General features: G+C 41.1%; 1 protein-coding gene across 7 annotated transcripts; it reads left to right on the top strand.

Moving 5' to 3' along the window:
• Nucleotides 1-45,526: 45,526 nt before the first annotated feature.
• On the top strand, nt 45,527-287,015 carry DOCK10 (dedicator of cytokinesis 10). Of its 7 annotated transcripts, none has more exons than XM_036253284.1 (57): nt 45,620-45,742; nt 152,404-152,523; nt 164,017-164,073; nt 165,942-166,031; nt 186,939-187,021; nt 194,292-194,364; nt 194,630-194,752; nt 194,969-195,103; nt 202,773-202,956; nt 204,233-204,318; nt 204,600-204,683; nt 204,808-204,963; nt 210,229-210,450; nt 210,646-210,768; nt 211,687-211,769; nt 217,076-217,198; nt 219,927-220,006; nt 221,788-221,975; nt 222,471-222,536; nt 224,491-224,583; nt 226,728-226,851; nt 227,045-227,166; nt 227,541-227,627; nt 228,260-228,352; nt 228,785-228,903; nt 231,031-231,100; nt 234,679-234,792; nt 237,763-237,834; nt 239,325-239,471; nt 241,964-242,047; nt 242,977-243,073; nt 244,898-244,942; nt 246,810-246,985; nt 247,112-247,228; nt 248,285-248,396; nt 249,140-249,234; nt 249,323-249,437; nt 249,528-249,594; nt 249,811-249,858; nt 250,293-250,394; nt 252,402-252,526; nt 254,010-254,122; nt 256,052-256,189; nt 256,870-257,052; nt 257,563-257,673; nt 258,938-259,153; nt 261,206-261,263; nt 261,585-261,683; nt 265,202-265,308; nt 267,367-267,489; nt 267,626-267,739; nt 275,536-275,682; nt 277,662-277,872; nt 279,407-279,597; nt 282,120-282,220; nt 282,397-282,535; nt 286,268-287,015. In XM_036253284.1, exons 1-57 carry the CDS (start codon nt 45,620-45,622, stop codon nt 286,382-286,384), a joined length of 6,591 nt encoding a protein of 2,196 aa, XP_036109177.1. In that variant the 3' UTR covers nt 286,385-287,015. The 7 variants fall into 7 exon arrangements, with proteins under 7 accessions (XP_036109178.1, XP_036109177.1, XP_036109175.1 ...); XM_036253282.1 differs by having other exon boundaries at nt 249,113-249,234; XM_036253283.1 differs by lacking the exon at nt 45,620-45,742 and adding an exon at nt 136,697-137,154 and having other exon boundaries at nt 249,113-249,234.
• Nucleotides 287,016-288,358: the final 1,343 nt, after the last annotated feature.

Below are 288,358 nucleotides of genomic sequence, written 5' to 3'. Positions count from 1 at the left end.
TGCCGGAAGGAGAAGAGAGAGAACAAGAAATCGAAAACCTGTTTGAAACAATAATGGCAGAAAACTTTCCTAACTTGGTGAAGGAAACAGACATACAAGTCCAGGAAGCACAGAGAGTCCCAAACAAGATGAACCCCAAGAGGCCCACACCAAGACACATCATCATCAAAATGCAAAAGGTTCAAGACAAAGAGAGAATCCTAAAAGCAGCAAGAGAAAGGCAGCTAGTTACCTACAAGGGAGTTCCCATTAGGCTGTCAGCTGATTTCTCAAAAGAAACTTTGCAGGCCAGAAGGGAGTGGCAAGAAATATTCAGAGTGATGAAAACCAAGAACCTACAACCAAAATTACTCTATCCTGCAAAGCTGTCATTTAGAATCGATGGACATATAAAAACTTTCCCAGACAAGAAAAAGTTAAAGGAGTTCATCACTACCAAACCATTATTATATGAAATGATGAAGGGTCTTTTTAAAGAAAAAGATAAAATGTAGGAACAAACAAAATGGCAATGAATACATATCTATCAACAATGGAATCTACAAACAAAATGAACAGGAAGAACAGGAACATTCTCATAGATACAGAGAATATTTTGTTGGTTGCCAGTTGGGAAAGGGGTTGGGGGAATGGGTGAAAAAGGTGAAGGGATTAAGAAGCACAAATTCATTGCTAGACTGACAAACCTCAAAGGGAAAGGGGTTGGGGGGGTGGGAAGAAATAAACCAAAGAACTTATATGCATAACCAATGGACACGGACAATAGTATGGGAAAAGGTGGGAGGGGGGCGGGAGTGGGGAGGAGGGGGTCAATGGGGGAATTCTTTTAATAAAAAAATTTTAAAAAAATAAAAAAAAAAAAAAATAAATAAAAAAAAAATAAAAAAGCAAGTTTCATCAGCTGTACAAAAACAATTTAAGACTTTTTAAAACTACAACAAAGAAAAGAATGAGTGAACTTGAGGATATGCCAATATAGAATTATCCAAACTGAAACACAGAAAGAAAAAAATTTTAAAACAAAAGAGTATCAGAAAGCTATGAACCGATAGTGCACAGTGTAACCAATGTTTATCTGAAGTTCCAAAGAGCATTAAACAGAAGAAATAGTTGAAGAGATAATAACCAAAAGGTTTCCAAAACTAATGAAAGACAGAAGCAACAATTCTAAGAGTCTTAAAAAATCCTAAGCAGGGTAAATAAAAAATTAAAGACACTTTAACCCCTAACAGTCACCTAAATAATACCTATTTTATACAGAACATTCTTTACAAGAGAGGAAAAGGAACCATTTCCTAACACTTAATAATACAGGATTTCCCTGAATCCAAATCCAGATTACGACATCATAAGCATGTGTATAAAGTTACAATTGTTCAAGATTAGTAATTTCAGTGATCTACTATTCACCATAATACCTACTATTAATTAACAAGGTATTGTGCACTTAAAAAATTGTGAAGAGGGTACATCTCAAGTGTTTTACCATTAAAAAATAGAGAGGGACACAAAAAACTTTTGGAGGTGAAAGATATCTTTATTACTTGAATTCTAGTGATGGTTACATGAGTGTATATATTTGTATAGATTCACCAATATACATGCATTAGCTACATGCAGGATTTTGTATACAAATTATAACTCAATAAGCCTGGTGGGGGAAAAGACATCACATGAGAAGAAGACCTCAGACTAATATTAAGTTAAAACCTGTGAGTCCTTAGAATGGTGTATGGCATGCAATAGGTTAGTATTATCATTTTCATTGGATTTAAAATTGTCTCTTTTATTTTTATTTAGTTTGTATAAATATCCACTTAAGTCTTTGCATATACATTATCTATTCTGTAAAATTTTTCTTCCTTTATTCTTCTTTCTATAACATACAATGACCACAACTCCAAAACTTTTGTGGGCTCTGAGGGACAAATAAACCTGCTTCTCATTACTTCTCCTTCCTTTATTTGGTTTGGTTTTTTATTAATATTTTGTTTGATTTTTATTAGGCTTCTATTTTACTTTTTTTCTTCATATAAATAAACATGTCTACAAATACCTCTTACATTCACTAAAAAATAAAGTGTGTACTTATATTTCTTATTATCCTTTTAGTTTGGGTGACTGACTTCAAGAAAACAAGGAGGTGGAAACCTTCATTGGCTTTTAAAATGTTTGACCCTGTGACTCCCAAAACTCTAACCGGAAAGAATACATGCACCCCTGTGTTCATAACAGCATTATTTGCAATAGCCAAGATCTGGAAACAGCCTAAGTGCCCATCAGTATATAAGTGGATAAAAAAGATGTGGTATATTTACACAGTGGAATACTATGCAGCTGTAAAAAGAAGGGTTTTTTACCCTTTGTGACAGAGTAGATGGACCTGAAGATTATTATGCTAAGCGAAATAAGCCAGTCAGAGGGAAAGAAAAATACTATATGATCTCACTTATATGTGGAATCTAGTGAACAAAATAAACTGATGAATAAAATAGGTCCAGAGGCACGGATACATGGAATAGACTGACAGATCTCAGAGGGGAGGGGTGGGGGAACTAGAAGAGATTAGCCAAAGAGCATATATGCATATATGCACAGCCCTGGGACACAGACAACAATGTGGTAAAGGTTGGTGGGGGGGCTAGGTGGAGGGGATAAAAGGTGAGCAGGAATGGAGGACATCTGTAATAGTGTCAATAATTTTTTTAAAAGAGAGAAATGAAATTTAAAGAAATGTTTTGTTCAACTACTGCATTACCAGGAAAAGAGGGGGACATCAAAAATCCACAATTCTACCATTCCTTCCAAGAATGCATAAGTCACTGATGCATAACATTAACGGTATAGCTATAATTTTACTGAAGTGAGTCTTTTTTTGTAACTTACCAATGCATTATGAATACACAACTGATTCTGAAGAGCCACTCAGCAAATCAACAAGGCCCTGATTTGTACTCCTCAGACACCAATAATGAATATCCTCCTGCCCACATCACTGTGATGATGAGAAGATGGAGTTTTTTACTATAGTTCCAAGCTATATATTATAATTATTTTTATAATGCAAAAAAAATGTTCTCCTGACCCGGCCCGCAGGTCGATCAACGAGGACTCTAGAGGGGGAGTGAGGATGAGGAGGGACAAGAGACACAAGAAATGGAGACAAGACAGTATTCTGATCAAGTCTCGTTTATTCAGGGGGAGCTCACGCAATATATAGGGGGAAAACAGGTGAAACAGTTAATGAGTATCCCACCTGAAGCCAATTCCAGTAAATACCCCAGGTGGAACAAATGATAAGCAAAGAATGGAGTAAACAATTATCTAGAGGAATGCAGGCACTGCACGCAGAGAGACCCCGCCCTGGGGCCAGAGACAGCAGAGCAGACTTTAACAAGATGGATGCCATGCAAATGGTCTTCCACATTCTCCAAGTCCCTTTTGATAATTATTCTCAATTTTAGTCATTTTTCCTATCTTCAGACATCACCCTGCTATGATTTTGTATCTGTTTTAATGTGTATCCTTTAGAGTGTCTTAGATAAATAGATGATAGATAGATAGATAGATAGATAGATAGATAGATAGATAGATGATAGATAGATGATGATAGATAGATATAGATAGATAGATAGATAGATAGATAGATAGATAGATAGATAGATAATGTCTATATAATGGATAATACTGCATTGAGGATTATAATAATTCTTTCCTGTATATGCTTTTGCCACCTACTTTTCTCAGTCAACAAAATGTATTTTCAGTATATCCATTTACCTGTATAGTTGTCATTTGTAAACTATAGCATGTGAATGAGTGGACAGGTGAAAAATTCAGGCAGCCACTGTGTTTGATCTCTACCATTAAATTTTACCAACAAATAGATGTATTTAAAAATCTTAGCCTATGTTCATTGAAATGCTATTTCCAATGGCCAAAGGCTAGAAAACATGAAAGGATAAACCAAACCAAAACAGACAAAAAGTCACCTCTGAATGGAGAGAAAAGAGAACGGGGAGGACGGGGATGGAAACTTGACCTCTGCAAATATTGCTTGCTTTATAGGTTGACTTGGTAACAATAAAAAGATGTCTCATAAATTTTAAAATTAAAAAATTTAAAGCAAACATGAATCTAACTGAATATCAAAATGGGACATGACCGTCTGGAGAAGAATTCAAGCACATACTTTGACTATTCATTCCTTGTTGGACGTGTCCCGGGGCAGAAAGAACTGCAAAAAGATATTTCGATAGTTTCTGGGAAGGATTTTAGTATTGTTAGTTTGGAATTATTGTACATATTTTGTAGGATTAGACAATTGGAAAATTATTTTACTCTGGGTTTCTATAAAGCTTAAAGCAAAAGATGTGGGGTAAACATTTTATCTGGGAGTGGAATCCTAGGAAATAAGAATGAAGGGACAAGAGAGTAGAGTTAGAAAGCAGGGAGAATCTATATAAGAGAAAGTATTGCAAAGATGGCAAAAGCTTTAGAACATGCTATTTTCTTTGTCTCGCAGAACACCTTTAAGAGGGAATTATGAAGCAAAATTAAACAAGCGAGACTACCTCAAAATAAAATTTCTACAAAGCAAAAGAAACAATCAACAAAATAAAAAAGCAACCTATGGAAAGGGAAACATATTTGCAAACCATTAATCTGATAAGAGGTTAGTATTTGAAATAATATAAGGAACTCCTGCAACTCAACAGCAAAAAAGAAAAAATCAATCTGATTTATAATAAGCAAAGTACTTGAATAGACATGTTCCAAAAGCGTAAAAATGACCAAGAGGTACATGCTCAACATCACAAGTCTTCAGGGAAAGAAAAATCAAAATCATCGCACACCTGTCAGACTATTATCGAAAAGACAAACAATAGCAAGTGCTGGTGAGGATGTGGGTAAAAGTGAACCCTAGCACACTGTTGGTGGGAACATAAATTGCTATAGCCACCATGAGATATATTATGTAGGTTCCTCAAGAAATTGAAACTAGAACTACAGAACAGGCCTAATGAGGCTCATATCAACCTTAGCAAAGCCACAGTGGATCACCAAGAACTTGATTTTCCTTTTTTCTGAAAGGATGTTTCTACATTTCAGTGAGCTTCGATTCTAGGTCTGTACTTCTATTTCCTCTCTAATAAGAAAAGAAATAAAAAGAGACCCAAGTTAAAAAAAAAAAAAGTAAATAAATAAAACTGGAACTACTATATGACCCAGCAATACCACTTATGGGTATATATCAAAGAGAAATGAAATCACTCTCTGGAAAGTATCTGCACCTCCACATTCACTGCAACATTATGCACAATAGCCAAGACACGGAAATGACCTCAGTGTCTATGAATGGGTAAATGGAAAAAGTAAGCAATAGCGATCAGTGCTCCCTCCACTATGCATGTCATGCTGGCCCTCGTCTTGGCATAAGAGTGAGGATCCCAATGACAGTATCTAAACAGGTAGCCCTTGTTTCTCTCCAACCTTCCTCCGCACTCCCCAGACTATCTCTTGAGTGTAACAGTCCCCATTCATGTCCTTCATAACATTTGTCTGACTATGTATTCATATAAATAATTAGGCATTTATTTAATACTATCTCCTTCAAAAATACAAGATCTGAAACATCAGAAATACGCCTTATATCTTTCACTATTGTATTCACAGCTTCCAATAAAATATTTGGTATAAAGTAGGTGCTCAAAATGATAACAGTTGTCTCACTAAATGAGTATGAGTAAATCTTTTTCTAAGCATGTGCTATCATTGTTTCTGCAGAGAGAGATTAAGATAGTTTTAATTAAGACTAAAAGAGGTATAGACTAAGAAAGATATAGGTGGTCTACATGTAGGTCTATCTAAAATGATTAAATAGCATCTTTCTTGTTAATATAACAATGGAGACTCAGACAAAGTTCTAGCTCAATGATTGATATTAATTATAAACCAAGTACAAAATTATAAATTATAATAAAAATTAAAGCAACAAAGGTGAATTATGTAACCTCATAGAGTATCGTTGTTCTGAACTTAAGATGAAGGTAATAATATATACAGAGTTATATATTAGAGTTACAATGAGAATTAAATGATAAAAGTGTATAAGATACCTAGTTAACATGTAAGATCAGTAACTATGGGGATGGGGTAATTTCTTGCTAGTTCACTATTCCTTGACTAATAGTGATATGTGATTAGGTGAGTGAATGAAAGATGGAATAAATTAAATTATAGAGTAGGTAATAGGTAGTTATTTTTTATAACGCAATCTCAACTTACATCCAAGTGCACTGAAATGCAGCTTAAAGCAATCTTAAGAATCTACAATTTTCACTGTTAACAAATAGCTGTAGTGTAGAGATTCTGCAAAAGCAATCATGCCATTGGAATACTTCCTAAGAAGTTTAGGTTTTCAGAGGCACTAAAATATCGATGTCTTTTCTTCTCCCATACCTCAAAGAAAAAAGACAGCACACACATCTTCAGAAAAGTTGACTAGCATTAGAAAGTTGTTAATAGTCATCAAGGAATTTTTTTCAGAGAAAAGATTAACAAGGAAGTGTCCCAATACATAACTGCTTGCTTCCTGATTAGAAGGCCTTTATGAAAGAGAAAACACTTAAAAATGGAATTTCAGCCTGGCCGGTGTGGTTTAGTGGTTGGGTGTCAACTGATAAAACAAGAAGTCGCTGGTTCTATTCTCAGTCAGGGCACATGCCCAGGTTGTGGACCCAATCCCCGATGGGGGTCATGCAGGAGGCAGCCAATCCATGTTCTCTTTCTTTGATGTTCTCTTTCTTTGATGTTCTCTCCCATTGATCTCTCTCTCCCTCTCCTTTCCTCTCTCCCCAAAAGTCAATAAAGAAAAAAATTTTAAAGAAAAAAAATGGAATTTCAATGTTATTTAAAAGGAAAGTACCATTTCTAGGTTGCAGATTGAAAAAAATATGTGTGTGGGTTCCCTCTTATCTAAGACGCCTCTAAAATAAGAGACATTCCAGTTCTAAGAGGAAAGAGTTAAGAAACCAATTGCCAATGCCTCCTCCCTAGCAGAGACAGAGACAGAGGCAGAGAATGAATATCAGAAATGCATGCCCCATCTAAAGTGACACTGGACCTGTGACTCCAAATCACAATACCTGAGGAGTCCCAGATAAATTCAGTAAAAGAAAAACGAAGATGTGGGAAGATGTCATAAAAGACAATTGTGCTACAGATCCCAGACAAAGCTGACAGCAAAATTGCCTGAAGTGTCACCTACAACCGTGAGTGGCAAGTACTACAGGCTGGCTCACTTAGCAACCATGCCAACCACTTTACCATCCTCCAATATAGAGGACTGAAAGCAAAGCACTCAAGCCCTCACTATCAGAACAAATAAAAAACAATAAAAAGAAGGAGCTGGGCATATCCATCAACAAGGCTATCAAAGTTGGAAGTCTGAAAGTACATTGAAGTGGCGATGGTTGAAAAAGAGAGGAAATGGTACATGGGAGGGGCCTGCAGTCAAGGTGGTTGCTATTCTGCACTGGACAAGGAGATAAAACTGAACAGAGGGTAGAGGGGAAAACACGGGGCCTAACCACCTTTCTGGCAGCTCTCTGAGGTCAGCCTACTGAACAGCGTCTCCAGTTGACCCACCTGAACTTTCCCCACAGGCAGGAAACAAAGGCTGTCGCAGTAGGTTTGGGCCCCTGAGGAGAGTCCTCAGCTTCACGTTCAACACCCCTCTTGCTCACACAGGGGCTGTCAGGAAGCTCCAGCCATGTGTACAGTTCAAAGTCAGCAGACAGAAATGCAGGCCAAGGTACTAATGCAAACTTGGCCCAGACGGGCCGCTTAGACATGCAACAGGGTCCTCAGTCTTAGACACAGAAGGACAAACAATGATGAACAACAGACGTAAGAAGAAAACCAGACGTGAAAGAAAAAGCCCAAGATTAATAAAGCATTGAACCAAAGGGAAATAGATATATTAAGGAATAGAATAAGTAATTAGAAAATTATAAAAACAAACTCCAGCAACTGGAATGTGAAATTAAATATACATTATGTATGTGTTTTAGCTTGCTTAACATATATTTAATATACCTCACTATATTTAATGTAATGTGTGTGTCTGTCTGTATGTGTGTGTATGTATATATGTATATATTCATATATATAAAGTATTTATAGAAATATATGCTTTTTTCTCATCAATGTTTAATAACATGAACTCTGTAGCCAGACTGCCTGAGTTTTAAATATAAACTGTACCACTTATTAGATATTTATAAAACAATATAGTGGTTTAAAATACTAAGCTTGAAAGAGTCCTATAAAATATAAAAACAATAAAAAATAAAATATCTATCTTGTACAATTATTGCAAGTATGAGTGAGTTCCTCTATGTATGTATCTGTCTCTCCACAGCTTAAGTTCTAAGTCTGGTCTATGATAACATTTATGAACCTTCCAGGTCAGAAAAAAAAAACAAGGGTATGGGAGAACAGGTAAACAACATAAATGATTGTAGTTGAAGGTCCAATCTCCAATTAATAAGAAAGCTCTGTTAGTTGTGAAATATTTTTAATATCACCTTGTCTCTCAAGCAGAGCTGATGAAATGTAGGAGACAGAGTGAGAGAAAAGCTTGAAGGAATGTTAGGAGAGCTGATAACATCAGCTGCCCTCGTTAGATGTCAAAAGCCAGTAGAAAAAGATATCCAGGTTAATTTTTCTTTTTTTAAATTAACAAGTAACTGCCCTGGCTGGTTTGGCTCAGCGGTAGAGCGTTGGCCTCTGGTCCAGAGAGACCCGGGTTTGGTTCCCGCTAAGGGCATGTACCTCCGTTGCAGTTTGTCCCCGGCCCTGGCTGGGTCGTGCGGGTGGCGGCCACTCGATGTGTCCCTTTCACGACAATGTTTCTCTCTCTCTCTCTCTCTCTCTCTCTCTCTCTCTCTCTCTCTCTCTCCCTCCCCACTCTATCTGAACAAACAATGGAAAAATGTCCTTGGGTGAGGATAAAAAAATTTTTTTTAATTAACAAGTAACTAATAGAAAGCCCATAAATAATAAAACTACCAAAAACTGGGAGAAAGAAAGGTACAGTAATGGGTGGTGAGGCCTCATCTTTCAACTGAAGGAACTGAACGATGAAGAAGTTATAGTGTAGACACAGTAAGTGCAAAGTAAGTAATGTCCCCAAAGAAATAAAATAGATCGGAATGGTTTAAATGATTTGCCTCTGGTCAGTTGAGTCAGGAAAAGTGGGGTAAGAAATTGGTTTCTTGTTCTCAGCTCCTTTATTTTCTTTAATTGTTTTCCCTTGTGTGTCTATTATTTGATATAAAGCATTATAAAAGAGAAAACTTTGAGGGCAAAGGGTGGGTCTTTTTTCTTTCCTTTCTTACCATAATTCTTTTCTTCATAATGTTGAAAATGTAGCTTTAAAGGACCATTTTCTACTTTTTCTCCCAATGTTATCATTAAAATAATAAACAATTCTGTGAGTACAGAATAAATCATTCAAGGGTTAAGACACTGGAATGAAATGATTAAACCACCAAAGGGAAATCAGGGTTCTAACTTAGCTGTCATATGTACAAAAATATTCAAACCTTAAATCATAAATTTTATAAAGTTATTTATAGATTTTGCTGAATTAATTATAGTCAGTGATTTTTTGTTATTTTTATCTTATCTTTTATCTGCATCTTAAGTGTAAATGAAGGATTAATATTTGAGCAGATACAAATAAAAATATTCAAAATTACCAAGGGGCATGTTTATGTTAGTTAACACACACACACACACACACACACACACACTTAGATGCCCCTTTTATTTACCAGATAACTTCCTGAAAACTCTGATTTCTATTCTTGCTACCACTTCTTCTGCAGGTATCCAGCCCTCCTTACCGTTTCTCAGTCTTAAGGTTTCCAGTGAGCTACTCTTCGTGTGTTTCCTTACACTTCCGTGGCCGTCAGCCAACGTGGCCAGCCCACACTGCCCCATCCTTCTCTCCAGGCACCCGCCTGACTCAACTCTTTGGACAGAATGACTCACAGGGCACATCCACAGTGATTCAGCCTTACACTCAATGTCCAGGTCACTGCTGGACCACACACAATCAACAGTTCCAGATCTTTCCAGATTTTAAGTTCCTCAAACATTCCACTTTGCTTCCTTCCCACGTGGTAGCTAGTACAATACTGGGTACATTATGGTTCTGTAAGATATGACTTTTTGTTTTATACTTTAATGTTAAAATCTTGAGAGTCCTGATATCCTTACAGTTTGATCAGGATCACAAGTCTTGCCCAACCAACCAAGCAAATGTGATAATCTCTGTTTTTGTGTAATTGTTTTCTTTTCTTTTTGATTTGTTTTATTTTACTTTACTTTCTGTAAATTTTCTCAATCACTTAATATTTTCAAAAATATGGTATTCTGTAGTAAATATAATGTATATTATTATGCAAAACATCAAATAAACCAATATTCAAATGCAAGTCCAAAACACAAAAATAGAAATTATTTTATAATATTTCAAACTTTTATATTTACCATATATATCTTTATCATATATTCTAAAGTATCCGAGTTGACTTGCAATAAAAGACATGTATCAAATAATGTTATTTAAAATAAAATAGGTTTTGGAAAACCTTACATTTCAAACCAAATGTCTAATTTGTATTCTTTTGGCAAAGGCAAGCTTTGGTTTTTCTTTTTTTAGCTTGGGAATAATTTGATTAAATGACCATTTTAGGAAAATTAGACTTTGGTGTTAAAATATCTGTTCGTATCTCTAATTAGTGTATCAAGGAGTTTCAGCTTGGGATCCAGATATGAGAAGATTTTACTGGAACTGTCCTCGCTCTGTGCTAGCCTCATCCTGCCTTTCTCACTGTGTATTTTAATGACATCTTGCAAGATTCCGTAATTTTCCACTCAGTTTTGCTTATTTGAAAAATCTCATTATCGGCAATGAAGAGTCAAGACTTTAGCAGCTTGTGGGTAGGGCTGGTCCAGGAGCTACTGGAGAGAGATGCTGTGAGTCAGAAGGAAGGGAATCCTTTTGACTCTTTTGACTTACCTTCCCGTCTGCCTCTTCAGGGCATGAGCCAGAGCTAGCCTATGGTGTTGGTATGATGGGAAGGAAATGGTAAAAAGGCAAGCCTCTCTCACCTGGATGAGTGGGGAGCAGTCCTTTTCTTGCTCAATTGACACTCTTTTCTGCTAAGATCCTTCAAGGTACTGGTTCCCAGATGTTGCCACTATTACATGATGGGTCCCTGAGTGACTCTGTACTAAAAAAGGTTGTTCTAATTCTAGACAGACCTCTTCCGTTAATGCATCTTACTCCCACCAGAAGGAATGGCAGACGATCCTTACCCAGCACTTGACCTCTTGTGTGGGGTACCAGCTATCCGTACAGAATCCACTGGACCTAGAGTGAACTTACATATTCTTGGCATGCCTCCCCAAACTTCTACTTTGCAATCTACCAACTTTTCTCCTCTGCTCTGAAGACACAAAATAAACTCAAACCCTCTTGCTAAGCAACTAGGACCACCCCTAAACCCAAGTAACTGACTACTTTGTAAGGGGATGGAAGGAAGAGGACACGTTATTGACACTATTGGACATATGTTTCCAAATTTTCACTCTAGCTAGAGTTAAAAGAAAAGTTAATGGATAGGAATAAATAGGAGAAGAAGTGAGAACTGAAAGGCAAGTAGCTTGACCTAAAGTGCCAAGGCTTTCCAAAAAAGTTTGATCAAAATGCCAAGAAGTAGTTATTGTAGTCAGATATGATGAACATAATCATCAAATGGAATATGATGAGCAAATAATTAAGTAGACCAGACAGCAAGTCATGGTGAGGAGAGCCAAGATGGTAGAACATGACAAAAAGAGCTATTGATAAGAACTCAAACCAGAGATGTGAGTGATGTGAAGCTCAGAACATAAGGGTTTCCTCCAGAAACAAAGTTGAGGAGTGCATCTAAGCTAGTGGAAAATCCAAAATGCAAGGTCAACAGAAGGGTTGCCTTTTGGGAAATCAGAACATGTCTGTAATACAAAGACCATAATACCAGGCAAAAGAGCCTACCTCAGACAGGAGTCTCTTACATGAATCTTGCTGGGAAAGGAATCACCCAGGATATGGCTCACCCAGGAAGCACAGAGTGACAACCTGCTATACCTGAGAGAGGTCCTGACAGCATGCACAACATTGCCCACATTTCTAGGGCCATTAATAGAAACAAGGTAAAAATAGGACTCTGCAGAGGGATACCATTATCATTCATAATTACACATTTTAGATGCTTCAAACTGTCAGTGTGCTACAGCAAGGAAATTATGAGGCTGAATTAAGGATTTCTCTTGAGGGGAATGAAGATAATGAAGTCTGTGTTGAATATAAACTAAAACCAATTAGTTCTCCAACACGACTGCATTTATAAATTCTACTGATGCCATTTGAACCACCAAAATAAAAAAATATATAAACTTATTTATTAACACTAAGACAAGTTAGTCATACGACAAACAAGCTATCTTAACATTTAATGGCATGTCAAACAATAAATCTTTTACTGACTTTTGTGTTCTGTTGATACAAGAAGCAAACCACTAACACATAATGAGATCTCCAATAACCACTTCAAAGCGTCATAATGATTCTCCTTCCCCCAATACAAACCCATCACCATAGGGAAGTAGGAGTCTCTAAATGATAATAAGGGATAATTGTTGCATTTCTGCCAAACTTAGAAGATGTTTTCTACTTTGGTAGAATGACTTCCCCCAACTCTTATTTTGCAAGGATTGTGTGGGGCCACTCTGCTGGATACAAGGGTAAAGCTTGTGACCTTGGGCCAGACCAGTTCGTCCCAGTGGGAATGTGACCTAGTGTAGCCAGAAAAGGAGTGAATACTTGGACTTCCATGGGAACTACCCAAAAATACTGTCTACCTGGACTTCCAGATGAAGGAATAAAATTAAGACAACTGTAGCTTCCCCATGACCCCAAGTTCGAAACCCTATTGATAATGGAGCCAATATGAAAAAAGTAGAGGTGAAGAGAAGATGGAGAGAAACATGTTCTGAAGCCAAATATACTCCTGGACTTTTCAGTTACATGAGTCAGTCCATTTTCCTTTTCACTTGTGTGCGAAAATATCTTAATCAGCACATATTCAATACAAGTGAAGATTCTTAGTAGACATTATCCCCACTAATATCACTCACAGGGTACCTATTATATGTTGATGTGGTCCTTGATCATGGGGTCTCAAAGCCCAGTTATGAAAAGGGCGCCTGCCATATAGAATTAACAACACAAGCCAAGGTGAAGTAAATGCCAAATGAAACATGGTGGCAATGTGGTAAGAGCAGGTATAGAAATGTACAACGTGGTGACTGTGATACACCAGCACCCTTCACCCTCAGAGCTGCTAACGTTAGCAAGCCTGACTGTAACATTTATGTGTTCAATTCATAAGATTTTGTGTTTGTTCACTTTGGGATATAAATAGATCAATTATTAACTCCTACACTGTATATGCATAAAAATCTGACAATATCACAAGTTATCATCTGAATCCTCTCAACCCATCGAAAACTTCTAGAAATAACCTAAAGCAAAAAGAAAGCAAAGGAAAAATGACATATAAGACTTGTATTCCACTTCCCTAAATTCCATTGTCATTTTAACGACTGCAAATGGGAAAATGGTTTCTTATAACTTTTCTTCTGAAATAGTCATAAACTTGGAGTAAATTGCACACAAACACACAGGTAGGTATAGAGAGATCCCATGTATCCCAGCTTCCCACAATGACAATAGCTTATACAACTAGAGTACAATGTCACGACCAGAAGATTGACAAAAGCATAATCTGTAGTGTTCATTCAGATTTCATCAGCATTGCATGTACACACTTGTGTGTGTGTGTATGTGTGTGTGTGTAGCTCTATGCAATTTCATGATTTGTGCCCAGAAAAGACACAGAGCCCTCCGTCACCAGTTTCCCTGGTGATGCTCTTCTGCAGCCACAGCCGTAGCTCCTCCCATCTTGAATCCCTGGCAACCACCAATCTGTTCTCCATCTCCACAACTTTGTCATTTCAAGAATTCCATACGAATGGAATCATACAGCACGTAACCCTCTGAGACTGGCTATTTTCACTCAGGTAACCCTCTGAGATTCATCCCAGCGGTCATATGTGCCATTGGTTCCATCCTCCCCAGCGAGCAGCATCCCATAGATGCACCTCAGCCTATTCAATCTTCTCTCATTGAAGGGCACTTGGGTTGCTTTCAGTTTGGGGACATTATCAATAAAGCTGCTCCGAACTTTATTACATATTCTGTGCAGATTCTTCATGCATGTTTTTGTGAGAAAAATAAGCTTCCATTATTTCTGATATCAAGGACAAGTGTCATTGGAGAATGATGTTTAAAAGATGAAACCTTCAATCGCCTGGCACATCCCAGAGACCTCACTGTTTCCTGCCTCTGACAGTCTTGGGTTCCAAAAGCAATGCCATTGCTGGTCTCTTTAAGTTCCACCAGAGGCAGCACCCAAACCTTGGCTGAGCTGAGTGGGGCAGCCTGTTTCTGAGTTTGAACTCAGTGTACTGAACATTTTCTGAACTGCTGCCTGGAAAAAAGCAGCTGAGAATGGAATGATCAGATCTTTTCTTTTTCACACATGGAAGAGCTTTAGGTTCCAGCCCAGCCCCCTTTCATGGCTGGAAACAGCCACCGAGCTGTGATTCATGCGCCACAGGCTAGTACACAGTCTCTAACATTGCAGCCAGGTAAGGTATGTTTAAGGTCTCTTATCCAAAACACCATAGAATACTTAAATTCCCAACATAATAGGAGGCAGGTACCTAGGAACCTCTTGTCTTCTTTGTCTTGTGTTACAACATCTCCAGAAATCATGTTTCTGAACAGAGGGGCAAGTCACTGGGATGTGACGTAGTTGTTGAACCACCAATGAATGTCCTTTCTATGTTGAATCCATCTTGTTTGTTGTTCCATTGAGAGACTACGAATTTCACCTGCATCCTAGCGGAAACACATTCAGTAGGCCAAAGGAGGAAGGAAGAAAAATGCATTTCTTGAAGTGCACACAGTTTCCACTGACTTTACTTACAAAGCAAAAAGGCTGTCTGTCTGGATCCTTGTTTGCTATGCTTGTGTCTGAATGTATACACATTCACAGCAGGGTCCTGGGCAAGGGTTATGCGGTGACCCTGGCAAAGTCAGATACAGCTCCCAAAGTCCCAAATCACGCAGCACAGTAGATGGGGAAGGAGAAAACACAGATTCAGTCATTTCTCCCACAAGAAATGGCTAAATGCTTACCATGCTCAGGCCCTGTGATAAATGCGAGTGATTTGCACTGGTGACCAGGACAGATGAAAACTGTCCTGCTGCAGATTAGACAGGGTTCAATGTAGTGTCCCGATACATTGGAGCAGAAGTACACAGTGCATTCGAAGTGTGGAGAAGGGGTGGGAATAGGAGTTAGGCAGTTGAAATTTTCCTGGAGGCTGTGAAATGGGAGATGAGTAGGGAATGTCTAGGTGAAGGGAGAAAATGTGGGGGGAGGGGCCCATTTCAGGCAGAGGGTGTAGAAGGTATAACATCTCAAGGGAGTAGTGTTTTAAGGACTTGCGAATGCGAGGTCTGAAGCAGCTATTGCAGAGTGTGAACGGGCTGAGATAAAGGGGGAAGGAAGCAGGAAGCAAACAGAAAGCACGGACAGCCTGTGAGGTTAGTGAGAAGGAGCTTCTTCATTCATCTGAGTGCAACTGTCACTCAAGGAAGGGGGTGTTTTCTTTTGTTCCAATTTTTCCCATTTTTCTTAAATATATCTTTAGCGTTTTTTTAATCCAAACAAGATAAAACACTGTTAGATTGTCAGTTTAGATTAAAAAGCAAAGACTTAAGGGATGGAAAAAAATCCACTGGTCACATTTGTTCAAGGCAAAGTCCCTTGGGACTCTGTGCTTGCCCTGAACTTTTTGTGTCCTTCCAGAGCCCAGAGTGACTTCCCTTCCTGCCTCCACATCACATCTTCACTCCAGCCCCACAACCCACAGCACCGGTAACCTCCACCCTTCAGGATCACTGGCTCCTTTCTGTGCACTCCCAAGCATTTTATACATTGTTATTAATTAATATAAATATAATAGTAATGATTATTATGGTAAGAGTAATTCATGTTATTTAATTAATTATTGACAGTGATGGTTATTTGGATGATGTAATAATTAAATTATTTAATTAATAAATTAACAATATTACTATTAGTATTGCACACAATATCAGACAGTATTATAATGACTCTTCTCTTGGTATGTCTGCCTTTACTGGTAGGCTGACTTCTTAAAGAAAGAGTTTGTATGTATCAGTCTCGGTCTCTGTTTAATTATTCATTCATTTATTCATTTAACAAATGTTTATCAAGAGCCTACTATGTGCCCAGCAAAGGCTCAGTTCAGGGGATATATCAGTGAACATGCAGTCAACACTCCCTGTTCTTCTTAGAATCTACGTTGTAATACGCACAGAGTTGGGAGCTGGAAGTCTCAAAAGGTATCTTCATTTCCAGTAAAGAACTGAAGAGGGACTTCCAGTTGCCTACACGACTGAGAGACTCTTTGAGGAAGTGTGAATCTATATGCCAGTGTTCTGTTCAGTCCAGGAAAAGGCACTTTCTTTAAAAGCTGGTGGGAGCCTTCATAAGGGAATAACTCTCTAGTGCCCACTGAAAACCCTGCTCTGCCTTTTCTGCTCTTCCCTTGTGAGAAATGAGGACGTTGCCTATGAGGCACGTGTAGGGTATGCTAAGCTGGGCAGTGGGAGGTAGTAGGGCACATTTCTCTTCTATGTAAGTGCCCTCTCCCTCAAGGGACCACGGGCCTATGCCTCCCACATAGATCTTGAAAATTACGTGCATTCGATCAAAATTATTTGGATCCTTTTGAGCAGCCCTTTTGCCAGTGAGCAAGTCTACCCCTTGGGAGGCCTAGAAAAAAGGAGTTTTATTGTCCATTAATTTAGGGGCTTGACATTCTTTCTCATTCTAGTTCTCAGTGCAGTTCATGGGCCAGCCCACTGATCCTTCTTTTTACCCATATGAGAATTTCATTTTATAGGTTTCATTGCCATTCTCTGCCATTAGGCCTTGGGAAGGGTCCATAGATTTCTTTCAATCAACTTATCTTCTCTTCGCGAATTTGGGAGCTCATCCCTTCACTCTGGGCTCCTGAATCCTCGTGTAATTTCTCCTGACCCCTCCCCAGAGCCCCACAGTGTACTAGGAAGGGCAGGTTTCGCTGGGACCTACGGCAATGGTCCCCAGCTTCCCTATCCTTACGTAACAAAACAGGCCATGTAAAATATTCCTAGTTCAAATAAATAGTCTCCAACTTGAATTGCCTGCTGGACCTCCAGACACAGAAATGGATAAAATAGTTGTTTTCTTCTTCAAAATCCACCTATCATACATACCACTACAATTTTCAGCTAGTATTTTCAAAACATGCTTTAGGGTAATAGTCACCTAGAGCACTTTAAAACTGACTCCCAGGCCCCTCTCTATTTAGAATATGGCTTAGTATGTCTGCACAGGACAAGAAAAATCCAATTGATTCTTATCACCATGTCAGTTTGGGAAACACTTCCTTAGTCAATCATGTGTTGGGTATTGATTTAAAATTTGTAATGAGGGTAAAAGAAATGAAGAATGTTTATATAAAATGCATGTGAGTTTAAAGCATTTAAGAGAATCTCTTCAAGACACTGATTTTATTTCCTTTAAGAATATACCCAGAGGTGGGGTTGCTGGATCGTATGGTATTTCTATTTTTAATTTTTTTAAGGAAACTCTACACTACAATGTATACTCTCACCAACAAGGATTTCCTTTTCTCCACATCCTCACCAATATGTATCTTTTGTCTCTTTGATAATAGTCATTCCCACAGGAGTGAGGTATATCCCATTGTGGTTTTGATTTTTGTCTCCCTGATGATTAGTGATGTTGAGCATTTTTCCATATATTTATTGGCTATTTGCAAGTATTCTTTTGAGAAATGTGTATTCAAGTCCTTTGCCCATTTTTTAAATCAGATTGTTTGTTTTTGTTATTCAGATGTTTGAGTTCCTTCTATATTTTGGATATTAACTCTTCATCGGCTATATAGTTTGCCATTTTTTTTATTCTATAGGTTATCTCATCATGCTGTTGATTGTTTCTTTTGCTGGACTGAAGCTTTTTAGTTTTATGTTATCCATTTGTGTATTGAAGAGAAATTTTATAAAACATTTCTCAATTCTTACATGTTTGAAGTGGTAATGCAGTAGAAGGTACAGGGGATTTATATTTAGGAAAACTTGATTGTTGTCATATGACCTTGGCCAAATGTAAAAATTTCTCACACTTTTACTAGATAATACATTAGCTTCCAAGAGTTTATGATGCAGCAGAAGAGGCAGAAAGTAAGCAACCATCACTGTAAAATGTTCTAAGTGCTAGAATGGAAGCACACAATGGAGTGAGGATGCTCACAGGTAGAAATCAAGGAAGGCTTCTAAGAAGAAGCAGTATCTCAACTGACTTACTAAATTTCCTGAGCCTTATTTGCCTCATTCTGTAAAATGAGATTAAAATTTTCGCCCTGGCCAGTTTGGCTCAGCGGTTAGAGTGTCGGCCTGCGGTCCGGAGAGACCCGGGTTCGGTTCCCGCTAAGGGCACGTACTTCGGTTGCAGTTTGTCCCCGGCCCTGGTTGGTCGTGTGGGTGGCAGCCACTCGATGTGTCCCTTTCACGTCGATGTTTCTCTCTCTCTCTCCCTTCCTCTCTCTCCCTCCCACTCTATCTGTACAAAAAATGGAAAAATATCCTCGGGTGAGGATAAAAAAAAAAAATTTACTGTATAGGGTTATTGTGCAGAGAAAATAAGTTAACCTACCATATCACTGGCACTCAACCAGTATTAAACAACTCCCTCGCTTTTTACTTTTTTTGTTAAGGAATCCTAAAAAACATCAAGGAAAAGAAATTCAGAGACCATAATATAGAGAGAAGATTTTTCCAAGTATAATGAGGTATAAAGCAATAATAACTAATGTACCTTAACTTTTCATTCTAAATATAAAATGCAATCTCCCCAGCTGCTGCCTTCTCCATTTGGTCTTTATTTAATCGTACATTATTTCAGAGCCTCCTTTGTGTTCTCTGCAGTGCTTTGCCCTGTATCCAATGTGAATTTGGATAGACTAAGTAAATTTTTTAAAATTAAGTTCACACACACACACACACACACACACACATAATCTCTATTTTGCAAGTCATGTCTGTTTAATCATTAATCTAATTAAGAGCCATGTGAAGAGGTTATAGTCCTCCCATTTAATTATCCTGGGTTTATAATCCTTGGTCTAGGAAATCCGGAGACGGAAGACCTAGTGTTGGCCTAATCAGTAGCTAATGAAGATTTAAGTGAAGACTTTGCTTTTTGGTTTTCTTTCCTTTAACAGAGACACCAGACCATTCTTCCAATTGATGGCTAATTTATTAAGAAAAAATAATTTAAAGGACTTCACAATTCTTATTGTCTTCTGATAGACACATATTACATTACAGAAGTAGACCTTAGGTTGCTTAATATAATAACAATAGAACATCTTAAAAATTAGCATCCTGAGAAACAAGAATAAAGTTTAAAGTTGCAAAACAAATCCCTGTAGTAGAATAAGGAAAAATGAGTTTCTATATAAAATTTGGTTGGTTATTTTCAAGCTTTTGAAGTAGCTGAAGATTTTAGGTAATTGGGTATTTTTGGTATTGTCTAGATTTTTGTTTGTTGTTACTAGTGTTTATGCTGTGACCACATTTGTAAGATACTCTACTGGGGACAAAAGAAGCATGTTTGTGATATATTTAAATCAAAACTTTGCTGAATTAATTATAAAACAAATACACCTAGGATAAACTAGGGCACATAGTAGACTTTCAATGCATTGAGTACTAACTACTACTGAACATTATTGCTGATGGTGACCTACATACAGACTCTAACCCAGAGATTGCTAAGACATCTAACCCCGTGATGTCTATTCTGCTAATACAGAGTTCTACAGGAATTTTACTTAGTTTCAAAACTTAAATTTTCAAGATTTGGCAACCCAATCCCCGTATTCTTGAACAATCACTTTTGGATGGAGCTAAGGGGCAGTTAGAAGGAGTATGTGATATGGCATCCAACACCATCTTCTTCCTTCATTTACCTTTCCTTCCTTTCCTGAAGGCAATCTGAATTTGGGACACCAGCCCTATCCTAACACCCTCATGTTGCAGAGAAGGGAATTCACCCAGAGTAAACAGCACCAATTAGTTCTAAGGCCCTGATTATGCTGCAGAGTAAGAAACCTCAAAAGCTCAGCAGCACACAACAATAAACATTTGTTTTGCTCACGTGGCTGGGAGTCAGCTGGGTTCAACTCATCTAGGCTGGGTTCTTCGGGGGTTGGGGGTGGGCTGGCACTGCTCCACAGGGCCCTCATTCTCCCCCACCATCAGCAGATCAGCTGGACAGCTTCTACTCATGGCAGTGACTGAAATGGAAAGAGCCAAGGAACACACAAGCCCTCTTACTGTCTAAGTTCAAAACTAGTGTGTTTTCATGTCTGTCCCTTTCAAGTGGACAGAGCAAGTCACATGGATAAACTAAGGAATGGGGAAACGTACACTGCCCTTTTAGTAGGGAAACTTCAAATTCACAGCATGGATGGGAGAAGGGAGAAGGTTAAATGATTAAAGCCTGTAATCCCCGAAGAGGTATTCAATTACCCATAGAACACAGTCTCCATCAAGCCCAGCGTCACTCATTCCCCTTTCATTTCCGCTCTGAGCGGTCTTATTTGGAGACAGCTGGTCTAATCCTATGTTACAGACAAGGAAACTTGCCCAGAGCCCCTGAGAAGACTCCAACTCCTAGCCCAGTGTTCTTTGCTTTTTAATTTGATGATAAAGCTCTATTATCTTACCTGTGTGAAATAAAATAATCACTCATAGTTTTTGCCAATAGAATTTTAGACTTTGAAAGAGCTTTTTTTATAGCTTGAAAGATAATACAGAACAGAACTACAAATCACTCATTAAAATCAGTCCTAAGTTCTCAATGCACTCTGTTCCTTAATAATTCTCAGAGTCTAATTGCACCTTGCATAATAATATGGAAATAGGGCACTGGAGGCCTCCATCGGGGATGCAAGAACCTTCCATAAACTGGGCAGTGTTACTGACTTTAGGTTGGAACATCTCAGCAGGATTCCATTTACTCTTAGAACTGTATTTTCCCTTGTTCTCTGTTTCTAAGACTTGGTATTTTTTTTTAATCCACTGTACTGAAAAAGCTAATAAACCATTGAAACTTTAATAAATGAGGAAAAGAAAAACAAAGCTTAGTAAATGAATTTCAACAATCTCATCCATAAATGACCATTGGAATTCCTTTATTCCTTACAAAGGAAGCAAGCTCCAGTTATTTTTGTCTATACCCAGAGGCTCCCCAAAGCCTTGCTCCCCCTCCTAGACTGCAGAGCTGGCGAGCAGAACACCAAAGGACCCTAGAGCTCTGATTCCCGAGCCTAGAGCCAGCCCAAATACCCAGCTGCCAGTGCCTTCCTAGGACCCAACCTCTGTAGCTTTAGCTTTCCAGAGACACACTGTTGTCATCTAGGCAAAATCTACCTCTCATCCCATAAAATGAAGCAGCACCGATGTGAAAATCAGAATCCTTAAAGGCATTAGCAGATCGAAACATCCCAAAGCTACCAAAAGCCACCCCTAGTTTAAAAGTCCACAGTATCAGTGCCCACCTCCCCCACGCACAACAAGGTGTTCAATCCTTCCAATATTTGACCTTTCCTTCTTCCCCAGGCTTACATTGTGTTCTTGGGGTAAGGCAGACTGTGGAGGAAAAAGGACAAATGAGAGTTTCTATGTCTTTGCTTCCCAAGTCCAGAGTAAACTATTTTTCTTTCTCTAAAGAGGGTTGGGGTCTCATTGAAAAGCTTTACTATGGTAAGATCTACTTCCAAGCTCATATAATTGTTGGCAGAACTCAGATTCTTACAGGAGGTTGGACTGAGGGCCTTGGTTCCTTCAGAGTTATTGGTTCCTTGCTCCACAAGCCTCTTCAGTATGACTTCTTGTTTTTTCAAAGCCCAAAAGGGGGAGAATCTGCAAGCAAGGCAGACATCACTATCTTGCGTTATGCAGTTATGGAAGTGACATCTCATCGTCTTTGCTCTATTCTATTAGAAGCAAATCACTAGGCTAGCCCACACTCAAGGAGAGGGGATTACATGAGGTCATGGCTATGATGGTGTTACCATTTTTATTAATCAACCTGTTTAGTGTATTCATGTAATGCAAAGATGTTTATAGAGTATCCCAAATAAATATAAGTGGTATGAGGTCTGTGATTTTAGATTAGACTTTAGATTATAGAGTAGACTTTCCACTGGATCAAGAACTAAGACAATTCACTCCTTCTATGAAAAAAAAAAAAGTATATTGTTAATCCTTACTGAGAGGGAAAAAACTAGGAGAAGGCAATGTAAAAGCTGTATTGCAACTATACCTGGGAGAGCTTGGTCATGGGTTTCCAGGTTCCATGGTGGCTAAAGAACAATGGGATCTAAGATCTAAAGCATAGCAGTTGCTGTGTGGCAAGACTGTCTGCACCCTGCACACACACCTTCTCAATACCTCCCTCCGAATCTCTCTCACAGTTGGATGAGGAAAGAGGTTTTATACTCATTGGCGCAACATCTGGAATTATGCAAACCAAGACGTTGGAAACACATCTTGCTCTTGGATTCTATGCTTCTTGGCACCAGCCAATTTGTCCTAAAGACTTCTTGAAGAAAAATACAGCCTGGCAGAATTAATGTTTTCTCAAATATCTTTAAAATGTGTTCACAAACCATTGCAGGGAAACAAGCAAATGTATGAGTTTGGAATGGCAAACTCAACCATTTTGTGAAGAAGATAATTTTGATTTTATTCCTTATGTATATTTTTAGGCACCAGAAAGAAAAATTGAAAGGAGTTACAATTATAGTATTTCATTACAGACAAAGGGGCCTGGCAGAGGTCCAAGTTCTCCCCTTGACCCTCACCCCCACAATGTTCTGCTACTTACTAAATGTGTGATCTTAAAAAGGTGACTTTAGGCCAGTTTGGCTCAGCGGTTAGAGCATCGGCCTGCGGTCCTGAGAGACCCGGGTTCGGTTCCCGCTAAGGGCACGTACCTCGGTTGCAGTTTGTCCCCGGCCCTGTTCGGTTGTGCGGGTGGCAGCCACTCGATGTGTCCCTTTCACACCGATGTTTCTCTCTCTCTCTGTTCCTCTATCTCCCTCCCACTCTACCTGAACAAAAAATGGAAAAATGTCCTCTGGTGAGGATAAAAAAAAAAAAAAAAGGTGACTTTAATTTACTCAACTTTATGGCCCCTCCCTTACAAAATGAAAGTGCAAACTTTTAGCATGGTTGTGTGATTAAGGGACATTAAATTCATGAAAGTACATAAGAAAGTGCTTTTTTTATAAATTCTGTTTTCCATCCCTGCTGGATAGGCAGAAATTCAAGGAGACACACATTCTTGATGGAATTCTTTCATATCCCATTCTTAGTTAAACTTTGCATCTTCATTCACTTCAGTCTCCTTGAAGAAGGGTCATGATGAACAGGAAGTACTTACAGCGGGTGCAGCTATGAGCAGGGGCCAAGGAGGCAGCATAACACCACCGAGCTGGTTGGCCACCTTGGAAAGACATGAGCCAGCAAAGCTGTCAAGAAAATATTTATAACAACATCTTTATTGCAACATTATAAGAGATACTGAATCTGAGGCACCCAGGTAAGCTAAAACTTGATCCCTGACTCACAAAAAACTATAAGATAATAAATGTGTGCTATTTTAATCCAGCCAAGTTGGGGGTAATTTTTACACAGCAATAAATAACCAATATACCTAACCTTACACACAAGAGACATATCAACTACCGCTTGAACCATTACATAGTTTATCTTTCTATAATGCTCCTGAGATGAAAAACAAAATTGGAATTCAGTAATGGATAGAAAAATGAAGATGCCTGGATAAGGCAGAAATGGTTTCAAGCCTGTCAGTATTTTACAAATGGATTCTGACAGCAGCAACAAATGGCTGCAAAGCTTTGGTATAAATCCACTACTTGAACATTGAGATGCATTTGGGTAATATAATGTGAATTTTAGCATCAAAAGCCAATTACTTTGAGGTGATATTAGTGGATCTCTGATGTAAATTTTTTCTGTCCATAATGTAGGCAAAATTAAACCTAACCCAGACACTCCTTTAAAAAAAAAAGAAAAAAGTATTTCCCTCAATTCCATTCTATCACAACCTAGAATATCTATTCCTTCTTAAATTTAAAAATAAGAACATAGATAAAATTCACTTAATGGTTAGTGACCTATATAAATCAGATGAACAAACCCAAAGATGCTTGAATTCTTACCTATGAACTCAACAGATGGTGTGGTAGCGCTGGCTTTGTACCAGTTGGGCAGAGACGACTCTATGTACCTATTCTCAACTTTAACATCCTTTTCATAGCTTAAATTTGTCCATAACTAGAAAGAGACTGGATCCTACATAATATCATTAAATCAAACCTGGAAATTGTTCTCTATCTAGACCTTCCTCTAGTTACTGAAATAAACAACAATAAATAATTTTTATTGTTTTGCAAATTTGAATTGGATTTTCTGTATCTTAAACTGAATACACCTCAACTGATAAATGGGGGGGGGGGGGATTGAAATTCTACTAAGCTTTTTTGATAAATTCTAAGCCACTGGAAGCTCCATGCAAATTCCCTTAATATCCTAGGATAATCATTTCATTCTATGTCAAACTTTTCATTGGAAACATCAAGAATACATATAAAATGATAGACTCAAACTGGTTTCCTAAGAAATAGACGTAATTCCTTAGAATTGGGAAGTAGTATAATATTAGAGTGGCATGAATATTTTAACACATTTTTATTTATTCACATTATAGCTAGTTCAGTGCTCTCAAGCAAACCAATAAAAATAAGTCACTACTGAACAAAAGGATCAAATCCTCCCAGTGAGAAGAGAAACTATAGAACTTGTCCTTGCTGTAGCAGGAGTCTATGGACATTATCGCTGTCTATCCTGTTTTATAAATGACAACATGATTAATGATTGTCACTGCTATTCAACTGGCGAAAGAGTGAACAAGCTAACCTTCCTCCAACTAGAGACAAAGGGAAGAAATTTCTTATTAGGGAGTTCAATAAAATCAAAGAAAAATTTGAAAATAGTTCAAGAATATATTATCTAATTTAAAAATAACACCTAAGCATTTGGGGTGTTCACAAAGCCATACGCATAATCCATGGGAGCCCACACACAAAATATGTCTATGTTCTAATCCCCTGGACCCATGAATTTTACCTTATAAGGTGAAATGTGTCTTTGCAAAGGTGACCAAATTAGGGATTCATGAGATGGGAAGATTATCCTGGATTACTTGGGTGGTCCCTCAGTGGTATCACAGTGGTCTTATAAGAGAGAGGCAGAGGGGATTTCAGACAGGGAGAGGAGAAAGTGATGTGAAGATGAAGCAGAGGCCGTTGATGATCTGCACTGTTAGCCCTGGAAAGGGAAGAAGGGTGGTGGGGGTGGGGGGCACGAACAAAGGAAAGCAAGAAATGCAGCTCCAGAAACTGGGAAAGGCAAGGAGCGCAGCCCTGCCAACACCGTGATCTCGGTCGATTGAAACTGACTTTGAATGTTTAACTTTCAAACTGAAGAAAGGTAAATGTGTGTTGTTTTTAGCTACAATTAAGTCTGTGGTAAAACAGCTACAGGAAACCAATAGACCTATAAAAATAAAAGTTTCCAAATAAATTTCTTTTCTTGAAGGCATGCTTGTACCCCGCTTTGAGATGGACTGCACATTACTCTGGGAGTCCATGAAAGGACTTGTACTTTATCAAAAGAGTTCACTCATCCCATGGTTGGGCACAGATGCAATTAATTCCTTAAAAAATGGTGCACTTTGTAATTTTTTTCCTGTTGTAAAATTGGAATATCAGTGGGCAAAATCAGCCAAGAGGAGAAGTAGTAAAAGGTTTGGGGGTATGTTGTTCTAAAATCTTGAAAATATGTCTTCACGCCATAGCAATATCTTTTTAACTGGAATTGGGTCAGAATAGATGATTTCTCCAAAACCATCTTTCCATGCATTCATTCTTGATTTTTGGTACTTGACAAGGAGATACATGAATTATCAATTTTAGAGTACTGTTAATTTTTACTTAGAAAAAAATTTTTTCTTTATTGATTTTAGAGAGATAGGAAGGGAGAGGGAGAAAGAGATAGAAACATGGATGAGAAAGAACATCAATTAACTGCCTCCTACGCTCCCCCCACTGGGGCTTGGGCCCACAGCCTGGGCATGTGCCCTGACCAGGAATCGAACAGGTGACCTCTTGGTGCATGGGTCGATGCTCAACCACTGAGCCACACCAGCTGGGCAATTTTTACTTTTAAAGCACATTGGTAAGTATCTAAGTTATGCTTTCAACTAGTCACTTAATTTTCAAAGGCCAGCTCTTAGTCTTAAAATTTTTGAATTCTGAAAGTCAAGAATATGTTCTCCCATGTCTCTGTTTTGGCAGTTGGATGACAGATTCTTTTTTTTTTTTTTTTTTTAAATTTATTATCTTTATTGTCGAAAGTATTACAGATGTCCCAAACTCTGATCTCTGACTCCCAAGAAACAGAATAAAAGATAAAGAATGCCCCAACTCTAGAGGAGACCAATCCAGGCCCCACTATGATACACTCTCCTAACACTTAATAATTCTCCTTGACACTTGCCATATTATAATTAATAATCAAGTGTGTAATTCCTTATAGAGTGTCTATCTCCCTCTACTAGGGGGGGGTTCCGGGACAAGAGGATACATATCTACCTTATGTGCCCTCTGTTTCCAGTGCCTAACAGTGCCTGGCTCATAATACGTATCTGTTGAATGAATGGATACAATAAATGTATGAATCTAATGAAAAAAATAAACTGACAAACAAAATAGACCAAGAGACTTGGAAGTGGGGAATAGACTGATGAACCTCAGAGGAAAAGGGGAGGGGGCTGGAAGAGAGAAACTTACATGTACAAGTGATGGACATAAACAACAGTCCAGTGAATGCTGGAGTGGGTGGGTCGTGGGAGTGGTTGGGAGGGACATCTGTAATACTTTCAACAGTAAAGATAAATTTAAAATTAAAAAAATAAAGTTTTGAGGTTGTTGTTGTTTATTGAGCTCACCAAGTTGTATATGCCTGTTGTTTCTGATGTTAATTATTACATAATAAAAACAAAAAATCTGCCCTGGCCAGTTTGGCTCAGCAGTTAGAGCGTTGGCCTGCGGTCTGGAGAGACCGGGTTCAGTTCCTGCTAAAGGCACGTACCTCGGTTGCAGTTTGTCCCCGGCCCTAGTTGGGTTGTGTGGGTGGCAGCCACTCAATGTGTCCCTTTCACATCGATGTTTCTCTTTCTCTCCCTCCTACTCTATCTGAACAAAAAAAAAAATCAAAAAAAGAAAAAGTCCTTGGGTGAGGATTGAAAAAAAATAAAAGTATTGGCTATAAACCTAATACCTGGGTTTAAAAAAAAAACAGAAAAATCTGAATTTGATACAAGCCCCATTTGAATATGCTAATCTTAGTAATACATATCCATTCTTTTTATTCCTTGAGTATTATAAAACAGATACAGTTAGAAATACTGGGAGTAGATATTAAATATATTATTAGCAAAGCATTACATGACATAGAGAATATAGCATCAATCGTATGTTGAATTAACAATGTACATACCAGATAGGGGTTTTTCTCTCAAAGAACATAGAACCCTATTACAGCACGATACATGAGAATATGCTCTTTTCCTCATATATATTAGAAGAAATTATTTTACCTGACTTTAAGATACATAAAATATCCCAGCCAGAGAGGCTCAGTGGTTGAGCGTCAACCCATGCACCAAGAGGTTCCGGTTCAATTCCTGGTCAGGGCACATGCCCAGGTTATGGGCCCAATCCACAGTGGAAGGGACATGCAGGAGGTAGCAAGTTTATGTTCTCTCTCATCGATGTTTCTATCTCTCTCTCCTTCTCCATTCCTCTCTCTTAAAAAATTAATAAAGAAAAAAAGGTACAAAAAATAAGCTCCCAATATGAAATCTTTCCAGATTGTTGTAGTCAAATTCCAATCATGACAGTAGATTTCATTGATAACTACTCCATAAATGTACATTGGGTGAAAATGATACATAAGATGCTACAAGGAGAAATGACGTCATTCCTGCCACGAAGAGATTAAATTATTCAAGGTGGGATTGGTTCAGAAAACCACCCCAAAGGGCACTATCCATCTCCCCCACACTCCTTCCCCATCTCTCCATACTTGTCCCACCAATATCCTCCTACTTAAATGAGCAGGGTCTGTTGGTCTGGTCAGGGAAGTCATCAAAGAAAAAGATGACTTAACCTGTGATTTGAGTAATGGTTGGAAGTGAGATAAGCAGAGAAGAAATTCCAAGCCAAGGAAATTAGCTGCAGAAATAAGGAAAAAATAGATATAGAGATAGAGATAGAGATAGAGATAGAGATAGAGATAGAGATAGAGATAGAGATAGAGATAGAGATAGAGATAGAGAGAGAGAGAGAGAGAGAGATAGAGATAGATAGATATAGATAGATAGATAGATGATAGATAGATAGATGATAGATAGATAGATAGATAGATAGATAGATAGATAGATGATAGATAGATGATAGATAGATAGATAGATAGATAGATAGATAGATAAATGTGTGTGTGTATAAATATAAATACATATTGAAGATAAGAAATAGGACTATCGGGTCATATATCTTAGTAAAAATGTGCAGTATCAGCTATTAAGATAATGACTTCTATCCTGTTCTAGTTGCTGAAAGACCTTTTTCCTCTTCCTGCCTCAAGGAGTTAATAGATTCTTTTAACCTTTCAGGGCTGGCCTTAAAGAACAACACCCCCCCACCACCACCACCACACACACACACACACACACACACACACACACACACACACCTGCCCTGGCCGGTTTGGCTCAGCTGTTAGAGCATCAACCTGAGGACCAGTGAATTGCAGGTTCAATTCCTGTCAAGGTCACGTACCTGGGTTGCAGTTCGTCCCAGGCCCTGGTCAGGTCGTGCAGGAGGTAATCAGTTAATGTATCTCTATCACATTGGTGTTTCTCTCTGTCTCTCTCTCTCTTCCTTCCTCCCATTCTACCTAATGAGAAACAGAAAAATATCCTCGAGTGAGGAAAAAAACAAAACAACCCCACCCGTGCTATTGAGGGACTGGGCTAAATAAAATGCTCCACATTGAAAAGATGGTACCTGGACTACAAACAGCAGAGGTCTGACCCAGAAAGGGAGTGATCACTCTGAGATTACAAAACTGACTTGAACTCTTTGGAAGAGTTCTGTGAGGGAAGGCGCTCAATAGCCACACCCGTGCCTCAGCTGTAGCTGACCCTTCTCATCTTCTCACCTGCAATGTACATACCTCTGGTACCAGGGCTGCCCTCCTCCCCTTCTTCCACTCCTGCCCTGGTTAAAGCATCTTTGGAAGATCTTGTATAATTTTGCAACTTTTTTTCTTCTTTGAATATTAGAGCTGCCCAATGAAGTCAATTGCACCTGAATAGTCTTTCAACAATTAACTCAATTAAGTTACCTTGATGATCATACAACATTGTGATTTTCTATGGCTTATTGAGTAAGTTTCAATAAGCTATAATTTTCCAGAAATGTTTCTATTTTATCTAAATTTTTTAGTTTTGCCACCAGTTTGCTTATTAACTTTTTAATTTCTGCCAGGTCATTAGTGATTTTCTGTTTATAATATCTTCTAAGAATCTACTACAGGCTTTTAATTTAACCTTAATGTTGTGCCTTCTATTCTATTTACTTGATCAATCTCACCAGAGATTTATACATTTTATTTTATTTTCTATTTAAAGAACTAGTTTTGGCTTTATTGAACCATGCCATTGTATGTTTGTATTCTATCACATTAATTTGTACAGTCATTTTCATTATTCCTTACTTTTTACTTTCTTTGGGTTTATTTTGCTATTGTTTTTCTAATTTCTGTAAAGTGTATTAAGCTTATTAATTTTTAGATTCTATAAATTAATACAAGTATCTAAGAATATAAAGTGCTGAACTAGCCACATCTCATAAGATTTATTTTTTATTTCCTTTTTTTTACTTAGATTTGAAATATATTTCTTAATTCCAAGACCTATATAAACTTCAGAATTATACCTCTGCTATTGATTTGTATAATTTTCATAATGTGAATGGTAATAGTGTAGAATTCCAATTCTTTGATATAGTTTGTGTATTTCCTTTAGTTTAAGTATCTATTAATTTTACATACATGTTCTATGGGTATATTTTTAAATGCATAAAATAAAAATATAATTTATCAAAATTTATGGGATTCAGCAAAAGCAGTACTTAAAAGGAAATTTTAAAAACAGAAAGATCTAAAACAAATAATGTATACTTCCACCTTAGGAAACTAGAAAAAGAAGAGCAAATTACATCAAAAGTAAGCAGAATAAAGGAAATAATACCAACTAGAAGAGCATAAATCATGGAATTAAAAATAGGAAATCAATAGAGAAAATCATTGAAACCACAAACTGTCTCTTTGAAATGATCAATAAAATCAATATGCCTCTAACCAAGCTAACTAGGACAAAAAGAGAAGACACAAATTACTAAATATCAGAAATGGGGAAAGAGACATTATTACAGACCACAACTCTATGCCTACAAATTTGATGACCTAGATGACACAGCCAAATTTTTGAAAGACACAATTTGCCAAAATCCACAAAAGAAATAGACAATCTGAATAATCCTTGTTTGTATGTTATTATAATGTGAATATGTGTCACTACACATTTGTCAAAACCCATAAAACACCAAAGTGAACCCTAATGTAAACTGTGATCTTTGGATGATAATGATGTGTTAATGTAGGTTCATCAGTTGTAACAAATGTTCCATTGTGGGGACGAGGATGTTTCTAGCTGCAGAGGCTGAGTTTGTGGGGTCAGGGCATGTGGAACTCTCTGCCTATTTTCTCACTCAATTTTGTTGTGAATCTAAAACTGCTTTAAAAAATAAATTCTATTTAAAAAAAATACATATTTTGAAATTGGATTCAATGATCTCTACATGTGGGTAGGTCCTTGTTAATTATGTTGTTCAAAACCATATCCTCACTGATTTTTTTGTCTGTATATTATAAAATAATGCACATACGCAGTCACACAAACACAGATTTTATTTTGATTTTCAGTTATCCACACTCTGAAGTACACATCCCTTCATTATTTGAAGTACAATTTTGTGCCACAACACTCTTTTTCATAAGTCTAGTTATTCCCCCTTTTCTTTAAATAAATCTACTCATTCTGTCAAACTCCTACTCAGCCTTCAAGATCTTCTTTTCGAATGACCTTCCTTAGATTGATTTTTTGACTGCTTAGCAGAACTAGTGATTCTCTCCATGTGGATTATTATATACCATAGTACCATATTATTTATTTCCTCAAGGGCAGACCTTTTCTATACCTAGCACTTAGAATGGTTATTTCAAATATTATATACTAAACAAATGTTTGCAGCATAAATGGATGATGAAATTTGTTTTTCAGAATTAGAATGGGAAAATGAGAGATTTGTCCAGACTGCCTCATACCTCAGACTTTCTCTTCATGTTGGCCATAATTTTTTCTATGGTTTCTGACACTTGAATTTCTCCTACTTAGATAGACAATTATACACCATTTCTAACTTGGCTAACTAATCCCTGGCCCTACTTCCTGCTCAAATTAGTGATGAAAGACCATGGAGAGAGAGGAAAAGTCCCAAAGCATCTTAGCAGATTCATAAAGCTTCCTCAGAATTTCCAACCCCACGGAGCTCCTCGCTGAATACAAGCCTGGGAGTGACCCAGGCCAACCACGGGAGGCAGAAGACCTGCCCATTGACTTCAACCAACCCCAGAACTGTGATACATAATAAATCATTGTTTTAGATGACGGAGTTTTGAAGCAGTTTGTTATATAGCAATAGATATGGGAAATAACCACTACATCACTCTGGGTAGTTGAATTGAAAAGAAATGTAATAAAGAATTCAGTTTTACGAAATCACTGGAAAGGCATATAGAGCCCTGATTTCGGGGACCCTCCTGGATGATTGGTCAAGGACACAGATCCACCTCATCCCTGTGACCCAGATAACAGAAAGCTTCTGTGGCTGCTACAGCCACTGCCACAGGTGCCTCTTCAACCTCAAGGCTGGGGACCGACACTGGGTCCTTGGGCCTGACCTCCAAGGCTGCCTCTCTATACTCACATCCCTCCCACTGTTCTGCTTTCCAGCTGCCACCACGCCGGAAGATAGCTGGCATCACACTACTGCCTCCCAGATCTCACACAAGTGCTTCTTCCTGGCACTTGGTGTCACACCCAGAATCTCAGACTCCAGAGAGTATGGAAAATGTAGGGCTTAGCTTTCTAATCTCAGAGGCTAGAGGGGCGTGGAATGAATGATGCGAGAAGTCCAGTAACCATGATCACAGTCTTCTGACCCTGAATTTAGTCAGTATGACACATAGAAAGGACGCAAGATTGGGAGTGTGACAAATATGATTTTCCATCCTGGCTCTGTTGCTCATTAGGTGTGTGAGCTTGGTCACTACTTAACCTATCTGAACCTCAGCTTCCCCATTCATTAAAATGGGAATACTTATACCTAATATGGAGGGTTTTTCCAAGAACTCAATACAGCTTTCAGAAAGTTCCCAGTATAATGTCTGGCACATGGTAGGTACTCAATAATTGAGGGCAGTTACTGTAATGGAGAAGAGAACAAGTGAATAAAACTACAGCATAGAGAAGCTATCATTTGATCATGTGGAAGGACATCTAGTCAAGTGGGAGGGAGAAAAGGCATTCTAAAACAGGTGATTTCTTGTCTAAATCTTGAAATAGGAGAAGAACCAGGCAAAAAAGATTGGAATAACACCAGACTAGGTGTATATCTGAATAGCAATCTCATGCTCACACAAAATAGTTTTGTCACTAACTAGCTGATCTGAGATACAACACTTAGCTCCTGAGTTTTCACTTCCCCTTTGGCACACAATATCAACAACAAACATAAAGAAAAGCAAAAACAAGCAAACATGACTTAGATCATTTCCATTACCACTTCCAGCTTTGTCTCTGAAATGCCTTCATCCATTTACACCTGGTAGTTTTCACTAGCTCACTCAGCATCCATGGGTCAGCCTCTCTTTCTCTGCCCAAAATGTGAATCTAACCAGAAAATACATATCCAACAACTGAATGATAGCCTATTAAGTAGATTTACTAACCACCAGGTGTGGCCTTTATTAGTACAATTCATCAGACTGATCAATATTGGTTGGATACATTTTGTAGCCAATGAGAGCGGACAAGCGTAGTAAAAGCCTTCTGTCTTTAGAGAATATTTTTATTGAGCTTCAAAACTCATGCTCATATGCTTTCGAGTAGCTCCAACCAAGCATTTCTTCGACAGAACACAGACTACGTGGCAGGTATAAAAAGGCCTCTTGTTAACATGAGCTTGGAGCTTTTTGCAAGTAACGATGCTAATGGTGCCCTTTAAAAATATACAAAAAGTGCTTTGACTGTATCAGAATTTTTTAGAATAGCTGCATAATAACTCTCCTCTTTCAATATTTCTAAAAAATCATTATTTTACACCTTTTTGTCCCTCTAGCTAATAAACAAGGAGAAGGGGCAATATTCATGCTGAACACAGAACAGAAACAGTTTAAAGCATACACGTGAGAAATTGCTAATAGATATAGCTCTGAAAAATCCAAATCTAGTCGTACTAAATTCTAATGACCATGCTCGGAAGAGCAAAAGCCCACTGGGTTTCTTTTTCATAGAAACCCATTTTAATAGACGTCCTCAGGACTGGTGGATCTGACGTTTTCGTTGTGGGCTTTGGAGAGCACACAGGGTTTGCATTGCTTTCCTCCCTCTCTCCCCTTTATCCCTTCTCAAAAGCTGAGCCCTGAGCAGTGCTGTAATATCTCCCTTTCACTTCCTGTGACTGCAGCAAGAGCACAGGCAAGCAGAGCGTAGGCACAGGAAGTGGGTTAGTACAAATTCAAGTGCACCCCAAAACCGCATGCCTGAGAAAGCACTGTGACAATGTAGATGAAGTTTCTAAACAAAAAAAATTTCCTGAAAGTAAAATAGTTCCTTTACTTCTGTTAGATCCACCCAAAACATGTTTTCATCCTACCTAAGCAGGGTATGTAATTAATGTTTTAGAAAACTTTACAAGCGTAGATGAAGCATTGATATGTATGTTTCTTTGTAGGGTGGCTTATTAGAAAAACAAAAACACCTACTTTTATGGAAAATAATCACTTGATATTTGTTAAATAGATATTTATTGTAACATTCTCATAACCTGATGAAGAAAAGGACAGTTATGCCATGACTTCTGATCACTATTAACAACATGTGATAGTAAAACAAATTTACACATAAATTAGACTCTAATATCGACAAGAGAAAGACTAACAACCCAATTTAAAATAGACAAAAAAATTGAGTAGATATTATTTCCTTTCTTTTTTTTTTTAATATATATTTTTTCTTGTTTTTAAGAGAAAGAGAAAAGGAGAGAGAAAGAAATAGAAACATCGGTGAGAAAGAACATCAATAGGCTGCCTCCTGTATGCCCCGCACTGGGGATTTGGCCCACAACCTGGGCATGTGCCCTGACTGGGAATCGAACCAGCAACCTCTTGGTGCCTGGGTCAACACTCAACCACTGAGCCACACAGGCCAGGCCAGCCTTCCTTTTTATTTTTCATTCAGAGTTTCTCTTTTAGGAATTTGCCTATTTGGAGTATTTTTCTTGTCAATTGAGATATTTGTATATTATAGATATTTGTCTTTCTGGTTTATTTTTATTATAAATATTTACTTAATTATATAATTTGTCTATTGGTTTTTATTTTTTATTTTTGCCTTATTGAAGATTTACATTTTAAGTATTTAAATGTTACTATTTTTATTCTATGATATATGAGATTCTTGTCTTGATCAAGATAGTATCAAACCCTATTGATAAAAAAGGAACAATAAGACATAGTCAAACTAATTAAACTCAAAACCGGTTCTTTTAAGAGACTAATGTAATAGATAATTCTTCTTGAGGACCCAATTAAAGGAAAGGGAAAAAAAGAGGAAGCAAAAAATTCAAGATTAAAAATGAGAAGATCTTTTAGATAAAAAGGAGCAAATGTCAGTGAGAAGAAACAAAACATATGGGACAACTGAGTCTCCTCAACAAGTCAATGTCATCATCAAAAATGGGGGTGGGAAATGGCTTTGAAACAAAGACTAAAGAGACATGACAAGCAAATCAGTGTGTCTTCTGTGGTTAAATTCTGGATTGATCCAATCAGCTACAAGAGAAGTCATTATGGAAACATTGGAGAAATTTGAATATGAACTAGGTAGTAAGAGTTGTCAAGAGATTGTTGTTGATTGCATTCAGTGTGTTAAAATACTGCAGTTCTATAAGAGAATCTTCTTACATTTTGGAAATAAATGCTGAATTACTTAGAGATAAAAGATTATGATTTCTCTAATTTAAAACTATTTAATATAGCTAGGATTATATTGGTGTCGATTGTATTTTTTTAAACTTTCAAGGCAGGTTTGAAATGTTTAGGACAAAATTTTAAAAGAATATATGATAAAGACATAAATACGCAAGTTAATGCTGTGTGCAATTCTAAAACAAATATTTATAAAATCTGAAAAAAATTGTATGAAAAAAATATAAATTGTTAAGGATTAAAAGATGTGTAAATCTTGAATAGACCAATTTCTACAGCAGAGATTTGAAAGTGATTATAGATCTCCCATTTAAAAATGCACCAGGACCAGACGGTTTCACAGCTGGTTTCTATATAACCTTTGGAAAACAAATGATCCCAATGTTATTTAAATTATTGTAGGCCATGGGAAGGGACATAAATATCTCCAGTCCACTTTAGGAAGCTAGAAAAATCTTGCTGGCACAATGTAATAAGATTAAGTCCAAAAAGAAAAGTAGACCAATCTCACTCATGAGTATAGATGCAAAATTCTCAATTAAAATATTAGAACATTATATTTAGCCTGGCCAGTGTGGCTCAGCAGTTGAGCATCGACCCATGCACCAAGAAGTCACCTGTTTGATTTCTGGTCAGGACACATGCCCAGGTTGTGGGTCAAATCCCCAGTGGGGGGCATGCAGGAGACGGCCAATCGATGTTCTTCTCTCATCAATGTTTCTATCTCTCTCTCTCTCCCTCTCCCTTCTTCTCTCTCTAAAATCAATAAAGGGAAAAAAACGTTTTTTAAGAAAATTATATTTATTTTTATGTTGCTGTCTCTAAAAGAATAAAAGAAATAATTACGATTTTGCTATCCATAAAGGTGAATTTCTGTGAGAATGGCGGATATCTGGAGTCATCAACACCCTGAAGGAGAGAAGGAGAAAATGGAAATGCCTAGAAGAGTCAAGTAAGTACAAGGATCTAATTATGTATATAGGTAATTGAAAAGTTCCCATTCTATATTTACTAATAATTTCCTCTTCATATCAAGCCTCTGAGTCATTTTTATAGATGGAGAAATAAAGGTCCCAGGACATTAATTCCCTAAGGCCAGAATCCAAATTAAATCCAAAGCAGGATGGCAACCCCAGAGACTGGTTTCCAGTCTCTTGTCATTCAGTCATGTGCCTCTTTTTATAATATCTGCCCCCACAGGGATTCTTGTGAACTAACAATCATAGATCCACTGCACGTGGACTGTGGACAAAATATATAGCCTGGCAGAGTTACCCATTCAAACCATATTACCTTAAGTGTAATTTTCTTCCAAGGAGTGATCTGTCTTCTAAACAGTAACAGATTCATGTCAAATGTAATACCTTTGCCCATAAACAACACGAGGAACACAGCACTGTCAAATGGCTTTGGCACAGGAAAGGACTAATGGATCTCCATAAATATCACCGCTTTCAAACCATATTTTTCTTGTTGCTTTTGAATATACCTTTGGCAAGGTGAAGAATAATTTGTCCTATGAGATAATAGGACAGCCAAAAAAGTCACTGGATGTAAATTAAGTTGTTTAATATTTTTCTTAATATTAAAGAACTAAGACATGTTCATAGCAGAGTATTTTTCTTGTATTTCAATTTTCAATTCTGATGTTTTATTTTCTTTCTGATGAATAAGGTTAGTTGTATATTTTTAATTGACAAAAACAATTATTTTAAGTTACCCACCACAATATAGTCACTAGAGTGTCGAAGTAAGTCACTTGCTTCTGCGGACCTATTTTCCAATGCCTTTGTTTATTTATTAACAGAGAAATAGACTTTTTCTATTTTCCCTGTGATTAAATTCTCTCTCAGCTTTCTCATATGTAAAGAAAAAAAGCAATATTTATTTTCATCTGCCTTTTAGTATAAACAATTTGAAAATCAAATGCTATAAGGAGTGTACTTTGTAAATTGTGTAACTCAAGTCAAAACTTGAGACATGCTCATGCCCAAGATAAAACCCAGAATACAGTGGACTTGCGATCACTCAGGAAAAGTGGCCCAATGCCATGGAATTAGTGCAAGGAGTATTTGTCTTAGTATCCACAATCCTTGAGTCTCAAGCCCTGAACTCACACCCTGATCAGCAGACTCCTGTGTTAAGGACTGAATTTTCATACCATTATACCTTTAGATATTTTGGAAAATATATTACAGTTTTTACTTTTATACTTAATTACTGTTATGAAAATTTTCCTGAAGCCTTACCTGGCCCAAAAGACCAGTAAAATAGACCTGGGCAAAGTCATGGAGAAAGATGATAGGAGAGGACTACCGATAATTTCATATTTCTAGTTCTATAGAGCTTTGAACTGTCCCAGGGCAGGTAAACATTGATTACTGCATCATAAGAAAACCACTGATGCTTCTGAATAAGGAGGACAAGTACTTGAGCCTTAAAGAAGGGAAGGAAAAACTAGAACATTTCATGTTGAGACCAATTTTTAAAAACTGAAAGCCCTTATCATTCAAAATAGATCAAATAAAGAGCTTCCCAGACAAAAAAAAAGTCTAAGGGAACATATTAACCCCAAACCAGCACTGCAAGATATGCTAAAAGGACTGCTATAATTAGTAGAAGAAATAGGACGAAAAATAGAACGGCACTAAAAAAAAATGGCAATAAATAAGTACATATCAATAATCACCTTAAATGTGAATGGTTTGAATGCTCTGATAAAAAGACACAAAGCAGCTGACTGGATAAGAAAGCATAACTCACATATATGTTGTTTACAAGAGACCCACCTCACAACAAAAGACTCATATAGGTTGAAAGTGAAGGGATGAAAAAAAAAATCTTTCAAGCAAACGAAAAGGAAAAAAAAAAGCTGGGGTAGCAATATTCATATCTAATAAAGTAGATTTCAAAATAAAGACCATAACTAGAGACTAAGAAGGCCACTACATAATATTGAAAAGATCTATCCAACAGGAAGATATAACCTTGGTAAGCATATACGCACCCAATAGAGGAGCACAACATATATTAAAAATCTTCTGGAGGACTTCAAAGGAGAAATCAACAGCAATAGAATCAGCAGGGGACTTCAACACCTCGCTGACATCACTGGATAGATCATGTAGACAAAAAATTAACAAGGAAACACAGACTCTAAATGAAGCGCTAGATCAAATGGATTTAATAGATATCTACAGAGAATTATACCCCAAAACTGCAGAATACACATTCTTCTCAAGTGCACATGGGACATTCTCAAATATAGACCACATGTTAGGGCACAAATTAAGTCTCTACAAGTTCAAGAAGATTGAAATCATATCAAGCATCTTCTCAGATCACAATGGCATGAAACTAGAAATCAATTGCAACAAGAACATGCAAAGACATTTGAACACATGGGGGCTAAATACCATGCTATTGAACAATGAATGGGTTACCATGGAGATGCAAGGAAGAAATTAAAAACTTTCTGGAAACCAATGAAAATGAACACACAACAACACAAAATCTATGGGATGCAGCGAAAGCAGTTCTGAGAGGAAAGTTCATAGCACTATGGGCCTACCTCAGAAAAGAAGAAAAATCTCTAATAGACTATCTAACCTCACAACTTAAAGAACTAGAGAGCAAACAAAAAGAAAATCCCAGAGCAAGTAGAAGGAAGGAAATAGTAAAGATCAGAACAGAAATAAATGACATGGAGACCAAAAAACCAATTGAAAGGATCAATGAAACAAAGAGTTGGTTCTTTGAAAGATAAACAGGATTGATGGACCCTTAGCTAGTCTCACCAAGAAACAAAGAGAGAGAACCCAAATACACAAAATCAGAAATGAAAGAAGATAAATAATAACTGACACCACAAAAATACAAAGGATCGTTAACAAATGTTATGAACAATTATACGCAACAAATTCGACAATCTAAGCGAAATGGACAGATTTCTAGAAACACATAGTCTTCCAAAACTGAACTGGGAAGAGGTAGAAAACTGAAAGAGACCCAGTAACAACAAAAGAAACTGAAGATGTAATCAAGACTCTTTTAGCAAACAAAAGCCCTGGTCCGGACGGTTTCATGGGGGAATTTTACCGAACATTCAAAGAAGAAGTAATACTCATTCTCCTCAAACTACTTCAAAAAATCCAAGAAGGGAGACTTCCAAACTTGTTTTATGAGGCCAGAATAATTCTAATTCCAAAACCAGAAAAAGACACTACAACGAAAGAAAACTACAGGCCAACATCCCTGATGAACATAGATGCCAAAATCCTGAACTAAATACTAGCAAATCGAATCCAGCAATACATCAAAATAATTATTCACGTGATCAAGTGGGATTCATCCCAGGGATATAAGGCTGGTACAGTATTTGCAAATCAATAAATGTGATACACCAGATAAACAAAATAAAAGATAAAAATCATATGATCATATCAATAGATGTTGAAAAAGCATTCAACAAAATCCAGCACCCATTTCTGATAAAAATGCTCAGCAATCTGGGAATAGAGGGATCATATCTAGACATAATAAAGGCCATATATGAAAGACCTACAGCCAACATCATACTCAATGGGCAAAAACTAAAAGCATTTCCCTTAAGAACAGAAATAAGACAGGGATACCCACTTTCACCACTCTTATTTAACATAGTACTGAAAGTCTTAGCCAGAGCAATCAGACAGGAAGAAAAAATAAAAGGGATCCTAATTGGAAAGGAGGAAGTGAAACTGTCATTATTTGCAGTTGACATGATACTATACATAGAAAACCCCAAAGACTCCATCAAAAATTTACTAGACTCAATAAATGAATTTGGCAAAGTAGGAGGATACAAAATTAACATCAAGAAATCTATGGCATTCTTGTACACCAATGATGAACTCACAGAAAGGGAAACTAAAAAAACAATCCCATTTACCATAGCAGCAAAAAAATTAAGATACCTAGGAATAAAATTATTCAAAGAAATAAAGGACCTATTCCCAGAAAACTACAGGTCATTGAAAAAAAGAAATAGAGGAAGATATACAAAAGTGGAAGCACATACCTTGTTTATGGATTGGAGGAATCAACATCATTAAAATGTCCATACTACCCAAAGCAATCTATAGATTCAATGCAATCCCCATCAAAATACCAACGACATACTTCACAGAACTGGAACAAATACTTCAAAAGTTCACATGGAACGAAAAAAGGCCCCGAATAGCCACACTAGTCATGAAAAAGAACAAAGTTGGAGGGATCACATTACCAGATTTCGGGTTATACTACAAAGCCACTGTAATCAAAACAGCCTGGTACAGGCGCAAGAACAGGCATATAGATCAATGGAACAGAATAGAGAACCCAGAAATGGACCCAAGACAACATACTCAATTAATATTTGACAAAGGGGGCAAGAGCATACAGTGGAGTCAAGACAGCCTCTTTAATAAATGGTGTTGGGAAAATTGGACAGCTACACACACACAAAAAAAATGAAACTAGACCATCAACTTACACCCTACACAAGAATAAACTCAAAATGGATAAAAGACTAAAATGTGACTCATGAATACATAAAAATCCTAGAAGAAACTGTAGGCAACAAAATTTCAGACATCATACGGCAGCAGAATATTTATGGATACATCGCCTAAGGCAACAGAAACAAAGGAGAAAATGAACACATGGGACTACATCAAACTCAAAAACTTCTGCACAGTAAAAGAAACAACGTCCAAAATGGAAAGGCGACTCACACTATGGGAGAGCATAATTGCCAATGATACATCAGATAAGGGACTAATTTCCAATATATAGAGAGTGCTCATACAGCTCAATGAAAGGAAGAAAAAGAACCCAATTAAAAAATGGGCAGAGGAACTAAATAGACACCTCACCAAATAGGACATACAAATAGCTAAGAGACACATGAAGAAATGCTCAACATCACTAATCATCAGAGAGATGCAAATTAAAAGAACAATGAAGTATCACCTCACACCTGTCAGAATGGCCGCCATCAACAAATCATCAAACAAGTGTTGGCGAGGGTGTGGAGAAAAGGGGACTCTAGTACACTGCTGGTGGGAATGCAGACTGGTGCAGCCACTGAGGAAAACAATATGGTGTTACCTCAAAAAATTAAAAATTAAACTGCCATTAGACCCAATGATCCCACTTCTAGGAATATACCCTAAGAAGCCTGAAACACCAATCAGAAAGAATATACGTACCTCTATGTTTATAGCAGCACTATTTACAATAACTAAGATCTGGAAACAGCCCAAGTGTCCATCAGTACACAAATGGATAAAAAAGCGGTGGTACATATACACAATGAAATACTATGCAGCTGTAAGAAAGAAAGATCTCTTATCCTTTGAGACTACATGGAGAGACCTGGAAAGTATTATCCTAAGTGAAACAAGCCAAAGAGAGAAAGACAAGTATCATATGATCTCACTTATTTGTGGAATATAATGAACATAACAGTCTGAGGAATGGGGTAGTCCCAGAGACGTGGAAGTGGGGTACAGACTGACAATCCCCAGAAGAGGGGGTGGTTGGGGAGAGATAAACCACAGAACTTATATGCATGTATGCATGAACAAAGGTCATGGAAACAAAGCTGGGGACAAGGTGGGGAGGGAGGGGGAGGAGGGAATCAGTGGGGGGGAAAAGAGAAACATCTGTAACAAAAATAAATTAATTAATTAAAAAAAAACAATTGAAAGAGTAAAGAAGCTTGTGTTGCTTCTAAACATTCAGCCTCATTATATCCATATAAGCACAGTTAATATTTATATGCGTGCATGCCGCGTAGCTATGTAGTTGGATGTGGACACTACTGTGATGTTATATTCATCAACCTAGTAACCAGGGTATTAAATGGAGCCCTGTGGGGATAGAAAAAGTAACCAACTACCTTATCTAGCCATTTAGGACTGAATCTGTTTTTTGGGGACCTTGTGAAAATAAAATTACTGAGGACAAAATATTTGCGATAGAATTTATACATCTTATCAGATATTATCTCATTTAAACTCTTACCCTCCAGCAATAAATGTCAATTTATTATCATTTTATAAATAATGTCAAATACTCACCCAGCTGGTATGGCTCAGAGGTTCAGCATTGACCCATGCACCAAGAGGTCGCCAGTTCAATTCCCTACCCACAGACATACATACCCCCCACCCCTCATTATTAACATCCCCAACCAGAGTGATACATTTGTTAAAATCAGTGAACCTTACTGACACATCATAATCACCCAAAGTCCATAGTTCATATTAGAATCTTCATGACATATTTAGATTTGCCTTTACAAAGTGTCTTAGTCAAGTCTCTCCAGAGAACTGAGAGATGTGACCAGTAGAGAGTCAGAGTACCGAAATAGCAGACCTGAATGTTTTAGCAGCTAAGCATGTCTGCCTATGCTGTCAAGGGGAGGGGTGTTGTGTGTGATGGAACAGTCCCTGACATCCAGAAGGAGGCTTACCTGAAACCTACATGACTGTCAAGTGCTGAGGAGAGGCCCAATGGGTGTCCTCGTTGAAATGCCTGGGGTATAAGGGTCACATACACCCACCCTCCTTCTCAGTGTGACCCATAGAATGATCATTATACAAGGCATTTGATACAGAGCATCAAATAGGCATTTTCTCATCACATGTTCTCAAGTCAGTGCTCTGGTGACGCCCTGAAGCTGGAGAAAGTGTAATTCGTAGTAATGAAAGAAATACAAGTGATTTGCTGTTAATTGACATATTATGTGGATTACTCAGTAACTGGGTTAACTCAGTGAGTTGCCATACCTAGGACACATTACAAAGTTTTTTCAATTACTACAGTCTTCCATTGCAGCACACCTTTGTCTTCTACTTTCTGTCTGCCCTGCCTCAGGCACTCTGAGACCTCTGATTGCAACCGTCTAAGCCCAAAGAAAACCCAGTGTTTATAAAGGGCCTACTGTGTGCCAGGTGCTCTTCAGGAACAAGGCCTAGACATCTACTCAGGAAGCTCCTTCATTCAAAAGTGCTTAACGTCTTCTCCCTGGAGAGAGAGATCAACACAGGACACACCTGTCAGAGGAGTGTGTGGTTGGAGGGAGTTATTTCCTCAGAGATCTTCAAATCCACCACAGAGGTAAACACCTACTTTGCTTACCCTTAAAGGTGATGTTCCCGTATTGCGCAGCAATGAAGGCACACAGTGCAAGCACCACACTCTGTTATGAAGGGTATCAGCGGAACCAACTGATCTTTCGGTGGCACCTCCCAAGTCTTCCAGAGCCTCTGCCCAACCTGATTTCTAGAATGTGCTGAAATAATGTCCAAGCAGTATCCCTGGCTAACTGAATCCCAAAGAGCAGAGAGCTGACGCAAGCACATTTATCTGCTGTTAAGGAATTATTTATATCCAAGTGTGACCTTGTGTTAAAACTACACACTGCTTTGGGGAAATGTCAGGGTCATGGATCTATAAAAAGCTGTGAAGAAAAACCTAGAATACTTGGAGTGGCTCCCGGATCTCTCCAGACTGGGTCCCACGGACCAGGACAGCTCTGCTGTCCATCTACCCGCCCCACACTGAGAGAACCACCCGGGTGTGATTCAGGACCGGAATTCCTAGAAGGCTTTAATCGGAGAGCTGAAGACAACACGCAGGGAAGACGGATGTGTAGCAAAAGTGGGAACAGAAAAATAACACAAAGGTAAGTCCACCCTGATTCCTGACCCACAAAACCTAGTAACCCCACAGATGGGTTCTAGCCTCCTCACCGCAATCCCAGCCTCTTACACCACATGACCCTGATGTAGTTATTTCTAGCTTCTATTATCTTAACTCTCTTGTTCACATACTTGTATTCTTTCATTTGTTGACTGGGCTATTTGCTGCCTCCCATTCACAAGCCCCCAAACATCTCAGCCTCACACAGTCTTAAGGTGGGGCTGGCAAGACCCCCTCCTTGTCCCCAGTTTTCAGAACAACGTGAACTGACACGTAGTAGGCGCTGAATGAACACTGGTTGAAGGCTTGTATGAATTTGGAGCCTTGTTCCAAGGCCCTGAGTGAGGACTGTGGGCAAAGGAGCCTCAAGGCTGGCTTGCGCGATGCAGATTCCAGCCCGCAGACCCCAGTGAGCCTCTGACCCCTGCCTAAGGGTGGAAGGGCCAGCTGAGCTCAGCACGCGCCCTTCGCCAGCCCTGGAAAGCAGGGCCAAATCAGCAAATGAGGCCAGAGATTCACTGGGAGAAGCCTCCAAGTGGGGACCAGAGCCGGGGGTAGGCCCCGCCCGGAGCCCGCTGCAGCCACCAGGAGCCCTCCCCCGTCGTCTGTCTTCCCTAGGGTGGCGGGGACAGCCCCGGTCCGCCAGCTGATCCCTGGGGCGGCGTGGGCCGGAGCCACCCCACGCGCGTCCTGTGCCGCCCGCTCAGAGGAGCCGCCGCCAGGCCGGGGCCGCTCGCTGAGTTGGCCGAGCGCGCCGAGGGGAGCGCAGAGTTTGGAAAGTCGTCGAGAAGCTTCCGCGGCGAGAAGGGGGTGGGGAGTGGGGTTGCAGGAGAGAAAAACCCGCCTCTAGCGAGTAGAGTGAGGAAGAGGGGGGGAAAGGCGCCGAGTTCCGCTTCCTGAACGGCTGTGGGTAGAGAAGGTTGGCGCTGGGAAGGCCGGCGGGACGCGCGCTTCGGGCCCGCGGTGGCATCGGCGCGGCCCGCGATGGCTGTCGAGCGGACCCGCAGGTTCACCCGGAGCCTGCTGAGACCCGGGCAGGCGGCCGAGCTCCGGCACAGCGCCGCATCTGCCGCCGCGGTGGCCGTCAGCAGCCGGCAGCAGCAGCGGGTGAGTGCGGCGCGTCCTCCGCGCCTCCCGCGCGCCCTGGGCGGCCAGGGACCCGGAGCCCGGCCTCCGCGAGCGGCCCGCGCGCCCCTGGCCCTGCTGCTGCCCACTCTCCTCCTCCGCGCGCCCCGGGCCACCTCCGCGAGGCAGTGCCACCGAAGCGCGAGAACCCAGGCGCGTTTGGGGACCTGGGACACGGCGGAGCAGCTGCGCGGGCAGCAGGAGCGCAGCGTGGGAGAGGATGTGTCTGGGTTTGAGGCAGTGGGGAGGTGGCGGGAATGCATGGCGGGGCGATAGGTTGTGAGGTGCCAGGGATCCGAGGGGTGGGTGAATCTGCTGAACCGAACCCCTCGATCCACAGATCTGCGCGTCGCCCTCAGCCCGGTGACGGCTGCGCTTTGCAGGGAGGTGGTACTCCGAGGTCCTCGCCAGGGCTAAAGCTGGGTGCCTCACGTTAACGCTATGGGGAAATAACTGTACTTCGCATCCCCCTCCCTCCACGGGGGGAAATCCACAGACCACTTATACTGCTTCAGAAAGGGCAGGGACAACCGGCCGGAGGAGACACGGGTCGTTAAGTATCCAGTGGTTTCTGGTGTTTTTCTAAGACGTTTGCGGGGCTCTCCCACCAAGATCCCAGGGCTGGTTACTTCCTCATCGGACCGCCTTCTAAGAGCTGGGTGATTTCCGCGGGAAATCCTGGGGCAGAAGCCAGCCTTTCTCGCCTGATGCCCAAATCATATCCTTCCCTCTTCAGCTGTTCATAAATTCCAGTAGGTGTCACACTCCGGGTTGGAAGTGTCAGGAGACAGAAATCAACCCTGGTGGGAAAGGGACGCTAGAGGAAACAGCTTTACAGCAAGACCTGGGCTCCACAGCCACACAGCACTGCCCTCTTGGCTGGCCTTGGCTGGACCGGAATCCCACGTGGTGGGTTTCATTTTCCTTTTTGCCAGGAAATATCATTAGGAATTAAACAGCTTCTTTTAAGAGTGTCAAAGAAAGTGTTCCTCTTGCCAGTCACCCATCAGGAGGGAGCCAAGAGCTGCCCAGAGCCAGTTCCCACAGCCAGGACTTTTCTCTAAAGCCAGAGTTCAGAAAGTTGAACAGAACGGAAGCTAATTGCCTGGCAGAGGGAGGAGGCATCGGACGTCCATGCCAGCGAGGAGGGGTGGATTGAACCGGCTTGGAGACCAGGGTACCTTCTCTTTCATTTTCCACTGGTTGCAGCCTACAGTTGCTTAGAGGTGATTCAACTGTTAGCCTACCCTGTGGTTCTGATATCAGCATGCACACTTTCAGGGCAGGGAGGATAAACTGCCAAAAAGAGCATTTGAAGGAAAGGGAAAAAAAAGGGGTTCAAATCAAGTAAAAATAGAAATAATAAGAAACCCTCTAGGCATGCATGGAAAGTAATCAAAATAATCTTTACTTTTGAGTGTTTATTCAGGGTTGTGGCTTTGTCATTCTCTGCCATTTGCTTTACAATAGCTTTATTTTGCAATTGGTTTCGTTCTGCCAAATGTCAGTAATGATCTGGTAGAGAAGTGTGGAGAGGTGGCACTCAGTTGGAATAAACACTTCTAAACCTTGTTTTTCTTTTAAGTGAATTTTCCTAGAGTTTTTGTGGTGCTGGAATTTCTATAAAGAATGTGTATCCTGTATACCTTTACACACACACACACACACACACACACACTGCACGTTACTTTCTCCAAATTCATATCACATTTGAAATCCTAGGGTATCTTGTCAAAATGAATAAGCTCAAAGTCTTAAAATGAGTCAGTGGGGGGTGATTCCCCCACAAAGGTGTTCCTGTCTCCCTCCCCTCACTTCAGCACCTTGGCCAACACTCCTGGACTAGTTTTTGCCAAGACATTTCATGGGATCTTACACATCTAGTCAGGCACTTTTGGCAGTGATTTTGGCTGCAAGAAAACATGTCTTTGCTTTCCATGCTATTTGGTGATGAGTTCCCTGAGCTGGCATCCAAACTCAGTGGGATTGTATATGGCAGAGCATCCCTTTTGAACCAAAAACCTTGTGGTTGGACTGCACAGTGGAGGCTGTTCTTAGCTTGACCTAAACCCTTAAGACTGTCTTTGGTACTTCCAGTCCTCAAATCCTGGTTGTCAAGGGAGAAAATTGATAGGATCAGGGAAGAAGATTATGGGTAGTCCAGTTCTGTACGGGCAAGTAGAATTGCTTGACTGGAGCAAGCTGTCATCTATTGAAAACTATTTGAGAGATGCTAGAAGGTTCTGCCAAAAAAACTGTGTCACTGCTAGATTGATACAGCGTCCTTTCTGAAATTCCTGTTTGGGGACCAAAATGCTCAGAATGTTACAGAGAGATTGTTATAGGATTATAACTTTGCTTTTTTCAATAAGAATGCTTGAGTTGTCAGATTAATAAGGTAGTTTTGGACTCTAACAATGGGATACATCTCTATCTCTACCTCTACCTCAACCTCTATAGATCTGTATCACAATCGCCAAACACATCCACACAGGACAGGAACGCTTCATGATGTTTGGGTTATGGAGATCAGAGAGCAAAGGATGCTGAGTGAGGTCACTGACTAGGGAGCCCACAGTGGGGAAGTTGCTGAGGAAAGCAGAGGGTGATTCCAGAGCAAACTTGATTTCAGTTTTAACCCAAGACACTGCTGTAGGCTTCTACACAGGCAGACTTCTGGTCAGGACCCACCTTATTTTACATTCCTCTTAATAACAATTATTAAGAGATATCTGCACTGCCATGTCTATTGCAGCATTTTTCACAATAGTCAAAATATGGAAATAAGTTAAAGGTGTCAAGGGGTAAAAGAATAAAGGAAAGGTTATATATATACACACACATACACACAAGCACACATATGCACACACATGTATATAGAATATATATATATATGGATATATATATATATATATATATGATTCAACCTTGAAAAAGAAGGAAATCCTCCCAATTACAACAATGTGGATGAACCTGGGAGGACATGTTGAGTGAAATAAATCAGACACAGAAAGACAAATTCTGCATGAACTCACTTGTATGTGGAACGTTGACACTCGGGGAAGTAGAGAGATTGCTGGGCTGGGCTGGGGTGGGCGGTGAGGGAGAAATGAAGAGATGTTGGCTAAAGCACACAAACTTCCAGTCATGCAACATGAATGACTTCTGGAGATCCAGCGCGTGGCATGGTGACAGCAGTCAACAGTACTACATTGGATATTTGAAATTTTCTAAGAGGATCTATCCTTGATTAAACCCTTCCAATACACAACAGTATCTATGTACAGGGGATAGATGAGCTCTTTAACTTGAGTATGGTGGTCTTTTCATGATGTATACATGTATCAAATCATCACGTTGTGCACTTAAATATATATAATTTTTATATCAAAGACATCTTAATGAAGTTGTTCAGAAGAAAAAAGAAATAATAATAAAGAACAATTATGAAAAAAGCTATACATTTTGAAAAGATAAATATTTTTAATTATCTGAAAGATTTTTTGTAGAAAATGAACGAATCATAACTCATGCCAAGATCAATCACAGGATCCAGTGAAGTTTAACTTGCTGACGCCCCATTCATGGTAGTGCCACCAAGCAAGCTTCTCTAGAGCAGAATCTCAGTTTGAAAATAATTAGAAACATTTCTCTCATGTTAGGACATGAGTGTCTTATTACTTTGGTTGAACGTACATACCATGTTGGCCTCAAAGTTGTAAAGGCACTAAATTAGAGATTTTTTTTTTTTTTTTGGTAAGAAGCCTTTCTTTTAAAATGTATGAAGTATATTTGTACTTTCGCACTAGGTAGTTCATTTAGATAGCTTTCTACATTTCATTAAGCTAAAAACCTAGGATTTGTGCACTTGTATAAATATCTACATATATTTGATAGAATTTCAAAAGAAAAATACTTAAAAAAATAGACTATTTTTTGCTAACACATCAGATTTGTCACTTTGAAAGAACTGGAGTTTTATTTGCAGAATGTGATAGGACGAGCTGGAGTAAGGGGAACTTTTAGTAACAGAGGGTGAGAGCCGAGGAGGATCAGATGAAGGAAAGGAAGCCCCCAATATAGGCAGAGGTTTGCCCAAAACCAAATAATCTTTTGGTCAGTTTTTGCCCAAAGCCTCTTGTGTATTTGCTAGATCAGAACATACCATTTATTTCCATGCACTCTTTAACACCTGTGTGATATTTAATCTGTTGTGACACAGAAATTTCTCTGCAACTTATTTGTGAATTGTATCTAACTGTATTAACGTCTTTTAAAAAGGAGACGTCCTGTCAAAACAGACTGTACCAACCAGCATGTTCCGTGCCTCCCCACCCTCCACCAAGAGCAAGTGATAAGGAGAGGACAGTTCTGACTACAGTCATCACAAAAAATCTGCATCTTTGCTTTGACTTGGTGTTTCCTAACTTCCTTTGTCCCCAGTGACATAACTTTGGATACTTGAGGGAGCTTGGAGTAAGATGCAGAGCTTTTGACAGACAAAAGACCTTTGGTTGAGAATTCATGACTGTATAAACATGTTTATAGGAGCAGGAGGAATTCTTAGAATGAAGAATTTCCTCCCCTCTGAACTTTGTGATATTTGAATAGTTGAGAGTGGGAGGGTTTTTTAAAAAATGAGTGGGAAGCCCTGGCTGGTTTGACTCAGCAATTAGAGCATCAGCCCGTGGGCTGAAGGGTCTTGAATTCCATTACCGGTCAAGGGCATGTACCTAGGTTGCAGGTTCGATCCCCAGTTGGGGTCATGCAGGAGGCAACCAATTGATGTGTCTCTCTCACATCATTGTTTCTCTCTCTCTCTCCCCCACTCCCTTCCATTCTCTCTAAAAATCAATGGAAAAACATCCTCGGGTGAGGAGTGGGGAATTCTAGATGTTACAAAAAGTCACATGCAGAGGTAAGAGTTAGTGAAAAGATGCAAGAATTGAATTGAATGAAGATGAGACCTTAGTTTTACTGTGAGTGTGTAGAGTTAAAGGCCTATTTGTCTGGCATTCACAGCACAGTGTTCTTTTGTTTGGTGTTGTTCTGTTCTGTTTTAGACAGGGCTTTTCATAACAAGGGCATTTACACTTTAGCAGAAATCACACTCTTTAGCAGAAATCACACGTTTGTGTTTTCATAGGAGGAAAGTCCCTTGCCTGATGAAGAAGTCAACACAAACTTCATTTACAAGATCAAGGTCAAATGTCATTGACTGTATTAACTAATGTTTTTGACTTCTCAAGGACATTGCAGAAACAACTTTAAAAATAAAAGGCAACAACAGTGGGACTCAGAAAACTTCTAGATGGGTCCACAAACGGAAAGAATGAGTCCACACGCGTGGTTGTCTGCTTTTTCTTCGCCGTTTTCTTGAAGGCCTGGCCTAAGAAAAGAGTAGTAATAAAGGTATGAAGACAAACCATTCCTTGAGAACCTACAAATGCATGGCATTGTGTGAAGTTTTATTTAATCCTCAGAGCAACCCTCTGAGGAATTATTGTTGCAAATTACAGAGGAGGCCATTGAGATTCACAGGGTTAAATACCTTGCTCTAAGTGAAGTGACTGATGGGTGATATCTTCAGTAACCTGAATAGTATCTAGCAGAGGATTACCTTTCATTTTTGCCTTGGCTTCCAGAATCTTTAAACTGAAAGGCATGCGGAGTTGACTTTGGTTGATGTGACCTTTCTATCAGTAGCTCTACCTAAAGAACAAGAACTTTGTCATTCCCGTTGGTATTTCTGAGTACCTGTGAGTGTTCACTTCGATGTTCCTCTGAGGTTAGAGGCCACAGCAGAGTCTATTCCAGTACCTGTAATAATAATAGACATTCTCATGGCAACGGGGAGCTCAGTTGTTAAATCATTAAAGTATCATCATACTCAGCCATCCTCTTGCCATCCAGATGGCAAAATCATCAGCAAACTCTGAAAGAGGGTGGGGTTGATTCTTCTCAAGGCCACTTCTCTTCTAGGACTGGCTCCCTCTTCAGGCTCAATCACTTCACCCCACGCCAACCAGTGCCTGGAAACTGCCCATGCACCGTGTGACCTTGAGCACATCTTTCCATTTGACGGGGTTGTGTTGGGGTCCTTGACTCACATGCTATTGTGTTCAAAAGAGGGATGCTAAATGTTTAACAAGATAGATGTAACACAACAACAACGAAGATATAGTGAGTGGGGGAGTCGAAAGCAACAGTATCAACAACAACACAAAGCAATATTAGGAAAGTTAGATGGATAGTCAGGATTAGGTCAATGGAGTGGGATCAGTAAATAAAATGCATAAGCATTAAGTCCTATAGTCTTGCTAAAGGTGCTTCTTAGCAGCCAGGTCAAAGAGGAAATCATTGTCACCCATGAGAGTAAGAGGTCCATGAGATAGAAGAAAATAATTTGCTCTAGACACGTTTCGTTTTAACTTATACTGAGACTCAAGAGCCAAGAGAAACTTTTTCTGTGACTTTTCATAAAGGGCAGCATGCTGCGGTGATAGACTCTCATGACTCAGGATGGGCCAGCAGCATTGGCATCACATGGAAGCTTGTTAGAATGCAGAATCTGAGGTCCCTTATGGACCTGCTGGATCAGAATCTGCCTTTCAACAAGATACTCTGCTGATTCATAAACACATTAAAATTGAGAAACACAGAAATAAGCTGCATCAGCCATATTTTTCCAGTATATTGTCAGGAAAGACGATTGTAGGAGGATGCAATACAATGTGGTTTATCCTGCAATTCTTTGAAAGAGTCCCTTGAGTCAAAGATAACATTTAGACCACCTAAGAATGGAAATAAGATTAATTGTAGTGTGAACTTAAATTTAGCTTCTAGGTTAAGAAAAAAATTCCATAACGTACATGAAATGGTTGCAATCTGAATTTGCAGAAGGTCTCACCCTGGTTACAGTCCTAAAGATGTGTTGCAGTGTGAGGTGGGTGATATCCTGTTTACCAGAGTGCGTGTGTGTGTGTGTGTGTGTGTGTGTGTGTGTGTGTGTTTTGTTGTTGGTGGTTTTTTTTTTCTTTACTGATTTTAGAGAAAGGGGGAGAGAGAGAGAGAGAGAGAGAGAAACATCAGTGAGCGAGAACAATTTTCCACCTCCTGCTCACCCCCACAGGGGATCTGGCCCACACCCTGGGCATGCGCTCTGACCGGGAATCGAACTGGTGACCTCTTAGGGCATGGGTTGAAACTCAACCACTGAGCACACTAGCAGGGCTATTTACCAGAGTTTTAAAGCAGAATCTCTGTGACTCATGAAGGACATGCAATGATGATTCCTTATTGCTTTGTAAGATTTATGTTGCTATCATATTGAAAATAATTGGTTATATCAGAAAATATGATTGCTATAATCAGAAAATCATGAAAATGTTTCTTTCCCCTTATGTTCATTGAGTCTCAGAAAAAAAATGATTTCTCTCTTGTTCACATTTGAGTGTCCCGAGGAAGGGGTTCTGTGGAGTTAAAGATTTTTATTTGTATGTATGCTATAATGTGGTCCAGGGCCCTTGGATTGACTGTCCCTCACCCCTGTCTCACGATGCTCTTTCCTCTCCGAGATGGAGTGTTCTCACGTACTTTGAACAATTTGGCCATGTGGGGGTTTAATGTACGGGAGCTGGGGTGGGAAGTGTCAGAGCCTGTGAGTCTGGAGAACAGAATTCCAACCCTGGCCTGGGATGCTTTCCTAAGTCACTTCTCTATTTGGTGTCTCCGTTTCCTGGTCTGTGAAATTAGGGGATTAGATGATTGGGTTTTTACATTGACCATTTCTTTGCCTAAAATTCTCATGGCCTTTCCCCCTCATCCTGCAAGTTGTCCAATGGTCCCTCCTCTGGAAAGTCATCCGAAATCACCAAACTGAAGTATTTCCCCAGCCTCCCTCTGCAGACTCTCTTCCACATTCTTCTGCTTCATTTTCCTTACCTGTCTTATCGCTACCCAAACTGATCTTTCTACTTATTCAATTTCTTGTTTCTCTTTTCCATCCTCCTTGCCCTCAATATAAGTGCCATCAAGAGCAGGAAACGTGTCTCTTTCACAGCCTTCGTACTATATTTATTATGCAAAAATGAGGTCTGCCCTCTCACCGCAGATGAGGTGCTTGAGGAGAGTCGGGAGAGTGGGCTGCATGCACAGACATCAGTGAGAGATCTCAGAGGAATTAGGACTTAAAAATTACCGGGCTGTCAGTATCTGCTAATGATGCTTCTTGAGTCATCATCACCATCAACTTGGTAAGCGGTAGAAATGCAATTATGTAGAAAGATAGTGAGCATGTCCTCTGTGCCAGGTACATTACTTATATAGTCCCTTTTGATTGTCATGACAACCTCATGGCAAAGGACTTTTATTTCTATTTTACAGATGAGAAAAGAGAGACTTAGAGAGCAGGAGTTTGCCCCAGATCAAATGACTAGTTGGTGATGAATCCAGGAGTCCCATGCAGGCTGCCTGTGTTCTCCAGGACCACTGTGTGCTGCTGACCATCCCACCAGGCAGGCAGGCAGACAGGCAGGTCTCATTAAACATGCAGTTAGCATCCATGCACGAGAGCAAGGATTTCAAAAGGAAACCCCAGAGAGCTAGCCATTGGAAGAGGTTTGTAAAAGCAGTTTCTTAATGAAAGAATAGCTGTGGCTTTTTTTGCTCTGCTTAACCATTTTTCATGTATGACATCTCAGCAACGTGGGCTGTCGAGAGAGACACCGACTTTGGACTCGATGCCAATGCTCAGTCACTTCCCAAAGGCAGGACTGGCACAGAGAAGGTTAAGCTTTGCAAACAAAGCCCCCTTTAACCCTGAAGAGGGAGTCTTTGATTCTTTTCTTTGTATAGAAAAGTACTTCTGGCACCATGAGCATGGAGTAGTTGGGACGCAACATTATATCAGCTACATTATCTTTTGTAGTCTTGATTTTAGTGTCCATGTTTACAAATGAGAGGACTTTTTTCCCCCCATGAAGCGAGATTTGTTCGCCTCTTATCTTTCATAGACACGTCAGTGGGCTGGAAACAAATGCTTTTGGTCGCTGGACTTGTGGTGGTGACCTACATTAAATGATGTAGAAATAACAAATGTAATGAATGTGACTGAGTTAGTAGCAGTGGAGAAAAACACTGGCTCTTGAAAAAGTTAATATTTTGCAGTTGGATTTAAGTGGAAATGTCTACCTCTGAGAGTAGGAGAGTTAATGGACCCAAATCATCAAACGTTCCTTTAATTGTGCTGCTAAGTGCGACAATAGTGAGTTTCTGTAATTCAATTTCAACATACCTCCTCTCCTGACATGTAGAATTTGGGAAGCTTGGCAGCTTTTTAATTTAAGTTAAACGACAAAATGGCAGCATTTAAGAATAGAATCTGGTGGGAGGGGGTCTATTTAAAAAGAAGACACCACTTATGATCAGCACAATGAGCTTTTCTTCCTATCATTATTTTAGTAATTACCAATTTAAGTGACTAATTAAGGCTGTCAAAATGACCAATTACTTTTGGCCTTTCCAATCACACATTCCATATAAAGAACCCGGGCATGAACATTTGACTTGGCAAACAAGCAAACAAAAAACTTAACAAAATTTACTGCTCAATGAAATACGGTAATGAAATTTTTTGAGCACGCATTGTTTATTTGCTTAGCTCTTAAAAGTCCCTTTGTCACAGCTCTTTAGAATGAGAAAATGAAAATTGACTATAGCTGAATAACCTTCACAAAAGTGAAGGTGATGTTGGAGCTCAGTAACTTTTTTGAAGAAGGAAATTCAAATATGGAGAACTAACATTTAAAGTAATTTACTTTTTGTGTTCCTCACTTTTATTTAAAAGTCAGACATTTATTCAAAAGAGGTTTTATCTTTAAAGGAAAAGTATTCCAGTTTTCTTTAAAGGATATCTACATACATCACTATAATTTTTTCTGTATGTATCACTACTACTAATAAAATTTATCAGCATACCAAAATGCACAGGTGAGGTTCTTTCAGGACCTTTCTGAGTGCTAATAGGGAAGATTCATTCATTAACTTCAGTTTTTTTAAGTCAAAGCCATTATGTGGCTGCTAGCCAATCAATTAGAAAACCGTATCTTTTTATCATTAGGAAGCAATGTTTTCCAGGCTGTGCATTCTTGGCCAAGTCTTTTTTGGGTTTTAGTTTCCTTGTCTTTAAAACAAGAAGGTTGGACATCGAAACCTTTAGCTTTAGTCCTAAAAAATCTAGGCAGTTCTTATTCTTTTGAAGAGGTTTTCATAGAAGATTAAATTCTTTTTCATTTTTATATAACACCATTATTGATTAAGATTTTAGCCACTGGAAGAATTGGTCCAGATGATCTACAACCATATTTGTATTTCAGCGATGAAAATGGTAGCATAAAGTGGTTGTTTGAGGACGTAGTGAGGGCATGGCTGTCTATACGCCTACGGAGGGGGCTCATTGCCTGAGAACTGGCCAAAGGACGGCCAACAGGGACGAAAATGGGCAAGACGGCTTCTTCCAACCTGGTGCAGGCTCCGAGGCAAGCAAGCAATCTCCTGTCCTTCTTCCTGTTCCTGGAGAGAACAGTAAGACCATCTGCTTTAGAGAGCGAGCTCCCCAGTCTCCATGCCCAGCCTTTGTCATTGCAGTCCTGGGCAGGAAGTCCGTGCCAAGGGCCGCTCAGCAACCACATGACTGGAACAGAGGCGAGTGTGGCGAGAGGTCGTTTGAAGTCTTCTGTAAGCTCCAGGCCTTCTCCCTGCTATCAAAAAGCAGTAAGAACCTCTTTTCCTAGTTCTGGGTCTGTCTCTGTTTTTGGTGTCTGCCTCTATCACCACCTTCTCACACCCGAGAAAGGTCATGTGATCAGTTTGATCATGGTTTGATTTCAGGGGTGTTGGAAAGACAACAGAGTCTTCTTTCCCAGACTGACCTCCTCGTGCGCTGATCCCTAAGAAGGTCCGGGGTATTTCATCAGCAGTTAAAAATTAACCTTCAATACACACAATGGCCACTGACTTCAATTCATGAGAAAGTGTAACTCCATTCCCCAGCAGATGTGCCTTGGAAAGACCCCTGATCCAGAGGATAAAAAGAAATCGACACGGGAGGTTAGTGGTACCTGAGATGACTTTTCATGACTTGACTGATCTCTGTAGCTACTCTGATTCTCTGGCATCCTCAGCCACAATTTGCATGACACTTGTCCCTGATGCCTCTGGGACCAGGGAGATGGAGTATGATTTTATCCTCACATTTCCAATACCCTCAGAGACCTTCTTTCTGTTATTGTTAATGTCTGTCATATAGTAGGTGTGTATTAGATGCTGATTAAATGCAAGAAAGAGTATCACCCATGGAGATGACAGAAGCACAGGTTAGGCAAAAGGAAATCCGAGTGCCTGGTTCACAGTAACCACGTTCTTAGGCATGTTTGAGAATAATTACTTTGGTGGTGAAGTAGTGCATAGTGAGGAAGTATCTGCTAAGTAGTCACAAACTGAGTGGAAGTAATCTGAATGCAACTGAGTTCAGAAAGCTACTCAAAGATAAAAATATCAAGTGTTGATTGGCATGAATGCCTGCTCCTGAATAAATAAGAGTCAGCCGAATGGTGTCATTGTTCTAACACCAGCCAGTTCCTTACCTTAGGGGCTCCTTGGTGGCTGGCACAGGCCTCGCTGTTTGGTCAGGGATGTCATTGTGATTCCCACTGATGCTGTTAGCAGTCACGAGCTGCAGCGGAATAAAACTGAGCGAGTGCACAAAATGATTGATTAAAATGCAGGAAGTGTGGGCAATAGAGTTTTGACAACAGTCTGTTCCTAGTCCCATGATGGAGAGTGGTTTATAGCTTTAAGGAAACTCTTAATAAATCACCAGGACTATATGATTTTATCAGTGAATGTGAGGGCTATTTTAGTTCTTGAAACTCAGCTTCTTTCCTGTAGGTCAGGGAGCGTTCCTGACACTGTCTTAGAACATCACGCTAACTGTGCTCTGGGCGTTGCTGTTTTCATTTCCATTTTCATTTAACAGTGTTTCTTTGCGTAGGTACTTTTGAAACTTTTGTTGCTTTTATTAAATTAATAACTCAAAATATAGAAAATAATGAAGAAAAACACCAGTGATCGCCCATAACCCTACCACCCGCTGATAACAACTTCTGGTATGTTTATTTGAAATATTTGTCTATTCACAAAAATATTCTTTGACACACATTTAAGCTAATATTGAATATTTGACTTTTTAATCTGTGTTCAGTGACTCAAGCTAAATTGTGTCCAAGAATTCTTTCTTCTGATGCTCTTGTCTACTGACTCCACATGGAATACGTGTTGTAAAGAAGAAACAAGCAGTTGCGCTACATTTCTTGTGCCCTACAGTCATAAACATTTAGATCTGAAGGGGAAAAAATGAAAATATAGTCTAAAGTAGGTAAGGAAACGGAGTCACAGGGAGGTTTAAGTGGTTAGGGTCAGGGTCACAGAGCCAGGCCATGGGTAGTCTTGAACCCAGTACGTTTTATTCCCTTTGGGACAGCTCACCATTTCAGTCATCAGTATAATTTAGTATCAGAAAATAAAAGTCTGGAGTTGGCACATTTCTATGAGGGTCTCCGGTAAAAGGGAATAAGCCTTAAACTCGGTAGATACACATACACTTCCAAACCTGAGTGCAGATGCCTGGTTGAACTCTTGAGCACATGAGGTCAACGCTGTCTGCTGTTTGCTGCCACTCTGACCTATGTGTGACAGCAGTTTGAAAACATTGCCTCTGGTCTGTGAGTCCGGGGGAGGGGGCAGCTGTGCCCTTGGACGTGTGTTAGTCCTGAGAATTGACATGAGCATTTTTGTCATCATCTCTAGGGATCTGAATGATGGCATGTGATCTATCAGCTCCCTAAAAAGTGGTAACAACTTGACTAAGTCTGGGCTTCTGTGACTGTAGAGATACAAACACAGTCACTAGATTTCTATTGCTCCCATAAAATGTCATTAACTCTAGTGGCTTAAGCAACACAGTTCTGTGATCTCACCTCAGTGTAAGTGAGGAGTTCCCTGGGACCTCATCAGGCTAAAATCAAGGTGTTGCAGGGCCTTGTCCCTTTCTGTAGGCTCAGAGGGAAACTTGTAGTCTGCTGAGTTGGGGTTGTTGGCAAGAATTGGTTTCCTGTGATGAAGGCCAAGTTTCCTGTGTCCTGGCTGATTGTAAACCGAGGCTCCTTCCAGCTTCCAGAGGGCACCTCATTCCTCCACCATGGCCCCCTCCCTCCATCCTCAAAGCCGGTGGTGGTGAGTCAAGTATTTCACATGTCACATCTGACTCCTTTTCCACCTTCCTCTCCCACTGGTAAGTCCTCAGATGGTGACATGAAGCCACCTGGATACTGCAGGATAATCTCCCCATCTCAAGTTCTAAACCTTAGTCATGTCTGCAGACTCCCCTTTTACATGAAAATTAGCACATTCCCAAGTTCCGGGGATTAGGATCTGGACATCTTTGGGGAACCTACCAAAAACACACTTAGAGGGATTATTAAAAGGACCAAACCCTCCCCAGGCACTGTTTTCTGATCCTAATATTGGGTAGAGGAAACAGTCTTTTGTGAAAGACCAGAATTCCATTCCTAAACCTGACCCTTTCTGCGTATGTGGCTTGGCTGCAAGTTAACAAACCTTTGCTTTGCATTTGGTAAAATAAGGACACACAAAATTCTCACAAGGATCAAACGATAGCATACCTAAGAGTTTTTTAAGCTACATTCATGTTCGTTGACATAGTTGTCATCCAGCTAAGGAGAAAGCCACTCATTTGTTTCTGTGGCCATGTGCCTGAGAACAGGCATTTTGGGATGAGCACCACTGTGACTCAGTAGACAACAGACTATCTGTTACCAAAGGCGATGGTGGTGGGACCTGCTCTGGGAATCTGAATGCCGTATGAAGTCTGCTTAGGGCCTCATCTCTGACCAGTCCTCTTCATTTTGTTTATATGAGAATAGCTTTGATCCATGGTAGATCCCACACCTACCACCCTGAACTCCCTTCTTCATATTTTCTATCTTATCCCCTACTGAGGGGCCTGGTGGGTGGTACCAAACACTCTGTGTCAGGGTCAGACAATTTGTCCACAATTGATGTACATAGATTCAATGGCCATTACTCAGAAAGACAGGCTGAAACTTTTGTCATGGAACCCGATAGTTAAATGAACCATTTAACACGGGCGGTTGTATTCAAAATGGCATTTAGATTCATCAGTAAGCACAGACTCAGTACATTTTGGTTCTAGAAGTATTCCTCAACATATTTTCAGTTCATAGGACTCCTTGAGAGAAAATGAACCACTTCCTGTTGGGGTTCACCAGAGATCTAGCCTTAGAGTTTCTTCTCTCTGCCTTCCCTGAAACCCCCCTACGTGATCCCTTTTCGCCCACAGGTTCCACACTTACTCTGCACTTGTGCACTGACACTCCGCACCTGAGCTCTGCCCACGATGTCCTCATCCTGCAGTCCCTCAGTTACTTCACACTCAACAGGGTCCATATCTAACACACTTTCTTGCCTCATAAAATCTCATTTTCTTGTTTTCCTGAGTTTTATGTCTGAGTTGATCCGGTTAATCTCAAACTGAAATCATGCTTCGTGATTTCCAGTCCCCACCAGCCCACATCAGATCATGCTTCACGTGTTGGCAGTTCTAACCCCTAAATATTCCAGGCACCGCCCTGACTTCAGTGATCTAGTTAAATATTTCGCCCATGATTTCTTCTCAATTGTCTTTTGCATTGTCCTTGAGGTCCTTTTCCAGCCTTCTCAATAGTCACCTTCCTATCTCTGGTGTCCCCACACAATAACCCACATTCCACACTTAGCCTTCATTATCTTATGAGCACAGTTTGGATCAAGGTACAGCTTTTACTGAGTGCTGATAAAACCCTGATTACTGCCCCAAAAGGTGAAATCTCACCTCGATCTTGCCTTTCCAACCTCCCTTTCTAGTAGATTCTTCCTCAACTTCCTCCACAGTACAGTCCCCCAGGGTTCTGGATGTTTCCCGTGTGTGTCATGTACTCTGATGCTACCAGCTGCTCAGACTACCCTTTCTTTCTCTTCTTGTTCAATTTATCTTTGCCTTTCAATTTGCAACTCACTTTTTCCTTTATTTATTACACTCCCTGAATCCATAGACAGATAGTTTTGTCCTCTTCTGCATTTCCATAGCACTTCTTAAATATGTTAGTTACTTTTTGTTTTATTATAATAAATGATTCTTGGTTAGATGGATGGAGAGGTGTGTGTGCATATTTAAAGTTCTTTTAAATGTTTTAACACTCCCTTGCCCTGGCCAGTTTGGCCTAGCGGTTGGAGCATCGACCTGCGGACCAGAGAGTCCCGGGTTCGGTTCCCACTAGGGACACATACTAGAATAAAATAAAACAAAACAAAAACAATAAAATAAAATAAAAGTTCTAACCCCTTCCTGTCATTTTGAAAGGAAAAAGCATTGCAAATACTGGTTTTCCATTTTTAAATTATGAAATATTTCATGGATGGAAAGAATATCTAGAACATATTTACTCCTTAAAGAATAAAAATTAAACTATTATTTATGAAATGTCCAGGAGCAATACTTCTGCAGACCTCAGTCTGCCTCTCCTCATCCCAAGCTCCTCCCTTCCGTAGGGAGAAGCACAAAATCTCCTATCATCCCATTTTGTTTTTATTTTGAAGAACATTCAGATTTACAAATGAGCTGTAAAAATAGTCTACTTCATATACCCTTCCCACAGATTCCCCCAGGATTCGCCTTATCACATGTATAATTAATTTTTCTTTCTTCCCCGTCTCTTTTTGTCTCTTGAAGACATGCACATACACATGCAATATTGCTTTTCTGAAACATTTGAGAAAAAAATTGCATACATGATGCCCTCTTACCTGAAAATACTTCAGGTACACATCCTAAAAAGCAATTATCTTACATGCCTGAAATATAGTGATCAAAATCAAGAAATTGCATGGATAATAATGGCATCTCATCAATCCATAGACCTCATTACAGTTTTGCCAGGTGCCCAACCCCTTTTCCTCTTTACCAGGATCCAAGGGTTACATTGCGTTTAGGTGTCACATCTCTTTAGTCTTCTTTAATCTAAAAGAGTTTCACAGTCTTTCTGTGTCTTTCTTGATCTTGAAATTTTGAAAAACAGAGCCAATGCTTTGTATACTGGTCCTCCGTCTAGATTTAGACTGATGCACCCTCATGATTAGATCCAAGCAATGCTATTTGGGGCCAGGCATGTCATGGAAGCTATGCGGTATCTTCAGTGCAGCTTGCTGGGGGTGTAGGGGAGGGAAGTTTGTCTCATTACTGGTGACTTAATTGTGATGGTGTCTACCAGGTTTGTCTTGGTCAGCTCATGCTAATATAACCAAATACTGTAGACCAGATAGATTAACAACAAACAGTTATTGCTCACAGTTCCAGAAGCTGTGATGGCCAAGATCAAGGCTCAGGCAGATCCGGTGTCTGGTGAGAGCCTCTTCCTTCTTGCAGATGGCCATCTTCTCATTTACTCACAGGTACAGAGTGAGAGACAAGCAAGCTCCCTGGGGTCTCTTCCAAGGACATTAATCCCATCATTAGCACCCCACTTTCATGGCCTAATTACCTCCCCAAGGCCACATCTTCAAATACCATCCCATTTGGGGATTCGAGTTTCAACGTAAGAAGTTTGGGAGACACAAGCATTTCGTTCTTAGCAGTTTCCTCTATAATTAACCAGTAACTTGTGGAGGTCCTCTGAGAACTTTAGTGTGCCACTAAATTTAGCGTCTGGAGATGATACTTTCCTGAAAGAGTTATTACTTATGACTATGAATGGACATTTACGTTGTTTCCATTTTCTGTCCTTTTGTTTCTGCTGCTGTAAATCTCTGGTTCACAAATGCAGGGATTGTCCAGGGCACACCTGTGTTCAACCTTAGCTTTACAGTAGTCCCTGTCTCTGAGGTTTTGCTTTTCATGGTTTCAATTACTCATGGTCAACTTTGCTCCAAAAATATTAAATGGAAAATTCCAGAAATATACAATCCATAAGTCTTAAATTCTGCACCATTTTGAGTAGCATGATGAAATCTCGCACTGTCCCACTCTGTCCTACCCAGAACGTGGATCATCTTTTTGTTCAGCATCTCCACACTGAATGGGCTACTCACATGATAGTCACTTAGCAGATATCTCAGTTATCAGCCTGATGGTCACAGCATTGCAGTACTTGTGTTCAAGTCACCCTTATTTTACTGATAATATCTCCAAAGCACAAGAGTGGTGATTCCAGCAATTCAGATATATCAAAGAGAAGCCATAAAATTCTTCCTTTAAGTAAAAAAGGTAAAAATTGTTGACTTAATAAGACATTTTGTCACCTCACATTGTCACAAGAAAAGGGGTGAGTTTAATACAATATTCTGAGAGAGAAACCACATTCTCATAACTTTTATTACAGCATATTGTTATAAATGTTCTATTTTATTATTAATAATGTTGTTAATTTCTTGCTGTGCCTAATTTATAAATTGAATTTTATCACAGGTGTATGTATGTGTAGGATTCAGTACTATCCGTGGTTTCAGGCATCCACTGAGGGTCTTGGGATGTGTATCCCCCATGGATAAGGGTCGGGGCAGAGGAGACCACTGTACTGCCGGATTGTTTTCCAAAAACTCACTTTCCATTTTCATAAACAATGTAAAGAATTTTTTTTCTACCACTTCCTTGGTAGTAAACCTATTGTCAGACTTTGAGTTTTGCCATTTGTTGTAAGAGGATATCGTGTGGCTCTTTTCATTTGCGTTCCTTGCTTGTCAGTGCAGTGGGGCTGCTTTGTATCTGTGTGCTGGCCACCCTTGATTCCTCCTCACGCTGACATCGATTATGCATTTAGGAGACTTGAGTCCGTAAGAGCTAGTGTTTCGAAATGAATGGTTGGATGAGCATTAGAAGTTGTTTTGTAGGAGGAAACTTCTTGAGTTTTAAGTTGCATTTTGAAGTGTTGTTAGCTTTTTCTCAAAGCTAGTTGGTAATTAGGAACAGTACCCCTCCATCATCAAGTTTATGGACTTGATTACTCACTACATTCGAGTCCTGTATCAAATTCCCATGACGAAATTCACAACAATAAATGCAAGCAAATGTCTTCATTTAAGAAAACTCCAAGTATTAGAACTTTTGCCCAGATCTAGGGACAGAGGGGCCATTTGGGCCACGGAGTTTCCTGACCCCAAGCATTTCTAGTGCAAATGATTTTGTTTAAATCAAACTGAATTATACACTATAAATACATCTCGCTCATCCCATTTGAGTTATAGTAAATACTCAGCCTGAAAAGCACACAGTGATTTCAAAGTCTCAAATTTTTCCACAAATTCTGATGGTTATATATAGTTTTTATATTAGAATATTCTTTCTGACTTTAAGTTTAGGTTAACAGTTAAATTCTACACTTGTGCGAAAATGTGTGGTCATGCAAGTGAGTTTGATAGAGAAGGACGACTCGTTTTTATTGCCACAGGATTGCTATTGATCAGGATTGTGACTTGGAGCTGGGTGTGGGAACCCAACTGTATGGATTCTGGCTGCCAAAATTAAACCTTCAAGAAACAGGTGCAAGAACACCTGTGGGAGTGTCCAGGCGGCTCAATTCGACCCAACAAGAGACACGGGCATGGAGTGGTTAAGTAACTTACTCAAAATTATACAATTTTAAATGGCAGAGATAATACTTAAGCTCTAGAACGCACAATCTTACTGTTTTATTATAAAATACTGTGTGCGTTTGTGATTTATATTCATTATGACATTATGCACTTTAGTGTATAAGCAGAAAAATTCATAGAGATGAAAATGCAATTTAATGTTATTGAGTATAGAATCCAACTTGATTTATGTTCTTTTGTTACTTACTAAATGGAAAATCAATTTCTACAAAAGTTCATCATAAATAACTTATTGAAATGTATCTATAACTGTGTAGAACAGCCTAAATTATTTAATGTCTGGGCTTCATCTTTGTGTTGAACTTCCAACTGACTCAAGGGTCCTAAAGGAACTGCATCAGCTTCTTACACTGACATGACTATTTTTCTCCAGGAGAAGTGCTAAGAATACTGAAGAACAAGTTTGCATGTCTTGGTAAAGAGATGGAAGAGAAATAAAACAAACAAAACAACAACAACAAACCCTTATGACTCTTTATTCTACCTTTTGTCCCAACTGAATTAGGAAATCAAACTACAAATTCAAAAAAAGTTGAACTTGACCAATATATGTGAGGGTTATAGGAACCCACTGCAAGTATTTGATGTGTGGCTTCACCACAAAATAGAATGAGGGTCCACCCCAAAGGATGCAGGGTCTTCATGGACAGATCCTTTCCTGAGTTTATCTTTTTCTCACATTTCTCCCACATCCTTAACAGCACTTTTAGACAAAGACAATTGCTTAAAATACACGGTAAGGGCAGTTTTGAATGAGGAAACAATCGTAAGTGGGCATCTTGGAGGTGGGTAGGTAGGGCCTTAGATTGGGGTGAGGAGGCATTAGTATCTACTGAGCTTTAGTAGAAATGGAAGATTGATGAGATGATGGCTTGCTCACTGTTGAACCACCTGCCCAGCACTCCTGTCTGGCAGGTTCTCCGATAGACACGGGGTACACTTCCGTACATGACACTGACGGTCTCTGCCACATCAGTTGCTCAGCATGAAGCAAAACTCTCCAAGTCCCTTCACCTCCAGCAGACTCCCTTGATTTTTACCAAACTTCCCCCAAAGTATAGTTCTGGAAACAAAATGCTCACTGTTTTATCTTTGGAGAGGTGTTTAAAACCAATGAATATAAACCATCTGTTTCTCTGTCACATATACACTGCATCACATTTATGGAGTTCTTTTCACAGATGTGCAAGAGAGGTGTTTGTACGTCTGAAACCCAAGATTCCTGGGAATCCACACCAATTTCATTTAACTTACTAGGAAGAAATTCTCTAGAGTATATCAGAAATCAGATTTCTGAAGGTGGAGATTATTCTAAATGGAAACAAGTGTTGCTTCATTCATCTCATGTTGAAATACAACACATTTTTATAAAATCACATCATCTCATGATTGCCATTAAGTTGACAAACTTTGAGTATCTTAAAATAGTTCCCTCTACTCAGAGGGCAGAATCTCCCCAGAATACACCACAGCATGATGGTCACTTTGGTTCATCCTAATAATGTAATGAAGTATGATTTTTGGAGAACAATCATAATAAACAAAATACAAGAAAAAGTTACTTTTAAAGTATATGTTGCAGTGTTAAGTTGTTTGGAAGACAGTGCTTCCTTTGCTTCATGATTAGCTCATTATTCCTCTAGTGCTTTGCCAATGTGTTCACCATATTTTAGCTTGGTCTTTGCTATGACTCATCTGTTCTGTTCTATAGAGTATATTGACGACAGATGAACATAACTGTGTGTCTTCTTCTCAAGAAAATGTCCAGGACATATAGTTACAATTGTTGTGACTGCCCTTTTAAAACTATTGTATACTGCCCTGCTGGTTTGGCTCAGTGGTTGGAGTGTCAGTGTGCGGACCAGAGAGTCCCAGGTTTGGTTCCTGCTAGGGGCACGTACTAAAAAATAATAATAAAGTAAAAATAAATAAATAAAACTATTGTACACTTTCCCAGCCAGTGTGGCTCAATGGATTGAGCACCATCCCATGGACCTAGAGGTCCTGGTTCAATTTCTGGTCAGGGCACATGCCCAGATTGAGGGCTTGATCCCCATTAGGGGATGTGCAGGAAGCAGCTGATTGATGTTTCTCTCTCACATGAATGTTTCTCTCTCTCTCTCCCTTCCTCTCTCTCTAAAAAAAAACAACAGAAACCTGTTTTAATAAAAAAATAAAACCATTGTATACTTTAATATCGATTTCAAGTCTGCTTACTTAGAAAGGTGAGTGTTCTAGAATGGGAAAGGAAAATAACATTGAACCCTTGGCCGTTGTTAATTATGAAAAGTCATGGAGGTGAGTACTCTGCTCACACAGACAGATAGCTGTGGATATGTTGAGCCTCCGTGTCTGACTCTGAGCTGGATTCATAAGGAATAAGGCTCAGGAACAACATATGGTCCGCAGATATGCTGGTAATTGACACCCGTGTCTTCAGGGCTCCAGCTTGTTGGTTTAGCTTTGTCGATTGGTCACATAGCTCAACAGAAAGCATGGGAACTTGCCTAACTTCTATTCAGATGTTGGCTGCTGTTCCTGAACTTAATAATCATGAAATCAGTAGAGCGTGCTTTGCAGAATGAGAACTGGACGTTGAAAACGTTTCCTTTCTGTTCGCCCTGACATTCCAGCCTGATACCTAAGCCAGCACGAAGGGCTGTGTCTGCCGAAGGAGCTCCCAGCGATGAGAAAATAAACCGTCGGCTTCGGAATGGAAGGGTCGGTGTCAGAGAGATGAGGGGCAGGCCCCGGCACTGGACAGAAAGCTGTGGGCATTGAACAGCTGGAACCAAATGGAGGAAGCCCAGGGGGGAGAGATGCCAGGAGTATCGAAAATGTCCGTAAAGAAGAAAACCAGAAAGGAGCATGGGGCACTGAAGTGGGATTGGCTTGAGGATTTGTATCTTAGCCAGGAAAAAAAATAATAAAAATGAAACCATGCTCTCTTGAGCTTTGAAGTTTCCAACCCCCAAATTCACAGTCGTGTTCTTTTTAGTTAACCATGAGAATCTGTTTCAGGCCTTGGAAACCCAGAGTTGGTATTAGTCAGGGAGTGTGGTGTCTCTCCAGATCTGTGCAGGAAGCGATCACATCGTGTGGTCCGGGGGCAGCCTCTCCTCCTTCGAGGTCCCACACGTCATAGCAGGGGTCCCGAAGATGGGGAGGGCCTCCCGGCACAGAGCCTGACGGGCAAAACGCTAGTTGACTGTCTCCAGTGGGGCCCAAACCAGAAGGCTGTGTTCTCTCTTACATATTCAGCAAAGTGTTCTTTAACAATTCAAAAAGAAGGGTTTGGGGAAAGTATAGCTCTTCAAAAATAGATTGTTGCTAATTCATAACAGAGTTTTACATACATTTACATGACCACATGGGAAGGGCTAGAACTCCCGAACTTCAGCTTCAGCTGTAGCCCTTCTGTGAAACCAACCAGACTCTAAGGAGAGAGGGAGGGTTAAGATGGGGTGACCTTTGCTCATTTCGTTCAGCCTCCTCATTCAGTCCTGCGAGAAATGGCAGCTCACTCCACACCGACCCTGGGGTCACTGCTTTCTCCCGTCCAGCTGTTCAGAGACAGATGCAAAATTGAGTCCCATGATTGACAGCAAAATAAATAAAGAGGGTGACTACACATTTAGTTTAAAATGGTGCTTATGAAAGATATTTCTTCATGCTCTGTGTTTTTCTTTGAAAGTGTATGAGCACTGTGTTTGGAAAACAAGTCGTCATGTTGGTATAGCGTCCCTTGAAGCTAACTTTTTGTTGTAGAAACTCAGTCCAACACGACTGTGGAGAGCTCCAACCTCGGGGGCCAGCCCACCGGGACTGCAGGCTCGTGTTATTCCAGCGGAGGAACTGACTGGACAGGCAGGGCACGAGGGCTGGCGACCAGAAGGTGGCCTCTGCTCTCTCTTGGCAGGAATTAGGAAGAACAGATGCAGTTATAAATAGAATTACAGCTCAAACCAGGATTACTTGGATAACTCAGTCAACACAGGTTTTGTTTGATTCGATTTTCGAGATGACGTCATCAGTGATTAACCTAACTTTGTTAGTGGCGGTCTGAGACGACAGAGCCAGCTGAAATGCATTCAGCAAGGCCAGCATTTCCTTTGTGCTATTTTAGTTTTTTACTAGTTGGCCTATCTCCAGTTATTGGCTTCTTTAGCTAGACAGTGTTATCCACTTTTTTTTTCTCTTTTGACAAAGCAGGGAAAAAAAATCACTAGAAGACTGTTTAGATGTCTAGAAGTAAATGGTCAAGGGAGAAGATTTCCTGCTGACTAATGATCCTGGACGTTTTACATGAGTGGCACCCCGGGTCAGACGGCTCAGTCACGCAGGCTGTCTCTCCCCTGCAGGATCACGGTATTTTTGTTTCTCTCCGTATCACTTTCCACACTGATCCTAAACCGATCTCTTTGACTCACGAGTAATAAATGCATAGGGAAGACCCAAAGCTGGGCTGAATCACCCACTCACCCCTGTCATTGTCTAAAAATGAAATTATTAAGTAATAGATGTAATTAGGAAATTCTTTCAAACTTTTTTTTCTTTTTTATTTGTTTAATTTTAGTCATTCTAATTTGGGCTTGAGTTTGGAAAGTGAAAAATGTAAGTAAAAGGATTTGCTATTTGGGAAAGATAACCCTATCGACTAGATTTAGTAATGAATCACAATAAATGTAAACTGATTAATTTTACCCATTACAAACCAGAAAATACTTATAATTACTAAGTAATATAAGTATAATTGTAAGTACTTAGTATAATTGTAAGTACTATAATATAATATCCTATAGTAATAATATAGCATTCTTTTCTTTTGTAAGGAAATTTTATTTTATTTAATTAGAATTTTTCAGGAACTAAGCTTTTCTCAACACAGAAACACCCAAAATATCACTTTAAAAATAATTCATTGTCTCCAAAAGATATATAAGAAAACCATTTAGGCTATCATGATATCTAGTTACCCTAGGAAGTAGATGATATCATTAAAAAATCCCCAGAAGCTAAAGGTCAGTTTAAAATCCACATTTTTATTTGAGAATTTTGATTCTGAATTTTGTTTCCAATGAGTTTATAAGCTGTATTTCTTCAAAAAGAAAATAACTTTGGTATTCTGACCTCTGGGAATTTTTTAATGATATTACCTACTTCTTGCAGTTATGAAATGATTTTGTCATATGTTTTTTGAAGACACTGAGAACTTTTCAAATTATATTTTGGGTGTTCCTATGTTGAGAACAGCTCAGTTGCTGAAAAATTCCAATTAAGTGAAAGGAAATCTCTCCAAAAAACTGAAAAGGATTTCATTTAAAAAATGCTATAATCTAATAACATGAAGAGAGGATGACTTAATAGTTTAATCCTGCAGTTTGATACAATATACATTTAAAAATCCCAAGTACAACTAAAATTTTGAAATTATAACTTCATGGTGGCAGATGTCTTTAAAATCTCATCATTACAACAGAATAACCTCACTATCAGAAATACTTTTTATGCTGGGATCTGTGAGGTCCTGAAATAGAAAGGAGGTATTTGTTTCCATTGGGAAATAAAGCTGTTATTTAATTTCTGTGCACTTTGATGAAACTCTGGCAGCAACCCTGTCATGCCAAGTGGTCTCCTACCCTGGCCGAGCTGAGCCAAACCCTCCTGAGGGTGGATGTGGTTCTTTTGGGGGGCATGCGTCCATCTCTCATCATGGAGAGCATATCATATTCTGGGCTTGCACAATCCACAGATGAGCAAGGGAGGGGGAGAATTCAGCCAGCAGGAAGGATGAGTCTGATGGAAAGAAAAAAAAAGATTTTCCCAATATCCTCATAAGAGGAAGTAGACAGGGATCTTTCCTAAAGATTTAAATTTGTTGGCTGTTTTCTAAGTCACAGTTTGCTAAAGTACAGAGAAACGAGAAAAAAAGAAAAATATGTAAGTATGTAAGGCTCTTAAGTGCTTGGAAAGCTCAATATTTCCTGAGGTACTATCCTCTTTTTCTCGCCTATTATTTCTCTCTCTCTCTCTCTCTCTCTCTCTCTCTCTCTCTCTCTCTCACACACACACACACACACACACACACACAGCCCTGTAGCTTTTACTGGGTTTTCTGTCTCAACCCTATAATATCACTCATGGTCCTAGGAAGCTGGTGGTTGAACGGAAGGCAATCAACAGCACCTTTCTAAGCTCCAGTTTTAACTTTTGCACAAATGGAGACAATAATCACACCCGCCATAGAATTTTTGTGGAGATTAACTTTTTATTGAATTTATTGGGGTGACATTGCTTGAAACCATACAGGTTTCAAGTATACACTCAACAAAACATCATCTGCACATTGTGTTGTGTACCCATCGCCCAAAGCAAAGTCTCTTCCCATCCCCATTTATTCCCCCCTTTGCCCACCACCACCTACCCCCACCCCCCTTTCCCTCTGGCTATCACCACAACTGTTGTCTGGTGTGGTGATACACACACACACACACACACACACACACATATATATACACATATATAGGTAGATAGATATAAATCTTTATTGTGCTAACATATCTATTATCAATGTTTATAATGGTTATATTATTATTGTGAGCATCACATGAGATAACCTCTTGGTAAACTGAAGTGCCTTGTCAACTCTAAGGAGCTGTCTGAGTTTTACTGTTAGTATCTCTTTCTGATTATCTGATGGAAAAGGCAACTTCTTTTGGCACTGTAATTTTTTGAAAGCTGAATATGAAACTGAGAAAACAGATGTTGTTACACAAGCAGATTAAAGGATTTGGGAAATTTTCTCCCTCTTTCTTATTTTGAAAATAAAGTGGAAGCAGATGGAATTTAGTATGAAATTATTACTGAAATAAAATGAACTTAGAAGTAGATTTTGGATGATTTATGTATTCTTCCTAGTTGTTATGTGTGCCTCCAAATACTTTCCAAGGCTCCTTATTTAACAAAGCGATCATTCAGGGTACTCTAGCCTTTGATTCGTGTGAAAGGATCATATCTGGTTCCTGTCCATTACGGTCTGGTCCAGAGCACAGTCCAGAAACCTGACCAGAAGGCTTCAGCCTTTCCTATAACCTGTGGCAAAGCGGGGTTAATGTCTGGGCTTCAAGTTTTGTGTGTGTGTGTGTGTGTGTGTGTCTGTTATTAGAGCTACAGATCCTGAGAAAGAAGACACCTACTAAGGACTCTCGTGTCTAGCTGGGATGAAAAAACAGAGCCCAGCAGCCATTTCTGCACAGGGGCCTCTCATACAAACCACACTTCAGGGAGAGTCCTGCACTGAGCTGCGGGCCTGCACTGTGTCTGCCATCTGAGCCAGGCCTTATAAAGAAGTGCCTGGAATCCTATTTCAACCAATAGGACCGAGGCTTTCCTCATCCAATTGGAGCTGCGGCAGCTATGTCCCCATCAGTTTCTTCACTGACCAATCAGAGTGGCTCCATTCTGACCAGTCAAGACGGTGCCTTTTGGACCAATCAAATTGGGAGAATTTGGAGTCCTCATTTGCATGCAGATGAACCAATCAGGGACCAGGGGCGGGATTCTGTCTATGTAAGTCAGCTCCCCTCTGGCTCTGAGAGCACACTTTCCCTTTCCATCAAATGCTGACAACCGTTTCCTAGGCTGACAATGAAACACTGGCGCAGAGTGCAGCAGGCAAGTTCAGGCCAGAGCAGACCTGTGAGGAGCGGAGCAGAGCAGAGATGTTTAGCAGGAGAGCGGCCTCCCCCCAGGGCCGCCTAACAGCTATGCTGTGTCACAGTTGAGCTGTTTGCAATGAATAAAGTTTCTTTCACCGCACCCCAAATTGGGGATCCCCACTAGTGTTGAATTGATGCCATTGACCTTTAGTTCACAGAGGGGAAGGTTTCACACTGTCTATTGTGAATTTCAAATTCTGCATGAATGCAGCCTCATTTTCAGAAATAGGGAGACGTGTCATATTTAGTCTTGTGCGATTTTGTCGATGAGTACATTTACACAAGCCTAGATGTTACAGCTCCTACTGTACTTGTCCTTATAAGACTGTCTGCACAGTAGGTTTGTCTACATCAGCATCACCACAAACACATGATTGTAGTATAAGCCCTGACAGTTGGCCTTTTTTTTTTGTAGTTCAGGTGGCTGCCTTAAACTTTGATTGCACCCACTTCAAAGAAGTGTCCACTGCATGAAATGCTATGTAGAATAAACACGTTGCCAAGCCACCCCGTTAGGTAAGAAGCCAGGCTGCCTCTTCTCCTTTGGTTTGGAGATCTTGGTTGATTTTGGTAACTGACCACTTGGACTACTTTCTTCTGGCTTTGAAGTACCACTTTTATGCTTTAAATTCACAATAAAGAGTGAACCGAGAGGCCTTAGGCTCCTCCCTCATCCTCAATAAAAGCAGAGCCCCAGGCCCATGGCTTCTGTATTTCTCTCTCTACCTAAAACCTCACGGTGTGCCCCTGGAGCACCTTGTAAACTCCAAGGCCTGTAAGTAGTAAATTCTTTTTTCTTCCGAGTTCCTAATGATTATTGCTGGAGGGAGTCTTGCAGTCTTGTTAAGGACCACAGGGTGGGTGAAGTTGTAACATTGGTTCAGAAAGGGCAGATGTCTGTGGGAAGCTCACTGGGCCCTGGTGAATGCCCCTGGGCATTTCTCACCAATAGCATCACTAAAAGAGACAACACAAAACAGGAATGCATTGCCCTAAGACCTTACCATGGTCCTCACGTCTCAAGACAATAGGAACTGTTCAGCTCCATTATAATCTTATGGGTCTGCTGTTGTATATGGGGTCCACTGTCGATGGAAACATTGTTATGTTTCATACGAATGTATAATACTGAATTGCGACTGATAGGAAGGATACCCTATAAAGCCATTTTCTTTTTTTTTTAACTAATCCATTTATTTTTGTTACAGAAGTTTCTCCTTTTTCCCCCACTGATTTCCCCCTGCCCCCCTCCCTGCCCTGTCCCCAGCTTTGTTGTCCATGTCCACTGTTCATGCACACATGCATATAAGTTCTGTGGTTTATCTCTCCCCCACCACTCCCTCTTCTGGGGATTGGCAGTCTGTATCCCACTTCCACATCTCTGGGACTACCCCATTCCTCAGACTGTTATGTTCATTATATTCCACAAATAAGTGAGATCATATGATACTTGTCTTTCTCTGTTTGGCTTGTTTCACGTAGGATAATACTTTCCAGGTCCCTCCATGTAGTCTCAAAGGATAAGAGATCTTTCTTTCTTACAGCTGCATAGTATTCCGTTGTGTATATGTACCACTGCCTTTTTATCCATTCGTCTACTGGTGGACACTTGGGCTGTTTCCAGATCTTAGCTATTGTAAATAGTGCTGCTATGAACATGGGGTACATATAGTCTTTCTGATTGGTGTTTCAGGCTTCTTAGGGTATATTCCTAGAAGTGGAATCACTGGGTCAAATGGAAGTTCAATTTTTAATTTTTTTTTTGCCATTTTCAAATCCTCTGTCCCCCTTTATGAGTTAGGGAGGCAGTTGGTTATCCGCCTCCCAGCTGGTGCCCAGGGCTGGTTTTCATTCAGATGCTCGTCTGCAGTCAGCTTGCTCCCCCAGCTGTTTCCACTGGGGCTCGGCTCAGAGAGCAGCCCACGCCTGTCGGCTCTGGGTACATAGCCTGTGTTGGAGCAGAGAGCAGCTGGGCCTCTTTCAGAGCCTCGCATTGTGGGTGATGTTTTACAATGCCTGTGGAAATTGTCATGTTGATGTAGCCTCTCTCCCCATAGCCAGATGGCCCAGCAAGCCCCCAAATTTCCTTCCACTCAACTCCTCCCAACTCTGGACCTGACTTGGCCAAGTTCCCTTGCTAAAGGACAGAGAATCTTCTGTTTTGTTTACTCTTGAAAGATCAGGACTAAATGAATGCATTTCACTTCTAAAACTATATCATAAAAATTTTATTATATAGGGAATGTATGTATGTACTTACTGAAGTCATAACTGCAGACCTGTTTCCTCCTCCCGTTGGCTGGTGACACGGATCTCGGTGTTCAACACCTCTTAAGAGCTAAGTCGTTGGATCTTCGTTTGTTCTCTCGGCTAAGTTGGTTTTCCAACCTTTTTCCTCTGTGGCTCATGAAAGGGAATAGTTTTAAGACGTTGGATGTCTGGTGTGGACACCTCTAGCAGATTTGTTTGTGCGGCAGATATGACGCCTTGACTTAATTTTCTTCCCTGAAACAAAGAAAGAAAACGTCACCTGTGACTTCTCTACTTTCCATATAAAGCCTTTAAGTCCTATCTGGCAACTACTGCGACATCATCGTCTTCATTCACGTGAAATCTCTTTTGAACGTGATCTTTCAGAAAGACTTCCTTGCTGTGAAAGACCTTGGACTCGACACATGCGGATACCGTATCAATACTTTCCATCCCTCTTTAACTTCATTAGAAGAAGCCTGGCCTGCCAGGCAGCAGGACACAGTCAGGCTTGCTTCTGGAAGCTGAAATACTTCACCATGTTTCCCTTCCAAGTGTTAGGTCAGCAGAGAAGACAGCAGGCCTATGCTTGGTTTCGGTCAGACCAGGGAGGACGATGGGGTTTCTGCCCTTCAGGTGCACTTAGTGGCTGGTCTGTTTCATACACGCGAACTGCTTCTCTGGAAGAAAAGTTGTGCAGGGTTTGGTTCTGTGAAAGCTCTGTTTCTAGTCCTGGGTTAGTTGATGTCTCTCGTATAAACCACTTCTGGTTTCTGTTCTGTATCTGTTTTCCAAAGTTGCATAAATATTCTCGACGTCATTTCATCTTTCAGAAACGTCGACCCGCCCAGGTTGTATGCATTGTCCGAACTGACCCAAAAGGGGAAGTACCTGAGTGGATCTTGGAGCAGAGAAGTCCCGGGAGCCCCTTTCCGTGGCCCAGCTGGGCTCTCCAGGCGGGGGTTCTCAAAGTGTGTGCCCTCCCCTGTCCCGCAGTAGCCTCCCCATCACCTGGGACTGTGTTAGGAACGCAAGGTAGCAAGGCTCACCAGTTACCTCCAAATTCAGAAAGCCCGGGGCAGGGGGCTAGCAAGGGGCTGGTGCTCGAGCGAGCCCTCCGGGGATTCTGATGTGGCGACAAGTTGATTGTACCCTGCCGGTCTCCTCCGTCTGATTCTGTCTTTCTTTGCTTTCCTGGTTCTCTTCCCCTCTCTCCAATTTCACTTTTCACGAGACGGCCGTCAGGCCCCTGTGCCGGTTTCCGTTGTCTGAGCTACGTGTCTCTGCGTGTCTTCTAGTTGGACTCTGTCTCTGTCATGGTAGATTGATGACGTTAACCTCACCAGTTCTTTACCCCACCCTCTATCCAGGCCCTTTGGGGGTGCCCTCCCACACTGACTCTGGCTTCGTGTTATGACTCACTTTGACTAATGAGACAGTAATAAACTTAATACACATCCAGATGCTTACCAAGCTCTTGAGTACCTCTGCTTCCTCGACTGTCCCTCCGCCTTCATCGTGAGAAAGTGTCTGGGCTAGCTGCTGGCGATGATGCTTATAAGAAGAGGGGTCTGCCGAGGCCCCGGAAATATGCAGAGCTTGCCTGGCTGGCCTATGACCCACTGCAGACACACGAGTGAATCCCAGCCAGTAGCAGAACTTCCCAGCCAACCCATGGGCTCCTTAGCAATAACAAAAGGGTTGCCTTTTTCCTAAGCCACCGAGTGTTGAGAGAGTTACTCGGCAACAGCTAACTGCTATACCTGTTGAAGGAGCCATGTGCCTCAGCTAACAGGAGAAGGGCAGTACAAGGCCCTTCTTGGGTATCAGAAATCACACCTCTAGCAGCTGGAGGAAACTGACCACATCATCAGGTGTGGGTAGAGCCCAAGCATACAGATGAGTCAGAACTAAAATGTGTAGGCAGGTCTTCTAAGTGGCCAGTTTGAATTAGTTGCTGCTGGGAAGTTTTCATTTTTAGGCAAACTCTGACTGTAGTTTTTCGGTCCTTCTTTTGTTAAACCTTTGGGGTTGCCTTTGTCCTTCACACCCTTCCGTCTATATTTCCTTCCTGCAGTCATTCTGTTACCCTCACCAAGAGCCACCCAGTGAAATGAGATTTGCAGGGATTCACTGGGGCAGAGTAAGCACATATTTATAGGAAGGATGATTGCAACAGTAATCTTTTATTTGATTGAAGCAAATTAATGGATACAGTGGATATTTCGCACACTTGTTTTTGAGATCACAAAGAGGGACATTCCTCAAGGTTTTTTCCTAACCTGGAAATCAGTAAAGAGTATTTTATTGTTCAGACAGCTTCCCTGCCTCAGTTTCACTCTTACAGAGATTAATATCAGCTATTTAAACTATTTTGATTCAATGACTAGTGTTTTATTTTTGCTAGACCTACTATTATATCTTAACTAAAAATCTAGTACTTGCTATGTTGAAAAGTTTCTATGAGAACATGATTTTAACAAGGGACTAAAACTCAGTCACCCGTGACCCCTTTAGAGTAGACATGGTGTTTCAAGAAGTTCTCCCTAGAGGGCGCCATATCCTCACTGCAAGACTTGGTCTTTCCAACATTGGCTGTTGGCCCTTTAATATTATCTGTGTCTGAAGGTGTTTAGATGACAGGGGAGTCTTTCAGTAAATCTACGGTACATAACTTCCTGGATGTGCTTTGTTTAAGCATTACAATGAACGAGACACATTATGAAAGGAGGTGATGGTGTTTATTTGGTATGGACCGCTAGTGGAGTAATAGGATGCTGAGGACGGATTCAGTGGAACCTGTCCTCTCAGAAGGTACGTACCCCATTTGCACTTCAGTTCCCTCATTTGTAAGGTTACAGAGCTGGCCATGATTTACTTTTTTCATGATTCACTATGTCTGCGATAGGATCTTTGCTATACAACAATAGTTCTATACAGTTTGGTAGCAGAAGTGATACTAGTGTTCCTAACCACTAATTCTGAGGAAATTTAGGTAGTTACCCAGTAAAATTTTGGCCAGCCTGTAGAATATATTTTAAATTTCGAGAAAAAAATATTGCATCTTGTTATTGAGAATCATAAATGTTAATAAATTTGTTTTTGTGTTTCTTCTTAAAACAAGTATTTTCATAAAATCATCATAAAGTATTGGTTTCATACTGGCTCAGAAGAAAAAGTGTCAACTAAAGAACTACCATGCATAACAGAGCCTTCGCTCAAGAAATAGTTGTTGAATGAATGGCAAGATGATTAATTCCAGTTTTGGTACAACTTTTATTTCTAGAATATTCTTTATCATATCGAGTTAGAATTGATATTTATGAACTTCCAACAGTGGTGTTCAATCTACTCCTTTGGGTTAGATTGGGCCTGTCATATTTGCTACACATGGAGAGTGACTTTTCTTTTCCCCACCCCACTGTAAAATAGTTACGTGGTAATCGAGTTTCTCAAAGCATGGGATGCATACCACTGATCACGCTCATCGTTAGGCATACTTCTTTTTACATGGCCATTTTTAAGTTTTTTATAACAATTCTCATATAGTCTTATTTTTTCAAAGCTAGTCATCATTCCTCAGAACTTCCTCATGCGTATTTTTAAATGTCTTCATTACTCTCTGCTAAATGGGTCCTGGTTTGTCTACTTCCTTTGGGTTCTGTCACTAAGAACTGAGCCAAGTTTTCAACATTTTATCAATTCCAAGAAAACCAGGATTGTCATCACCTTGATTTTTAATACTGTTTTTCTGCTGATACAACTAAATATTCCATTCATCACCACATATTGGTTTATTTCTACTAATACCTAAGTCTCTTTTATGAATGCATGGTTAAATCATATCTCAACATCATCATGATTTTTTAAAAATTTGAATCAAGATCTTTTAATCTTCACTGAAGTGCTTCTTACTCATCCTGCATGTGGGAATATTTTGGATTCTGGTTATGTCAACTTATAAATTCCTTCTGCTTCTAACTTCATGTCATCTACAACCATACTGGCCCCATGACGTAGTTACATGTTTCATTCACACCTGCGTGTAATTTGATAGAGTCAAGAGAGAACAGTGATGCTCATGCTAGACACCACCTACAGGATGTCCACACAAACATCGCAGACATCTTTCCAGATGCTTCATAATTCATACAATCCTCCTATCTCAGGCTGAGGTAAAAGGACCCAAGATAACTGTAACTTGATTTGGTGTAAGATATTTACTGACACTTCAAAAGCACCTTTTCCTTTTCTTTTTTAAATCCTCACCTGAGGATATTTTTTCGTTTATTTTCAGATAGGATGGGAGGGAGAGAGAGAGAGAGAAATATTGATGTGAGAGATACACTTCGATTGGTTGCCTTCCTCATGACCCCAACCAGGGCCGGGGATCAAACCGCAACCAAAGCACGTGCCCTTGACTGGAATCGAATCCACGACTCTTTGGTCCATAGGCTGACACTCAAACCGCTGAGCCAAACTGGCCAGGGCACTATCTTTTCCTTTTCTAAGAGCAAACAAATTATCCTGTTAATGTCCACTCAGGAATTTGCTGGAAATAAACATGAAGCAATATGATGGGTTGCAGAATCCACCTCAAATTCCTCTTATAAATTGTGTGATGCATTTCTGCATCTCAAGTCTGGTCTGTCCATACCTCCTCAGGGCCCCTGATAGCACTTGAGTGAGTTCTCTCAATACACCACGATGTGATTTCACAGCCTTGAAGGTCAAGTCCTCAGGGCTCCTAGTACTCTGTTAAAACAGGGCTTCATTTCTTCCTTCTCGAGACTCCCTTTACGCTTTTTAAGCACAGATCATGGATGCTGCGAAGGCAGAATCAATATGAGAGATCAATCTGGATATCCATCAACATTTCTCTTCAACCCTAAGCGGCAGGCCTACCCCCTCCTTGTTGCCTGTCTTTCTTCAGACAGAAATTAAAATATCAAACAAATAAGAAGTACACTCAAATGACTCATGATGAACAGTGCGCGATGAGTATGAGGGGAAATGCAAGGACATGAAGAGAGAAATCATTTTGATCACAGAGCCCCAGTAAAGGTGCTTTTGGAGCCGCTCTTGGAGAAACGAGGGGATTTCGACAGGAAGCGCTGAGAGGGACCCCTGAGTGAAAATGTAGTGGGAGCAGAGCAGAAGTGGGGCGTGCGTCCATCTTTAGGGCGCGGTAAGGAAACCAGTTTACCAGGTCGGCACGAGCTGGATGAACAGGAGCTTTTCTGTGTGCTCCTCGCTTGAAGCATTCGATGGACTTAAGGTTTGGAAGGTTCTTCAACTAAAGCTACAATAAGAGTGAGTTTGTGAACTCACCCTAAAAGAAAGATTGCAGTTAGAAAAACCATCAAGGGATTTTCATAGTATCCCAGGCCACTCAGGCTAAGACTGTGCCATAAATGGGAGATATAGAGAGTTCGTCAAGAAAGGTGGGGAGAAGAATCATCGCGGCTAATCAGACACTGCAAGGAGACATGCATTGTATTTCATCTCTTGTAGAAAATTACTTTATCTGCCCTTCCCCAAAATATTGGTACTCTTTCCCCAAGTGTGAGTGCGCACCAGTGATCTTACTCAAGATTACTTTAGCCCTGGCCAGTTTGGCTCAGGGGTTAGAGCGTCGGCCTGCGGTCCAGAGACACCCAGGTTCGGTTCCCGCTAAGGGCATGTACTTCAGTTGCAGTTTGTCCCCGGCCCTGGTTGGGTCGTGTGGGTGGCAGCCACTCAATGTGTCCCTTTCACGTCGATGTTTCTCTCTCTCTCTTCCTCTCCCTCCCTCCCGCTGTCTGAATAAAAAAAGTGGAAAAATATCCTAGGATGAGGATTAAAAAAAAAAAAAAAAATTCAGATGGCTTCACACACAACTTTAAATAATGTTGAATCATACTGTGAAAATGGTACTTTCTTTTTAAATTCTTTTTTGATATTCTGGATGAAAATCTAGATTTAGTGTTAGTTTGTCTTTACCTCCTTCCCCTTGTTTTTAACATTTTTTGTTTTTGACATTTGCTGTCCTCCCCCTTCTTACAAAAAGAGATTGGGTTTGGGCTTAAACTTTGGTAGGCCACTGGATTGAGTTATAACTGAACGGCAACATGTATTTAATTGTGTCCTTATATTTTAATATGACCTCCAACTCTCTTCTAATTTTGGCAAGTGATACTCTATTCTGTTTATGGTCAAGGTAGAAAGTTTTCATTGAAAATAAAATTTTAGGGCAAAAAATAATAAGTTGTTGATTCAAAGGATTAGGTTGAACGTATTGGTAGGTGATGCAGCGATTTGGCAGAAAAAATCAAGGCGGCAGCATGGGAATCACTAACACTCAGCCGGCCCCGCTCCAGGAAGCAGCTGGAATCACGAAACGGTGTGTGTTTGAAAGATGCTTTTCCCTCCATTGAATTCACCAGTTTACTGAAGGGCCGGCTTTGTGCTGCTCAGAGCTGTCCCTGTGGCCGGCAGAGAATCGAATGCTGTTTGCCGACCTCTGCCTAGGGGGTGCCTGTGGCCTCTTCCCCTCGGAGCATAACATCGCTGCCTGACTGCTAGAGACTTGTAGTTGGTTGTTGTTGTTGTTGTGACAGTGCTACTCTGATGCAAGGTCATACAAATCCTATCTCATGACAAAAAAAGGTTTTTTTTTTTAAAAGAGAACACGAGGTTCTGATTCTCAATTCACTTCTGAATTGACTCTAATATATCTAATGGCCTCTTTTCTAAAATTAGTTCCACGAAGGGCTTGATTGATGTCAGGCTCTTTATGGATTTAATTTAATGTTCACTCTCCATTGTATTATTGCCTAGCAGGAGTAAGGACGATCACACATATGATTAGAGAAATAGAAGCCAGGCCAGGACTGCTCCTTTGGGGGTCAGGTGTAGAACTCCCCCATCCCTGAGTTGGGAAGCTGGGCCACATGTGAACTGAATTGCTGATGGACAGACCCTAATGGATCTTTTAATGCAGACAATTGATTCTGCAGGCAGGAAGCAGCTGGAAAGGGCTAGTCTGAAACTCTGCATCAGCACACTTGACATTCTCGTTTTTTCTTAGGAGATCAAGTGCTGTCTAAACTGTTAAGCCAGGTCTGTGGCTTCATGCTTAGAGCACAGTTCTTGGGTCTGAAAGATAAGTTCACACAAGGCTTTACCATACATTCATGCTGGCTGTGTGGCCTTTGGAAGTTCGTGACCTCCCCCAGCTTCAGGTTTCTGAGCTTTAAAATAAGGATGCACACCCTGGCCCATTCAGCTCAGAGGTTAGAGCCCCTGCACCAAGGTACTGGGGGTGTGATTCCCAGTCAAGGGCACGTCCCTGGGTTGCAAGCTCGATCCTCAGCTCTGGGCTACTTTAACAAATTTCTATAAACCAGATGGCTTACAGTAACAGGAATTTATTATTTTATTTGCCAGAAATCTCAAATCAAATGGTGAGCGAGTCTGCGCTCCCTCGAAAGAGTCTAGGGGTGAATCCTCCTGCCTCTTCCTGTTTCTGGTGGCTCCGGGCATTCCTTGGCTAGTGGCTGCATCACTCCAACCTCTGATCCATGTCCACATTGCCCCTCCTCTCTGTGTCTTCCCTTCATTTGCCTTTTATAAGAACACCCCGTTCATTGGCTTTAGGGCCTACAGAGATCATCTAAAATTATTCCATCTTGAAATTCTTAGCTCAGTGACATGTGCAGAGACCCTTTTTCCAAATAAGGCTGCATTCACCAGTTCCAGGGATTAGGATGTGGACGTATCATTGTGAGGGTCACCGCTATGCCCACCACAAGGAATAATCATACACTGTACATCACAGATTAAATGGGAAAATGCTGAGCACATAGGGACATGCTCAAGACATGTTAGATATCATCATTTTTATGTTATTAAATAGCTCTTGGTTTTGTCACTATATTTACTGTTAGTAGGGCTGACTGAACTTAGCAGCAGGTGCTGTTATGATTAGACCTAAGGAGCAGAGGTAAGACTCCAGTTACTGTAGAATATTTTATGCGAGAAAACAGCTTCTCTCCCCAAAGTGCATTGGGAGTCACTGGCCTTGTATTATCAGAATAAATGCACATTATAGAACTTTAAAAGGACTATAATTCTTGTAGTTTTAGCAGACAAGGAACGCTATTAGGGGTCAAGGATGATAATGAAATACCAACAACTCCACTCCATAAAGTTTGGAACAAGGGCTATTATTAGCTAAAACTTTTTATTTTAAACTAAGAATAAATGAAGTGTAGCTCTGTGCTTTGGATGTGGCGTTGTTAAACAAAAGGTTCAATTTATTGAACATGAACTCAGTAAAATCAGTAAAGGGTAATTTCAGGATCGTGGGTCTTTGCTCAGATCCTAGTTGAGAACACCGTAGTGCCGGAGATAATTCCGCTCCTAAGATCCATCTTCTGGTGGAATCACGGAACACAGGCTCATCTGCCGCCACCAGGGAGCTCTGACTCTCCTTTGTCCTTTGGAGGTTGACCCCCAGACTCTAACTCAAAACTGTAACCTTCTGAACTTCTTTCCCATTCTTCTTTTTTATCCTCACCCGAGGACATTTTTTGATATTTTTTTCAGATAGAGTGGAAGGGAAAAAGAGAGAGAGAGAGAAACATTGACATGAAAGGGACACATCGAGTGGCTGCCACCCGCACGACCCAACCAGGGCCGGGGACAAACCGCAACCGAGGTACGTGCCCTTAGCGGGAACCGAACCCGGGTCTCTCCGGACCGCAGGCTGATGCTCTAACCGCTGAGCCAAACCGGCCAGGGCTTCTTTCCCATTCTTAAATAGAGATGGAATTTGTCACTTTTTCAAATTTTTCTCTGGTCATTCATAGGTTTTTACCTGTCTACCCCAGGGCAGGCCACACGGATGTGGTTCATACCAATTCTTCAGTGTGTACTGAGCACCAACCAAGATTCCAGACCCTTTCTTGGAGTTGTGGGTAATGAGATGCCATCCACTGGTTTCCTTCCTACCTATGGATGGATAGGTCTGTCTGCCTGAGCAAATGACCAGCTCCTTGAGGCAAGGTCTGGCCATTGTCACACTATGATAAGTAGTCCCTAAAACACATTCTGTATCTCAGTATACTCATCAGTTAATGAGAGATGAATAGTTGACTAATCTCAGCCACCAAGGCCAAACAAATAAATGGAAGTAATTATCTTTCTTGTCTTCAGACTTTATTTCTACCTAAACTCATTGAGAAAGACGTGTTGCTATTGTTATTATCATTGTTATTACCATTTTTGGTCTGTGCCTGATTTTATTTACCATGCCACTTAGCAGTCAAAATCTGGAGAAGTGATACTACGATTAAATGATACTGAGGATGGCAATTGAGTTATTATTAAAGGGCAAGTTGGGGAAGAGGATGTTTGTACTTGAGGCCCCTTCTCACAATGGACACCAGGGGGCAGCACTTGTATAGAGAGATTTCCGCATCCAGTAGAGAAGTAGCATCTCCCTCCCATAGCACGATGCTTCATGAGGGACGTAGCCTTTCAGGTTTGAAACTCTTGACTCCCCAAGTGTCATTTTTTCATCTTTCATGGTGCAGCTCAAATATCGTCGACTCTAAGAAACCATATCTAACTCCCTGACAATTAACTGACCTTCCACAGTACTTAGAATAAAACTCTGTTATAGGTGATGACCATTCTGACAGGTGTGAGGCGGTATCTCATTGTGGTTTTGATTTTCATTTCTCTGATTACTAGTGATGTTGAGAAATTTTCACATGTCTATTGGCCATCTGTATGTCTTCTTTGGAGAAGTGTCTGTCCAGGTTTTCTGCCCACTTTTTAATTGGGCTGTTTGTTGTTCTGGTGTTGAGTTGTCTGAGTTCTTTATACATTTCGGATATTAACCCCTTATCAAATGTATCATTGGCAAATATCTTCTAGTCAATAAGTTATCTTTTCATTTTGTTGATGGTGTCTCTTGCTGTGCAACAAGTCTTTAGTTTAATGTACATTATTGTATAACCACTATACTGTACATCTGAAACTAATACTGAATAATATTAGGTATAAACTGATTTTTTTAAAGCTATACAGTAGAAACCTTGTTGTATAATGTTGCATAGCTCTGGCGAGCCTCCTTGTAACTCACCAAAATCCCCAAAGTGCTGTTGGTTCCTATATATTTATTGGTCGATATATATATATATATACCCTGAAAGATGGCCAAGACTAGTTCTATTACTTCTGCTATTACTAGCTAACCAATATGTTTGAAGCTAATAACTTTAAAGTACTGGTAAGATTTTATCAGTCCATATAAATCCTTGGCTTCCCACGGTTGACACAAAACGGCATTGAACCATTTTAGGAGCTTAACTCCTTTGATGCCAAGTTAACACAATGGTTTTTAGTGATTGATTTTCTTTTGAGTAATAGCTAGAGCACCATATGGGCAGCCTCTCTCTGAAGGAAAGACGCAGACGCCGTGGCTCACGGACTCACCATTCTCAGTCCCTCTCCTGACCTACTGTTGGCAAAGACACCTTCAGGACACTGGGGATGTGTTCAGATTCTTTTGGGCTTCTAACAAGATCGGCACTGTTACTCACCATGAGCTCTGGATAGGAAATGCTCAAAATAATACTGTTTAAAAGCAAGTTGGATTGCTCTAAAAAATAAATTTTTTTTAAAAGTGGGCTGGGGGAGGGGCACTGGGGAGTGGCTAGTTCATGGGAATAAAGTCTCAGTTGTGCAAGGTGAGTAAGTTGCAGAGATACAACCTCGTGCCCGTAGATAGCAGTGCTGCATTGGGCACATGGAAGTCTATTAAAAGGGTAGGTCTCGTGTACATGTTCTTACCACAATAAAGGAAAAGCAAAAAGAAGAGAAGGGGGGAGGGGCAGCAGGTAGTTCCTTCCTTGGTTGAAGCACTCGCCTTTTGGTCTTCCACACGGAGAGCACAACTCCACTGATGATTGTAATAACCGAAGACAGATGCGCCTCAACTTATGAGGGGGTGGTGTTCCCATAAGCCCACCATGTTGAAAATATTGTGTGTCAAAAATGCATTTAATACACCTACCCGACTGAACATCATAGTTCAGTCTCGCCTACCTTCAACATGCTCAGACACTTTCATGAGCCTACAGGTGGGCAGAATTGCCTAACAATGAACGCACTGCGGAGTAGCAGTTGTTTAGCCTCATGATCGCTGGCGGACTGGGAGCTGCCCAGCATCACGAGAGAGGATGTACGGGACCACATATCTCTAGTCCGGGAAAAGGGCTAAATTCAAAATTCTAAGTATGGCTTCTACGTATCACTTTTGCACCATCATAAAGTCAAAAAAATCTATATCGAAACATTGTAAGTCCATCCATAAGTATTGCCAGACACCAGGAGTTCCTGGAGGTCACGATGCTTTCCTTGTATCTTAGAAACCAGCCACACAAACCCTTAGAAACGGCAATGATGAGACAAATGCAATGTGTAAAGCTAGTAATTGCATGTGTGTGTGAGTGAGTGTGTGTGTGTGTGTGTGTCTTGAGTGATCACAGTGCTTTTTTATAACTGATAGGACACAACTTGTGGTTTCAGAAAACTCATCATGAATCTGTTCCCTGGGGCCAGCTGTTTTTGCCTAAATGGTGTATGAAGTAGAAAGTCACGTCCTCTTACCCTTTGACAGGCCGTGATTTTCGAACTTCAGGTCCGTGCCCATTTACCAGCGACTTCTTCAGTGCCTCGTGGTATCAAGCAGAGTGCATTCCGCAGAACAGCCGAAGGGGCCTGTTACATTACGCAATAAAAATAAGTTCAAATGTTTACCGCGGAAGCATTGCTTCTTTGACCTTCGTTTTTCTTAGCTGAAATTATGAGCATTAATCCAGACAGTGATCGTTTTAGACTAAAGAATCCACACAAAAAAACAGCGCTGTGGCGTTTATGGATAACATTTTCTTAAGAAGGAATCAATTTCGTTGAGATTACACCAGACTGTAAGCCCCTGGGGGACAGAGCTCTCGTCTCTGAGTTCACTGCTCTGTCCCCAGGGCCTGGCATCATGCCTGGTGCAGACTAGCTTCCAGTAAACATTCCTTAATTAGAGAAATTCTCATTAAATGGAGACAACCTCCTCTTCTATTTCTTCCCTTCTGTTTCTACATGTCTGCCTCCCTCTCCCTTCTCTTTCCTTTCGCCCCTCCTCCTCCCCTCCCTTGCTTCCGTCCTTCCTTCCTTCCATGTTATTTATGGGGGGCGGGGAGCTTGACATATTAGCACCCCCCCTATATAACCCTGAAGAAGGTATTCACAAAAGCATCACTTTCTAAGAGAGAAAAGTACATCGAAAGGCTTCGGCTGTCCTTTCTCCCATATGAAAACCACGTCTCAGGGCCAATGGGTGACCCCGGATGGAGGGAGCCCAGGGACGTGAGGGCCGTGATGAACTGCCCGGGTTAGAGTGAATGGAGAAGAGAGGGAAGAAATACCTGCTTAATGATTCTTTCCAGCTGTTTGCCTGTGAGGGAAGGCGAGGGAGTACTGTAGCCGTAGAAATTCAGGGGTAAAAGGTTTTATTTGTGTTTGTTTACTGAATATGTGGGAGCAGCTTTCATGCTGCAGAGGGGAAGGAGGTAGCAGAGGGGAGAGAACGGTGAACGGAAAAGACCCTGAAAGAGGTGGTGGAGCAGAGGAGGCCTGGAAAAGGAACGCATCCCTGGCTTCTGCCACTAAGGAGAATGTAGGGAGGATGTGAGTCAATATTTGCAAAGAACAACAATACAAATAACACCAAAGTGCTGAGCCAAGAAAAACCGCATGCTGCTGAATCATTTTCGTGAGTTTGTTGCTACTTATTCATTCATTTTTATTCATCTGCTCATGCTGACTCACACACAAGCAGTAAAAGAGGCAAAATGTTAAGACAGTATATGAAAAGAAAACTTGTAATTGACATAACTCTAATTGGAAATTGGAACGAGGCTGTCATTTTTCAAGTCATCGTCATCTGGTTCTTGGGCTACGGTGAGAATGAAAGACATAAGAACGATAACCAGAGGGGTGGCACTGGGCGTTGAGATATGGGAACGTGGTCACGGTCACTCTGAGGTCTGAGAGGACAGAACTTGACAACCTTTGGAATCCACACTGGGGAACACCCAGATGAGAGACAGCTGAGCAGCATGTTGACAGAATGCTGTCCACAACCCCATGCCTACACACCCACATCATGCTCGCTCCGTGAGTCCTTCGCACTTTAGACAACAGTCTTCCCTCGGAGAATCTGTCTTCAGATCTGAAACCTCTCTGTGGCTTTGGACCACATTGCACGTCTGGTCATGACTCTGAATTCCACTCTCGTCCTTCTTGGCTTGTAGCTCTGGACTTCATTTCTTATGCTCACCGTCCCTGAGATTAGCCACGACGGCATCGAGCACTGGGTTTCACACGTATTCATTTCCAGCACAGGCCGCGCTCTGACGCCCTCCTGCCCTCCATCAGTAGGGGCAGATGAGCATTGCTTGTTGCCATTGACCATGGAAAGCGATAAAAAGGCAGGCAGTAAAACGAACCTGAATGTCTTTGGGAAAATGGTGAAGGTATTAAAGGTGCTCGGAGAGTTGCTAGGCAGAGCTGATTCAGAAACACTGCCCAGAGGTGATGCTGAATTTGCAGGAAGCAGAATGTCCAGACAGAAACATGGAGATAGGCACTTGGAGACTGGAGTAGATTTTGAATTGAGAGGTAAGGATTTGGAGATTCCAGGGATAGAGCAAACCGAACTCTGGGAACACCAACATAGAACTCTCCTGACCTTTCCTCCTCCTGCCCTCATCTTCAGTCAGATCCAGGTCCTGTCCGGCACCCAGCCTTGGGCCAGGACTGCAGCCTGACCTGAACCTGCTGCTTCCTGCCGCACCCATCCGTGCCGGATCCACCTGCATACCTCCCCCGATGTCTGGGACCCACATTCCCTCCTACCCCGACATTTAATCCCCCTGCAAGCCAGCCAACCTCCATGCAGAGCCAAGTTCGACAGCTGCTTCTTTTTGTGTGGTGCAGCTTGAACCCCTTGAAGGTTAAGCCTTGCTCGCGTTCCTAAGTGTTTGAAACTAATATCCCAGACGCCTGGCTAAGTGATTTCATGTGGATGGCCTTATCTGATTTTTCACAGCAACCATAAGGGTTAGAAATTATGCAAGGTGAGCATGCATGGATTTTTCTGTGCATATTCCCTCTTCATGCCTATTGTCTCAGCATAATTACTAATAGCACCTGAAGGTCTCTTCTGTGGTCATCCTATTACTACACTACCTTGCTTCACTGCACAGATGAGACCCAGAGAAATTAGGTCCCCCATCCATTGTCACATAGATTGGCTGAGCCAGGACTTGGACACAGGTGCCCCACCCCACACCCCACACCCCACAGTGCCCTCATGGGAAGCATTGTGCCTGGATTCCTGTTTCCTAGTCCCCTTGATGTCTGGCTGGAAAGCCTGGCCTGTTAGGATTCACTACTGCTGCTGTTAGTTCTGACCTGTGTGTCACACGGGGTAGCCTCTCCTCTTTCCCCCCCAGCCCCACCCTGGTGGCCACCATACCCCACTGTGCCTGATTGGAAACGCCAGACACAGAGTGAGCTGTGATGGAGAGGAGAGAGGTGGGGTGCTTGCCTGAATGGGTAGAAGACTTGAGAGAAATTTATTTTTAGGGATGGAAGACATGAGCCGTTGGTACAAAAGATCTGAGCAAGAATTTCATTGAAGGAGAAACGGTTAGACCCCATTAATGGCCTGGCCATTTATTTTGGACAATATACCAGTTGATTCAAACTATCCCATCATCCATTGTAATGAAGCAAATGGTATGATTACGTAACTGGCTAGCATGCCCAAGAACAACTGTGCCGTCTGTGTACATGTGCACCTAACGTAAACAGACTTGGTTTTCCCAGAAACTAAATTTTGAAAATCAGTAGTGTGCTTTCCCTGCTAAGGCACACGTATGGCCAAGGATGTGAGCAATGCACCTTCCAGCTAATGCAACCTGTTTCTCAAAACCAAAAGAGTTAAAATGCAGCTATGGTCACTTTCCATATCCTGAAGACAATGAGTTGACTGAGATTCACGGTGGACCAGGCTTTCATCACCAAAGCACTGATGTTCACTTCCTTTCATGACTGCAAGCATGCCCACATTTCCCCACAATCACACACCATCTTTCCCAGAGTGTGTCACAGTGTGTCCGTCAGCCTTTCGATAGAAATAGATAGAAATCTAAACCCATCAATACCAGGTGTGATCTCACCTTGGAGCAGTGCTTCAAAATAACTGTTGGCAGGTCACTGTGGACTCTTGCATGTCTTATCTCATTTAATCCTCACAGCAGCTCCCTGTGGTGGGTGTGAAAGCAGAGAAGATTTGAGTGACTTGCTGAAGATGATCAAACTAGTTAAGAGACATACCTCCCTTTCAAACCCAGGCGGAAGTTTGGCTGGTCTTCCTTAACCAACACTTACGCTGCCTCTGGTCGAACTTGATTCTCAAGCTTGTATCACCATTGGCTCCTACAAAAGCAGTCAAAATACGAATTGATAGATTATCCTTTTTAAACTAACTGCTGTATAGTAAATGAATTGAAAGTGATCTGAAATGTCAGTATCTTTATTCATGGATGTGTAGTGACAGAATGTGCTTTAAAAGGCAAGGTATGATCATAAGAAATTTCTTCTCTTCATCCTTCTGTTGGCCGGGGATTGGGCCTTTATTAAGATTGCATTAATATACTTTGCATTTTCTTTGAGGAATGTAATAGAATCATATTATGTCCTGATCACACATGTATTTCTAAAGACCTAAAGGTACATACGATCAAATTTGGGGAAATTTGAGTATGGCCAGGTATAAGGACTTTCCAAAGTAGAAGCAACACCAGCGTGGTGGCTGGGGTTTCAGCCTCACATAATCCAGCAGCCGTGGAGACTGTCTTCATTTGGACTCAGTTTTGCTTTCTGGGAACTGGGCCACCGGAGCTGGGCTGCTTCTTGCTTCCTGTTCCAGTGAGGAATGTGTAGTCGAGGCTGACCGGTGGGAAAAGCCAGGTAGAAGACCTGCTCCAGGTTCTGTGAGAACCCGAGAGGAAGCTATCATCATCGAGAGCTCTGGTTTAACATGAAGTAGTGTGTAACAGACAGAGGCCTACAAGCCCCTTTGATCAAAGTCCTTTCTGACCCCATTGCTAAAGTCGGCCCAGCAAGCCTTCATTTACCAAGCCTTCACTCTTCCCTCTCCATGTGAGCTGTCTGTCCCTTTAAAGTTGCAAACCACACCCCGCACCCTCCTTTCCTTAGCACAAGATGGCAGATTTGTCTTTGGACCCCATATTCTTACAGAACCCCCATATGTACATACATAATAGATTTAGTTATTTTCCTCCCGTCAATCTGTCTCATGTCAACTTGATTATTAGAGTATCCAGAAGAAATTAGAAGGGAGGAAGGAAAGTTACTTTTTCTTCCCCGACGCTGGACACTCAGAGCTTGTTGGGGTAACTATTCTGCATATTGGGCTGGATCTGGGGAGGAAGCAGTCAGGATAGAGTCCTGCTGGACTTGATCTCCAAGAAAAAGAAATGGGTTGGGGTGCACCTCCTGTCACTGCCACATTTCCAATCCCTTCCTCTCCCCCTAACTCTCCAGAGTGTTTCTACCTCTTTTCACACTGCCTGTCATGTTCACCACAGCCTCTAAGAAATATCAGTGGGGAGAATGTGGTATATACCAGCAACAACTCTTCCTGTCTCACATACCCCACCCCAAAGCCCACACATTCTGATCTTCTCTGAATCTTGTGGTTAGATACAGCTATTGGATCCTAGACCCAGAAGGAACCTGAGATCATCTGTCCTAACTCTAGTTTTATGGACAAGCAAACATAGATCCAGAGAGAGGTGACAAGACCTGTCTGGAGTCATGATGAATGTCAAGCCCCCATCCCCTGCTTGTCCCATCATCTACTGCTGGAATACAGGTTGCGTAAGTCATCTTGCAGAACTGCTGTGGATTCATCTGTCAGTAGCAGAAAGTGAAGATAACACAGTCTTTAAGAATCCACAGCCTACAGTTTAGGGTTGAAAGAGAAGCTCATCATAATCTCTTGAGTCTAGCCCGGCCCCTCCTCCTCCTGCTGGGTTGAAACCTTGCCTGTTCTCTTTGCCTTTCCAAAGCCTGAGCCCTGGGTTTGGCACCAGCCCTAAAATGATATGTTGGGCGACTCCCTTGAGTCCTGGCGAAGAATGAAAGTTGAGATTTGCTCATGTTGACACCATCCTTTTCATCTTTCAAATTGATTTGGAGAGCGCATTTGTAAATAACTTAAAAGACTGTCGTTTTCATGTTTGGAAAGCAGTGTTTATTATAAACTAGATTTAACTTGGGATGTTTAGGATGTGGGTGGCTAGTTCCTGCCACAATTCAAAGGAGAAGAGAACTGAACATAGAAAATAAAATAGAACAAGTACTGAACATGCAGTTAGGAGCTCATTTATCCAGCCTCGGCTGAGAAGATTTTTTTTACGTAGCTGACTTTTAAAGATAACATACTGTATCCCATTTAATCATAAACTTTTAAAAACTGAAAGCAGTTATTGATGGATATTTGTTTAGAATATTCCAGAGGTTTCTCTGTCTTGGGAAACGGTGGCCCCTGGACACAATTTGACTTTTTCTGGGGCGTTGTTGTGACCTCTCGCTGTTGTACTAGGCTAGAACATAACACAATTTATGTCCTTTATGGTGTTTATGGCCCCAACATGGATTAGTCCCCGATGCTGTGGGTATTGATTATTTCTATCTCTTTGTTCTTGTCAGACTTCATCACCTGTCCCTTCCTTTAGGGGCAGCAGGGGGTGGGAGGTGGACCTTTAAGTTAGTCTCACCAACCCTGCACCCTGGACTCATTGGCCAGTAAAGAGGACCCAACAGCACCTTCTGCCTCACCTCACTCTCGACCTTGCCCTTTCATTCCAGTGTCGGGCCTCTTATGTGTATTGCTACTTACATGTGACTATATTAGCTTTGAACCTTGTCTTACGGGACTGTTACTTATCCTTTGGGGCAATTACTAGAATAACAGTGATAATAAATATAATGGTTGTATTAATAGTGGTAAAAGAATGATAAAAATCTACCATGTATGCCAATGTTATATACCTAGTGTAACCACACAGAAACCTTATTGTCTTTAATTTGGCCCTTTATTTTTATGGTTTTTCCTTTGACTCAAACTGGCCTTGCTTAGGGCTCTGACTCACCACCTCCCTCTCCCTTACTTAACCATTAAGCCCTCAGGACAGTGAGGGTCTGGTCAGCATCCAGTCGTCGTAGGCCCTGAGTCTATTGACTGTTGAGACAGAATTTTCAATCAAACTAAACATATAATATCTTGGCCTCAGTTGTGTTTTATCTCCAGACCCAGGAAAGTGGAACAACCCCATAGGACAAATCCTTGTAAAATTAGACAGAACAACTTCATTGCTGAATCAGAACCAAATGCAATGATCAATTACCCCCCTGCCTTAGCACCAACCTATCAGTAGAGACCAGGACCCTAACTCTATTAGTCATCATGATTAATGATGTTGTTCCCTATATAATTCATCCCCTGGAAGCCATCAGGGAGCCAGGTCTGTGAGCATAAGCTTACCTGTGCGTCCGGGCATGGTGCCATGTCCTTCATCAACCCTTCCCTTCTTGGCTGCAAACTCCTGTTTGTGTCTTATTGGGCTTTGATGCCCGCCAGCAAACGGACCCCTTCAGTCCTGTAACAGCACTGTCTTCTGTTACAATAACTACAAAGAGGTCATCCTAGTTCCATTGTCCAGTTGAGGAAAATAAGGCTCAGAGAATTCAAACTCAGATGTGTTGAACTTCAAAGATCACGTTCACTTCTCTGAATCACTTCCTAGGAACTAAGCTAGAAAAATGTAGCCTTATTTCTGCCCCAGCCACACAGCCCCAAACCACATCTAGTACCTGAGTCTTGGTGGACTGGCTTCATGGCTAGGCCCACCACAATCTTCCGAAGAAGTTAGACAACTCTCATTCCTCTTGTCTTTAGCAGGGACGTTATTCTAATCACCTGTTCCCTGTTTGTGCTGGGCCAGGGCAGGTAAGAATAGATTGCTTCTGGCCAAAGGCTATTCCAAGCTTAGTTCAGCAAGTCCCTTAGGCTCCTGAAGAAGGCGGCCGTTAATGGTGCAAGGGTGCTTTGTAGATTAATGAGTCACGTGCTGTCTCCTTCTGGCTCTGCAGAAGTTGTTTCTGTTGCTTCCCAGAACTTAGCTATCATAAGAATAATTGAGGTGTCACAATGAGTGACCTCCATGTAAATGAGGTATTATTATATGATTTCAAATTCACTTACTCATGGAGATGGACTGGGAAGCAGTTGTAGACCTTGTCTCACATTACCATGGGGGTTGATCTCGAAGCACGGAGGAGGCATCCCTATTCTTCCATCATCCAGGGCATCAGGAGGTAACATAAAACTAAACAAACAACAAAAACAATAGTAGAGGCACATGGAAAAAGTAAACAAAGTCTGAAAGTCCTGTGATCTACTCTTTTCTAGTAATAACTCATAAACATGCATAGAAAACCTGCCCTGTGTCTAGTACAGCGCTGAACACTGACGTGGATATTAGATCTCATTAGTACCCATCCATTTAACAGGTGAGAAACTGAGGCTTAGAATTTTGCTAAAAGCCACAAAGGTAGCAAGGGTCTCAACAGGGATTTGACCTTGCAATGTGCTTCCTGAGCCTTTGCCTCACTGCTGCAATTAAGAATAAGGATTTATTCTGACCTGAGGGAAGTGCAATCAAACGTTGCAGGTATCACCTTAATGGAGCATTTAGGTTATCTGTGCACTCTACAGGGAGTTGCTGATGAGGAAGCTGCCTTAGCAAGAACTGAAGGGGATTTTCTGATGCATCTAAATGTATCAATAGAAGAATAATCTGCTTTTGGATGGCACCAGTGCCAAGAGTATGAAAAGGAAGACAGTCAAGGGTTTGACAACAGCACCTGGATTTTTTTTTTAAATGAAAAAACAGTGTGTGTTGGTTTCCAAAGTGGTTACTTGTACAACTTGGTAAATGTCAGCAGGTGGGAAGGAGGTCTGGAACCAGGAGGCCACTATAATTAAGTGAAAGTGCAGAGAGAGACTGAAAGAAGACAACTCGATGAATCACAGATGTGGGAAAAAGAGGCCAAGGGTGATGATCAAAATAGACTGAAGTCCCAAGTTCTTGACTGGAAGTTGCACCAGGAGAGGCAGAGATGCTCGTTGACGAAGGACAACCGGGCCTGAGGGAGAACTATGTCACTGGGTTGTGTTTTCCACGTTTTAGCCAAGAAAGCACTGATTGACTCCCTCCTAGCCATTTAATTGGGTTTATACCTGAGGGGATTTACCCATCCGGAAATAGACAAAAATAAAAACAAAAAACATTTTCACCAGTCCCTGCCCTGGAAAAGGGCCAAATCCATGACCTGGTTTTACTCAACTTGGGGCTAAATCCTGAGTTGTCTTTAATCTGGGGGAGGGGTGGGTGCTGTTCTTTTGAGGTCACTTTCACTCGGGCACAATTGCTGAGCCTTGAAATATTTACAAAGAGCAACAGGATTTAGACCTTGATGATGACCATGATGATAATGATGATGATGGGGGGGAGGAGAAGGAGAAAGAAAAAAAGGAAGAGAAGGAAAAGGAGGAGGAGGATTTAATTGTTATTACTGCTTGACTGTTTCATTTCACAATCATTGAGGTCTCATGTAAAGGTCATCCTCCAGCTTAAATAACTGGATGAGGCTCTGACTTCTGCCGTGGTGTCTAGGTTTTGTCCATCACGTGGTGGCACAGAACACACTGCTGGAAGGACGGTGCAGCAAAGACTGAGAGGCAGTTGTACTCCACCGGCTTGCTGGTCACCCAGGTTCTCAGGCTGGTTCCACGTGTAGCATGAACATATCCAGGTTGTCAGCTTTGATGGATTTGAGAGCAAGTGGCAGTGGGCTGTCCTCTCTGAGCCTGGACAGCCATGTCCAGGCAGAAAGAGTGTCCCAGGACGATGGCCTCAGTCTTGTTGGACCTATAGTAACCTGTTTTTCTGTAGCATTTCAGTGTTACCCAGCGTCTCGTGTCATGTGAGAACAGAGGTTGCATCAGAGTTACAGAGGGAGCCAATCACATGTCCATGTTCCACCTCTTTGCTTTACAGTCAATTTGGAGAGGTGACCACTTCACACAGTAAACACAACATATATTTTTTTAATTCTTACTATCAAATTAATTACATTTTTAAATGTTTTAAATCCCCATCTAAATGCAATTTAAATGATCCCCTGAAACGCTCAGTTAGGGTGCTAGCTGCCTTCTGAAACTGTCCTCCAAGGGCACATCACACATTTCCCAGGAGAGACACAGCAGCTCTCAAAGGGATTGTCCAGGGCTCCTTCACTGTACCCTGCCATGCGCCATTTTTTCCACCTTAAAAAATCCACCTTAGGAATATACAGGGTTCACTTGGCACGGACTTGACATTTAGAATTGGTTATAAGTTCAGACTCTGAAGTCAAACTGGCTAAATTCACATTCCAGCGCCACCACTTAACTGGCTGTGCATCTTTGAGCGAGTCACTTAACTTCTCTGTGCCTCAGAGCACTCTCTCGAAGAGTGAGGTGTAAATGAATCAATATGTGTGAGTGTTCATTAGAACTGTGCCTGGCACGTAGGAAGTGCTAGGGAAGGGCTTGCTTTATTATTAGTGTCATGGTCATCATTATTATTATTCACTGAGCACCTACTACATTGTGGGCACTGGGCAAGAGTGAACCAGGTGAAGACCATCTAAGCTCTCTAGAGAGGGGAAGGCATCACTTAAAAATGAAATTCATCAGAAGCTAATTTCAGCCTCTGTGTTAGAAAGGAAACCACAGGATGTAGTGATACGGACTGAGATTCAGGGCGATGAGGTGATACCTCCCAGGGGAGGCTTTTTCTGGGTAGTGTCATGTTGAAACTGACCATTAGGAGAGGCAGCATCATGCTTATTCCCTTCATGATCATTATGGGTCCGATTCTATATTGGCCTTTTAAGTTATTCTCCTCCCACCAATATCCCTCCAAGTGTCAAAGATCATCTCCATTTTATAGCAGATACTATCAAGGCTCAGAGAGGTTCAGCAACGTGCTCACAACCACACAGCTCCCACGTGGCAGAGCCGTAACAGCAGCATGAGTCTGAGTCCAGAGCTCACTGTGAGTGAGACTTCCTGCCCCTCTCTGCTGCCTGTCTCTTCCACAGGCTGCCGCTGGGGACAAGGATCTACTTGGACTTGGGCCACGTTGCTTTTTTTTATAAGTTAACTCAACTCCAAGGAGGGATCTGTTTAGTTTGGGCCAAAGTGCTGTCTCTCTGACTCCAGGAACACAAAGGTGGCACCATTGGAGCACCCATCCTTCACTCAGTCAGACTGACAACTGACTGACAACTTATACTGATGGGTGCCCCTACTTCAGTCTTCATTTCAGAGAGGGTGAGCCAGGCAGGCAGGCTGGAGACATGCCCTGCCTCCACCTGCCACGGCCGAAATAATGAGGGCATGTCTCTGAGGTTCCCGTGCCTACTCCAGGTACCCTGGAAGCATTTGCCCCCCTTTGGAGAGTGGTTGTCAGGTGTTCTGGAGCTTTCTGTGTGTGCTGGGGATGGTTGGGAGGGCAGGTGGATTACTCCCTCACCTCCAGTGCCTACCTTCCTCAAGCTTGGAGCCCTCCTGGGGTTCTGTTGAGAACAGCTGTGTGTGTCGCTGCTAACCCTTCCTTTTGGCTCATGGATCAGTGTGATCACATTCACTTTTCGGTTTTCAAACATACCTTCCAAAAAGTCTCATCTACTGAAAGAGCTCCCCACCCCCACTATTGTAATCAACATATCCCCTCTTCTACTGCATTGCTGTCATTTCACTGGGACTTTAGGAAGGAGGGAGGGAAGTGTATTGCAGCTGCCCTGTTGAACTAGAAGGCAGCTGCCTGGACTCCTAACGGGGTAGAAACCATGTTCTTCTGGACTGGGATGCACAGGTGCAGTGAGGAGCCAGTTCCCAGGGGCTCCCGAACCTTTGTGTTTTGCAAGTAGGGATAAAGGTGAATGGGGTTAATTTAATTAGAGGGTGGGGGAAGCTTTCTCTGGGAGGTGACAATTCACTTGAGACTTTATTGCTGGCGTATGGTTTTTCCAGGCAAGGTCTTCTACATTCAATGTCTCAAGCATACATTTCTCTTCCCAGAAAGGTTCTAACCACTGTCCTAGTTGCCTCTTGGAAGACTAACCAGCAACTCTTGCATATTAAACAAGGAGACGAAGCTAGACTGTACTAGGGATCTCCAAGAAGCAAGGAAGGCGGATCTTGTTATGCTTCATTTCTCAGTTAAAATATCTTCATCTAAGCCCATGTTTAATTTGGGGGGTATTTGCCATATGAAGATGGCAGAAGACCTTACTCCCTCCATGTACGTCTGGCACGATGCTTGAGGAGATGAGGCCTTGGGGCATATGTATAGGCCTTTTGAGTGAGAGAAAAACATGGACTTCACCTCCCTAGTGTCCAAACATAGTTCAATTCAACACGGTCTACATCCAAAGATACATTTAGACATAGAGCTCTTACATAATTTAACAAAACTGGGAAAGTCCACTTTCAATAGGCGTTACTTACTTAAATTAAATATAGATTTCCCTTTCCATTGTCGAAAGATCTTTGGATGTATTATTCCAGTGGCAGATGTAGCAACATTAGAATCAAATAATTCTTAGACCAAAACTTTTTTGAAAACAGCTCCAAAAACTAAATTTCTTTGCCAGAACTTACTAAAAAGAGATGAGACAGAAATGAAGACTATTTTGATGGTTTTATATCTGTTCTATTATGTTTTCTTCTTTTGTTTCTTTTCACTCCACCTCACCCCTTTAATCTTCAAACTTTTACTTTTTCTTCCTATATTTAACTTTCTCCCAGGTATGTCTTAACAGTTAACATCTCTCGTCATTCTTCCTTCCATTTCTGTCTACACTAAGGCTACTTCCTATCTACACAGCATGGCCATCTGTGCTTTGAAGCAAGAAATAACATCATATATATGTTCGTATATATGTATATACTCACACATATATACAAATATATCCATATGTATGTAGATTTCAATAACCCAGAGTGAACTAGTTCTCACCACTTCCTTGGAAAACTTAGTATTAGAAATGATAGTGACATTATTTCCTTCTCTACAAAAATAAGTTAAAAATCTTACTTCTAGCATTTCCTGAAAATCTAGGTGAATTGTGACATAAGACCCAGTTAAAGGAGGAGGCGAATGAGAACAAAGGAGAGTCTCCAAAAGTTATTGATTAGTAAGGACATGCACAGTGGATGCTGAAAGGTCAAATCAATGACTCGTGCTATTAATACTGCAGATGAAAACGACTGACACCTCTGAAGAGTTTATTCTTCTTTTGAAAATATGTTCTGTGTATCTACCTGAATGCGAAATATGAGGGGGGAAGGGCTTTGTGTCTGGGTTGATTTCTGTCTCCTCCCCCGTCATACCCCACCCACCCCAGCTTCATTTACTATGGGAAACATAGCTCGAACCCCGTCCCCTTCTTGCAACTTGGCTGCATGGTTGAGATTTTCCATAAGAAATGGTTGAACTATATATGTCCTACTGTTACTCCCTGTTTTCATCCTTTTGGTCTCTGTCCACTAGGTAACTGTGCTGTGTATTAAATTCCCAAGAAACTAATTCTTGGCAGTTCCCTTTTCTTAATGAGAGAAGTTGAAAGAGAAAGAGAAAGAATATTGAGAGTCCCCAAGCAGTCCATCAATAACAGGAACGAATTCCTCAGAGGCAAAGAGGGGATCGATGGAAACCAGACTCTAATAGCTAGAAAGCATCTCATTTGTCCCCCAAAGACGTTGACATCTGCCAAAACATCTGACTCCAAAAGCCACCCCAGAGGTTAGCCAGATTTAGAGAGAGGAGTCTGGAGAGGAGTTGGGATGAGAAGTGCATCTTCTGTGCCAAGCCATGGTGCATGGCTGAGGGATCCGTCTTCCCACTCAGTCCTGTTGCCAACTGGAGCTGGTGGACTGTTTAAGAACCTCCAGCCAGTGCCTTGCTGCACTGGAGTCCCTCAGTCATGCGCAGAAGGCCAGACCCTGAGGACAGCGTCGGAGCGCCCTGGGCACGGGAGCAGGCGGGGAGGTGAACACTGACATCCAGGGAGTCCGGAGAACAATCGTGTTCGAAAAGGCACACGTATAACCTTGGAAGCCCACTCTGTGCTTTGTCTCTGGTGGACACCATTTATATAGATATTCCATACACACAGGCCAGACGGACTAAATTGTAGCCTCTCCTCAGTAAATGCCCTAGTTGTTCAGAGTAAAAGTGGTTTGGATTAGCACCCGGGCACTCTGACAAAGGTCCGCAGGGAGTGAGGGACTCGCCAGCACCATTAGCATCTTTTTCTTCTTTTTCCAGCAGGCACTAAAATATGTTTGCTCAAAACAGAGGGAGATGAGAAGCTATTGGCAGCCGGTACCTCTTAAAAGAGAGAAAAAAAAAAAATGTTTTACTTCTCTGGCAAACATACTAATTAAAACGGTGTTGTATTGTGACAGATTACTGAGCAATTAATGCCTAATTGAGCATTGTGCTAGATGCTTCTGTGAAACCAAGTCTACTGGGGCTGGAGTGGCCGAGACCCACAGCAAAACAAACCTTCTCCAAACTTCCTGCAGTACCCTGTGCACTGACGAGCCCGGAAACCAACAAAAACATTTTTTTCTTTGACTCCCAGAGTTACCCTGGGAGGGTTGGCTTCACAGAAAGATCCCAGGATTGAAAAATCCTATTGGGGATTTCATACTTCCCTCATTTGTAAACAGAATCTTTTTTTCCGTGAGATATTTTTAGTGCAAGCATCCCCCGCTGCCCGGTTCTGTTACAGTGGACCATTAGGTCTTGAAGCCGGTCCAAGCTGGCCACGTGACTTCTAAGCATCTCTCTGGTTGCCTCCTAAGTGACTATAGTCTCGCAGGAGTCGGGGATTGCTAGACTCTCAACTACCAAAGTCTCACCAAAGACTCGAATTCTTATAGGTAGGATGTGAAAATGCTTTACAGCTACTTTTCCAAGAGGTCAGCTCGAGGGACCTCAGTCAGCTGAGTGACCTCAGTGACAGACATTTCAGCCCCTCATGCCGCCTGTGTAAATATAAAAATGTATTAGGCTGCAGAACGGCATGTGTGGGAACAGAACAACCACACCATTGAGAGGAAATCACAGACGAACAGTGGTGTCGCTCACATGGGTTTGGTTAATGCAGGCATGCTTTTGATAAATTGTTTTTGATTCAGTGGACGCCACATTGCGGATGAGCCCGTTTCATTTCTGGAACTTCTGAGCTATGAAAAGTAAAACCCCAATCACTTAGTGAGGTGTCGAGCACAATTTCTCCTCCAGAAGTATTTACATGGGGAAAAAAATCATTTTCACTCTTTACATGACACTCATTTGCCTTGGGAAAAAAAAAATTGTCAGTATGAAGTCAGTTTTTCAGTTGTTCAGTTTGAAAAGGTGATTTATTTGAAAGTCTCAGTGCAAAAGATTTATTGACTCAGACCTCTGAAACGAGAATCGGAGAGAATCGTTGTCATGAACAGGAAACATGCTCTGGAAATGAACGGAGACGTCCTCTCTGGTCGAAATGCTCTAATATTCCTGAGTGTGTTCACTTTCGGTGGATTCAATCTTTCCCATCTCTGCATCCAAGCTATTTGGCGCTGATCAGATGATCAGAGCTCAAGGAAATGATTGGAGCTTGCACTGGCTGCAGCTGCAACGTGGGCTGTTTTCAGGGACAAGGAGCCACTGTTTTGCAAACATAGCATCAACATAGAAGTTATTTTGCAGGCTCCAGGATGCAGCCATGGGCTGTACTGCCAGCATTGTTCTGCTACAAGCTTTCCGTTCTGTGGTGCAGAGGAGCTGTCCACACATTTGCAGCCGAGGCCAGGAGGAACAATCCCATGAAATTGTGCCTCTGGAAAGTGACGATGAAATGAGCAGACCCAGAACCCTCATCATAATGGTATGGTATCTGTGGCAAAGCAGCCTCACTTGATTGAACTGTCATTAGACAAGGAGGTTAAAATTTAGGAGGAGTTTGGGGGGGAGGGTATTCAGCTTTAGAGAAAGAAATGTGTGACCTAGAATTTACTCCTGTGCTTTCACTGTTTGGGGAAAACCTTTCAAAACTGTTTCTGTCATTCAAAGAGCTGGTTTTCTTTCTCTTAGATCTGTGACAAAAATGTGCAGTTTATCAGTCCATTGCCAATTCATTCCCTAACATTTTGTATGCTCTTATTAACAGAGACAATTTTGAGGTTGGTTTAAGTGGGTTTTACTTTATAATTCTAATTTGAAAGAAGAGCCCCAAGTAGATATTGTTGTAGCACATGTAAGCCATCAAGTGGGAGAGATGTTGGTAGTTATAACTCTAACTTCAAGGTATTTGGAGATTTTAGTTCTGACTCTGCAACAGAAATGTCTCTCCGAAAGGCTTAACTTAGGCATAAAATCGGAATAAAGTTTTTGAGAATGTTGTGAATGCGTGGAGCTTTATTTAGAAAGCTGTTTCTTGCTACTCACCTAATTACATTTTTGTCTGGGCTTAATTATAATAGACAGTGTTACTGCTGCTTTGTACATCGGTTTGATCAGCAGGATAAAGTAGAGGATGAAGCCTTTTCTTACTTTAGGTTCAGGGAGAGATCTGCTTAGTCACTGAAATTCCATGTGAGGATGGAGGTGGTGTGCTACGGTTTCCAAAATTGGGTAGGCATTGAAGTCTGGCTGGTTTCAGTACAATCGACTTTTTTTTTCCTCTTAGATTTCAGTGTTCAGATATCAAGGATGTGGTAAATAATGAATGAAAAATACCTGTTACACTCAAAGTTTTTAAATGAAAGTCATGTGGCTTGGGCTCTGCTTCTGAGTGACTGGATACTAAACTAGAACATGTTATGCTCCCTTCTCTAACAAAACAATATTTGATGTTTTGGCAAGCAACTATTTGAAAAGGAATACTATTCTTGCCCTGGCCGGTTTGGCTCAGCGGTTAGAGCGTCGGCCTGCGGTCCGGAGAGACCCGGGTTCGGTTCCCGCTAAGGGCACGTGCCTTGGTTGCAGTTTGTCCCCGGCCCTGGCTGGTCGTGCGGGTGGCAGCCACTCGATGTGTCCCTTCACGTCGATGTTTCTCTCTCTCTCTACCTCCCACTCTATCTGAACAAAATATGGAAAAATGTCCTCGGGTGAGGATAAAAAAAAAAAAAAAGAAAAGGAATACTATTCTTGAACTATTTGGCAATGATTATCTCCAAGAGGAAACACCAGTTAGGAATAATTTCTTACTCATTATTTTTACAAGTTTTCACAAATTAAATTTGAAGAGATTTGAGATCTTTGTTTTTAAGTTGGACTCCTGTCAATAACATTAGCACATTCTATATCTCTGTGTGTTAATCATGCCATCGCAATCATTAAAAGCTATTTTTTCCTAATTAGACTATGGAATTTTGCAGCTAGAAGTTTGTTTCTCAGAGTAACTGAGGAATAAAAAATAATTAATTCACTTAAAAATTCCTTGTTTTTTCAAAGTTTTTTTTTATATCTTTGCAATACCTTTATGGACATCAAATTACTGATGAAGAAAACAGGGGTTCAGAAAGATTGAAAATCTTGTTTATATCGCACAGAGTCTCAAGCCACACTTAAAGTTGAGGGTTCCAAAAGACAGTACACTTTTGACTGTTCACACCTGTAAGGAAATACTGATAAAATGGAATTTTTATAAAGTCTGATGGAAATCTTGGCCCACTCAGAGTCCTATGTGCTCATAGAAAGCTATTGTGCCTCTTGAAACTTTCCCCTAGGACACTCCAAAATTCACACATTCAGCGGTTAGATATTGCCAACCTACTATGAGCCGACCACTGTTCTATGCACTTGGAATCCACCAATGAACAAACCCATCGAAGATCATTGCCCTAAGTCGCAAAGTTTTATGAAGATAGTCTATTTTGCAAATCTCATTGTTATGAAAATGCTATATTAGCGTTGTGATGGTTGGTGCATACATTTAAGTCAGTGAAACTATTTCCTAATTTCCAAGTGGGTGGTTTGAGAACTTGAGTGTGTTTCAGAATCACTTAGGAGTTCTTATGTATGCGAATCCTTGGGCACGTGGCCCCCAAAGACCATATCAAAGGTCTGGAGTGGAGCCCAGGAACCTGCACTTTTAGCAAGCACCCCAGGCGATTCTGATGGAGGGGCACCTGGGATGACACCCTGAGAGACAGGGCTCTGGGAACAGTCCAAACTTTCTACCGCTCATCCTCCTTTAACCTGATATGTTCATTTCCTTCTCACTCTGGCTCTAAGCTTCTGAACACATTGATATTTTTTCTCACTTTCTCATCACCCATTAGTCACCAAATTAATTGTGTGTGTGTGTGTGTGTGTGTGTGTGTGTGTGTGTGTGAGAGAGAGAGAGAGAGAGAGAGAGAGAGAGAGAGATCACAGACACTGGAGTCACAGACTATACGTTGGAATCCTGCTTCCTCACTTATCAGCTGTGTGATCTTCCACATGGTATTTAACACCTGTGCTTCTTTTTCTCATCTGTGAGATGGAGGTAGTGGTTCCAGCAGCCCAGAGCTGTTGTGTTTAATGAAGTAAAATATATGTTCCCTGTTTAGAATAGACTCTATGTATATTAGAAAGATTTTCAGCAAGGGGGATTAGGAACATCCTAGCCAAAACAGTGACATTTGAGGAAAGACCTGAAGGAGGTCAGGGAGTGAGCCATGCCATGCTTGGTGGGGAGATGTCTCAGGCTGAAGAACCAGCCACGGTGAAAGTCCCAAATATGGGCAGAAGCCTGGGCGAGTGAGAACAGTGAGGAGACCACTGTGCCTGACAGCCAAGGGGAAAGTAGTGGAAGGTGAGGTCATTGAGGTAGTTGGGGAAGATCATGCAGCCTTGGCAGGCCATCAGGAGGACTTGTTTTTTTCCAGGAGTGAGAGGAGGGAGCAGGCACAGAAGTTACAAACATGGACTGTGGAGCCAGAATGTCAGGGCTTGAGCCCCATCTCTGCCATTCACTAGCTGTGTGATCTTGACATCCGACTTGGCCTCCCTGTGCCTTGGGTTCTTGGTTGATACCACACAGAGTAATGATGCCTGCCTTGTAAGGTTATTCTGAGAATTCAAGAAGTTAATACTTGCAAATAGCTCAGACCAGTACCTGGTGGATCATAAGTGCTAGATTAGCTCTAAGTTCATTAATTTAGAGGGCCTTGAGCAGGAGAGTAATGGGATGATGTATGGTCAAGGACTGAGCAGGGAGACCGGAACCAGGAAACTATTTCAGTGATTCCAGCCAAAGACCTGGATGGTTGTTGCTGATGTTGTGAGAAGTGATGGGATTCAGATATATTTCAACCATAGGGGCAGTAGGGTTTGCTCATGAATTGAACGTATGCGTGAAACAAAGAGAGACATCAGGAATGAATGTATAGGGATTTTGTTTTTTTGTTTTCTGGGTTTGTTTTATTCATTTGTTCGGTTTGGGGCCTGAAGACTGAGTTGCCACTGAGATGCGAAAGCCTGAGGAGAAGATTCGGCGAGAAAAATCTAAGTTCATATGTTATGTTTGAGATGCTTGTTGGGGCTACACTTGGACACATCAAATAGGAAATTAGATACACAAATCTAAGTTCTGAGGAATATGCTATAGTTCCGGCAAAACATAATCAAGTAAATGATTGATGAATGAATGGATGATCTCGCTTTCCTAATTTTCTGTAATGCAGTGTTTAAGTCCATTTGAGTTAATCATACTTAGAGCTATTTCATATTTTTGGAGCATACATTGTTTACATACATGTCCTACGAATAAAATGAAGACCAGAGAGGAATAGACTATGGGAACTACATCAAAGGAAATAAAATGATCTTTCTTCTTACTCTATAATAAATACCCTAATTTAATACAACATTTTTTATCATAGGGATTTTAACACATTTGTCCAGTTCATCTTTTTGAATGGTTGTATAAGGAAAAAGCAACTTCTAAACGTTCTAATCTCGAGTTAATGTTCTTATTTCATTTTAGTGAGGTTGCATCTTGAACATACCGACATGAGAAGCCCCTGGGAAAGGAAGCCTGTGTAATGGAGTGGGATTCTAAGTGGTTCCGGATACCTGGATGTGATGTGGGCTTTCCTAGCACAGAGAACCTTTGGCAGTCATTTTTCCTTGCGAACTAACTCTGAACTGAATCTCAACACCACAGAAAATGGGCAAATGAATTGAATATTCTCCTTAGGTACAAGAATTTAGTTGAATGTGATCAGACCTTAGTAATTAGTATCACAAATCTTTGACACAAAGGTTTAGTAAATTCAAATTACATCCACTGTCACCTCATTTATAGAAACTTGCATCTTCCTAGTTCTCTAGATGATACAAATTTAGAAATGATAATGACCAAAGAAAAACTATTCACAATCTAAAAAGAAATGATTAAAATTTAAAACCACCACAGTGATAAAGAAAAACAGAAAAATCAGGTGTTTTGGGGAGCTATGCAGAAATGTACACTAAAAACAATGAGCAAATTCATCTCTATATAGATAGAGATACATATAAACATACACTAAAATATATAGAACATTATACTGCTAATAGATATGTTTGAGTAGTGGAAGAACACAGTACAAAGAATAAAGAGATTGTATTACCAAGTAGAAAAAAAATAGTCTCAACATATCAATGATAATTAAAAACCCCTTAATTTTCAAAACTAATCACAAAAAAACTAGCTGTGCTTGTTTTTCTTTCTAGAAGAGTGGATTTCAAGGCTATCCTCAAAAACCAGGCTTCAATCAATATAATGAAATCTTGTGAAAGCCAGATAACACAATTGAGGATAAAACAAATCTTTTAGCCAACGAAATATGTACACAGTATTTGTGTCATGCTTCAGCAAACTTCTCTGGACAATTCTTTTATTCTCTCAGATTTTATTTCCATGGATCTGATTTATTCAGGGGCTAAAGTTTAGGATTTTTTAAATTTATATCCCATAGCCTACTTTATTCTGCTGAAATGTATTTTATTTTTTAAGACCATGTCTAACAAATTCAATACACATCAAGTGAGTATGTCACAGGTAGATGGTCTAAACATCAGAAATTCAGTAGACCACTGAGGGACAATTACACCTCTCCTTTGACAGGTATGGATGGCAATAGACAGTCAGCCACTTTCCTGACATTGTGGAGTTTACAGTTTGGTAATAAAGACAGAAGAGACTCAAACAAATGTAAAATTGTAATCATGATAAGTGCTTCAAGTGAGAGTTACATTGTACCTTAAGACTGTGTCCTTTGAGCACCCAACCTCATCAATGCAGTCAAGGAAGGCTTCCTGTAAGAAAGTGTCAATGGAGCTGAGACCTGGAAAAGGAAAATGAGAGAACATGGCATGTGCCAGTCTACTGGGGAAGGTTATCAAAAAGACATGACTGCAGGTTTGCCCCAAGAGCTGGACCCAGGTCACTGGAGGCTCCCCATTCCTCCCCTGTGCTTGGAATGGGACCTCTGTTTCCCTTCCTTGTACCAGAACCTGCCCAGGGATACGGACTTGAGGTAGGAATGTGGTGATGAGACTACCTGGACTGCGTGCCTGACTAAACCCAGTGAAGGCCCCCTGGGTACATGACTGACCTCAGGTAGCATAAACTTTTAGCATTTGACCAGCGGGGGCACAAGATAACTTGCGGCTGCCCAAGACAAGTCTCCTATGTAAGCTCCGTTGCTTATTTAACCTGCCACCAGCCAACCTGGAGTGGCCTGCCTTTGTCTGTGGTCTCTGCCTGGCCTCCATGTATGGGCGCCAATTTCAAATCATACCCTGAAAGCCCCAAGGAAGTTGCCACCCAGTGCAGTCCAGACTTTTATTTTGTTGCCACGGGTTAACAGCCAGGGTGCATGGCTCTGATTCCCTTGCAAAACCATTCGCTTGTTGTGTGATCACTTGATCAACTATGTAAATTCTCTGTGCCTTGGCTTCCCTGGAGGTGAAATGGGAATCATGAGGGTTTCTGTTGGTTTCTTATTCCTGCTGCAACAAATGATCACTTACTTAGTAGCTTAAAACAACACACGTTTACTGTCATATAGTTCCGGAAGTCAGAAATACAAAATGGGTCTCATTGGACCAAAATCATCAGGGTTGTCTATATTTCTTTCTGGAGGCCACTGGGAAGAATTTGGGGATTTTTTGTTGTTCTTTTGGTTCTTTTCATTTGTTTACCTCTTCCGGCTTCTGGAGGCTGCCCACGTTCCTTCTTTCTTGGCCCTGTTCCATCTTCAGAGCCAGCAGCGTATCTTCCAACACATCTCTGACTGTGACCCCTGACCTCACCTCCCTCTTTCACTTACAAAGGACCCCTGTGATCACAGGGACCACCAGGATAATCTCCCATCTCAGGCTCAGCTGCCTAGCAACCTTAATTTACTCACAGGTTCTGGGGCTTTAAGTGTGGCGATTGTTCTGTTTACCACAGTGTCTCATTGGGTTATTACCAGAATTCCATGAGTGAACATAAGTAAAGGACCTACAATAGTTTTGGGAACTTAGCAAGAAGTCACTCAGTTTTAGCTATTGTGATTTCTTCCATCGTTCTATTGGAACTAAGAAAAGTTTACAAATGTAATATACTTTAGAGAATTATTTTAGGAAAAAGAATTCAACTGCTAAAAGGAAACTTAATTTGTGCTTCATAGAGTATAGGGAAATGGAAATGCAATGTTGGCTTATCTCCTGGAGCGCTGGAATACTTGTTGGATATTCACACGAATAGATGATTCAAAGAACATTTACGTTTGAGACTCTCTTCTGTGTTGTACACCAGCTACTACTCTTCTGAAATTCAACTTTTCGTTTTTTCTTTCATTATTTATAAATGGATGTTGCATCTTTGCGGTTCTCCAAATTATGCAGAATTTAGAAATAATAAGGAAAAAATATGCAACATCCTAAAATAAATATTTAGAATTTAAACCACAATAATGAAGAAATGGAGAAAATCAAGTGAGGAAGAATAAAAGAGAGAAAGAATACATTTTATATCCAGTAGGGATAATTGAAACCACCAACTTAGAGAGGAAATATAGTCTGTATCTTATTTGTCATTTTAAATTTATTTCAGTGTTTTCTGATGGGAACATATTTTTCTTACAAGTTTATAGCAGTTAAGAAATTCATACATTCAAAATTATGGACTCTATATTCTTCTTGAAGTAGATGTAAAAATTTGATGAAAGAATGAGTGAGTGAATGAATGAATGAATGAAAGCCATATCTGATGAATCATAAAGGTTATGGAAGTCGAAATCTGTGAAGTAAAAAGTAGAGTTGCGTTCATTTGGTAAATTATTAGAATTTCTGCTCTTGGTCCTTCTGTTATCAATGGGCTTCTTTGTTCTCATGCACTTTATCAGAACAGAACATCTCCAAATTCTGCTTTATATGTCAGAGAAACTGGAGATTGAAACAACACTCACAAAATAATAGCCATTTTGTGAGCACTTCCTGCTATTTGTCAGGTACTTTGCTAAGAACTTTGCAGTTATCTTTTCTTGTTGCACAACAACCACTGTAGGAAATTATTTTTATCCCAATGTTATTGAAGAAGATATTAAAGCATGTAACGTAGCTCTTTATATTTGAAATACAATGTGAGTCATATAATTTTTAGTTTTCTAGGAGCCACATTTTTAAAAGTTTTTAAAAAATAGTGAAATTAATAATACATTTTCTTTAACCCAGTATATTCAAACTAGTCTCATTTTGGCATTTAATCAAAATGAAATTATTAACAAGTTATTGTAAATTGTGTTTTTTCACACTAAATCTCCAAAATCCAGTGTGTATTTATACTTATAACACATTTCAATTTGAAAATTAAATATTTATTACAAATATACTGTTCAGCATTTATATTGCATAAAATTTACAATTGAAAGAGTAAAGAAGCTTGTGTTGCTTCTAAACATTCAGCCTCATTATATCCATATAAGCACAGTTAATATTTACATGCGTGCATGCTGCGTAGCTATGTAGTTGGATGTGGACACTACTGTGATGTTATATTCATCAGCCTGGTAACCAGGGTATTAAATGGAGCCCCGTGGGGATGGAAAAAGTAACCAACTACCTTATTTAGCCATTTAGGATTGAATCTGTTATTTTGGGACCTTATGAGAATAAGACTACTGAGGACAAAATATTTGGGATAGAATTTATACATCTTAGCAGATATTATCTCATTTAATCTTTTACCCTCTAGCAATAAATGACCATTTATTATCATTTTATAAATAATGCCAAATACTCGCCCAGCTGGTATGGCTCAGAGGCTGAGCATTGACCCATGCACCAAGAGGTCGCCAGTTCAATTCCCGGTCAGGGCACATGCCCAGGTTCTGGGCCCAATCCCCAGTGAGGGGCACGCAGGAGGCAGCTAATCGATGTTCTCTCTCATCGATGTTTCCAGCTCTCTCTCCCTCTCCCTACCTCTCTCTCTAAAAATCAATAGAGAAAAAATATTTTAAGAATACCAAATACTTAATAACATATGGATTTTTCAATACCTAATCGATTAAAAGAAGTAATGTGCTGAAGATCATATATGAGGCAGAAAACTGAGAATAGTGACAGGGTAGGTTTCAGGAGGTGAGAACTGAGACCCAGGCCTCACATTTTCATTCATTCCTTCCTTTATTCATTCATTCATTTGAGAGAGAGAGGAAGGGAGAAGGAGAGAGAGAAAAACATTGATTTGTTGTTCCTCTTATTTATACATTCACTGGATGGTTTTGGCATGTGTCCTGACTGGGAGTCAAACCTGCAACCTTGGAGAATTGGGATGAAGCTCTAACCAACTGAGCTACCTGGCCAGGGCCTGGGTCTAAAACTATTCTCAGTTCTTAGAGGTTGTTTCCTGGTGCTCTTCTTCAAATGCTGCATGGGAATTATTTCAGTCAGTAAAAATACTTCACATATCATTTTCCACTAGGTCTCTCCTTGCCATTTTTTTGTTTGTTTTTTAAATGTATTTGTTTATTTTTCTTACAGATATTTCTCCTTTTTCCCCCACTGATTCCCCCTTCCTCCTCCTTCCCTGCCCTGTCCCCAGCTTTGTTGTTCATGTCCATACATGCATAAAGGTTCTGTGGTTTATCTCTCCCCCACCACCCCGTCTTCTGGGGATTGTCAGTCTGTACCCCACTACCCAGACTGTTACGTTCATTATATTCTACAAATAAGTGAGATCGTATGATACTTGTCTTTCTCTGTTTGGCTTGTTTCACTTAAGATAATACTTTCAAGGTCCCTCCATGTCGTCTCACAGGATAAGAGATCTTTCTTTCTTACAGCTGCATAGTATTTCATTGTGTATATGTACCACTGCTTTTTTATTCATTCATCTACTGGTGGACATTTGGGCTGTTTCCAGATCTTAGCTATTGTAAATAGTGCTGCTACAAACATGGGGGTACATATATTCTTTCTGATTGGTGTTTCAGGCTTCTTAGGGTATATTCCTAGAAGTGGGATCACTGGGTCAAATGGAAGTTCAATTTTTAATTTTTTGAGGTAACAACCTATTACTTTCCATAGTGGGTTCACCAGTCTGCATTCCCACCAGCAGTGTACTAGAGTCCCCTTTTCTCCACACCCTCGCCAACACTTGTTGTTTGATGATTTGTTGATGGCCATTCTGACAGGTGTGAGGTGATACCTCATAGTTGTTTTAATTTGCATCTCTCTGATGATTAGTGATGTTGAGCATTTCTTCATATGTCTCTTAGCCATTTGTATGTCCTGTTTGGAGAGGTGTTTATTAAGTTCCTCTGCTTATTTTTTAATTGGGTTCTTTGTCTTCCTTTTGTTGAGTTGTATGAGCACTCTATATATATTGGAAATTAACCCCTTATTTGGTATATCATTGGCAATTATGCTCCCCATACAGTGGGTTGCCTTTCCATTTTGATGGTTGTATCTTTTGCTGTGCAGAAGCTTTTGAGTTTGATATAGTCCCATGTGTTCATTTTTTTTCCTTTGTTTCTTTCTGTTGCCTTAGGTGATGTATCAGTGAAAATTCTGCTGCATATATTGTCTGAGATTTTGTTGCCTACAGTTTCTCCCAGGATTTTTATGGATGCATGAGTCACACTTAAGTCTTTTATCCATTTTGAGTTTATTCTTGTGTATGGTGTAAGTTGATAGTCAAATTTCATTTTTTTGCATGTAGCTGTCCAATTTTCCCAACACCATTTATTAAAGAGGCTGTCTTTACTCCACTGTATACTCTTGCCACCTTTGGCAAATATTAATTGAGCGTATTGCCTTGGGTCCATTTCTGGGTTCTCTATTCTGTTCCATTGATCTATCTGTCTGTTCTTGTGCCAGTACCAGGCTGTTTTGATTATAGTGGCTTTGTAGTATAACCTGAAATCTGGTAATGTGATCTCTTCAACTTTGTTCTTCTTTTTCAAGATTGCTGTGGCTATTCGAGGTCTGTTTTGGTTCCATATGAACTTTTGAAGTATTTGTTCTAGTTCTGTGAAGTATGTCGTTGGTATTTTGATGGGGATTGCATTGAATCTATAGATTGCTTTGGGTAGTATGGACATTTTAATGATGTTAATTCTTCCAATCCATGAACAAGGTATGTGCTTCCACTTTTTTATATCTTCCTCTATTTCTTTTTCCAATTACCTGTAGTTTTCTGTGAATAGGTCCTTTATTTCTTTGGTTAAGATTATTCCTAGTATCTTAATTTTTTGGCCGCTATGGTAAATGGGATTGTTTTTTTTAGTTTCTCTTTCTGTGAGTTCATTATTGTTGTATAAGAATGCCATCGATTTATTGACGTTAATTTTGTACCTGCTACTTTGCCAAATTCATTTATTAAGTGTAGTAGATTTTGACGGAGTCTTTGGAGTTTTCTACGTATAGTATCATGTCATCTGTGGATAATGACAGTTTCACTTCCTCCTTCTCTATTTGGATCCTTTTATTTTTTCTTCCTGTCTGATTGCTCTGGCTAAGACTTTCAGTACTATGTTAAATAAGAGTGGCGAAAGTGGGCATCCTTGTCTTGTTCCTGTTCTTAAGGGAAATGCTTTTAGTTTCTGCCCATTGAGTATGATGTTGGCTGTAGGACTTTCATATATGGCCTTTGTTATGTCGAGATATGACCCCTCTATTCCCAGATTGCTGAGCATTTTTATCAGAAATGGGTGCTGGATTTCCATTGGGTGGGAAAGATGCTGGTTGTTAAAAAGCCTCAATTTGCATTTCTTTGCCTCACCTGGGAAAGGCTGAATCTCCAAGGGGAGGGCTGCTGCTTGTCCCCACAGCTCAGGGAAGGAGCATACTGGCCACTGTCCTTTATGGCCACAACTCAGCAAAAACTCTGATTGTTCTCCAAATCCCGGGTGTCCCCACCGAGTTCCAGCCAAGTCGGGCCTCCCTCTGCTGTAGCCCCCAGGTGAGTGGCTGTGGCTATTTTAGCGCTCTGTCCAGGCTCTCTATGTTGTGGCTGTGGAGCGGGCTTGGTCTTTATTCCCCAAGGGCGCTGCTCACAGCCAAGACTGCTGCTGTCCCTGGGCTCCCAGCCTGCTACCCTCTGGCACCTCCGCAGATCCTACCAGTGTTCCTGGTTATATGGTCCTGTCCTGCTGCTTTACTGTTGCTTTTTTCTGAAGATTTGTCTTTATTTTAGTTGTAATTCCCATTTGGTTCTGAGAAATCGTCTGTGTAGCTTCCATTCACTCTGCCTCCATTTTCGCATCCTCTATGCCTATCTCGTGCACAGCTGGGTCACACAGGCCTATCTGGTGCCCCCGCACCCTGCAGGTCCCAGGGGTAACTGGATGGCACAGTCCCTTTGGGGACCCGGCTCTATGCCTACCTTATGGGCTGCTGGGTCGCACAGGCCCCTCTGGTGCTTCAGCATCCCGCAGGCCCCGCGGGTAACTGAATGGCACAGTCCCCGCTGGGTTGCATAGGCTTCTCTGGTGCCCCAGCACCCTGCAGGACCCACCAGCAGCTGGATGGCATCAGTCCCTCTGGGGCTCTGGCTTCCCACTGCACTGTGAGCTACTGGACCACACAGACCTCTGTGGAACCCCAGGTCCCGCTGCTGGTGGCTGGGGAGTGCTGCTGCCCCATGGGGCTCAACTCCTGCTCAGCTTTTCTGTAGTTTTTGGGGATGGGTCTCAGCTGCTGGTCTGTGCTTCTGTTGCCTGGGGATGGATGTCTGCTCCCCATCCTCTGTTGCTGGGGGTGTATCATGACTCTGATCGGGCTGCTACTGTGGGGGATGGTGCTGGGTTCTGGGCTGTCTGCGGCTTCCAGGACCAGCACCTTGGGAGCTCACTACTGTGCACTGGTCTGTGTTGACACAGAGTGTCCACTGGTCCGATGGTGCCAGGTGCGCTGGTGGGCTCAGGTTGCTGGGCCCTAGCAGCTCCCACTGCCTCCTCCCAGGGAAGACCCGGGATCTTCCTAAATGGGGGGACCTCCCCTCGGCGCAGGGAGAAGCACCCTGAAGGGCCGCTCACCGCAGTAGCCGGCTGCTCTGTCCCCAGCACAGGGACCTTCTGCTCCGCGGCTCTGCACTGCTCGGGTTTGGTCGTCCTCCTTCACGTCCACTCACACTCTCACACACACTCGCTCACTCGCTCACTCGCTCACCTCCCTCCAGTCCTGCCTGCTGCCATCTTCTTGCCGTTTTTGTCTCACGCTTGACTTTCCCTCAAATGCCTCATTTATGTGCATGATCATGGTCAGAATTTAACATTGTTTTACTTGCTCAGGTTATCTGACTCTACGTTCAAAGGTATCATATGAATCCACTTAAAATTCAGCTGGTGATTCCTATCTAAATGCTTTCCCTCAAACTTCATGAATAGGTATTAGAAGACAAGTTGCGGAAGGGTAAAAGTCAAGAAAGAATACAGCCTCTCAGTTTTTCTTCTTTCATATTTTTTAATAGTAAAATTAATGTATGCTGTGAACAATGTAAATCCTGCATATTGGTGTAAAGGGAAAAATGAGAACGTGTGAGGGAATTTGCTCAGATCGCTTCCACACATTCCCACGCTCCTCTCACATCCTCGCAAATAATCATTGTTACCTCCTACTTCTATGTAGTTTTATTTTTTTACAAAATGTATTTATATGACTTAGTATTGGGCTCATCAATGTAATTTTTTTTTAATCCTCACTGGAGGATATGTTTATTGATTTGAGAGAGCGAGCGAAACATCAATCAGTTGCCTCCTGTACTCGCCCTCTCTGGAGATCAAACCCGAAACCTTTGGTGTACGGGACGATGCTCCACCCAACTGAGCCACCCAGCCAGGGCTCATCAAGAGATATTTCTGGTCACAAAGTTAAACACTATTATGACCCAAGATGGTGGACACAGAGCCAGTTTGGGGCTTGATTTCCTGTTGTAATTTGGTAAGAAGAGCTCTTACAGTCACTGACATAACCTACTTTCTGTCACAGTCACCAAATAAAGTGCTTCATTCAGACACCTGATTATAAAATAGTACTTTGGTTATGTCCTACCCAGTGCCAAGGCCCCGGGCAAACACTGACATTTTTACCTATTATGTACATAGATCATCAAGCCCTATGAAGCCAAACTTTTAAATACTGAACAAGACTTGAAGATTAATGGAACTTGATCTCTCTGATCCTAATGATCTGTGTCTAATGGATGGAGTCATTTCATGAGCTCTTACTTATTTTAGCACCAACAATAATTTAGACTAAGGGGTTAGCAAAGATGTGTATAATTTCTGCCTCTTTTATCACAGATAGAATTAATGTGAACCTCTTTTTTTTACCTGAGTACTTGTAATTAAGATGAGATAATTTTCTTGATCACCATGAGCTCACCAGCACTGCAGAGTTTATCCGTGTTTGTTCACAGCCTCAATAAAATACACTTGGCCATAAACCCAGCAAGTGTTAAGGTCTAATTCCAAAGACACTTGTTATATAGCCCATAATATTCTTTGTCACACAGCATTTTTCTGCATCTTTAGAATGAGAGTTATTCTACTTTGTCTCAAGAATGCTGTCTAATAACTACTCAGATTTAAAGACTGCGTAATTAGTTTATGATTCACATATCACAGGCAGTAGCCTTATTGACTTCCAGATGGAGGAAATAAACACTTACGATTTCTGGAAAATAGGAGTAAAGCAAGCATTTCCCCTTGTTGCTCTGGGAATCACATTCCGGAACTTACAGTTGCAGAAAAGTCCAAATTCAGCCTTATATAAATTAGCAGGCCACGTGACACTTATCTTGTCTATTCAAGATGTCATATCACGCTGATTGGAAAAAGCCATGCTTTTCATATGGTGGGGCTTCCTTTCCATAGTGAGCGTGAAGGCAGACAGCTGCAGCCAATACCGGGGCAGTGTCCTTCCATGCCTTCCTAGTGGCCACATAAGCTTTAGGTATCAGGAACAGGCAGGCCTTCAGAAATGTCTTTCAAAAGAATTGGGAGGGGAAGAGAGAGCAGAGAATGATGGTATATGCTGAGCACTTTATGTTTGCCAGCTCTCTGAAGGCGTCAGACAGTCTGTTTTACCCACTTGTGTTTTTACAGGGTAATGTTAATCAATTAGCTGAACTCGGCTATAGATAGTAAGTAATTACATTCACTGGAAGCCATAGCAATGTGATTAATAATGCATTTCAGTCTCCAAAGTAGCATTTCACTCAGCACTTAAACATGGCTCTTTGAAAAATGTATATTTTTTAATACAAGAAACATGATGGGATTGAAATTTGTTTCTCTGAAAATAATCCTGTGGGAAGGAAAATATTGTAAAGTTTTACATGGTATCACTGTTCCTTCCTTCATGCATGAGTACCATTCGAGTCTCTTCTTTAGGTATTTTTCAGCGAATTCTTAAGAAATAGTGCTTTGGACGTCACAGCTGAATGCACTCTATGGCAGTTTTAGGGAAGACAGTTAAAGCATAATAATGCAGAGCACCTGCCGTATTCGAGTTCTGACGCTGAGCTCTCGAAGGGATAGAAAGGTAACTAAGCAACTGGTTTATGTCTGAGAAGACACCATGGCAATGGGGCAGTTGGCCTGTACGAAGGGGATACAATCTAAAGAGAAATAAAGCAATTTCCACAAGAGCCCCTGAGATTTCAGCGGAACAGAGAAGATAAGAATCTATCCAAGAAAGGCTGATTATGACTAGATGCAGATCACAGCGGGAGACAAGGGCAGGAAACAAATGGCAGACAGTCTCCTGTCTGAACATTGACCTTGCTATGAAGAGTGCCTAACCATTCCTGCTGTGGGCTTGCAATCAGCAAAATTTACTTAATACTTCCTACAAGCCTTGCTCTGTTCCATTTCCTGCGCAACATAAAATGTGGGCACTTACAGGATTCTGACCAGACCGTCTCAACAGTACACACTATGAAATCAAAGCGCTTGTTTAACAGGCTGTTTATTCCACATTGCTAAAAGGTTGAATGATTATAGTTTGGGGAAAATGCACGTCATCAGATCCAGGATATAATTGTATTTACTAATACTTTTTCAAACAATTAAAAAGTTGATTGATAAGCGTTCTTGTCTTCTACCAAAGAGTTTCCCCTTTGTGTGATGTAGTGATGATGACATACACCATCAGGGAGAAGCACTTTCGCTGTGGGACATCATGCTAGAAATAACCCGGCCGTAAAGGGGACGGGGCTGCCCTGTGCCTCCCCTTAACCATTCTACATCATTTCTTCTTCTAGTCTTGTGTCCATAAGTCGGCATTTTTGTAACACTGCCAAAGTAGAAGTAAAAAAAAAAAAAAAAAAATTGTTTTTTAATTGAACTTTAATTTCTTGATGGTTCTCAAGACTGGCAATCACCTTTTCTTAGAAATATGTAAAAGCCAAGGTTTAAAGCCATGTGACAATCATGGTTTCACTCCTGGCCACTTAGTACCTATGCTTCTGCCCTGTTTCTCCCCTCTGCATGGATGTGACTATTACATTATCTCCCCCATGTATTTACATATTAAATGTCACATCCCAGGCCTTGTGAAACAGTTAGGTTTTGGAATGAGAAGTGCTAGCTAGAAACCTTCCAGAGCCAAGTAGTTATTCCCTGAATTAAACCACCGAGGACTGACCCGCGCTTCCAATGTGTAGAGCTAACCTATTTAAATGTTACTCTAAGAGGATTAAGTCCAAGTCTGGGCAGTTGTTCATTATTCATTGTTAATGATATATCAAAATAATTTGGGGACAATTGACTTGAACCTGCATTGGAGAATTTCAGAAATTCATTATCACGTTGACTTCCTCCATTCTCACCTCCTCATATCATCATTTCTGTTATTTTTTTAAATAAAGATGTCCCATTGTATAGTTACACTAAAGCAAAATTGGCAGCTACTTGTCTGTCACAGTTTAAGAAAAGCTGGGAGCAGTGCTCAGTTCCTATTGAGTTTCTTCATCTTTTCTGTGATGCTCTGTTTTTCATGCTTTTTCGTTGTTTTCCTCGCAGAGGGCAAAATTTGGTGTATAGTCCACCTGTCTATTGGAACAATGAGGCTAAGCTATGAGCATTTGTCATTTGATACAACAGGTGTCAGCGGAGGAAGCTTGGATCACATTTGGGCGAGACTGCTAGGACACCGGCAAGGTGTGTGGTTTAGCGTTGAGGACAGAGAGGCCGGAAAGGTGCTTGTCTGGGAGGTGATAGGAGTCATGAGGGTGAGTCACTGCCTGACCTTAGCCATCCAGCAGGAAATCATGACTGGAAATGGTTAGGAGCCAAGAAAATGGTATTGGTGCTGTGGAGGGAAGATTTTTGGGATAAATCTATTACTAAATCATCTCCTCTGACATTAGTAGGAGAAATGTCAATATGACTGTATAGTCACTAGGGACTGTGAGGTATGGCAGAATCCTCTCTTGACCATCTTTCAAAGGGTAAGAAAAAAATGCAACTGTAGCATATCTGGAAATAGTACCATGAAACTATTAAATTATTCAAAAGACTGTTAGGATCTTTCATCATGATTTACGTGATTACCAATACAAGGAATCTACATGAAGGAGGAAGAATAGTATTCCTTTCGTTTTCCAAGGATAAATGTAGAGAAGAAATATAAATATTCATTAATCTTTCATAGCTATACTTTCATAACATGATGGGATTTTAGTCATATCAAGTTTCTTCAAGATTTTTTATAATTTATTGTTCTTGTTTTATTGAATGAACAAAATGATCACGTATTTAGTTCCTTATCCTGATATGTGATATATCCTAAAATTATGTGTGAGAATTATTTTAAATTTATGGATAAATAACAGTAATATCATGATCACCTTTCATATTGAAGCTCTTTTGTTTTTTTTCATTCTTAATATAAAGTTACTATTTGACAAAAATTTGACTTCCTCTTTAAAACAAATATCATTTCTTAGAGGTTTTGCTTAGTGTCAAGTTTCCATCGTTTACATGAAGAGGTGTTGAACCATGCCGTTAAGTGCCTCGCTGATTTCTCCAATGGGCTGACTAAGCATCAAAATGGTTTTTATTTTGAAAACTTGAAAAACAAATTTAGTGCACTGTGATGTTTTCTGTGGCTTAGAAATATAAAAAACAATATCTTGTCCCGTTCATTCAAGGAGGGGGCATGCTGGTGGGAGTGTTAGAACAGAAACAGCTTTATTATTACAGTCAAGACATTGGTATGTTGTGCACATTTGGGGGATCATCAGGAGTAAATTATTGATGTGATACAGACCTGGATTTACTGCAAATACATTGGGCAGTAGAAGTCTTTAGGCTTGTTGTCTAATGTAGAGGGATCAGGTAAGGCTTAGAGCAGATTCCCAGTAGTAATTGTCTTACTAAAGACGTGACCTTAAATGGGACAGTAAGTCAAAGGTTTCAAATTCAGATGCCTACAGACCAAGAAGCTGGACAAGGAGACATACGGGAGTGGTGGGAAGCATAGCAAACAAGAGAAGGCATAGACCATCTAAAGGGTGTGCCTACCGCTCTTCTTGGGTCATTGCTTCCTTGTCAGAAGGTAGGATCGGCAAGGTCAGATCTTGAATTTTCCAAGAGAAGCTAGTAACCAGGTCTTTTATGAAGAATCTTCCAATTTTTAAATGCTGGCACCTAATACAAATATTTTAAAACACTATTGGAAGGAAAACACAATTGTGGACCAAGTTGAGTCATAGGCTGCCTGCTTGTCATTCTTATAAATTTTTATGAGAGTCTCACTTTAATTCAGAGTTCCACCTTCGAGAAGGCAGTGAGGATGCTGCCTAGAACGTGTTAGCATATGTTTGGCCAATATGAGTAGAAAATGGTTTTGATGTAAATGTAAATAAACGCAGGGCTAAAGATTCTATTTTGACTTCGGGAAGCATGCCCTCCGGCTCCTGATTCAGAAAGATTTGCACAGGTATAATTGATTCATAACAGTCAGACAATCATTTCTTGACCTAAGAACAATAAAAGGGGAATGTGGTAATAAATACCTGACAATTGAATTTCTACTAATGCAATGCCAAGAGAAGATGTGGATAACTAAGCATAAAAAAGCAAATCCTTTTAAAAAAATACATTTACAAACCAGACTAGAGCTATCACCATCTATTGAAAGCTAGAGGCGGAGGGTGGGACGGAGGGAGGATTCAGATGTCCCGTAGTTTCACCTTAATTGGGTCATGAATTATTTTCCATGCTGACTTCAGTGCTTGCTACACAACCACGAGAATCTGTTCCTGCCTCATCCTGCTCAGCTGAGATTTCACAAAAGCCCAGTCAACCCTAACCCACATTTAAATAGATGTTCATTTTTGTCCCCGTTAAGGAAATGTTTTAAGTATTTAAGTTATGTACTTGCCTAACTGATGTGGACACATATTTTGGTTATACTGCTTCGAGCAGTCACTCCTGGGGGAGATGACAAGGGTAGTGTCATCTAGTGATGTGGCTGGTGGTCACTGGAGAAGGGAAAGGGCCAACATTGGCCAAGGGGCAGAGGTCTTCCCCTGAGGATGCCAGCACCCTGTCCACCAGCCAGCATGCTGTCGTCTGTGTTTCAGCACCAATGCAGCCTGGCCCCCACCCTGATTCAGCCTGTCCTGCTTCCTCACATAAGCTCCTGCCATTCCTTTCTACCCTGGAGAAGATACCACTGTCGTCTTCTTTCTCTAAACTATTTCAAATTCTGTCTCACCACCTAGGCGGGCTGCAGAGACCATTTCCCAGGCTCTGGGACCCAGGATGGTAGATGCTCTGTAAGAAAATGCCGCTGTGGAAGGATCAGCTGGGGGGTCCTGCCTGGTACACGCGCCGTGAGGGCCTCACGTGGCCCATCGGCCATGTAAAGCCCTGAGGAGCTCTTCAGAGGGAGGGAATCCTGTTCAGCTTTGTTCAGTCCACTGCTTCTCAAGTTTATTTGACGTGAAGTATCCCCGATCTGGAACACTGCCCACCACTGTGAAACTCCAGAGCAAGGCCTGGAAACACGAATATGAACAAGGGCAGAGCCGGGGGATGAGATGGCCGAGTCAAACCCGCCTTCAGACAAGGAAACTGCTGCAATGAGATGGAGGCTTAGGAGAGAATGTGTCATCACTAGAGTTTAGCCAGCGGCTCGTTATACAGATGAGGGATAAGGGAAGTTGAAAATGAGTATCAGGTCCTGGATTTTCTCACCCCTGGTGGATGATGTGTTAACATGATGATAAATTCACGTGGAATTGTATGGGGAAGGAAGCACAATGAGCTTTGGTTGGTTGGTTGGTTTTTTAGGACTTAGAAAGAAATCTGGGGGGCAAACTGAGGTTTTTTTCATTTTTAGCACTTACTTTTTTTGTTAATCATCACCCAAGGATATTTTTCCATTGATTTTTAGATAGAGTGGATGGGAGAGGAGGAGGAGAGAGATACATCGATTGGTTGCCTCCTGCACAACCCTGACGAGGACTTGGACCGGGGATTGAACCTGCAACTCAGGTACATGCCCCTGACTCGGAATTGAACCCACAACCCTGTGTGATGCTCCAACAGCCGAACCAAACTGGCCAAGGTGATTTTGGGGCTTACTAATGCAAACCGCCCAGGGCAACATTTGCTGCTCTAAACTCTAAAGGCAAAGAAGTGATTTGCTTTTTCTGAGTGTCCTAAATGGTTAACATAATATCTAACCATTGATAGAATAACTCCACAAACTTGCAAATGTCTTATGATTGCAAACAGGAAATGGCCTTGGCCAATTAAAGGGGAGCAAAGAGCGAAGGAGGAGTAGCCCACCAGAGTGGGGGAGGATGTGAACAGCAGAAAGCACAGAAAGGAGAAGGGCGGTCGGACCATAATGAGCAGGGTTCAGGCCCGTCTTTGGTATGAATCAAGGTGTTTTCTTCCTTGATGTCATTCTCCTCAAGGTTCCAGTTCAGAGAAAAGGGTCTTTTTGGTCCAGGAGTGGTCGGGGCATTTGTTTGATGTGCCCTGGAGGGTGAGGGGGTACAGGTGCAACAAGGCAAAAGTGATTAAGGACCATGCCCACGTCAACTCTGCTTTTTCCTGCCGACGGGCTAGAAGCTCAGGCTTCTGTACAAAGACGCACCCTTGGCGATGGGCACATGAAACGAGTCCAAAGAGCAGACGGGGCAAAAGTGAACGTCAGGCATTTTGAAAGGACTGGTTTTCCAGGGTTGACTTCTGTGTTTGCACCAGTAGCTATATGTTTTTTAAACGTGTTAAACCAGGATCGTATCGGTCGAACGAGTGGGTGTGAAGCAGTGTTGAGTCCCTTCAGTGCTCCGTTTGCAGACCACATGAAGGGCAATGTCATCTAGCGAGAAGGCGCAGCTGTCGACTTCTCAAACGCAGTCTGGCTGGAAACGGGGAGCCAGAAACAGGTAGCACCTCTTGGGGTACACTGTCTAGACTAAGGGGGGGAGAGGTGCTCTGTGGAAGATTTTCTTTCTCTTCCAAATGGCCCTTGAACCCTGGCTGGTTTTCTCAGTGGTTAGAGCGCCAGCCCACAGACCAAAGAGTCCCGGGTTTGATCCCGGCCAGGGGCACGTACCTCGGTTGTGGTTCGTCCCCCGCCTTGGTTGGGGTCATTCAAGTGGCAGCCAATTGATGTGTCTTTCACATCAATGTTTCTCTCTCTCCCTCCCTCCCCCTCTGTCTAAAAATAAATGTAAAATTATCCTCGGGTGAGGATTAAAAACTAACTAAATAAATAAAAAATAAAGAGCCAAATGGCACTTGAGGTGAAAGAAAAAGAAAAAGCTTACTTTCTCAGCCAAGTCATTAGTCTGTCTGAAAAACGGATAATACAAGTTGTTTTACTTAAAAACATGGAAATTTAGGGATGACAAAAAGGGTCAGAGGTTACCATTCTGCCCAAGGCACTTCAGCCCTGGCTGGTGCTCAGTGGTTAGAGCGTCAGCCCACAGACCGTCCGTGAGCAGACTGATTGCCGAGAGCAGGCCTCCCGTCCAGCGCCCTTCTCACTGAACAGCGCCCCTAGAGGAGAAGGACGTACCCGTGGCGTCTCCACTCACCCTTATGGGCACAGACAGAAGTGAACAATCCAAACTGGTTTCTGAATATATAATCCTGAATGCCGGCCAAAGAAATAGGGATTCCAATTTTAAACACTGCCAAGCATCTTTGATACAACCTAGGTAACAGATCTCCCTCCCGCTATGGCAGCCTTGCAGAAGGGAACAAAGTCAGATTAAGCGTCTCCTTGTCGGGGGACTTGGCTCCCGTGCAGTGGTCTGGAAAAGCTGTGAGGAAGGAGAAGGAGAAGACAGAGAAAAAGAAAGTGCAATGCCCTTGTCTCCTGTTCGCAACATCAGATTGATCCTTCTAATGTTGGTGTCTGCCACCCGCCAGTAGGAGACCCAGCACAGTTCAGACATAAAAACAATATTGTTTATCGCGCAGGGAATTTGCCCTCCTTCTTAGGCAGAAAAGTAAGCATGAAAAGATAAAAAGGCATATGATGTTGGTTAAATCTTGGCTTTCTTAACTTCCTTGGCATTTGGGTCTTTTGTGTGGGATGAAGGGAGAGGCCAGAAATAGGGTAATTGGAAGCTTTTGTTCTTGTGCGCAGTGGGGATTTGAAAATGAAATGGCCAATGTTGCAAGACACAGAGGACAAAGGGGTCGGTTGTGGCAGGATCGGGAGTGCATGGGAGGAGGGTTATTTAACCTAATTATCCACATCCAAGCCAAGAGGGTCTTCCGAACACGCCCTCCCCTTTTGGAATGCCCTTTTCCTCCCAATGCCACTTGCAAAGCAGCCAGTGCCCCTCGTGTGCCCTCACCTCCTCCCGCTGGTGCACAGAGCACAGACAGCTAGGACCACTGCACCCCACACACTGTGGCAGCCCAGCTTACGATCACCTCCTGGGCAGAACCAAATGTAGAGCCGACTTTTATTTTATTCCAGGCACTGTACTAAGCACTTTATAACTATTCTCTGGATAACAGGAGTACCTAGTCCATTGATCTCGGTGGAGTAGGTACTCATGTTATCCTTATTTTACAGGTGAGGAGACTCGAGTTCAGAGAGGTTGGGTAACTTGTCCAAAGGACTCCAGCAAGTGGGAAGGCCAGGACTCCAAGCACAGCGATCTTACCCACAATGGCAAACACCATGCTCCCAATGTGATCCTTCACACCATTACACTGCCTGTCTCCCTCTTCGGTGCCTTGGGGCTTTGCCTCGGTGACCAGCTTTCCTCCTGTGATGTGCTAAGTTACTGATGACTGTCATGGTGTCGGGTCTTTTCCAGGCAAGAGATAGCTGTGTTTTAATAGGGACAGCCCAGAACAGGAACAGATACCGAGTCACAGACTAATTCTAAGAGTGGGGTGTTGAGGCACATGGAGAAGTGAGAGTGAGGACTGACTTGAAGGCCACTAGCCCCGAGGTTCTTGCAAACAAGGGGTTATCCACTTGGCTTTCAAGAGGAGGTACCCCTGGTCTGAAGAGAAGCTGCCTTTGTTTCTGGCCCCTTATCCGACCAACTGAGGTCCTGAATGGGCCCAGGAGTCAGTCTTTTTAATTTGCATTAGAATTTGGATCAGAGATTTTCAAGCAAGAGTGACTTTTTCCTCCTCCCCAGCCTCCGGAGGACTTCGGCCATTTCTGAAGACTTTGTTGGCTGTCACAGGGTGGAAGGAGCATTACTGGGAGTAAAGGCCAGGGATGCTGCTAAACATCTGCAAGGCACAGGACAGACCCCTACACATCTGCTCCAACATGGCAATAGTGCCAGGCTTGGGAAAACCTGGTTTCTACAATAACTGACACAAGTATGACCGGGATTTCAAAGTCCAAGCAGAGAAATGGCCAGTGAAGAAGAAATGAAGGGAAATTGAAGGATGGCTGGGCCACAGCTGAAGCCCAATTTTCTGTGGCTGGTTTCATCCCAGGGTTTTCTCCTCGGTCCCCCAAACATTCAGGGTGATGTGGCTGGTTAGTTCATTCGGCCTGATTATGTATCCGTAAGGGGGTGAAAGCATTTGATTTTATAAATCAGGCCTCGTTCTAGTATGCAAAACAGTTTGCATGGGAGGGCGTGACCCATAGGAAACTATTATTATCTGACTCTGTCTAAGAAGACTATCAGTTGAACTAGCTTCTGGGTTGCTTCTTAAAGTGTGGTCTTCGTAGCATCTTCAGGTGAGCCCTGTGGATGTTCGTTTAAAGGCAGATTACTGGACCCCTTATTCGACCGACTGAGGTCCTGGATGGGCCCAGGAGTCAGTCTTCTTAACCACCATCCCATGTGCTTCTTGCACACATTGGTGAATGTCTGCTTTGGGGGTTCTTAGAAAGGTGACTTTTAAAGTCCTCCCACGTTCAGGCCCTGACTTCGGTCTCTGTGCCTGTCCTTGACTCAGACCTCATGCTGCTGGTCCACATCCTTCTCTTCGCCTTTCGCCGCTGCCTTCTGGTCTGTCTGTGGATGGTTCTGTGTGTGCCACCATCTCCCCTCACGGATCCCTTTCACTGCCACCGACACCTGGCCCTGGACCAGGACGAGAAACGCTTGGCTGAGAATCAGAGCCCCTCCGCATTTGCTCCCGCCCTCCTGAGCCAGATTAAATAGATGCTGGCGCCCTTTGCAGAGTCCTGCAACCCTCACTTCCTGCTGAAAATTACCCTGAAATTTACCTCTTGTCACTGGTGAGGTGCGGAACAGATCACCAAAGGTTAGTGTGTCCTTTAATTGAGGGCCCAGGACTGTCACACATCAAAAGGTCAGTAATGTACAGCAGTGCACGTAGCTAAAGAAAGAAAAACCACTCTGCAAAACACAAAGAAGCTCCTGATTGAAAAGCCAAGATCCACCCATCATTTTCCCATTTCTACAATGCAAGGCAGTACATGCTTAAATCAAAATACATTAGCTGTGTTTCCTCCATCACTTTAGACATGAATGCATCATGATGCCACTAAAGGAATGGCTTGGGGCAGGCTGGGTGCACAGCTTTTCCCTGGTCTCTCAGTCAGACCTGCTAGTCGGTGGTTCTTGGCCTCAAGAGTTGGTTGCACAATGCTCAGGATTGGGTATTTACATGACAACATGTTTCCTCCTCAAGATTGCTTAGGTAGGAATGCTTTACTGTCTTGTCCTTCCCTCTAGAGACCCAGCCTTCTGCAGTAAAAAAACAAACAAACAAACCCACCACAAGATAAAACCTACATAATGCCGATGTCATATAAATCACCAGCTTTTCCTTAGAGCTTCACAGAAATGAAGGACCCTGGCCTCTTCATAAAACTTGTGTTCAGTGTGATTTTCAGGGTAATTATTAGACATGGGATGACATTCATATTGACAGCAAGGTGATTAACAACTGGAATGAACACAGGAGGGCAATTCTGGGTGCTTGTTTTATTTTAGAAGCAATGACTCTCCTCTGTAGTTAATTTTACCAGCCATGGGATCCAAGCCAGCCAGTAGGGAGAATGCTGATGTCCCGAGAGGGAAATGACTGGTGGGCAGTCGTCCCTCAATGATCAAAGCATTGACCATTGATAATAGAGCCCCTCAACTCGCACCTTCTGGGAGGCTGTATTTGTGTGCCTTTGTCTGATCACTTGTGAACTTATCTTCTTCAACCCAGAATGTCACTCAATCTTCTTTAGAAGATTAGAGCAATGACTTTCCACCTTTGTCACCTCATGGCACAAAGAAATTAATTACTAAATTTCTATAGCACACCAAAAAATATACTTTTTGCCTACCTGACCAAAAAAAAATAGGTATAATTTTGATTCATTCACACCACATGGCTATTGTTGTGTTGGCTGTTGTCATTTTTTTTAATATGACAATCTAAGGGGAAAGAGATCTGTGCCCCTGGGTAAATGGTCGGGTATTGCACGTTTTAACATTCTTGCGACAAACTGGTTAAATAGAGAGGACTAGTAGTCCAGTGAAAAAATGTGTTGCTTTTGGGTTAATTTTTTTTTTAATGGGAAAAGAACACTACATTCTAGGTGAAAAATTATCTGTGTGACTTTTTAAAGAGCATTAGCACTCCAGGCGGTATTTGTTTGCATTAAACATAAGCTCAGAATGTCGTGTAATAGCTGTGGTGTTTGTGTGGTTCTTAGTGTTGTTGGGCCCCAGCTCTGAGCGTGGTGGCAGAGGGGGGTGTCTCCATTAGAATGAACGCTTGCCTCCCCTAGGGATTCCCCATTTTGCACCAGACCAGGCTAAAGCTGACTTCTTGAAGGTGGTTGGATGCCTTTGCTGTAGGTAGCAAGACTTTTAAATGGGTGACAAATTCCTAAATGCTCATCAGGAAATTGAGAAAAGGGAAAACATTAGAACCAGTGTTCTGCATTTACTAAATATTGCATTAAGATACTTACTGGCAAGATGGAGGAGTATTTCCAGGCTACAAAGATTTTTCCGGTGGAAGTCTGTGACCAATGAGAAAGTCCGCAATTGAAAAGAAAAAAGGCTACCCTTTCGTGGATGCTATTGGACTCTAAGAAGGGTTTACTAAACTCTGTAAGAAGTGAGATTTTTACCCTTCCGCCATCAAACCCTGATTTAGTGGAAATTCTTATTCTTACCTACGGAGACATATTTAAATTCAATAATATAAACAAATACATTTGATACATTTTGAAGGGCTGTGAATGGAATACTATAAATTATTTTCATGTAGTAAAGATCACTTAGGCCTATCATATGCAAACACACACCCAATAAGAACACACAGATAAACACGCCACACACACAGTGCACAACACACACACACGTGGGCACCTGCTGTCTGTTTCTATTTTTGACCTGTCTGCATTCTCCCTCAGCGCGTGTCAGATTGCATGGCCCTTTGTTTTCCATGAAATTTTGAAATCTTTTATTCTAAAAACCACGCTATTGGAATTGCAGTTAGTGAAGAGGAGAAACTTGACACTTAAACATCGGAGGTTTTGGAGGGTTCATTTCAACTCCCTGGGAGAGATCTGAGGCCGTCAACTCAGTAACCTGAGCTGTTCTGTGCTGGCCCCTGTGGAGGGGGTAGTGAGACTCAGTGCTGTTACTTCTGCCTGGGGCCAGGGCCAGAGAGACCACAGTGAAGGAGGAAGTAGCCTCCAAGCTTTGCTTCCCTTAAACAAGGTGTGCAGTGGGAGCTGAACCCAGAGATGTGCCATGGACCAGCCCGGTTTTCCCTATGAGGGAAAGGCTGGGCAGCCCGCCAACCCACTGGCAAAGGGGAATCTATAGCAAATGGAAGAGAAAATAATAAAATGAATTACTTAGACATCTTCTAACATTGAGGACATAGCCACAGTAACAGCTGAAAAGCTAAACAGATAAATAAATTGGAATAAAGAGCAGGGCAGGGCTGAGTAAATGCTGGCTTACCATCTCTGCCATCAGCTGGTTTAGTCAACCAACAAGGAGAAATGAAGATGAAATTCCAGCAGTAAGAAATGAGCAAAAGATTGAGCTGAGGACCTCACCGGCTTGCTGGTTGCCCGTTGACCAGACATCCAGAACCATCTGCATTATCTACACAGCGTGGGGTTTTTATTGTTTTTATCTAAAGACATCTCTTTTTGGTAATGACAAATGTGATTTTTTAAGGAAAAAAAAATGCCTGTTTTTTTCTCAATAACCCTTTAAAGATTTTTTTTAATTGTTTCATATTTGATCAAGTTGAGATATTTGAGAACCTCATTTTTAATTTGTAGTAAAAGTTTACAACTTGAAGCACCTGTTAATAAGGGTCTTCGGTTTAAAAAAAGAAAAAAGGAGGAAAGGAAGAGGCAGTAAAGAAAGGCGTGGAAATGAAGAAGTGCCCCACCACTCGCTCGAGTCAGGCTTTGCGGACTGGAGTGTGGCATCATCTGCAGCTCTGTCCTAACCACCCAGTTTCAGTTACTCGGCATCCCTACTGGTACTTTTTGGGTGATTTTTATCAAGTCCATTTAGATGCATTGTCAACAAAACTCAAGTTTCTGTCCTCTGGTTTCTTGGATTCAGGGAGGATTCCATTTGCTGATTTAAAAAAAAAATTTTTTTCTTTATTGATTTTAGAGAGAGAGGAAAGGAGAGGGAGAGACAGAAACACCGATGACCGGGACTCGAACCAGCAACCTCTTGGTGCATGGATCGAAGCTCAACCACTGAGCCACACCGGCCAAGCTCATTTGGCTGATTTTTTTTTTAATCCTCACCCGAGGATATTTTTCTGTTTATTTTCAGATAGAGTGGGAGGGAGAGAATGGGAGAGAGAGAGAAAAACATCGACATGAGAGAGATATATCGACTAGTTGCCTTCTGCACGACCCTGACCATGGCCGGGGACAAACCACAACTGAGGTACGTGCCCTTGGCCAGAAATGAACCCAAAACTCACTGGTCCACGGGCCAACACTCTATTGCTGAGCCAAACTGGCCCGGCTCATTTGCTGATTTTTATAGTCTATTCAAATGCTGTGCAGACATATTTAAACATTTCAGAGATGACCTTCTCACAACTGTTGCTTTACCTTATTGCCTTGTTTTCTGTGTTTCTATATTTGATTACTTCCACCATTCTTCATCATCCAGGTTTGTCTGTTTGGTTCTGCCGCCCCTCCCCACAACCACCATGCTCTTCCCCACCTTTATTTCAAGGTCGCCTACTGTAAGCCACATTCCTGTTCTCTCTCACTCACCTCTCAGCCCTGCTGCGACCTGCATCCTTCTCTGTGCCCAGAGAAAGGACCCCCAGAGGCCAGGCTTTTCTTCTACACCGTCTTCTCAGTACTTTCTTGATGTTCAAATTGTTCTTAAGAGATGAGCTGTTGTCCAGAATAGGGCTGTGTGGGAGACAGTTTTCTAAAGATGCTCCCCGCCCCAGGACTCCCTGGCTGTCTGTGAAGGGGCTTTGCAGATGTGAAATAAGGTTACTTATCAGCTGGCCTTAAGATATAGAAATAATCCTGGATTATCTGGGCAGAACTAATCAAATCACATAGGGCCTTAGCAGCCGAGACTTTTCTCTGGCTGGACTAGTGCAGTGCAGCAGAAGAGCGGTCTGGGGAGACGGGGCGGAAAGAGAAGTCAGAGGGATTCGGAGCATGAGAGGATGCAGCCTGTTGCTTCTGGCTTAGAAGGGGCCAGGAGCCGCAGAATGCAGGCAGCCTCTGGACGCTGGCCATGACCGCTGGCTGACAGAAAGCCATGAAACAGCCACCTCTGTCCAACAACTGCAAGGAATGAATTCGATCCACAACACCCTTGGATTTCAGCCTCTGAGACTCGAAGCGGAGACTCAGCTGACCTAAGCTGTACCCAGATTTCTGATGCATGAAGACTATAAGATAATAAATGGGTGTTGATGTAAGCTGCTAAATGCATGGTGATCTGTTGCAGCAGCAACAGAAAAGTAATGCTGACTTTCAGACCTTTTCTCAAATTCCTGACATCTTAGCACTCAAATTCCTATTCTTCTAAAACATGGCTAAGATTTCTCATCTTCACTGACTTCCAAACAGCCAGACTCTTATCTATTAAAAATTGAAAATTGCAAACTAACTTTCTCTGTCTAGACACCATAGGGCCAAACTTTGTATGCGTGCGCACGCACGCACACACACACACATACACACACACACATCTATTTATACATATATATGAATATGTGTGTTTGCATATTTTGCATGTATATGTATATGCATGTGGTATAGCTGTGTCTATACATTAATGCATACCTATGTAGACCTGGTAAATAACAATCATATTAAAAAATAATAGTTTAGCCCTGGCCGGTTTGGCTCAGCGATTAGAGCATCCGCCTGCAGTCCGGAGAGACCCGGGTTCGGTTCCCGCTAAGGGCATGTACCTCGGTTGCAGTTTGTCCCCAGCCCTGGTTGGTCGTGCGGGTGGCAGCCACTTGATGTGTCCCTTTCACATCGATGTTTCCCTCTCTCTGTCTCTTCCTCTCTCTCCCTCCCACTCTATCTGTGCAAAAAATGGGGAAAAAAAATAAAATAATAGTTTAATCATATGCACATACAGAAATCTTAGCTATTTTAGATATATACACATACGTGTATTGTTCCTCAATGCCAGGTGCTAACATATATTATTTCAGAACATCCTCATAAACTATATACAAATTGCTTCATTGCATGTATAAGAAACAGGCAGACTGAGGGCAGGTAACTTGCTGGAAGTCATTTAATAGGTGAGCAAACATAGTCTGAATCTAAAACCACAAGGTCCTTCATTTTCACCCTGCTTATCTCTCACGCTGTAACTTTTTAGACATTCTCGGGTCCTACGTGCACCTCTGCCTGGATGCCATGCACCTCCTTCCTTAAAGGCACCTCCCAGCACACTTGGATGCCACATTGCCCTGGTAGTTCCCCTTTATCTCCGTGCCTTTCATCTATCATATATAAAAGAACTTCAAGACTGTTCAAGGAGGCTTAACTTGGGATGGTAAACACACAATGCAATATACAGATGATGTATTATAGAATTGTACCCCTGAAATCTATATAATTTTGTTAAACAATGTCAGCCCAGGGGAAAAAAAGGGTAAAAAAAAAAAAAAAGTAAGAGAAAAGATACTGTATTCTCCAGAAATTCATTTATTTTTAACTTTCAGTTTTAACTGTTTCGGTGGTTTTCTGCTTCACGGCTCCAGGCCTGACTCTTTCCTGAGTCCCAGGCATGCACAGAACATCGATGTTAAACGTGCCCTATTTCCTGTCTTCTTGACCCAATATCCAGTATGTCTGAATCAGTACTATGTAGCAGGAAAAGTCCTCTCTTCTTACCTTCCTGTGTCCCTCAGTCATACTATCCATTTTCTTTGTACTTTCTAAAATGTTTTCCATCACCATTTACCCCCTCTGTGTCCTCTTCCACTTCACCCCCCCTCCCCTCAGCGATCACCACACTGTTGTCCATGCCCATGAGTTCTCACTCTCTTTTTTGTTTCTTTCTTCTTCTTTTCTTCTAGATGTGCTACTTACTTGCTTTGGGACTTGAGGCCAATTGTATAACTTCTCAGTACCCAAGTAACTTCTTCTGTAAAAGTGGGGTGCTGATCACCATACTAATAATATGTCCCTCACAGGGTTGTTGCATGATCGAAATAAGGTACTATACACATGTAAACCAGCACCACCCTGCACCTGGTACCTGCTCAATACATTTCAGCTGTCGTTTTTCATGTATTTGCCAGATCTTTATGTATAATCTCCCTGAAATTCATGGTTATGTTTCTGTTGCCAAGTTTTCTGCCCTCCACCACTCTGTGGTATTAATGCAAACGGTCTCTGGATCACATTCTCCCAAATCCAGCCTGCGTATAGCTACCAAGTGCATCTTCCAAAGGCACTCTTTCAGCTGTAGTTTGAAAACCCCTCAGTGATTTCCCGTGGCTGTCAGGACACAGTGGAAACCCTCCTTGTCTCAGCAAAGTGTCCATGAACTGGCCCCTGCTTCTCTTTTCTAATTGTTTCTACCTCTTCTCTGTTACCCAGTCTTTGGCTGTAGACAAACTGGACTATCAACTTTTTCTTAAACATTCTGTTCTGGCATGCCTCTTAGCTTTTGTAACAACTAGTCGTCATGTTTACTATGTACCACGCAATGTGTTGAAATTTTTAAGAGTGTTCATCTCATTTATTCTCACAACAACGTTGTGAGGTGACTGCCATGCTATCCCTATTTTAAGAATGAGAAAACTGAGGCCTAGAGACAGTGAGTAATTGGCTTAAAGCCACACAGTTGGGAAGTGATGGACTTAGATTGGGCCAAGATGACTACAGATCCTGTGATATTACTGATTCTATCTTATGCCTTCCTTCTGCTATGTCCCCCTTCCCTGGAGTATCCTTTACCCTTCTCCCATCCACTTCTCTCTCATCTAATATTCACAGCCTTCCTCAGGTTCTGCCTTTATGATCAAGCTTCCCCAGACTCCTTCAGACTCTAGAACGTCTGTGCAGGTACAAGCTTCTTGAGGCTAGGAAGGCTGTTATGTGTTTCTCTTGAAGCCCAGCAATGCCTTGAGTAGAGTACTTAATAAATTCTGACTATTTATTGGTATCAGATTTCTTTTCTAATGAATTTCACAGTGATTCCTTGTGGTTGAGCCAATTTATCTCTGATTTCTCTTTATTGTCCATTCTTGCCCATTGTCCTAGTTAAGTCTTTTTGATTGCCAACATATGTATGAACATAAGCAAAAAGGGAATTGGTCGGAATGGTGTGGGGTATCACCGAATGCTGAAGAAATCAGGGAAAGCAAAGCCCAGTGGAGTTTCCCAATGGTACCATCCTGGGAAGCACCACTTTATGCAACAGAATCTTTCCTTCTTTTGGAGTCACTCCAAGTTACGGCTATCTGACAACCCCGTATGTTGCCTCCTTTTCCCAGTGTTTAAGAGGGCTGCAATCGACAGCTAAGCAAGGGGAGAAGTGAGTCATTCTCATATTGCAGAAGTCACGGAGTGGGAGGGACTCCAGTATAAAGAAACGTGGCGTCTAAAGAGGAATAGAGGAAAGACTAGACGCAATATTAGAAAGAGAGGAAGTCGCCCTGGCCAGTTTGGCTCAGCGGTGAGAGCGTCAGCCTGTGGTCTGGAGAGACCCGGGTTCGGTTCCCGCTAAGGGCACGTACTTCGGTTGCAGTTTGTCCCCGGCCCTGGTTGGTCGTGCGGGTGGCAGCCACTCGATGTGTTCCTTCACGTCGATGTTTCTCTCTCTCTCTCCCTTCCTCTCTCTCCCTCCCACTCTATCTGTACAAAAAATGGAAAAATGTCCTCGGGTGAGGATAAAAACAAACAAACAAAAAAAAAAAGAAAGAGAGGAAGTCACTTGAGAGTTGCTCAGAATTCTTCAATTCCTGTGATAGGATAGTATTCCTGCTCCGACTTCTGCATCTTCTAAAACTCTGAGTTAGGGGTTTACAGTACCTTGGGTAAGAGGGTTGACAGGTGGACTGGAGTCATTTGTGACCCTTGACAGTGAATCTCATTTTCTGATACTTACACTTTTCTGGTGCATCTACGGTTTGTACTAGATTCTCAAATGGATCTACAGTCCAAAAGGGATTGTAAAGTACTGTTTTAAGCTATTAAAATAGAAACATAATCTTACCCCAGGAAATTAGGTAACTCAGAGGCAGACTCTCTTAAAATCATATAACAAAAAAGATTAAATCTGAAAACTCGGCACATACTATAATATGCCTGCTCATGGGACAGATGTGAAAGAGTTATTTAGAGGGTGAGATCTACTTAGGGTGAAGACATACTGTGGAATTTCTAAAGATTCAATGACCACGGGTCAAAAGGGCTTCTGCTCTGTGAACTCCCAGGTGGCCTATTGAGCCAACTACAGATTAATGATACACTTCACCCCTCCAGGTGCTGTTTTCATAGCATCTTGCTATTTTTCTCATGGATTTGAGAAAGGCTTCTTCAGTCTCCATACTTCAACAAGGGATGATCAGTACCTCTTTTCACTTGTCCCGCACAAATCGCTGCACATCAAGGTGAAGGTGTGTGTGTGAGTGTCTCAAGTCCGAAGTATATGTATGTGCTTCAGCTAAATCTAGCTATTACCTGGGAAATGGGAATTACCTGCATCAGTAGAAAAGTATTTGAGATAAAGGGAAGGCTTGTTAAGTAAGGAGACAGCATGTATGTAAGGCCATGGTGGTTGGAACTAGCTGGTTAAGTGAGACCTTCCTTGAGGATGGCCGTCTTCAGTACAGAATCGGAATTGTGTTTGCACACACGGTTTCTCAATACTCAGAAGTATTTAGGGGAGGAGCCACAGTTTTAAACTGATGGTTATAGGAGGCTTTCTTAGGAAGAGACATTTGAGTAAATGAAGAAAATTAGTGGCAAGTCACAGACTCTCTGGAACCATTCACGTCTGGGTTGCAAGTTGGCATCATCTGTGGCAGCCAACCTGCACCTGCATCATTAAACGTGCTGAACACTAGAAAGAAAAGACAGGCTCTGGAACAAAAGCCTGCGCACAACCCACAATGTGCTTACTCACTGTTCCTCTCCTCACGTCAGTCTCCCCTTTTCCACCTGTGGCCTGAGTCCTCTTTCCAGCCAGGACAGGAGCAAACTTTGTGAGCTAGGTAGCAGCCTTGTTATTTTTCTTTCTTGAAGTTCAAAACTCCTAGAACATTGAGAAGCTCTTGCACGGAAATTGTTCTCCTGGTTAAGCTTCTTGATTCCATCCACAGTGCCCATCATACAGCATTCTGCACAAAGATGCCCTTCACTGACCCTCCCTGATGTGAGAGCAGGCACACTTCATAAGGACTCTTTCCTCAAGACTCATGGCCTTGGAGAGTTGGTGGGAGTTTCTTCTACCTCAGGAGTCATGGAGATCAGTCCTCAGTGGGAATATTCCTCCAACCGTCTTCATAATCCACATTGCATTTCATGGACAGGGAATGGTTCCTTTAGCATGTACATCAAACGGGTGGGCACCGCTGTGGAAAAGATGCATGCTGCAGATGAAGAAACAAAATCTTAAAGAAATAGCTGTCTCACACAACAGTGAAGACAGAACCAATCTTTTCATTTTAGAACCAATCTTTTAGAACCAATCTTTTAATTTTAATCAAGTATTTCCTAGTCCTGTGGCCTCCAAATATTTATCTAGTATGCCTGGTAGGGAAAAAAAATGGACTACACTCCCATATTCTATGTTTATTTATACATTATATCATTCTTATCAATAACTAATATTTGAAAACAATATACAAATGGGACAAGGTTCATTATTAAGCACAATAAATAGAAGCCCCTCATTTATTTTCTCATTAAACTTAATTATATACTGTGCTAATCACTGAAGACACAGTGAATGAAGCAGATAAAACTCCCACCCTCATGGAGCACAGAGTCTAGTAGAAGACAGACCATAATTTAAATAAATAAGTAAAATGCAAAGCAGTGTGGCATGCTAGTGAGTGCTGTGGGGAAAAATGAAACAGGAAGAAACATTCGGGTGAGTTGGAGGGAAGAGTTACACTTTTACACAGCCCCAGAGAAACTTAGCAAAAAATCTAAAGATTAGGGAGTTAACCGTTTGACTCTTTGTAACCATTTGACATAGGGAATCAAGGTGTCCATGTCAGTTTTCTTTATTTAGGTGACCAATATAAATAGAACTCTAATATTTTCTTCTTGAGTTCTAAGGGATTGCCTTGGGCACCCCTCTAAGGAGATCACTAATTTGTCTACGTTTTCATGAGCAACCGCTTTAAACAGACTTCTCGGAACTACGGTGAATTCTTAGAGCTTACCTTGGGGGTCTAGCCAAACTGACAATGTTTGGATGGCTGTTTCAGTGACAGACATAGACCCTTACAGTAAATTAGCTCTCGGACTCCGTCTTGATTTGGTTCCATGAGTGATTTTACATCATCTGGTTTATTTTGCTATGAGCAATTCTCTTAGACGTCCAAAGTCACTGAGTGTTGTCTTGCTTTAAAGACGGTGATTGAGACTTCATGCACAAAAGCCTATCCGAACAGCTGGTAGTGAGTTACTTACAGGAAGCGGTAACTTGTTGGTTTTCTTTTCCTTTCGGGTGAGTTATGTTACTGCAGCATGAGCATTTCCCTTTTCACCAGAGAAGAAAGAATCGTTGGGGCTAGGGGCACTTCGGAAGGAAGAGGTTCGACAAAATTGATATTTTGAAATATTTGGGGAATCAAATGACAGCAATACAATGAGCTTCCGAGGAAAGGTTTTCAAACGGGAGACCAGTGAGTTTTGGAAGAAGAGACGGACAGTGAGAAGAACAAATCAAGAGGAAGTCCACAGGCTTGGTTCCGTAGGTATCCACATGTCGGCATTGCCTTTCTAGCTTTATTCTAACACTTTTTAAAAAATTAGGATTAGCTCTTGGGTGGCATTCTAATATAAACTATGCGTAAAGTCCAACGCATAACAGAATTTTCAGTTTGGCTCATAAACAGCCTCTTTTACTTACATCATTATTTTATAACATATTGATAGAGAATTTAAGTAGCTAAAACATTACTAGACTATTTAGAATATTAGAATTACTCCCATTGTTATTTTTTTTAAATAGTAATAGTGGATTTAAATACTTAAAATATTGCTAGAATATTGTCTGTTTTTTATACTTTGTTTTAATCTAAGAAAAGTCTACAGTGGCCTCAATTAAGAGCCCAATTGATGACTTAAATATAGTTGTGTTTTTAAAAAACATTACTGCTGTTTTTTTTATCATGTACCACTCATTATTTGTTTTAGAATTCTTAGAACAAAGCAAAAGATGAAAGAAAATGTCAATAAGTATTGATTAAATGAGCCAGGGAAGAGAGTAAAAAGTGATGTTCTAAAGGTTAAAAAGATATGGTTTGTTTCCTGTTAAAAATGTTTTTGCCTTATTATTGTTTGTAAACAAACTGAGAGTTCTGGAAATGTGTACTTGAATTCGAGATGTCTGTTAGAACTCCCGACGGCTGAATACTGGAGCCAATTGCTAGAACCCTTCAGAGAACCACATGGAATGTGGAAGGCTCCCTGTATACGATAAATGGCTGCAACAACACTATTGGAGAGTTCTTTCTACAGAAATGTTGATTCTACAGGGTGTTCAGATTTTGCTTGCTTTCTTCAGGGTAAGGGTTCTTACCCTCGGCACTGCTGTTTGGGCTCTGAGATGCCTTTGTCACGGCAGGCTGTCTATGCACTATATAGTTCAGTAACATCCCCGGCCTCCACCCACTAGATGCTAGTGGCAAACTCTTGAAAATTGTGACAAAAAACATCTCTAATATTGCCAGGTGTCCCCTGCGATGGGGAGGGTGATGTCCCCAGTTGAGAAGCACTAGGGGTTAATTTTTTTTGTTCAGATAAGCATCTAGAAATAAAGCAGCTTTAAAAAAAGTTGTGTATATGATAATATAATGATGCTTTGTGAATAGTCATTTCCTGCATAAGCATAATCAGATTAATGAACAGTCAGCCCTTGATAGGCCAAAATCAGGTACCAGAATACTACATCTCAAGTAACAGTGGTTTTCTTTATAGTTACCATCCATGTGGTGGAAATGTGACATGGTTAGAGTTTACCAGATGTCTGGCTCTTAGGATGGGGGCCATGTTGTTCAGTTGGTTCCTAGGTCATTGTCTCAGGAGCACATGTCTTCCATTGGAAACACAGACAACTGAGTTTCTTGATGTTGTTCTCATGGGATACACCCAGGTCTTTCCATGCAGCATTTCACAACTGGAATATTCGGGGTCCTGAACCCAACCTCTTGTATGTGCCCAGTTGTGTCTTCTCTTCTGGCTCTATCAGAAGCTCATCAATTGTTTACCCCCAGCCTGTTAAAGAGGATAAGTATTTGAAAAACTTATTTGGTTTGAGATTATTTTCGTCTTTAGACCAGTCCGAAAACATCATTTCCCTACTGCCCTTCTCTCGGTGGAATTTAGTAGAAGTTCTGGGTTATGTCACTATGAGACTGACTTCTTCTTATGTTCCCTGAAGACAACACACAAGAGAAGAACAGGCCTATCACACACGACCACACATACAGTTTGGCAATGGGACAGTCCCTGGTGTCTCCCGGTATAATGAAGCTAATCGCTCTCTGGATTATCTTAATTGAATTTGAAGGTATTGCTACTGAGCACTAGGGGAAAGGCAGCCAGTGAGGACAGAGTGTTTTCCGCAGCATTCAGTAGCAATGCATTCACATTTAATTAAGATCATTCATACAGTGATTAGCTTTCTTCTGTGGAAGGCACTGGGGACTTTTCTGCTACTGTTGCTTGCCTGGGGTCTTCCTAAGACAGGAGTATCTCCTTTTACAGGTTGTCTCTTCTGTGGAGTAGGGGACTGCTCAATCCATCCTAAGTATTATCCTGAGATGTGGGTTTCACTTTGGAAAAAAAGTTAATTCAAGAAAGTGAAACATGCAATTAGAGCCCCAGGGGTTCATTCTCTCTCACTTTCTCACCTACCATCTACGTGACTTTGTGCAGATTACTTACATTACTCTGAGCCTCAGTTTCCTGTCCGCAAAGTGTTTGTAACAGTGCCTGCCCTGTTAAAGGGACTTGCTATAATTCAGGTTGATCTTGTGCATTCTGAACATGATTTGAACACTGTAAAAGGTACCAGTTCCAAGTGTTGTGTAGTATTAATAAAACCAAGTAAAATACGTATGTTTCCAAGACAAGGGAAGTGGGATATAATTGTAGTGAGATAGTCTTTTCAATGGCTACAACAAATGAAGCCAATGGAAGGTGACACCTACCCCTGGGAGCCTTTTGCAGTGACACAGTTACTCAGTAGACACTGTTCTGAACTGGATCAAGCTGAGTGTGCAGAGGTCCTAGACTGCTGTGTTGATGGGGTCTGCCTTAGAAATACCGTGTTGTTTTTCCTCTCCGCCCCCAAGCCCAGCTGAGCTAACACTGACCCAAAGCCAGTTGGAACTTTCACAACACAACCACCTAAGCTTTCTAAAAGCTAAACCAGCATCCCTAGACTGGCTCCAGAGGACTTGATAGGTGTCACTGCAAAAGCAATTCAAGTGACAAAATGACGAACAAGTAAAGATGAGGCTTCATGTTGGCTTAGAGAACCACGAATTCCTTTGAGTTGTTGCTTATACTCCCCCATTGCAGTGAAAGGAGAAATAAGGATTCCTGGACATGATTATTATCGATTATCTGTTTTTATAATGGTCATGTGGATTTTGAGCTCTAAAGCAAATTTAGAAATGGTTTAATTTCTTAGTAATCTAGAATGTTTGACCAGATATCTGGCTTCCTGAAAGGTGTAAAACCCAGACTTGACACTCTTTATTTAACCCTATTGTAAATTTGAATTGCTGTGGACGTGTCCCTTATGAACCCAGTTTTCAAGTGTATTGTCTAAGAAATGCCTTTGCATACTTTAATTCACTTATCACAGAGTACAGATACATTATAAGAAAAGTTCAAGGACAGTGAAACTGACATGTTAGATCAAGTAGGACAATTTCCCTTAATTTTTGAAATGTGTGTGGTGTTTTTTATAGGAGGTTTTCTTTTTAACTGTCTGTCTTTTTTTTTTTTTAACCCAAATCGTTCAGAGTGATCTCTGGTGCATAGGAAGTCAATAAAAAACAATTTCCTTCCTAAGTGGCATGTCTTAATTTGGAAAGATTAAGCATATGATTACATTTAATTATTAAGCCAATCATGTGTAGCATCAGAAAAATGAAAAATTTATTGAGATAAATATGAGTTGATATTTTTAAGGTTTTTTTTCTACTGGCTTGTAGGTCTTAAGTCTACAGGATTTCAGAATATTTCGAAAACTTTGGATATGCATGAAAATTCTTGTTCTCCTCTATATTAATAGCCTCTTGGCACTTTAAGAGAAAATTGAAAACTATAGACAGGGGATCTAATCTGAATGTCTTTAACGCACCTCCCACATGCATCATTTTATAACATGTATTGTCATTTTTTTCAGGTCTATTTTTTATCCTTTATTCTTCTTTGTTAATGTAAACAGCCTCCATCCCTGGTCACCTGGGCCTCCTAACTTACTGTTACTGTGTGTTGTGTACGAACATTCTCAGTTAGTTGTTCATTTTACAATGAGGCAATGAGCCCAAAGGATGCACAGGAAGAGGTTCCGGGATGAGGCTGCAGGAAAGAATGAAAAGAGACTAAATGGACTTTGAAACACAGTGGAAAACAGAGATGAGAGCTCTATAAGTGGACAGCTTGGAGGAAGCAAAGAAGCAGGAGTAACGGGAGAGATCAAATTCAGTCGGGACCACGGGAAATGGAAGAGTGTAAATTGAAACTTGATCTAGCCTAAGAATTGAGGCCCCATCAGAGGGAGGGAGGAGCTAGCTCAGGTGCCAGAGAGCTGCAGAGAAGATGCTTTCCAAATGGACTCAGGAGGGGTACCTGCAACTTGACCAATAATGAACTCACTTTCCTCTAGACTGCTAAGAGAGGGAGAAGATGTAAGCCAGGCGAGAATAAGGTGGAGGACAGTTACCGGGCAAAATTAACTCCATGACGGCACCCTTTACAACTATTTGAACAGAAGGTCGACCATAATTTTGAATATGTTTTTATTGATTTTAGAGAGAAAGGAAGGGAGAGAGAGAGAGAGAGAGAGAGAGAGAGAGAGAGAGAGAAACATCAATTGGCTGCCTCCTGCACGCCCCCTACTGGGGATCGAGCCCACAACCTGGGTATGTGCCCTGACCTGGAATCTCACCAGTGACCTCTTGGTGCATAGGTCAATACTCAACTCCTGAGCCACACCAGCCTAGCGGAGAGTGGCCATTTGTCAGAGCAGGGAATGCCACAGTGGACAAGAAATAACACCATTATTTCCCGGATGGTGGCGGTGGTACAAAACTCTCTGAATTGACAGATTCCCTAATCAGTGGCAGTTTCCATCCTGGTTTTTGACTGATTCCTTAGTATACTTTTATATTTCTTTTGCTTGATCCTTCCTACCCTCATATAAATGTTTTTGGTCCTCTGTCCTTAGCACTTCCGTCCCTGAGGTGACTAGGGATTGCTTACCAGCCCCTGGGTTTCTCATGTTCTTCCCTGCAGAACTCACAAAGCAAACAGGAACAGTCCTCGAAACTACAGCTCTGTTTCAGAATCTTCCCTGCAGGAAAATAAAGAAGAAGCTTTGATGTTGCCTCTTCCTTTGCTGGTGGAGTGGAGTGGAGTGGACCCGAGGCCTCTTGCCAGGGCTGTAATATCAGTTCTTCCATCAGCTTGCTCAGCAAGTCCTCAGAATCCAAGTCTCTTCCTCTGTAAAATGAAGCAGTAATGATCTTTTCTAGGCTTGATGTGTTGTCCAAGTAGAGAAAGTGTTTAATTCTTATCATGGTCCTTGCTGTTTGATCATGAGAGTAGTAGTTGAAAAATAATAATTTTTATTAGCATATATGGGATAAATCATAAAAGTGGTAGTTTTCATTGTTACTATTAATATTAAATCATTTTGTGTAACTATGTTATTTCTACAAGCAAGCATGCTTTAAAACATGAGTTAGTTTTAAGATAACAAAAATAGCACATGTGACTCTCACAATGACAATGGCAGAATAAAGGAAAGGTTTTGGGGCCAGCAATGGCTGAGAGATGCCTGGCTTATCATATGCTCTAGGATCTGCCAGTACTAGTACACCTAGAACCTCCTGGGAGAGAAAACTCTAGTATGTCGAACATCGGCACTGAACACAAATGTGGAACTAATCTTATGTGTTGGCCCCCAGTTATTCTGGTATCATTGGAAAGGGATGAGGTAGGCTTAGTGGCACATTAGGGATAAGGGCTGCACTGAGTTCACCACCTTGGAAAACCAAGCGGGTACTTAAGTTCCTCATGCCCAGGAAGAGTGATGCCTGATGTGTGTTTTATAGAATGAGATGACATTGGAAGTCACTAGTAATACATGACTTCGCTGAACCTAAATTCTTGAATTTGAAGGAGTCATTGACTATGAGAGGTTCTCCTTTAAGACCATTAAATCCAAATATAAAAGACAAGTTGAGATAATAGTCCCTTATTATAGGTGCTGTTTCTTACATCTTAGATTTCTTTAGTTGCAAGCAGAAGAAACCTACTCAGGTAAATAAGCACAGTCCAGAGCAGGGAACAGAAGGAAGATGGAAGAGACAGGCTGGGGAAGAACAGGGGTGGACATAGGGCATCTCAGGGCAGTGGGAAACTCGGGTGGTCTTGGTGGTTGGAACTAACAGGTAGTCCTGTGGGATTTTGGCATCTGTCCACTCCAGATCTAGAGTTCTGGAGGAAAGTGTTGAATGGGCCTCACTCGGGTCACATGCCCTTGACCACAGAAAAAACACGACCCTTTTAATTGTCAGATGCACCAAGACTGCACCTTATGGGGATGGGGAGAGAATTATGTCACCAGGAGGAGATTAAATGCTAGTAGTAAATAAATTAAAAAATAACAAGAGATGTTCCTTAGGCCAAAATACAATAATGTCCACTATACATATTCAGTTTCAAATAGCCAAAAGTAAGAAATGAAAGGAAAGAATGAGCTGACTATCATTAGGGGAAGATTTCTTTGTATTAATTTTTTTAATATGTTTTTATTGCTCTTAGAGAGAAAATGAAGGAGAGAGAGAGAAACATCAATCAGTTGCCTCCCATATGAACCCCTACTACAGGGATCAAGCCCAAAACCTGGACATGTGCCATGACCGGGAATCAAACCACAACCTTTTGGTGCACAGGATGATGCTAAACTAACTGAGCCGCACTGGTCAGGGCAGAAGAGATTTATTGAAAACATACTACATATTCCCTGTTTACATTCATGTGTGTTTTTGTGTACACACACACACACCCCTCACACTTGACCTGTTAGTGAAAGTTTGTGTGACTGTTGACACTAAAATAGTGTAAGAGCTTACACCAGTGGCAGCTTTCATCATAGACTTCATACAAATTAATCTAAGATTCCCAGCAGTTTGCCCTAAGGCATTAATTTCCCTGGTGTCAGGCAGACTTGTAATTGGGTTGTGATGTATTTTTAATGATATTTATTATCTTTCAAGCGTTTCTAGAAAGCTAAATGACACATGCAATTTAATTTGATTTAGATCTTCTTGTATATTTTCTACTTCTCTACAAGTACCAGTATTAGATGGGAAAGTAGCAATTTTTATTTATTTTTTGTTATAATTTGCTATATAGTAACACATGAATATTGACGTGCTCCTAAGAGATATACATGATCAAATTTCCTTAAAACAAAAATAAGACTCCAAATATCTGATTTCAATTTGAAAGTACATCCTTTATTATAGATCCTATAGAGGTTGTTGGTGACCTTGGTTTTTCTAATGGAATTAAGGGTTAACCAAACAGAATATTCTGATTTTTCTATCCATCATGTTTATGTTGAGTATGATGATCAATCTTTTTTATATTTGCAAATGGCTTTATAATTTGCCAAGGTTAACTGGGTTTATGTCCCTGAAATGGACCAAGACATTTAAAGAGTTACTACTGATTGATTTCTTCTGAGCTCTGTGTCATTTTTTGTTACCAGGGGAACCATTTCCAAATTCAGCTTAATCTGAGCTTGCCCAGCTGTACAGTTCCTAACCCTGATGTCGCTAGTGTTTTTCCATTCTCATGAGACTCTAGTTGGTCAAAACAAGGAGAAGGTTACAGGGTCAACATAAGATGGCTTATTCTTTACTTAATCATTTTCTTTTGGGTAAGAAAAGTTGGTCTTGTTTTCTGAAGCTTCAACATTTGAGAAGTTGTACAGTGGAACTCCCTTTGATGAAAAGCTGAATTAAATCTGTCACAGGACCACAAGCTGACAGCTGTGGCCATGGATCCAGCTGCATGGTCTCTCTCCAACTGTCTCATTTGTATTAAGCACAAATAGTGTGGAAGTTGGTTCCATTTCAATTGCATTAAGGCCAAAGGGGCCTGCATTAAATTAAGGTCTAAACAATCCATGTGTCATTTAGGTCTTTATTTCCTCTAAGAAAATTAATCAGTTTGCTTGATAATGCAGAAATTAGTTAACAGCTGTGTTGTTTCTAATTTGTTTTGGAGATCTTGAGTTTGGAATTTTTTTTAGGGTCTCTCTAAAGACCCTATGGATCCTTAATTCTTAGGATGTTTGTGTGCTAAGATGTGAGGAGGATGTTTAAAGAATTGACATGATAGAGCCTTCTGTATTTGTCCTAAAGTGAGTATCTATTTTTATTGGTTTGTTTTTCTGAGTCAGTAGTCAGGATGTAAATTTTTATAAGATTGAGAAAACATTCGGATACTTGATTCATTCTGTTATGAATATTCAAATTAGAATAACGTCTCAGATACCTGGAAATGACAAGGGTGATTACGGAAGTCCAAATTAACATCACAGGATATACTGCATGTTACAGAAAAATAAATAAAACTTCTCAAAAGTAGGGGGGGGGGGAATCTCTTTTCATAATAAATGTTTCTTGAAATGATCAGACTTTCTGAAAAAGAGAACCAAGTGCAACTAGTTCAGATTAACAAACTAAAATGACCTTGATGGCCAGTGACCAAGGGTTGGCTCCATAATTACACTTAAAATTTGGAACATACACACATGGGTCCCAAACACAAGGGATTTGCTGTAGAAATTAGTCTTCATTCCTTATCACATCAACCCATTTCCCTGATTAGTCCTTAGTGATCCTATCAATTCCCCAGTCCTGACAAGCTTGACTTGCATGTGTGTAGATAAGAGCTACAGAAATACATTCTAAGCATCTACAACTTAATTGTTCTCTAGATACTTATATTTACACAGCTAATGACTTTACTATTAAGCCAATCCTAAATTGAATCCTTTTTTAAATCTAGAGATATAAATATGTAAAAATATTTTCTAGACTGTTTCTCAAGGAAATTAAAAGATAGAATTTCAAAGTCACTTTCATTTGCTGATACACAGAATTAGGTAGATTTTCTTCCTTCTTCCTATGGGAACAGAGCAACCTGACTTTTTTTTTTTTTTTTTATTTCAGGGTTTTCCCTATGTTATTACTTCTCTTGCCTCCTCAGAATCATTAGTTATTAAGGTGTGTTTGTTTGTTTAAAGGAAATGTAGATAATAACTGTAGAAGCATGCAGCCAAGTTCTTGGTACATGAAGAATTTAGTGTAATTAGCTCAACTGGCTGGCTGATTTGACCTGGTTTTGGTATGTGTTTTTGAGTAAAACATTTATTTTCAAACAAAGACAAATCTATATTTGTCTGACATTTGGTAGTTTAATTAACACCTTCACGTGCTCCATCTCCTTGACCCTTATAACAGCACTGCTATAAGCAGGAAGTTACCCTTTGATTCACTTGAGTCAACCTCAGGAAGTTTCAATGTAAATGACTTCTCCAAAAAATGCAGCTGGTAGGTAAAAGACTCTGAACTTCCAAATACAGGTTCTGACTTGTCATCCTTTGTGACCATGACCAGTGCACAGAGGTGTTGAAGTAATTTACCAGATTTTTAGGGTACCCTAAAGAGCTCAAAATATTTTAGTAAGTACATTGCTAATTGTTCTTCCCTTTTTTGCTGACATTAGCTTCTAGTACCACATACATAATCTGTAATTATTTTCCCCAGTCTCCTTCCTCCAGTGTGTTATATATCTTTTTTTTAATTACTGGAAGATATTAGTGGTTGAACTTGCATGTGAAATCCCCACTGTGATTTTCTGGGTTCTCTCTCTGGTGGATTGTCAGAGGGTAAACCATTTTAAAATCAAACAATTCTCCCGGGTTTCCATGGAGGCACGATCATTTGAAAGACCAGGTTTGTTTTTTTTCCCCACCATAATAAAATCCATGTTCATTATAGAAAATTTAGAAAACCCAAAAATTCAAAATAGCAAAATCTTAAATGTCATAGTCCCATCGGAATCTAACTGATAATATTTGGATCTATAGCTCTAATCTTTTTTCTTTAAATTTTTAAAGTCTTGTGTAGTTATTCTGGTGTGCAATATTTATTCTTACGTTCACTTAATAATACGTAAGCAATGTTGTTTGGTGTCACAAACTTCAAAAACTCAGTTGTAATGGCCATGTATTAGTTCTTAGAATGGATGTGCCATAATTTCCTAATCATTCCTTTTCCTTAATCATTTATTGTTTCCCATTTTTAGCTGACCACATCCTTCAGGCCTTACTACCCCTTACAGAGATAGGTGTTCTGGATTCAAACTCTGATATCACACTATGTGTGAATCTAGAAAAACAGTGTCAAGACAAACTTGACTTTCCTTCCTTCTAAGGTAGTGCCCTTTCATCACCTGTCTCTTGTAGCAGAGCTTGCCATCTTGATCACAGACCCCAACCTCCTTGCAAAATCTTGTGAGTCAACAAACGAACGAAGGACTGAAGAGTTCCAAGGAGGAATCATTGCACTGATTTATTCCAACCCCTATCCTATTTTTTTTTTTTTTATCCTCACCCGAGGACATTTTTTTCCTTTTTTGTTCAGATAGAGTAGGAGGGAGAGAGAGAAAGAGAGAAACATCAACGTGAAAGGGACACATCGAGTGGCTGCCACCCACACGACCAACCAGGGCTAGGGACAAACTGCAACTGAGGTACGTGCCCTTAGCGGGAACCGAACCCGGGTCTCTCTGGACAGCAGTCCGACGCTCTAACCACTGAGCCAAACCGGCCAGGGCTCCCTATCCTATTCGTAATGCCCTCCCCAAAGCCCATTATAGCACTAAACCACTCTCCATGACACCCAATGTTTGAAAAATATAAACCCCACTTTTCTGAGCAGCAGCTCTGGTGTCTTCACTCTTTGGATGTAGCATCGACCAGCCTGCCTGCCTTTCCTGTCTCCCTTAGATTAAAGTGAATATATTTTCCCCATCTTGTTACCGAGATAATATTGCAAAGACCTTTTTGTATAAATCTTTGATTATATGTGTGATTGTTGTTTTTAATAGAGTCCCAGAAAAGGTTTTTCTGTATGAAATGATATAAACTTATTAACTCAACAAATATTGGAGTGCCTACTATTTGCTCGTTGTACACATTACATTTGCAATAAAAGTGCTTTAAATCCATGATTTGTGAAAATTTAAAATTTAGCGCTTATGTGATGAGCAGTGTGGGTGTGATACAGTTCTAAGACATGACAAATGTAACCTCATAACATCCTTCTAGAGTGCAGATTACACTCTCAGTTGCATCTCAACACAGAAAACCCACAGTCACACTCTCCCTCTCATTTTGGACTTTTCCATAGGCCAGCTTATTTCTCAGTTAGGCCGTACTTCTATTCTGGAGACAGAGCTAGGAGGAGGATTTAGTCATTTATTTTTCAGTGTTACAAACTGCAAATACTTAGTCCCTCAGTATCTCTTCACCCATTTGATCTTTAGTTACAATTACAAAAACAATTCAGATCTTTGTAATAGATGCTATTTTCTTGCAATGAGAAGCTTTAGCTAAGGCATAGACAATCGGCTTGCTCCAAACCAAGTAAATGGCTTTTGGCAGCCCTGGTTAACTACCAAGATGGCAGGTTGACCAACTCTAGGACTTGGACATCGTGTTGGCGTTCCATGAGAAGCTGTGAAATAAGTAGAAGGGAAGGAAGCATTTGTTTTTGTGACAGGGTTCCATTCTTCTACTGGGAAGTTGAACTGGAGGGGAGCTGTGGATTTGGGGAGGTGGAGCAAACAAATCCCTTAATACTGTCTAAGAAGAATAGGGCCTGTTACCCCTGTGGTGCAACACCAACCCTGCTGCATAATAACAGGTACTGGTGGGTGCCTTTTCCCAGGCCCGGAGTGGTTTTCGAATAGCTAATGAAATTCATTACTCATTTGAGAGAAAACAAGTGAGAGTAAAAAGCACTATAAAAATCCAATCCAACTCAGGGCAGTCTTGGCACCTGCCTCCTCCCAGTTGGTACATTTCCAAAAGAAAGAGGCACATTAAATTCAGGAGGGACAAACCCAACCGTTGTAAAGCTGCAAATCAACGCTGCTCAGTTTCCAGTTTTACTCAATGCCTCTGCAAGCAGTAGTAGAGAGAAATTAACTTATCCCATCATCCTCGTATACATCTGTCTCCTTGAGCGAAATGCTGAACAGATATCTGTCCTGCTCCAGAGAGAACTACAGGCTCCATAGCCTGGAATCTCACCATCACAGGTCATAACACATTCATGGCAAACACTAGCCACGTCCCAGGCTCTAGATGCTAGGAAATATGTCATTGTTGTCTTCATTTTGAAACTTCATGTTCACAAAAATTATAAAGCATTGAATATCTTGAAAGTTGCACATTGATTAACAAATTCCCTGGAAAGGGAGCAATTAACTAATATATCTCCCCTCAAAGGTCAAGACTGAATAAATTATATGAAGTAGATCTGCTAGGTTTTGTAGCTTTGTGTCAAAATAACCTCAGTGCAACATTTTAAACAGGAAAGGCTTTAATAAATGTCATTCATTGATTGGCTGGTATATCCTAGCCTGAAATAAACAAATAAAAATCTACACTCCAACAGATGCTTACATCTGTTGTAAGCTATGCCTTTTGGGGGGGGGGCATATCAAGGAGAATTTTGTTTTTCTGTGGTTTTATCGATAACCTATGACTTGTGAGCTCTGATCTTCGTGTCGTACTAGTCTAGGTGGCATTCACTTGAGGTGGAAGGGGACCCTAGTGAAATGTCCTCTTTGAAAGTCTTCTAGTCTCCAGCTTGTTTATTAATGCTGTAGTGTGTAACTAGTGGGAGAATTAATGTAGAAGATAGTACAAACAAGATTGTAGGAGACCTCTTAAAACATCTTGATACGATTTGCCTTTAAATATGTCAACTGCAACACACGAGGCCACATTCTCACAGGAAGATGTGAGGCAAAGACAGGAGAGGGAAAGTGCCAGAGCTAAACCACAGCTGCTGGTATGTGAGCCCAGAGGGCATCAAACACTTAAGCTGAAAAAACACTGAGGGAAAGGGACCTAACCAGTCCAATCTGTGGCTGCGATAAGGACTTTCTGATGGTTTTATAATACATTCTGTTTTATTTGCTACATTTAATATACAAAAAGTATATTAGGGGGAAAAAAGACATTCCCGAATAAGCCATGTATTTCAAACTTGAAGGCCGTTTGGGGCAGTTGGTAAAATCATTGTGTGATTTTGCAGGACTACTGAGGTCCATAGCTGAACTTCAGTGAAATACCACCACTTAAAGACATTCGAAGCCAACTAAAAATAAAATGAAGTAAATGTTTGCGCCAAACCAAACATCTGGAGTCTGCATGCCTCTTGAGCTATCGTTTTGTGATCCTTGGAATTAACTTTGGCCTTGGGAAATAGGGAATTGGAACTTAAAATAAGTTGAAATAAAATAATTATATCAAAAGACACTGATTTTAGGAGGATTTCGCTTTTAAGTACTCAGCTCGTTCCACATTGTCTCTACTTTTTCTACTTTAAAATGTCGAAGGTTTCACAGTTCTTTTCCTTAATAGACGGTGTTGGGCAACTAAATTTCTTCTTTTCTTCAAACATTGCCCGGAGCTCTGTATTTCTATTTGCTACGTCTAGCAATCTTACTTGAAGGGTCCTTTCAGAGAAAATATTCACTTGACATTATCCTTGGTTTATTTAAGGATTCGTAAAATGGTTTATTTTTCTTCTGTCTTATTTTAATGCAGAAAGGACACAAAAACCCTTGTTATTGGCCCACTGTGGTACATTTTGTTTTGTTTCCACTTTTATATTTGGAAAATTGTCAAAATGAACATTGACTGCTACTTTGAGGAGTGCATTAGAAATTATTAAAACATCAGTAAAGATTTCTGGGGCTTTGGCAGCAGAGACCTTCCAAAGAAGGCCTAAGAAATGGAAGCTAAATCTGCCTGCGTTGCAGAAGAGGAGGGGGGGGGATCATTGATGTCATTGACATGATAAAGAAAAAATGATTTCCATTTATGAGGTCATTTTAGCATACAAATTTCACGATGACCACTCTGGCTTCCAAGAGCCTTAAAATAATCCAAACAATCATTTCTTCTCAATTAGGTTTGCATAAATACTTCATCACAACGCCAAGGGAACTCAGATTGTGTCCTTGGTTTTCTGTTCTATCATAGTTTATTCTTTGGATCAAAAAGCTGTGGTACATATACACAATGGAGTACTATGCAGCGGTAAGAAAGAAAGATCTCTTATCCTTTGAGACGACATGGAGGGACCTGGAAAGTATTATCCTAAGTGAAAGAAGCCAAGCAGAAAAAGACAAATACCACATGATCTCACTTATATACGGAATATAATGAACATAACAGTCTGAGGAATATAGTAGACCCAGACACATGGAAGTAGGGCACAGACTGACATCCCTCAGAAGAGGGGATGGGGGGTGGGGGGGTGGGAAGAGATAAACCACAGAACTTATATGCATGTATGCATGACCAATGGACATGGACAACTAAGCCGGGGACAGGGTGGAGGGGGTGGGGTGGGGGGTGCCAATGGGGTAAAAAGGTAAAATATCTGTAACAAAAAAATAAATAAAAATTCATAATAAAAAAAAAAAAAAATAGTTTATTCTTTCTTTGTGGCTCCGTCGTTTAGAGAAAATACATCAACTCTATAATGAAACAATCACACCTTCTCCAACTAGCAATTTATTTATCTTTTTGTGGTGCTATGGGCAGTTTATTTAAGGGAAGTGCCTTTCTTTTCAACCTCAGGAGTTTGTTTTATTTTTACTGATTTTAGAGAGCGAGAGGAAGGGAGAGAGAAACGTCAACTTATTGTTCTATTTATCTAAGCATTCATTGGTTGATTCTTGTATGTGCACTGACTGGGGATTGAACTCGCAACCTTGGCCCATGGGGACTCCACTCTTATCAACTAAGCTATCAGCTGGGGCTTCGGCTTCACGACTTTAATGTAATGTGATTATCTTGCTATTTTTTAGACTCTTCTCCATTTTCACCACACTGTGTCCATAATAGTTATGGTGTTCAGTTCTGTTAGAATTACTCAGCTTCTCTCTATCACAGCAAAAAGGCTTAGAGCCAAGCAGTTAATCTTGACACAGGATCCATGCTACAGTGACAACTAGGCCAGCCTGTGATACTTTGATTGCTAGCAAGGTGCCAACATTTTAAAATAGACTCATGTAAACCTCACAAAGAAGTATCTAATTCAGGAAAAGGTGATGGAGATCATCATAATACTTAACAAGTGATAGAAGGCCTTTCTTTACATACACGTATAGTCTATGGGTGTGACTTTTGGAGCTCAGTCTGAACAGCTTGAATTACTGAGTGAGATGTCAAGTATTTCAGGATCTTCTCATATTATGTCAGGTCTGGAAATAATAGTTGTATGGCTTTGCCCTGAATGCCTGGAGTCTCTGTGAGTCTATTGGAAGGGTTGCACCATGTCAAAGCCTTCGTGCTACCCAACCAGACATTATATGTGTGTGAGAAGATTATATGTGTCAGTGGTTAATATTAGGTTTTCTTTTTCCACAGCAAGAAAAACCCAGGTTTCCCGAGCCTTTGGATTATGAAACTGTCATTGAAGAACTTGAAAAGACATATCGGAATGATCCCCTCCGAGATCTCCTCTTCTTCCCCAGTGACGACTTCTCGGTAAGTCTTGTTTTCAAGCCATCTAAGTTCAGGAGGGCCCCACAAGGTGATCCGCCCAAGGGTGTCATCTTCCCTTGTGGATTAGGGGCCTCCAGCCCTTCCTGTGGTCACCCTACATAACAGTCACTGCAGTGGGAGTTCATACACAGCCACTCCAAGTGCCCAAACACCGTGTACATTTGGAAGATTGGGGCTCAGTGACACAGTGACCACTTGGGACAGGAGCAGCACAGGGCACTGCCTGGGTCCAGCTAGTACTGTGTCCCTGCCAATATCTGGGTTTTAAACCATTGCCCTACCTGACCTATTTCCTCCCTCAGGCAATTTCTAACTGAAAGTGGCCAAGCAACTCTAACCAACCAATGGCAAAGTCAGGACTCTCTTGGCACAAAAGATGCAATTCTTAAAAATCACTTCTCATCTTGGGTGTCCTTTAATAAAGAAATGATAAGGCCTGTGGGCAAAGAAAGGTGACAAGCGCATCTTCATGGAGGGCTTTGTGATTTTGGTATCCCCCCTCTTGGACAATGCTCAATGGCACATAGACTGCTCTTGGGGTGGTAAACAGAATGAATAAAAAGGGAATTTGTTTTGAAGAGAAACAGTAGTTATGGATGCTGAGCAGCCACGTGTCCCAACCATTCCATTTGTGGTCATTTGAAACATTTAATTGTTAGTAAGCCCAGCCAGTGTGGCTCAGTGGTTGAGCTTCGACCCATGTACCAAGAGGTCACCAGTTCCATTCCTAGTCAGGGCACATGGACAGGTTGTGGGCCTGATCCCCTGTCAGGGGCGTGTAGGGGGTGGCCAATCAATGTCCTCTCCCATCAATGTTTCTATCTCTCTCTCTCTCTCTCTCTCCCTCTTCCGCTCTCTCTGAAATCAATAAAGAAAAAATGTTTTTTTAAAAAATTGTTAGTAAATATCTAACTATGAAACAGAGATCTCAATGGGCCAGTGGTAAAATTCCCTGTTTTTTCAAAAAAGAAAAAAGGTACTCTCCGACATGAGCATTTTAAAACAGACGAAACGGCAGCTCTGGGGTCACCCTGTGAAGTAACCACTGTCCATGGGAACCTCCGTGGAGTTCTGGGGCCTCAGAGCTCACGCTTCCTCAAACAGCCTCACTTCCGTTCCCTCCCTAACATCGGGGCAGATCTGGCTTCCGCCCTCGAACAGTTCATAGTTTTCACCTTCTTCCATGGATTAATAAAAAAGAAAGTAGATGTTAACTTTCTGTTCCAAGTACAAAGAAGGATGGACGAAAGGAGACAGATTTGTAGATAGGAAAAAAGAAACTCTCCCAATTGTTTTTGCACTTGTAAATGCCTTCCACTCCAGCATCTGACACACTTTCGAGAAGCTTATCTCATGCAGAAATCTCATTTCTGTGGTTGGACCAGGCCACCAGGTCTTGAACTGAAAACACTAAGTTAAACCATGTTTTATATTTTTAATTCCACATCCTCATTGTCTCTCGGATTGAAGGTAAATTTGACAAACAGCCTTTTCCTGCTAGACAACAACATCAAAAAAAGAAACTTGGAGAACCTTTGCTTCCAGCTCGGTTGTTCAGAAATATGTCAAAAGCTACTCCAAGTCACCCCAACTCAAGAGAGAGGAGGCGTGTAGATGAGATGAAACATCTGCACTGAATTTGACTTCATTTTTTGGCATCTTTCTACACTTGTTTAAGTTAAGGATGGTCTGATTATGGTATGACCTTTGCTGTCATTAATGGTGTAAACAGATCACATAATACCATAGATTTTTTTTTAATATTCCCAATGTGAACATTTTAGTTAATATACTGAATTATTTTATTTTGTACTTACTTATAAGTCTTCTGTGGCCACCCCCATTGATGTCAGAATGAAGGGCAGCCTTGGCCAGTTTGGCTCAGCAGTTGGAGCATCAGCCTGTGGTCTGAGGAGTCATGAGTTTGATTCATGGTCAAGAGCACATAACCTGGGTTGCAGGTTCAATTCCCAACTCTAGCCAAGATTGTGCAGGAGGCAACCAATCAATGTTTCTCTCTCTTTCTCTCCATCCTTCCTTCCCTTCCACTCTGTGTAAAAAAAAAAAAAAAATGTCCTCAGGTAAGGATTAACTTAAAAAAAAAAATTAAGGGCTAACATCTGAGCATTGGCCAGGGCTTCTCCAATGTTTGGTACATGCCCATTTCTCAAGGCCTTACTCTCTTTCCCCACCCAACCCTCACCCTTGTCACACACAGTCACCCTCATTCCCAACTGGAATAATACAGTAGCACAATGCTGAGTATAACCTTCTGTCACCCCTCTGACTATATTCTTCTTTTATTCATTCAACAAATGTATAATACTGAGTGGTAGGCATAAATCTCAGAATAGGGAAACAGCAATGATACAGGCATTGCCTTGTTTTAATGGAGCTTACCTTTTAGTGGGAGGAATCAGGCAAAAACATAATAATAATAAAGTAAACAAATTGATAAACAAGATAGTTTGGATAAGGAGCAATCCCATGAAGAAAATGAGACAGGGACATGTAATAGAAACTGACTAGAAGAACTGAGTTGGACTGGATGGTCAAGGACAGCCCCTCTAACAAGGTGACGTTTGAGCTGAGTTTTGAATTCCTAAGAAGGACCAACCATGCTAAATCCTGGGGCAGGAAGGAAGGGGTGTTTGGGGCTGAAGGAAGCTGCTACAGAGGCTCCAAGAGCTCTGAGATTGAAGAGTGGTGTGGGTGGACAGACAGAGGGTTCAGAGAGGAGGTCAGGCAAAGACAAAGTAAGGCTTTGCACCTTATTCGAAGTTCAAGTGGCCAGTCACTGGAGTGTTTGAAGGTGACCAAGTGACCTGGTGTATGTTATTAGAGCAGATAACAGGGTGAAGAGGAACCTTGGAGACTATTCGGGAGAATAACTTCCAAGTAGCAGGTGCTCAAGAGACACCTGATGCCAATGAGTCCGTCTTATCAGAAAACGTAATCTCAGACAAACAGCTACGTTTTTATTTGCATTAAGCAGCTGCCAAAAAAGGATGGTGTCGAATATTATCACTGCATAAAGTGGACAGTTTTTGAACAAAATGCAGATGGATAGCTTTTCCTCTTTCCTGCTCTACAGAGTAAGGTTAAACTGCGGACCATGAGTGTCCTGCTGCCTAGTTTTGTATGTCCCGTGAACTAAGTGTGATTTTTATGTGGATTTTTTTTTTAACACTGCTCTGTTGTATTTTCTTCATAGAACTGGTTAAATAGTTGGAGAAAAAAAAAAAAGAAGCCTATTTGTAACGTATAAAAATCATATCAAACTCGGATCTTAGTACCCTAAAGTAAGGTTTTACTTGAATACAATGATGTCCTCTCATTCACCTGTTGTCGAGGCTGGTTTCCTGCTACACCTGCAGACCTGAGCAGAGCTGAGGTCATTGACGCAGAGGTAGAGGACCCTGAAAATGTATCTGACCCTTTACAGGAAACACTTGGGGAGCTCTGCTGTACAGAGCACTGCTAAAATAGATTGTGTTTATATTTGGCTTTTCTCCTCTTCCTCTGTGTGGAATAAAGAACCTCCCTTAAGCCTGGCCCGTTTTGCTCATTGGCTAGAGCATCAGCCTACGGACCAATGAGTCACGGGTTCAATCTCGGTCAAGGGCACGTACCTCGGTTGCAGTTCATCCCCGGCCTTGGTCAGGTCGTATGGGAGGCAACCAGTCGATGTGTGTGTCTCTCTCACATCGATGTTTCCCTCTTTTTCTCTCTCTCTCTCTCTCCCTCCCTCCCTCCCACTCTGTCTAATGATAAATGAAAAAAAAATATCCTTGGATGAGGATTAAAGAAAAAAAAAAAAAGAACCTCTCTTAAAAGCTCTCTGCCCCCTCTGCTCCATCCTCAGCCTATGTCATAATGTCAGGGCTGTTGGTCACCAACAGCAAGCCCGCTGTTGACCAGGCTAGAGGGTCATTTCCCAGGCTCATCCTTGAACAATGGATTCTGTGGGATGTGTGTGGACAGTCTCCACCCACCCAATGGGAAGTGGTAGGAGGTGACCGCTCCAGTCCTAAGCTATCACAGAGACAGTCCTAAGCTATCACAGAGACGGTCCTAAGCTATCACGGAGACGGTCCTCAGCTATCACGGAGACAGTCCTCAGCTATCACGGAGACAGTCCTCAGCTATCACAGAGACGGTCCTCAGCTATCACAGAGACGGTCCTAAGCTATCACGGAGACGGTCCTAAGCTATCACGGAGACGGTCCTAAGCTATCACAGAGATGATAGTCCTAAACTATCACAGAGATAGTCCTAAGCTATCACAGAGACAGTCCTAAGCTCTCACAGAGATAGTCCTAAGCTCTCACAGAGATGATAGTCCTAAGCTATCACGGAGACGGTCCTAAGCTATCACAGAGACGGTCCTCAGCTATCACAGAGACGGTCCTCAGCTATCAGAGTGGAGGGAGTCCTGCTGCTCCCGCTCCCCACGCTCCTTCCCCATGGTCCTCAGCCCAGCGGTGTCCTACTGACGGGAGAATTCAGCTCACTTCGGTGTTTCCCTTTCCAAACACTCACCCTTAGAGCAGACATGATTCATGGCTTGATTTGTTTAATCATTATTTATTTAGCACCCACAGGCACTGAATATAGAATAGCACTTCCTAGACCAGCAAGGCTGACAGGAAAAGCCGAAGCCTTGTGGTTAAGAAGTGTGTGCCCTAATATGGATGAAAAGCAAAGTCGATTAAGATGCTTGTAGTCCCGAAGTATCAAGAATTCCTGCCTTGTCCCTCTCTCCCCAAGCTCCTGGCCCGGGCCATCATCATCATCATCACCATTTTTTGCCTGGATCCCCAGAAGTGGCCTTTCAAAGGTCTTCCTACTTCCTGCCTGCCTCCACTTTTATCCATTTAAAGAAAGCTTTTAGCAGTGCCTGTCCGATATTGCCAGGCCTCTGGGTAAAACGTCCAGGGTTGCCCATTGCCTCGAGAGCCCCGTCAAGCTCCTTCTGGCCATGGTCGCACCATCTGGTTCCTGGTGGCCTCTGGGCCCTCATCGCCTGGCCCGGTTTCCCTTGCTCACTACGTGGAGGCCTAGCATTCCTTCCGTTCCCGGAACCTGCCGAGCGCTTAGGGCCTTCCCCCTCTCTGCCTGCTGGTTCCTGTCTGCCATTCATCGTTCAGTTCAAGCGCTAACTCTCCAAACACATCCCTGGCTGCCAACCTCTCACCCCACCCCCGCACGGGGTTGCTCCGTCTCATCAGGCTACCTGCTCCCCTGCAGCACTGTCACCACCCGGGAAGATCTCGGGGTTTCTCGCCATTAGAGTGTAGCCTCTAGTAGGACAGGGATGTCCTCTGTCTAGGTCATTGTGAGACCCCCAGTAACTAGAGAGGCACTTGGCACAATGCGAATGGAAAATGAATATTTATTTCAGAAACATGTAGGTTATTATTTTAGAATATAACTTTCATCCTTTCAATACCATGAAGAACCAAAAGGCCATTCTGAAATGAACCTTGAGAATGACGAGAGTGAAGGCGTTGGCCTTGCCTGATGCTGAGGAAAATAATCGTTACTGTGCTTCTTCCCTGACCCCTCTGGAAAATCACCTTAGAAAAACAATGCTACGATCATGACCCCTTTCTCCAGGGGCTCACTCCACCTGGGAGAGTGCCTGGCTGATTCTCTCCCTGTCACACTGAATGGACTTACCCACATGCTTTTTGTTGCTAGGCAAGGGGGAAATCAGTTCATCTCGGTATTTCAAGTACTCAACACATTGTCTGGCTTGTGGGCATTCAATAAAGATTGCTGAACGTTGAATGAGAATCGTCTTCTTCCGGGTTAAGGGACTGGACCAGAAGCACCTGCCTTTATCTTGGCATACCAGGTAGACACGATTTCTCCTGGTGCATGGGTTCTGAAAACAGGCATGATGATCTGTACCACTTAGAATGACTCACTAGAAAGAAGCAGTCTGAGTGCATCCATTAACTCAGTTCAGAGAGATGTACTCCTTCAGCAATTATGTTCGTTGTTCTTGTTTTTCTCGTCTTCCTTTTTGAAGCTGGTAGCAATAGAAACTTAAAGACCCAAAAATAAAGAACTCGGTCAGCAGATCGTGGCTTTCGTGAAAAAGGTGAGGAGCATAAGGAAGGAAAACAAAAGCTGAGGGACAGTTTCAGGGACGCACTGAATCATACTGCGGCGTGACCGGTTCCGTTTAGGAAGAGAGGCAGATGCTAAATAGCAGAACAAAAAGTGAGAAAGCCAGAAATGAGGTTCTTGCTGAGTGAATGATGCAGAGAGCCTGAGGTGGAGTCATTTCTGGGTGGTGCCAACTTGAAATAAGAAAGTTTAGAGTCAGAAAGTGAGTGGTGCCTCACACTGTGGGAAGGCGTAATCACCTGTATTTCAACACTGCCCGCACCAGCCAGACGGCTCTGTTTAAGCTCAGCCTTCTGAGAACTGACTGGCGAATATCTCCAGTAGAGACAGGAGCAGTGCTCACACCTGAGAGGTTATACTTTCAACACCGGACAGGGTTGCTTGTCAAAGGTCTACGCTGCACACCTGGACTAGTCTGTTTACAGAGTTGCACGATCTTTTCAAAACCCTTCTTCATATCAAATCTCTAATTCATTACAGAATTAGTTTCTCAGGGCTCTTCAGTGCATCCTGCAATTTTCATTGGCTATTAATACTGAGTGAATTGTGATTTCTTAGATTACCTATGGCTTGTTCTTTTTTTCCCTTTATTGATATTAGAGAGAGAGAGAAGAAAGGAGAGGGAGAGAGAGATAGAAACATCGATGAGAGAGAACATCAACTGGCCACCTCCTGCATGCCCCCCACTGGGGATTTGGCCCACACCCTGGGCAGGTGCCCTGACCGGGAATCAAACTGGCGACTTCTTGGTGCATGGGTCGATGCTCAACCACTGAGCCACACCGGCTGAGCTGGCTTGTTCTCGTCACAGTATGTTTTTAGCTGTAGAAAGTAACTAGTATATGGGGATTTCCAGACTCAGCCATGTGGGTCATTTGGTGAGAGGAAGCAGCAAGGTCTTTATTAAAGGCAGGAAGGTCATGGGTTGTGTTTTTTCTTCTTGCTTCTCTTACTGAGGCACAACAACAGTTTATAGGAATACGACCTCCTTTTAATCCTTGGCTTCCGAGCCTGAAGAGCAGGCTTTAAAAGACTTGCTGTGTTCATGCTAGAACACTGCCATTGCGATTTAAAAGCTAAGTAATATAGTCTTTGTCAAACTAGATTATGTCTAACTTACAATATTCCTCTCATTCACAAGCGAATGAAGCTGAGATTTGAAAAGCCTCTTATTTGGGGATGGAGAGTCACTGTGAGGATAAAAGTCAAACATAAGTACCTTGACTTTTGCTGTTAGAGTTCCTGTCTAAATAGCATGCATGTGGCCAGCTGCATCTTAGAAAAGTAAGGGGCACAGCCTGCAGGAAATCTGAACTCCCCGAATCCCACGGTGAGTGGTACCATTAGATAATTTGCACTGGTGAAACGGTCTAGAGTGCTTATCAATTCGGTAAGAATGGGTGGAGACTGCTTTGGGCCCTGTTGTACTAGAAATGTGTGTCCAAATAAAGACTTGGACACTTATAAACATCAGCAGCATTATTCAAATAGCCCCACAGTGGAAACATCCCAACTGTTCATCAAGTGATGAATGGGTAAACGGTTCCACCTAAAAAGCAATGAAGTACTTATACGTGCTGGCACATGAATGAAACTTGAAAACATTATGCTAAGTGAAAGAAGCCAGTCATATGATTCCATTTGCATGAAGTGTCCCCAGAGGCAAATCCAAGAGACAGAAAGCAGATTAGTAATGGTCAATGGTTGGGAAGAAGGCAGAATGGGAAGTAACCACTAATGGTATGGGCTTTGGGGGAAATGATGAAAACATTCTAAAATTAAATAGTGATGATTTTTGCACAACCCTGTGAATATGCTTAGACCACTATTCTATACTTCAGAGAGTGAATTTTATAGCATGTCAGTTATACCTCAATAAGTTATTTTTCTTGAAAGGATTGTCCTAGATAATAAGATAGAGGTGATGTAGGCAGTCAGAGACAGGGTACAAAACAATCCTAAAAACACATGTCTGCACTCAAGTACTTCATTCTTTAAAAGAATTAAACAAAACACACCAGAGAGCACAGCACAGCGCTTTGTTTGGTGCTGGGATTTGTTCCTAACGCAGCCGTCATGTGGCTTACACGCAGAAAAGCACCCGCGTGCAGCGGCTGATGAGCTATTTGTGCGCAGAGCTTTGTCCTAGACGGTCCTCCGGTTAGGCTGCAGACTTCGCGTGTGATACGCGCAGTAAGCCGTACCGCTGAGAGAAGAGAAAATGTGTGTTGCATGAATGAGAGAAGATTTTCGAGAGGAGCTGGCACCTATGCTACACCTAAAATTAGGAGAGAACAAGGCGATCAAGTTTTCTGAGAGGCAGAGGAGCATGGCGAGGCGTGTGCAGCACTGAGCCCTGCGTGGAAGGGGGGTGTGCGCAGCCGTTAGGGAAGATGCTGAGGTGGGGTGGCGGTGGCTGGTGGGCTGGTGCCTGAGGCCTGTGGCTCGTCATGGGGCCATATCTGCAGGTCTCACAGCAGCTTTCTCCCTGTGAGCCTTGGAGTGTGAGCTCACACTGCTGCCCCGCGTCCTTGCCAGGGGCAGGTCCTGGTGCGTAGGTATCTTTATTTATTTACTTATTTTTAATCCTTACCTGGGGATATTTTCTTCAATATCTTTAGATAGAGTGGGAGGGGGGAGAAGGAGGGAGAGAGAGAGAGAGAGAGAGAGAGAGAGAGAGAGAGAGAGAGAGACATTGACTGGTTGCCTCCCGCACAACCCCGACCAGGGCCGGGGATGAAACTGCAACTGAGGTACATGCCCTTGGCCAGAATCAAACCCACGACTCTTTGGTCTGCAGGCTGACACTCTACTGCTGAGCTAAACCAGCCAGGGCTGCATAGGTATCTTTATTGGAGCACTAGGTTCTATTCATGCTCACGTTTTTCCAGACATAGAATGTTTTGTCCTCGGCTCCTTCGAGGAGGCGAGACACACTTTGAAGACTGGAAAGTGAATCACACAAAAGAAGTGAAATGACTTGCCCCATGGTTTGCCAGGCCAAGGGTAAAACTCGAACCTGGTCTCCAGACCTCCCCACTGATACACCTAAGTACTGGGATGGAGACGTCCCCATGCTCGGCTTAGAAGGATGAGGACAGCTGTCCAGTGATGCCCAGCTGCTCACTGTCTGTGCATTCCCCGTGCGGTTTAATTTCAGCAAAACAAGGAGGACTTTCCCCTGATAGCACAATGAAGGTATCCAGGTGATCTTCTCAGGTATTTAAAAATAAAATAAAAATCACAGCAGTACTCTTCTGAACGTGGTAAAAAATGTTTTCCAAGCAATGAATGTAATATAAGCGCCTTCTCTACTAAAATGAAAGGCACTGCTGGGGTCTCAGCTTGAGAAATTCAGGTGAAGATCACTTTGAAACACGTGCTTGGGTTGAAATTGATGGCGAAGTGCTCCGCCATCATCCCTATTGTGAGGCTTGCTAACTTCTCAAGCTGGGGCTGATTGGCTACTACAAACAGCATCCTCCGTGTCCTCTCTTTTGAACAGCTGGGATCTACAATGTTGTCACAGAAAGCTGTGCTCAGCTCCAGGTCAGGAAAAGCAGCCTCTTTTTTGGACTTTGACAGTGGCCTTTGGTCCATCAAGAAATGGCCCCGATGTGCTTGGAATGAAGTCTTCTGTGATCATGTCAGCCAGCAGAATGGTGGCTGCGGCGAAGCCACCAAGACTACCCACTGCAGAGTCGAAAGAGCCAGAAAGTGGCAGGGCTGTAGTCTAAGCCGTGTGAATATTACAGACCTGAAATTGCACACAGGTCTGCGTGCGCTGTTTCCTAGATGAAAATGATAGTTTTTATTTCCAAATGCCCGATCTCTGGACAGCCGTCCCCTTTCAAAGCTCCACCACCAGAAGAGGACCTGGGCTGAGACCACGGCAGTCTCAGATCCATTTCATGCTCTTGAGCTGTGCTAATTGTCAACCAGACGGTTTACAAAAGAGAACAGGAAGTCTGTGGTGGCCAAGGCAATTTGTAGTGGTCTGAAAGCATCCAATTCTCAGAAAAGAACTTCTCTGTAACCTTTAACAAATATGACTCGGTATACTTTTATAGGATCGATTTATTTTTGCTTCAAAGGAGACACGTTAAAAAAGTCAAAATGAGCCCTGGCCGGTTTGGCTCAGCGGTTAGAGCGTCAGCCTGTGGTCCACAGAGACCCGGGTTCGGTTCCCGCTAAGGGCATGTACCTTGGCTGCAGTTTGTCCCCGGCCCTGGTTGGGTCGTGTGGGTGGCGGCCACTCGATGTGTCCCTTTCACATCGATGTTTCTCTCTCTTCCTCTCTCTCCTTCCCGCTCTGTCTGAGTGAAAAATGGAAAAATGTCCTTGGGTGAGGATGAAAAAAAAAAAAAAAAAGTCAAAATGAGCAGAAGTGCCATCGTGTTGACAGTGAAAAGTCTTTGGAGGCTTTCTGCTTCTTCCGGCGACTTCTCCAGTATTACCACACGACACAAATGAGACCAGCAGTGTGTGACGGGCATTCACTTGGCACGTATTCCTTTTCTAGTGCAATAATTCCATGACTGTAAGATAATAGTTTAGACTTACCTCACAGTTACATGGGGGTGATTCAACCCCAGTTGTCATTTCACAACTAGAGGTCATCAGGAGTCACTCAGAGCCATGTGCACGTGATTGTCCATGCGATCAGCTTTATGACCACCACCTGAATGAAATCCCAATCTCATACATTGCATACGAGCATTAGCTTATGTATCGGGGTTCCATCTTTACTATATGACATCATGAATCTAGTGGTCATGTGATTATTATTCCTGAATACCTGAGTTCACAATCCAGAAACTTACCATTAAGGGGAAAAAAGCTTCTTAAACGAGCTCAGTGTTCAGTCTATTGTATTATGCCACAGAGCAGTGATCTCAGTGGGACAGTATGTTTATGGTATAACTGAACAGGAAGCTTACATTTGGGCCCTGTTACTCTGCTTTCTGCCAGACTGAGTTTTTAGAACAGCTGTTATTATTTTTTTTTTTTTTCAAAAAGTCAGAAAATCAATAAGAGACTATGGTGCATAATGAAAAAGAGGAATCTTTTGCTTTTTATATAAAAATCTTATTATAAATTAGTGGCTGAAATATAGACAATTTTTTGAATTAAAGACAAAAATCCCTAATCTTGTCAATGGATTACAATATATAATATTCCCTGGAAACCAGTCCAGTGACACTGTGTATCTGTGAATTATCTGTCCAAACAGGAAATAAGTTATCCCCAGATCATTGAAATCCAGTAAAGCCCTGTTTCACGATGGCTTTTAATCTTCTACCCCAAACTTTAATGCATTTGCTATTTATCTAACAGAGTGAACAACATAAAAGAAACAAGATGAAAGAAGGAATTCAAAAGGAATGGAAAAATGTAAATTCTAAATAATAATAAACCTTAAATGGGCCCTATCATGCTTCCCATGGGAAGGGGTGGCCCCTGTGTGGGTCCGCACTTGGCTTGAACTGATGGCCACGGCCATTTCCACTGTCCACACCGCTGCGGTCGAATCCTGGGGCAAGGTCACTGCGTGAAACAGAGGGACATCTGTAATGCTTTCAACATAAAGATACATTTTAAAAATATAGCCTGCGGCAAATGCTCCAGTCCATAGCTGTTTTAGGATGAACATTGATTTTTACTATGTGATGTCTCTTGAGCATAGTGTCCTCATTATTTTTCAGTCCCTGATCTGGTTAGATTCACATGACATTCTTCCTCTTTCACAGGGCCAAGCCCATGCTCCCAAGCCTCACACAGATACACTCACACACCACACCCACTCACACATGCACATACACATGCTCACACACCACACACACATTCACACCACTCAGATATAGCACACTTCCCTACATACACTGCACCCACATACACACTCACACACCCTACACGCACTCAGATACACACATACACACAAGCACACTCATACACTACACCTAATCACACTTGTTCAGATACATACTCACACACCACATGCACACTCAGATGTGCTCACACAGAACACACATATGCATACTCACACATGTTCAACACCTTCAGCAAATACGTATTTAAGCCCCTAGCCAGGCACTGAGGTTACAGCCGTAAACGAAACAGACCAAACGTCTTGCCCTCGTGGAGCTCACATCGGAAGTGAAGGAAAAGAGGACTTGAGGAAAACAGGAGTCTGGGACCTGAAGAAAGTAATGCGGCTGCCCTTGGTGGCAGAGTTACAACAGCTGTGAACTCAGAAGACTGAATTTTCTGCTCCTCTCTTCCCATCTTCCCCCCAAATAAGGAGGGGATTGAGATTGTCATCTGTTCCAATAATTTGTCTAGAAAAAATACCCCTTATCTAGAACAGTTCAAATGAGCTTCATTATGTCTGATGAAACAATTGTGGGCTTGGGGATGTTCAAAATAAAAGATCCCAATTGTGAGTACCATGTATGTGAACAGACTCATCATGCCAGCATCCCAGCAATGAAAGGGGCACACAGTGCAGGGAGCCACTGGCTGGTGAGGGGTCGTTACTGTGTTAGGGCATCCCATACTCCCCAGCTCGAGAGAGCTGACAAAGTGTAAAGAGGAACGAGAATTCTGTTTGGGATGCTTTGTTTAAAGAGATATTCATACTTTTAGTTTATATATATTCATTTAATAGAAGGTTGTTTGTTTAGCCCTGAAGTTGAAAATATTTTGTTCATTTCAACAACAAGAAAGACACCAAAAACATGACTTGTTTTCTTCAAGATACAGATTTACTGAACACCCTTTCTCCCCTGCCCCCATCCCCAACTGTAGCTACACACGGATACACACAAACAGCTTCTAAAAAGGGCTACATTTAGTCTGTTGATATGTAAGAGGTTATTTACAGTAGGATTAAAATAATGCCGACTTGGTCTGTTTTCTTCTTTATTTCATATTTATTTTAGCATTAACAACAACAAAAGATACCAATAGAAATACACCAGTCAATATACAGATGTCCCAATTTTTGTTTGCTGTGGGGAAGGAAACAAATTAAAAGTATGAGCTTCACTGATAAACAGTAATTGTGATAATGCTTGTAAAGTGGTGATAAAGGAGGGCTGGGATCTTCTCTCCTAGAGGATGAATTGGTAAGAACCATGGACGTTTCTCTGTCTCCTCTCATCCTGAAATGCTAAGATGGAAAACATTTCCCTGGTGTGTTTTTGGTACAGTGGTCTGCTTTTAAGCTAGAGGACTTCATTTCTTTCCATTGTCCCTCGCAGACTGCCACGGTTCCTTGGGATATCCGAACGCTGTATTCAACGGTGCCTGAGGACGCAGAGCACAAAGCAGAAAGTTTACTGGTGAAAGAGGTAGGTGGTTCTTCATACAACTTTATTACTATTGTCTTCCTCACCTTTTCAGTAGAGAATTTTAACTGCTATGATTAGTTGATGCCTTTCAACCTTCATTACCTGGAGATGTGTTCCATTTTCCTATTAACATTTTCATTATCTGCTGACTATTTAAGTTTTGGAATTTTTTTGTTTGTTTTAATTAACCTGAAACCCCCACATCAAAAACTATTTGAGTATTCTTAATAGGCAGATTTAGTTTTATTTTACTTATTTGGACTGAGATGTAGGCATGTTATTGGGGGGGGGGCTCTGTGTCCCCACTTATTGCCAGTGGAAGTGGACTTCTTGCGACATCACAAGAAAAAGAATTTTCTGAGACTCCCACGGGAGAATGATTGGTATTTATTTGCATGAAATTAAACCCCTGAGTTTCCAATGTCCCATTTCCCTTCATCCCACCCAGGGAAAAACCCAGCTGTGTCCTCAGGATAGCTAGGATGAAAGCCACTGTCCAGAGCCTCCATTCTGTATTTGCACAGTCCAGCATCAGGCTAGCTTACCTTTTGTTCCCAGCTGCAATTCATTGCTTGTGGGGTCCACATGGCCATGGGCCATGCAGCGTCTAGGACCACATGGCTATGGAGGGAACACAGGCGAGTGCAAGGAAGTAGAAGCAAAGCCAGAGGAACAAAAGACAGAGAATTCTTTTGTCTGGGGAGTTTAACCTAAGATTTCATGTGCTTGCTGTGGCTCCACCCCCTCTGGCCAATTATCTTTGTTTCCAAGTTAGATTGACAAGCAAGTATTTTCCCTATGTCACCTGACTTAACTGCGCATGCCTTCATCTCCCCTTTGTTGGACCCCTTCCCCCAGTGATCTGCAAGGAATGAACCTGTGGTTCCCTGGGGAGTGTGAAATTGCAGTTACTTGGTGAAGCTGCCCAGGTGGCGATGCTTATAATGTCTGGCCTTCTCTTTGCTCCTTCATGTTATTAATAACTAACTAATTACAACAGTAACAGGCAAAGCCATGCTATGTGAGAACTTTGAATAAGAGTTTCTATTTTATGCCCTGGCCGGTTTGGCTCAGCGGTTAGCGCGTCGGCCTGCGGTACAGAGAGACCCAGGTTCGGTTCCCGCTAAGGGCATGTACCTCGGTTGCAGTTTGTCCCCGGCCCTGGACAGCTTTAAGGGACTGATAGAAACCTGTTGGCATGTCATCTACTTGTATTTGATAGGTATAGGAAAGGCCTACAAAACTGCTGCTTCCAACCAGGGAACAGGCTGCTTTAGGGCAGAGATTGGACTGGTACATAACAGCTACCTAGCAGGTGTTTATTGGGTAAATAAATGGAGCCAATCCTTCCTTTACAGGGAATGCAGTGGTAAAATTTAGGCCAGCACAGGTCAAACTGAAAGTAGTGGAGTCTAAATGCAGTCTTTAATCCTGAGAAAGTAGTATATCCCAGTTAGGATTTAATTAAAACTACACACAACAGCAAAACTCTTTCTCAGCTCTTTAACATGTTTCTATGAATATAAGCTAGCCTTATTTGTGTACATAGTAATACCAGTCTGATTCATCATATTTTATGTTGTACTGTTCTTTTTATACATATATTTATATTTATATAAATATCTTTATGTTGTACTACATATCTTTACATTGTACTATTCAATCCAGGTTATCTTTTGCCATAAAATTACCTGTTTATTTTGTTTCCAATTCCATGATTTTATATTTATTTCCCAAAGTTTATATTAAGTTGCAGCCTCTTTTAAGGAAGTAGGGAAAAAATGCAGAGTTAGATGACATCAGGAAATCTGAGTATACTGTTTTTATATTTACTAATAAAAATAATCATGCCCTGGCCAGTTTGGCTCAGCGGTTAGAGCGTCGGCCTGCGGTCTGGAGAGACCCGGGTTCGGTTCCCGCTAAGGGCACGTACTTCAGTTGCAGTTTGTCCCCGGCCCTGGTTGGTCGTGCGGGTGGCAGCCACTCGATGTGTCCCTTCACGTCGATGTTTCTCTCTCTCTCTCCCTTCCTCTCTCTCCCTCCCACTCTATCTGTTCAAAAACTGGAAAAATATCCTCGGGTGAGGATAAAAAATAAAATAAAAATAATCAGTGTGGCATCAGTACCATAATATTTTATTTTATTTGTTAATCCTCATCCAAGGATATTTTTCCATTGATTTCTAGAGAGAGTAGAAGGGAGGAGGGGAGAGAGAGAGAGAAACATTGATGTGAGAGACACATTGATTGGTTGCCTCTCACATGACCCCGACAGGGGTCAGGGATTGAACCCACAACCCAGGTACGTGCCCTTGACCAGGAATCAAACCTGAGACCCTTCAGTCCTCTGGCAGACACTCTAAGTGCTGAGTCAAACCTGCCGGGGTAGTATCATAATATTTTGTTTACAGTCGCCTTAGAGAAAGTTTAATATGTAGTAGGGCATTACCATTTAAAAAAAAAAAAAAAAGGAGCTGACAAATGATTTTCTACTCAAGAAAATCAGAATCATTGAGACTAGGTCTACAAAAGTTCTGTAGTACCTATATGTTAACATAGGTAGGGTTTGAATTGTATATTACATTGAATTCCTAACAGAAAATATTTAATTAGACCTTCATTCATAGTCTTCTCCAAAATATTGCACATTCTTCATAAAGGTTTGTAAATTAGTTGTTAGATTTCACTTCAGTGTATTTTATAGTTTTGCTGCAAATGTGAGCAGAATGTTAAAAATGCATTTCCTTCTCATTGTTCATTGCTGCTATCTGTTAAAAGCTATTAATTTTAAGCCTTTCTTGTGTAGCTCAGTAGATTGAGCATCGCCCCATAAACTGAAAGGTCCCGGGTTATAGACTCGATCCCCAGTAGGGAGTATGCAGGGGGCAGCTGATTGATGTTTCTCTCTCACATAGATGTTTCTATCTCTCTCTCCTTCTCCCTTCCTTTCTCTCTAAAAAAAGCAATTAAATATTTTTTTTAAAAGAATAAAAGGTATTAATTTTCAAATATGCATAACTTGCTTACTAAACTCTCTTATCCTAACAGTTCTTATTAGTTTTAGGTGCATAGTCACATCATCTGCAAATAAAATTTTTTCTTTCTAATAGGTTTATTATTTCATTACTTTTTGCTTTATTTGATATCTAATGTCTCTAAAATAATATTGAATAATAATGCTAATATTGGGCATCTTGTCTTATTTTTGAATTGGTGTTTTACAACATTTTTTGGCATAAAAGAAATGTTTAAATAGGGTCTTTCTTGGTCTTTACAGTGCTTATAAAGGCTAGCTACTATGTTCTGAAATGCATATTCAGTTTGTTGATATAACAGCTTTTCTGCTCGAATTTAATGAACACTTGTGTGTCTGGTATAAACTTTTGTTCCAGTTGCATTATTACCTTCATGCTCTACTACATTAGAATTGCTATTGTTTTAGTTAAAATTTTTGCATTGATATTCATAAGTGAAATGGCTATAGTTTTGGTTTTTTTCCCCCTTTGATATTAGAGAAATGCTAGCATTAGTAAATAAATTGAGACAATTTCCAATTATTTTTAATATTCTGAAATAAACAAATATTCAGTGAAATGAAACAGAATATTTAGAAATATCCAAATGCATATGATTTCTTAATAAACGGTAAATATGGTGCTTGAAATTCTTTGGGGAAGGGTGAGCAATTCAACAACTACAACCTAGCTATCCATTTTGGATGAATATAAAGTTAAGGCTCTCTATCTCATATTACTGCAAAAATGAACTTCAGATAAATATTAAAAATCTGAATAATTAAACCCAGATATATATTATAAATTTCAGATATATATGTTAAAATGTAGGATAACATTTTTTTTTTTTTTATCCTCACCCGAGGACATTTTTGCATTTTTTTGTTCAGACAGAGCGGGAGGGAGAGAGAGGAAGAGAGAGAGAGAAACATCGATGTGAAGGGACACATCGAGTGGCTGCCACCCGCACGACCAACCAGGGCCGGGGACAAACTGCAACCGAGGTACGTGCCCTTAGCGGGAACCGAACCCGGGTCTCTCTGTACCGCAGGCCGACGCTCTAACCGCTGAGCCAAACTGGCCAGGGCAAAATGTAGGATAACATTTTTAAGTGCAAAGTTATGGAAAATGGACAAATTTAAGCAAATAAAAATTTTAATTTTTATATGATAAATGGTACTATAAAGCCAAAAGAAAATACTTGACCACAGAAATTATTTGCAACTCATTATATCTTTTGTCACATATACAGACATGCATGCTCCTAATATTCAAAATCCTACAAATTAATAAAAAAAAGATAAATACCCAAAAAATATAAGCAAAAAATATGAATAAGCAGTTTGAGAAAAAGAAATGCAGTTGACCAAGAGACATACAAACTTGCCAACCCTCTCTGTATCATGGAAATATAAATGAAAACAAAAACAACATGTAATATCTAAAGGAAAAAAAATTTTTAAATGAATATAATTTAGTGACAATGGGAATATAGGGAAATAACCACACAGTGTCAGTAATACATATCTATAACGTTATGAGATGTAATTCAAATGTTTAAGTAGTACACATAAATATGCAACATAAATATTATAAAACAAACATCAGGTCATAAAAATGTAATTATAAGCATGAGTACTGCTGTGCTAGACAATTTGCAATAATAATTGATAAGGATGGGATTGAATCAATTTTGGCACATTTATATTTTATAATACTATATAGCCAATAAAACTTACATATATTTAAATGTATTAACTTGCACGCCTATGATATGTTGTAAAGAGAAAAAAGGTACAAAATATATGGTATGATATTAGTGAAGATATAAAACCTATATGTCAATATGTAAATATGTCTATAGAAACCTAGAAAAAGTATCTTAAAAATACATATCAAACTCTTACATTTGTTGCTTCACAAGTTTAGGACTGTAGAGGCAAGAAAGAAATTGATTTTGTGTGTGTGTGTGTGTGTGTGTGTGTGATTATTCTGTATTGTTGTGGTGTTACAAATGAGTTTTTGTAATTTAAAAGTAATTTAGAGCCCTGGTCGGTTTGGCTCAGCGGTTGGAGCATCGGCCTGCGGTCCAGAGAGACCCGGGTTCGGTTCTCACTAAAGGCAAGTACCTCGGTTGCAGTTTGTCCCCGGCCCTGGTTGGTCGTGCGGGTGGCAGCCACTCGATGTGTCCCTTTCACGTCGATGTTTCTCTATCTCTCTCGTCCTCTCTCTCCCTCCCACTCTATTTGAACATAAAATGGAAAAATGTCCTCTGATGAGGATAAAAAAAATTTTTTTAAAAAAAGTAATTTAGAAAAAAAATGAGTTAGAATGTGTCTTCCAATACTGCCAGAATTGGAAGCAACCAAGTCTATTTCTTAAACTCATCTCCAAAAGTTAAAATCCACCTCTATTCTTCAAGGCATTGGGTAGTCACCTTAGCGACTACATCAGATTCTTGTATTTTTATTATTATTATTATTTTATTTTGATAATAAAATTATCATATGAAGCAATCAAAATCCTGCATGCGTGTGCTTTTTCTTCCTGCTGGGCTTGTCGGTCTTTCATAGAGGCACTGAGCTCATCTGATATAATCCACTCTTAATCATTTCCCTTGTAACTGCTGTGGATTTATAAAGGTTTCCATGATTTTAGGGACTTTTCATTTCATGGTCCTTTCACCTCTTTCTGGGTATATGGGACATCTGGGTGTATGGGACATCTGAGTGTATGGGACATCTGTACAGTCCCAGGTTCCCAGCAGCCCCCTCTAGGCTGTGGGAAATTGCTCTCACACAGACCAGAGGTTCCTCACTCTCTGCCATGAGTCTCTAGTAGTTGAACTTTGAGGACCTGGCTTTGGTTGCCAGCCTGCTTCAGCTCTTGCTTCTTAATACCTGCTCATTTTATTGCCCAGTGTGCCTTTGAGGTAGGGCCAGTCAGCTCAAATCCTAAATCTCGGGGCCAATTCAGAAAGTCCACCCCCAAACTCTGGATGAAATTAAGGGCCCAGAGACAGAGGTAGAATGGCCTGCAAAGCAGCTTAGCACAACACTGGATGTGCCAGGGTTCTGGGAAGCCTTTGATTGTCCTTGTGCTTCCATACCACAATTTCAGATGGACACATTGATCCCTTGATCTCTATAGTTCTCTGAAAATGTCCCCTTCAGCTGAGAACAGGTTGACCACAACATTCACTTTTGTTTTGCTGGGTATCCTGGGGAGAAATTTCTCTCCTTCACCTTTGTCCCTACTTTAATTCCCTTTCAACTACCAGCAGCCTGGCGCTATCCCTCCTGTTCTCGCTTCCACCCTCGGCTTCTCGTGTCCCCTAAGCGCGGCTCCAAGGAGAAGGCAAGTGCAATGTCTTCCACCTTAGATCTCAGGTATCTGCCAAGCATCCAGGTTGCAAAGGTCAGGACCGAGCTTTCAGTACATGAATGAATCTTCCCATCATGTTTTTCCCAAATGCATGGATCTAAAGTAGGAAAAAAGAGAGAGAAAGAAGAGGAGGAAGTCAGGGTAGAAACTATTTTATACCCTGCTAATATTTCTGTATCACTAGCAGTGAAAACTTCTATGGTTGTGCTTGGTTTTCAGGATGGAGATAGAGTGAAACCTGTGCCTTCTCAACTAGAAAGAAGAGAAACCTTAGTTCCAAATAGCATGTGATGGTAATGGAACTTGAATGGTCAAGCCTGGAGACAGTAGATAAAATGAAAGGGGTCACCAGAGAGCTGGGTTAACATTGAGATATGAACTCAGAGAATTATGCTGGAAAACACACTTGACCCAATAGCTAACAGCAGCTGATCTTTATTGACTATTAACTGTACCAGACACCTTCCAAAGCCCTTTCTCTGTAATAATTAAAAACATGTCTCATCCTTATCATCATCACCACTTTTTAAAGATGAGGAAACTGTCATGGAAAGATTAAGAAATGTATTGAGCATCATACAGCTGGGAATAGACAGATCCAGCATCCTGACCCACGATTTTAACTGCTAAAGGTGTTTTGCTGTAGCTGACCTCTGGTAGGAACACTTCTCTCAGACTTCACCTTAGCAACCCCGCTGTAATTATGTCCAGGTAACTCTGATGCATGTAGATAGATCAGACTTCGAGAAATACTGGCCGGATGTTTGAAACCAGAAGAAGCCAGCTCTAAAATGAATTCATTCCCATCTGAAGGGCTTTGTAGAAGCACGTGTTTCGCTTACAGCAGCTGCTGCACTGCTCTCAGCAATAGTTTTGGTCCATTCTGCATTAAATTGCCCTGTGGCTCCCCATGGAGTGGTAAGACAAATGCCATGGTTGCTAGGCAGCAAACAGGCAGAACTCCAGCTTAAACACATCCAGCTCAATATTAATTTTGAATTATCTCTCACTCTGCTCTCCTGTGACAACCTTCGGCCTCTTGTGAAAGGCAGTGCACATTCTTTTCTTAATCTTGAAAGACTTCATGTTTTAAATAAATAAAATAAGTGGTCTCTCCCTTTTTATGTTATTATTCTCTTTCCTATCTATTAACTGTAGTGTTAAATATTCCCCACACAAGAGTATAGGCTTATTTCACTTCCACTAAAACACTTCATAGTTCTGTTCAATTAATATTGAGCCATAGTTGACCAACATTGTACATATATGTATTGCTATCTCATTTTCTAGCCTGGAAAGCTGGTTCTAAATGATTAGATAACTTGCCCAAATTCATACAGGGCCAAAATTAAGGCCCTGACTCTGATTCTATGCTCTATGCCCTTACCACTTTGCCACCTCTGACTCTTTGAGAAATTAATTTAAACCATGAGCTCAATAGACTGATTTGATGAGGATATTTCCACTGTTCACAAGGGAGTATGCCCTTCGTTTTAACAAACATGTAAGCTTTCTGCCTCAGTTTCTCCATCTTCAAATAGGAATATTAATAATCCCAGTGCTGTGTTTCTAAATATAAATATGACGATAACATGAACATATTTGGAAAATAACAACTGGAGAACAACGCCTTTATCTGATCCTCATAAGTGACTTGAAATCAACGTCTATAACCTTAAAAAAAAAAAAAAAAATCAGACCCATTCCTGATAAAACAAGCACCACTGCCTCCCACTGGGGGAGCAATTAAAGGATCTATAAATAGAAGGAAGATTTCCTAAGCCAAACTTCTGGAGCAAAGTTTTCGTTTTAATGTGCACAAAAGGGTAATAGAAAGCCAGAAACACAGAACACTAATTAAAACTAAGCTCTTGGTTTGGTCTTTCTTAAAAAGAAGATGAGCGAGCAGAGAACTGAGTAGGATACAGTGGCCCCACAGGGAGCAAGGGCCTGGGGACCACTTCAGCTGAATGGCTGAGAGAAACACTGGCAAAGCACTAAGGTAGAAAGTTACTCTGCCAGCAAAGCCCTCTGCAGTTTCTGGAAATCATTCTGCTACAGGAGTAGAGCAGTAATGAAGTGAGGAGTAAGTCACAAATACAAGAATCCAAGTCTCAACTGGAATCCAAGAATCCAAGTCAAAGTGTAAAATACTCAGGGACTTGAGAATGATGCAAACAGTAAGGAATAGAAGCAAATATTTATGTCTCCACCTCTATCTATATGTGCGTACACACACACGATTAAATACTGCCTTATCCAGATAGTACTAGGTTACTGGGGAGGAAAAAAATCAGATTTTAAGCAGAAATAATGGAATTCCAGGTTGGGGCGGGGTGGGGTGGGGTGGCAGATAATGAAAATAGAACTTGATACTAAATAGGATTTACAAATTAGATTCAAAGCAGACACACTAAATATTGTTTTGTTTTGTTTTTTGTTTTTGCGTTTTTCTTTCTTTATTGATTTTAGAGAGAGAGAGGAAGGGAGAGGGAGAGAGAGAGAGAAACATTGATGAGAGAACATTGATTGGCCGCCTCCTATAAGCCCCACACTGGGGATTTGGCTCACAACCTGGGCACGTGCCCTGACCAGAATGGAACCGGCAACCTCTTGGTGCATGGGTCGATGCTCAACCACTGAACCACACTGGCCAGGCCAATAAATATTGTTGAAACCTCTGGGCTTCCATAGGAAATTTCACACTAAAAACCAGCAAAACAAATGGTTGAGATCAGAGCAAACACCAATTTCACACAGGCAAAAAATGTTCTGCAGAAAGCCAAGTCTACAGGATGTCCATAGCCCCCCACTCCACCCCCCAACACACACACACACATACCACAACACACACACATTCTCAAAATCTTTAACTTTCTAATGTCCATTGATACCATCTTAGAAGGAAACATGGCATGAAATAGTTCCCAAATTTATTTGGCCATGAAAAATATCTGTCCATTTTCTCCCAAGAACCTTGAGAAATGCTGAGGAAAATCTAGTGGAAAGAGATAGCCAGAAGCTAGGGGCCCCGTACTGCTCAAGCAAAGCAGAATCAACTACTAAGTGAACCTTGACATGTGTTTCATCAAGGCAGATGATGATGAAGAAAAGGGGGATATTAAAGACCACAAAAGGTAAAATAAATGGTTTCTTTTCATTCCTAGTTCTTACCATTAGTATCAAATATGTCTACTTTGTCCAGGGAGTAAACCAGGACACAGTCCCAGATATACCCCAGTGATTGTTGTTCTATAGACTTCTCTCTCATGCAAGCAAATTATAATTATGAACTGGGTTAATTTCAAAGTCTAAAGTAAATAATAATGACCATGGAAGTCAGAGTAGAACCTTTTCAACCTTGAAATATTTCCTCTCAACTCCCTACCTAATTATCAGATTGTTTTTTCGGCTTGTTCTAGAGGTAAATGCAAATTCAGTGGCTTAAACAAATGGCTCCTTCAGATATGCACAGAATCTGCTCCTCCCAGTTTGCTTGGGTGGAGTTAATTGCCTTATCTTTACAAAGGATAAAAGTCTTTACACAAAAAGTTCCACTCTTACTGACTTAAACTATTACTATGGATCACATATGAAGTGTATGCAATAGAGGGCAGGGTCCACCACATGAAAGATTGGACTGGGTTCATTATCCACAACATGTATCGCTTGCTAAGCTGGGGAGACCAAGTGGATGTAGCACAGCTCTTGCCTTCCAGGAGCTCACCATCAGGCAGGAAGTAGCAGACCTGTGATCATATTTTTTGGCAATAAAATCTGAAAAGTACCCCTGAAGTATACTGTGAAATACAGAAACAAGGTCAGGTTCACAAGTCAGGAAAATAGCTAAAGGCAGACCAGAGAATGGATTGGTTGGCTTGGGAAGATGAGTAAGACTGAAAAGAAGTTGGGCGCATAGGACACTACTTGTTTTAATAGCCCAGCTTGGTTAAGGTCTAGGCTGACATATGGCATGTGATTGTGGAGAGAGTAAAGAGCTATTGAGAAGATAGAATTGTCAGGAGTTGATGACTGGAAAGAAAATATGGGAGAGGAGTATGTTGGCGATGATTTCCACATTTCTGGTTTGTTCTATTAGCTAGATAGCCGTGCCAGTAATTCCAATATGGTGCCTCAAAGAAAGTGAAGATTGCTTGAGCAGGGATGGATGAAACAAATAAGATAATGTCACCAGCCAATATCAGAGAGATGTCCAAGAAGGATATAAATACATAGGTCTCAGCACAGGAGGAAGGGGTGGGCAGTTGACCTAGACTGAAAGTGGAAGGTTAGAGCTTAGAAGACTTGACCAGGAATGCCCAAGGGCTATACTTGGAGCTGAGGGGCAGGTCCCTGAGCTGCACGTTCACCCAAGGGGCTGGTGAGGAGAGCCCTGCGTAGGAAGTGGAGATGAAGTGGGCAAGGAGGTAGCAAAGAGGGAGAGATGTACTTCTCAGAATCAAAGAAAAGTCAATAGCAAGAGGAAATCAAGGATCTAAAATGCCAAAGAAGTGTCAAGATAAGGGCTCGCTGATTTGTAATTCAGAGTCATTGGCGTGTCTTGAACAGAACAGTTTCAGAAGCTGTGGACTCTGCCTCATACAGTGGGTTAAACTCTGAACAGATAGCCCTGGCCGGTTTGGCTCAGCGGTTAGAGCGTCCACCTGCGGTCCTGAGAGACCCAGGTTCGGTTCCCGCTAAGGGCATGTACCTCGGTTGCAGTTTGTCCCCGGCCCTGGTCGGTTGTGCGGGTGGCAGCCACTCGATGTGTTCCTTTTACATCGATGTTTCTCTCTCTCTCTCTGTTCCTCTCTCCCCCCCCCCCCACTCAACCTAAACAAAAAATGGAAAAATGTCCTCGGGTGAGGATAAAAAAAAACAAAAAAAACTCTGAACAGATAGATGTGGGATGTGTTCTTATCAAACAAGGTGTCAGTATGCCGTGTGCCTTTACCTACAAGGTGCTTTGAGAATAACCCCCAAGTAATATTCACATTCTTCAGGCAGAATATCTTATGCACGCATAAGTTAAATATAGTTCAGTAGGCTAAGTCAAATATGAAAAATATTGCTTAATTTATTAAGAAGCAAAATTTTGTAAACATGAAAAACAATCACATGAGTGTAATATTGAAAATGAAATTTCTTCCTCTTCTTCCTCTTCCACAATTTGGACCCAGACAAATGGTGTTCAACTAATTCAAAAGAAAATTTTATATATTTGAGGTAAAATCTATACCATATTGAGAAGTAAAAGAGATATTAAACAAATTGAGTCCTAGACACTGCAAAGAAAATTATGTGGACAGATGGACAGAGAGATTGGCCATGATTTCAAATGTATTTCATGCTGCCCATTTTTGTTGAAAGAAATATATCTATCTAGAATGACAGGTATCTTGGCTCAAAAAACACAGGGAATATAATTTCTTACTTTTACAATTAAAATAACTTTATGACCTTTATGTTTAATTTTGGACAGCATGTTATGCATATTCATAAAGAAACCATCCTTTAAACCAAAATGCCTTTGTACTTTATACAAAATTTTAAAGCTAATATGTAAAATTATGTGCACTCAGACTTACTCAGAAGAAAGAATAAGTCTTTCAGTAAGTGATTCTGTGTTGGGTTTTTTTTTGTTTTTTGTTTTTGCATATATAAATAAATTAAGTAAAATGAAGGCTGTTTTCTGATTCTGAATCATTGGGCAGCAAATGAATGATTCTAATGTATTCATTCACTCAAGACCAGAGCATGTAAGCACGGTTTTTCTTCCTGTGGAACTGATGTCATTGATATGACACCAGAGCTACATACACAAGTTAAACCACTGGAAGACACAGGAACGTGAACCTGTACAAATCTCTCCAAAATTAAAAAAGTTATAGTCCTTTCTTAATAAAACTAGTGAGAATAAAAAGATTCTGACTTTTGATTCAAACAATGGGGCTCTTTCTTAATTCACTGATGAAGGTCTTACTGGAGGCTAAGGAACTTTTCATTCTGAGTGTACTTTCTAAAGTAAACTTACAAGTAAAACCACTTAAATTTTGTGACTTCAAGAATTTCATGGAAAATGTTATCAAAATCTGTTATTGTTCTGTATTTATCCTTGTCTTATGTATATATAATGACTGTATTTCTATCATGGCCAGAACAAAATGGATCACCAAATTTTCTTTATACTAAATGTATGGCATGAAAGATCATAAACATGCTAACGTGAATTAAGGTAAATTCAAGTGTATTATTTTTAATGGCATTGGGATACAATATGTATGGAAAACATTGATGAAAACAAAACCGTTTTGTGTTTCACATTAACGACCCTGACGAAATTTATTTTCTAGTCACTCAAGTCCCTAGAATAGTAGTCTTGTTTCTAAATACACAAAACTGTTCCAATTCTAAATTGGCTTCCTCGTCTCCACACTAAAAAGTATCCTATAATGTTTGATGGTAAATGTATTACAAGACCGAAGTGCACGTCAGAGCCCCTGGAGTCCAAAGGTAATGAGGAGCCCACTTTAAATTTGAACCAGATATTATTCCTTATGTGAAAAGAATGATTACATCATAATATACCAAGGTTTTGAGTCCCATCCATTATTCATGTCCTGACAAATTGCTTGTGAGATCTAGCTGGCAAATTAGAGGCACAGTCCCAGGTCAGACACAGGTGTGATTTATGAAAGTCTAATTTCACAATTTGTTCAACTGCCTCAGTACAACACATTCTGAAAAAAAAGTTTGATTCGCTTTCAGTTTAGAATCAATAACACACACACACGAATTAGGCTATTCTATAGTTTTAAAAAAAATGATTTTTTTCTTGTGGTTGTCATTTGATGAGATATTCTGTTTTGTACATGTAGTATTTATATACATAGTAACACTACCTAATATCAAGTAATATTTTTAAAACTCAAACCCGAATCCATTAAATAAGATTGTTCTGTGATTTCTGAAACTGAGTTGTATCTATATTTACACCATTTATTTTGTCCAAAGCCATTATTTTTACTTCTCTCCCAAGAGTGTAGTATGAGTGTTTTAAAAAGCATTAACTTATTTTTATACTGCAGAAATTATTATCCAATTAAAGAAAAAATGTTTTCAGTGCCTTTTGCCTTTTTCTCTAAAATATCAATGTATTGAGTCCAGGTTTGCAGGAATAGTCTCATGCTCTTCCTGTTGGCCTGGCTAATAGCATCTTCTTTCCATTTGAAGTGTCTCAGTGTGGACAATAAATGATCCAGCGACCCTTTCAATACATAATTTGCCTAAATTCACCCAACTGCATGATGCTACATTTTCAACATTTATACAATAGCCATCATTCCTCCTAAACTTTATTAAGAATGGCATGAATATGAAAATGACAACAATCATTTTACAAACACAGAATTGACCCCCGTGGTGACGAAGGGCCAAAGGAACACCTTCCGCGGCTGCATCAGTCCTTCTGGCTACAGAGGAGCCGGGTAATTAAATAAACCTGTATGGCTACAGAGGAAAACCATTTTGCATCTAAAAAGCCATGTATTACCTGCTTATTACTTTCTAGCCAGAATCTAATTATCAGCCATTTTCAGAGATGGACAAATTATTCTGCCAAACTAAAATTGCTATTTGAGGTAGATAACACGCTTTGAATTGATTCTGATGATTCTCTAAAGAGAAGGAGGCAACAATGAAATATTTTCTTTACAGTATTCCGCTGCTCTTTACAACTGCCCGATCTTTGTAAAATATTTAGATCTTTTAGAACTTTCAAAGTGTCATGTTAAGTAATTTCTAAAGAAAAAAGGATAGAGCCCTGGCTGTTTTGGCTCAGTGGTTAGAGTGTTAGCCCACGGACCAAAGAGTCGTGGGTTCGATTCCGGTCAAGTGCACATACCTCAGTTGCGGTTCATCCCTGACCCTGGTCAGGGTAATGCGGGAGGCAACCAATCCATCTGTTTCTCTCACATCGATGTTTCTCTCTCTCTCTCTCTCTTCCTCCTTCCGTCCCTCCCTGTCTATCTGAAGATAAATGAAAGATACTATCGGGTGAGGATAAAAAAAAAAAAAAAAGGATAGAGAGGATCCATTCATTCAACAAATATACATTGAATATCCACTATAAATAAAACACCATGCTGGAGTTGATATGTTCTCTACTCTTTTTTTTTATCCTCACCCAAGGATATTTTTGCATTTATCTTCAGATAGAGCAGGAGGGAGAAGGGGGAAGAGAGAGAAACATCAATGTAAAAGAGACACACTGACTGCTTGCTACCCACACGACCCCAACAGGGGCCGGGGACAAACTGCAACCGAGGTACATGCCCTTAGCGGGAACCGAACCCGGGTCTCTACGGTCCACAGGCCAACATTCTAACCGCTGAACCAAACTGGTCAGGGCTACTCTTTTAAAAGGTTTGTCCTTCACCACACTGTTGGCTGTGCCCACTGATCATGCATATATGCACATAAATTCTTTGGTTAATCTCTTCCTGCCCCACTTCCTGTCTTCCCTCTGAGGTTTATGAATCTGCTCCCTGCTTCCATGTCTCTGTGGGAGGAAAAAGGGGGAACATCTGAAATACTTTCAACAATAAAGATAATTTTTTTTAAATACAGAAACCTTGGGGGCAGGGGGCAGTGGTGTCTACTGGAGTGAACGCCGGGGTGTGATCTCAGTTACTCGAGGTCACTGTATGAAGCCGGGACCCTAATGCTTCCAGTTCACAGGCAAACAGCCTGACAAGGACCAAGCCACACTGATGGATTTAGGGGTCCCCCCTTTACAGATTCTGATTCAATGGATTCATGTGCAACCCTGGAACCTGCATTTAAATGAGCAACCTCAAAAAATTCAGGAATGCAATACAGTTTAGGAAATGCTCTCCTAATGGCGTAAAAGCCTCTTTGACCATGTTGACTTGGCTTAGCTTTTTCGTGCCTACCTATGTCACGGGCAGAGATGGCTCATGTAAAGGCTGAACAAACAAACACAATAAATGAATAAAATGTGAATCAGGTCATTACTGCTTGGAAAAACTAGCTAGCTCAGCATATTTCACCCTTTGGCAGTTAGCAAGGGGCGATGGAGCCACTGCCTTGTGCTAACAAGCACAGTTGTAGCCTGTAACTTTGAATTTGCAACAGGCCTTTTCAGCCTAGTTTTTGGACAAAGGGGAGTTGTAGTCATAATTATAATAGTTCTTAATGATCTCCTTAGAGTGACTGTGTAGGCTGGAACAAAGAATAGAGAATCCATTTCCATGCATAACATTTCCAAAATGCCATCACTATGTAGAGGAAACATTTATGTGTTTGTAGAATGCACCAGCTTTCTCGGAACGAGAGAAATCGCAGATGTAGAAGGATTGTTAAGGGTCAGCTAATCTAACCCTAATTCTCATCTACCCACCACCAGATACATGAAATCTGGCACATAATTTCATAAAGGATTTGATTAAACCAAGACTCTTTGATAATCAAAGCTAATGTACCATGCTAGAGTTATGCTTTTATAAATTAAGAAAAACAAGTTGTTGTCAACTATTGTGAATGTGAATTATAGATTGAGTCAAACTCTGAAAAACTGATTATTTTAAAGCAAGTATTTATTAAGTACCCTATGCTAAGTGCTTTATAGGAATTATGTTATTTACTCCTACTAAAGTTGGTATTATTTAGACAGATAAAGAAATGGAAAGATGTTAAGTTGCTTAATTGAGATCACACAACTAATACCAAAATTCAAAACTAGTTCTGTCTGATTTCAAGACAGAAACAGAAATTCCATAAAACATCTGGAATGATGGTCCAGATGTGCTAAAAAAAAAAAAAGTCTGCAATTGCCCTGGCAAGCATGGCTCAGCACTTAGAGCATTGCCTGCCACCAAAGGTTCACAGTTCAATTCCTGGTCAAGGGCATGTATGTACCTGGGTTGCAGGTTCGATCTGTGGCCCAGGTCATGCACATGCAGGGGGCAACCAATCGATGTGTCTCTCTCACATCTATGACTCTCTCTCTCTCTCTCTCTCTCTCTCTCTCTCTCTCTCCCCCCCTGCTCCATCCTCACTTCCACTCAATCAATGGAAAAAATATCCTCAGGTGAAGATTAACAATAACAACAAAAAGTCTGCAACCACCGTACAATTCATAACTTAGCTGAATGGACTTTGAGTCACAAAAATCCAGTTTGAAATCCTACTTGTATCATGTGTAGCATCTTGGGCAAAGATCTAAGCTTCTTTTTGCCTCTGTGATCTATAAAATGGGAATAATAAAATCTCATTAACTGCTTATTAAGATAATATGTAACCCAGCCAGTGTGGTTTAGTGGATTGAATGTCATCCCATGGACTGAGAGGTCCCGGTTCGATTCCTGGTCAGGGCACATGCCTGGGTTGCAGGCTCGATCCCCAGCAGGGGGCGTGCAGGAGGCAGCCCATCCATGTATCTCTCTCACATCGATGTTTCTATCTCTCTGTCCCTTCCTCTCTCTCTAAAAAAATCAATAAAAACATATTTTTAAAAAAGATTATATGTAAAGCATCTACTGTTATAGTAGCTGTGGATGAAGGTGGAGGGAGGGACACAGAAGTGGGGAGGAGGGTGTCAATGGGGGGGGGAAAGGAGGACTTCTGTCAATACTTTCAACACTAAAGATTTTTTTAAAAAAGAATATACATTGATTTGGCAAATTTTTAATCAAGGATTTTAAAAATACTTTGAGTATTCTATCCTAAGAAAATAATCCAAAATAGCTGGGACTTGGGGAGCATAGGAGGACCATATGCATGAAGAAACACTCTGAAGTATTTTTTTCGACCATGGCACAGGATTTCAAGTAGCCACAATAATCACTCATTCCGTCTTCGTCTATAAGTTTCTCTCAAATGGCAACTGTAATACCCCAACTGTTGTATTTAAACCAACCCCCTTCCTCAGCTCTATCCCTCCCCAACTCTGCTTTACTTTTCAAGATGTTGTCTGCTAACATGTTGCACAGTTTACTTATTTTCTGTATTTATTAACCCTCTCTTCACAAAGGGATACATTTCAAGAGGGAATGGTTGTTGTTTTTTTTTCTTTATTGATTTTAGAGACGAAACAAGAGGGAGAGAGAGATGGAAACATCGATGAAAGAGAACATGGATTAGCTTCCTGCATGCTCCCCACTGAGGATCGGACCCACAACCTGGGCATGTGTCCTGACTGGGAATCGAACCAGCAACCTCTTGATGCATGGGTTGACGCTCACCCCCTGAGCCACACGCCGGACAAGAGGGAACAGCTTTTAGTCTCTTGTTCATTGATGGGTTCCCATCACTTAGTCTTAGAACAGGCACACAGTAAAGGCTTAACGATGTTTGTTGAATGAATTAATGAATGAATGACTCCAAAACTAGGAGACTGGGTTAGTGAATTAAGGTATGATATTTTATGCTACTTCTTTAAAGTGGGCATAGAATTTAGAAAACAAAAGCAAAAATCTCTAAAATGTGCCATTAAGTGAACAAAGAGCTGCAGTACTCAAATTCAAATACATCCTTAAAGGGGTATGAGGCAAAACTATGTAGCAGAAAAAAATGACTGAAAGGAAATGCAAAAAGGGAGTGGGATTTATGCTTTTTGTTTTCTATTTTAAAATATATTGTGTTTCATTTGAGAACTACAGCAAGGTATGGAGAAAGGAATGTAAGCGAGTGAAGGTGAGAAAGATAGATAATAATGGATGTTCTATCACAAGGTTTGGGATACTATAGACCTATATGCTCTTTGCCTGAATCCCTGGTGTTTTATATAAAATGGAACTTATTAGCCAAAGAGCATATCAGGGCTCAGTTTTCCTCTGATTTCCAGAAACACGTGATCTGCAGAATTGGCAAGTTAAGAAATTTAATAGCCCTGGCTGGTTTGGCTCAGTGGTTAGAGCGTCAGCCCTCAGACCAGAGTCACAGGTTCGACTCCAGTCAAGGGCACGTACCTTGGTTGTGGTTTGGTCCCTGGTAGGGGTTGTGCAGGAGGCAACCAATTGATATGACTCTTTTACATTGATGTTTCTCACACTCTCTCTCTCTCTCCCCCTCCCTTACTCCCTCCCTCCCTCCCACTGTGTCTGAAGACAAATGAAAAAAATATCCTTAGGTGAGGATATAAATGAATAAATAAATAAATAAATAAATTTAATATTAGCCTGGCCAGGGTGGCCCAGTGGATTGAGCATCATCCTGTGGACTGAGAGGTCCCGGTTCAATTCCCAGTCAAGGCACATGCCCAGGTTGTGGGCTTGATCCCCAGGAGGGGGTGTGCAGGAGGCAGCTGCTTGATGTTTCTCTCACATCAACGTTTCTATCTCTCCCTTCCTCTCTCTCTCTAAAAAAATCAATTAAAACATATTTTTTAAAAATAGAAAGAAATTTAGTATTAGCTAAATACTCAGTTTTATAGAGCCCTTGAATTCTCTTTCATTGTTGCCCATGTCTGTTTGGCCTGTTTGTTTTTAGATTCTCCTCTTCCCCTGCAGTCCCTGCCGCCACCCTCCTACTCCTTTGTCCCAGCATCAGGTCCTGTTCCGCCTCAGTTCCTGGTTGTGTGTGAGTGTGTGTGAATGTGTGAGTGTGTGTGTGATTGTGTGTGAGTGTGTGTGTGAGTGTGTGTGAGTGAGTGTGAGTGTGTGTGTGAGTGTGTGTGAGGTTTCCCAGACCGATGAAGCTCTGGCTCTGAGAACACTCCAGGCCAGAGAAACCCAGAGCAGCTGAGACCTCTCAACGGTCTCCCCTCTTCCCTCTTCTCTGCATCTCCAGCCAGGTGCCTGCACCCTGTGTCCCACCAGCCGGTGCTCTCTGTCCTGCAGCCCGTCTGCTCCTGAGTGATTGCTGTCACAGAGCGATCCTGCCTGTCCCTTCTTGGTCACAAAGACAATCACAGATCTTTATCCCTCACAACGCATCAGGTGTATTGCTCCTCACACGTGTACTAATGCTAGAGGACCGTTTCCTTCTAGCCCTAACAGCTGTTTAATCCCCAGAATCGTGTGTTAGAATCAAAAAGAATCTTAAAAGCCGCCTACTGAAATCCCCATTACCAATCCACAGTTAATACAAGTCAGCCCTCGTTTATCGCGGTTGATCAGTTCAAGACTCTACCGCGATAAATGAATTTCCACGAAGTAGGATTCTTTATTTATACAAGTTGTCCCTGGCCACTTCGTGCGTCGACTTGCGCGGCCTCACTCTATCGCGGTTTTTTCAAATATATTCATTGAAAAGTTGATCGAGACAGTGAAATGGTACAGCGTGCGCTCGGTTGTCTGAGTCAATTATACACCTCTGTATTACAATTACAATTACAATTACAATTACAATTACAATTACAATTACTGTACATATGGACTGTAGGCCTATGTATTCGAGCACCCCAGGAATCCTTCAATGCCAGGTGCAACCACTGGACTGGAATTTATTGACCACGATAAACAAGGGACAACTATATCGCAGCTTTTTTAAATATAGTATAATATTTGAAAAACCGCGATAGAGTGAAGCCGCGAATGCCAAAGCACAAAGTGCCGAGGGATGACTGTAGTGCCAAGCCCGGCTGGTGTGTTTCAGCGGATTGAGCATGGTCCCATGGACTGAGAGGTCCTGGTGCGATTCCTGGTCAGGGCACATGCCCGGGTTTCATGCTCGATCCCCAGTAGGGGGCGTGCAGGAAGTAGCTGATCAGTGTTTCTCTTGCACATCAAGGTTTCTATCTCTCTCTAAAGAATAAATAAAAGAAACAACCACAACATCAAAATACAGTGCTAAGTGCATGGTAGGTGTTTGAGAAATATTTACCATCAGTAAATATTGTAAAATCATTCATTATGGACCACTATAAGATCGTTATTTTGAGCATTAATCTTTGTTTTAAAAAAACAGTTTTTTCTCATCTCTTATTCATGTGAGTTTATAAAATCCGTGAACAGTGTTGAAGAGGCTGGGCCTTCGAAAACAGGGAGGGAAGCAGAGAAACGGTTTTCAAGTTGGCAGCAGGGTTGATGTAAAGAGAAAAAGGAAAGTTACTGATGCAAAAACAAGAAGAAATGGGCTAAAATTATGATGAAAAGATTACACACAAATAATAACAATAGTCACCACTAAAAATGATTAAATAAAGAAAGGGGTTGCCAAGGAAAGCTGAAAAACGATGGTCCTTGAGGTTAGCAACATGCCCTTGGTGTGATTCAGCAAGTGACAAATTAGGCCTTTGATGGAGCAGAATAGAATAAATATGTTAAATGATTCCTCCTCCAAGAGTCTGGAAGGTTAGCTTTTCATTTCACTGGAAAATATGAAGTGATGATGATTAGCAAGCCCCTCACCTGCCTTCACGTCGCTAACATAGCTGCCTTCACCTGACCCCAGAGATTACGAGAACGCTGGTCACGGTGCTTTTTGCCAGGACAGCTGAATTTTCTAATGATAACTGTTTCATTGTGGTTGTTGTTTTTCTCTTTCAGGCCTGTAAATTTTATAGTTCCCAGTGGTACGTGGTAAACTACAAATACGAACAATATTCTGGAGACATTCGACAGTTGCCCCGGTAAGAACCTGTTACGAGCAGAGTTTGGGTTTTCCCCTATGTAAACGATTTCTTTGTGGAAATTCTGCCGCTGTTTATGAACACACGCGTGTTACGCTAGGGCCAAGGCATATTTAAAATTTTTTTTAAATGTGAGTCACGATAGACTCTTTTATTCAACAATGGAATGTGTGCCCAGTGACAACACTGACAGAGATATAAATATGCTTCTTTAATTTTGAACGCAGTCTAACAGTATCATTACATCCTTCTTTTGTGAGCTGACCTTTCAGTAGCAGACACAGAGGATTAGAAAAGCAGTTTGGATCAAAGATGTTTTTCTGACAATACTCTGTATACCATGTTCAGATTTGCCACTGGTTCCGATTCCTCATACTGGGACAACAAAAAATCACTAAAATAAACGACCTCCACAGAAGTGATATATGCCTAAGAAAAGCTAAAAGGGATAAATAAATACCCAGTTTTGGGGGGGTTTTTTTCTTTCTGGACTCTGGGGAAATAACACCTTTAGGAGAAGGTGACTTTGTTCTGTCTCAAAATGTCAGCTCCACAGAGAAGTTCCCTGAACGAACGTAGTCAGTGATTCTGTGTTTGTGTCCCCACCGAAGTAATAACTCCCCAAGGGCAGGGACTTTTCCTTGCAGAATCCCCCGCAGGCCTCGCAGAATGCCTGCATGTAATAGGGGTACAGTAATGACCTAACGCATAAGTAAACGGAGTGAATGGCAAATTTTAAAATGCAGTATTCCTGGATGGGATTGGAGTTGCTCAAATGTAAGGAATTTCAATAAATTGGAATCTCTCCATACATTGGTTTATCAAATGAAAATGATGCAACTAAGCCAGGAAAACACTTCAGATAATCCAAAGATATGCTTTCATTGACATTTTTCTAAGTGAAATATTGACAGGATACACATGGCAGCTAACTTTTTCATGGACACATGGTTCAGGTTTGGGTACCACTTTCCAAGATTTCCCTTGCTCCCCAAAACATCTTCTCCAGACTCAGATACTGGGAAGCGCTGCGGTCAACTCCTCCATGCAGAACTGGAACGAGGGCTGTGGGGCAGTGCTGAGAAGCTGGCCTTTGGGCTCAGCTCTGAACTAACAGTCGCTACCAGCACTGTGATCTTGGGAAAAGGTGCGGAGAGGGCGCAGCATGGGCAAAGGTCCTGAGGTGGGAGCCAGCGTGGCCACTTGAGCAGAGTGACAATCAGGGAGGAGCTGAGGATCGGAAAGAGAAGGGAAAGAACTGTGGAAAGCTAGACCTTGTGGGCCCGGAAAGGAGCTTGGATTTTATTCCTACTGCAACAGAAGCCTGTAGAAATTGTAACCAGGAGTGTGACATGAACTGGTTTGCCTCTTTGAAAGATTCCTTGGTTGACTCTACGGAGCAATGGATCGCAGCGGTGAGGACAGGAAGAAAGGAGAGAGAAAGAGGCCATTCTTTCGGAGATGCGTTACTGTGCAGAACCGGTTCTCTTCCAACACAGCAGATGTGTTTCCAAACAGTGAGCGCTAACTGGTACCAAATCTCTGCACATTCCATTGGCTTCAGGTCACTCTTTATAGATAACCTTCTGCAACCTCACATTGGGAAGGTCCCATCACATGCTGGGCGTTCGCGGGTCGTAACTATATTCAGAATGTCTGGGTGTTAGCACTTTTTAATAGGCACAATTGAAAAGCAAATCATCTTTTTTCACAACAAGACTTCCTCTTTCTCAAAATAGTTCGGAGAAGTGGTTACGACTCGGACACTGTGTCCAGGCAGTTGGAACGCATAGAAAGCCGTGTTCAGCTGGCCTTTCAGACAACTGCTCTCTTTGGGTCCATGAAATGTTTAGTGACCTTATCTCCAAATGCTTTTTTTCTTTCCTTATGTTCTTGATGCCATAAGGACAGCTGTCAGAGGGGAAGGGAGTTTGGGGGCTAGGTGAAAAAGGGGAAGGGATTAAGCAACATAAAAAAACAAACCATAGACACAGACAACAGTATGGATACTACTAGAGGGTAAAGGGGTGGAGGAGGTAGAAGAGGGAAAAGGGAAATAAATGGTGATGGAAGGAGACCTGACCTGAGGTGGTGAACACACAATACAATATGCAGATGATGTGTTGAGAGTAGTATCCCTGATCTGTTCCCATAGTTAGCTATCTGGCCACACCACGATCGCCCGGGCATGGGTCCTTGGAGTCCTTTCCTCGTGATCCCATGGAAGAACCTGATCTCCACCAGCAACATTACCTAGATAATTGTATTAACTAATGTCACCCAATAAATTCAATAAAAATAAAAAATAAGAAAAAGAAAGAAACAAAAAATCGGTGGTATTAAAACAATAGACAAAGCACCTCCAGTAAACACAGGGTCTTGTTGAATCGGATTCCTATAGAGCATAAGCAAAACATCTCATGAGGAGAAATACAATAGTAACCCAAAATATTGCTGAGAATTATTTTTGCTTTAACTAAAGGAAGTGGAAGTTGATACCGTGAAGGGGAACAATAAGACAGCCACAAAGTAAAATGTTTTATATATACATATATTTTTTCAAAATGAAAATCAGAAGTTCTAGAATATAATACAAAAATATAACCCTCACATATCCCAGAAATAATGAAGACTGTAACATTGTTTGACAAAACTGTTTTTTAAATGGTTTTACAAAGCTAAGCACTCCCCACTAAAGACTACACAGATTTAGGTCAGTAGTGGAAACAGATAATTTACTTGGGCCTTGTGAGGCTATTAGAAGTAAATCATTTTCATACCATCTGTATTAAAAGAATTCTCCTATGTCTGCTAACAATTAAAATTGATCATTTCTTTCTATGGGTTGCTGAGGCTACAAAATGAAAACTTGCAATTATAAAAAGGTAAAAAAAAAGAGGTGTGTGTTTATTTCCCTCATTTTTATTCTTCAAATTTAAAATAGTATTATTATTCACTCTTAAGAACCCCACCTTTTTAAGTGTCTGTTTCTAGGAAGATATTGGAGAAAGACATTTCAGGTTAAATGTAAAATCTAAAGCCTTTGCCCATTAAGAATTATGAAAATCCCTGCACTTGTGGTTCCAAGAATGCCATAAAAATGCATGATGCCAAAGAGGCCAAGGATATATGTACAGTAAGGCAAGTGTCTTTAATAAACGGTGTTGAGGAAACTAGATAGCCACATACACAAGAATGAGACTAGGCTGCCGTCTTACACCAGACACAAAAATGAACTCAAAATGGATTAAAGACTTGAATGTAAGACCTGAAACCATAAAACTCCTAAAGAAAAACAGAGAGGCTATAAGCTCCTTAACATTGTTGTTGGCAATGTATTTTTTTTGTTTGTTTTTGACACCAAAAGCAAAAGTAACAAAAGCAAAAATAAACAAGTGGGACAACGTCAAACTAAAAAGCTTCTGCACAGCAAAGACAACCATCAACAAAATGAAAAAGTAGTCTATTGAATGGAAGAAAATATTTGTAAATCATATATCTGAGAAGGGGTTAATGTACAAAATAAACAAAGAACTTATACAATTCAATAGTTTTAAAAAAAGGAAAGAAAAAATAAACCACAACAAACAATCTAATTAATGATGGGCAGAGGCTCTGAATAGAGATCCTTTCAAGAAAACATACAGGTAGCCAACAGGTACATGAAAAGATGCTCAACATCACTAATCAACAGGGAAAGTAAAATCAAAACCGCAGTGAGTTATCTACTCACACCTGATAGAATGGCTATTATAAAAAAGACAAGAAATAACAAGTGTCGGTGAGGATGTGGAGAAAAGAGAAGGCTTACGTACTGCTGATGGGAATGTAAATTGGTGCAGTCACTGTGGAAATCAATATGGAAGTTCCTCAAAAAAATTAAAAATAAAACTACCATATCACCCAGCAATTTCACTTCTGTACTAATCTGAAGAAAATGGAAACACCAATTTGAAAAGATATACACCCCATGTTCACTGCAGTGTTGTTTACTATAGCCAAGATATAAAAATGACCACACTGTCTATTGCTAGGTGAATGGAATACTGTTCCATCATAAAAATAAATGAAAGAAGAGTGAAATCTTGCAATTCATGACAACATGGATGGTTCTCAAGGGCATTATGCTAAGTGAAATAAATCAGGGAAAGACAAATACCATATGATCTCACTTATATGCAGAATTTGAAAACAAAGAACAAACAAACAAAAAACAAGCTCAGAGACACAGAGAGCAGATCTACGGTTATCAGAGACAGGAGGTGGGCAAGGCGAAACAGCTGAAGAGGCTCGAAAGGTAAAAACTCCCATTATAAAATAAATGTCAGCCTGGCCAGTGTGGCTCAGTAGTTGAGCATCAACCCATGCACCAAGAGGTCACTGGTTCAATTCCTGGTCAGGGCACATGCCCAGGTTGTGGGCTCGATCCCCAGTGGGAGGCATGCAGGAGGCGGCCAGTGGATGTTCTCTCTCATCAATGTTTCTAGCTCTCCCTCTCCCTTCCTATCTCTAAAATCAATAAAAAATAAAAATAAATAAATAAAGTAAATGTCGGGGGAGAGATAAACCACAGAACTTATATTCATGTATGCATGAACAGTGGACATGGACAACAAAGCTGGGGACAGGGCGGGGAGGGAGAGGGAGGGGGGAATCAGTGGAGGGAAAAGGAGAAACATCTGTAACAAAAATTAATTAATAAAAATAAATAAATAAAAATAAAGTAAATGTCATGGGGATGTGATGTACAGTATGCTGATTGTAGTTAATAATAAAGTGTTACATATTTGTAAGTGGCTAAGAGAGTAGATCTTAAAAATCCTCATCAAAAGGGAAAATGTTGTAACTATATGGTGACAAACATTAACCAGATTTATTGTGAAAACCATTTGGCAGTATATACAAATTTAGAATCATTATGTTTTATACCTGAAACTAATATATTATTTGTCAAGTATACCTCAATTTTGAAAACATATATGAAAAATTTATATGAAATATATATATGTGATGGGGTAAAATACAAAGAGATAAGACATATTTAAATGTATTACTACAGCTGATTGGATATAAAGAAGAAAATTTTATAGAATTCATTTTGCAACTGAATATCAAAAAAAAAATGCAACCAGTTTGAGTGGGCTGAACTAGAAGAGAATTTTTTTTTTAATAAAAGAACATTTTCCAAGTGTCGACAGTGAGCTGGAACATGCTAAGGGCTGTATGTACATGATCTCATTTAACACACACAGTCCTGCAGAGTAGGAACTGTTATTCCCGGTGTATACAGGAAAGCAGGTACTGGGAGGAGGAGTCGCTCACCCCTCACCTCGCAGCTGTAGCTGAGGAGGCCTCAGACATCCCCCCACCCCTTATGTGGGCAATGGGAGTACTTTGGGTATAGAAGTAGGCAATGAGACTGCCTAGAAATGACCACTGGAGTTGGGTTCAAACACCAGAGGGTGAGGTCCCTACTGAGCCCCGTATTTCAGCAACCCAAAGACTCAGAGATCACGCAGTGTTGCTGAAGGGAGAACGTTAAACTCAGGAGCAGGGTACTTATCTGTAACGACCTGGAGAAGGGTGAACAGTTGCGTAATGGCCCTGCAGACTGAGACTGAGTGGTGATTGTACTTGGAGGCAACGAGGTTGTGCCCGCGGATCAGTGGGAACAGGACCGACTGGGAAAGGAGGGTCCTCAGTAGCCGCCAGGCTTCTCCTTCCAGGGCTGCCCTCACCTCCTGTTGCTCTGCCCCCCAGCTGTGCTCCAGTCCTCAGCCTTCTACTCCCGGACACTCCGACTGGGGTCCTCCCCAGGATGGACACTGTCGCCATCCACTCTGCCAAGTAACCTTCCCTCAGACCATCACGCGGCCAGTTTCTGACTCTCAACTTAAATGACCCTCTAGGACCACCCTTTGTAAATCTGGCCTCTGCCACCCCTACTCAAGTCACTTTCTTCTCCTTCCCTTTTTAATTATATTGCCCAATCCTTTTCACCCAAGGGAATGATCTTGTTTATTTGTGCTCAAGTATCTGTTCTCTCCTTGGAATGCAAGGTTCCTCCATTTGGGGATTGGTTTTCTGGTATATGATTGGTATCATTGCGGGTCTTCTGTGTAACAGGCACTATCTGGGCACTGGGTCACTTAGTGGCAAAGGAGAATAACCTCTAAGAATGAAGACAGCTCTCAACTGCCATTGAATTTGATAAGCAAACTCTGAATGAAGAACAGCCAGCAACAAAAGGCATGACCACATTCACCACTGCGATGTGATCTAAATTGAAACTCACTGGTCTGCTCTTTCTTTCTTTCTTTCTTTCTTTCTTTTTTTTTTTTTTTTTTTTTTTGATGCACATAGGTCAGCATGAGTATGGTTAAGGACTAATGGAGTTGGCCGAGTGTTGCTGTCTGGAATACCTTCCTCATAGGAGACTGTACCATGGGAATACTGGTGTCAATGGGCTTTTTTTCTCTCAAAAGTCAGATTCTGAGGTTGCTTCTACACAATATACATCATCTTAAAGAAAACAAATATGCATGCAAACCCGGCATTTAAAAACTTCTAGCTAGATATCAAAGAATACCTGGGCCTCGAATTCTATTGTCTGATTTCCATTCAGCTTTGAGGTATGAGACAGTCAATCCAAGGAAGGTTTGTGTGTCTCATATCATCATTTATCAAACCAGATGTGTGCTCCGCTCCTCTGCACGAGTCGGTGATGCTATGACCTAGAGGGTTTTTGGGGTACCATGGAAATGTATGAAGCGAGCACAATTGCCCATGAGTCACATGCATTCAGACTTTTGGGGAGACCATAGCTAGGGGGGCAGCGCAGCCTAGTGGCCAGAGCACAGGCTTGTTTTCTGGAACACAGTTCTTCAAATGACCGCCCTGTACCCTTGGCCATGTCATATAAAAGTGAAACAGAAAGGTGATATAAACATTCCTACTTCATGTTCCACTTCAACACGTGGAAGAAGGAAAATACGAACCACCAAGTCTAAAACTGCCCTGCTCACCTTCATCTCATTCAGTGTGGAAATCTGTATAGCTGGTAACTCCATGCGTTTAAACAGACTTATTTACAGGAGTAAGATGTGATGGTGTAGGGGAAGGTTAATATCTCCAAAGCAAACAGGACCCTCACAAGTTTGCATTACTTTATTTAAAAAACACATAGTTTTTACCCAGGGAACAGCTAACATGAAAGTCATGCCTCAAATGACAGATCGGAACCTTTCTTGTTTGTTTGTTTTAATATCAGAGCAGAATACAAACCAGAGAAACTTCCTTCACATTCCTTTGAGGTTGACCATGAAGATGCTGATAAGGATGAAGTAAGTGAATTGTTGAAAGTGAAATGTCTAAACCCTGAGGATAACCAGTCCCTGTCTTCCACCTGCTTCCCATTTGGAACAGTTTTGCATTGGGCTGCAATGACTGTGTGAGGGCTTTAGTCAAAATGAGTCATGTTTGTGTTGAAATTGAAAATGATTATTTGAGATGAGTCAAGGAGAGAGAAAGGAGGCTCGTTTTCCGGTGTAGTGCGGAAGAGCGGGGTTCACAAAGATTGCAGTCATGCTAACGATGCCTTTCGTACAGGATACCACCTCCCACTCGTCTTCCAAGGGCGGTGGGGGTGCCGGAGGAACTGGCGTTTTCAGGTCTGGCTGGCTCTACAAGGGGAACTTCAACAGCACCGTGAACAACACCGTTACCGTCCGGGTAAGAGACAGCAGGACCCGTCTCCGTCACCACCACCTTCGGCCTGAGCACAGAAAGCCGTTTGCATTGAGCTTGTATTCTGTGCCATATTTTGTTTATGAGAAAGGCGTGTCCTGGGGGTGTCGCGCTCCTGAGGAATTAGAAAAAGTGCTCATTTGCATGAGTGATAGCACACGAGGACCTGAATTGCCTCCTTGTATCTTTTCCTTTATGTAGTCATTCAAAAAGCGCTACTTCCAGCTGACTCAGTTGCCTGACAGCTCCTACATCATGAACTTTTACAAAGATGAAAAGATATCCAAAGAACCCAAAGGCTGCATCTTTTTGGATTCCTGTACAGGTGTGGTGCAGGTGAGTAGGAATCGTTTTCCCTCTTGGGTTTTTTATTTTTAATCAAAGAGTATGTTCATCCAATCATCAATTATTTATTCCACAAGTATTTATGGAGTATCTGAGATGAGCCAAGACTTGTTCTAGACCCTAGGGATACACTGAAGAACAAGGCAACCTTGATTCCTGCTTTCAGAAAACTTACTTTTGATAAAGGAATAAAAACAGAAAATAGGCAAAGAAAGAAATAAACAGAATAGAATCATTTGGTGAGATCTGGAATAAAGAAAATAAACAGGGTTACTGAAGGGAGAAAGACACATGATAAGATTGGAAAAGAAGTGAGAAAAACATATTTGAAGAAAAAGTATTTGATCTAGAGACTTAAAAAAATCAGCAGAGCCCTGGCCGGTTTTGCTCAGCGGTTAGAGCGTCGGCCTGCGGTCTGGAGAGACCCGGGTTCGGTTCCCGCTAAGGGCACGTATCTCGGTTGCAGTTTGTCCCCGGCCCTGGTTGGTCGTGCGGGTGGCAGCCACTCCATGTGTCCCTTCACATCGATGTTTCTCTCCTCTCTCTCTGTTCCTTTTTCTCCCTCCTACTCTACCTGAACAAAAAATGAAAAAATGTCCTCTGGTGAGGATCAAAAAAAAAGAGAAAAAAAAAAATCAGCAGAGGCAGCAAGTGCAAAGGTCCTGAGGCAAGAGCAAGTCTGGTAGGTATATTCACAGAGAAGGGGAAAATGACCACCTGTGTGTCTGTCTTAGAGAACCACTGAGCTAAAGAATTCAATAAGATAATAGATAAACCATATAGCTCAAAGAATTTGCTTCATAAATGTTATCTGTATTATTAGGTATGAGAGAGTCAAATCACAGTGTACATAAATATCATCTTCTTCCTAAGAGGTTTTCTTCAAAGACAAGGATTACATTGATTCCCAGGAGTTTAATTTCAGAAACAGACATAGTGCTTTAAATAGACAAGGCTGTTCTGCAGCCCTGGATCTTCAAACTGTTGTCCTCGGTATTCAGTCTGGCATGGACCCCTGTGGCAAAGGGCATCAGAGTAACTCATAGCCCTCATTGGGACATCTGACTTTCAAGATGCGTATTCTTTCTACTCAGATGAAGTGGCTATGCTCATTTCCTCTTACGTAACAATGAAGCAATCACGTGTTTTTGCAATCTTGCATCAAATTTCACATGAAGATGCTGGCTTATTGAGAGGTTGGGGGTTCTGTTTGCTGATCACAGGCCACTAGGAGCAGCTCCTTCTCTTCCCATGGGCATTCACAGAGCCTGCTCGGCAGCTGCAATTGCATCTCGGATTACCAGGCGCACCTGGTACATGGATGCAAAGCAGGATTTCCTCCAGGGACTTAGGTCCAGCCTATTTTTGGCTGGGTCATCTATTAAAATCTAGATTTCCTCTAGAAGGTAATAATGCCGAACTTTAAAAAGAAAAAATTAATTAAGAGTTGCCGAGCATGACACAAGTGAGAGAGAATTGAATGTCAACGCAGGTGACAACTTTCTCTAGGGAAAGGGAAATAAGGATTTAATGGAGGGTGGAGATAGTTTTCTATTGTTGGTTAAAAGGAGGCTCTTTGACTTTAGAAATATTTCTTTAGCAATAGGTTAAAGATCAATAACGACGTTTCATAGGCTACTGAAAAACGTATTTTCTTTTCCATTCGGACTGCCAAACTTGCTCCATCATCTTTGAGGAAATGCCTTTGTAGCCCTTGTTATATGTTAAGTTGGCAGAGATACAGATAATACATAATTTCTTCTTTCAAGTATGTAGTATGTAACTCTGTTGTAAATACGCCTTAGCACTCAAATCTGACCTTCTGATATGGGAACCTCTTAGAGGTGTTTCATTTTCTGTCTAAGAAGTGCCTTGGAAAGAAAGTGTATTCTAGGGTACAGTCCAGTGTTGAAATCTTAGTTTCACCAGTTACTGTCTGAGGGCTTGAAGTAAATTGCTTAAGCTCTCTGATTTCAGCTTCCTCCTCTGTAAAACTAGAATAAATGTGCAAACATGTGAAAAGGATCTGGGAGATGGTGTGGATTTAGCCTTTCTTCCCTAGTCTTTCCATTAATTACAGAGGTCACAACTTGGGAAGATAGACATTCCATTGTGGAAAAGCCTTTCTGGAAAATCTTAATTTACCTTCCGGAAATTTCTACCTAAATGTGGTCATCCATCCATTCATTCATTCATTTATTTATTATACATACTTAGTGCCTATGACATGCTAGGAACTATGCTTAGGCACTGGAAATTTCCTATTGAAATCCTAACCAGAGAGGGACACGGGCCCATATCTAACGATTGTCAATGGCGCTCCCTATGGAACGTTCTAGTTGCACAGAACAGCGGTGAACTCTTGAGGCAGCTAGAAGTCTGCACAGAAAATATGGGCCTGTAGCTAGGATTCTCCAACATAGACATTGCATGTTAAAGCATAATTAAATATTCCTACTTCATTTTCCAAATATTGGGGAACATTTATTATATCTTTTGAAGGGTTCAGCTCTATGCCCCTTCCTTTATATTTCTCTTTATCAAGAACTTAAAACCTTTTCTAGAAGGAGGGACTTCCAGCTTCTTGACATCTCTTTGGGAAGGTGGACATCTAGGTCACTTGTCACCTGGTGTCTGTGTCCCAATTCTAAGCATATTTGCTTGTAGCTCCTTCTGACTTGCAAGGTTTTGCACGTGGAAAGAATGTCCTGAACGAGGTGTAGTGTGAGTTTAGTCTTTGCTACAGCAAGCCCTCAGACACACAATGTGCCTAGAGATGAAACACCATCCACAAAAGCACAGAGCAAATGAGTAATCGAATAAGTCAGACCTATTTTGTCCAGAATCATTGTCAGTTTCCCTTTGATAACAAGGCAAAGAGGAACAAAGACTTTGGCTAATAAAGTGCTACCTACTGTCTGGTATCCTTAGAGTTATGCTTATAACACTCTTTAGTGAGCAAGCCATTCAGACCTACGCTATATCATTGTGTTTTCCTAAGAATAATCCCTGGAATTCTTAGAAATACATTTCAAGGGTTACCACAAATAGAGGGGGACTCTTACCCTAATTTCCTGGATCTTGGTAAAAGAAAGACTAGCAATAGTTTTCTACTTTTTTTTTTTTTGTAAGACCATCAAATAGTATTAGATCTATTTTGTACCCTTTCTCCCAATCTGGAGCAGAATTTCGGGGTTTGCTTCTTTTTTGATGTGGGACTAAGGGCTATTTAGGCCCGTTATTCTATTTTTTTTTTTTTTTGGTCAGAGTCTTCTCATATATTCATTCATTTTTTGGTCCATCCATCTATCCATCCATCCGTCCGTCTACTCCACGTCCTGCCACTGTAAAGAGAATGAATAGCCCAGGAACCCCATATGCCTAGAACCCCACCCACAACAGTGATAATGATTGATATCACTTTATACAAGCTTACATGGGGATTACATGGCGGGGTGCTGAACACTGTTTATTTTCTCACAGATGCTGGATCTGCCACCTGGTGGATAAGGGGTCTAAAGCAATGGCCTTATGTGCTTAACCAAAGGCTGGAAGCTCAGATGCCTTCTGCAGCTCAGGTTGCCCAGTATGTAAGGAAAGTAGGGACAGTTGGGAGAAGAGAGGGAGCAGCTTGGACGGCGTGGAACTGGAGTGTGCATGCCCACATAAAGGCAGTCAAAGGGGAAGAGAAACGTGTAGCTGCCAAGGAAAACAAATCTAGAAGCCAAATATGATGAATTAACCTCCCATTGGTAAACTCTGGCTCTAAAGAATCTCGCTGCTCATGATAGCAATCAAAGCCAGAATGACACTTGTAAGACTCTTCATTTAACATATTATTCGACACTGGTTATTGAACATTCATTATTATTGTCCCAGTTTATTAAAATAAAACTCAGACAGCTAGGTAGCTTTCCCAAGTCAGAACTAATAAATAGCAAAATTAGATCTGGGGCACAGGAATGTCCATAATTACAGAAAGATGCCCAAGGAAATGCTTTGGTTTTGACATCAAGTGGGCACAGCTGCATATGTACACACACACCTTTATCCTATGTGAGCCACATGGGCACAGGAAACTACAAAGATGTGCCACGTGCAATTCTAAGCAGTGAGTTTTAGATGCAGGATTTACTTCGGCAAATATATATTGAATTATTCTATTGCAAAGTCTTGTGGGAAAGCCAAATATGAATTAGATGTGGCTCCTGTCTTCAAGGAGCTTCCAGCCTGTGGGAGGATGCACAGAAAAAAAACGTATCAGCATATTCAAATAAAACACGAGTGACTCATCTCAAACATTAGATTCTGATAATACATGCAAGAATAAAATTATATTTGTCCCTGCATGAAGGTATATTATATTTCATTACACATAGCATATATGTTATAGTTCTACTTATTTGTTTATTGACACTCCATTGCAGAAGAATGTTAGTTCAATAAGGGCAAGTGTTTTACTTTTTTTTTTTAATGCTGTGTACTTGGCACATAGAAGGTAGCCAATACTTTTTTTTTTTAGTGAGTGAGCAAATATACACACAGAGAATGGAAAGAATTGGTGGATGGTAGCCACCACTACCAGTAAACTGGATTTGATGTTACGTGTTTCCTTTGACAACTCTTCTTTTGTTTCTGCAAAATTCTGTAGAAACAAGCTAGATCATACCTGGTATGTTGGAATATATTGTCTGAGTGACTTCCTTCTTCGACCTGCAGTCCTCCATTGGCATCAGTGGCTTCCTTGGAGTATCTATTTCAGAAACTTTCCAGATGAATATTGTGGAAACCAATCACTTTGCTACAACTCATTAAACACATCAGATAGCATTAGGACATATTCACAGGTTTCTATTATTTATGAAGCATGTGGCTGGGCTGTGGTGACCAGGGATGAACACGGTGTTTGCACGGGCCAAAGCGGACACCAATTCCAGGGAAATTGGGGGAGTGAAAAGAATATGCTTACTTTTCAATACCATTGTAACAATTTAACTATTGCATTTCAAGATTATTAAAATGGCCCATTGATTTTTTATTTCTGTTCTTTCTTTTTTGCTGGTTTATATGCCATTGTTTGTAGAGTGAGATAGAAAACCACTTAGCATCTTAATCTTCCCCAACATCAACTTCTCCACACTGCCAGCAGTTCTATTTTACTCCAAATAGAAAAAGATATAACTGGGTTCTGAACAGTTATAAATAGATGTGTATTTTATTTATAAATACCCCTTTGTGAGAAACAAAGGCTTATACTTTGCTTACATTTTTAAAAATATTTTTAATAACAATTGTTGAAGTTGGTGACAATATTCAATTCATTTGACTACAAAAGCAATTTAAAAAATCAAGATTATTTATATTTCATAATGCTTTCTTTCTAAAATTTCTATTAGTTTCTTAGCATTGGCATTGGAAAGCAGGCTGTAGCTCAAGCCACTTTTAACTTGGACCCAATATCAGCATTTTACATAATTGCATCTCCCAGTTCTCATTATTTCCCACATCAGCTTAGTCAAGGAGATTCTTCAACTGGTCTGTTTTCAAGACAACACTGAAATGGGCTTGCCTTTGCTGTTGTCAAATAACTAGCAATATCCTAGCCATAGCTAGGCTCTGAACTCTCAGCATTTCTAGTTCTTTCTTTCCTGTCTATTTCTCTTCCTATGTTTGTTTGTTTTGTTTTTTTAAAGAAACCTGTCTCTCGTTTTTATACTTGCTCTCAACCAACTGGTCTTTGTCCGTAAGCACTCTGTGTCGCCAGGGTTATAGGTGGTTCAGTGGACCTCCGTGATGAGAATGAGCATCCTTGAAGACACCTCCTAGATGTTTGCTCTGCACACTCAAGCTTGAGGCCACTGCCTTTCTGGCAAGTCCTGACTGCTTATACTGCAGCCAAAATAATTTTTTCAAAATGCAGCTCTGGCCTTTTACTAGTCAAAGCTATCCGGTCCTGTGCTCTCATGAGACCAGCTGTATTCTCATATGGCAATAACAATTCTGTTCTCCAAAAAGGATTTTTTTTTAGTCCTCATCTGATGATAATTTTCCATTGATTTTCAGATAGAGTGGAAGGGGAGGAAGGGGAGAGAGAGAGAGAAAGAGAGAAACATCCATGTGAGAGAGATACATTGATTGGTTGCCTCCAGCATAACCCCGACAGGGGCTGAGGATCGAACCTGCAACCCAGGTACATGCCCTTGACTGGGAATCAAACCTGAGACCCTTCAGTCTGGGGGTCAGTGCTCTAACTACTGAGCCAAATCAGCAAGGGCTCAAAAAGAATTTTTAATACTTTGATTTTTTACCTCTTCTTCAATATATTCATACAAAATGTAAGTACATTTATCTTCCAGTTTCCCATTTGTGTGCTTTATAGGTTAATGCTTGTCTCCCCTGTTCTGCCAGGGCAGAGACTGTGTCTGTTTTTGCCTGGCACAAAATACAAACACAACAGACACCTCTTTATGAGTGAATGTCATCACTGCCCTGAGCATTGAGGATCGTTAGGCAGCTTCTGCTCTTACCAGTCTCGTGGACGAATCAAAGAGCCAGCCAGCGAGGGAGTCGTTACGTGGCAAGGAAATTGCAATACTTGACAATAATACAGAAGTATGGGCAGGAGCAAATAGCTTGTCCTTGGAAGGGTGTAGAAAGTGGCATTTGAGCTGTGACGTTTTACAGTGAGAATCACAGTTAGCTTTTTCGCTAATTCTTCTTTCTCTTTCAATTTCCAAATTTTACTTTTTTCTTGAGGCATTTATGTTGCCCCACTGTCTGTTCCCAGCACTTAGAGAATTTCTTACCTCCCAGGCCACAGCTACCCCTTTGGTGTGCGATTGTGCCAGGGAAGTAGCAAGGAAGGAGAATGGCATTCGCTGAGCATCTTCTTTGTACCCAGGTCACCTCAGTGGGTGTTCAAGTCTAAAGAGGTTAATTCTCTTCTTTGCTACTTGCTGCCCATGTAATTTCTAACACATTTTATCTCGGCAAACCTCAGTGTCATCATATGTTAAATGCAATAATATGATTTTCCTCATAAGGTTGTTGGGAGATTTAAATAAAATAATGATTGTAAAATGTTCAGCACAGTGCCTGGTATATAGATGGCAAGTGTTTAGTAAGTTTTGTATTTGCGGTTGTAATTGTGTTGTGGTGGAAGTTGAAAGGAACTAATTATTTTGGGAAGGCATCCCAAAGAAAGAAGACTTTGCCAAGAGGGTATTAAAAATTACTTTTTCTTGCCACCAAGAATAGCAACCCTATTCTCAAAAAAAAAAAAAAAAGTATACTTGATATTTAGCCACAATTTTATATGATAACACTCCCATCTTCTTGTTCCTCTCCTATTTAGATTTTACTTATACAACGTTGCATTATCTTAAGTATATAGACTTTTAGACTTTGCTTTATTACAATCTGGGGGCTCTGAAGACTTGAAAACAGAGTGAGTAAGAGTTGGATACCTGTATTAGAATTGCAGAATGATTCATGTCCATCTAAATTTGGGTCCTGGGTTTAGAAGATTTCTTTATGTTACCTACCTGTATGGAAAAACTTTGGACCCACCAGGACCCCATAAAATATCTCGCTCATTCTCTAAGACTTATTTATCTGGTGTTTTGTTTTTTGTTTTTCTTTATTTCCTTTTATACTGAAGAATAACAGACTAAGAAAATACGCCTTTGAATTGAAAATGAATGACCTGACCTATTTTGTGCTGGCGGCTGAAACAGAGTCAGATATGGAGGAATGGATCCACACCCTCAGCCGCATCCTGCAAATCAGCCCTGAGGGGTCCCTTCAGGGTCGGCGGAGCGCAGAGCTCACGGACCTGGGCCTGGGTGAGAGCAACGCAGCCCCCTCCCTTCCTTAGCCAAGTGCAGCCTGTGCACTTAGGGCATTTCACCTCTAGAAGCTGTAGTAGCTGGCAGGTCTAGCCCATCCGTCCCTGAGAGAACTGCTCCAGGAAATTACCCCTAAATCTTTACTTTTTCTGAATAGTGAGTGTCAGCACACATAGGAACGATTTGGAGTTGACTGACAATGAATTGAGGTTGATACCCAGCAAATGATGTTGGGAAGCATTTGTCAGCAGTATCAAAAATGCACCCAGGTCTGATGAGATATTACCATTGAGGGGCTATTTTGTGTTTTATCACCTTTCATTCACTCTAATTAATTAATTAACATTATAACCTGTAAAGGTGGATATGCATTACTGCCTTTTAATGGAAAGGAATGTCATGTGTGCTTTTAGACCACACTGAGTGAGGTCAGCTTATGTATATATGAAAGTTGCATAAATTTTGCATAACATTAGAGATTTTTATAAGAAAATAAATGTGTTTCTACCCATCCTAATTCCCTCAAAAGATTCTAATTCACTCTAAGCAAAGAGAAGTTAGACTAAAGAAAAGGTGAAAAGGTAGAAAAACAGGTCTATAATGATGTGGAAGACAAGTTCACCTTCACAGTCAGTCACTCCTCCCAAAGGAAAACTATTTTAAGATATCTTGCACAGCATTATGGTACGTTAGAAACCAAAGTGTCTTTAAGTTCTAGTAGTCTAAGTATCATATGTTTTAAAGTGAACAAGTCATGGGATAATGAGGAAGAAAACCATTGTTGATGTTAACACAACTAGTAGGCACCATAGGAGATATTTTATATTAATTATTTACTTAATAATATTCAACTAGAATATTAATGTTTACAGTCTTAGAGAGAGTTTAAGGAACAGAAGCTAATGTGCGTTTTAAATTGATGGCCTAAGAATCAGAAGTATCAAAAATATTAATATGTATAAGAAAAGGTCAGTATGGATTGATGAAGTAAGTAAGACAGCCCCAGGTATAAATGTAGTATTATAAGGGTTCAGAGTTCTTATGGGCACAGGATGGTGTCATGGAAAGAACCCCAAAGGATCATCAGAGGTCCGATTTCCCAGCCGATACCTGCTCACAATATGGAGTACGGAGCCAGGAGGCATTTGAAGCATCTGTTCACCAATATCCATCTTTCATTGCTCTTGGCTTTAACTCACTTTTGATATGTCACTAGAGAAATGTGTGATTCATGAGTATTATTTAATAACCCGTCTTCATGTATCTTTTCAAGATCCGCTGGATAATTCTATCCCATGTGAATGCACACCAGAAGAAACAGATTCTTCAGAGAACAGCCTACATCCAGACTTTGCAAAAGTAATAAAGCTGACACTTTATTGTGCAAATAAATTCGCATTGCTTATCAGTTCATGCTTTCATGGAAAAGATGGAAATCCCCCCTCCCTTTTTTTTTTAAGATTTAGGCAAAGAAACACAAAACTCTAAAAAATAATGCATGTTTTTGTGAGGTTTGCCCAGTGTTCATGGATGATGTTAAAACCGTGATAATACTTAGGGGCTACTTCTTGCCATGTGGATGGGGCTGGGCTGTAAGTACCTGGCTGTTTAGACAAGAGCTGACACAGTGTTCTCTGCAGTACCTCACAGAAACCGAAGAGACTGTCAAAGCCACTCGAAACATGGAGCGGCTCAATCTCTTCTCGATGGATCCAGATATAGATGTAAGTTGGGGTTCTTTCTAAGCTGACATGAACTTGATCCATACAACTATGGTCTGTACTTTAGAATTTCTGTGTTTGTGTGGGTGGATGTTCATGGAGTAAAACTGTCAAAAATTTTTTTTAGACCTTGAAACTTCAGAAAAAGGATCCTTTAGAACCCGAGTCTGGGATCAAACCATTTGAAGAAAAAGCTGCCAAGAGAATCATGATCCTTTGTAAAGCTCTCAACTTCAACCTTCAGGGATGCGTTACGGAGAATGAAAGTGATCCAATAACGAATGTAAGTTGTTCTTCTGTTATTTCCTGTGCCCATCAGCCAAGCCCATGACCCCACTCAAAATCTTTTCTGTCCCTAATCACTTCAAGCACGAAGTTCACAGCGTCTCGTGTACCAGGGAGGGTGACTGACAGCATTTTTCCACATGACAAAAGTGCACAAGTTCTGAAATAGAATTGTCAGTGTACTGCCATAAAATTTTTTTTATGTTAACTTAAAGAAGAAGCATCAAAGGAACTGTGTTCTAGGATCCGCTCCATTAAATTAGCATAGTGATTCTGAGTTTCCTAAGATACTGTTTGTATCTTCTAGGTAGTACTCGAAATGGCTTTTTAATTGACATTTTATGTTAATATTTATGTTTATTTTCATGTGTGTTAGAGAATAATTAAAATGAACACATCAACCCTGTAATTTCACAGTTATTACTGTTTAAGACAAGGCCAAATGTTGAATCAAGTGAAATAATATCAGATAAATATTAAATAAATAATAGTACAGTTGGTACATGTAAATGGCAGGGAAAAAAAAGTGGTACTCCACAGATATTTGGAATATACCACACTGCTCATTAAATCAATACAAGGTTCTTTTTCTACTAAGTTTACCCTCTTGAGAGTCCTTAACATTCCAGGGGACAGTTCTATACTAACTGCAAATGTATGGGTGGGAAGGGTGCATTTTGTGAGCATCGGCATTATTAAATGTTTCTATAAAAAAGAAAATAAAAATCACTCATAATCCTACCGTCAATAAACAAGTCACTATATTGGCATGTTACCTTTTGTTATTTTTTAATGCATTCTGTTCTAATTTCTAATAACTCATCTTACAACTGTCATCTTTCACCTCAAAGAAGAAAATTTATTTCCAGATCCGTGATACAGGCCACATTTGCTTTTAGAAGGCACACACAGCATTACTTTTCTTCTAACACTGTACACACACAATTCCACACATAGACATCTCTTTGAGAGGGAACCTTGTTAGTTGTGATGGTGAGTGGCTGGCAGAAAGGATGAACTCTTTCCAGAGACTTTAACCCCCACTGCCCTTGGGTCTTTCGTCACCTCACTGATTCCCGGAGCCTCCTGCTCTCAGGCGTAGTACCGGGAGAATGGTCCGTGCTGTAGATGTCAGGTTTAATGAGGAGAAGCAGGTGACGTGTGTCTCTCCCAGGTCAGACTGCCTGACTTTCCCCTTTATGAGTTCTGCCACGGTGGCAAGCAACTGGCCTACACTCAGCTCCTCTTCTGTAAGTGGGGTAATAACAACAGTAACTATTTCAAGTTGTCGTTGTGAAGATTAAATAAGGCTGTATATGGAAAGTGCTTAGATAGTGCTTGGTGCATAGTAATCATTTATTAAATACTCACTGTTATTATGTTACGTGCAAATTGCTTTGAAATGTGACATGTGAGATTCATGTTGACAAGGAAACTAAAGTTGAAATGTGTCATCAGTAAGAATCTTCCCCCAAAATGAAGCTTCCTTGTGTTTTGTAACAGTAACTATACCCTAGGTATAAGAGCAAGAGAGAAAATAGTTGAAGTCAAGTTTACTCATTTTTCAGCAAATACCTACTCGGTGCGCTACTGGGAGCCAGATTCTTACCAGATCCTGGGGAAACAGCAGGGAAAAATGGGCACGCTGCCTGGCCTTTTGAAGATTAAATTAATAATTTAATGCTTGGGGGGGCAGGATAAGGAATAGGGTGTCTGGGGGGGAGGAGAAACATCTGTAACAAAAATAAACTAATTAATAAAAAGTAATAATTTTAAAAAGAGCAAATTAAACAAATAAATTAACCAGATAATTGCTCACTGTGCAAAGTTCTTTGAAATAAATCAGTGGAGAGAGAGATGCTGCAGAGGAACTGTGGCATGATGACTTTAGATAGGGTAGCCAGGGAGGCCTCCCTGAGGAGGTGACATTTGAACAGAGACTTATAGGTTGAGAAAGGTAAAGTCAGGTCAGGGGAAAACATGATGGCCAGAGGAAAGAGCAGGGGTGAATACCCTGAGACAGGTAAGTCTTGGCACGTTCTAGGACCTGGAAGGAGACAGCAAGGGGAAGGGCAGACCAAGGGGAGGTGGGAGAAGCAGTAAAAGGTAAGGTTGGGCAGGGTCTCATAAGCTGTGGCGAAGACTCTGGATTGATCCTAAGTGTGAATGGGGGCTATTCCAAGGTTTAAAGTACTTTAAAATGATGCAATATAGTTTGTGTTGTTAAAACATCCAGCAGAAGAATGCATTAGAGGAAACAAGGGTCGATCAGGAGAGAAATTAAGAGGCTCCTTCCGCAGTTCATTGCCTGGTTTGGACCAGGGATGGCAAGGGAGGAGAGAAATGGATAGATTTGACTGCTCTGTTGTAAATTGAGCTGACAAGTGTTTCTGGTAGATTGGACATACAGAAGGGAAGGGAAAATCTCAAGGATGATTCCTTGATTTTTCTTTGAGCAGTTCTATGCATGATAGAGGCATTTACTAAGAGGATGAGACTGTAGTAAGAGCAGATTTGGGGGATACAGGTCAAAAATTCCGCTGTGGACATGTTAAGCCAGGTAGGCCTATTAGATAACCAAACAGAGATGTCCACTGAGCAGACTCAACACAAGTCTGGAATTCAAGAGCCTGGCCATGAACAGAGGTATAAACTTGGAATTCTGGTCAAGGCAGTGACTTGGAGGGGTGGAATTTCATGTACATAGAGAAGGGGACAAGAACCAAACATTTAATAGAGACGTGACCAAAGGAGACTAAGAAGGAATGACCATTTAAATAGAGATGGACCAGGAAAGAGTGCGGCACGATGCCACGAGAGGAAGGGCCAGCAATGTGGACAGGTGCTGAGAAGCTGAGTCACACGAAGCCAGAGAGGAACCCAGGGGACGTAGGAACATGGAGGGTGTCGGTGTAGCGGGAGAAACCTATATGGAGTAGAAGTGTTAGGCCGGGCCATCAGAGCATCCTTTTTGATTCGGGATTTGAAACACAAAACAAAAAGCACTGGAAACTTGTTTTTGTGAAACTACTATTTAGAAATATCAGGGAAAATTGTTTAAATCTTTATTGTTGAGAGTATTCCAGATGCCTCTCCTTTTCCCCCCATTATCCCCCTCCGCCCTGTTCACTTAATCATCTTATAAAATACAGATAAATGCTTTTTTTTGACCAGGGTCATCCTGAAGTGCAGTTAGAAAGTCAAGTGTAGAGACTAAAACTCAAAGATAATGGGCTTTTCTTCCCAAGGCTAGGGGCATATGACTCCCTTCACGAGATTCCTCTTTTTTGGACAAAAACCCATATTCAGAAGCCCAGCGTTTGCATTTGGGCCAGTGTCCCAAGCAAGAGAAGCGACAGAAGTCCAGAGAGCGGCTTCTCTGTCTCCCACATCTGTCAGCCAGAGGGAGAGGTGCATTTGGAGTGCTTTGCACATCTGTATAGTTTTCATTTCTTTCACAGCTGATACAAATGTTAAAAAACAACAAAAGTGTTTCTTTAAAATATAATTTCATTGTACTTATAAGCAGTGATATAAACAATCAATAAAACAGCCTGACCTCAACTCAGCAGCAGTGTGTCATGTAATGGCTTTTTTTTTTTAAATCCTTGCATATTTCTTCAATGACACTCTTTTATTAATGTAGTTATTTTTAAACCTATTGTCTTCAAGTCAATGAACATGTTTTTAAATTAGTTGAAATATCTCTTTAAGCGGCTAAACAGCCAACTGCTACATTTAATGAATACGCTTCTAAAAAAAAACAGCCTAAAAGAACTTTCCATGATGAGTAAACTATTTGACAGCATGTAATTTTTCAGTCAGTCATGGGAAACCAAAGTCAGGTTGATGGTTTTATAGTATAAAGTATTTCTTTGAAAATAGGAATTGATTCCAAAAATCTGAAATAATAAAGCAGTTTTGCAGCAGAGTGACATTTACGATGTCATGTTCTTGAATTCTTTTAAGAGGAATACAAAACTCTAAACATAAGAAACCCATGACTTCATTTGTTAGGCTTTGAAGGTGCTTTATTAAACGAATCCTTAGTGAAAAGCTAGTGACTCGGAGAGTAAGATTTGACATTTAAGCTGAAAAGCTGGGTTGGGAGAAATAAATGAATCACTATATGAGCTTTAATTTCTGATGGATTATCAATGGAGGTCCTTTATTTTACTCACTAAACAGAAATGAAAATCAAAATGCAGCAATTCAGGGAAAATAATAAGGATTTTTTTCTCTGACCTTCAATGTGTTTGTGTTCCTGCCTGAGTTATTTGTGTGTAATTTTTGCATTTTTCAACTCTTGGCAGACTACCACTACCACAAATCAGGAGTTTTTGCGAAATAAATTAAATTGGTAAAATATAAAACTTTTGGTTTTTTCATTACAAAAATAATTTATTGAATTTCATTTTTTACGTATTGTTCTGTTCTGTTTCTAGCAGTAAGGCAGCTGATAGATATTGCTAATACTAAGCCATTAAACTAAAACCTTTGTTATAAGCTAGCCATATCACTTCATTTCAAAGAGCAAGAGAAACCTGTTAACCATTCAGTACAATCCACAGCATAAGTGAGTCTACAACGATGAACTATGTCATTTGTTTTTTGTGTATAGCCTGCTTGACCACAGAATACTGGCAGATGATTGGCATCAAATTAAAATTAAGTAACATAGCCTGGCTGGTGTGGCTCAGTGGTTGAGCATTGACCCATGCACCAAGAGGTCCTGGTTCGATTATTTTTCAGGGCACATGACCAGGTTGAGGGCCTGATCCCCAGTGGGGGCATGCAGAAGATGGCCAATCGATGTTCTCTCTCATCGATGTTTCTATCTCTTTACCCCTCTCCCTTCCTCTTTCTCTAAAAAAAAAATTCAATAAAGAAAAAAAAATTTTCAATAAAATTAAGTAGCATAAACAAAAGTAAAAAACGTTATTTTTTTGTAAGCACATTGCAGCCTTAGATGCTTATAGATAATTACATGTATAATTATTCATACACATGTATGTACACATGTGTAATGTGTGTGAAACTACATATGCATAGATTTGTTTATTTTAGTCCTTGTTTTATTTGATCTGTTGCCTTTGATGTTTTTCTAGTTGAAAAGCTATTCATTCTTGAATATTCTTTAGTTTCTGTGATACTCTGGCAGCATTTAGAATTTTTGAGCAGGTTAGGGGTTTGAGGGGGATCTTTTTATTTGTCTGTTTGGTCAGTTTTTGTCAAAACCATCGGTTCTCTCTTTCTCCCGCAGATTGAGCCTTTTTTCGTGAGCGTGGCACTGTATGACCTCAGAGACGGCAGGAAGATGTCCGCGGATTTTCACGTGGACCTAAACCACACTGCCGTCAGGCAGATGCTCTCGGGGGCGTCCGTGGCTCTGGAAAACGGAAACATCGACACGGTCACCCCGCGGCAGCTAGAAGAACCGCGTGTCAAGGGATTTCCAGAGGAATGGCTGAAATTTCCGAAGCAGGTTGCACTGTTTCCACGTGGTGGGAGGGAAAACGTGGTCTCCTTGTTACCAATCCCCCAAGTAAGAGGGGCAGTTGCCCAAAAAAATGTCCTTACAGCTGTTCTTCCCAAAAAAAGGTGGGATTTTGTAAATGTCTTCAGTGTGGTTTCCTAGATGCTTATTAGTTTATTAATCCTAACATTTGTTTGTACATAGGCCATATTCTCTGTAAGCAATCCACATTCTGACATTGTTTTGGTGGCCAAAATCGAGAAAGTTCTGACGGGAAACATTGCCAGCGGGGCTGAGCCTTACATTAAGAACCCAGACTCTAACAAGGTAAGTGCGTCATCTTTTCCACGCGGAATTCCAGTGGGTTTCAGGAAATAAAATCTCAGTCTGATGAATCAGCCAGTCTGATCAATTTAATTCTCAAAATGTTTGCTTAGTGAAATGAATATTCATCAGGAAAATTTTAAAGTATATATTCTTGGTTTATGTTTGATTAAGCTTTTTCTGGCTTTTGATGATCTACTCGTAGAAAGAAATTTAAATGTGCATAAAGTTTTAACTCCAAGGATTGACGTGTTAGCAATAATGAAAAGTTAGGATTAATCTGACAGTTTAGGCCAGATCTATGAGCAGATTTATGAGATTAGAACAGATTTATGAGATTCAGGGTTTGGCAAGTAATGATGTGTGGACCAAATCCAGCCTGCCACCTGCTTTGTAAATAAAGTTTTGTTGAAACACAGTCACGCTCATTCATTCCTGGATCGTCTATGGCTGCCTTCCTGCTACAACGGCAGAGTTAAGAAGCTGTGACAGAGACCGTATAGCCCAGTATATTTACTGTGCGACCCTTACAGAATAATCTTGCCGACCTCTGCCAGAACAAATAAAAGAAAACACAGGACAGACTGTGACTGTTAACTTGACAATACTCTCCACTCAATAGTTTAAGGTTTTTGAAGTCAGAAGAAAGGAAAGAAGTTGGTATTCCAAAACAAGGGTATTTTCTACATTTGAAATTTCCAAACTAGAAAAAAAAAAAAAAACATAAACCAAACTACTGTATTCAGTAGTTTGAACACAGAAACTGTCATCTCGCTCTTTAAGAGGCTCATCCAGGGGCCAGTAAGGCGGAATTCCACTGAGTTTCAGTGAAAGATAACACAGAGAAGTATTTGTTAGTATTTTACACGGGCAGTTTGTAAAGTGATGTTCTAAACCACATATTATGTACTTTTCCCTTAGTATGCACAAAAGATACTCAAATCCAACAGGCAATTCTGCAGCAAGTTGGGGAAATACCGCATGCCCTTTGCCTGGGCAGTGAGGTAGGTTGAAAATCGCAACCAACAGAATAGAAATGCATTTCTAGTCTGCATTGGAAGCTTCAGGTTTTTTGTTGTTGTTGTTTTTTTGTTTGTTTGTTTGTTTTTTAATCCTCATCCGAGGACATTTTTCCATTTTTTGTACAGACAGAGTGGGAGGGAGGGAGAGGAAGAGAGAGAGAGGGAAACATCGATGTGAAAGGGACACATCGAGTGGCTGCCACCCGCACGACCAACCAGGGCCGGGGACAAACTGCAACCGAGGTACATGCCCTTAGCGGGAACTGAACCTGGGCCTCTCCGGACCTCAGGTGGACGCTCTAACCGCTGAGCCAAACCGGCCAGGGCGGAAGCTTCAGTTTTGAACACCTCTGTGTTACTTGTTATTGTGTTATTGCGTTACGGTGTTACCTAGAATAATGCTAATGTGTTCATCTTTATAAACACCTGCTCCCCAGAAATGTGTTTTGCAAGACAATTTAGCAAGACAACTCATAATAGACTGGGACCGTGACATGGGTACAGTGTGGCCTGACCAGGTGTACTATGGGTTCTTGGTAGGATCAAATCAAAGTCACAACTTGTTTATTATATATATATATATTTGGTTTCTCAAACACCTGACATTATATGATCCCTGAGAGTTTGGTGTGCATAAACTTCAGATGGACTCGCTCTGATTTCTTAGGCAGCGGCATATTTTTATCTATGCGTAGAGCACAGGTCTGTATGGGGCTGTCTAGATGAAACCATCAGATTGATCAGTGAAATTCTCTTTGATTTCGGTGCCAATTAGCATAGCTAAATGTATCAGTAGCAGTTGATGCTGATAGAAATGACGAGTTATGTGGACATTGATGGTGGTATCATCCTCCTGGAAATAGAACCTCGGCATAAAGAACAAAAATGGCTCTTTGGATCTACTCAAATACCCGTCATTATCCTCCTCCTCAATCTCTTTGCATCTTTATTAGTATGAGAATTTCTTAAAGGAGGAAGAGCCTAGCTTAGACATAGGGGAAAAAATAGTCAGCAGTGCACAAACCAAATGAGTAAAAGTGCGACAGAATGAGACAGCCTATTGAAGATTCATTTGAATGTTGATAACGTTGTCCCAATGGCAGTAACTAAAATCCAGAAGGAAGAGAGAACCTGTGACTTATGCCATGTTTAGGTCTCCCCGTCCCCAGCGAAGACCATAGCCAGAGTAAACTCACCCATATGTGCTATCGTTTTGAAGGTGTTACTTCCAGTTGGGACAGGTAAGTGCAGGGAAGAGAAATGTGGAAATCTGGGCAGCAGTAAACCAACGTTTGGGCTCACACAGTCTGCAGGGGCTCGTAATAGGGGGGAAGGAAACCGGCCAAGGAGTTTACAGAGGGTCCAGATCAGGCCACCACTGATAATGTGTAACTTCGGGCAGGTTTCCTTCCCGATTCCCAGGGTCCCCGTCTACAGAAGGAAGTTGGCAACACCTGCTTGTGGGCAGTAGGTACCATGGCAGGGGCAGATGCACATGGCTTAAAGCAGATCATAAATATCACCGTATTTCCCTTTGCCCACTCTCCTCCAGGGACAATTAATGCCAGGATATTCTGCATGAAAAATATGTGAGTGAGATATATTGAACCCTCTGTGATAAATTTCATGGTTTTTATTTCTCATAAACTTCAAAAAAAAAAGGATAACTGGTCATTTGTGTGCTCTACTTTTTCATATTGATAAATATTCTCAGCAGTTCTCACAAGAAAACCTATTGGGACAAATAGAAGCAAAATATTCCTTAGCAGAAGTGAAATATTCCAATACAGCAAAATTGCAATGATGGACATATTTTCTCTTTAAGGGGCCAATGTTGTTCTGGGGTTTTAGAACCAGGCATTTTAGGGCCAGAGCTGGGTTTGAAATCTCAACTCTGTTTACTAGATAAGTGAACTTAGGCAAGTACTTATGGTCTGTATTTACCTGTCATTTTTTAAAAAAAAATTTAAAACAATTTTTTTAAGAGAGAGGAAGGGAGGGGATGGAGAGACAGAGAAACATTGATTGAAAAGAGAAACATGAATCAGTTGCCTCCTGTACACACCCTATCCTGGGATCAAACCCACAACCTGGGTATGTGTCCTGACTGGGAATCAAACCTGCCACCGTTTGGTGTGTGACATAATGCTCAACCAACTGAGCCACATCAGCCAGGGCTACCTCAATTTTTTAAATGTGCTATAGAAGAATGATAATACCTAATTTACTCTTGCAAGGATTAATGAGCACAGATGTGTACCCAACAAAAGATACCCATTATTAGAAGTCATTATTCTCACATGAGTATTATGATTTGTGGAGATCACATTCACCTCACAAGTCTCCCTTTATAGTACATTTTTTGGCAATGAAAAATAATGTGAGAGAAACAAATAAAAGAATTACCCATCACAAGCAGTAAGGAGAAGTAACGATCCTATTTTCAAGTTCTCTAGTAAAATATGTTCGAAGAAAGACCGATGGAGTTTCTAGGGAAGCTGACAATATTACCAACTATTAAAGTAATTATGTCTAGGACAGGAAAACCAACAAAACCACAAGCTCATGCTACATGAATGCCATGCCTTATGAGTGGTTTGGTTGTAGGTTAGAGAACCATATATGCCACTAATTTCTGTATATAAATATATGCTTTCGATTTATATAGACATCTCCAGCAACCGAGGGAAAAAAAAAGGTTAGCAGTACAGTTCTAAAGATTTTATGTTAGATCATTTCCATTATCTAACCACAAAAATAAATATCAGATGCAATCAAAGATTTTAATTTTCCCTTTATGATGTGGAAATTGCTTCAAATAAATGTTGACCGAATCAAAGGACGGCTCGTTGTTATTCATGTCATTTTGACGTAAGCTAGGTTCCTGACAGATTTCAATACCCTATCGATACTGCTCATTCTCTGGCTACTACTCCTTTCTGTTATATTTTCTAGATTGCCATTTTCTTCACAGTATAGCTTTGAGTGTACCCTAAAACACGTTGGCCCTTAAAATCACTGTCACTAAAGAAGGTAGAATAACAGTTTAGCTTACGACCATGTTTTGACCCCGATCTAGCCATCTTACCCACTGCAACGCACTGCTCATTGCTGTAAAAAATCTTATCTGAAATTAACTTGTTGCATGTTCTAATCTTTGACACCAGCTGGGGTGCCATTTTACAGTAAAAATGTTTATCTTTGGGGAAGGTAGGTAAAGAAAATGCACGCCAGCGGCTACATGGAGTGTTTTGCATTCATTGATTCAGGAGAAAATCAACCTTTACAAACATATCATGTTGTAAAATGGAACCCTCCCCATGCATATTACCCCCAGAATCATAGGTGCCCTAAATCCTTGCCAAGACTGTTATTTCTTTTACTCTGTTTCATGCAATGTTCTAAATGGGCTGGCGCACAACACTGGATCTTCTCTACAATTAAATGAGATGAAAATAACATTTTATTTTTGTATCTCTATACTTCGAGAAGGTACACAGGGCAACAACATCCCCAACAAATGGTTGGTCAACCTCTGTTTGAATCCTTCCAGGGACAAAAAGTCGAGTGCCTTCCACTGTGGTTCTTTCTGTGGTTCTACTGATTTGATCAGTCATTTTGTGACAAATATTTTTAAACTGCCTGGCAATCACTTTAATATTTTGTCTTCCATAGACACCAAAAAATATGCCCAGTTCTCTCTGTACATAGTAGCTATTCATACTGCTTATGAATGAAGCTCTCAGGTACACCGAAGGTTCTTTTTCTTTAGGCTAAACATCTCATTTCCTTCAAACGTACCCCAAATGGGATGATTCTGAGACCCTCACCATATACTGATCATTGCTCAACTGTGGCAACTGGAATGAGGCACCATGTCCCAAACACCCTGAATCCATCTGCATACATGAGTCAGTTCTGTGTTCTCTTGCCAATTAGCATATTTATGAAGCAAGAACAGGGTGTCTGGTACTGTAAGCAGCACTTCCTGGTGCTGTGCTCCTAATTGTTTTTACAGTGTGTCCAATGTAAGTGAGCTATTTCTAGAACAGAGTTGTGGATAAGAGCGAAAACGGGTTGTACAACTCATGTCTATCAATATATTTGCAGTGTCTGGTTAATATTTTTTTAAATCCTGTTCAAGCTCTGTTCATCTCTCCCATGTTGGGAAACACATCATATTTGTTTCAACATGCCACATACTCGTACAAGCCCTGTATTATATTCAGATAAAAATAATCTTCACGTTAAAACTTTTCATTCTGCTTCCTCAGTGTTATCCGATAGCGGACCTTTTTTTGCCTCAGTACTTAACAGAGAAAAATGAGAAGACAGATTGAAGGACTCTAAAAATATAATTCTGATAAATTTCTGGCACATTTTCTATATTAGTTAACATTAAAGATCTATGATCGGATATCCATTTAAATGGCCATTTCAGCCTGAGCATTGAAACCTTTGGTTAATTTCAAGAGTAATAAAATAGCCTCGTTAAGGTCCTCAAGCTAGGAGAAATAAAAATTCAGCATTTCTCTAACATTAGAGAAAAATCAATTACACATGCGTCTGATTTTCTTTGGTAGGCAGAGCATGACAAATGATGAAGAGAAGCTGACATTGACGGTGCTGTGTATACTCACTTGTCAGCAAGTATTGCCTGCCATCACTATATCACTTGGATGAAAACAATTTATGTATTTTAACTGAATCTATGTAGTTCCACTGAAATGGATCAAGGAAGGAAGTAAATGATTTAGATTCATGGTAGTCCCATTATTTAATTCTGACTCCATTTTATTTTTGTTTCTGTCGTAAAATTTGGAACTTGGGCACATTTATCTCCATGACAATGTTTCAACAGTCTGGCCCTCTGAACCCATATTCATATTCTTATCCCCTTATCCCTTTTCTTATACTTGTAAAACCTAATGGCACCAGCCAAACTGAAGTGGCCCTGGCTTGCTCAGGAAATAGTGAACATGTTCCTTTCCTTTCAATGTCCCTAGTACTCAAAGGTTTGATATGTTACTAAATTATAAATAAATGTGGTTATAAGATGGGCTGCTGTCACTTTAGATACTGAGTTGAAAATAAAAAGTCAAATATAAATATAGTGTTTAAATGAAACTTTTGTCTAAGAAGTTTTCTTGTATTTTTATTTTGTATGTTTTATATAATGGAAGTTGTTTCCATTATAAATGGGAAGCTAAACATTTTAATCAGCTTAAAAACATAACTCAGTAAACACTATCCAAATGCCAACCTAAATAAATATTCTTTTCTTTCAGATCAGTATTTAAGGACAACCAGGGAAATGTGGACAGAGACTCAAGATTTTCACCATTATATAGACAAGAAAGTAGCAAGATTTCAACCGAGGACCTACTTAAACTTGTGTCAGATTATAGAAGGTAGGATGTTTTGGGTACTCTTGAAATTGACATAAATCAGCTCCATTGCTACTATTAATTTGTAATTTATGCATAAACAATACTTTATTACCTTATTCTCAAGTGTCTAAATTCCTCCAGAATACAGATGTTTTGCATATGACTTCACATATGCCCAAATGATATCCTCAAGAGTATACTGACCATAATTATATGGAAGGAGTGTGGACCATTAAACGATGTCAGTTATTCATTGCTATGTAACAAATCACCTCAAAACTTAGTGACTTAACGATAACAGTATCACTTATTTTACTCTTGAGTCCATAATTTGAGCATAGCTAGATGAGGGGCATCAGCTGGGCAAGGTCAACTAGAGCCAGAGGATAGACTTTTAAGGTGGCTCCTTGCATGACTCCCAAGTTGCTACTGGCTGTTGACTGAGAACTCACTGGAGCTGTAGGCTAGAGACTTTGGTCTTATCCATGGGACCCTCTCCACGAGCTACTATGGTTTTCTCATGGCTGGGTTCTAAAAGTAAGTATATCGAGAGACAGAAAATGATAACTGCCAGTTTCTTAAGACTGGAGCTGAGAACGTGCCCCAGTGCCGTGTCTGCCATACTATGCTATCAAGTTGTCACAGAGCCTAGATCCAAAGGAAGGGGACACAGACACCACTAAATGGGAGGAGTGTTCAGGAACTTTAGAACTATGTTTTGCAACTTTACAGAGCAATTCATTGCTGTGAATGCAATAATTCATATTTCCATCATTCAAATACTTTGGGACAAAATGATGGAAGTTAGTGCTAGAAAAGGAAAAATACAAAGCCACATTTTAAAAATTAATCACCATACAATCACTGTCTTATGACAGGATCTTTCATGACCAACGATTTATCTTAAATGATTAGTCCCCTGATACACAGGCGATTCTTGTACCCTTCCCTCTTCTCCCAAATGTTAACTTTCTGCCTCTCCTACCTCAGAGTCAACAATCCACTACCCATTAACTTTGTATATCCAAAACAGAATTAGCATATTACTATGAAACAAGCATGATTATCTTTTCTGTATCTTCAATAGAAGATGTGTTTCTATTGTAAGCAAAGTTTTACCAATGTTTTTGTTTGGTTCTGGAAAGTAATCAAACCTTGGTAAGCGAAATAAAGGTGAGGAGTGAAGTCCTGGAGGAGGCCCTGAACCAAGGGTACTTCTTTGTGATGTATTTATATTGGGAGATCACGCCCCTTGATTTAATCAACCTCTCTGAGCCAAACCCCCACCACGGCCTTCCCACAACTACTAAGCGGAAATTAATAGTGCTTTTTCTCTTCACTTTCTTGCCAATGTACCAAAAGCATGAAAAGTTGAAATGCTGAGAAGGGAATGGTCAGAAGATCTGGGAGTAATCTGATACAAACAGGAAAAGACATTTCTCTCATAAAACCCATGTTATCAGTGTAGAGCAAAGGAAGTTCCCACTACGGCAGTTAGAGGGTGTCTAGACTACCAATGCCATACTGACGAGACATTAAATTATTTCATTGACACCTCACACCTAAGGCATTTAGTCTCTGTATTGTGCTCATAAATGTTTACCAATTAACCCTATGGGGGGGGGGGGGGACTAATTTGTACTGATGGCCAATTTCTATGGTGTAAATTCTCCTACCATTGCTGATTTCAAGATACCAATGGGGCTTTACCAAATTCAGAGTTGGGAAGAAATGTGCACGCCATTCTGTAACGTTTCCACCATACAGATAGATATAAATAACCTCAAGATCATGGATAATCTTATCACATAGTAAAATGATTAGTAAGTGATGAATTTTCAGTAGTACTTATTACCTTGGGCTTTAGTATAATTTGTTTAATGGTAAGCTTATGTAATGTCATTTTTAATAATGGTGTGTTTAACACTGGGTAGGCAAAATAACTGAAACTTTAACAATCAGTTCTCACAAGCTGGAAAGAGCTGGCTCTGACCTACCATCATAATTATTCCACCTGTCAATGTAGATTTCCTAAAAGGGAGAGCACTTGAAGTGTTATCAGCCACTTTCACTGTACTCTAAAGGAAGTTGGGCACGAAAGCTTTCATAGAGAGAGGGAAAGAAATGCAAGGACTCGAGAGTCAGGATTTAAGATTCGCAGAGTGGAGAGCAGGGATAGGCAGGAAGGGAGTGTCTGCATGCATTACAGAGGGGGAGAAGGCAGAAAGACCAAGAGCAGGGTAAGGCTCCTTGTCCTCCTTGATGGTGGGCGAAGAGGAGAAAAGCAGACTCGTCCACTTAGCATCTCTAGTGAAATCCAGTGCTGCTCTCAAAACTTCTTAAGATGCATCATGAAAGTGAATGAATCACTGAAACCAGTTCAAATACCAGTCAGTACTTTTCATTACTGAAAACTACATTTACTGTTATACTTGTTTGGTTATTTATGTAAATGTTATCAGAAGTAGGTGCAAATAAATTTAAAACATTCTTTAGTGTGTCTTTTACTTGACCCCTTCCCTGGTTTTTATTTCTATTGGCAATATCCCATAAATTTTAGTTTTCAAAATCAACTAGCTACATAAAGTCATCCACAAGATTGGCTGGGATCCTACTATCTACCTTTATCAAAGCTCAGAATTACAGTTGACTTTTTTTCTTGACAACTGGAATAATTCAGTGTGTGTGTGTGTGTGTGTGTGTGTGTGTGTGTGTCTTTGTATGTTTCCATGCTGACATACTTTCACAGGGCGGACAGAGTAAGCAAAATGCAGACCATCCCCGGAAGCCTGGATATTGCTGTTGATAACGTTCCTTTGGAGCATCCAAGTATGTTGATGATGTCATAATTTTCTTGTAGAGTTTTGACTATTTAGTGTTATTTTAGTTAGTTAGATGGCTTATTATAAAGGTTTGTTAGGTTGTTGTTTTTCCTCAAAGTTTGAGATAAATAGAATTCATTACCTTACAGAAATCAGGGGCTTCTTATCTCCTTATTAAGACAGTAAGTGGTGTAGGAAGGAACTACATTCAGAGTAACCTCCTGCTTATCTGGTATGCACCATGCACACAGCAAGGTATTAAATTATATTATTTAATCCTCAAAACCCTGAAGGGTTGCAAATGCGGAAAGTCAGTTTCAGATAGAATGATAAACTAATAAGCCATAATGGGAGAATCTATATTCTGTCCAGTTCCTCGGACTCCACAGGCACGCTGGTTCTGCCGCACTGTGCTGGGCGGAACACCTGCAGAGCCCCCGGCGCCGTGCGGACATTAGAGCTGGACCATCTTTAGACTGTTGTTACGCCGGGGGCATGTCTCTGTTTCAGACTATAGTCAAACGTCCTATTTATGTCTATGAGCATTTGAATTTCAGAAGGAGCTTTCAATAACGTATAAAGAAGAATTTCAGAATTTATTTCTGAAGTGGTGAGACCGTTTACTTTGTTTCATTATTTCCGAGTCTGCCCGTCAGTGACTTTCTCAGGGAGGCAAAGAATGAACCCAGCACCCTAGACGTAACTGTAAACAGGGGTCGGGTGCTTGCTACCGGATGTCTGAAGCACCATTAGCACCGTGAAGTTTTTTTATTCTCATCATTTTTCCAGTATCATTTTAATGTGCAACAAAATGAGGATTCTAACTTAAGCCAGGCTCCAAATCACTTTTACATCGATTGGTGTAAAGAGCAGAGGACACACCGAGCCATTTCCTCTCCCTGACCTGTGGGCGTGGCTTCCACTACCTGCGGGAAAGAGAAATAACGCGAGAGGGAGCGAGAACGCTCTCTATGTAAGGACTATGGGGCATTAGAGAAATCTGAACAAATAATAAAAATATTATGATTGATTAAAAACCACAAACCTGTAATCTGATCCCCCAGGCATGTTCCGCTAATTTTGATTTTTCGATCACAGGACGATTCCAGATGGGATCAAGGAAGGTAGAAAGTCTTGCTGTGTCAGTGTCACAGCTCCAGCTCCAAACTCTTCAGTGACAGATGTTTTTATTTGTATTTATGGTCTTTTATTTTTCAGGCTGTACCTACAAAGTTAAATTTTAAAATATTATAAAAACTGAAGAGAAAAAATAAAATAAATATAGTATCTAATATTGCAGAGGGGTTTCAGGCCTGTGTCCTGAAATCACTCCATAGGGAAAAAATGCTGTTAATTCATTTGACACTGTCAGTAACAGGCCCACTTGAACACAGTTTTGTTCTGACATATATTTATATCTGCACTGTTCGTGTAGTGTTATACTAAAGGGCAAGGAGTTGATCCTTATGTTATAAAACCTGGTGAGTGCACTCAAAGGATCAGTGGCTAAAATTTACTTTTTATATCAAGCTTAATGTAAAAAGAATTATAAATCCATCCAAAAGATTTACCAGTTTTTACCACATCAGCTTTGGTATTAAGTATACAGCTTGATTGTCTAGCATGCCTCATTTGTACAAATTTTTCATGCCAGCATAATTGAATGTCAATGGGTGTAATAGAATGGCGTTTCTGTTTTGAGTGGATTGATTTTGAAATAGGTTAAGTATTGTTCACTTTTTAAAAAATCACGTTAAATGACACACTCTCATTTTCTGATTTTTAAAGACTGTGTCACGTCGTCCTTTATCCCTGTCAAGCCTTTCAATGTGACGGCTCCACCAGAGCCCACGGTGGAGGTGGAAGAGTTTGTTTACGACTCAACAAAGTATTGCCGTCCTTACAGAGTATACAAAAACCAAATTTACATTTATCCCAAGCACCTCAAGTATGACAGCCAGAAATGTTTCAACAAGGTATCATATGTTTCTGAAGTATCATCCTCTCTCTTCACTCTCTTTAGACCACGTTAAGATGGTTTCTTGAGCATTAATATAAATTACTATAGTTCATCACTTGGCAAGAGAAAATGACTTGAAGAAAAAGCTTAATAAAGGACAATGATGAGTTTCCCCTTAAAAGTGCTTCAGGATACACAGTTATGTGACATATTAAGAACCTTTCTAAATCAGCCCTAAATAATGTTGTTCTAGGATTTTTTTAGTTTCTCGAGATACTCTGAAAATAGCATACCTGTCCCCTTTTGCTATGAGTTTTTTTTTCTTCCCTTTTAAATAATCTTTCCAAATCCTTCTGCTATGTCTGAGCACTGTGGGTGTCACCAGAAAGTATTGGGTATTGTACACCTTTCGGATTTAATTAGAAGTTACTTATTTTAGGCACTTGGATTGTTTTTTTGGTGTTATATTACAGGCCGTTCCAATTTCCATTTTCCCTCTCTGTAATTTCAGGCACGAAATATAACCGTGTGCGTTGAATTCAAAAATTCTGACGAAGAAGGTGCCAAGCCTGTGAAGGTAGGCCAAGTCCGCCCGGGCACGTGACATTAAAGGGGGTGGGCGGGTGCGTAGATTCTCTCTACCACGCAGGGGTTTTTATGTGAGTGTGGTTGAAAGAGCAATTCAACACATTTGTGTTTGTTTCCTAAGATGTACCTGACTGAATGGCCATCATTAACTAGAGCTATGAGAGATGCCAGGCCCGTGGCTCTGCTTAGCTTTGCATGGGGTAGTAAATAGGAAACCATTCTAGTTGGAGTAAATGCAAAGGTTCGCCCTAGAAAGAAGACTTTGCCGGTTTCAAAGATGAGCCTGCCTCTCGATTCAGCTGGATTAGAAAGACCACTCCAGCTGCTCTCCGTGTGGCCCGTGCAGGGGCCGCTGCACACTGGCCCCCGACAGTGGGCGGTGGGATGCTCGTGTCTAAGGGGGTGCGTGAGGCCTGAGGAGCTGGGGAATGGCCCTGGGACTTGGGTCCAACTTGTTGGTCGTGTGATTTCATTAGATCAATAAAACTAGGAGCTTTGTATGAACTGTGCTGTTTTAACCTATAAAGCTGCACCTGGATGGCATTTTTCAGAGTTCATATTTGATATAAACTGCTTTTATTTTAGGGGCTTCAGACATAAAATAGCCTATAAAAATAGAGAGAAAAATTGTCTCTAGTTGGCAGGTGGCCACGTCTTCCCAGTTTCAGTGAATTGGAGGAATGAGATAGTAAAGGACAAAAGCCATTGCTAACTAAGCCCCACAATTATCTGAGATCGTCTCTGAGAGCCCTCTGTCAGCTGCCAATTGAGTTCTCTGTGGTGAGAAGGTCTGTAGCATTATTCAGAAGAACAGTAATCAATGTGAGCGATCGAATGAATCACGCAGCAAAGAGACTTCTTTAAAATAATCTCGAGCACAGATTCTCCGTTCCACAATAGCATTAGCATCGGGAGAGAGAAGAAATGGAGCGCAGTGGAGTTGCCAGACACACGAAGGCAGTGACCAGAGGGCAGCCCCCCAGGCCTGTGAGAGCGGAGCCCTGCGGAAACCGCTGGGCGGGAGGGACAGTGGCGGGTGTGGTCCCCGGGGCACTGCACTCTGCAGCTCCGCACGGATTCGGCAGACACCAGGAGAAGCAGCCTGAGCCCTTGGCTACAGGGGTGTTTATTTATTTATTTTTTAACCCTCACCCAAGGGTGTTTTTCCATTGATTTTCTGATAGAGTGGGAGTGACTTTGGGAGAGAGTGGGGGGGGGGAGAGAGAGAGAGAGAGAGAGAGAAATATTTCTGCGAGAGAGACACATTGATTGGTTGCCTCTTGCACAACCCCAACCAAGACCGGGGATCAAAATGCAACCAAGGTACGTGCCCTTGACTGGAATTGAACCCACTACTCTTTGGTCTGAGGGCCAGTGCTCTAACCGCTGAGCCAAACCGGCCAGGGAAAGGCTACAGGAGCTTTCAGACCGCATGACTCGGAAGTGCCACGTCACATCCCCTGGCCCGATTAGGGGCTGGGATACCACGGGAATGCAGTGTGGTGGAGCCTGGAATCAGCTCTCTCCTTCCTGCTCCCCATTCTTGGGTGGCGGCTGGCATGTCAAGGGTCCAACCAAGCCTTGTGGTCACCCTGCTGATTGTCTCAAACTTCAGGCCGGTGCTGGATACCTGCAGGAATCAGATCTTATCTCCTAGTAATCAGAAGTTAGGCCGTGATCTGATGTGGGTGTTCAGTGTCCATGTACTATCTACGTGATGAATTAAAGCCTTCAGACTCTTCTTCGGCAGCACCCCATTGTATAATCAATACAGGGCAGCAGGTCCAAGGAGTTTGAGGTTAATTAGATGTCAGCTAAGCCTGGCAAGTTATTACAAAATTCATCTTGGTCCCGGGATTGCTATCTGAAGAGTTGTGGCCTTTTATGTGCTCAAGGTTCATTTCAGACACTCATAATTATGCGACTCGTAACTTTTTAAACAGTGTATTTATGGAAAACCTGGAGGGCCCCTCTTCACCACAGCCGCCTACACAGCAGTTCTGCACCATTCCCAGAATCCGGATTTCTCAGACGAGGTAAGGGCTGGGCCTCCACTGTCCCAGCTGCTCCTGAAACTCTGTAAGTGGGCCAGGTAACGCACAGCGATAGTCACCCAGACCACACCTCAGGCTGAGGACACGCCTCGGCAGACGTTGGCTTAACCAAGATTTAGACGTTACGTTAATTGACCATTACTCCAAAAGCATGTTGCAAATTCCATTAGTTCGGCCCAGAATTGTCTTTTAAAAATGTGACTTTTTTGTTATCATTCTTTTTTTTTTTCTTTATTGATTTTAGAGAGAGAGAGAGAGAGAAACATCAATGAGAGAGAACATCCATTGGCTGCCTCCTGCATGCCCCCCACTGGGTATCAGGCCCACAACCTGGGCATGTGCCCTGACCAGGAATTGAACCGGCAACCTCTTGGTGCATGGGTTGACACTCAACCACTGAGCCACACCAGCTGGGCTGGTATCATTCTTTTCAAGGGAAAATAATTTAGTTTATTTTACTTCTCTGGTCACTATAATGAAGATTGTGTTAGATAGCTTTTACCAGTCCATTCCATATCATAATGAAAAGAACAAAGGAATACGTAGAGTATGAGCCTGCACTATTGCTCATAACCTGTGTGAACTTGAGTGACCTTAGGCATGGAACAAGACCTGCCCTGGACAATGCTCAAGTCTCTCCTATTCCATGGGTTAAAAGAGAAAATTTCATTCTATTGCATTGTTAATCATTGTATATTTTGAACTGTATTCTGGCTTTTTTTTAACCAGGAGCATGCTGGTATATAAAGACGATGTAAGCTTGCAAACCATTACAAGTCAAGACTTCTCAAACTTTATCATGTGTCAGAATCACCTGGAAGGCTTGTTAAAACACAGATTATTGGAAGCTACCCCAGATTTTTAGATGCCATATATCTAGAGTAGGACCTGGGAATTTGCATTTCTAACAAGTTGCCAGGTGATGTGATGCTCCTAGTAGTTCCAGGGACAACACTTCGTTAATCAGTGTATCACATTCTTTCCTGAACAATGTCAAAGCAATTAGATACATACATAGACACACAGAGAGTCTGTTAAATAAGCTGGTGAATAATTTGCGTGGCTCTCTATCACCTTATTGCTTGATCTGACTATTGTGGAAAGACTTAGTTGCTGATGTTGAATGGAATGCAGTTTACCTACATGGGACCCTGGGATCCCAGTGTGACGTGATGATCAGAAGATGTGGGCCCTGGTCCTGGAAGATCCTGTTACTGACGAGGCCATAATCTCAGTGACTCAAAGCCCACTCACTAATCTGTCTCACCTTGGCTCCTACCTCTCTGTCACCCTACTCACGAGGCTATTGGGGGAGTAAATGGAATGTGTATGACAGAGGTTTGGAAACTCCAAAGCACGATAAAATATATAGTGTTTCAAAACACTTCTTTCCAGAAATATGGCGTATGCTCTTCATTAAGTGCATTCTTAACCTACATCAATTTTGTTTTATGTTTATTCAGAAGCATGATATCTACAGTGTGACCTCTTCATAAAATGACTTGTCACTTAGTTACCACAATATGCATTTTATACAATATACAACCTACATTTTTGTTATTTTTTAAAAGTGATAACCGAATGCTTAAGTTATATCATTTATTATTGCCACGTTTCTCAGCAATGAGCTTGTGATTGCCTGGGGATCTTACTCAGATTCTGGCTCCATATGGCTGGGATCGTATCTAAGACTCTTCATTTCTAATGAGCTCCCAAGAGAGGCTCGTGCACCTAGTCCATGCACACCCATTGGGGGGCAAAGAATTACTGTTCTCTCATTTTGTGTCCCTTGACCATAGGGCCTCAGTTTGTGCCTTGTTTACATTCTACACGTATGTCCGTGTGTGTGTGTTTAATCCATGCTAGTACATAAATTATCTAATGAGACATACTAGGTATTCTAAATTATCATCATCCACCACAATAAAAAAGTAAAAATATCAACATCTTAACACATTACTGCTAGCAGGATGGGAACTGATTGAGAGTTAAGTCATTACTTCTGACACTAACTAGTGAACGTCGACCTAGATTTCAGTTGAAGAACTTTTCAAAGAATTTTGTCTTGCTCTGACCCTGGGCAAATGATTTTAATCTCATTCTAGCTATTATCTCTGTCATTGTAGGTGAAAATTGAGCTACCAACAAAACTCCATGAGAAGCACCACATTCTGTTTTCTTTTTATCATGTCACCTGTGACATAAATGCGAAAGCGAACACCAAAAAGAAGGAGGCTCTGGAAACACCAGGTGCTGACCGGAAGCAATCTGAGATAGCTTTGCGTGTCCTCTGTTGGACTCGAATTGGAGAGTATTTTAAACACTCTGATTTATTCAGTTGTTTTGGTGAAGTTTTGTATTCGTGAATGATAAATAACTATTTTTTCTCCTCACCATAGAGGTGTGTACTCAGACGTTTTCTCTTTGTTGTTTCTCTGCACAGTTGGCTATGCGTGGCTTCCTCTGATGAAACATGATCAGATAGCTTCTCAAGAGTACAATATCCCAGTAGCTACAAGCCTGCCTCCTAATTACTTAAGCTTTCAAGATTCTGCAAGTGGAAAGGTATTGAAGGATGTATAATTTAAGAGAAAAAAATACATGAGCTAAATGGCATGAGGTTATCTTCTTACTGCTGTTGAAACTAACCCAACCTGTGGTTAGGCATCCATTGTAATTGTGAACCAAGTGCACCTACAATATCGTAAATATCTTGTTTGCTTTATGGCCAGTAGAAATGATCTATTAGCAGTGATTCCCTGATACCATATTGGTCTCCTTCACCAATATTGCCAGATGTGTTTGCATCTTTTATGTTCTATCTCTATAGTAATGTAAGATTTATGGATCAAGATGGCAATTTCACATACACTAAATAACCTGTGTACCTGCTGTTTTCTCAAACTGCCACGGTGACGGTAACAAACTCTTTGTTGCAGCATGGTGGGAGTGACATGAAATGGGTGGATGGTGGCAAACCACTTTTCAAAGTATCAACATTTCTTGTGTCAACAGTGAATACTCAGGTGAGCATGATGTCTGAAAGGTCAGTATCTTCTCCAACACATGGAATCATAAAGTGTCCTCTATATTTGCGGGAGGAGACTCACTGTTTCACAGGGCGTCAGAAGAGCTGGTGATTGAAAAGGAAGAATGTTGGCGGCATCATTATAGGCCTCTCCCAGGGGAGATAGAACATCCTAGGTCATAGAATTCCAGGCACCAAAATATCAGAGTGTATTTATCAAGATGACACGGTCCTTGGAAGATGGTTTGCTTCCACTGACAACACCCAAGTGTTAGAAATGTAAAATGTTAAAAATAAAGACTGTGGATCTCAACATTAAGTCTAATTCCCAAGGCCTGGCCCAAGGGGAAGGCTGTGACGTCAGCAGAACTGCATTTGGGAACTACCTCAGTCAATTTCTAGCGTGGTGACCCGGGACAAGGCACTTCACCCCAGCATTTCTCTTTTCTCATCAGGAAAATGATAACAAAATCTCTCTATCCAAGGGTATGGTGGTGATCAAAGTGAGAACTTGAGTGACCTTAGTTTTCAAATGCCCGAGGCCCCTCCAGCCCTGTGCCTCCCTTTACCGGGATTGCCACACAGCTAACGTGTCATCAAAAATGAACACTTCTGTTTTTGCTGTTTCAGGACCCGTATGTGAATGCATTTTTCCGAGAGTGCCAAAAAAGAGAGAAAGATATGTCTCAGTCACCTACCTCGAATTTCATCCGCTCTTGTAAGGTAACGTGGCATGCGCATCATTTCCATGCTCTTCGGGGGAGAGATGGGCAAGAGGGACCTTTGCAATTTTCACTGAATAACAAACTAAGAGGTAATCATCATTGAAGAATCTTAAATGCCTTATCAATTCAGAGAGTCGATGATTTTATTTCACAATTCCTGAATAGTTTCTGTCTGTGGATTAATGAACAAACAAAAGTTAATGTTTCAAAGTAATAATTGGACATTAAAACCAATTGATTTGAAATTAGTTTTTTTTTTTTTTAATTATCATCCTTGCCATGTTACCCCCATACCTGCACACTGTGCAAATGCAAGGAGACCAAGGCCAGATACAGGGGAGCTCCCAAATTCATGTTCAAGTTTGGGAAATCATCAGAATACACTTTAAATTTAATCAGTTCTCTTTTGTTTCCTGTCAATTTACTACAGAACTTATTGAATGTGGAAAAGATTCATGCAATCATGAGTTTTCTGCCTGTAATCTTGAACCAGCTCTTCAAGGTTTTGGTACAGAATGAGGAAGACGAAATATGTACAGCGGTAACCAGGTATCCATAACACGGCCCTAGGAGAAGAGATTCTGTTGTCTGTGGTTACACAGAGCTTTGGTTATAACTGAACTGCCAGCTCACTGAATATGCTTGCCTTTCACGTGAACATATGTCTCAAATTTAAGTGTTCTCACTCTTGACTTTTTACCTTCTAATCATCTATTGTTGTCATTTGACTAAAATAGTAGATCTCTTTTTCAGCTGCTCTTTCTCATGTTTAGTTAAACTTTTCATTTTGAAATAATATAGATTTGCATGTGGTTGTAAGAAATAATGCAGTGGGATCCCATGATCCCTTTACCCAATTTACCCCAAAGGCAACATCTTGCAAAACTGTAGTACAGTAGCACTACCAGTATACAGTAGCACTACCAGGATATTGACATTGATAGACTCAGGATACAGAACATTCCATCACCACAGGGATTCCTCCTGTTGCCCCTTTATAATCACAACTACTTCCCTGTCATCTCCACCCCACCCCTTATCCCTGGCAACTAGTAATTGTTCTCCATCTCTAAAACTTTATTATTTCAAGAAATAACAAATTTTATATACACATATATATTTATATATGCAATTCTTCATCTATATATCTATAGATGTATCTACTGATAGGTGATAGATACATAGATGATAGATAGATAGATAGATAGATAGATAGATAGATAGATAGATGATAGATGGATGATAGAACCATATAGTATAATAGTATATAACCTTTGGGGATTTTTTTTTCCACTCAGAATAATTCTCTGCAGGGTCATCCAGGTAGTTGTATCTATCCATAGTTCCTTTATTTTTATTTCTGAGTAGAATTCCATACCACAGTGTTTAACAGTTCACCTGCTGAATGAATCTAGGTTGTTTCCAGTTTGGGGTAGATTTGAGGTAAACATAAGTTCTCATTTCTCTAAAAGTAATATTAGCCCAGTATAACTGCTGGGTTGTATGTGAGCTGCATGTGTAGTTTTTAAGAAAATGTTGGATTGTTTGTTTTCCACAGTGGCCGTACCACCTCACATTCCCACCAGATCATTTTCATTTTTTTTTTAAATATTCTATGTTTTTCAACTATTCTCACTCTAAATTTGTCTATACTACACATCCTTTCAACATTACTAGTCTGTCTAGTGACTTTGGCGGTAACAGTTTCCTCTTTAGAGAGATCATGTTTTGAATGAATTATTGAATCATATATTCATAATGTTCATTTAAAAAAAATTAGTCACAGCATTCCAGGAAAAAAAAAAATTACTCTCAGCATTGATATGTTCCCAGTACCTTCTGAACTCACAGGCGTACATACTATTAGCCTTTTCAGAGTGAGAATCTTTAGCCTTGTTTTTAAAGTAGATCCCTTAAGCTCTGTAAAATTAAGGTAGTTCTAACAGTTCCATAACCATCCAGTTCTAGACCCAGATTAGAAGTCCCCAGCCGTGTCTTCAATGGATGCTCTTTTCAGCATGAGTACGTGGGTACATGGGTCTGTGTTGACAAGACTTCTAAGTATTTCAGCTGGTAGATTTGTTGAAATTATGAGATATCCCTAAACACTACAGCCCCATATGGAGCAACTGAAGTGTTATGTGAAAATATCAACACGCACCACCACTGCTATAGGAACTGTCTCCCAACTAAGGAGGAAAAAAGGATTTCTCTTTTAACTTAATTACTTTTTCTAAAAGCATATGCATATAGTACCTCTAGGTCTGAAAGGAAGCCCTTTTAAAAAGAAATATGATAATTAAATCATGGTTAAGGATCTTAAGTTTTAATCAGGTACTCAAAATGATCCCTTTTTCAAGAAGACAGTGTCAGCAAACACACAGACCATAATAGTACATTCAATTCAGGCAAAAAAAGAAAAAAGTCTCCAATGCAATACTGCAGACATAGCCATTACTTATATCTAGTGCTTAGAGATTTCAAGGCTGGAAATGGATAACAGGTAATATAGATATTAAATACTCAGTGTTAAGGGAAAAGGGAGACGGGAGAGGGTCTGAAGTTGGTACACTCATTTATTCATGAACTAGTAAGTACCCAGCTTTCAAGCACTCCCATCACAAACCATTTTCCTGCCTTCTCCGGAAAGGCCACTGAACATCTTTGTTTTTCCAGGGTTCTGACTGACATCGTCGCCAAGTGCCACGAAGAGCAGTTGGACCACTCTGTCCAGTCGTACATTAAGGTATGACATCACCACTTGGACATCGGTCATGTGCCCAGTGCTGTGTGGCTCGTCTCATTTCCTGTCTACAATAGTGGGAAGTGTTTCTATTTGGCTGGACAGTGCCCACCCACAGTAATAGCAAGCATTCCTCTTAGCTACTTAGAATTCCTTCTGTTTGCATTGACGGGCTTGATGTATTGTTTGAATGTATACATGTATAAATAACACGTACATGTGAGAATGAATATTTACATGGGGGAGAAAAAGCAAAGACATTTGAGCTAGAGAAGGAAATTACTGTCTTTTAGAAGTCAACATTACGATAAATGAAATTTCAGCGTTAATGTAAGGAAGATTTTTCCTGTTGGTTTGTTGAATGCTCTATGTTTCTTCTGTAATGTTTTCTTAGCTTTTCTTATTGTTTTCTCAGGCATTATTTCATTTTCCCAGTTACTGTATATTTGTACCTGCTTCTGGTATGTTAAGTCCTTTATCCTCCAGCATGAACCACTACACATTCCATCAACTGTGCACTGCTTCTCCTTTGTCAAGTTTATATTCTCATTTCCAGTTGGCCGTGAATCGATGCCCATGAACTTGCGATGATGTTTGCACATTCTAGATCCTGCCTGAATGTCATCTTCTTGAATGAAAAAAAAAAAGAACCCATCCAGAGATAAATAAGAGTACTGTAGTTCACTTTATGATGCATAGAAGACCTAAGTTTCATTTTTGCTATGCATAGATAAAATCTTTTTGAGACATAGACCTTCATAATTAAAAGAATATATTCCATTAATGCATATGGATAGACATATACCCATATGTTTTAGATGTCTAGAAAGGTGGCTAGCAAAGAATTTTAGGTCTTTTGTGCTAGAAACTTGTTTGTTTCTGTGGGTTTTTTTTTTTAAGCTCCTGTAAAAGGAAATCACTAGAAATTTCATTCTGGAGTGAACTACTCTGAGATATCATCAGTGAGAAATTTTTTCATTATGGTTTTTTATATCAATATATTTTCTACCTGCCAGAAATATTAGGTGTTTTCTCAAATGTATATGTGTGTGCCCTTCCTTAAAATAGCCCATATGCCAAAAATCGTTACTTCACAGTCATTTGTCTCTGGTCTAATTTTACTCAATAAGATCTACATTTCATTTGCAGAAAGCCCAATTCACCTATAAATGTCTTTTTAGTTTGCTCTCTGTTTAAGATGGAGCCTTTGCTTACTTTTATAGGACATTGATGAATTTATGTTCAACAGAAATTTCACTCTTTCAGTGCCTTCCTCGATTTTTCATTTTACTCTCCAAGGCAGATGGGACCAAAAAAAATTCTCCAGTCCACATTACACAAAGTCCTCTCCATTTCAACACAAGTATTATGTACCTTACTCCAATAGAATCATTGAGAATTACATTAAGAACCCACCGGTGTTTTGACCTTCTTGTGACAGTCAAGTCTAGATCTTATGAGAACCTTAAAACCAGCTCTCAGACTCTGTCTGTGACATTGGAGTGGTGTATTGGAAATGCATCCTGGGCTGGTCTTTATTTTTAACCCAGATGTCTGAAATATCCTGATGAGATTATTTGGTTTTGTAATATTGAAGACTGCTCATTTAACTTGATCTGAAGGGGTTCAAATCCAGATGTACACCTATGTGGAATTTGTAGCTGATAAGAATTTCTAAAGATGCTTTATAACATATTTTCATAAATCTAAAACAAGTACAGCCTAACAAATAGAACCAACTGGAATTTTACTCTGGAAAGAAAACTAAACTAGCAAGTGGGAACCTAGATTCTAGTCAGGATTAAGTAATAGGAACCTCACCTTTCTCCTCTGTGAAGTGAGATGGGGTGGACCAGATGAACATCCAACTCTGTGACCCTGTGATTACACTCCTGTTGTAGGATATGGTTGACAGTCTGGCCTTGACCAAGGAGTCTGACTTTTTTACCCTTGGTTGGGAAGCTTATTATTTAACACTTAGATATATATTAAGCTCCACAACAAGGAGTAGTGAAAACTGATGGGCTGGTACCTATACCTGCTTTGATGTCCTTGAGAGATGTGACATTCACTGCAATTAATATTTATTCAGAAGCAAACTAAACACCATTTCAAGTTCAGTGGTGCTAAATGCTGCTAACTCACCCATCTATGGTATTCAAAACACATACATACACTATGTCTTTTTCAAAAATGTACGTCTAAAGTTAATCTAATGAAATGCCATGGTTTATAGAAATTCGTGGCACTGACATATCATAGCCAAAAATTTTAAATAAGGATATTTCAGAGCTAGTTGTGATGTCCTTGGGCCTAAATAACTGTGTATTAGGCTGTTATGACATTACCTTCACATGAGTCATAATCCACAAGGGACAAAAAATTATATTACTCTTGATTTTAGCTAGTTCTATGCATCTCTTAGCTTTGCCTTTCTCCTCTGGGATGAACTTGGAGAAGGCAGGCCCCGTCGGGACACTTACCTGTCGGTGAGCTGTGAGGTTCAAACAAATAATTGCAGACCCAGGTGTGAATGCGCCTGCACTCTGAGTTCCTTGCCTGCCTTCACTCTCGATTATAATGAAGTCTGAGCTGTGAATATGCTGAAGGAAAGTTGAGGCAAACCCAGCTCATAAGTAAAATATTATAATTCAGTCATAAGCATTTTATATTTGAAAGATACATGCAGCCCTGGCTGGTTTGGCTCAGCAGTTAGAGCACCGGCCCGCGGACCAGAGAGTCCTGGGTTTGGTTCCCCCCCTAAGGGCAAGTACCTCAGTTGCAGTTTGTCCCTGGCCCCAGTTGGGGTCATGTGGGTGGCGACCAGTCGATGTTTCTCTCTCTCTCTCCCCCCCTCTCTCCCTCCCACTCTATCTGAAGATAAATACAAAAATGACTTCGGATGAGGATAAAAAAAAAAAGAAAGAAAGAAAGATACATGGAAAACAATTGATGCTGATATCCTTAAAATAGATGAAGAAATACTGAACAAAAATACCATTACATGCACTCAGTGGTACATGCCAAAACCTGTCTTTTGAGAAATAAAGAAGTGAGCAGAGTGTGTTGTCTTACTGATGGCCAGTGTTCATGACCCTTTGACAGCTGTGTCTAAGCATGAGATGGTAGGCCCTGGGCATGTAGGGAGCTCACCTACTGGCCTTGGAGGGCACCTGCTTCCCCACTTGGCTATTTGAGTGGGTGCTCTACCCTTTCAGGATGAAGAAATGCTACCATGCCACCTGTTACCAGTGGAAGGAAGGAGAAGGGGAAATGTGTCCTGAGTAGGTGGGTCAAAGCCCTCCGTGTTTCCGTGAACCTGCTCAATTGCTCTCTGACTCTTTCTTTGATTTCTGCAAAAAGAGTTTCAAGGAGAGCTTAGGTGAGCCAGGCCCTACCTGTGCAAAGCCCTAAATAGGAACAGGTGTGTGCTGTTCTTCTCATTGGCCCTTCATGTAATTCATGACAAAATCTGGCATGAGCAGATCATTTTGAGTTATGAGTTATTCATGAGACATAATTTTTGAAGCTTTGTTTTTTCAACACATCTTACTTATTTCACTTTTTTGGCTTTTCTTCAGTTTGTGTTCAAGACCAGGGCATGCAAGGAGAGAACGATACACGAGGAACTGGCCAAAAATGTGACTGGTCTTTTGAAATCAAATGACTGGGCAACAATTAAGCATGTTCTGAAGGTAAGGAAGTTAAAGACAATTCTTTCATTGTGAATGTGAAGTTTGTTCTTACCTCCAGAAGGTGATAGGATCCACTGACTGTCCCAGATCCTTTCTCTCGTAGTTTCTAGCTTAAGCTTCATATTGCAACTGTAGCACATAAACTATTAAGCAAGAGAGGTCTCTGTCAACAGAACAGATCACCTTAGGAAGTACAATGGACCTACATTTAGTCCTTTGGCCTAAAGACAGAATAAAGGTCACCAAGAGTTATCTGAAATGCTAAAAAATTCTTCTAAGTGTAGCAAAAATCAAGTTTGTTGGGTTTATTAGGCACAGTAAGAGGAAATATACCAATAAAACAATTAATGATATGTTAATGAATATATAGACAATAAAAAAGCCAAGAAACAGCCACTCTTTCATCCCAAAAAGTTGAAATCTGTAAAGAAGAGATGGTAAAAGTTTACGAAAAGACAACTCTAAAGTATTACTCAAGAGTGAACTTAGTCCCCAGCTTAATTAATTATCTATCATGACTTTACAGATGGATATTTGATTAGTAAATAGCTAGAAAGAGAAAGCAGGATCAATAAGCATCGACATGAGTTCCCTAAAATCAAATTATTCTGAGCCAAGCAGTTTGTTTAAATTAGCCTTATGAGTATATAATTTAGTTCATTCAACAAACGTGTGTTTTAGTGCCTCCCACGGGGCAGGCACATCCTTGGCACTTGGCATGCAATAGAAAATTAAAATACAGAGATCAAAGGGTCTGAGAGGAGGCCGGGCTTCCTCTGTTATCAGACATGGACAGAGACACAAGGTGTCATTGGATGTGTTCTGATGGACTCAAGGTGAAGAGAGGAAGCAGCCAGAGTGCTGAGGGGTGGATTAATAGACAAATGTTGGAATATCTGTTTGATGGTTGAAAATACCATTTTGAACAAGATGGGGGAAAGCAGATTTTAACAGTGTGCCTTTTATTAATTAAATATGTCCAACAACATGAATTTTATTTCCAATATCAAGTTTATTAAGAAGTGGCCCTGTTATTAAGCCATAGCTGCCTCTTTAGAATTGAAGGCTTGTCTCAGTCAGTCTTCTAGAGTTAGCACTGTGTACTCCAAAGTTCTGAGCAGCATAGTTTGTATCAGCCTAAAATTGGATGTAATTCAAGTGCCCATTAACAGAAGAGCAGATAAGTATATTTTCATTAGCTATGTGATGTCGTAACCATAAGTGACCCTCAGTTTCATGATTCAATATAAGTGAACCTCAAAACAGAATTTGTTGCCTGGCCGGTGTGGCTCAGTGTTTGAGCATCAACCCATGCACCAAGAGGTCTCCAGTTCGATTCCTGGTCAGGACACATGCCCAGGTTGTGGGCCAAATCCCCAGTGGGGGGGCATGCAGGAGGCAGCCAATCAATGTTCTCTCTCATTGATGTTTCTATCTCTCTCTCCCTCTCCCTTCCTCTCTCTCTAAAATCAATAAAGATAAAATTAAATTAAAAACAAACAAACAGAATCTGTTGAATAAAAAAGGCAATCACAGGAGAATACATACAGGATGATTTTGTTTATATAAAATTCAGTGACAAACAAAACTGTATTTCTTCAATGTATAATATTGGTAGCAAAATTATGAAGTTAAGCCCAGGCCAGTTTGGCTCAGTGGTTAGAGTGTCGGCCCCCGGACCAAAGAGTCATGGGTTCAATTCTGGTGAAGGGCATGTAACTTGATTGCAGTTCATCCTGACCCTGTTCGGGGTCGTGCGAGAGGCAACCAGTGGATGGGTCTCTCTCACATCGATCTCTCTCTCTTTCTCTCTTCCCCACTCCCACCCTCCCTCACTCCCACTCTATCTGAAAATAAATAGAAAAATAAACTAGGGTGAGGATTTTTTTAAAAAATGATGTTAAGCAAAGGAATGACTAGTACAAAATTCAGAATTGTTTGTGGTGGAGGGAGGGGAAAGAGAGGGGAAGAGGGTGGAGCGTTCTTTAAACTGTACATGTACTACATATACTTCTGGTACCTGGGATAACTATCACCCTTAGACCCAGGAAAGGGGTGCTTCTTGGCACAGACTTTAGTCTTTTCCCACTGTAACCCACCCCATAGCAAAAGATGAGAGTAGCAAGAGAAATGCTCACTGGGAGTCCCTCCCAACCCTTCTGAATCTTTGAGGATCCCTGGCTACCCCTCCTCATGGGCTTACAGACTCCCTCCGGACCTACTTAGACTTCGTTCCCAAGTCCATCCTTCTCAGGGAAAACCTCCGTGTCTGAGTATAACCCTAGAAGCAAGTGGGGAGCAGTTTGCCATAGAAGAGAGGGACTAGTTTGTGGACAACACTTACATGTGCAGGCTGGATAATCACACGTGTCCCAGGCCCCACAGGTGCAGGGCAGAGCCCTGGGTGACAAGCGGGGGTAGGCCAGGGTTCTTCTCTCCCCAGGTCCCCACATTCTGCTACAACATTCCAACTTGTACATCCTACATCTGTCAAGGTAGGATGATCAAACTTTGTTAGCATGACTTCGAACTTTTAGATGTTTGGACATGTACTTTCCATTTTTAATCTTACTTCTAGCCCTGGAAATGTTAGGCGTGGACTTGCTATGATGTATTTTAATAGAGAACATTTTTAGTTTTGTTTAGATAAGTGAAACAAATAGAACCCCATGAATAAGTGTGTCATAAGACTACTTTTTAATTAGCCATGCCAAGCAAACCAGTATCTTATCCTAAACATTCTTCGAGATGACAGAGAAACTGAAATGTCTGCTGTTTACTTTTACCATGAGAACTTTGGTGAAGATCATCCTAACACAGTGGAGAATATATTATTGCTCTGATGCATTTACTCTCAAAGAATACATTTTAAGATAAAGATGTTAGAATATTACAAGTTGTAAAGAACGGAATTGTCATTATTTTACCATAGGGGAACAAATTTCTTACTCTCTTGCCTTTTCCCAACAGCACTCCTGGTTCTTCTTTGCAATTATCCTAAAATCCATGGCACAGCACTTGATGGACACAAATAAAATTCAGGTAAGATCCTTGGTAATACAGCAGACCCCAACTTCGTGCTAATGAACATGCCGTCAGTAGTCACGCTTGTATTTACTCTGTAAGCCTTAGCAATGTATGTCCATTGCTTTTTCAGTGGGGCGGATGGTGGTGGCATCGCCTTGTCTTTCATGGTTCTTATTCCTGCAGCCTGCAGGGCTGAATACTCAGAATGTTAGAAATCTATGGTTCAGTCGTGTTTCTGTCTATAACGAAAATGTGAGACTAATGTGAAAGCCAACTTGCCAAGATGAATGAATCTTACCTACCTCATGCACCGGGGCTGTAAATTCAGAGACAGAGATGGGAAATCTCCGCTGCCTGGGACTTCCTCTCACGTGCAGGAGTTCAGGTCACAGGCATGGATTCCTGGACCTAAGGGCGGGTCTTTAGGGACCCATCAAGTTTTATTCGGTGTATGACATGTAATCTCACAACCAAGCCATTTTGATTCCGAGGTCCCCCGGCACCTCTGTGGCAAATGCTGAGACCATGGAGTTAAAACTGGCTGGTACAAACTTTCAGCTCTGAGCATGGTCTGAGAACCTAATATAAAACATGATGATTATGGCTGATGATGAAGTTTACGAAGAGAATAAATTAAATGTTCTCATGAAAAAAAAAGATAAATATATAAGGTGATAGATGTGTTAATTAATAGGATGAGGGAAATTCTTTCATACGGTAAGTATGTATCAAAATATGGTGATCTACACTTTAAACATCTCATTATTTTATATGTCAGTTACATCTCAGTATAGCTGAAATAAAATTTTTTAAAAGACTAGCTGTAACTCACTACTTACTAGAAGACATTTCAAGCCAATATTTGTATTCATTCAGTTATTCATTTATTGATTTTTTATCATTGACTATTGGGGAATTTCTAGTTTAAAAAAAATCAAAGTAATTGATTTCTAACTAAACAGAGAACTCTGTGTCAAAGAAAATCTAGAATAATATTTATTAAAACATTAATAGTATTTACTTTCTCAAAGGGAAGGGAGGAGAATCAAGATGTGAGAGGTAATATAGTCAATAATATTATAATAACTATGTATGGAGCCAGGGTGCTAGACTTATTGGGGGGAATCACCTCATGTTATATAAATGTCCAATCACTATACTATACATCTGAAACTAATATAATATTGTATATCAACTATAATTGAAATAAAAAGATGCGAGAAGTCATAGAAAATGTTACATTGTTTTAATAGTTTGCAATGAGTATATGTCATAATTTACTTTAAATGAAAATGTTATTGGCCAAAATAAAAGGAAACATTAAATGAAAATGATGGAAATTATGACCTGGAAACTGAAAGGGCTTGTGTTTTATTATTGCATTCAAGTTTTCAAAGAGACTCTTTGTTTGGCAAGATATAAAATAAAGTCTTTCAGTTTATTTTTTTTCCAGGCTCAGGATTGCATATGCCACATTATAAGGAAATTATCCATTCTTTTCTTAGCTTTCTCGAGCTCAAAGGTTCCCTGAATCTTACCACAATGAACTGGACAATCTTGTGATGGTCGTAGCTGATCACGTGATCTGGAAATACAAAGACGCCGTTGAGGAAACAAGACGGGCCAACCACAGCACTGCCAGGCTTCTGAAGGTGCGGTTAGGAGACCCGCTCCGGTCAAGCCCCCATGCTAGTGAACCTGAGATGTTCTCAGTGTTAACTGACTTACACCTTCATTCACGATGAGTAGTCACCACTAACACTGTTGGAGGAATACTTTTATCTGTCTTTCCTGCTTGAAATACTGTTTATGTTCCTTTTCCAAATTTGGAGACCCGTAGATCAAAGCCAAGGTTAGATAAGAGTATCCTTTTGAGTGTTGTCAAATTAGTATATACGTAAATATTTTTATTTTTTAATTTTATTCTTTCTTAGATATATAATTTTTTTTTCTCTATTAATATGAGAGAGAGAGGGGGAGAGAGAGAGAGAAACATCGATGAGAGAGAACATCGATTGGCCGCTTCCTGCATGCCTCCCACTGGGGATCAGGCCCACAGCGTAGGCATATGCCCAGACCGGAAATCAAACCAGCAGCCTCCTGGTGCATGGGTCGATGCTCAACCACTGAGCCACACTGGCCAGGCACACTTAAATATTTTTAAATAAAAACTAAAATTTTTGAAGGAGGAGTTTCCCTGAGGCAATATTATTCTCTTGGGCTTTTCTGCCCTTGAAATGATGTCTGGATTGACTATAGTTCTAACAATGATGTCAAATAGCCACTTCAGGAAAACATTGGAGAAATTTAGCATTTTTGTTATATTACCTCCAGGCTCTTTTTCTTACTTGATGAAAATATTATGCAATAATTATATAAGAGAAAAATTATCAATTAAAGTATTGAGCGATTACTTACTAAACTGGATATATATGGAAATGAGTTATCTTTCTTTGGTCTATAGCCATTCATATTGAGTTGAGAAGGAAAAAAGGCAAAGGCAAAAATAAAAAGCTAATGCAAAGTCATGCTTTATCATTTAACAGAGAATGCACCCAACTACAATGATAATGTTCTTTTCCTTTTTTTCCTTTTGTCCAACTATAAGCTACTGTAAACTTGATGAAGGCGCTTTTCTTGTTCCTTTATGGTAGACACCAGAACATAGTGATAAGTATGAGAATTAATAAATAAATACTAATAATATAAGTTATGGGGCGATGGAGGTAGATGGATAAACCTGTATTGTGCGTGGTGAGTTTTAATTTGGTCTAATTTACTTTTTACTATCTTAAACACTAATTTAAATTACATACTATATTTGATCTCATCTTGAATTTATTTATTTTTTTCAGTATTTGCCTCTCATTTTTGCTTTTTTCTTACTTCCGGAAAGAGAAATAGATGGTCAGGGTGAAGGGGGAAGAGGATAAAAGAGAAAAAGATTACCCTAGTTTTCTACTGTATTTCGAGATCTATGGGAATAAAGTTTAGTACTATGCCGGTAGTTCATCTGAAGGGCTTTATAGAAGAGGAAATTTGGACAAAGTGATATATGGTTCAATTTGTAAGCAAATTATATTTTAAAGACATCTGCAATATTCTTCCCTAAATTGCAAGAAATGATAGATAAGCAACTCTTTTAAATAGAGAAAAGACTCTTATTAACCTTCCTTGTTTTAAATGCTCTTAATTTGTTGGAATAAATTCATGTTTTCCATGGAGCTCTTCATGCAAAGTTGATGCTGGTAGTGTATGTCGAACATGGGGGTGAATAAAAATGTCCAAGATGAAGTCGAAGGCTAACGGTGGTTAGTACTAGTGGTTTTGTGAAATCTGTAGGGAAGAGTACCAGTTGACAATAGATGAACAAACACAGGGCATAAGGTATGTAATTCACATGGACTACAAATTGAAAGCAATACCTATATGTGAAATTCATGAATGGAAACATTAGTTTAATATATTATACATTATAAAAGTCCAAACTACACACATTGTTTTCATATTGCAGTTTTAATGGCATCTGACCCGGAAAACTTACTTTTAAATCCTTGTGTTTTGGAGAAAGAGCAGGTACTATGACAACATGGAATGCTTGCCTGTCTCCTCCCAAACTACCTGCTGTTTAACACGCTCGTTAGTTAAGAGAGTCAAACAACAGAGTAGGAGAGACAGTGAACAGCTCCCTGATAGAGATCTCAGCATCTCTTACCTCTCTCCTCAAATTCAAGCTGCCTTGGCTTAAGGAAGAGCTACTCTACTGAAGGAGGCCAGTGAGATTTTAGGAGGTTTTCATGACCCATCTGTGCCACCCACATTCCTTCCCCGAGCTGTGCAGCTGTTTAAAAAATAGATAGACAAGGGAAATGCTCTACTATTTCATTGCAAAACTGTAAGTGATGTTGTATAAAATTGATGAATAGGGATCTGTAGCTTTCTGATGTGTGTACTGTATCTAACATTCCAACTCATTGCCATACCTGGACAAATGCTTAACCATCCTTTAGAGACTTTTAAAGCACTTGTGATACAAAACATTTAGTTAAATGTTATTGTGTTTTATTAAATTTTGTTCTCTTTTCTAAAATCTTTAATGGTCTTTAAAGTAAAAATGCTTGAGTTTCAATTTGATCTTTTTTAGCGCTGCTTTACATTTATGGACCGGGGCTTTGTGTTTAAGATGGTTAACAATTACATCAGCATGTTCTCCTCTGGTGAACTCAAGGTAAGAACCAAGTGCAGGAGTGATTGCTTTCTCAGCTATGGCATTATAAATAAATAAAGTTGGTCTTTGTCTGTATCTGCCTAAAACATCGACTTAGCCATTCTCTGCATCCAAAAAAAAAAAAAGATGTCTGTACCAATGGGAGGCCGTCTTTTAAATGGTTTGTCTGCTGAGTAGGTCTTCAAGTCTTTCCTTAATGGGGAACAAAAGAGAGTGGAATGAAAGTGTTTACATTTCACTTCTATCTCCTGTGGGTAGTGAGGGAGTCGTTCTTTTCAGCTGCAGATCTTCTAGAACACTTTGCTCAGGACTGTCTTGGTTTGAGCACTGAAAGTCCCACTCCCTGGAGATGCTTCAGTTTGGGGCAAAATGGACACTTGGTCACCCTACCTAAGTAGGGTCCACGTGTTTGGGAGATAGTCAAGGAATAGTGCTCTCTAGAGGGGAGTGATTCTCAAAGTGTGGTTCCTAGGCCAATGGGATAACATTGCCTCAGCACTGAAATCTGTGTTGTATCAAGACTTTCAGGTGATTTTTGTGCACACTCAGCTTTGAGGACCAAAGCTCCAGGATGACACATGCTAAAGAGAAATGAGCCTCGTAATTGGCCAGGTCATGAAAGCTGTTTCAGTGGAGATTCTTTGGGTTGCAAGCAACAGAAGCTTACTCCATTTTGAGTAAAAGGAAATTTATTGGAAGGAAATTTATTGGGAGTAAATAGCGTCAAGATAAAGAGCTAGAGGACAAGGCAAAGAGAAAGGGCACAAGAATAATCGCCAGGGAGGAACCACTTGGTCAAGGTCTGCTGCTGTTTAAATGATAACACTTTGCTTAAGATTTGCATTTCAGAAAGGAAGTGTGTGGTCACCCTGCTTTGGGTCTCTTTCTTGGTGTGTAAATAATAGTCATTCACCTTGTCTCTTTTTCAGACCTTATGCCAGTATAAATTTGATTTTCTTCAAGAAGTATGTCAGCATGAGCACTTTATCCCTTTGTGTCTCCCCATAAGATCAGCAAACATTCCAGGTAATAATTCCCAGAGTTTGCATCAGCTCCTACAAAGTGAACTCTTTTATTTGTTTGTTTGTCCGTCGTCCTCCTGTTTCCTCAACCTCAGTTTTGTCTGAAGTTATCACATGGGCATTAGAGCAGATAATCAGATTAAAGTACAAGAGAAATTGTTGGCCCCTGGGAATGAATACAGCTCTATAATTCTCAGCTTTTGCCTGTGTTTCCTTTTGCATTAAAGAGAAGGCCAACAACAAAATTATGAAATTGTTGATTGTAGATCAAAGAACTTTAACCTAGAGCTATACTGTCTTTCACTGTACTGGTTCCGAAAGACAGCTCTCCTTTGGTTTTGAGAGATAAAATTACACGGAGAAAAGTCACATTTTGTGAGTATAAATTCATTTAAAACTCTCAGTTAATGTGTGTAATTACATTAGAATGCAATTCCTCAAAATGAGTTTGAGACGAAGAAACTAATACCTTGGAAGGGAAGAAGGTGAGTGGACAACACTGTAAACTGATGATTCTCTGGGTCAGAAAGATACAGAGATGGGTGTGCAGGGAAGAACTGGGCTCTACATCTTGTTTCCTGTGCTTACTATAGCATAAATGGTCTACATGAAATATTTTCATTTAGTGCATTTGGTATATACATATATTGCTCATTCTCTACCATAATTATATACTAGGATGACCATGGTAGAGAATGATCATCACCCACCTACATATCAGAAACTCATCAAATATCAAGATGCAAAGAAAATACTAAAATGACTTAGGAGCATTAAATGTTTATAATTTTATTACATTGATTATGGTGGCATTGATTAATAAGATGATATAGGTTTCAAGTGTACAGTTCTATAATGCATCATCTGTATATTGTATTCTGTGTTAATCTCCCAAAATCAAATCTCCAGCACCATACAGGATGGGGCAAAAGTAGATTTACAGTTTTTCATATGGAAAATCATGCAATAATTAATAAATATTAATACAAGAGTAAACTGTTTCCCATACTCACAACTATAAACCTACTTTTACCCCCACCCTGAATATTTTACTTCTTTTACCCTTAAAATACTTTTCTTCTAAGCTGTAAGTTATTCACACGGTACAATTTTGATATTCATGGAAAGCACAAACTAAGATGCTGGAGAGCCTCCTTATATCTATAGGAGCTTACACTAATATTTTGGAGGAAAAGGAGATTATCCAGCCTCTAAAAGTTTTGTCATTTTCATCATAAATATAAGCTGTGCATATCATTCCATTCTTTTTCTAATTTATTAAGCACACTTAATCTAAATACCTTCAGAGCAGGAAAAGGGGGCATAAATATTACTTTGGACAAAAAAATGTTTAGCTTTTTGTTTTGATTTCTACTTGTTTTTGTTTTATAAACTAGTGCCACATTATCATTGGGTTAGCCATGCTGGTTAAGATACTCAAGAAGACCAAATCTGGAATGGGTCATTTTGATTCTACTTGTTTAATATTTTTCCATAGCTCAACAAAAGGCCTGATCTTCTCTTTGTAGATCTGATATTATAAATGATGACCATAAAAATACATGTTTCAGAGCAAGCGTATTTCTGATAGAAAAATGGGCGCTCAAATAGAAGGCCAAGAATTAAAGTAATTCTGTTCATGGCCTTCTTTTTAATGAGACAAGCAATCTAAGGCATTTGTCTTAAAAAACAAAGCTTTGTTGAAGTGACTCACATTTTAGGACAATATCTTTTAAATTTTTAGTATACATTATACATAGTTAATGAACATAGGGTGTATCTGAGTATGGAAATATCTGAACTTTCTGTTTATCTATATTAAATCCAGATCCTTTGACACCTTCAGAATCAACTCAAGAGTTACATGCATCAGGTAAATAGTGAAATTTTATATGATATTACCTAAGTATCAATAACCATATCATAGTCCAATAACATTGATCAGTATAGATACTATAAATTTCCAGTTTCCAGATGCTAATAAATACCTATATATCTAAAACCATGTAGTCAAAATAAGCAAAATATTATCTGAACTTTTCTCTAGTCACAGATAATTAAATGGTTCCCCAACTTTAATTATTTCATATTTTATTCTCTAAAGCTTGATTTTTTTTTTAATTTCTCAGAGTACCTGAAATTTCCTTAGAGTGTATCATAAATTTCCCAAGTATATATGATAGCATGCTTGTTCAACATAACTAGATTTATATGATATATTTCTTTCAATAAACCACAGCCTGGTTTGGGTTATTTTTTTAAGAATGATATTTAGGCCCTGGCCGGTTTGGCTCAGCGGTTAGAGCGTCGGCCTGCGGTCCGGAGAGACCGGGGTTCGGTTCCCGCTAAGGGCATGTACCTCGGTTGCAGTTTGTCCCCGGCCCTGGTTGGTCGTGCGGGTGGCAGCCACTCGATGTGTCCCTTTCACATCCATGTTTCTCTCTTTCTCTCTCTCTCTCCCCCTCCTGCTCTATCTGAACAAAGAATGAAAAAGTGTCCTCGGGTGAGGATAAAAAAAAAAAAAAAAAGAATGATATTTAGAATCATGTAAATTGAATATAGATAGAATGTTCCAATGGTGCATTGTTCTAATCATAACTACCTTACCAGCTGTCCTGAAAATTAACTAAGATAATGCTTACTAAGTGCTTATCCTAGTACTGACACACAGTCCGTGTTCTATAAGTGGGTGCTAGTCCCGTTATTAATAGTTACATTCAGGAAGCACATTGGACGACTCTAAATAAACACATTATTACCGGAAATGTTAACGTTCCTTTCTTGGCAATTCGGGCTCAACATTGTGCAGCCTCCTTGGTTTTCCTCTCTCCCTGCTCTTGCACATCCTTCCGACAACTTGTCCTGCTGAGATTACTTCTGCTGTTCGGATCCTACTACCCCAGGCTCTCTAATGTCTCCCCTCTCTCCGCCACTGCTTCAGCCTCTTGTATTATATCCCTCACTTTGTGTCTCCCTGCAGTCTAATTAATTTACACCCGGCCACCCTATTAGTAAATCAGTAAAGCACAGGTCTGGTTGGGCCACTGATCTCAAAGTCCTTAGTGACTGATCATCTCTGACAGAAATGCAAATGGAATTTCTACAGAAGCATATATAGCAGAGAAACCTAAAGGCCAACTAAGGAACTTGTACTTGTTTCTTATCATCTAGCCCCAGCGTGGCTCAAATCTTAATTCTCACCACTCCTGTTTTCGGCGCTGTGTTTACCGTCCCCCATAACTGTACTCCCCACATACCTGTGCTCGCCCATACCTGTGTCCTCCACATACCTGCTTTCGCAATTCTGTGCCATTGAAACCCTACCCCTTCTTCCCCCAATGTTCTCTCCTTCCCCCACTGCCTCCATCTGCTCCCACAACTCTGCACCTCCAAATCTTAGGCATCCTCGATGGCCCACTTCAACATATTACTTCCAGTTGGACATTTCCTGATTCCTTCAGACAGAAAATTAAGGTTTTTCTCATCTCAACTCTAATACTGTAGATATGCCACTTTCGCGGAATTTGATATTTGACATCATGCATCATTGCATTGGTATACTCACAATGTCCCCTAGCTTACTGAATGTTCCTCTCTCACATTTCTCATTTCTGTGGCAAGGTTGTATCACCAAATCCTCCTGATAGTGGTGGGAGTTGACAGTTTTCTGATAATCTGTCTTGATTATAAAGTGACCGTTTGATAGTCAATGACACGATCTCTTTACTTGCCTCACGAAGATATGCCTGAATATTCGGTCACGAATGAATTTTGCCGCAAGCACTTCTTAATCGGGATTCTGCTCCGAGAAGTTGGCTTTGCTCTGCAGGAAGACCAAGACATCAGGCACTTAGCTTTAGCTGTCCTAAAAAACCTAATGGCTAAGCACTCATTTGATGATCGATACAGAGAACCAGTAAGTGGTCTTCCTTTCTCCCTTCCCTAAACACCATTTATGGCACGCGGCACTAGACGCACCGTCCAACCTGGGGCTCTGTTGATTTTTATGTGAATCGTTCCTTTCGGCTCCCTTCTCACCTAGAGGAAGCAGGCCCAGGTGGCAAGTCTATACATGCCCCTCTATGGCATGCTTCTGGACAACATGCCAAGGATCTACCTGAAGGACTTGTATCCTTTCACGGTCAATACATCGAACCAGGTGAGTCTGCATACTCTCTCCAATGACTATTTGAATAAAGAGATTGCCTTTCTTTATGTGTTTGCCCTGAATACCACTTTCACCCACATGTGAGTGATTCGGGATTAAACAGCACTTCTTGCAAGGCGTTTTGGAGACGTTCACGTTAGTGTCAGTGTTTGGATTGGTCACTGAAGCCTCCCACCCAGCCCGTCTCCCAGGACTTTGTGTTCGTTGTCCTCCATTCTCCACACCCTTTTCCTGTTCTGTCCAGTTTTCACTATGGCCCCATCCTCAGTGTACCCCTTGCCCACCAGCTTTCTGACCACCTGGTTGTCATACAGCCACGTGCCTTCATTCCCGTCACCGCCTGGGGTGGGTCTGTTTGTCATCCTTTCTCCACGGAGCCAGAATAGTGGCCACACATTAACTCTCCCAGGATCTGTTACCTGTGTTCAAATCCCAGGTGAATTAACACACTGCTGAAACCAGTAACTACACAAGTTACTGCCATCTGGAAGTTAGGTGTGGTGCCTTAGGAAATTTTTGGACTTTGTTCAAATCCCTGTAGTATCAGTTACTATCTATGTGATAGTAGGTAAATTATCCAACCTCTTCAAAGCTCTGATTTCTTATTTACAAAATGGGAGAAAATATCTCCATCACAGAATTCTTGTAAAGATTAAATCGTGTAACAGAAAACACTTATCAGAGAAACTGGCACATAATAAGTATTTAAAATCTAATTTTTAGTAATAGTAATATACATAAGATAACCCATGATAATAATGATGTATAATATAATCCATGAATATAACTGTTCCTGCCATTTAGTCTATACCTAAAAGATAGTTTACACTAGATTGTAAACATTTTTAAAATCACATATGAAATCAAATTGTGACCCAGAGTATGGTTTTGACTATATTCATATTCATTCTCTGCTTCGGCAGAAGACCTTTGCTGGAACGGTCAAGATCAAATCAAATGTCATCTGAATAGTAAAGAAGGCATGTGTAGGTTTATAATGTTGAAACATGATGATTCCCATTTATTTCTTCTGTGCTTTGAATACAGGGGTCTAGAGATGACCTCAGCTCCAATGGAGGATTTCACAGCCAGTCAGCTATGAAGCATGCGAACTCTGTGGATACTTCATTTTCTAAAGATGTCTTAAATTCCATAGCAGGTACTCAAGACCTTCCAAAGACACTTGTGTTTAACATTCATCCTCGTTTACACTGTATATCATTGTGCTTTTCACCCACTCCATAATCTATTACACATAATCTATATGGCAGGATGCACTATATTTATATTGCTAGAGAGTCTTTTACGTATTTCTCAGAATGTCATTCAGTGACTTCCTCTTCTACCTAGCTTTTGTTTTTACTTGGTTCAAGGAGTTATCTTCTCAGATGTTGCCCAATTGCTTCATTCTGGAAACAATATTTAAGTTTTCAATGAATACAGCTTTTTAATATGTAATAGCCCTTTAACTTTAAAGAGTATTTTAAGAACTATTTTGGAAATAGCATCTTGATTTCTTTTAAACTGTCAGAAATTAAAAGTTTCTTCCCCAAAAGTACCCTTGTGAACTTTTATTAAAGCATTTTTAAAACAGAAACTTCCTTTTAAAAGCTTTTTAAGAAATCAAAGAAATAAGCTTTACTTTATTTCCATTTATAATGGTCTAAATTGTTCTAAATCCCTAATGCTGATGCGACCATTATAATGACACTTAAAATGTTGCATCTCTCTAGTGCCAGCCCCAGACTCTGTTATGTCAACCTTTCAGAACACTGCTCAATGATCAACATCTTTTTGGTTCACCATTTGAGCTGCTTGTGTGTCTGTGCCCATACATCTCATTATCATCTTGTGTGCTGTGGCTTGTGTTTGCAGCATTTTCATCAATAGCTATTTCTACAGTAAACCATGCTGATTCCAGAGCATCTTTAGCAAGTCTTGACTCCAACCCAAGTACCAATGAGAAGAGCAGTGAGAAGACTGACAACTGTGAAAAGGTGGGACTTCCTCCCAGACTTACTCAGCACATTGGGACTCAGAAATCGCTTACTCTCACTCAATCCCTATTGGTTCTTTGATTCCTAGATCCCAAGACCCTTGTCTTTGATAGGCTCAACACTTCGATTTGACAAATTAGATCAAGCAGAAACTAGGAGTCTTCTTATGTGCTTTCTTCACATTATGAAGAATATTTCAGAGGGTAAAGAGGACTCTTTAAAATTAAAACTTTTAAAAAAGAATACCGCTTTGAATATCAAAGAGTCTTATACTATGTGGTGTTTCCTTTCAGAAACTCTGATTGCCTACTGGCAAAGAGCACCCGGTCCAGAGGTGTCTGACTTCTTCAGCATCTTGGAGTAAGTTATAGTGTTGATTATTTAACAGTTTTTCTGGAACCTTCTAAATAGGTCATTATACCATCTTATGTTTTAATGCCCCGATGGTGAATTATCAATAATAATGCATAAAATATTTAAAGAAAAAATAATATTTTTCTTTTAATGTATTTAGATGAACAGTTTGCATAAACAAAAGGGCAAATATTAGAATGTGATTTTTCTTTTCTTTTCTAGCGTTTGTCTTCAAAATTTCAGATACCTAGGAAAACGCAATATCATAAGGTAATAATTTTAAGTTCCAATAGGTTAGCCTGGTCTTTCAGAAAGTGTATGACATATATCAGTGCATCAAGTTAGACTTACAAATACATGTTAGAAATCTGAAAATGCAAATAAAAATTATAAGGTTGACCTCGCCTTAGGAGTTGACAGTTGCCCTGCGCCCATGGCATAAAGCTGTGGAGGCAGAGAGGCACAAAACTCACATTTCTCAAAGGAAACCACATTTCATGTATCTTTGAACAAATGTATCTACCTTCGTAGGGTAAAACTTGAAAGGTACCAGGCCCCAGAACCTCTACTAAACCCCCGATGCCCCATTTCCAGAACAAGACGCATTCTACTTGTCATAGCACATGGATTTGTCAGTTGCCATTCTTTATGTATATTAAATTGCAAATACTGAGCAATGATTAAAACATTAGTTTTTCTTGCAGGAAAATTGCTGCTGCATTTAAATTTGTTCAGTCCACCCAGAACAATGGGACTCTCAAAGGATCGAATCCTTCCTGCCAAACATCAGGTCTCCTGTCACAATGGTAGTGTCACATTTTCTTGCTATTTATAACTATATTGTGTGTGTACATGTATGTGTATATATGCATGTATCTCTGGGTATGGATACACATGCATGTGCACACACACACGTGTGTGTATATATATGTATATGTCTATATATCAAACCATCTGCAGATTTCAAGTTATTCTGTGTTTCTCTGAAGAAACATCTTAGGTACTTCCCTGTCTGCCCCACTAGCTTGTAAAGACTTAAGAGGCAAAACTTAGGACTTATTTACATAGACCTAGAGCACAATGCCTTGCACAGAATAAGGGCTAATGACTATCTTAATTTAATTGAACCTGAAAAGTCATAATTCCAATAAATTCCTCTTTTAATGTTTGCTAATCTCCTAGTGACAGAGTAAAATGTAGGGCCTTAGCTCTTCATTATTATCAGTAATTGTAGTGTTTTGAAAGTGTTCTTAGAGCTGAAATTGTTTTTTTAAAGGTTGAAGGCAATAAGGAAGCATGGATGGCCCCATAAGCTCACTTTAGATTTCCTCATTATTAGACTGTGAACATGGAGGGTCTGGAGTCATCCTTCATTAACTTATTCTGTGGGGAATATTTCCCCTGAAATCCTACCTTAAAGATCCTCTGGGTCTACTAAACAAGAAGTCTTTGCTAAAATTTTCTCCAGTTTGATTTATACTTCCCAAAGGTATCATATTAATATATAATATTTTTAAATGTCTTTATTTTTAAAAGTTTTAGAAAGAAATATGAAAAGTGGTGTGTAGCCAATAAATCATGGACTACATTCTGCCTCTCTGTCTGTGGGAATCTTTGGAATTGCCCCTTTATGAGAAAGTAAATGAAAAAAACGTAATTGCCGTGTTTCGAGAATAGTAACAGAATCGAGAACTGGAAGCAATTACTTTTCAGGCTTAATGACAATAATAACCTGCCTGATGGCACTGCAGTTTTGCAGCTGTCTGGTGGCTCCTGAAGGCTCCTTCCTGAACTGTCTGGACAGGTCTTGGCCATTCACCCCTCCCCTCCCGGAAACCAGGGCTTGTCCTCTAGGAGTTCAGGACTGAACGGGACTGAAAACCTGGAAATGATCCAGTCCCAAAGCTCCAAGCCACACATCCCAGATCCCTTTATACCTTGTAACTTCAGGAATGACCCAGACTCCCCTGGACCCTGAAAACCACAGCCAGATCTCCTGGGCCCCGATTCATCTAGAGGATCTGAAGAGTGTGACAAAAAGAAAAACATGGCCTCTTATTTAGGCTGGACTCTTCAGGGGACCTTCTATTGTCTGCTATCCTCAAAGAAATGATCCATTACCTTGGCCAAATGATGGCTGAGAAGGGGAAGTTTTCCTATTACCACAGCAACACTGGCTCATTCCCCCAGGTAGAAGTGCCAAGGAGTCACTGAAGGAGAGCCATTGCAGGTCATGGTCATTGCCCTGGAAAAGGAGCTGCCCAGAGAGCCCCCCGGTCTCTCTGCCTCACCAGGATCACGTGGCAAGCCCCTGTGGATATGACACAATGGAATGACAAGGCATAAAGAATTTCCACATGCGAACAACTAGGAAAGCAAGGGTTATTTTGGACCAGATTTTACTTTTTTACATTCTGCCTCCTAAATATAATTTCACACAATTGAGCTATATGACATTGTACCTTTTTAATGTCTGCCACCCTGCCTTCCTGATCAACCAGTAATACCCATGGAATGCCATGATTCGTTAAACACCAATGAGTATGCTTGTACAGGTTTAAATCCAGTATCTGTTATGCTTCTGTTATCTTTCAGTATCTCTTATCTTTCTGAACCTTTTTTTGGCTTAAGTAAAATTTCTTCAAAAGTATTATTTGAAGTCCCTTGTATCATGTCACCTTTAATTACTATTTTTAATAACAGGTCTCAATTCAAAAAAATTGTTATATATTTGACTCAGTCAAGAGCATTTGAATGAACTGTTGGATATCACATGCCTATTACTTTAACCATTTTTCTTATTTAATTTTCAGGATGAATACCAATTCCAGTCATGAAGGACATAAGCAGCCCAGATCCCAAACTTTACCTATAATTCGAGGCAAAAATGCACTTTCTAATCCTAAACTCTTACAGATGTTAGACAACACCATGACCAGTAAGTAAATCAGAAATAATAGGAACAGATGGTTCTCAGTTTCTCTCGAGATGTATGTAGGACATGAAATGCATCATAATGTCTCAGCAATAGAAAGAATGCTATTGAGCTACTGACACCACTGTTTTTCGGGCTTGCTGTAGCCCAGGAGTGTTTTTAGAGGAGGATTCACCATAGAGCACTTAAAAGTTTGTAATGTTTTTTAAAAGAACACAAGGGAAAAGCAAAACTCTTAGTACCATATGCTTAGTGTACATAGCTCCTCTGGGAAAAAAAATGGTATCATGAGGGTTACGTGGGTCTCTCTCAATCAGATTATGTATTATCCACTCTGTGGGAAGAGGAAAACGTGGACACATCATAGAAACAGTAAGCATGACACCTTGAATCCAGCAATGCACACATTTCAGCTTGTGGGTGAGGTAAAACGGGGGCTGTTGTTTTATATCATGTAAATGTCAGTGATTAAGGACATGTAGCCACAGTTAGCTATTTAAAGGTATATGCCTCATCCTTTAAATACGTGTAATGCCTTTCTGGGGAGGCCAGTAATGCAGACTGTCCTCTGAAACTACATTTGGTCTGTTATCCTGGGAGCCCAAAACTTGATCCAGACTGATTATGGAAGAACAATGGCTCAGTCAACAACTGAACTAATGGAAAAGATGTAAGAAATAACGGAAATAGACCACTCTCGTCTTTGGGAACTCTCCAGCCGACATCACAAGGGGCACACACTCTGTCTTAGTGCAAGCTGCTGCAAGATACCATGGACGTACACATCTATCTCTCACAGTCCTGGAGGCTGGGAGGACCAACACCAAGGTGCCAGCCGATTTGATGTCTAGTGAGAACCCGCTCCTGGTATACAGATGGCTGACTTCTTGCTGTGTCCTCGCATGATGGAGAGAAAGAGAGAGAGACGGTCTTTCTGGTGTCTCTTACTTTTTTTCATATATGTTTGTATTGATTTCAGAGAGAGGAAGGGAGAGGGAGAGATAGACAGAAACATTGATGAAAGAGAAACATCCATTGGCTGCTTCCTGCAACGCCCCCTACTGGGGACCGAGCCCTTAACCCGGATATGTGCCCTGATGGGGAATCAAATCAGCAACCTCCTGGTTCATGGAAGGATGCTCAGCCAACTGAGCCACACTGGCTGGGCTCTAGTGTGTCTTGTAAGGATACTAATCCTGTTTGTGGGGCTTCACGCTTATGACCTAATGGCCTCTCAGTGACCTCACCTCCAAATACTACACCAACATATGAATTTGAGGGGACAGAAATTTAGTCTATAAAGTCCTCTAAAGAATCTGTCTAGCATTTTTGATTGAACCAATAAGAAGTTGAATAAATAAAGAACTTTAATACATTATTCATCAACACCAGTGAACACTGAATATGCTATCCTAGAAGAAAGTCCTTTACAGAGTGCAGAGAGCTGTCTTGGATGTTTATAGCATGTTCTACTTTGTGTTTTTAGGCAACTCAAATGAAATAGACATCGTGCACCATGTGGACACAGAGGCCAACGTAGCTACAGAGGTTTGCCTGACGATCCTAGACCTGCTGTCTCTCTTCACTCAGATGCACCAGGTGAGTGTGATCAAAACACCTTCTACATGATAAAATGGAAGGTAGAAAAGTCATGTGAAGTCCAGAACATGCAGTAAAATTACTTATGAAATTATTTAACTTTACATAAATCAACCTAAGTGTGAGTGGAAAACAAGTTAAAGGTGAGATTCAGATTTTACCAGAGGTTGACTGTTGCTCCGTTGATACACACACATACATATTTCACTCCTGTCAAATAACAGACCCCTCCTTCCTAAGTTCTCCTGCTTCACTGTCGATGAGATAGGCTGGGGAGGACTGTGACACTACTTTTCTTTCTCAAAGGGAGAGGCGTCTGGCAGCCACATCTAATAGACTAATAGTGGTGAGCATCTGTCACCTGCTTATTTGCCCCCTGGATGTCTTTGGAGAAATGATACCACCACATCTTAGTAGAATGGCTAAAGTTAAAAAGACTGACCGTACCAAGTTTTGACAAAGAAGTCTCACTGACTAATAGGAGGAATGCAAAATAGTACAAACACTTTGGAAAACAGTACGTCAGAATAAAAAGTCAAACATAAATCAAGCATGTGGCCCACCATTCCAACACTAGGAATTTGCCCAGGAGGAATGAAAGTATTCATTGGCACACAGACACCCATGGGAGATTTATTCTGAATAACTAGACACTGGAAACAACCTAAATGTACATCAACAAGTGAATGTTTTTTTTTTTTTTTAATGCTGTTATATCCATATAATAGAATACAGCTCAGTTATTCTCAGTGAAAGAAACCAAACAATAAGACTATATACTCTATGATTCAATTTAAATAAAATTTCATAAACTGCTAACTACAGAAACTGTGTGTTAGGTAAATCTCAATAAAGCTATTAAAAACATTAGCTGCACCTAATGAGTTCACAGATAATAAGTTTTGAACTGTGAAAAGCTGGATGTATTGAATAAAGTCTATACCAAACAGAATGAGTCCATCAAGAAAGTCTATCCCAGCTGGTGTGGCTCAGTGGTTGAGAGTCGACCCATACATCAAGAGGTTGCCGGTTCGATTCCCAGTCAGGGCACATGCCCAGATTGTGGGCCAAATCCCCAGTGGGGGGCATGCAGAAGGTGGCCAATCGATATTCTCTCTCATAGTTTCTCTCTCTCTCTCTCTCTCTCTCTCTCTCTCTCTTCCTTTTTCTCTCTCTAAAATCAATAAAGAAAAAAATTTTTTAAAAAGAAAAAGAAAGCCCTGCAGGTGAACAGATGAAAGGTCAGCATGGTGGTAGAAAAGCAATAACCATGGATTTTTTGGTACGTGCCCCTAGAGGAAACTAAACCCGGGACTCTCTGGTCCACAGGCCGACGCTCCAAATACTGAGCCAAACTGGCCAGGGCCATTATTTTCATTTTTTATTGCTCAGTGGAAATATCACTCAAATATCGTGTATCTCACAGGCTTTAAAAATGCCTGTGACGACTTGCCTGTCTGTGACCTTGTCTCCTACCTCTCTCGCGACCCCGCCACACACACTGTGCTCGGGCTACTCTGATCTTTTTTTCTCAGCCTTGAATTCACAAGCTTCTTCCCAACTCAAGTCCCTGGTACTCACATCTCCCTCCATGGACACCCTCGCCGATCTGTCCACGGCACACTCCTTCAGCTCACATGTCAGTTCACCCATTAGACGGGTCATACCTAACCACCCTATCTGAAGTATCATCTTACCCCAGAGCAGTTACTTTCTATTGTAACATACCATTCTCCTTTATTTTCTTAGTACTTTCTTCAATCAGTGCTATCAGTTTCACTGGGAACACAGACCTTCTCTTCATATTCAGCACTTTATTTCCAGCGCCCAGAATGGTGCCCTCCATCATGTAGGTTCACAATAAATATCTTTGAAAGAACACAGGTGTCCTTTTCCTCATCCTAAGCAACTGCTGTGTTAAATTTCCAGAGACAACTCCAACAATCTGAATGTCAAAATTCATTGATGAAAAGAGTGTTCGATACCTACATGCTGTTTTTCCAAGTCAACCAGTCGGCCACAGCGCTGAAGCACGTGTTTGCCTCTCTGCGGCTGTTTGTAAGCAAGGTAAAGGTGCTCCGGCGCCCGGCGAGAGCCCAGGGGTGGTCATAAACTCACACTAATCCTTACTCTTTTGTTGTGGAGGGAAGGTATGTTTTCTTTCATTTTGGCTTATTTGGTTTCATTGGACTAGTTATTTGGTTTTATGAAACTCCTTGATTCGTGGTCTAAAGCTCACAGCCTTGACGGCCTGTCTGCTTGGATATCAAAAGGGAATAAAATTAACATCTGGCCACCAATCCTTTGAGGTCTCGGTGTTCATGGCAGAGTTAGATAAAATGCACACCGTGAGCTGTCATGCCCATTCATGCCAAGTTAAAGGTTCCACATTAAAGTAGCTCTAGCTATGACCTCCGAGGGCCCCTGTGGTTTTACAAGGTTTGGGTGAATAGAAAACATCTCAAAGCTCTCACTCACCTCCTTTGGGTTACCATTAGTTATCTGTGTAGGGATACTTACAACATGCAGAATGATTATTTATAGAAAAAAAAAATACTAACATAGACTTGACCAAATAAAGTATGTCCTCTTCCACTTGCAAACAGAAGAAAAAGACTCAATTAAAAGAAAAGAAAGAAGGATTTCATTCCAAGGAACTTTAAAACATGAGCGTGCGAGAAGAAAGTAAGAGAGCAGACAGCACAGTGGAGGGACGGGGCTGACTTGGCGCGTTTCTGTTCCCACAGTTCCCTTCAGCGTTCTTCCAGGGGCCTGCCGACCTGTGTGGATCCTTCTGCTACGAAGTCCTCAAGTGCTGTAACCACAGGTCACGGTCAACCCAGACAGAAGCATCAGCACTTCTCTACTTTTTCATGAGGAAGAATTTTGAATTCAACAAGCAGAAGTCAATTGTCCGATCTCACTTACAAGTCAGTGCTCCCGGTTTTCACCGATGCCCGTGCCAGTGCCACGCCTCTGTGCCAGCCCCAGAGAAGCCCACTGTCCTCAGGGCAGCAGATTACCCACTCCTCCTCCAGACTTCACCCCAGCACACTCAGTTCTGCTTCAGGGGCAGAGGGCAATTGGGCAGAAACCAGCAAAGCCCATAACTTCACCTGGACTTTTCCTTTCCTCTGCCAGGGAATAGAACCATGCAGAAGACACCAGTCAGGGAGCCGTGGCCATCTCTAGGATGCTGAAGCCCACCAGATTCTAAATGCATACATTTCTTTCCTCAAGGCATCCTAAGATCCTTGCAGCCTTCCTTTAGTATTTAAGTGTATAAGAAAAGCCCAGGGTTACATGGCCTTCTAAAGATGTCATTCATTGGGCCTACGGGGAGAAATGAATGAAACGTTCATCCAATCCAATGGATTTCTGTATAACTCCTGTTTCTGAGTTACCTAATTTTGAGGTTTTGTTTTTCTTTTCTCTTTCAGCTCATCAAGGCCGTCAGTCAGTTAATAGCTGACGCCGGGATTGGAGGCTCTCGGTTTCAACATTCCCTGGCGATTACGAATAACTTTGCGAATGGAGACAAACAAATGAAAGTAAGAAATGCTCTGCGGGCCTTTTAAATAATTAGGAATGGAGTAAACCGGGTTATTTTGGGGAGATATCAAAATCATTTAAGAGAATACAAATCTGGTGTTTTGTTTACTGAGACTTTGAGTTCTTACATTGTTTGCTTGTTTAAACTGGTAATCAGCTCTTCCGCTTTCAGAATATAATCTGGTAAGTGAATTTCCAAGTTGTGTGGTTGAATAGTGTGTAACATGAAAACTTACCCCAAATATCCAGAAATCCAGGGATTCTCTCATCATTCCACTCTTGGCCAAATTGATCTTACCTTTTCTTTAGAACTTTCCAAAGATTTGTCCTTTAGTCAGTATACTGAAGAGTCAGGGATAGAGCCTGGTTCAGGCATGGCTAAACCCAGGGATCAAAATAATGTTCTCAGCTGTCCTGCCACTGCCTGTTTTGCCCATCTCCCTGCCTCTCAGTTCAGCTTACCTCTTTGTTTATTCCACTTACCAGTGAGCTCTCCTCGTGAGTTTACACTCTCAAAAGTGTTAAGCACACTGGTAGTATTCCTTGAGTGGAAAAAGCACCTCATGCCATAGTGCCCATCGAAGTCCCAGAACTGAATCTCTTTCCTCCAATTTTGTATCATGTTCCCTCCCCTAAACCAATCACTGTGGCCTGGGGGAATCACAGACTATGACTGGCCAGGCCAGTACCATGTGCCACCCCTCGTGCCTGGGAATGACATAGACCCATTCAAACCACATGAACATGAGCCAGAGAGGAGAGCAGCTCAAAGGACAATCAGGATGCTATCACTAGAAGAAGGTGAGCTAGAAGGCCAAAGATTGGAGCCTGCTACGATTCCTATCTTCAAAGGTTTAAAACCACAATCACAACACATAGGATGCACATAGAGTTACATATTGCCCTGGTCGGTTTGGCTCAGCGGTTAGAGCATCGGCCTGTGGACCAAAGAGTCACGGGTTCAATTCCAGTCAAGGGCACATACCTCAGTGTGATTCTGTCCCCAGCCCTGGTTGGGGTCATGCAGGAGGCAGCCAATCAATGTGTTTTTTTCTCTCTCTCTCTCCCCCCACCCAACTCTGTCTGAAGATAAATGGAGAAAAAGTCTCCTTGGGTGAGGATTCAAAAATAATAATAATAATAAAGAGTTACATATTTATGAGCAATATATAGGATGCACCAAACGGTGACGCCGAGCCATAATTAATGGCCTGGCTTCTGAATTCTTAGCAGGTGATGACTCAGGCTCTCTCTTTTCCAAAGAACAGCAATTTCCCAGCAGAAGTGAAAGACCTGACCAAACGCATAAGGACCGTTCTGATGGCCACGGCGCAGATGAAGGAGCACGAGAAGGACCCCGAGATGCTGGTGGATCTGCAGTACAGTCTGGCGAACTCCTACGCCAGCACGCCCGAGCTCCGGAGGACCTGGCTGGAAAGCATGGCCAAGATTCACGCGAGAAACGGAGACTTGTCCGAGGTGATTGGCGAAGGCCGTCCTCCCCCGTCAGCACGGTCCTTTGTCTCGGGGCAACTGGACTTTCACTTACAGCAGGAATAGGAAAAGTTATCCTGTTTTCCCACTGATCTAGCTATGGCCTGATTATATGTCACATGCATTAAATGTGCATGTAGGAATCAAGGATGCCTGACGCCACATAAGTGAAATCAAATAAAGGCCGGAGTCTGTGGGAACAACTTTAGTTATAGGCTATGCAGTACGAGCTGGACTCCAAGCCTGAGTCTAAGGAGGACGGCATAAGGGTATGTGGAAATGAAGTTATGTAAGTTAGAGGTCTGTGTTTTCAAACTTCCCTGTGATGGGGGTTGGATGGGGAAGCTTGTCAGCGTGGTGAGTAAACCCAGGTAAGGGTAATCTGTCCTCGTTCGCAGCTAGTCTGAACTGGCCGTGGACAAACTGACACTCCCGAGAGCCACGTGAATGAAGAGAACCCATTGTGAGAGGTTATGAATCAATAGCTAACAATTCTGTGTCCGTCTAAACACTGGGTGGATTGATCAGTGGCCACTCACAGCACCCAGGAGGCTTCAGGACACCAAATGGGGAACTTCTGCCTATTCCCGGACATAGTCCCGCCTCGGGAAGAGATTAATTTGTCTAGAGTAATCCTAAAGCTCATCTGCCACTTGTGAGGGACCCTGGGATGGAAGCAGCCTCGCTCGGTGGCCTTTGGTGAGGACAAGAATGGGAAACTCCATTTCCCTTGGACTGCCCTAAAAATGGAAAACGTCCCCCATAGAACTTCAAAGGGAAACACCGGAGGCATTTGGACTCTCAGCCGGTCAAGGCCTGGTGTGTGCCCAGCAACGCTGAAGGCTTCAGGGGGGATGTTGGAGAACAGTCGAGTGCTGCCCTAGCATCTGGTGGAGGGGGGTACATGTGACACTTCGGGTCACACTCTTTAACCAGGGCCGCCTTGCGAGGCAACCATTTTAAGGGCAACAGATATTCGAGGGAAGGCCATTATGGGAAATAGAAAAGTAAGAAGGCAGCTTTTGCCATTTCCAGTTTAGATCCAGATGCTAGAGTTTATCGTTTTCACAGGGAAAAAGAACTGTGGCCACACACACACACACACACACACACACACACACACACAGCTGGGCAGGGAAAAGTAGGGTGATAGTTGTGAGTAGGGTTTATTCAGCTATCATAATAATCATACCTGCATGTCTTTTCTTTAAATATTTTTTTTCTTTATTGATTTTAGACAGAGAGCAAGGGAGAGGGAGAGAGAGATAGAAACATCAATGAGAGAGAATATCGATTGGCCACCATCTGCATGTCCCCCACTGGGGACAGGCCCACACCTGGGCATGTGCCCCGACCGAAAATCGAACTCGCGACCTCCTGGTGTATGGGTGGATGCTCAACTCTGAGCCACACTGGCCGGGTCCTGTTTTCTCACATGAATAACTGCAACCCTGGTTTTGCCCAGCCCTGTAAATAACCAGAGACAGAGAGAGAGAGAAAGGAAGTTGGTATTAAAGAAGGAAGATAGTTCTACGGGAAAATCTTCAGGCCAGCTCATACATCCACCCGCAAACTAGATCCAGAAAAACAGACCAGAAAAAGATCCCAAATATGCATTTATTCTTGATGGTGAACTTTTTGGAAATCTAATTGATTTTTATTTTTGATCCTGTTATTAAAAGGATTCCTCCAGCCCCGGCCAGTTTGGGTCAGTGGTGAGGGGTTCGGCCCACAGACCTAAGGGTCACTGGTTTGATTCCTGGTCAAGGTCATGGAGTACCTGGGTTGCAGGTTTGACCCCCAGCCCTGGTTGGGGTTATGTGGGAGGCAGTCAATCGGTACGTGTCTCTCACATCGATGTTTCTCTCTGCCCCTCACTCCCTCCCTAAAAATCAATGGAAAAATATCCTCGGGTGAGGATTAACCAAAAAAAAAAAAAAAAAGGATTCCTCCACATCCTCTGGCATGAGATTAGTCCTAGTTAGACAAAGAGTGAATGTGTGTGCCTTGTCTGACGCTGTTTCCTCTTCGTTGCAGGCTGCGATGTGCTACATCCACATAGCCGCCCTCATCGCAGAGTACCTGAAAAGAAAGGGTAGGTGACTGCGGGAGGAGCGCTCCCCGATCAGCTCGCTGACACCTAGCTTGAAGTTCCCTGTATTAATTTTAGATTTTACTGATTGCAGTTGTTTTATTAAGCAACGCTAACTTTCACAGGTATTTCTGGTCACACTGTGCTTTTACGTTTTTGTTCTCTCTCATGCCATTATCATGTTTATTTTATGTATCAAAAGGCCAACTGGTCAGCCTCTGTCTTCCGACGAGAATGCCTCGTTGGTGAACGATGTGTAGTTTTGTAAGCTGGAATTAACACAGACGTGTAACGATGTCCTAACCTCATCTTGCACCACCCTAGGTTACTGGAACATGGAAAAGATTTGCACACCACCCCTGCTCTCGGAGGATAGCCACCCCTGCGATAGCAATCCATTACTAACACGTCCCGGTGGAGGAAGTGAGTGCTCTAACATCTCCTCTACCCCATGGGGCCGTGCAGAGGAAATTAAGCTCCTAAAAGTATCCCGGAAGCTCCCTGGTCAGTTTGGCTCAGTGGTTAGAGTGTTGGCCTGCGGACCACAGAGTCCTAGGTTCGATTCCGGCCAAGGGCAGGTAACTCGGTTGCAGTTCGTCATCTCGTGGGCCATGAGGGGGGCAGACGATCGATGTGTCTCTTTCACATTGATGTTTCTCTCTCTCCCTCTTCTTCTCTCCCTCCTCCCCACTCTGTCTGAAGATAAATGGAAACATATTCTTGAGTGAGCATTTTTTTTTTTATCCTCACCCGAGGACATTTTTTGATATTTTGTTCAGATAGAGTGGGAGGGAGAGAGAGAGAGAGAGAGAAACATCGACGTGAAAAGGACACATCGAATGGTTGCCACTCACACGACCCAACCAGGGCCGGGGACAAACTGCAACTGAGTACGTGCCCTTAGCGGGAACCGAACCCAGGTCTCTCTGGACCGCAAGCCAATGCTCTAACCACTGAGCCAAACCAGCCAGGGCAAAGTGAGGATTTTTTTTAAAAAGTATCCTGGAAGCAAAAGCCATGTCAGACCTACATGATTTACTCTGCAACATTTCGAAATTCCTAGCGTTCAGAAATCCCATCCATCTGAAATGTGTGAAGTTTACATTCCTGAAAAGTTTTCAGCAAATAGAACTATATCTTATCCTATGTTATTATGAGTTATGACCATATTTTGCTACCAATTTGCCTGCTAGTCTGCCTTTGGGATTTTATTCTGAAATTGATGAATTGTTTAAAATTGCAAGAAAAATCCATTTTCATTTTGAAATGTAATAAAAGTAGTCCAAAAAAAAAGGGATGCAGAAATGAAAGCATATGAATATAGTGCATATACAGAACTATACTTATAATGGGTCTGTTCCATTTCCTTTTTTAAAAACATAAACTAACTCTGACAACTTACCACATATCATAATTAACAATATTGATTTCCTTTAATTAAAAATATTCCATCTTTGATGTCTGATAAAAAAGATTTTATAGCGATAACTAAATAATTACTCTTTGCAAAATACTTGGCAATACAGTTAACACATTTAATCTGTTTCCTTTTGCAAAACTTTGTTCAAACACAAAGTTTATGAACTGCAGTCTGTTTTATAACTTAACCTTCAAAAAGCTGTGGAAAACTCAGTGTATAAAATATAGAAGCTGCCCTGGCCAGTTTGGCTCAGCAGTTAGAGCATCAGCCTGCTGACCACAGAGTCCCAGGTTCGGTTCCCACTAAGGGCACGTACCTCGGTTGCGGTTTGTCCCCGGCCCTGGTTGGGGTCGTGTGAGTGGCAACCATTCGATGTGTCTTTCTCACGTTGTTTTCTTTCTCTCTCTTCCCCACTTCTCTCCAGCTCTATCTGGGGATAAATGCAAAAATGTCCTCGGGTAAGGATAAAAAAAAAAAATGGCAACCAATCTTTAGATATAAAGATCAAAATACCTAAACAAATGGTAAAATGACTTCAGTTACAATATTTTAGAAACATAATTGGTTCCTCATTCTTTAAAAAAAAAAAAAAAAATGAGAGAGAGAGAGAGAAATATATAGTGGATTTTGAAAAAAAGACATTTGGCCCTGGCCGGTTTGGCTCAGCGGTTAGAGCATCGGCCTGCGGTCCGGAGAGACCCGGTTTCGGTTCCCGCTAAGGGCACGTACTTCAGTTGCAGTTTGTCCCCGGCCCTGGTCGGTCGTGCGGGTGGCAGCCACTCGATGTGTCCCTTTCACGTCGATGTTTCTCTCTCTCTCTCTTCCTCTCTCTCCCTCCCACTCTATCTGTACAAAAAAAAAAAGGAAAAATGTCCTCGGGTGAGGATAAAAAAAAAAAAGACATTTGAAACCAGTGACCAAAGTGAGCTGTGGGACAGTGAGGTCATTTGTTTGGGGACCTTGGAGAAGAGTCCAGATCTGACGTCATGGCTCATGCCCACACTGACGTCAAGGTTCTCCTTTCTCAGTTCCAGACTTCCTGTTGAGCTTTATTTTTTTATGCAAGTCACCCAAATCACTATTTTTTTATTTAATGTGCCCTTTCTCCCCATCTATTTCTTATCATAATCAGATATTATACAGCTCCATAAAGACTATTTCAGATTCTAACCAAAAAACAAAATTGGAGAAACCTGATCAAGCTAGGTGTTAGTTTGAGAAGTTGCGGGAACAGATCCCAAAATGTTGTGTGAACCTTTATATTCAAAAATTTTACATACCCACTTTGAGACCTAAAATAATATATCATACCCATTGAGAAAAGAATGTATTTGTTTAGTAAACTTTAAATTAAGGAGGGTGATCATTTATGAGGCCGTAGCATATATACACTTGATACACCCCCCACACACACACACGAAGTCCTCAATGTAGTTTTGTTAAAATGTTTCTAAGTCAAAGGAGTAAACTTCCCTCATATAATGTGTGAACAATAGGAACACAGGTAAATATAGACTCTGTCATAATGGTCATCGTCCTGTGAGAAGTATGTCGTGACATTTCCTGCTAAATCAATTCTTATGTATTTTAATGTACGTTTGATTACAAAGGGAACATTATAGAGAAGTAGGAACAGAATTTTAATGCAAGGATTTGACTGCAACAATTATAATTATGATTGTAGCACATTTGGGGGCGATAATTTAGTTACACAGCCCATGAGCTGATTAGTAAAATGGAAACATCCCCCAGAAGCGTCAGCTGTAACTAAAAAGGCACGTGCTCCACACGAGGCCCCGCACCAGGCTCTGTACTGGCCATGACTCAGTCAGTTACCAATAACAAGTCTAGGAGTCGGGTGCTGTTATCACCTCCCGATTACAAATGAGAAAACCAAGAGAGTTAGACAACCTGCCCCAGAGTTCACAGTTTGTGGTGAACAGAGTTCAAGGCTGGTGTGTCACCCCAGACTGGGCTCCTGACCACTCATATTCCCCACCATTCGGATCTGAGACCCCCCTCTGGGAACATGACCCATTATCAACTGTTTCCATATGCATCTGCAGAGTTAGACCTTTTTTAAATCTTGGTGGCAAAGATGCTACGAAAATTGAAGATGTCTAGATAATGCCAAGGAGTAAAAGTCAGTGAGCATTGAGCACTGGTTTCCTAATGTGCTCACCACACCAGGTGTTTTCTCAAATATTAACCCTTTCAACCATCCTTTGAGGTAGATATTAATGTCTCCAATGTAACAAATGGGGAATACAGAACATTGGAGCTAGGTCAATCTACAAATCTTGTTTTCAATCCATAATCCCATCCCAGCTTCTTATACAAAATGTGTCACCTGATGATAATACAAAATTACAAATGGGTGACATTTACCAACAGCCATAGTCTAACCATCTCGCTGACTGTGTAAGCTTTATACTAGCACTTGTAACGTCATGAAGAAAGGCGTTGTCTAATCCAAATTCTTTGGCTGAAAGAATGTTTCATTTTGCTTGGTTCTCTGAAGGCATGTTTTCTATGGGCTGGCCAGCTTTCCTGAGCATTACCCCAAATATTAAAGAAGAAGGAGCAATGAAAGAAGATTCTGGAATGCAAGACACGCCATACAATGAGGTTAGACCCAAATAATCCAGTGTGCAGTAATTGAGTAAAAAAATGCATGGAATTGTAACATTAAACTAAACAGAGGGGAGAAAATCTTGTTCAGAAATCAAATAAAATTACTCTATAATATGACTGAGGCAAAATGAAATGCAGGCTAAAGTTAAACAAAGTTAATCAATATCAGATTTCATTGATAAAGCATCATTTCCATGAAAATTTAAACTAAACTTTACTTCTCTAAGATGGACCCAAATATATATGATCAGTTCTTCTATAAGATGCAAAAATCTCTAGTCCTTTTGTAAATGTGGTAAGGGATGCTGAAATTTTTGTGAGCTGGCCATAGCTTTTTTTAATACATCAGAAAGGTTATTTACAAATCCATTTGAACAGACAGGCTCATTAGTTTCTGCAGAAGACCTCCTGGTTTACAAACCATGGTTATTTTTCACTAATAAAAAGCAGCTTTCTACTGGAAATAACTTAGCAATGATTCTAGTGAAGAAAATAGAGCTCCCCCCATAAAGTAAGTAAAATATTACATAAGTTAATTTTTAAAAATCATACTGCATAGATTGACAATAAGAACACAGAAAGCAAATTGTGGGGTGGGTTTTAATGAAATTTTACATGTAGTTCTACATAAATTTAACGTACATTGCAAGTAAACAGTGAATGCAACTGCATATTTATATTAACTGTTTCAAATCATGTTTAAGAATCTTTTCTTAAAAGACACTGGAAACATTCCAACAATACTATCCACGTGCTTTAGAGAGTATATAATTTGATTCGATTGACATCCATTAAACCACTGGTACCTGTGAGGCATTGAGTTAAAGGTGAGAAAGACAGATAAAGTGGGCATAATTCTGGCTCTCAAAGAGAAATTCAAACTTCATTCAGGGTGGGTAGTACCCAGTCTGAGACCCATTAACTATAAGTCCAGATATCATATAGAGCTGCAATCACAGGGGAAGGAATTTTTATGTGAAGGTGGTTGGGATGGAGATGATGGGTCATAAATAAAAGTCCTCCAGACTTTGGTTCTGGGTCTCGACATTTAATAGGACTTGTAGGAGTCAATGAGAAAATAAAGTTCTGAAAGGGGCAGCAACAAACAAAACAGGTGAAAGCGTGAAGGTGAGAAGGCATCCTAAGAATGGTGGGGTAGGTCTGATACGGCAAAGTGCAAAGTCAGGGTCCGGTGCTGAGGGGCAAAGTGCAAAGTCAGGGTCCGGTGCTGAGGGGCAAAGTGCAAAGTCAGGGTCCGGTGCTGAGGGGCAAAGTGCAAAGTCAGGGTCCGGTGCTGAGGGGCAAAGTGCAAAGTCAGGGTCAGGTGCTGAGGGGCAAAGTGCAAAGTCAGGGTCCGGTGCTGAGGGGCAAAGTGCAAAGTCAGGGTCCGGTGCTGAGGGGCAAAGTGCAAAGTCAGGGTCCGGTGCTGAGGGGCAAAGTGCAAAGTCAGGGTCAGGTGCTGAGGGGCAAAGTGCAAAGTCAGGGTCAGGTGCTGAGGGGCAAAGTGCAAAGTCAGGGTCAGGTGCTGAGGGGCAAAGTGCAAAGTCAGGGTCCGGTGCTGAGGGCCCTGCTGGGAAGGCTGGTGCCCAGAGCTACCTGAAGGCCATGCTGGAGGGCTGGGGCAGCAGTTCAAGCAGACGAGTCCCCACAAAGGTTCAGGGCAGTGGAGAACTCAGGACCAGATTTAGCTTTTAGAAAGGATTACTGGAGAGCATTTGGAGCGAAAAGAGGGATTACCTAGGAGACACCTGCAGGGGTCTGGGAGAGAGTGCCAGAGAGAATGGAAAGAACTAGACAAATCTGAAGGCATTTCTTTGATTTGAATTAGCAAGTTTGAAGGACTGATCAGGGGGTGGTAGTCAGGGAAAAGGCACAATCCAAATGAAATCCCAGTCCCTTGCTGGCTAGATGTAAATTCTAATAGCAAAGATAGGAACACAGAAATCCCACCATGAATAAAGAAACGACAGAGCAGCAGCTTTGGAAGTAAGTTTCAGGGATGCGCTACAATGTTGATCATGAAGGATATTGCTTTGGTTTGGGGAACCGCAGCACATCCTGGTGGAGCAGCTGTACATGTGTGTGGAGTTTCTCTGGAAGTCTGAGAGATACGAACTCATCGCTGACGTCAACAAGCCCATCATTGCTGTCTTCGAGAAGCAGAGAGACTTCAAAGTATGTTTTCAAAAACTACACGTTATTATAATATTCTACTTTAAACTGCTCGATTGCTTACTACTTTCAAAAATGAAAACTCCCTATTTTTTATGTCAGCTTCATCCTCATGAGGCCCTTTGATTTATGGTTTCAGAAATTATCAGATCTTTACTATGACATTCACCGGTCGTATCTGAAGGTGGCGGAGGTGGTGAACTCCGAGAAGCGACTGTTTGGTCGGTACTACCGCGTGGCATTTTATGGGCAGGTAGGTTCACTAGAAGCGCTATGACCTGTCAATTCTATTGAGCAGTTGAATGCTGTCTTTCAGTCTTTGTGAGGCATCTAACTCCACGTGCCAAAGCACTGAGGGGGAGTGGGTGTGGGTGTGGGTCCGTCTGGGTATATTTGAGTGTTTCTCTGGGTGTGACTGTATGTTTGCCCAGAGGAAGGTACCGGACAGAGAACTCCATGGGTCTTAATACAGACTGAGTTAAAACAGTGATTTCTACCTTCTTGGAGAAGAAAGGCATTTATATTTCATCTTCTTCCCACTTCACCCCAAAATATCTCATTATAGGTTTGTGTCATATATCAAAGTCAAATCAAATTCAACATGTTTTAAGAAATGAAATTCATAGCATTCTGAGACATAAAGAATTCCTAGGGGCTTCCCCATCTCAAAGCCGTGAACTTTTAACTTCACAATCATGCATTTTCTTTTCTCCTACATTCAAACTAGGCAGAACAGTACCTGGTTGTTTTGTTTCCCATATTGCATGCAGGTCAATATAATTTTTTTGTTGTTGTTGTTCAGGTAGAGCGGGAGGGAGAGAGAGGAACAGAGAGAGAGAGAGAAACATCGATGTGAAAGAAACACATCGAGTGGCTGCCACCCGCACAACTGACCAGGGCCGGGGACAAACTGCAACCGATGTACACGCCCTTAGCGGGAACCGAACCCGGGTCTCTCAGGACCGCAGGCCGACGCTCTAACCGCTGAGCCAAACCGGCCAGGGCCAGGTCAATATAATTTTAAAGTCACCTATCTCAGTTTATGACATACACAATGAACAACATTGAAAATGTTGGCTAGCCACGGCATTGTGCTGCAAGTGAAGGGAATTATTACAGATTAATTACGAATGTCTCTGACCGGTGCTTGAAGTGGAATAGACCCAGGCCCCATCCTGTTTCTTCAGGGATGTTTATAACACTATTATATTTCAGCAGACATGTTTTACACTATGACTCTGCAGATAAACATTCCACTCTTGTTTGTTCACAGTTGGAATGACTAACACCCCCCCCCCCCCCAATAAGTCACTATTCCACACAGCTCTTGTTCTCTCTGGAACCTTCTGAGGTGTCCAATGCAACTCTTCTAGATCATTTCCCCATGAAGTGCTTTGAAAACTAGTTATGTTCCTCGAATCACCAAAGACAGCTTAGAAACTAGCTTGCGAGTTAATCAAGGTAGCTGCTCTCCACCTGGAAAGGGAAATGGCACTGGGTGGCCACTTGCCATAAACAGTGTGATCCAGCCAGGTGTTCCCGCGGCTCGGGGAAGGCTGGTGGCGTGAGGAACAGAGGTGAGGAGACGGTCCACAGGAAGAAGCTAAATTCATATGGGGGGTCCCTGGAAAAGAATCCCAACTCTCTGAAGTGATAGAACATGTTGGGGACAGAGAAATGTGGGGACTGCGGGAGAGAAGGAGAGAGAAATGGAAGTGATACCTTGAAAGGCAACATTAAACTAAAAATAAACATTTTTTGACCTTGCTGAAACATTAGCAAGAAAAACCAGCAGGAAAGCCCATCAGGAAGGGGGTGCGGGAGTCGGGGTGCTGTAGGGGAAAGAGGGTCTCCAGGGAGTGAATGGCAGCAGGGAGCGACCAGGGACGAGCAGCCAGCCAGCATCTGATCCTACAGCCCTTCAGGTGATCTTGCCAATGTCACAGTAACGAACCACCGTCAACACCCTGGTCGTGAGCACCAGATTGCCCACCTGGCGGGCGGTTTGTCCAGCCAGTCCCTCAGACTCTGGCTGCTGCGCAGGTGGCAACGAATCAGGCAGCGTTGCACCCAGATTGTAATGCAGATGTTCCTCTTTTCTCCCTTCGGTCTCACGGTTCAGGCTGTGGTAAGTGTGCGCTCCCGCCCCATCTGCATGCTCTAAAAATGCTCACACTTCCCTCCGTATGGTTTTACTGAACCTTAACTTTTTTTGTGCCGATCAGCGTTTGGTACGAAGGTGAGATCATCCTGTTTCCATTTATCTGGGAGTCCTGCCTTCTGGAACTAAACTGTGCTTACTCTGTTTATCTGAATTACAAAAATGTATCCTTTGTTTTTCATATACAGTATCTTTCTGCACAACGTAGGTGTAGTCTGAGAACCTACATGCATGCACGCACACACACACACACAGATAAATATGAGCACCACATATCTGAAACAGGTGGACAGTAGATTCAGAATTGGAGATTCTGCTCACTTCAGACCACTGTGTCTGGCTGATTAGGATGCACACAGGGGTGCTCAGAATTTCAAAAGTTGGAGAGGTGGCCATTGATGGGCACCTCCCCAGGTTCCTAAAAGGACGCGCCCCTTTTCCAAATGAGTAGGGCGGAGAAACAGCGTTCTCTATTGTGTTAGCTCTGAGCTTCTCAAAAGGGATGGTAATAATTCCCGACACACAAGATGAACCAAATCTTTCCCCAGAGGTCAGGTGAAGTCTCCTGAGATGCACAAAGAAGCGATGCAAGGAATTTGGTCAAGCAGAGGCAGAAATAACATGCCGGTACCTTGAGCTCTGTGATACAGAATTTCCTTTGTGTTATTTTGAACCATATGAAATTGCCCATATTCAGCTATTATTTTTCTGGCAAGAAATGGCAACTTCATATGGTTCGACATAATTATTGTTGATTAAAGTGGAGAGACAAATTCTTTTGATTTCCACACACTGTCCACATTCGACTCTGCTTGCCTGTCCAGTACATACTTTTTTGTAATTCTTTGAGTTCCTTCCCACATCCATCCCACATCAGTATGTTCCACCTTCACTTACAAATTTGGGGCCATGGGTCCTTAACTCGCCTACTAAAAGAATACTTGAAAAACCCTCTACTAAATAGACTGGGGGGCAGGATTGGGGAGAGCTACTGGGGGGAAGGATTGGGGAGAGCTACTTTCAAATGACCTAACTTTGTTCTTTTTGCAGAGTCCCCAGTAAAGTGTGCTGATGGTGTGCCTGTTTTTGTTTTGTTTTGTTTTGAATGCTGCCAGTATTCTCGATTGTCTTTTATTAAAAATCTCAATGTGAGCTTCAAAGGCAAAGTGGTCTGTTAAATCTGCAGACCTGAGTACATGCCTGTAAGCTCAAACCCCAGCACCTTTACCAAGGGGGACTAATGAAGGTCATCCTGATAAACAGCAATTTAGAGCCTTGGTCATCATTGTTCAGATGCTATTCAGACTCCTGCCCCACCACCAGATGGAGATGGGGACTGTTGGACAGGAGCAGGTCACACTTCACTCCATTTTGATGATAAGGAAACACCAGACGGACTCGAACATTCCCCCAACCTGTGCAGAATGAAAGTTCCACAGATCCCAGATAAAGTCTTGACTGCTTGACTAGCATACTCCCCATGGTCAACAATAATTTTTTTTCCATGATGGTACTTAATGTCCGTGTAAAATTCACCTTTTAATATCCAGATTGACGTGTCTTGCCATCATGTTTCAAAGATTATGCAAATAGCCTATGCAGTAGGCTCATTGCCCCCACAAAGGCCTTTGGGTAAATCGTTTAGGGTCCCAGGCAGACAGTATTCGCTAGAGTCATTAATATGATGTCTGCAATGAGTGAAACACTACAAAACAAGTTGGAACTTCAAAAACGCAAGTTTTGCATGGCATGAATTTTCTAATGCAACCTCTGGTGTCATTGCCTATGGAAATTTTACAGAGAGCAGCCTATATAAAGCATTCCCCAGAGTGTCCCTGAAGTATTCATTTCCAGAGTAATGAGCAGCAGTAGTGATCAAACGTCAACTGTAATCAATAAAATCCTCAGGCTCTGATATTTAGCATGAAAGCAAGCAAGTGTGTGTGCCCACAGCATAACTTAAAACATCAGATGCCCCTGGAATGAGTTAAGTGAAAGGCCTGGGAGAATTTTATTCCATTCACCAAAGGATGTAGATTCCTTGATTCTCAACCAAGCCTACGTGGGTATAGAGGCATCTCAGAATCTTAGTTTGAAAAGGGGTTGGGCGTGGAGGGACGGTGCATGTGTACTTGGTAAAACTATCATCTCCATTGGGGATGTGATATAACCTTCTGGCTCCCCACCGACATGAAAGTCCCTGATGTAGACAAAATCTGTGTATAATTGATTGGTGTTTATATGAAACCATTTCTCTGCATTCTTGTAGATTTTCTTCTCTTAGCATTTAGCCTAGTATTAATATTATCCGACCCATCTTTTATTCATTAAATTTCTCTTTCAGCTCCTTCCTTTACTTATGACCTTAGAATCAATAGAATATAACAGCAGGAGCATTTAGAGCTGACATCCCAAATAGTGATTCGGGGACACTGCAAAATTCTGAAGCACCTGCAAAAATATTGAAGGAGTCAATGACTTTAGTTGTCAGTTTATTGAAGTACATTTTTATCATAATCTATTGAAGTTTCTTAATCCATGCATATTAACTCTACTGACTCAAAGTCCTTCTTTAATTAAAGTATGTGCTGTTTCCAGAATAAAACAGGTCAGGGTGTTTTTCTGCATTGTAAAATGACATTAAAAAAAAAAAATCAAACTAGCAAGAGAAATGCAGAGGTCATATTTCCTGTTGCCTTGAGACACATTCTGCTCATGACCTCGTGGCTAACATGAAAGAGAAACTGCCCCTGGGTTTTCATCACCTTGTGTCCCTGTTTATAAATCATTTATTTCATAGAGCTGAAATTGAAAGCTTCTTTAAGGTAGTGTCCTGTGGCTCAGTGGGCGTGGCTTTGATGGTTTCCTTGGGTAAAAGGTGAGCTCACATTGCCAGCTATTTCTCTGGCTTCAAAAGCTCTTACGCTGCTCCTGGCAAACAGCAGATTAAGTACTTTATTCTGTTACTCCAGCTCCATTCTCTTGGTTTTATACAATAGTCTCAAGAGACATATCTCCATGCTTTATAGATAGCGAAATGGTGATAGATAGATAGGTAGGTAGGTAGGTAGATAGATAGATAGATAGATAGATAGATAGATAGATATAGATAGATAGATAATTTTAATCACTATTTCTTTCTGATCAATCACATCCCAGAATATTGAAATGTGCATCAGTGCACTCTTCTAATAAGGAGAGTATAGTTTCTATGCAAAGGAAGCTGAAGGTATATGTTTTAAGAGCTCAAAACTCAGTTAAGCTATATCCCTGCATATGAGCCATAACTCAAATTGCTTTATGGACCCAAACATGTTTTTTTAAATTTTTTTTATTGATTTTTTTAGAGGAGAGGAAGGGAGAGGAAGAGAAACATCGATGTGAGAGAGAAACATTGATAGGCTGCCTCCTGCATGCCCCTCGCTGGGGATCAAGCCCGAAAACTGGGCATGTGCCCTGACCAGGAATCAAACCAGGACCTCTCCGTTCATGGGACGACACTCAGTCCACTGAGCCACACCAGCCTGGCCATTTTTTCTTTATTATTGTCATCATCCTCATTCTGCTCCTCATAGGCTAACACTCTCCGAAGGCCTGGGTGTGCCAGGCACTGTCCTTCGAACCTCTCAATAGATTTCTGAGTCTATTTCCCATCCTCCTGACCAAGGGGTAGGGGTGAAAGAAAGTCGTGACCAGGGTCACGGAGGTCATAGTAATGACAATTAAGTCTTGCTTCCCACACTCCTATTCTTCTAAGTCTGGATTCAGAAATTTGTTAGGGGCAAGAATGCACACAGTGAAAACGTCTCTTTGAGCTGGTTTTCACACTATGGTGGGAAAATCTTTGCCTGGGACTTTAAGATGTTTTTCTCACTGAAATGGAAGTTGTAAATGTTGTTTTAAGTATTGTCCTGAGGCGGGAGGGCAGGGGGATTCTGGTTGTTGGCCTCAGAAGTCTTATTTCTGTGATGAGTCAGCCTGTCCATTTTCGCCCCTAACTTCTTTTTTTTTTTTTTTTTCAGAAGTCAGGATATTTTTTTGTTATAGATGTTTCTCCTTTTTCCCCCACTGACACCCTCCTCCTCCTCCCTCCTCACCCTGTCCCCAGCTTTGTTGTCCATGTCCATCAGCTATGCGTACATGCATATAAATTCTGTGGTTTCTCTCTCCTCCCACCCCCTCTTCTGGGGGTAGGATCCTCATTAACTTCTAACCTGGAATCAGACAAAGCTCTGCAAAGACATGTGGGAATGGGGCCAGGCCTCACTCCCCCCAAAGTCTAGAGGAGCAACAGGATCTGCTTTTCATGCTCTTCACGCCTCACTTCGTTATTTTTTAGCAGTTGAGGGTCAGGTACTCATAATCATCTGTATTTAGTCTTGAACATCTCTCAAAGAAATTGTTCGATTAAAAACTGTTGTGAAAAGCCATATAATCTCTTCTATTTATTCCGGGTGCAAATATACCTTTTTAAGATGCATGCCCACTCGAACTGTTTTATTCATCTGTTTATGACTTTAATAAAAGTAGAGTGACACCCCCCTAAAGACCAGCCACTGGGCCAAACACCAACATCTCGTCTTGAACAAGACACTTTCCCGACTTTAAAAAACCCAAAGTCATTTTGGGAGATGCACAAGGAAACAGGCAATTAATTTCGTGCCTGACAAGTTCTGTGCTGGCAAATTGTTTCCACAAATATACAGTGACATCCCACTTATCATACACAATACACTGTTCATGATGGTCAAATATACGTGGGAGAAAGGACCTTAAAGTATAAAGGCCCATACACGTGTGAGTGTAATTATCATACTCAGATCACTTCACATTAACTGTGAAAAATCCAGCATGAGAACATTTGATCCATGTCTTTTACATATAATGAGTGTTTTTTAAATAGTCAGAAATAACATTTTTTAAAGTACTGCTAAGATTTTTTGTGACCTCCAGTGCCTTTACCTGGCTCTCGAAAGTAAATTCTGAGTCAGAAGAAACCAGATGCATTTGGAATCTTAACTCCAGGCTTAATCCAGTGTTCTGGGACCACATGTCCCACGGGAAGAATGCTCTGTGTCTCTTCAAAGAGAAGGAATTTTAAAGATCGCCTCACTTAGTTCTTGGCAGGTGATGGGATCTTCTCTTCCCCGTTTCAAACCAGACAGATAAATTAATAGAGGCGAAGACCTACTTGCTCCTATGGCATAAAAATGATGGCATGGTTGGTTGCTTTACTATTTTCCATCCAATGGGTCTAGCTTTGCAAAAATGTAAAAGATCCCCTAGGAAAGAAAACTGAATGATGAAATTGCATATAGCCAAGTTTCATCAGGCCCCTGACTTAATGTAAAGTTATTTTTAAAATAACAGTACTTGGCAGCATACCCTGTAATTTCTGTGATAACAATACAAGGGCTGCGGCTCTTTATCTGAGATGGTGCAGGGTGCACGTCCACCCATTTAGATACCTTTACGTGCCCCTCAGTGTTCCAGCTTCAAAGACTCTGAGAAGACCTTGTTAAAAAGGATACTGCTCTTTGAAAAATGCCCCAAATTATTCCAGACTCTGTGTTCTACCCCAAGTGGCCACATGAGGGCATCCTTCCCCCAAAATATATGCAGCAGGTAATACCACTGATTTCTACAAATAGAGAAAATATGTGTAAGCTATCCCATGAGGTTCTTTGTCTCCATTAATGCTGATTCTAGCATGACATTTTATTTACTTCACTTGATTTTTTCTCTGCTTTTGATTTTATAGGGTATTAGCTAGTAGCTCGGATGACAACCAAAAGACTGGATACATTGTCCAAATAAATGGCTTTTGTTTTGCTTATAGTATGCAATTGGAGTAATAAAATTGGGAGTTCATTATGTGTCTTTCGTAGGGTTTCTTTGAAGAAGAAGAAGGTAAAGAGTATATTTATAAGGAGCCTAAGCTGACTGGGCTCTCCGAGATTTCCCAAAGACTGCTCAAGCTGTATGCAGATAAATTCGGAGCTGACAATGTAAAGATAATCCAGGATTCCAACAAGGTAGAGGAAAATCAACATTCGTGCATACTACTTTGGATATTTTGCCTGTTTGGTTATTGGTTGGTTGATTGGTGATTATTTTTGGCAAAAATAGCATGTGTTTATTGGAGTAACCTCTAAATTCCCTACTTTCCCATGGGTTATTTGCACTTGTATAGCAACCGAAGAGTTAAAGTGATTGCGCCCAATAATGGTGGACTTGGAGGAAAAGCAAACATGTATATCTTCTATCAGGAAGGTCCTCCTAAGTCATACCAATTTTAACATCTATGCGCTGTGATAGTACCAGACTTGCCGGTTACATTGTATTAATCTGTGCATATCCAATTAACCTTCTCACGGCTCCAGAAAGCCAATGCTTATATCCGCTAATGAAATTATTCACAATCCTCTAAATATGCTTTCGTTCCTTTAGCCAACCTCTATTAAGCACCTACTGCATGCCATCCCCAGTATTAGGAGCTAGGGTGCAAAGACTTTCTCCCAGATCTCCCAGTTCAGGTGGAGCTTAGAAGAGAAAGATGTGTGCAAACAGCTAATTAAATAGAGTGCAGGGAAGCACCGCAGGAGACATGTGCAAGTCAGAGAGAGAGAGCTCAGGGCAGGGGCTCCCTGGCCAGCTCGTTCTCAGCTGGACAGCGCTTCCCAGAGGAGGTGATGCTGGAGCTGGAAAGCACAGGATGAAAAGGTGTTTGCTGCAAACAGGGGCTTTGTGAGTGCCCAGCACGGGCAGTGACAGGAAGGAACGAAAGGGAGAGGTGCCTTTAGAGAATGGCACGCCTTCAAAACATAGGTTGGATACAAGAGTCTTTCAGAAGATGGGGCAGGAAAAGCTGGTTTATGCTCAATTGTATAGGCTTCTATTGGGTCGCAAAATGATCCCTGTCCTCTTTAACAAGGCTGGTATGTGGAGGAGTCTGGGCATGACATGGCTTGGTTGGGCAAAAGTTGTTACAAATGTGTCCATCATTCTCATGCTTGGTTTGAAAGGTATAACCCCCTTCCCCATAAAAGTGGGCAGGGCTACAGCCATGGTGGTGGTGGCACCCCTAAATAGAAAGTGTAGACAGAGTCCCTGATGGGATGAGAGAAATGCCCCATGTGGTGTCAGAACACACTTCAGTGTCCATCACACCAGGCCACCCCTTGATTACCAGCTGGTGACCCATCCTGGAGGAATTAGGTGGCCACTCTGACCCTCCGTTCTTTTTTCAGTAAAATGGTTGTGATTATATTCATTTTACTATGTAATTATTAGTAGTATTACAAATAAGTTCATGAACTTCCTCAAGTCTGTGGAACTGATTAAGCAATAGATGAGTATGTGGATGGAAAATCTTGCAATACGTTTGAAAATTCTTCAAGGAATCATTAGAAAAGAGACTGAGAATCATCTCTTTCAGCCTCAAAGGAAAGAAAGAGTAATTTCTTGGCTTTTCTTGGGACCCCCAGCCTGTCTTTCTTGATATCTGTCAGGCCTAGTCACCAAAGCAGAGGTCATAAAGAAATTACACAGAATGATTTATTGCAGATAAGAGAAGGAATTAGAGGGATTGAAAATAAAATATCTGCAATCATGTGACAGGCTACTCAGTTCATCTCCTTCCATGTTACCAGCCCAGAACCATGGGCCCAGTCCAGGTACATGGCTGAAACGTAGAGGCACAGGGAGATACAGTTCCACTCTTAAGGAGCTGGTTTTCTGGAGAAAGGTAAGGACGTTCATTACAAAAAAAAGAAAAGAAAAGAAAGATTAAATAACATGCCACAGCCGGGTGCTTATGCTGTGGAGAGCCCCAGCTACTCAGCGAGCTGGCCCCGGCTCCTCCACACCATGTGGCTGCAGTCACTTGTCTGCAATGATCCGGTTGCCCGTGGCCCTCCAGGGGGACAGGGACGCCCCGGATGCCCCCCGAGGGAACTCCGTTGTGCCCGGCTAGCTGAGGGCTCACCACTCTCCCCGCCGCGTGCTCTTACAGGTAAACCCCAAGGACTTGGACCCCAAGTATGCCTACATCCAGGTGACCTACGTCACGCCCTTCTTTGAGGAAAAGGAGATAGAGGACCGGAAGACGGATTTCGAAATGCATCACAACATCAACCGCTTCGTGTTCGAGACGCCGTTCACGCCGTCGGGCCGGAAGCACGGGGGCGTGGACGAGCAGTGCAAGCGCAGGACCGTGCTGACCAGTAGGCGCCGGCGGGGCGTGCACCGGGGCGGACGGGGCGGGGGGGGGGGGAGAGGGGGGCGCGCACGGGGGCGGACGGGGGCGCGCACGGGGGCGTGGACAAGCAGTGCAAGCGGAGGACCGTGCTGACCAGTAGGCGCCGGCGGGGCGCACGGGGCGGACGGGGGGGGGGGCGGACGGGGGCGCGCACGGGGGCGTGGACAAGCAGTGCAAGCGGAGGACCGTGCTGACCAGTAGGCGCCGGCGGGGCGCCCACCGGGGCGGACGGGGTGGCGGGGGGGGGGCGCACGGGGGCGGACGGGGGGGGGGGGGCGGACCGGGGCGGACGGGGGCGCGCACGGGGGCGTGGACGAGCAGTGCAAGCGGAGGACCGTGCTGACCAGTAGGCGCCGGCGGGGCGCGCACCGGGGCGGACGGGGAGGAGGGCGCACCGGGGCGGCCGAGGGGGCGCACCGGGGCGGCCGGGGGCTGTTTGCCCCGAAGAGCAGGGCCCCTTCCTTCCCCTCCGTCTGGGGGCCCCCTTGGGAAGTCAGCCGGGAGAGAAGTCGTCAGCAGTTACTGGCATCCGCTCCCTTGTCCGTCTTACAGTCAGGAAGGCCGCGGTGTCAGTGTCTCGGGAAGGGCCCCCTCCTCTGTCCCTGAATGTGCCCTCGGTGATTTCAGGGTTAGCGGCTCTCAGAATCGTGTGCTCTGGGGCCAGACCCTAAATCACGCCGGAATTCAGGTTCCTCGTCTGTAAAATGAGGGCAGAGGATGCTCAACGGCCCTTCCAGGACCATCTAAACCTATTCTGTGAGCGAGTCTCCTTTTATTCAGGACACTTAACCAGCGCCCACTAGGTGTTGGGCACTGTCCTGGCGACTCAGATAAATAAAACACGATCCTTGCCCTCAAGGTGCTCCCAGTCTAGTGGGAGAAAGCCAAATTCAGCACGAATTTCAGGCGAGCACAGGGGAGAAATGAAATGGGAGCACAGGACAGGGCCTCCCGGGGTGGACTGAGCGGAAAGATGAGCAAAGGCATTCTGGACAAATGATACCTAAACTGCCTGGGAAAAGAGCGATCCCGATTATGCACTTCATGGACCAAGAGCAGGGGGAACATTCACCTTCAGTAAACTTTTCCAGAACTTGTCTAATAAAAAGAAAATCTAAAACAAAGCTGTGATGCCATATGCTATTCAGTTATAGTTAAGCATTCTTTATCGTGGTTTAGTGTAGTTTTTATTTGAATCGCACGTTGTGGTGGAAGCTATAATCTTTGCAGTGACTCTAAGTCAAGGTCCTCCGCCAGCCCTGGGGATGAGGGCGTGGCTAGTGAGGCGGGGAAGAGGCTGGGGCAAGGGAGCTGGGGCAGAAGCTCAGAGGAGGGAGGGCACATGGCACACAGGGCAAACAACTCACATGCACTAAAACTAGCCGGAGGGAACGTACTGTGTGCAAGGGAAACCCCTCCAGAACCGTCTGCACCCTCGGGGCACGCCTGACCCTGCACCGACCCTCGGCCTTTCCACTCTCTCTGTCGTCCCCCTGCAGCCAGTCACTTGTTTCCCTATGTGAAGAAGAGAATCCAGGTCATAAGCCAGTCGAGCACAGAACTGAACCCTATTGAAGTGGCCATTGACGAGATGTCCAAGAAAGTCTCTGAGCTTAACCAGCTCTGCACCATGGAAGAGGTGGACATGATCCGACTGCAGCTGAAGCTCCAAGGGAGTGTCAGCGTGAAGGTGAGCTCTGCGGCTGACGCCTGTGGCCCGTGGGACCCGCCCCAACGCGCCCTTGACATTGTTTGGTGTTTTTTTTTTGACAAAGGGTCTAAGAGATAGTTTTCTGTTTGTGATACCATCCAACACCTTTATCCGAGTCTTTACATTTTTTGTTTCATTGTAAATGTACACCTGGAGATAAACCTTCTGTAAGTTTAGCTGAAATACAATGTCTTCTTCCTCAACCCTCCTTCCCCATCTTCTCTGGAAAAACTGTGACTCAATTAACAAATAACGTGTCTCTCTTGTAAATATCTGTCACAAAGAGCCTTTTATAACTATTCAAAAACATAGTTTTAGAAGGTATATTAGCTTATAAAATGCACATCGATATTTATTTGGCTGTCAGGGTCCTGATAAGAAGCAGATGTCCTGCTCATAGTGGGTGATTAAAGAAAAGGAAATAACTAGACTATTTGCAAAAGTGTAAGCAGTGTTTAGGAAAACCAACAAGGGCAGGCACAGGGGCTGGCAAGACTGAGGGACTGCCACCCTTCCTAGGCCGGAAAGCTGGGCAGAAGGAAGAATCATTGGAAGGAGAGAGAGCTGAGAGAGCCCACTGATGACAGACAACAGGCGGACAGACTTAGTCCCTGCTACAGGACGGCCAGGAGGAAGCCTGGGGCTTACTTAAAACCCGCCCGGGGCTGAGACTAGGGTGATAAAAGAACATAAAACTTAAGCAGGGCTTGGGTGGAGGGGGCATCAAAAACTCAGTAATCACTATAAAATAATATTGTAATGCAATATTTTTAAAAAATAAAAAATGTCAAAAATCCATAATGAAGAAAGTATTTACACATTTTTAAAAATATGTTTGTATTGATTTTTAGATAGGAAATGAAGGGAGAGGGAGAGAGATAGAAATATCGATGAGAGAGAAACATTGATTGGTTGCCTCCTGCACACCTCCTACTGGGGATTGAACCCACAACCCAGGCATGTGCCCTGATCAGGAATCAAACCAATGAGCTCTTGGCACATGGGATAATGCTCAGTCCACTGAGCCACACCGGCAGGGCAATATCAACACTTTAAATAAAGGCAGGCTGGTAACAGTATCATATGGAGTTATATTGGAGCCTGAGACAAAAGGAAAAAGCAGTAATGTTGATCCTGATGGTGACCTGGCTGTTCTCTTCCCTACCAACTTCTTGCCTGTGTCCCCAGTGGCTTACTCAAAAATAATTACTAATATTAATAAATAAATAAATAATAATACATTAATATTTTAAAATATGTTTTTATTGATTTTTAGAGAGAGGGAGGGAGAGAGAGAGAAACATTGACTTGAGAGAGAAACATCAATCAGTTGCTTCCTGCACGCCCCCTACTGGGGATGGAGCCTGCAACCTGGCGTGTGCCCTGACCAGGAATCAAACCGGGACCTCTCAGTTCTTGGGACAATGCTCAGTCCACTGAACCACACCAGCCTGGCAATTCATTAACTCGTAAAAGCCAGATGCCGGAGAACCATTGTTATCCTCCAGCCGGGGCAGCTTCGCTCAGCACACAGCGGAGCAAAGTGGAAGTGGGACCTGGGGGGACGCAGCACTGTTGGCGCATCCTCCACACTGCCGGCAGTGCCCGGCACTCAGGGACATCCGCAGATGCCTCCCTGCTTCCCCTCCTCCTTCCAAGCCCCACCGTCACTTTCAAGATTATGAGCACTAAGGAATACGGACCCCTTCACTAATGGGAACTTACTCTTGCGTGTGAGCACGAACAGGACCCGGCACTGAGCATTGACGCAGCAAATCTGATGAGTGCACCTTGGGCCAGAAGCTAAGCCGGCCTGTCCAGTAGAAGACAGTGGAACAGGCACGCACAGGGCGGTGTGCACACCACTCTCACCGCGGAATGTCTGTCTCTAATAGTTATGTGTTTGTGTTAATGTTAACAGAAAAACGCCAGCACGTCAAACATTGGATGCCACAGGTGTTTAACTTAAATTTAGTTAAGTAAATAAGAGGGAATCTAGTTTTCAAAGATACTAAGAAAATAATAGTTTGAGAGAGTAAAGGGGGGATAAATGGTGATGGAAGGAGACTTGACAATACAATACAATACAATACAATACAATACAATACAATACAATACAATATACAGGTGATAGATTCTAGAATTGTGCACCTGAAACCTATAGAATTGTATTAACCAGTGTTACCCCAGTAAATTCAGTGAAAACATAATAATAGTTCAAGCTGCATTTGGATGCAGCAGAAACATGGAATGGTGGGCACGCGACTGAACTCTGGGGAGGATGGCAGTGAAGTGTTGAGCTCAGATGGTCCCATAGTAGCTGACTCACCAGCAGGGGGACCACCGATGAGACAGATAACAAATTAGTGGACCCCACTTCGATATGTAGGAATTGGGGTCCCACACGATTGGTGCAGAAGTGGCTGCTCCTTCCAGCTGTGGAGCAGGCTCCTCCATGGAGGAAGGGGCTCATCCTCAGCAAAGTCTCTTTTCCCCAATAGGTTAATGCTGGGCCAATGGCCTATGCACGAGCTTTTCTTGAAGAAACCAATGCAAAGAAATACCCCGACAACCAAGTGAAGCTTTTGAAGGAAATCTTCAGGTAAGCTCTTCTTCGTGGGAGTGCTCTTCCTTGGGCTCCCTCAGACTGGGAGTCATGAGTTCCCCAGGAAGCCAGCTGACCAGCCCCCTTCTGGGTGGCAGAGTGTATCAGCAGCCTGACTCTGAGCGGCCACTCTGGGTGGGCGGTTGTTAATTTGCTTACTGCTGTCGCTAAAGGCAATTTGCAGATGCGTGTGGGCAGGCCCTGGACGTGAATGAGCGCCTCATCAAGGAAGACCAGCTGGAGTACCAGGAAGAACTGAGGTCCCATTACAAGGACATGCTCAGTGAGCTCTCCGCAATCATGAATGAGCAGGTGAGGTTTTCCCCGGGGTGGCCCTAGCTGTCCATTCATACAAAGCGCCCGTTTTATCCCCAATGCCAGAAGAACTGGAAAGGGTCCCTTCTTGCTGCTGAAGTCACTGCACCTTATATGAGCACCATGCCGCCAACTTGTCTCCCTGATGCATAGCATCCCTGATCTCAAAGCAGAGATCAGGTTAAAGAAAAGGCTGGAGATGAGAACCCAGATGCTTTCCACAGTTTTCAGAGATGTTTATCCAAACCATATAAGCTGTTAGTTTTCTAGGACAGAGTGGCCCTAATAAACACCAAGAAACATTGGGAAGCATACTCAGGAGGGTTTGCTACCATTCCCTTCCCTCTGGTTTAGGACCTCACACCCCCCAGGCCGTCATGTGGAGTTCCACAGTTCTGCCACTAGGGGTCTCTGCACCATACTCAGGAAGAATACCAGGACTAAGACCGTGGCTGGGCCTCCTAAAGATGTCCAGAGTTTGGATAAAATTCTATCCCTCACCCTGAAAGCAAGTCACCATGACTTCTGGCATGTGTCCAGCATGTTCTGTAAGGCTGTGCACCAAGTGTGGACATTCAGTAATCACAGTTCTTTACGAAGGGCTGAGGATCAAGTGGTCAAAGCCAAGGGCTGTCTTTTGGCTTCCCAGCATCCATCAGGCCTCACACACTACCTGACGGCTCATCACCTGCGGTCCCCTCCAGGACTGAGATGTGTTTTGTACAGAACAATTAAGGGGGAGAACCTCAACTAATCTCCAAATAGCGCCTCATGCATAATAGCCACTCATCAAATATTAGTCCCCTTCCTTTCATTAAATGGCCTAGTGGTAGCAACACTATTCAGAAAACATGAACTGTATCCTATGAATCTTTTATTCTAATTGCTTTTCTCATATATGCTTCTTATTTCTTCTTTTGCATCTCTGTCTACCCACATTTTAAACCCTCCATCAAAGCTGGAGAAAGAAATGGTGAATTGACTTATATGAGAGAATTGATCTCTATAGCTAGGATGCTTAGTAGGGGGAGCATTGGTTTGAGATTACAGTATTAAGGAGTTGATGGGAATTAAATACTAGGAGAGGTGCCTTCACAGCATGTGGAACTCGTAAGTCCGAGAGTGAAACAGAGCAAACAGTGGATCTGAACGTTGAAAAAGGTGGTAAAGAAATGCTTGCTTCCAGCTATAAATTGAATCTGACCTTGAAACTTTGGGCAAAAATTCTTTTCTCTTTTTTTCCTGGCAGCTGTGTTGCAGTCCGTGTTTATACAACTTCTGTTCCTCTGTGTCTAATATTTCCCTCAGTACTGTAAGCAAAAGTGGTATGTTTTTCTTTCCTTATGTCTATGCTGTCTTTTGTGGCCTTCTGGTCTACCTGTCTCTTCCTAACTGTTCATTTTCCTCAGACAATCTATAGTGGCTAGTGTTCTCTAAGTTTTTATTTAATTAAAACAACTTTATTTCCATTTCAAGGTAGGTCAATATGGGGGGGAGGGGTTCTACCGATTAAAGCTAAAGTTAGCAACTTAGCTTTTAAAAAGAAAATTCATACTCTACCTACGTTTAATAATATTTTAGCTCATTTGTATCCAAAACAAAGATTCACCACACTCCAGTGTACTAAAACAAAAAGACAAAGACAAGGACAAGGACAAGGAGAGAGAAAAATAATTAATTTTCCAGAAAACCTTTACTAGGAGAAGCAAAATTTGACTCTGCTTCCTACAAACTGAGGTAAAGAAAAGAAACTGATGGATTGAACAGGTCTTGTTATTCAGTAAATGAAATAGTTTTGTCACCAGGAGAGATAAAATTTCTCTGGTCCTTAGCTTCTATGGGGGCTTGTCCATAGGCCTTTATATCTGGGAACGATGACCACAATGTTCATGACATCTTCAAAAAAAGTGTTCCTTAAAATATGATTTATTCTGTTATATGGCCATTTCACATTTCCACCTTAGATTAAAATGAGGACAAAGTACTAACTTCTAACTCTGTAGAGGAGATTCCTAGAGACGAGACTATTTAATTAATAATTATCAATCATAAGTATAAATTATCCATGGCAAAACTATACGTTATTTACAGCAAAATACACTATTTTCATGATAACTATTGATAAGTGCTTTGAGTTGGTTGTAATGAACAATTTTCTGAAATCAGAAATAGCCAGCAAAGAATAGGTAGGAGTCTATAAAGTCCATAGTATTTTCAAAAAATTGTATATATATATTTTAGTTTACGTTTATAACAAAAAAAAATTTTTTCTTTGATGCTTTTCTTAATTTTTCAAATGAAAATACATTGGGCTGTAATGTTTGGGTCTGAACTCTAGTGGAGAGCTGGAGAGGCAAATCTCAGTATAATCCTGCAATGCAGGAATGAACTATAATCCACACGCCTGAGTACCTTCATGTGCCTATATATTCATGCAGATATTCTGAAAACAGGATCATATATAATTACAGTGAAAAAAGAAATTCTACCACTGAACTTTTGAAAATAGAAACTTAGAATGGATAGACAGAAATGCAAAAATAGAAATAGAATTAATCTGCAATCCACTCCAACGGTGTCCAGCATAGTCTTAGCTGAAAGAACGGTCATTTACTTAGTGAAAGAAGCTTTATTATAAGTGGATGCTAGTGTGGAAAATGGACATATTGAGGGGAAGTGGTTTATTAAAGTGACAGGCAGACAATAATTACCTTTCTAGGCAGCCAGAATGCCACACTATTTTATAAATATCCAAAAAGCATAAAAGCCTCCTTTGACAGAAGCCAAAGTAGTACATATAAGTATCTGGATGAAACATGAATAGAAGATGCTCTTTTGGAGTCTGTTTCAAAATTTAGAAGGACGATGGCATAATGAAGTCAACAATGGTAATGGATAGCAAATAAAAAATACAGAGACAGGAGCAGACCTTCTCTGTTATGGTGCCAAGTGGGTGAGATGCAAAGGTATATTGCGCTTAGATTTTGACATACTCTTCGGAAACATTATTTGCCAAGTTATTTAGGCAGATCTTGTGATATTGACCACAAGGAAAATGAATTGGTAGTAGAGGATGTTAGGTGTTCTTTGGGGAACAGAAGAAGCAATTCTATCCTGGAAGAGCAAAAAAATGAAAGCATAATAATATGTGGAGTTAGGGGGAGAAATCTCCATAATGCAAAATTTAAAATAGTCATTGTCTCTTCTGTACACAGATATATTTTAGAGGTTTCTGGGGGTCTCATCATTGTTATTGTGTTTACATGTCATAATTTGAACAGATCTAACGGGAAAATATTATTTAGTGATATTAATATTATTTTCAAAAGCATATTTTTTTCTTACTTTCATTAGTGCAAACATGTAAATGAGGTTTCAGATAGCTCCCTTTTTTGGTAGGTGTTGACAATGTAAATTATAAACTTTTAAAATAAAATAAAATTCTGGGATTACTCAGATACATTCATCAGGTTTATTCAAACATTTATAAATTTATATCTGATAGCCAAAGAGTATTGTGATGATACTTTTAAGTCTTACCAAAATGAGCTTGAGAAAAAAAAAAGGTCTTCAGATCTACTTTGATAAGTGCATTTTCAAAGTTTTCAAATTCCCTGTAGGCAAAAAAAAAAATCACTCTTCTGGGTTTTAATTGTGTACTTGGAGATAATAACATGAATGTTTCTTTCTGTTGTTCTTTTGTCGTATTGTGTTTTCTCTTATTTTAAGATTACGTGCAGGGACGAGTCGTCAAAGCGAGGAGTGGAGCGCACCTGCTCTCGAATAATTAGCAAGGGGACCCCAGCTCTGCCCACTGTCTCCATCTCACTCAGCGCGGACGTTTGAGCAAAGTCTGCGGCAGCAGATGCACCTCTAAGGGAACTCTCTGAACGTGCAGCTAATCTCGGGGAAGAGAAGATAGATTTAATTTATTCGAAGTTTTTAATGTTAATATTTTTTTTACCTCGCTAGCTTGAGAATTTTGCCAATCTTTGGATTTGCACATTTCGTATGATTTCTTTTTTTCCTTCGAGCAGCGTTAAACAAGCCAAGCTGAATATTTGCCGTGAAATTCCAATAAATATGCAGCTCAAAAGCAAACCCTAAGTTTGCTGTCGGTTACAATACATTCAATTCCAAGTCCTAGGACACACATTTTAAAGGTCAAAGTGAATGTTTTTGCAACAGTTAAGCATATTTCAAATGTAAATAGGAGATTGTAAGATATATGGTTTTTACCAAATTTAAAAGAACCTTTTTAGTTAATACTTATGACGTGCTAAAATTATATGGATAACATTTCAGATACCATTATATTAAAATATTTGTGTATGTGTACAAAAGTGTTGATAAATACTAATCTTTAAAGTTTCTGGAGTTCCTTTATTTGTAATATATGTGCTCTTAAAAACATTGGGCTATGAAATTATGGAAGTATTTTGTTGTTAATAGAAATAAAAAATACAGTTACTTTGCATTTGGTTCTCTCTTGAACAGTGGGTGAGTTGCTACTAAAAGTGGTCCATTGGACTGAGCATGTGCTAAATGCAACCCTGCATTCACTCCTTACATGCCTTACCACCAAATCAGGAAAAGGACTAGAACCTCAGCTGGACAGTTCTCCCAAAAACAGCAACTAGACAGGCCAAAAGATTCCAAGCCTAGGACATTAGAAGTGTGGAGAAGATAAAATGAATCAGAATCTTGAGAGTTGTGATCATTACTAAGGCTATTCACAAGTATTCCATCTCTACATCCTGGGAACTTGTGGTAGGATTGCACTTTGCTTCCTCTTTTGAAGTTAGACTTGATGGACTGTGTGGCTTACTTGAGCCATTGCAATGTGAACAGGAATGACATGTGTCCTTTTCAGGCAGATACTTAAAAGCCAGGAAGTGATTCTGCCCAGTCTCTTCCCTGATGCAGTCATCTTTGAAGCACGTGGATTTGGAGCCTCAGTGAGCAGACACACACACACACACACACACACACACTGACCTTGTTGGACATAGAGTCTGAATGAGAAATACATTTTGTTGTGTTAAGGTGCCTGAGTTTCCGGGATTGTTTGTTATTGCAGCATTTTGAGCTTATCCTAGCTGATTTGTCCTTTTCTCAAAATCGTGGCAGATATTCATCCAGGTTTGAGAACCACTCACACATTCCATCTCCCTCCCCCAGCCCCTGGCTTCCCCCCGTCTCCACCAGCAGTGGTGCAACTGAACAAAGCTGCCTCCAGATGCCAAAGGTAAACTCGGGAGCATCTTTATATTTACTCCAATGGCATTTGCAAAGGCCCAACTTCAAATCAGGAGTCTTTAGCTGAGTTCATCTTTCTGCCCCATAAGTTCAGAGGATAAGGCCTAGAAGATATTTAAATGCTGTGTACACCAAAGTGATTAAAGGATATAATTTAGGTGAGAATTCTGATCCCTCAAGACTCGTGTAACTGGTCTTTTCTTAAATGCAGCTCACTGCTTTACAAAAAAACAAAATTCTGTAGTGTGCTGACCTCTGGCAAGTTTGACTAGGGAAAGCATGCTTGTAACTACTATGCTACATGCTTTCAGGATGATCTCTAGATCAAAGCATTGCTCCAGGCTTCATTCTCCCTCCAGCTCTCTTGATTTCTAACTTGCTTGGGTCAGCGTCTTAACTCTGCCCTTCTCATTTCCCCATCTGGATTTTTAAGATTTCCTAGACATAATTACCGTTCCAGGAATTCAGGAAGAGTCTGTCTCTGCTATTGTCTCCCACCCAATTCCTACTTCTCGGCTCAAGTCTTCATGTCCATCTCAAGCCACCTATCACCCCTGCCCC

This window comes from Molossus molossus, unplaced genomic scaffold (genome assembly GCF_014108415.1).
Source record: "Molossus molossus isolate mMolMol1 unplaced genomic scaffold, mMolMol1.p scaffold_m16_p_11, whole genome shotgun sequence".
Classification (NCBI taxonomy): domain Eukaryota; kingdom Metazoa; phylum Chordata; class Mammalia; order Chiroptera; family Molossidae; genus Molossus; species Molossus molossus.
The sequence above is the reverse complement of the archived record's forward strand: the minus strand, read 5'-3'. Positions and strand labels throughout refer to the sequence as shown.

What these genes read in the sequence shown, in the direction of transcription:
- DOCK10 (XM_036253282.1), top strand. Translation starts at nt 45,620, where the DNA reads ATGGCTGTCGAGCGGACCCGCAGGTTCACCCGGAGCCTGCTGAGACCC. An exon ending in CAATTAAGCATGTTCTGAAG is followed by an intron (nt 234,793 to 237,762) that starts GTAAGGAAGTTA and finishes TTTTCCCAACAG; the next exon opens with CACTCCTGGTTCTTCTTTGC. An exon ending in CCGCAATCATGAATGAGCAG is followed by an intron (nt 282,536 to 286,267) that starts GTGAGGTTTTCC and finishes TCTTATTTTAAG; the next exon opens with ATTACGTGCAGGGACGAGTC.